The sequence below is a fragment of the Chiloscyllium punctatum genome, chromosome 2 (assembly GCF_047496795.1).
Source record: "Chiloscyllium punctatum isolate Juve2018m chromosome 2, sChiPun1.3, whole genome shotgun sequence".
Classification (NCBI taxonomy): Eukaryota; Metazoa; Chordata; class Chondrichthyes; order Orectolobiformes; family Hemiscylliidae; genus Chiloscyllium; species Chiloscyllium punctatum.
In genome coordinates this window covers 79,843,670-80,075,788 of record NC_092740.1, presented here as the reverse complement: position 1 = coordinate 80,075,788, position 232,119 = coordinate 79,843,670, and the positions used below count along the sequence as shown (strand labels likewise).

The following is a 232,119-nucleotide window of genomic DNA, read 5'->3' as shown; positions in this document are numbered from 1 at the left end:
TCAGGTTTTAAAAAGAGAGCTGTCCTATAGTCTGGTACAACTATGATGACTTTTACATACTGCAATTCAATTTTTTTCTTAAAATTCAGATTTACATTCCTAAACAGAGCTCCTCTATTGAATTTAACTTCCCTAATTTAATTTGCTTGCTCTATTCCACAAATCTTAATATTCTCAAATTTCCAGTACTCATTCAAAACCTCCCTGTGGTGCAACATTCATTATGAGTGAAAAAATGTTTTATAACTTTCTCCATTGTACAAGTAATCATCCGGAATCTATCCTTTGGTTACAGATTTCTGAACCAGTGAAAAGAACACCACCCAAGTCAAAACCTTTTATAATGTGAAAGTGAAAATATTTGAAAAGATGAATTGTCATTTTCTATACTTCAACAAAAAAAAGACTAGTTCCTTGTTTCTATACCCTCACTCTCCAGATTATCACACTTCTGAAACCTCATTGCACGCTTTCCAGGATATTATATTCAAAACTTCACCTGTCGCATTTACAAATGTGTACAAATTTAGTATAACTTCCTTGCTTAGGATAATCAATGCCCCTGTGGATAAAACTTGGGATTTCACTTGTTTCTTTTGGGGCCTGTTCTACTTGAATCCCTGCTTTTAAAGATCCATGTATCTATACCCTCTCATCTCCTTATTTTTCCATAATGTTTGAGTAGAAAGAGACAAAACAACATTGCATGAACTGATGAATAAGCAACTATTTCAAGTTAGCATACCTGGAAAATCTCAATATAGAACATAGAACATAGAACAATACAGCACAGAACAGGCCCTTCGGCCCACGATGTTGCGCCGAACTTCTATCCTAGATTAAGCACCCATCCATGTACCTATCCAAATGCCGCTTAAAGGTCGCCAATGATTCTGACTCTACCACTCCCACGGGCAGCGCATTCCATGCCCCCACCACTCTCTGGGTAAAGAACCCACCCCTGACATCTCCCCTATACCTTCCACCCTTCACCTTAAATTTATGTCCCCTTGGAACACTCTGTTGTACCCAGGGGAAAAGTTTCTGACTGTCTACTCTATCTATTCCTCTGACCATCTTTAAACCTCTATCAAGTCATCCCTCATCCTTCGCCGTTCCAACGAGAAAAGGCCGAGAACTCTCATCCTATCCTCGTACAACCTATTCTCCATTCCAGGCAACATCCTGGTAAATCTTCTCTGCACCCTCTCCAAAGCTTCCACATCTTTCCTAAAGTGAGGCGACCAGAACTGCACACAGTACTCCAAATGTTGCCTAACCAAAGTCCTGTACAGCTGCAACATCACTTCACGACTCTTGAATTCAATCCCTCTGCTAATGAACGATAATACACCATAGGCCTTCTTACAAACTCTATCCACCTGAGTGGCAACTTTCAAAGATCTATGTACATAGACCCCAAGATCCCTCTGTTCCTCCACCTGACTAAGAACCCTACCATTAACCCTGTATTCTACAGTCTTATTTGCTCTTCCAAAATGGACAACCTCACACTTGGCAGGGTTGAACTCCATCTTCCACTCCTCAGCCCAGCTCTGCATCATATCTAAGTCCCTTTGCAAACGACAAATGCCCTCCTCACTGTCCACAACTCCACCTATCTTCGTATCATCTGCAAATTTACTGACCCACCCTTCGACTCCCTCATCCAAGTCATTAATAAAAATTACAAACAGCAGAGGACCCAGAACTGATCCCTGCGGAACTCCACTTGTAACTGGGCTCCAGGCTGAATATTTACCATCTAGCACCACTCTCTGACTTCAACCGGTTAGCCAGTTTTCTATCCAATTGGCCAAATTTCCCTCTATTCCATGCCTCCTGACTTTCCGCATAAGCCTACCATGGGGAACCTTATCAAATGCCTTACTAAAATCCATGTACACTACATCCACTGCTCTACCCTCATCCACATGCTTGGTCACCTCCTCGAAGAATTCAATAAGACTTGTAAGGCAAGACCTACCCTTCACAAATCCGTGCTGGCTGTCCCTAATCAAGCAGTGTCTTTCCAGATACTCGTAAATCCTATCCCTCAGTACCCTTTCCATTACTTTGCCTACCACAGAAGTAAGACTAACTGGCCTGTAATTCCCGGGGTTATCGCTATTCCCTTTTTTGAACAGGGGCACAACATTCGCTACTCTCCAGTCCCCTGGTACCACCCCCGTTGACAGTGAAGATGAGAAGATCATTGCCAACGGTACTGCAATTTCCTCTCTTGCTTCCCACATAATCCTAGGATATATCCCGTCAGGCCCGGGGGACTTGTCTATCCTCAAGTTGTTCAAAATGTCCAACACATCTTCCTTCCTAACATGTATCTCTTCTAGCTTACCAGTCCATTTCACACTCTCCTCTTCAACAATACGGTCCCTCTCGTTCGTAAATACTGAAGAGAAGTACTTGTTCAAGACCTCTCCTATCTCTTCCGACTCAATACACAATCTCCCACTACTGTCCTTGATCGGACCTACCCTCGTTCTCGTCATTCTCAGGTTTCTCACATATGCATAAAATGCCTTGGGGTTATCCTTGATCCTATCCGCCAAGGATTTTTCTTGCCCTCTCTTAGCTCTCCTAATCCCTTTCTTCAGGTCCCTTCTGGCTATCCTGTATCCCTCCACTGCTCTGTCTGAACTCTGTTTCCTCAACCTTATGTAAGCCTCCTTCTTCCTCTTTACTAGATATTCAACCTCCCTCGTCAACCAAGGCTCCCTCACACGACCATTTCTTTCCTGCCTGATAGGTACATACATATCAAGGACACGTCGTATCTGCTCTTTGAAAAAGTTCCACATTTCCACCACATCCTTCCCTGACAGCCTATGCTCCCAACTTATGCTCCTCAAATCCTGTCTTACAGCATCGTAATTTCCCTTCCACCAATTGTAAAATCTACCTTGTTGTGCGCACCTATCTCTCTCCATAACCAAGGTGAAAGTCACAGAATTGTGGTCACCATCACCAAAATGTTCACCCACTAACAAGCCCATCACTTGTCCCGGTTCATTACCGAGTACCAAATCCAATATGGCCTCCCCTCTGGTTGGACAATCTACATACTGAGTTAGAAAAGCTTCCTGGACACACTGCACAAACACCGCCCCATCCAATCTAGTTGATCTAAAGAGCTTCCAATCAATATTTGGGAAGTTGAAGTCGCCCGTGACTATGACCCTGTGGCTTCTGCACCTTTCCAAAATCTGTTTCCCAATCTGTTTCTCCACATCTCTGCTGCTATTGGGGGGCCTATAGTAAACACCCAACAAGGTGACTGCACCTTTCCTATTTCGGACTTCAGCCCATACTACCTCCAAAGGCAGATCCCCCTCAAACTTCCTTTCTGCAGCCGTTATACCATGTCTGTATATGGAAATAAAATATGCAAGAGAGAAACTACAAATGCAAAAACAGGAAGACAGATATCTGAATAGCTATAAATTAAGAGAGGGAAATGTGCAAAGAGATCTGGGTGTCCTTTACATCAGTCACTGAAGGTAAGCAGGTATTATAGATAGAGTTAATGGTAGTTGTCTTTTCCTTAGGACTGGGGATTTCAAGTCTTAGGGGCACATTTTTAAGGTGAGAGGAGAGAGTTGTTTTACAAAGAGGGTGGAGGATTGCTGGTGGAATAAACTTCCTGAGGAGGTGGTGGGTGTGGTTGCAACTACAACATTTAAAAGACACTTGGATAGGTATGTGAACAGGAAAGATTTGGAGGTATTTGGGCCAGGAGCAGGCAGGTGGGACTACTTTAGTTTGGGATTATGTTCGGCATGGACTGGTTGGACTGAAGGGTCTGTTTCCGTGCTGTGTGGCTCTATGACAATATGACAATATACTGCAGGTGAAAAAGAAGGCAATTGGTCTGTTGGCCTTCATAGCAAGACGATTTGAGAACGGGGTAGGGATGTCTTGCTGCAATTATTCAGGGCCTTGGCAGAACTACATCTGGAATTTTGTGTGTAGATCTGGTGTCCTTATCTGGAAAAGGATTTTCTTCCTATAGAAGGATGCAGCAAAGGTTCACCAGACTGATTCCTGCAATGTCAGGACAGAAATATAATGAGAGTTTGAATTGGTTACGAATATATTGTTGCGGTTCAGAAGAATAAGCAGGGCAGAGAGAGAATTTCAGAGAAATCTATAAAATTCTAACAGGACTAAAGAGGGTAAATGCAGAGAGGATGTTCCCGATGTCAAGAAAATCCAGATCCTGGGACACAGCCTAAGGATACAGGTAAACCGTTTAGGACGGAGATGAGAAATTTCTTCACCCAGATTTCAAGAAGTAATTGTATGTAACACTTGCAGGAACAGGCTATTGAAATGGATGATCAGCCATGATCATAACGAATTGCAGAGCAAACTCAAAAGGCCAAACAGCCCACTCCTGCTCCTATTTTCAATGTTTCTATGCTGAAAAATGTGAAATTAAAACAGGTATGCTGGAAGTGTTCAGCTGGAAGTATCTGAATAGAGAAGGTAGATTAATATTTCGGTTGATATCTTTTTTACGATTTACATTAATAAGAAGGATAAAGAAATCATCCAGATTGCAAATTTTACATAATATATTTTTGTATTAATTAGATTAGATTCCCTACAGTGTGGAAACAGGCCCTTCAGCTCAACAAGTCCACACCGACCCTTCAAAGAGTAACCTACCCAGTCCTATTTCCCTCTAACACCACGGGCAATTTAGCATGGCCAATTCACCTGACCTGCACATCTTCGGACTGTGAGAGGAGAGCAGAGCACCTGGAGGAAACCCATGCAAATGTTTAAATGTGATAAATTGTAACAGTTCAGACTGCATCAATTTCATGAATACAATCATTGGTTCAAGCTCTCCATTTGCTAAAATAAATATGAATTGAAATAGGATATAATTTGTTATTCTTTGTTTTTCTTGGTACTTATCAGTGAAAATTAAGATAACACTGAAAAATATCAATATGTATTTTTCTAAGATGTATAATGTTGATTAATCAAGAACATATAAACTATAAATAGCTCTATCAAAAATGATTAAAATATTGTAGCTGTTGAGAACTTTAAGTTAATGAATGAATGAATGAGGGAAACATGGGTGGTTCTCGTTCCAACAGCTAATTCATCATAAAACAAGAAACAATTACCCAAATAAAAATTTGTTCAATGTATTCCCAGCGTAAAAACACAGACACAGATATCAACAATTATTATGGAAAACTTGGTTGTAGTACATTCAGCAAAATGGAAGCATTATAGTGTGCAACATTGTTTACTAAATTATTTAAGACAGCATAAATTATTTACAAACAATGTAACTCAATTATATTGTTCAACATTAAATTATTATATGTATGCTTTATGCAGCTCCACTTAAAATACTTATATGAGTAAGGGTTGTGAAGTATAATATTGATTTTAATTGCAATAAGCCATCTGGAAATGCAATTAAGTGTTTGTAGAATGTAGCTCATTCTAGCTATTTTAAGTTGAAGGAGTAACAACCTATTCTCTACAAATTAAACTTTTTGTGAAGAATAATAACAACAGAAGGAATGTTAACTATGAAGCCACAAAATGAGTAATATACTATATAGTGAAAGTGTGAAAAAATAATTTGCTGCTTTCTATATGTGAAAATGTAATCAAGATAAACAAATAAATCAAGAAGTTGCTATAGTATTTAGCAATTGTACTATATAATTAAATTATTGTATATTGTATAAATAAATGTAATCACAAGTAATTCTAGTGTTAGAAGTGAAACAGGAACAGTATACACTTTCTTTTTGCCATTTTATTCTAATTAACTGTTCTCTGCCTCTGGAACTACATCAAGCAAACATGTAAGAATTTAATACAGGTATATGGTAAAATGACTGAGTTTTAGTGACTTCTCTATTCTTCCCACCAAAGTGCATAAACTCACATTCCAGCTGCCAATTTTTGCCCAATTATTTAACCAAGGATCCCTACAGTGTGGAAACAGACCCTTCGGCCCTACAAGTCCACATTGACCCTCCAAATGGTATCCCACTCAAACCCATTCCCCATTACTCTACATTTACCCTTAACCTACACATCCCTGAATACTGTGGACAATTTAGCATGGCCAATTCACTGAACATGCACCTCCTTCGATTGTGGGAGGAAACAGGAGCACCCGGAGGAAACCTATGCAGACATGGGGAGAATGTGCAAACTCCACACAGACAGTCGCCCAAGGCTGAAATTAAACCCAGGTCCCTGGCATTGTAAGATTGCAGTGCTAACCACTGAGCCACCGTGCCACCCTGCTGATACTTCTGCATTCTTACCACTAGTCTTTCCTTTTTTGTCATTTGCAAACTTGGTTGTAGCACATTCACTTCACTCATCAAAGTCATTAATGTATATTATAAATAATTGTGACCCCAGCTCTGATCCCTGTGGTATCCAATAGTCACAAGTTACTATCTTTAAACTTCCCCAATATCCCAACGTTTTGTCCTCCATTACTGATTAATCCTGTATCAATGCTAATGTACTCCTCCCAACACCATGGGCTCTTCTCTTAGAAAGGAGTCATATGTTTGTTATCTTATTGAACAACTTTGAAAATCCAAATATATTACACCTACTTGTTCTCCTTTATCTATCATGTTGTTACAACTCAAAGAATTCTAATAAGTGTATCAAATGTGATATCCCCTTTCTAAAGCCTTGCAGATTCTGTTTGAACATACAAAGTATTTCCAAATGCTCTGTTATTACATTCTTTACAATAGACTCCCACGTTTTCCTTATGATAGTTGTTAAGTTAATTGGCCTGTAGTTACCTTTCTCTTGTTGTTTCTTTTTTTGTATAAGGGTGTTACATTGACAGTTTTCCATTCCTCCAGGACTATTACAAAATCTAAGCGTTCTTTGAAGATTACTACCAGTGCATACATTATCTCTGTCACTACTGCCTTTAATATTCTAGGAGGCATTCCATCAAGTCCAGGAGAGTTATCTGCCTTTAGTTTCATTAGTTTCCCTAGTACTTTTTCTCTGGTGATTGCATTTATTTCCCCTCACTTCTAAATTTGGCCATTGGTTATTTAGTAGTTTTGGAATTTTTTTCCTGCTTTCTGTCATGGAGACTAATGCAAAATATGTTTTCAGCTCCTCTACTAGTTCCTGCTACTGCGTTATTATTTCCTCAGTCTCGTTCTCTAACGGGTCTTTGCATACTTTGGCATCTTCCTTTTTATATCTTTGAAGGTGCTCCTTCTGTCTGTTTTGATCACTTGTAGTTTGCCCTCAAAATGTATTTTTCCCCTCTTTTACAATCCTCTGGATAACCACAAATATTTGCCACATTTTATATATTTTTTCCTTTCAGTTTGAATTTGATATTATCCTCAATGTCCTTGGTTAACCATGGTTGATTTATCCCCTTCTTCACTGGGACCTTTTTTTTTGTAAAATCCCCACAATGTGCAAACAGGCCATTCACCCTAAACAGTCCACACCAACCTTCCGAACAACTTCCCACCCAGATCCATCCCCTACTCTAACCCTGCAACCCTGTATTTCCCATGGCCAATGCACCAAACCTACACATCCCTGAACACTATGGGTAATTTAACATGGCCAATTACACCTAACTTTCATGCCTTTGGATTGTGGGAGGAAACCAGAGCACCCAAACAGAAACCCACACTTACATGGGGAGAACATGCAACTCCACACAGGTAGTCGCCTGAGCCTGGAATCAAACCCAGGTCCCTGGCACTGTGAGGTAGCAGTGCTAACCTCTGTGCCATTCCAAATATATCTCTGCTGTGAGTTGTGAATTATTTTCCAAAATGTCTATCATTGTTATTCAACCAGCTTTGCTGCCAAACCCCTTCTTCAGTCCACACCAGACAACTCTGTGCCTATTTATTTATAAATACCCATATTTAAGTATTGTCTCTGACCCAAACTTCACACTCTAATACTGAATGCTAAATTCTACCATGTTATAGTCACTGCTTCTAAGGATCTTTTACTCTGAGATTATCTATTAAAACTGCCTCATTAACATTACTGGGTCCAAGCCTGATCCCTGGTTAGATCCATGACATATTATTCTAATCATGATTTGGAGATGCCAGTGTTGGACTGGGGTGTACAAAGCTAAAAATCACACAACACCAGGTTATAGTCCAACAGATTTAATTGGAAGCACTAACGTTCGGAACGCTACTCCAAGGAGCAACGCTCTGAAAGCTAGTGCTTCCAAATAAACCTGTTGGACTATAACCTGGTGTTGTGTGATTTTTAACTAAGATTACAATTGATCTTGATCAATTAGGTCAATGGACTGAGGAGTGGCAGATGGGGTTTAACTTGGATAAATGTGAGGTGCTGTATTTTGGAAATACTCTACCAGATGCTTTCACACGTATTCTGACGTGTGGTGCCTAAAACTGTTCATTATACAGTTAATGGTAGGGCAATGGGTAGTGCTATCGAACAGAGAGACCTAGGGGTTCGGGTACATAATTCTTTGGAATTTGTGTCACAGATAAACAGAGTGGTTAAGAAGGTATTTAGCATGCTTGCCTTCATTGCTCAGACCTTTCAGTGTAGGAGTTGTGACATCATGTTGAGGTTGTGCGTGACGTTGTTGAGGCTTCTTCTGTTCTACTATGTGTCGTCCTGGTTGCCCTGTTATAGGAAGGATATTATTAACGATTTACCAGGACATTGCCAGGAATGAAGAGTTGAGATATAAAAATAGGCTGCAAAACCTGAGATGTGTTTCATTGGAATGAAGGAGGTTGAGGGGTGATGTAACTGAGGTTTACAAAATCATGAGGGGCATAATTCAGGTGAATAACAAGAGTCTTTTCCCTTGGGTGAGGGAGTTCAAAACTAGGGGGCGAATTTTTAAGGAGAAATATTTAAAAAGGACAGGAGGGGCAATACTCTCACACAGAGAGTAGTTTGTCTGTGGAATGAACTGCCAGAGAAAGTGATGGATGCAGATGCAGTTATGTTTAAAAGAAATTTTGATAAGTTCATAAAAAGGAAAGGTTTGATGGATATGGGCCAAGTACAGGCTAGTGGGACGGGTTTAATTTGGGACATAGTCAGCATGGACTGGATGAACTGAAGAGTCTGTTTCCTTGCTGTATGACTCTATGACTTTATATTATCTTAAATAAAGCAAGTTATCAACATTCAAAACACTTCAAAAGACAAAGCTCACGATTTTATTTCCAGTCAAAATTACAGATACATGATCGTAGGGTGATCACACAACAGTCACAATGACATTATGTTATTACAAAACTCTCAAATTATTTTGATGTATAAAGATGCAGTTCATCACATCATGTATGCATCAGTTCACTGAATGAACATGATGAAATTGTGCCAATTCTCCTGCTCTTTCCACATAACCCTAATACAGTATCTTCTTTCTATTTATATAATCATCTAGTCCTCCTGAATGCTCCAGTTGAACCTGCCTGTACTAGACTTGTAGGCAGTGCATTACAGACCCTAATGACATCTGTGAGAAGAAATCTTTTTTGTTACTTCACATTTCCTTCTTTTGTAAATTACCTTATTATCTGTACTACCATTCTTGATTCTTGTAGTTTTATAGAACATAGAACATAGAAAAATACAGCGCAGTACAGGTCCTTTGGCACTCGATGTTGCGCCGATCCAAGCCCACCTAACCTACACTAGCCCACTATCCTCCATATGCCTATCCAATGCCCGTTTAAATGCCCATAAAGAGGGAGAGTCCACCACTGCTACTGGCAGGGCATTCCATGAACTCACGACTCGCTGAGTAAAGAATCTACCCCTAACATCTGTCCGATACCTACCACCCCTTAATTTAAAGCTATGCCCCCTCGTAATAGCTGACTCCATACGTGGAAAAAGGTTCTCATGGTCAACCCTACCTAAACCCCTAATCATCTTGTACACCTCTATCAAGTCATCCCTAAACCTTCTTTTCTCCAATGAAAACAGCCCCAAGTGCCTCAGCCTTTCCTGATACGATCTACCCACCATACCAGGCAACATGCTGGTAAACCTCTTCTGCACCCGTTCCAGTGCCTCCATATCCTTCCTGTAGTATGGCGACCAAAACTGCACACAATACTCCAGATGCGGCTGCACCAGAGTCTTATACAACTGCAACATGACCTCAGGACTCCGGAACTCAATTCCTCTACCAATAAAAGCCAGTACGCCATATGCCTTCTTCACAGCACTATTTACCTGGGTGGCAACTTTCAGAGATCTGTGTACATGGACATCAAGATCCCTCTGCTCATCCACACTACCAAGTATCCGACCATTAGCCCAGTACCCCATCTTCTTGTTACTCTTACCAAAGTGAATCACTTCATACTTACCTACATTGAACTCCATTTGCCACCTTTCTGCCCAGCTCTGCAGCTTATCTATATCCCGCTGTAACCTGCCACATCCTTCCTCACTGTCAACAACTCCACCGACTTTCGTATCATCCGGATACGATTTTATGGAAGGGAACAGTTTCTCTCTATCTACAGTGTTCAGCCTCCTCATGATTTTGAAACTTTTATCAACTCTCCTGTCAGCTTTATTTTCACCAAGAGAAACAGTTCCAAACTTCTCCAATCTATCTTCATAACTGAAGTTTCTTATCTCTGAAACCATTCTCACAAGCCATGACTGCACTCTACCCGATGCATTCACATGTATCCTGATGTGTGGTGCCTAAAACTGTTCATTATAAGCCATCTGAGGTCAAACTAGTATTATAAAGTTCAGGATAACCTCCTTGGTCCTGTAAACTATGCTCCTGTTGATAAGCCCAGGGTAAACCTAGGCTTTATTAACTGCTGAGTCCACCTGTCCTGCCACCTTCAGTGACATACACATATACATTCAAGGTTCTCTGTTCCTGCACACTCTTTACTCAACACTGTATCTCAGTGTTCTTTCTCTATCAAAATGTATCACCTTATATGTCTCTGTATTGAACTTCGTCTGCCACCTATCTACCCAATTCATCAGCTTGTCAACGTCCCTTTGTAGCTTCCAGTTTATATCATTTAAAAATCTTGAAAATTGTCACTTGCACACCAAGATCTTGATCATTAACATTTGTCAGAAAAAGCAAAGGTTCCAAAACTGACCCTTGCAGAATGTCAGTACAAACTTCCTCCAGCCCCAAAAAATGTTTATTAACTACTATTCTGTTTCCTAGCCCTCAGTCAATTTTGTATCTACATTGCTACAGTCACTTTTGTTTCATGAGAAATATTCTTTCTCACAAATCTATTGTGTGAGCCTGTATAGAACACCTTTTGGAAGTCCATGTACCCCACGTCAATAGCCTTGCCTCACTAAACCTCTTCAACCTCTCTCCACAAAACCTCCAGCTAGTTAGTCAAACACAATTTTCCCTTAGGAAATAGGTGCTGACTTTTTTCTAGTTAACAGAGATTTTACCATGTTTCAAAACAATTTCTCCATCATTAATGTTAAACTGACTGGTTTGTAATTGGTGGACTTACCTTTATACACTTTTCTGAACAAGGGGGTTAATATTTGCAATTCTCCAGTCCTCTGGCATGTCCCTTGAATCTAGGAAAGATTGACAGACCACTGCTAGTCACTTTGCAGTTTCCAATTTCACTTCTTTCAATATTCTTGGATGTATATCATCCAGTCCTGTTATCTTATGAAGTTTAACTGTTGACAGCCTATCCACCACTATCTTTTAATTTTTAAACTTTTAGTGACTGTGTTTCCTCATCTTTCACCATGGCCTGACCAAAGTCTTCATTCACAGACTTAAATTACTGATTTAACACTTCAGCCATGACACCTGTGTACATCTCCCTTTTGGTCCCTAAATGGCCTTACTCCTTTTTTTTTGACCATCCTTTTACTGTTTATGTGTCAATACTTGTCTTTTGATTTGCCTTTACATTAACTACTCATTCTTTATTCATAATCCCTTATTTCATATTTCTTTTTCAACTCCCTTCTGAATATTCTCTATTCAGTTTAATTCTCAGCTGTATTTTCTACCTGACATCTCTCATAAATACTTTTTTAAATGAACAATTTTCAAAAAATCAAATACATAATATAGCTAAGTATAAAATACAAGAATGGCAGTCTCAAGTTTCAATGCTCTTTGACTAAAAAATAAAGCTTAAACTAAAACATAAGATATTGGAAGCATTTAATAGTTCTCTCTGTACCATGAGAGAGATGAGGAAGGTTAATGTTTCAGGTGTGACCCTTCATCAGATTTCAAAAGCTGAAGAGTGAACAACTTTTTAATAGGGTTAGAACAAAGCAAATAAGGCAGCATTAAAAATGAGGGAGAAAATACAAGCGGAACAACCTGCACTGCACTTTAAAGAGAAACAGATGGTTAGATGACTAAGATTGTATAACATAAGACATTGTATAAACAAAAGAAATCAATCGAGTCAGACCAATGTACAAGTACAACATTTAAAAGGCATCTGGATGGGTACATGAATAGGAAAGGTTTAGAGGGCAATGGCCAAGTGCTGGCAAATGGGGCTAGATTAATTTAGGATAGCTGGTCAGCATGGACGAGTTGGACCGAAGGGTCAGTTTCCATGCTGTACATCTGTATAACTTTATGTGAATAGTGCAGCAATGAGAGGTAAATTTGTTATGAAAATTGAAAGATGAGAAACAAGGCAGGCTCCAGTGATGCTAACAGCAGAAAAGTAGGTCAACATAAGGACAAAAATTCTCACCAGCACTTTGCTCCAATGGACAGCTTCTAATTCAAGTGCCAACCTGCCTTTCCCTGTCACCTAGCAGCCCATTACAACTCCTCAAACTGGAAACATCAATTTTCCTGCTACCTCGGATGCTGCCTGACCTGTTGTGCTTTTCCAGCACTACTCTAATCTAAATTCTGATCTCCAGCATCTGCAGTACTCACTTTTGCCCAACATTCACATGTCAATTTTAAACAATCAACATCTCTTGCAACTAAAAAGGTAGAGGCTGTCGTTAAAGTTGTAAGTTGTAAACTAAGTGGCCTAGTAACTATGTCTGTTGCACAGGGATAAAACAGGTTTCCAGTAAGGCCCAATATAACAGAAGATGATGCAGTTCATTCTGAAACTTCTTTGTGGTCAGGATTGTTGAATATACATCCAGGTTGTCTAACGTGGTGTTGACACATTTTACAAAATGGACGGCTTAATGCAGAATCCTTTGACAAATTGGTCTGTGAATGGCTGCAGTATCCACAAATTCTTCAGAGCCTTGAACCAGCAATCCTTAAAGAATTCTAATTCACATGAATTAACTTGATCAATTTTATTCATTCCTTTAGCAATATGTGAGTGCAACCAGCAAGACCAGCATTCCTTGTCCATTTCTAACTGATCTTAAAATGAGCTGTGTGCTCAGTAATATCATAGGACAGTTGGGGGTCAAGCATTTTATTGTGGTACTGAAGTCACATGGATACCCAATTTCCTTTTCTAAAAGGCATTACAGTTGTCCCACATTCTACCTTCGGTAATGTTACGCGTCAATAGACATGAAGCTGGAAAAGCACAGCAGGTCAGACAGCATCTGAGGAGCAGGAAAATCAATGCTTCAGGCTGAAATCCTTTGTTAGGACTGGGGATTGGAAGGGTAACCCAGAAGTAAAATATACTACTGCATCTTAATTCACGGTAATGTCCATTCACCCTTAACCCCTGTGCTGTCTAACCTACACAGGGTCTTTTTAAACAACATTCTACAATTCTTATCCTTGTTTACAATACCCTCCATGGCTTTGCCCCTCTGTACCTCTTCTAGCTAGCCCTGTAAACCTTCAAGATATCTTGTATTTCTCGAATTCTGACCTCTTGAGCATTCCCACGTGCTATGCCTCACCACGCTCCAATCTCTGGACTTCCCTTCCTGCACTTCTCCCTCTCTTACCACCTTAAGGCATGCCTTAAAATTCTATTTCTTTAATTAAGTTTGCCGACCAAAATGTCCATCAACACTAACCCCATTTCCCTGCACTTGGCCCATATCCACTTCTGCTGGCAGGTCATTCCATACCAACCTCTGTGTAAAAAAGTTGTCCAAAGGTTCTCTTTTATTCTTTCCACTCAAACCTTAAACTGATGCCCTCTAGTCCGCGATTCCCCAACCCTGGGAAAAAGACTGATTGTATTCACTCTATCCATGCCTCTCATGTTCTTATACATTTCTATAAGACTCATCCCTCAGTCTCCTACGCGCTAAAGAAAAAAGTCCCAGCTTGTCCAACCTCTCAGTTTTGGAGCCTGTAACACAACGCAGCCCTGTAAAGAATTCAAGGTCACAGATGTGTCCTCCATACAGTCCAATGTTACATTACTGATACCTCATTATGAAGTCCTCTGTGGTGAAAGACTCAAAGAAAACTAAAAGAAGCAGCAATTCCCTGTGCTGAAAGGAATGCAGAGGGCATACTTTGCTCCAATATACACCCAGGAAATTTCAAATTACTAATGTAATAAATGTACACTTTACATCTTCTTCCTTCACTCCACAACAGTTCATCTTCAGAAAGACCTACCAGTCCTACACTATAATTAAAGAATCTTGTCACGCAAAATGTTTACTTACACATCAATGCAATAATAATATTTTAACAGAACCTGTTGTTTGTGTATGTGTGTTTTTTATACATTTCCTAACTACCTGATGTGTGCATTCATTAATCCTCTGCTTCTTCTTGGCTCATTCTGACTGGCAAGAGTTGCAGTTGCAAAATAGTTGCTAGGGTCCAAAAGGAGCCATTGAAGCATTTTGAGATGAACCTGGTTACCTTCTCACAGCAGCCATGCTCTGAACCATATCCAGCACCTCTGATTTTCTGTATGGCCTTACATCGTTTCAGCCATATGTACAGTCATCTGAGAGTTTGGAGAAAGCCCACATTTGCTGCTGTCCTAAGGTACTATTCTGCATTCTGATTCATGTCATACCAGTAAAGACTGGATTTTGGAGTGGTGAAAACAACAAATATTGGAGATCACAGTGGGCCAGACAGTGATCCATGGAGAGAGAGCAAGCTAACGTATCAAATCGAGATGACTCTTCATTAGAACGGAAGTAAAGCATGGAAGGAGCAGCAGTTATGCTTTGGTTTGGGAGGGGAGTGGGGCTGGAGTTAGTGGGTATCGGGTGCCAGTGAAGACAAGACGGCAATAGTGATCAGAATGTGAAAATGGCGGATTAATGATGTGTCTTCTGCCAGATGTGAAAGGACAGTAAGTGGGATGGTGAAGGGGAGGACATGACAAGAAGCTAATAGAAAAAGAAGAAATGTTCACAATCTGAAAGTATCGAATTCAGTAATAAGCCCAGAAGATTGTAAAGTGCCTAGTCTGAAGATTAAATGATATTCCTCCAGTTTGTGCTGTGATTCACTGGAGCACTGCAGAACGCCGAGACAAGTGGGTATGTGAGCAGGAAGCTGTGTTAAAATGACCAGCTATGGGAAGGTCAGGGTCATGCTTGCACACAGACCAGAGGTGTTCTGCAAAGTGGACACGCAGTTTGGGTTTTGTTTCTCCAATTTAGAGTAGGCCACAATGGGTGCAGCGAATACAATACACAACACCTTCAAACTGTGAACATTTCTTCCCTTTCTTTTAGCTAGTTATCATGTCCTCTCCTTCCCCCATCCCACCTACTGTTCTCTCAATTCTGGCAGGAGACACACCATTGTTCTGCCATTTTCACATTCCAATCACTTAATCTGAACTATCAACATCTTCTCTTCATCAGCACCCTACACACACTACCCCCCAGCAACCCTCCACCATGCACCCCCCCACCCACCCTGGAAACTATAGCATAAATGCTGTCCCCTCCACACTTTACTTTAGCTCTGATGAAGATTCATCTAGACTCTCTCTCCATGGATTGCCCTCTGACCCGCTGTGATTTCCAGAATTTGTTGTATTCAGTGCAGATTCCAGCATCTGCAGTAATTTGTTCCAGGAATCTAGAATATTGTGTTGGTTGAGGTACAGAAGAAAAATGCAGTGATGAGATTGCTCAAGCCCTCTTGCATGGTTGTAACTCATTGCCAAACCCATTGAAGTCAAAAGAGACAGCCCTCTCCAATAGAATGTCAAAACACGTGGCAACATTATGACAGAAATCTTCTCTGTAAAAGTTTGTGCAGTTCCTACATGCTTCCTTGTGGATTGCAACTCTGTTAACTTGTTTTCAGCCTGATTCAGCCATGACCCTTCTAGCATTGTTCTTTAAAAATTAGGATTTATAAACTAGATCTTCAGACACTTGAGCCAAGAGATGACCCATCCTGAACTCTCAACAATCAAATCTCCTCAGATCATGCACCAACTTCTTCTGTTTACTTGTGCTTTGTGTTGCGCTGATTCTGATTCAATCCCCAATTCACCAAGATGCAGATGATTGAGCCAGTGTTTAGAATAGACACATAACATGATGGAATATGTTGTTTATGCTGACAGATTCAAATGCAGAGGAGCCTGTGTCCTCTTTCTAACACATTCTAAAGATGAAAGAAAAGCTGGACTAGTCCTGTAGAGCAAAGGTCACATACCACTTTCAACAGCAACAACTTCTATTTATATAGCACCTTTACTATAATAAAATATCCCAAGGTGCTGCACAGGACAAAAATTCAACATTCTTATTGAAACATAGAAGACCCTTAAGAGATTTAACAGGGTAGATGTGGAAAGTTTGGTCCACTTGTGAGTCTAGGACCAGAAGGAATAATCTGAGCAGAAGGGGTCACAAACATAAGACAGAGGTGAGAAGGACTTTCTTCTCTCAGAAGGTAGTGAAGCTGAGGAATTCCTTCCTGCAGATGGCTGTCAAAATGGGTCATTAAGTATATTCAAGGCTGAGATAGACAGATCTTGAATCAGTAAAGGTTCGAAGGAAAAGGCAGGCAAGTGGAGTTGAGGGTTATCAGATCAGCCACGAACACTTTCAGTGGCGGACCCTCCTCCAGCTTATCTCTCCACGCTTCAGGCTCACTGCCTTTATTCCTGATGAAGGGCTTTTGCCCGAAACGTCGACTTTGAAGCTCCTTGGATGCTGCCTGAACTGCTGTGCTCTTCCAGCACCACTAATCCAGAATCAATACGTTAAATGGCTAACTTCCATGCTGAGATGTTTTTGCAATTTTAGGATTTGTGTTATAGTCACTTCTAAGCAACCTGCTTAAAATGGAGAGCCAGCTTGAGGTGTTGTTAGAGTGAGTTTCATGCAAGGGGCTATGTGGCTGAATCCATTTGAGACTGAACCTGATTGCACACAACATTATTATTTTAACCAGAATGTGTGTGTGGTGAAGAAAATTAAGGATGTGCTAAGGGTCAGAACTGGACTACAGAGTTCTCTGAGGATTGATGGGCCAGAGGAGATTGCAGAAGCAGGAAAAAAATGAGTCTGTGGAAAGATTTGTAGGAACATAGGAGCAGCTCCATCATTCTCGACATAAAGACAGAAACTTGGGATGGAAAAGTATGCTATCAAGCATTATGAATGGGATTTTGGGTGTGTTAAGGTACAGACAACAGAGCTTTAGATGAGCTCAATTTCACAGAGGATGAACAGTGGTAAGCTGACCAGGAAAGCATTTGATTGATCATGTATGGAGTTGGTATAGGCATTGATTAAAGTTTTAGCAGCAGAAGGATCAAAGGTGGATAATTTTATGAATAACAAAATACAGGATGTTGGCATTAGAAAGTAAGCTCATGGTAAAGTAAGCCACTATCTCAGACAGTAGCCAAGAGGACGATAAGATTGGTGACTAAGTACGAGATTTTCAACAGAGGTCAGAAATAGTGTCATCAATTTTCCCCATTGTGGATTAGTGGTGTTGGAAGAGCACAGCAGTTCAGGCAGCATCTGAGGAGCAGTAAAATCGACGTTTTGGGCAAAAGCCCTTCATCAGGAATAAAGGCAGAGAGCCTGAAGGGTGGAGAGATAAGCTAGAGGAGGGTGGGGGAAAAGTATCATAGAGTATAATAGGTGAGTGGGGAAGGGGATAAAGGTGATACGTCAGGGAGGAGGGTAGAGTCGATAGGTGGAAAAGAAGATAGGCAGGTAGGACAAGTCATGGTGACAGTGCTGAGCTGGAAGTTTGGAACTAGGATGAGCTGGGGAAGGGGAAATGAGGAAACTGTTGAAGTCCACATTGATGCCCTGGGGTTGAAGTGTTCCGAGGCGGAAGATGAGGTGTTCTTCCTCCAGGCATCTGGTGGTGAGGGAGGGGCGGTGAAGGAGGCCTAGGACCTCCAAGTCCTTGGCAGAGTGGGAGGGGGAGTTGAAATCTGGTTTCCAGCATCTGCAGTCATTGTTTTTACCTATCAATCTTCCCCACTTTAATTACAAGACACTTTCTTATCCAGTATTTCTGAAAATGTGATAAATCTGATTCAGTGGAGGGATCGATAGAGTGGTATTGAGGAGTGGAACTGGATGTCATCAGTATGCATTAGAGTCTAATGTTGTTCATTCAGTGGTATTGACAATCAATATGTGAATGAGAAACTGGAACGGACTTTTGGTAAAGTTTTACAAGACAAGAGAGTTCCATGCCTTTGTTCAGTAACAGTTAATGTGGGAGACAGTAGAATGAAAAGAAAGATAAATGGAATGTCATCACAAACCCACAGCTGCCACATACCCTCCTACTCCATCATTCCTGACATCTTCTTGGACCTTCTGTCCATGCTTCCTCCTTATAGAGGGCGAGAGGGCAGATGTTTACCATCATCACCTCTTGCTGGTCTTTCCCACTTTAAAAAGAAAGCAGGAAGGGCCAAATTACTTTTAACTGACATGACATGCATCGATATGCTGTTCCTTCCATGCGGCCATAATGGGTGTGATGACATGTGTCTGCAACAGGAAGTTATAGATTATGACCTCATTGGATGATGCCTCTCTCATACTGTCTTTCTGTGGGCTGAAAACATGAAAGGATATGAGCGAAGGAACGCTTACAGATGAAGGGATAACAATGTTTAAGGTACCATATCACTTTTTGGGCATTGTGGGAAGTGTTGTTATTAGAAGTTAAACATATAAATATAGGGCTTGCAGCATTTATGTCTGTCATTTATAGGTTTATTAAGCATAAAACCATTTTAACAATAATTAAACACAACACACAAAATTAATAGCAGGACCTACAAGTTTTACTCAGGAATTTCAAGGCAGGGTACACTTCCTAGGTTGGAATTCTGAATGTGCCAGACCTTCAAATTCCAAAGTATTGATCCTACCTTTTCATAGTTGAGAGTGTGGTGCTGGAAAAGCACAGCAGGTCAGGCAGTATCCAAGGAGCAGGAAATCGATGTTTCGGGCAAAACCCTTCATCAGGAATCAGGACTTATGCCCGAAACATCGATTCTCCTGCTCCCCAGATGCTGCCTGACCTGCTGTGTTTTCCAGCACCACACTCTTAACTCTGATCTCCAACATCTGCAGTCCTCACTTTCTCCTATCTTTTCATAGCTTTGTATTTACAACTAGCATGTGGTAATTCACATGCGTCCTAGCATTATCAATTTACAGTTATACCAGATGGATCCTACCCCTTTACTAGATTCGCACTTCTCAAAATTATCAAGTCTATGGTTCTTTTCAGGAAGATATTTCTTCAAGGCCCTGTGAGCAGAGGGAGGCTCTCTGTCTACTCTGGAGTATAGCAGCAGAATTAAAATCACTATCTCTGCTTTTTGTTGTGTTGTACGCTCAAATCTAAGAGTAAAATAGGCTTGTTTTATTACTACATTCTAATTCTTCTAGCAAAACTCATTTAACAGGCAAAATCTAAAAAATAATAAAACTACAATATAAGGTTAACTCTTTCCTCATGGTATTTAATTGAAGTATTTAATTAAAATATTTGTTGTACACATCAGTTAGAGGCATGCCTTATGGCCTTGTAAAACAACAATACATGGTTACATTGAGGGACAGAGAAAGTATCTCATACACTCTGGCTATATCATCAAAAATGTTTTTTCTTTACATAAGATTTTGTCTTGATACATTGTAAGCATCGCTTCAAGATGTTCCAGGCCCCTAAACCCTTAAGCAACCAAGGCATTATTTTCAGCAGCACCTGACTTAAACTACAGAATAATTATTCAGTTTAATAATGAAGTAACAAAAGTATTAAATATAACTAACCAAAGTTATCTGGAAGGGGCAATTTTAGTAAAAGGAATGGTAGCCCAGTTGTATTAGTACTCGATTAGTAATCCAGAGGCTAAGGCCTTGGATACAAATCCAGTCAGGGCAGCTGATAGAATTTAATTTAAAGTCAAAGAATTAATAAATCTGCAACTAAAATCTAGTCACAGAAATAGTATCAAATTGTCATAATAATGCATTTGTTTCACTAACGTCCTTTTGAGAAACTATCTGTTGTCTTACCTGGTTCAGTCTACCTCAACTCCAAGCCATCTAACGCCAATTACATACCTTCTGAATTGACCTAACAAGCAATGCTATTTATCAAATTGTGACAGAAAAGAAAATTATATGAGACTGACTACCCAACATTGGCTTAACCACTGAAATCTATAATGGCGAACTCAGCCCCATCAACCCTATAAAATCTGCACAACTAGTAGCCGGGGATCTGTGACAAAATTGGAGTGCTGACCCACAGACTTGCCAAATAACCTGACACAGTCATATTGAATGAATCTTATCCTACAGATAATCTCCCTGGCTCCAACAGCAGCACCTCAGTATGACTGTTCCGAGGCATGACTTGTTCCATGGGCAGGACAGAACCATCAGAGGTGACAGCACGGCGATAAATATTCAGACATCGTCAAATTCATGGAGATCAGATTGTGAGCAAAGAAACATCCAGCTTATTATCACCTATCACTCTGTCTCAGCTGATGCATCTGTAGTTCTCCATGTTGAACACCATTCAGAAGAAGTACTGAAAGTAGCAATGGCATAGAATGTACACTGGGTGCGAAATTTAATTTGATTTTTACTGTTATATGTACTCAAGTACAAAAGTAGTGGAGTACAGTGAAACATGTATAATGTCACCACGCAAGGCACCATCTTTGGTACAAATATCTAAGTACAGAATCTTAAGAGCAATGTAGAAAGAGAGAACAAAGTTAAAAGATAAACATTGCAGAAACTATAGTAAAACATAAAACATACAAAATGAGGCTAAAAGTTACACATTGTACATCTTCCTGGTTTTTCAGAAAATAAAGAAATAAAGGTGCAAGTTCAAACATTACACACTTTCTTAAGTGCTTAGTCACAGTGGGATTGCACTGCTGAGACCACGCCAGGCTGAGAGACCACCAGGGCAGGCCAAGAGATTGCCACGCAGGGCCGAGAATCTGATACACTGGGCCAGAAGTCCACCTCGCTGGGCTGCTAGGCTGCCATGCTTGACTGAAAGGCTGCCATGTGGGTCTGTGCTGAGTCTGAGGCTGAGAGTCCGAGGCTGGGAGTCTGAGACCAGGAATCCACGGCCAACAGAAGAAAGAAAAGAGAAGAGAAAAAGCACAAAACAGAAGAAAAAAAGAGAGAAAAAAAATTTAATCAGGCAGTGCGAATGAATTCCATCTGAATCATCATACTTCACTGCCAAATGTGGTATTAAGAGTGGTTTGGTGGCACCACTTCTGACCAAGGTGGCCAAGTCTTTTAGGAAGAATCTGCCAAACAGGATCTGTAGTAAGTTATAAGGGAACCAACAAATGGATAAAATTTATTGATTTTTTTCCTTGTCAACTTGACTTTTCACAGTTGCATTTTTTAATAATAATATTGGTAGAAGTGACTACTGCACAGTCTATGCAAGGACACATTTAATCCATAATGGATGATACCATCTATGGTGTTGTGTGCGCTGTCCTATGTGGGATAGACATCAAATATATCAAGTAGTTGAAACTGGCTATTCACAACATGCTGTGGATCAACAGCAACAATGAAATTGTATTCCACTGCGATCTCTAACTTTATGAACTGACATATTCCCCATTCAACCATTACCAATAAAATTGGATAAATACTCAACAAAAAAATATATAGAACTGTCGAAGGGTCACTGGACCCAAAATGTTTACTCTTATTTCTCTCCACATTTGCTGCCAGACGTACTGAGATTTTCCAGCAATTTTTGTTTTTGTTCTGAATGAATGCTAGTTCAATGAGGAGAGGATGCCAGAAAAAGTACCAGGCATACCTAGAAACAAGGTGGCAATCTGGTGAAGCTACAACACAGAATCACAGTACATGCAAGCCAAAAAAGAAACAGCTGGCAATTGATAGCACATTAGTGAAAAGGCAAGGCTGAACCATTTATAGCCATCTTCAGTTAATAGTATCTAATGAATGATCCATCTTGGCCTCCTCTTGGTGTCCCCAGATGTCAGTTTTCAGTCAATCAAATTTACTTCACATGATATTAAGAGTCAGCTGAAGTCACTGGATACAGTATAGCCACTGGTTTTCCCAGATACTAAAAACTCATGCTCAAGAAGTATCCATTCCTCCAGACACTATGCTCCGATACAGCTAAAGTACTGCCATCACTCTGATAATGTTGCAGGAGTGCCCAGGTATGCCTTGTCCGTAAAAAAAATTGCACAGTCAGCCTACTTTAGATCATCAGCAAAACAATGGAAAGTATTGTTGACAGTGTAATCAAGCAACATTTACCTAGCAATAACCTGATCGCTGATGCTCAGTTTGAGCTCTGTCAAGGCCACTCAATTCCTGATCTCATTACAGCCTTGTTCCAAACATAGACAAACAGCTCAATTCAATGATCAGTTGTCAGTGACTCCCCCTGGTGTCAAGTCACGTTTAACAGAATATGTCATCATTTTCCCTAGCAAAATTACAATTAATACAAACTGGGAGAAAACTCTTCATTCCCAGAAGAAAGGAAGTTGGTGGTGTTTGTTGGAGGTCAATCATTTCAGCCCAAAGACAATTTTGAAGAAGTTCTGCCAAATGACTTCATAGATACAACTAGCTTTATCTATGCAACAAGCTACTTTATTTATAACCGTCCCTTCATAATAAGGTCAGAAATGGTGATATTCACTGCTATTCAGTACGACTGGTAACTTCTCTGACATTGATGCATCCATAGTCAGCAAGAACTGGAAAACATTGAAACTTCAGGGTCAAGAGTGCGATGTTGGAAAAGCACAGCAGGTCAGGCAGCATCCGAGGAGCAGGAGAATCAACGTTTTGGGCATAAGCCCTTCATTAGGAATGAGTTCCAATGAGACTTCAGTTGATCAGTGACATTCAACATGCAATGACCATCTTGAAAAGGCGAGAATCAAACCATCTACACTTACATTCAATGGGCAATGAACATAGAGTCATAGAGTCATAGAGATGTCCAGCATGGAAACAGACCCTTCAGTCCAACGCCATGCCAACCAGATGTCCCAACCCAATTTAGTCCCACCTGCCAGCACCCGGCCTATATCCCTCCAAACCCTACCTATTCATATACCCATCCAAATGCCTTTTAAATGTTGCAATTGTACCAGCCTCCACCACTTCCTCTGGCAGCTCATTCCATACACGTACCACCCTCTGCATGAAAAAGTTGCCCCTTTGTCTCTTTTACATCTTTCCCCTCTCATCCTAAACCTATGCCCTCTAGTTCTGGACTCCACAATCTCAGGGAAAAAACTTTGTCTATTTACCCTATCCATGCCCCTCATAATTTTGTAAACCTCTATAAGGTCACCCCTCAGCCTCCAATGCTCCAGGGAAAACAGCCCCAGTCTGTTCAGCCTCTCCCATAGCTCAAATCCTCCAACCCTGGCAACATCCTTGTAAATCTTTTCTGAACCCTTTCAAGTTTCACAACATCTTTCCAATAGGAAGGAGACCAGAATTGCACGCAATATTCCAATAGTGGTATAACCAATGTCCTGTACAGCTACAACATGTCGTCCCAACTCCTGTACTCAATACTCTGACCAATAAAAGAAAGCTTTCCAAATGCCTTCTTCACTATCCTATGAACCTGCACTCCAAGGTCTCTTTGTTCAGCAACACTCTCTAGGACCTTATCATTAAGTGTATAAGTCCTGCTAAGATTTGCTTTCCCAAAATGCAGCACCTCGCATTTATCTGAATTAAATTGACCCATCTGATCAAGATCCTATTGTAATCTGAGGTAACCTTCTTCGCTATCCACTACACTTCCAATTTTGGTGTCACCTATAAATGTCCACTACACCTCCTATATTCACATCCAAATCATTTATATAAAAATGACAAAAAGTAGTGGACCCAACGCCGATCCTTTTGGCACTCCACTGGTCACAGGCCTCCAGTCTGAAAAACAACTTTCCACCAATACCTTCTGTCTTCTACCTTTGAGCCAGTTCTGTATCCAAATGGCTAGTTCTCCCTTTATTTCGTGAGATCTAACCTTGCTAACCAATCTCCCATGGGGAACCTTGTCGAACGCCTTACTGAAGACCATATAGATCACATCTACCGCTCTGCCCTCATCAATCCTCTTTGTTACTTCCTCAAAAAACTCAATCAAGTTTGTGAGACATGATTTCCCACGCACAAAACCATGTTGACTACCCCTAATCAGTCCTTGCCTTTCCAAATACATGTACATCCTGTCCCTCAGGATTCCCTCCAACAACTTGCCCACCATAGACATCAGGCTCACTGGTCTATAGTTCCCTGACTTGTCCTGATCATTCTTCTTAAATAGTGGCACCACGTTAGCCGAGCTCCAGTCTTCCAGCACCTCACCTGTGAGTATCGATGATACAAATATCTCAGCAAGAGGCCCAGCAATTACTTCTCTAGCTTCCCACAGAGTTCTAAGGTACACATGATCAGGTCCTGGGGATTTATTCACCATTATGCATTTCAAGACATCCAGCACTTCTTCCTCTGTAATATGAACATTTTACAAGATGTCACCATCTATTTCGCTACTTTCTATATCTTCCATATCCTTTTCCACGGGTAAATACTGATGCAAAATACTTGTTTAGTATCTCCCCCATTTTCTGTGGCTCCATACAAAAGCCGCCTTGCTGATCTTTGAGGGGCCCTATTCTCTCCCTCGTTACCCTTTTGTCCTTAATGTATTTGTAAAAACCCTTTGGATTCTCCTTAACTCTATTTGCCAAAGCTATTTCATGTCCCCTTTTTGCCCTCCTCATTTCCCTCTTAAGTCTACTCCTACTGCCTTTAACATCTTCTAAAAATTCACTGGATCTATCCTGTCTATACCTGACATACACTTCCTTCTTTTTCTTATTCTTAACCAAACCCTCAATTTCTTTAGTCATCCAGCATCCCCTCCACCTACCAGCCTTTCCTTTCACCCTAACAGGAATATACTTTCTCTGGATTCACATTATCTCATTTCTGAAGGCTTCCCATTTTCCAGCCATCCCTTTACCTGCGAACATCTGCCCCAATCAGCTTTTGAAAGTTCTTGCCTAATACTGAAAAAATTGGCCTTTCTCCAATTTAGAATTTCAACTTTTAGATCTGGTCTATCCTTTTCCTGCCCTGCCTTATTTCCTAAGAGTAGGTTAAGTTTTGCACCTTCTCTAGTAGGTATATCCACATACTGAATCAGAAAATTTTCTTGTACACACTTAACAAATTTCTCTCCATCTAAACCCTTAACACTATGGAAAACCCAGTCAATGTTTGGAAAGTTAAAAATCCCCTCCTATAACCACCCTATTATTCTTACAGATAGCTGAGATCTTCTTACAGGTTTGTTTCTCAATTTCCCTCTGACTATTTAGGAGGTCTATAATACAATCCCAAAAAGGTGATCATCCCTTTCTTATTTCTTAGTTCCACCCAAATAACTTCCCTGGATGTATTCCAGGAATATCCTCCCTCAGCACAGTTGTAATTCTATCCCTTATCAAAAGCGCCACCCCACCCCCCCCCCCCCACCCCTCCTCACTTGCCTCCCTTTCTATCTTTCCTGTAGCATTTGTATCCTGGAACATTAAGCTGCCAATCCAGCCCATCCTTGAGCCATGTTTCTGTAATTGCTATTATAAAGAAAGAACCTAACCATCTCCCCTTGACAGTGAACGTGCAATGACCATCTTCAAAAAGAGAGAATCTCACCATCTCCCCTTGACATTCAATGCAAAATTCTCCCAATCAAGATATGGTGTATCATCATTGACTGGAAACTGAACTGGACCAGCCAAGTAAATACTAGGCACAGACAGAAGCTAGGAATCCTACAGCAAATAACACACCTCCTTAATTCCCCAGTGCCTGCCCACCATTTATTTAGTACAAGGCTGGAGTGTAAAGGAATTCTTCCCACTTACCTGGATGAGTGCTCCAACATCACTTAAGACGTTTGATGCCATCCACTACAAAATAGCCTGCTTGAGCAGCACCACAGCCATCAATAGCATTCACTGCCAACATCAGCAAAGCCTACATCTCTTGGCAGCATTATGTACCATCTGCATGATGCACTGCAGCAATGCAGCAAGTCCTCTTCAATAGCACCTTCCAAACCCCTCACCTCCAGCAGCTAGATGGGCAACGCTAACTGTAACCTCCCATCCATGCCATACACAATCCCGACTCGAGTCTTTATTGCTCTCGCTGTCACCAGATCGATATTCTGGAGCTCGTTTAATAACAACATCGTGGGTATACCAACACTGGATTTAGTGATTCCTGAAGGCATCTCAGCACCACTTTTTCAAGAGTAATTAGGACAAGCAATAAGTGCTTGCTTTACAGTTATGCTTTCATCCCATGAAAAGAACTCTAAAAAGACTATTGCTTGATAAATATTGGCTCAATGTTAAGCAGAAGTGAGAGGGCTAAACATAGTAATTATTGATCAATTAACCTTGTGCCAATAGCATGGAAACTGATAAACAGCATGATAGGAAATAAATTAATGAATACTCAGAAAAACATGAACTCATCTGTAACAGTGAACTTCAATTTACAAAGAGAAAACCATGCATAACTAAAATGCTTTCAGGAAAATTTAATATATAAAGTAAATATGAAAAGTAAATGTAGTAAATTTGGGCCTTAAAACATATTTGACAAAGTGCCAGGAAGGGACTTGCTCTGAATATTTAACACCACATTATTTGAGGTGAAGTGATAGCATGTAGAAACTTGGCTGGAGAGCTAGAAATAGTGGAAACAGATTAATGTTTTTTGGATTGGAGAAATGTGTCTGATGGCATGCCCAATAAATTGTATAAGATGCGCTTTTGTTCTTCAGATACTAAAATAATTTTGACAAGAGTAGTGGACTAATAACAAAATCAGTTTATGACACTGGAGTGTTAGGAGTATCAAACTGAAATAAGAATTCATCAGAAATCAGAACTCATGGACACATGTAGACAGGCTAAGAAGGGAATAAGTGGCAACTATAGTTCAATGCAAATAAATATGAAGTGTACATAAAGGGGAAAAGAAGAGAATATAAATACAACATTCATAACATTCTTATTGGATTGGAGGAATGGTAAGATCATGGTGTGGGCCACCTCCATTGGAAACATAAAGATTGGTACCGAGGGTTGACAGATATTGCTGAATCCTATCAAATGAAGAGCTTCATTGGCTGCATCCATTTCACTTTACAGGCTCCTTCAGAAAACCTGCTGCAATCCTGAAAGTGAAGGGTTTCCACTCCATTAACTTGAAACCAGTGTGCAATCTCCAACTACATATAAGGCATGTTTTTTGCTGTTTTTCTGAAAAACTTCACCTTGACAAACTTCATTCACTGGTGCAACAAATAAGAATGTGGCTGTTTGGTAACAATATCTTACAAACTTAGTTCATGGCTCCTCTCCATCAACAATGCTTGGTAGCTGAAATTGACTTTAAGCAGATAAGTGGGTCAAGTAAAAGCTTCACTGAACAGACTCTTGGAAATTTTAGCAAATGTTTCCAATGGATCAACAGGTCTGGTTGCTTTACATGGACTTCAAAAAGCATAATAATTTTACATAATTATACAAATAGTCAACAATAAAAGTCACCATATAATTATCTCCCTAGTAGCTATAGTGATTATTTATGTAGTTCAATACATGTTATGATAGGCTCTTTGCAGCATGGAAAATCAAAGGTTTACCATGGCTTAGCCACTGGTTTTTGAAATAATTGTGGCAGCAAACATTAGGGTCTTGGGCATAAGAGCAACTAAACAATTGTTGTGTTGGCTGGAATTCTATCACGTACAGGCATCAATAGAGGGATGACAAATATCCAGACAAGAGATGGCAACACATTTAGAAGATGAATAAGGATAAATTTGAATATAGTTATCTCCAGATCACTCCCAGTTTCCTGTGTTCATAAAAACAATTAGAAATACACAGCATATAAATACATGGCTAGAGAGATGATGCAGAATGGAGAACTTGAGATTCCATGGACATTGGGACTCATTCTGTGAAATATGAACAGGCTGAAATTGTTGCACTTCAACAGAACCTAGATCAACGCCATTGCAACATAATTTTTAGTGCGTTGGGAGAGATTGTAAATTAATTTGGAATATGTGGGAGGATCAGCTTTGCAAAGACTTTTGCTCACATCGCTGTTCCATGGACTCATCCAATGTATTTGGGAGAAAAAAAAAACTCCTCCTCATTTCAGGAAAATGGCAATTGTAAAAACCTTTAAAGAGAGAGATAAATCATACTGTGTGGAACTATTCAGGTGTTTCTCTCTTGTCCACAACAGGGAAAATCCTGCCACATATTCTCCTGAATCACCTGTTTTCTATGGCTGAGGAAATCCTCTCAGAGACATAGTGTGGCCTGAGACCTTTCAAACAAAATGACATGATATTTGTTGCAAGACAAATCCAAGAAAAATATCAAGACAGCATCAGAGCTTTTCATTGCATTCATTTGACTGAGGAAAGCATTTGGCTCAGTAAATCATAAAGCATTTGTGGATTGTTCTTCAAGATTGGATATCCAACTAACTTCATCACAATTCTGCAATTGCAGATAATATGAATACACCTGTCTTCAGTGGGATAAATGAAACACATGCCTTCAAAAATCCGAACAGTATCATGCAGGCATTGAGATTATCTCCAATAATAGTTACAATCTGCATGATCTGTGGCTGTTCAACTCAAAGATCAACTTCCCTCTTGTGTCAGTTATGAATAAAGTTCAGATCAACTGTATCAATACAAACTATGGCAGTACATGTTTGACAACAATGATCTCTGCAAATCAACAAAAGTCTTGGGGTAGTTGTATTACCATACATTGCACTTAGACCTGGAGTTTGTGTCGGTGACATGTAAACGTTCTTGAGAATTTCCATCAGCAAATCAAGGGATGGCTGATGATATTATTGATGCTGCCTCTTTGTCAGAATTTTCAGTGGAAAGAGCATAGAACTAGTGCTTCTCCAAGTCCCACAAGAACTTTGGGCCTCTTCCCTCCGGACTTCTAACCTCTTCCACAGCAATTCCACTGAGACACTCCTTTAATACTTGCCTTTGAATTGAAAAACATTTCCTCAAGTCCCATTTCTGGTCAACCTGTGACTCTTTCATAATTCTCACCATCTCCTAGAAATATAGAAAATAGGAGCAGGAGTAGGCCCTGCAGACCTTCAAGCTTGCTCCACCGTTCAATATGGTCTTGGCTGATTATCCAATACAGTACACTGTTCCCTCTTTTGACCGTACCCTTTGATTCCTTTAGCCCTAATAACAATATGTAACTCATTCTAGAAAACATTCAATGTTTTGGCCTCAACCACTTTCCGTGGCAGAGAATTCCATAGGATCACTAAACTCTGGGTGAAGAGATTTTTCATCATCTCAGCCCTAAATGGCCTACCCAGTAACATTAGACTGTGACCCCTTGTTTCTGGATTTCTCAGTCATTGGGAATATCCTTCCTGTATTTACCTTGCCGAATGTTATAGGTTCCATGAGATCTCACCTATTCTCAGTTGAGAATCGGTGTCCAATCATTTAATTGAGGCCTGGGAATTAAAATGAACAGGGGTCATTCTAGAGTCATCATTGCTACTTCCTACTCAGCATGCCCCAGTTTCTAAATTGAAGACTCAGAGCAAGTTGTGTGCACCTATGCTGTCTTATGAGAAGGAGACAAAAGCCAGAAATATAAGCCAGTCCTAAGGGCCAGAAAGGGACCTGATGTCCCAGTCTAATAACTTTCTTCTTAATCTGTGCAATTCTGGAAATTGGGGGCATGTTGAGGCTGAGACTGCAATGGACATTGCTGTGAAGAGACAGACAAACAAACAACTAAAGCACGAAAGTAGGTTATTCTCAGTTCTGACAAAAGTAGATTATTCAGTTCCGACGAAGGGCCACTGGACTTGAAATGTCAACTTTGTTTTTTTTTCACTACAAATGCTATCTGATTTGCTCTAGTACTTTCTGTTTTTGTTTCAAATTATTTCCGGTCCTGAAAACAAATTAAAACACTTAGTCTTTTCAGAAATTATGCACATATGACATGATTAAAGTAAAATGGATGCTTGGGGATTCTCTTACATTTACCAATACTTCTGGGTTAAAATAATGGCACTCCATGACTTACAGAAGCTAGGTACACCTGCTCCCACTGGATTGCAGCATTTCATGATGATGGTTCATCACCACTGTCTCAAGAACAATTAGGTTTCAGAAACAAATTATGGCCTTTCCAGCAGCACTCATGATCACAAATAATTTTTTTTTTAAAAAGGTGGTACAGGTTCATTGTATTTATTGTGTACATTGAAATCATAAAATAAAATTGTAAAATGATTGAGAACATCTAAACCTTTGAATTATTGTAAATGTAATTTTTCTGATGCTGTCGAACTAGGAATAAATTCAGACAATGTGGATGCTATCAAATGGGAGCAGTGCGGAGAATATCACAATGCTATAGAAAATGATGTCCCAGAGAGGTCAAGGACATAATCTACATTGTCAGTGTTAACCATAATAGAGGTGCTTTTATAATAATAAATGTATTCTGTAGATCAACTACAGGGAACAACATAGAGCAACAAATCTACAAGGAAATGATAAAAAGCTGCAAATTTAAATCCTAATACAGAGGAGGCTAATAATAGTGAGGGTAATGGACAGAGAAAGACTGACGTTTCTGGATCAGGAAGATTTTCTTGATATGCTTCAGACCTAAAGGGGAAGGTTTCATTGCTGGTCTTCCAAAGAAGAATCCTATTGGATACAAGCGTTACCTTTGTTTGTCCTTCCACAGATGCTGCCAGATGTGCTGAGTTTCTCCCACAGTTTCTGATTTAATTTAAGATCTCCAACATCCTTAGTGTTTTACCTTTGTTTTAGTATATAATCAGCTGCCACTTCACTTCTAGGAATGTCTGCCTTGAGGAATTCCTGCTCTTCTCTCTGACAGGATTCCTGTTTGTCTCTTTCATCTTGTTACTTTCATTGCTTCCAATTTCCTTCCCAGTGTTTCAAAAGATGATTACACCAACTTTTTTCATAGCCACATCTCTTTCACCAGTGACTGCACCTGGCTTCATTTCATCCAATGTGATTGCCAATAGAATTTTCATGCATCGCATTGCAAATCCACACAAGATTACAGGTACTTGCAAGATATATCCAACTCAAACTGTTGTTCTCACCACATCGTTAAGTCCACATTCAATGCAATGCACATGCAAACATTTAACCTTTCACTCTCCATTAGCACTGACTCATGCTATCTAAAAGTTATCCCAGTGTCCAGTTCCACTTCATTCTTTGTCTCACCTGACACTTTAACCCTTCTTCTAATCCCAATTTTTATTGTGTATTCACTATTCACTCTGATCTTCTGTTGTCTAATGATGAATGATATTTGTTCACCAACGGACTCAGTTTTATTCCCTTATGTCACCACCTCAATTAATCTTTGACACAAAACACTGTTAATCTCTTCTTCTGTCACCTTTTCCTCTCTTGGAGAGAAGCTAGATTCCAATCACTGATACAAAAGAATGTTACACAATATATTCCACCTAAACCCAGGAAGACAAATCAGTTGAAACTAGGGAAAAAATTGTTTTAGTGTATAATCCACTGCCACTTCACTTCCAGGAATGTCTGCCTTGAGGAATTCCTGCTCTTCTCTCTGACAGGATTCCTGTTTGTCTCTTTCATCTTGTTAATTTCATTGCTTCCAATTTCCTTCCCAGTGTTTCAAAAGATGATTACCATCTTTTTTCATAGCCACATCTCTTTCACCAGTGACTGCCCCTGGCTTCAATTCATCCAATGTGATTGCCAATAGAATTTTCATCCACCGCATTGCAACAGTGTCTACCTGCCCTCTAACCAGACTAACCAATTGGTACCAGAAGCAAGCAGAAGAACCAAAAATAGCATTGCACCCTCATATATCAGCAGACATTGTGATTCCCCAAACCTGTACGACTGCAGTCACCTAAGCCACCTTTCACTTCATCTGGAAATCTAAGATAGACTGAGTGCAGGGACACCATGTATAAAACTGTGAATAAGAACATACCCAATGTTGTCCTCAATCTGATGGCTGCCTTTGTGTGTGGCTGCATCAAGCTGTGCATAGACCCTCAGTAAGCAAACTACATACTGAGGTTCTACCTGTCCCTGGTGTTGTGAAGGAAGAGACTGACTTCGGCGCCACAGAATGCTCCAAATAGTTGGACCATTCCATATCATCTCTCCTTCATGGAGAAATTTGCAAAAAAAAACACCTTTCGCCACAAGTTCATGAGGAAGTGGTCAACATATAGCATCCTCGAGAACTTGCAGGAAAAGCTTAGAGTGATCTTGTCATGTGGTTTCCTGAGTAGCCTGTCAGTCATTTGGCAGAATGCCTCATCAGAACTTTCCAACAAGTACCAAGACATCAGTTGGCTGGTAGTGAGAAGGGCACCACCTGTGAGATCGTCCATGTCCACCTGGTCCATCTGTGCCACCGTAAGCTGCCCTCAAAGCAGCTACGGGTGTGCAGAGACTGTCACACATCTCCTTCTGGAAGGTGCCTTTGCAAAGGGGGCCTGGAGAAAGATACAGTGGTTTTTGTTGAGGTTCATCGCAAGCAGCCCCGTCATGCAGGAGTCTGTGTGCTATGATCTGTTCCCCAGGACGCATTGAGACAAACATCAACTGCACCTGGACAATCATCAACTCGATGAAAGATGCCCTTTGGTCTGCCTGAAACTTGCTGATCTTCCAGAACAAGGAGTTGACCTTGACCAAGTGTTGCAGACTGGCACATTCCAATGTCCAGGACTACGTGCTGAGGGATGCACTGAAGCTCGGGGCAGCTGCCACCAAGACGCAATGGGGGAAGAACACTGTCGAATGTCCTTCTACTTAAGTTAAATTGGGGTCTGTTCAGTTATCAGGCTCTCCTGCTGCCTCAAATTTGTGTAAATATAGTCTGGTCAAGTAAGAGATACATTTGGTTTGTTTGAATAGAGTCAAATTCCAATGTTTGTTTGTTTCCTTGATATGCTGCACTGTACAGAGCCAAACTGTGTTCATGACTCTGTGTAAAGGTTTTTATGAATAAAGTATATTATTGAAATAAAAAAAGGTTGCGATTTCACAACAGATAGATATCATCTTGTAACTGACTACAAGGTTCACACTTCCTGTCAGTCATTAACCCCCACCCATTCATTCACCCAAATTCACTCGATCACTCACACTTGCTCACTCACTCATCCTGCACTCATTCACTCACTCACACTATAAGAGGAACAAGAGCGGGGCCATCAGAACCTGGCGATTGAGCAGAGATGTGGCGGGGGAGGAGGTGGCAGAAAGTCAATATCACACAAAACGAAGGGAGAGGCTGAAGTAAGGTGTAGTAGCCATGAGAACTAATGGAAATGAACCCAGAACCAGGGTGAGGTATGTGGGGGGAGAGTGGGGCAGAAATGAAAAATGAAAAGAAAAAAATGAAGAAGAATGTGGACGGCACAGCGGTTTAGGGGGCGGCACAGTGGCTCAGTGGTTAGCACTGCAGCCTCACATACCAGGGACCCAGGTTCAGTCCCAGCCTCGGGTGACTGTCTGTGTAGAGTTTGCACATTCTCCCCGTGTCTGCGTGGGTTTCCTTCGGGTGCTCCGGTTTCCTCCCACAGTCCAAAGATGTGCAGGTCAGGTGGATTAGCTATGCTAAATTGCCCATCATGTTAGGTGCATTAGTTAGAGGGAGATGGGTCTGGGTTGCTCTTCACAGGGTCGGTGTGGACTTGTTAGGCCGAAGGGCCTGTTTCCACATAGTTGGAGATCTAATCTCACCTCATCTCAAAATATATTCAATTGAAAGATTTTTATTGCATCCTGAGTGTAATGAAGAAAGATGTAGAAATTGTCTGTGCATCCAGCCAATGCTTATTGCTAGTTCTATGGTTTAGAGAAGCTAGTTATAGCCAGTCTAAATGCAAGAGACTACAACTTGAATTCAGCGATTCATGGGCTTATTTAAAGAATTATTTTTAAAGTTTCTTGCAGATCCTGAGTGCTGTTGGTGAGGCAAAGATGCACAGGCTACAGATTCCTCTTTCCAATACTCAGCTCAATACTCAATTGTAGAAAGTGAGGACTGCAGATGTTGGGTATCAGAGTCAAGAAGTCTGATGCAGGAAAAGCACAGACGGTCAGGCAGCATCCAAGGAGCAGGAGAGTCGATGTTTCGGGTATACCCAACCCAAAGGGAAAAACCAATGCAACTTGAAAATGAACATATTGGTTCTACTGGATCTTGAAGTTTGTAAGAGAAATCTGACCAGTTTGTCACATTTACCAGTTTTATTGAATTTTCTTTCTGGAATTCCAGAAAACCCCTTGGCTGGCTTCATGATTGGTGCACATTCCTGAACTCACCCCAATTGCTTGAAATCAGATGTGTTGCATCTGCTTTTGTCTCGACCGGCCAGTGCTCAGAGAAACCCAAGTGTTGATTGGCTATGTGAATAGCACTCAGCCAAGACACTTAATGTGAACTGAAGTTTGCAACACCAGCTACATGGAGGAAGAGGAAGTGATTTCAGATCTGCAGGTAAATCTCTGTGAGGCATATAGTGTTGCTGCTGGAGAAAGCCATAGAAAAAAGGAATTTCAGTCTGTTCTGAATATGGTTCTGATCACTGGTCATTTATGGAGAAATAAACTGAAGATATTGAAAGTATGTTTGCTGACTGTGTTTGTGGAGTTTGCACATTCTCCCTGTGTCTATACTGGTTTCCTTTGGGTGCTCTGGTTTCTTCCCCCAGTCCAAAGGTGTACAGGTTAGGTAGATTGGCCATGCTACGTTGCCTCATGTGTCTAGGGATGTGCAGGCTAGGTTCATTAGCCATGTAGGGATATGGAATAGGATGGGGGATCGATCTGGATGGGATGTTCTCCAGAGGGTCAGTGTGGATTCAATGTGCTGAATGGGCACTTTCTGTACTGTAGGAAACCTATGATTCTATTCTATAAGTGAGGTTCTGGAATTTTTTGAATACCCTTTTGCTTTGCTTGCCAAAATTGGTTAAGCCTCAGTTGATTCTTTCTGGTTGCTGATTAGAATTAAGATTCTGCAACAATTCTGGAATTCAATCCACAGATGGACAGAGGACAGATTTGCTATTTGTGAAGTGCTTGGCTGTTGGGATCTGAGATGCTCTCTGTGGGGTTAGTCTGTGGCAACTAGGAGAAACTGAGGACTGCAGATGCTGGAGAGTCAGAGTTGATAAAGTGTGGCGCTGGAAAAAGTACAAGTAGGTCAGGCAGCATCCGAGGAGCAAGAGAGTTAATGTTGTGGGCAGAACCCTTCTTCAGGACTGGGGAGAGAGAAGGGGACTGAGAAATAAATAGGGGAGAGGGGGTGGGGCTAGGAAAGGTAAGTGGAATGGTGATAGGTAGATGAAGGTAGGAGGTGATGGTGATAGGTTGGTGGGAAGTATGGAGCAGATAGGTGGGAAGGAAGATGGACTGGTCAAGAGGGTAGATCTGAGTTGGAGAGTTGGATCTGGGATGGGATGGGGTAAAGGGGAGATTTGGAAACTGGTGAATGCCATGTGGTTGTAGGCTCCCAAGGCAGAAGATGAGGTGTTTCTCCTCCAATTTGCGGGTGGCCTTGTGCAGGCAGTAGTGGAGTCAGAAAGTGTGATACTGGAAAAGCACAGCTGGTGGAAGAGGCCCAGAATGGATACGTCTTCAGGGGAGTGGGAGGGAGCATTGAAGTGGATGGCCACATGGCGGTGGGGTTGGTTGGTGCGTACAGAACACAGATGTTGTCTGAACCACTCCACAAGTTTGCATTCAGTCTCTCCGATGTAAGGGAGAGTACACCAAGAGCACAGGATACAGTAAATGAGGTTGGAGGATGTACAAGTAAAGCTCTGCCAGATTTGGAATGATCCTTTGGGTCCTTGGACCGACATGAGGTGGGAGGTGTGGGCACTGGTTTTGCACCTCTTACAGTGGCAGGAAAAGGTGCCAGGTGTGGAGAGGGGTTTAGTGGGGAGAGTGAACCCAACAAGAGAATCCCGGCGGGAACAGTCCCGACAGAACGCAGGTAGGGGTGGGAAGGGCAATATATGTTTGGTGGTGGGGTCTGACTGCGGGTAGCAAAAGTGACGGAGGATGATGTGCTGTATTTGGAGATTGTTGGGTGGAATGTGAGGACCAGGGAGACTCTATCCTTGTTGGGGTTAAGGGGATGGGGTTTGAGGAGGTGCGGGAAATGGAGGAGATGCAGTTGAGTGAACTGTTGATCACAGGGGGCAGAAAATTGTGGTCCTTGAAGTATGAGGACATCTGGGATGTCCTGGAGTGGAATCGCTCATTCTGAGAGCAAGTACAGTGGAAGCAGAGGAATTGGGAGTATGGATCATGTTATGACAGGGGCAGGGTGGGAGGGGGGGTTGGCGGTGGGGGCAAGGTGTAGTTAAGGTAGCTGTGGGAGTCGGTGAGTTTTAAATAGATGTCAGTGTGGAGTCGGTTGCCAGAGACAGAGAGATCCAGGAAGGGGAGAGATGTGTCAGAGACAGACCAGGTGAATTTGAGGTCAGGGTGGAAGGGGTTGGTGTAGTGAATGAATTGTTCAAGCACCTTGAGGGAGCACGAAGCAGCACCGATACAGTCCTCGATGTAATGGAGGAAAAGGTGTGGGATGGTGCCAGTGTAGCTGTGTCAGGTCTGTGGCACACATGCCTGAAGTTCATGAACCATAGGGGGCATGGCAAAGTGGTTGGTTATTCCAGTTTAGTTATATGCTATGGAAGGCGTTCACTATAATCTGTACTCTACCTTACTTTTGTTTCTATGTCACTGCCTCTTATGTAAGTTATGTAATGCAATTATCATGATCAGTAACTCAGTGGCTAGTTATTTTCTCCCCCCATCAGCAGGCTTCATGCACAACTTCCACACAAAAGTGATAAGTGGGAAGGAGGCCATGAGGGAGCTGGAAAGAAAATAACTCATATATTTCTAATAAAATCCAAAATCTAAACAAGAAGCTACATGCCACAGAATTAAATAATATTTTGTATTAATCTGTGGGCTAAATGTTTATCATGACTTGTATTCACATTTGACAGTTATTTTAACCAATAAAGGTTTGAAACTTACTACATGTCTTCTTCATTTCCTTTAATTAACACATACATGAGGGAAATAATTCAGAGCACAGTTATTCCTTTTGTCATAAGTTAACCACATGCCATGCATGGACAACTGAAAATCATATTGGGGAAACAATTAAGTTAAAATCATTTGGTATCAGCCCAGTTCCCCAGTGCAATCTCCTCACAGACTCAATGAAAGCAACTGCCCAGATACTAACAACAACCACTTTCAATCAGTAATAGTGAATGAGAATGTTACCAGTTCCAAATGCTCCCATCAGCAGGTGTCTCCTGATGTCACCCAGGGCCAACCATTGCAATCTGGTCTTGATAACTGATTGACAAACTTTCAGTTAAACTGTTCTTTCCCCTTTTGGAAAATCTCTCTGAGAAAGTCTTTGAGCACACTTTGGACCCCAAGTGCGTGCAACTTATTAACGATATGTGCTCAACATTAAAACTAAAGGTGAAAAAGAGCCAATTGATGGACATGTGACTGAGTTAACACGGCTCACAGAATTTTGTGAATTCAGGCAATTGAAGGATGACCTCATCAATGTTAGAATTACCTTGCACATAAGGATCTTACTATGGTAGTGTGATTGTTAAAAGAGAATTTGATTCTCAAAGAAGTTACAGAGATCTTCAGAAACTCTGAACTTGTAAATCAAAAGCTAGACAGCATACATGAAAGTTCATACAAGTTTGTCCACAGAAACAGCCCAGAGCTATACACTTTTTTTTTAAGCAGCTCAGACTTGTCCACTATGTTGAAAAGTTGACGAGATCATTCAAGTGCAATTATGCAGAGAAAAGTACAAGTATCCACAGAAGAGCCAGTAGAAAGGTGAAGGCTGAAGGACAACTTGCAAATATTGTGAAGGTCGTTACATTAAACAAAAGAAAGGATGACCAATGTGGTTAGAAAATGTCTCACCTGAAACTGTTTAGCAAGGAAGAAGACAAACAAGTTTATAGACTATAGAGGCAATTAATAAAGAGATGGCAGATAACAACTCTGATAAATTGAGCATGAGTACTAAAGAGATAGAATCCCTATAGTGTCGAAGCTGGCCATTTGGCCCATTAAATAAACATGCCAACTCTCCAAAGAGCATCCCACTTAGATCCCCGACCTCATCCCTGTAACTCTGCATTTCCCATGGCTAATCCATCTAGCCTGCACATCCCTGGATACTATGGGCAATTTAGCACAGCCAATCCACCTAGCCTACACATCTTTGAACTGTGGGAGGAAACTGGAGTATCCAGAGGAAACCCACGCAGACACAGGGAGAAATTGCCTGAGGGTGGAAACAGTCCCTGGTGATGTGAGGCAGCAGTACTAACCACTGAGCCACCATGTTGCCTGTTATGCCATCCAGATATCAAATGAAATTTTGGACACAGTTAATGAAACTAAAGAAATGTTAAGGCAACAGCACAAATCAGCAGAATCAGCTGAGAAGATTTTAAAACTAAACCAGAGAGAGTTCCAACTAGTTGACAATCTGCAGGAAAACCATCACAAGACCCAAACACTTTAAAGATCATGAGTGTGTTCCATCTAAATAAAGGGAGAAATGTTGTTTGTGTAATATGTATCCCTGATGATGGGCTTATGCCCAAAACGTCTATTGTCCTGTTCCTCAGATGATGCCTGACCTGCTGTGCTTTTCCAGCACCATACCTTTTGACTCTTATTCTCTAGCATCTGCAGTCCTCACTTTCTCCTAATATGTAAATTTGGCAGTGCACAGCTACAAATTAGAATACATGCAAATTCTTTTGTTATGAAAAGAGGGATGTTTGGATTAAGATGCAATCATGTCTTTCCTGGTGTGCTGTAGTAATGTGCAGATGAACACCTCCCTGGCAGTTCAATGAAGATGAGGTACACACATGACTGTTAACCAGAGAGTACACAGCAATAATAACTTTAACATAAACAATGAAATTATCTTTCACAAAGCTACACTTCTCACTGCTACACTGAGTCACTAGTTTACATTCTGTCATTGGTCTTGCATTCGGGAATGGAGATTAAACCAACAATTTTGACTCGGAAGGATGAGACTCTGTTCTGATGAACGCAGTTTCTCCTAAGAAACAACTATGGAGACAGAAACACAAGTAATATTTTAGGTCTATGATCTTTGATCAGAATTGGAAGATTATGATTAATGATTTGCAAACGTTTAGTTGTCTTGCTTTGCAACTGAACTCAATGCAAAATATGCAGGGCAGGCTTCTAACAGGATTTGCTGCACAAGAAGGGAGCTCACCTCCATAATTGACAGGAACCAGAAGTGCCACACTGAAGACCCAAGTTATGAGTCAGGCAAGGCAATTGACAAGATAGGTACTGGATTGTAGAAGGCATTTCTGCTTTGTCACTGTAATTCAACATTAACTTGCTTCTGATTATAAAGAAGAGATCAGTGTCTGAGATTCATGTAAATTTGTGAGATTAGTTTATTATATCACTGATGGCTGACAAGTTAGCAGCATAAAGGACCAATATTTTGCATAGATTAATATTTGTGGATTAGGCATTTGTCTACATCTAAAAAAGATGCCCACCAATAGTGAAAGCCTGAAAAGGGATGGCTCATTGGAGAGTCACTGGAGGAGCAGCTAAAAGAGGACAGGGATTGGGGGCAAAGGAGTTGATGCTGAATAGATAGGGTCTCCTGCTGGCACCAATGGTGAAGAGGTCCTTCCTCTTTTTGCTGATGACTTCCAGGCTTTTGACTTCCATGTGACATCTCACTTGCTGCTGTTTGTAGCTGGATGAAAGGATTTCCAATCTGTCCTTATATTCATTCAGATTTATATCTCATGCTTTACAACAACCTAACATCAAGTCGGCTTCAGACTCCTGACTGCTGGGCCACCTTATTCAAATAAATAATTCAATTTCATTTTAGCATATATGGGGAATTTTGAATACATTTGGAAGAGCAATCATTTGAATTTGTGAAAGTCATACTTTCCAATTTAACCAAGAATTAATAAGAATTCTTCCATTATATTAATTTTGAAGTAATACTTAAATATTTTTAAAAATATTATACACCGATATACAGGATGAAAGTAGATATTAAATTATGTGCACACTATACGTTCCAGGTTTATGAGGCAATAAATAAGCTTCCATGCACTGAAAAGCAAGGCATGAGCTAAGTCATTTATGCATATGCTCAAGACATTTTCAATGCATAATTTCACCAATGTGCATAGCTATTATGTTCAATTTTTTTTTGTTTGATGGCCTGAGGTTTGCGAAAAAACTTAGAAGTTAACTTGACAAAAAGAACAATACAGTATTTACCTCAATCCCTTGATGATGTTGGTGGGAATCTAAGATCCTAAATGCATGGGTGATCATCCAGAGAGATGATGACTGTAAGAGTAACAAATTATTATATCATGCGGTTGTATGGTATTTCAACCAGAAAGTTCTTTCTTGAAAAACAGCATTTCCTTTATTTTGTCTTTAAAAGAAGGGCCTTTATTTGGCTCTATGATGACAATTACATACTTTGCCGCTTTCTTGTACTTCATGAGCTGCCCATGAACAATCAATACTCTTGTCTTGAAGCACTTTTAGCAGACAATGAGGTATCTTAAGTTTCCAGTTATTCTTTATTTTCAAGCTTAAAGTGCAGGAAAATGGTTTAGATAACACCATTGCTAAGGTAAAATCAGTGCTATTGCAACCTGCAGTGCTGTGGTTTTTCCATTCCTTGTTGTTAACCAATGTGAATATGGAATAAAGGTAGGATTTGATTCAACTGTGTTTCCCTGGTGGTTAACCAATTTGCTCTTGCTCACTATTCAGGCTGACGTCCACTAAGCAGGCTATTACTATTTTATACAGTAAACATTAGTTACTTCGTCAAGGAAGAATCATAGGAAAATATACATTATCATGTAATTTCTTGGGTTTGAAATTGCTCTTGACATTTTTTAATGCAAGAAAAAATGTTCATAATTTGTGAACTGTGTCCGTTTCTGTGGAAGTAGACGACGCTGAAATTTCACATTGCCTTTTATGATATGGCACAGATTCTTGAACACACAGGCACTGTATCTTTTAAGGCAGGTACCTGGCATCATGACTTGCCTGAATAAATGCACCCATCTCACCTTCTATTGTGTCTGTGGTTCACTAGAATGAGAATTAGAACATTGGAAGATGGAGGATTAATTAGAATAGGGAAAACTTTATTATGTGTTCTCTCAGCTCTGCAATCAGTCTTACACAGCATCCTTTAGCGCCTGGCACCAGGTCACCTGGCCCACTCTCTTAAAGGGGCAACACCACACAACCACATACCTAACACAGTCAGTTATGTGCATGTAATGTGCAGTGACATCAGTAAGCACAAAATTCAGACAATGTTTGTAAATTTGTGATATCATAGCCATATAAATACTTAGTATTACAAATAAACGTTAAGATATCTGGCTCAAACTCAGTTTTTCTGGTATACAGATATAAGTTTGCTCACTGAGCTGCAAGGTTCATTTTCATACGTTTCATCACCATACTAGGTAATATCATTAGTGAGCCTCTGATGAAGTGTTTTCTTATGTCCCACTTTCTATTTATGTGTTTAGGTTTCCTTGGGTTGGTAATGTAATTTCCTGTGTTGGTGATGTAATTTCATGTTCTTTTCTTCAGAGGGTGGTAGGTGTGGTCCAAATCAATGTATTGGAATGCCATGCTTCTAGGAATTCTCGTGAATATCTCTGTTGGCTTGTCCTAGGATGGATGTGTTGTCCCAGTCGAAGTGGTGTCCTTCCTCAGCTGTATGTAAGGATACTAGTGATAATGAGTCCTGTCTTTTTGTGGCTAGTTGCTGTTCATGTATCCTGGTGGCTAGTTTTCTGCCTGTTTGTCCAATGTAGTGTTTGTTACAGTTCTTGCAAGGTATTTTGTAAATGACATTCCTTTTGCTTGTTGTCTGTATCGGGTCTTTTAAGTTCATTAACTGTGGTTTTAGTATATTGGTGGGTTTGTGGGCTACCATGATGCCAAGTTGTCTGAGTAGTCTGACAGTCATTTCTGAGATGTCTTTGATGTAGGGGAGAGTGGTGAGGGTTTTTGGATGTCTTTTGTCTGCTCGTTTGGGTTTGTTGCTGAGAAATTGGCAGACTTTTGTGGTATATGTTATGGAGACTAGCATATAGAAAACTACACGCATATCAAAATGACAGTAAGTCAATGCTAATGAGTGGAAAAAGTGATATCAGTATGGCAGTTGTGAAAAGTCATTTTCCAAACAGTCATCAATCAATCTGACCGAATTCAAGGTGAATTTACAACCAAAACTAGTGAGCCACAACCAGAACTAAAGGCCACAAACCTGTACTGAACCACAGCAAGTACTCTATCTCTCCCTTTCTCTTTCATTTGAAAAGTAGTTTACAAGAGATCCAGGACAGTTCTGTTTAACAACAAACAGCAGTTAAAATTGCTGCAGGACAGGATCGATATAAGAAAACAATCCCAGAACAGAGTACGTTAAAAATGGCTTCAAAAACATTTTGATCATTAATTAAGCCTCAGCTGTGTTCAGACTTCAGTTAATTATGTTTTGCTGAATTGAAATGAAAATAAGTAAACGTTGGCATAGTGTAATCACTTTTTTTTGTTATGAATACCACCTACAGCCAAAAGCTTGCTATGGCAACTTTGAAAGATACTGCAAGAAAGAGATAAGCCAACTTTTAAAATTGTAAACATGTTTAACTTCAAAACCCACAACAAGAAAAGAAAGACAAGCACCATCCCTTTGCACAGCTTGCTTGAGATGTATTCAGGAAGCTAGTACAGCATTGTGCAATTTACATGGGATAAGCCAGCAACTCATAATGAGTCTGACATACCATCCATTGGTATTATCCATCTTGACTGTCAATATGGATCTATGGGATAGATGCCTGAAACTTTTAACCTCATTGAAACAGATGGATCTTCTGTCATTGATTTGCAGGTACATATTCTGTGATCCACACGGTAACAAATCTGACAGTTGCAACACCAAGGATTTCAGACATTAATATCGATTGCATACATTTGACCACAGCAGTCTAGATTCAGCAAACTAATCAGATGATCAGCTGTAACAGTTCAAAAATATCATCATCAGTGGTTGGCCTGTCGGCATCAAACAGTTCTTATGAGGCAACATTGGGTAGGTTGGGCTTGTTCTCATTGGAGTTTAGAAAAATGAGAGACCTTGTTGAAACACATAAGGTTCTTGCGGAGGGGGTGGGGAGGGGGTGGTGGTTGGTAGGGTAGGTTGAGAGGTTGTTTCCCCTTGTAAGAGACTTTAGTACCAGAGGACAATCTTAGATAAAGGGATTGCCCATTTAGACTGAGGTGAGGAGGCATTTCCTCTCCTAAAGGATAACAGATTTGTGGTATTCTTAATGCAGAGGGTTGTTGAGGCTCAAATTATTTTTCAAGATTTTTGGATAGCTATGTTAAATCAATGTACTACTCCTCAAGGTAACATTTGATCCTTATTGGCAACACTCATACTTGTAAGACTGATCCACACAGTTCTTCTCTCCCACACTCTCATCACCCAGCCACATGTGCACTGTTGGAAAAGAGAGAAAACACTACCAGCGTGATTGACAAACATGCAGACACTTATCTCAATTGGGACAAAGTGTACAAGTTTGAGATGTTTGCACAAACAGATGGGTTCATAGATAGAAACATCATTGTGTCCATCCTATGTTACATGACAAGATGATGGATGATCGCCAAGACCTGTGAAGAGATAGATGACACATCTGAACTGTAGGTTGTCAATCACCCATCAGAAAGGATGGTGACTTAGGTACAGATATAATGTCAGACAATAACCATCTGTCTATGACAAATGATAACATTCATCTGTATATGCAGATTGTACGGAGTGAAGCTATACCATCAAATCATGATAATTGCATAAGGACTGGATCTACTTGTATCCGATGTCCACTTAGGCATTATCTATGGCGACAGTATGTTAGAACATAGAACATAGAACATAGAACAATACAGCACAGAACAGGCCCTTCGGCCCACGATGTTGTGCCGAACTTCTATCCTAGATTAAGCACCCATCCATGTACCTATCCAAATGCCGCTTAAAGGTCGCCAATGATTCTGACTCTACCACTCCCACGGGCAGCGCATTCCATGCCCCCACCACTCTCTGGGTAAAGAACCCACCCCTGACATCTCCCCTATGTTGTTGCGACACAGGGTAAACTCTCCTGCTTAATTTAAAACCAGCAACACCGAAAAGATTGATCCCGTGCAGTAATCTGTAAAAGTTCAAGTGGCCATGAACTATTTAAAGTAAAAATTAACAATGTTATTTCTTAAAGTATAACAGAGAATAGTTAACTAATAACTATGTACAAGTCCTCACTCAAACCTATGTTTTACCTTCCCTTCTATAATACTAGTCCAATAAAACTCCCAGTTAAGCTGTCCTTGAGTCCTAGTCTCTCTGACTTGTGGAAACATCCTCCTCACATCAGTCTATCCAATCCTCTCAGTCTTCTGTAAGTTTTGATGAGATCTTCCTCATCCTTTCAAACTGCATCAGCTGCAGACACAGAATTCTTAATCACTCCTTGAATGACAAGCCCTTCATTTCCAGGATCATTCTTTTAATCTCCTCAGCACCCCATCCAAGGCCAGTACATTCTTTCTTTGATATGAGTCCCAAAATGCTCACAATATCCCAGATGCAGCAATCTCAGCAGTACACCCCTTCTCTTGAATTCTCATCCTATTGAAATCACTGCTAAAAATGCATTTACCTTCCTAACTGTTGGCTTGAAATTAATGCTTTTGTTGTGTAGTGAGGTTTACCTGAGCAATATTATTAAGTTTATTATTGAACTCTGCCAAATATGGTTCTGTGTGTCCAACTGTTCCATACATCAAGTACAGAAGATAAGGAGCTGAAAAATGTGTTGCTGGAAAAAGCGCAGCAGGTCAGGCAGCATCCAAGGAGCAGGAGAATCGACATTTCGGGCATAAGCCCTTCTTCAGGAATGAGGAAGGTGTGCCAAGCAGGCTAAGATAAAAGGTAGGGAGGAGGGACTTGGGGGAGGGGTGTTGGGAATGTGATAGGTTGAAGGAGGTTAAGGTAAGGGTGGTAGGCCAGAGAGGGGGTGGGGGTGGAGAGGTCAGGAAGGAGGCGGTGCTGAGTCCGAGGGTTGGGGCTGAGTTAAGGTGGGGCGAGGGGAAATGAGGAAGCTGGAGAAATCTGCATTCATCCCTTGTGGTTGGAGGGTTCCTAGGCGGAAGATGAGGCACTCTTCCTCCAGGCTTCGTGTTGCCATGGTCTGGCGATGGAGGAGGCCAAGGATCTGCATATCCTTGGCGGAGTGGGAGGGGGTGTTAAAGTGTTTGGCCACGGGGTGGTTGGGTTGGTTGGTGCGGGTGTCCCAGAGGTGTTCTCTGAAACGTTCCGAAAGTAGGCGGCCTGTCTCCCCAATGTAGAGGAGGCCACATTGGGTGCAGCGAATGCAGTAAATGATGTGTGTGGAGGTGCAGGTGAATTTGTGATGGATATGGAAGGATCCCTTGGGACCTTGGAGGGAAGTGAGGGGGGAGATGTGGGCGCAAGTTTTGCATTTCTTGCAGTTGCAGAGAAGGTGCCGGGCGTGGAGTTTGGGTTGGTGGGGGGGTGTGGACCTGATGAGGGAGTCATGGAGGGAGTGGTCTTTCCGGAACGCTGATAGGGGAGGAGAGGGCAATATATCCTTGGTGGTGGGGTCTGTTGGGAGGTAGTGGATGATACGTTGTATCTGGAGGTTAGTGGGCTGGTAGGTGAGGACCAGTGGGGTTCTGTCCTGGTGGCGATTGGAGGGGTGGGGTTCAAGGGCGGAGGAGCAGGAAGTGGAGGAGATGTGGTGGAGATCATCGTCAACCACGTCTGAGGGGAAACTGCAGTCTTTGAAGAAGGAAGCCATCTGGGTTGTTCGGTATTGGGACTGGTCCTCCTGGGAGCAGATGCGGCGGAGGTGAAGGAATTGGGAATATGGGATGGCGTTTTTACAGGGGGCAGGGTGGGAGGAGGTATAATCTAGGTAGCTCTGGGAGTCGGTCGGTTTATAGTAAAAACCCATGTTGAATCGGTCGCCCGAGATAGAAATGGAGAGGTCTAGGAAGGGGAGGGAGGAGTCTGAGACGGTCCAGGTAAATTTGAGGTCGGGGTGGAAGGTGTTAGTAAAGTGGATGAACTGTTCAATCTCCTCGTGGGAGCACGAGGTAGCGCCAATACAGTCATCGATGTAATGGAGGAAAAGGTGGGGCTGGTGCCAGTGTAGCTGCGGAAGATGGACTGTTCCACATATCCTACAAAGAGGCAGGCATAGCTGGGGCCCATGCGGTGCCCATGGCTACTCCTTTGGTTTGGGGGAAGTGGGAGGATTGGAAAGAGAAGTTGTTCAGAGTGAGGACCAGTTCAGTCAGTTGAAGGAGTGTGTCAGTGGAAGGGTACTGGTTGGTACGGTGGGAAAGGAAGAAGCGGAGGGCTTGAGTCCTTCGTGATGGAGGATGGAGGTGTACAGGGACTGGATGTCCATGGTGAAGGTAAGGCGTTGGGGGCCGGGGAAGCGAAAATCATGGAGGAGGTGGAGGGCGTGGGTGGTGTCTTGAACATAGGTGGGGAGTTCTTGGACTAAGAGGGACAGGACCGTGTCGAGATATGCAGAGATGAGTTCCGCGGGGCAGGAGCAGGCTTAGACAATGGGTCGGCCGGCGCAGTCGGGTTTGTGGATTTTGGACAGGAGGTAGAAACGGGCGGTGCGGGGTTGTGGGACTATGAGGTTGGAGGCGGTGGATGGGAGATCCCCTGAGGAGATGAGGTTATGGGTGGTCTGGGAGATGATGGTTTGGTGGTGGGAGGTGGAGTCATGGTCAAGGGGGCAGTTGGAGGAGGTGTCCGTGCACTGGCGTTTAGCCTCAGCAATGTAAAGATCAGTGCGCCAAACTACCACCGCGCCTCCCTTGTCTGCCAGTTTGATAGTGAGGTTGGGGTTGGAGTGGAGGGCTGCACGTTCTGAGGGTGAGAGGTTGGAGTGGGTGAGAGGGGTGGAGAGGTTGAGGCGTTTAATGTCGCGGCAGCAGTTGGCTATGAAGAGATCGAGGGCGGGTAAGCGGTCAGTATGGGGTGTCCAGGTGGATGGGGTGTGTTGGCGGCAGGAGAAGGGGTCATCAGAGGATGGGTGAGAATTCTGGTTGAAGAAGTAGGCGCGGAGGTGAAGGCGGCAGAAGAATTGCTTGATGTCTCGCCGCGTGTTGAACTCGTTAATCCAGGAGCGTAGGGGGATGAAGATGAGGCCTCTGCTGAGGACTGATCTTTCATCCTCAGAGAAGGGAAGGTCTGGAGGGATGGTGAAAATACAGCAGGGCTGGGAGCTAGGACCTGGTGTGGGGCTGGAGCTGGGAGTGGGGGCGGGGTTAGGTGTGGGGGCTGAGTTAGGCATGTGGGTGGAGTTAGGCGTGGGGGCGGGGTTGGGCATGGGGGCAGAGTTGGGCGTGGGGGGGTTGGGCATGGGGACAGAGTTGGGCGTGGGTGGTTAGGCATGGGGACGGAGTTGGGTGTGGGGGGTTGAGTGTGGGGGCGGAGTTGGCCTTGGGGGCGGGGTTGGGCATGGGGCGGAGATCAACGTGGGGTGGAGATCGGCGTGGGGCGGAGATTGGCGCGGGGGCAGAGATCAGCGTGGAGGTGGAGACGCATGTGGCGTGGTCGTTGTGCAGGTGAGTGACGTCACTGGGGGTGGAAGTAGATGCGGCGACGACAACTCCGGGGCCGGAAGTGGCTGCAGCGATGGCAGAAACGGTATTGTTCCCGGTGGCTGTGGACTCTGCGGAGTCCGCGATTCTGTCGGCAATGGTCTTCCTGGAATCGTGGAGGCGGTTGTCTGGGCGGCAATCGTGAAGGCTGCATGGTTGGTGGGGGCGGAAGTGGTCATGGTTCACGGCAGCTGTTGCTGCAACGGCCACGCAGGTAATGGCAGCTGAGCGGTTCTGGAGGCCGATGGAAGATACTGGAACAGTTGAGGAACCCAGAGTGTGGGGGTAAGTACATGAAAGTTTATGGTACTTACTGTCTTTAATTTCCAAATGGCTAGGAAGAACTGTTTGTTTAGATGATTCTTCTGTGGATGAAGAACAGTAGAGGTCCTTTATAGGTCTGTGAGAGTGTTGTCCTGAGCTGGGGTAGGGCTGACTGCAGGGAATGTAGATTGCAGAAGAATCCATACACTAAACAAACAGCTCTTCCTAGCCATATCGGAAATTAAAGACAATATACCAAAAACTTTCATGTACTTACCCCCACACTCCGGATTCCTCAACCGTTCCAGTATCGTCAATTGGCCTCCAGAACCGCTCGGGCGCCATTACCCACGCAACCGCTGCAGCAACCAATGCCGCGAACCATGACGTCACTTCCGCCCCCACTGATCATGCAGCCTCCATGACCGCTGCCCAGACAACCGCCTCCACAATCGCCAGGAAGATCATCGCCGATAGATTTGTGGCCTCCACGGGGTCCACAGCCACCGGGAACAACACCGTTTCTGCCATCGCTGCAGCCACTTCCACCCCCAGAGTTGCCGTCGCCGTATCTACTTCTGCCCCCAGTGACATCACTCACCTGCACAACGACATGCCGCATGCGTCTCCGCCTCCACGCCGATCACCGCCCCAAGGTTGATCTCCGCCCCCATGCCTAACGCCATCCCCACGCCGATCTCTGCACCCACACCGATACTGCCCCCACACCGATCTCTGCCCCCATGCCTAACCCCGCTCCCACACCTAAACCCGCCCCCACGCCAATCTCCACCCCCACACCGATCTCCGCCTATATGCCTAACTGTGCCCCCATGCCTAACCCCGCCCCATGCCGAACCCCAACCCATGCCAATCTCTGCCCCATGCCAACCCCGCCCCCACGCCCAACCCCGCCCCTACACCCAACAGCACCCAACGCCGATCTCCACCCCCACGCCTAACCCCACCCCCACACCCAACTCATCACTCATGCCCAACCGTGCCCCATACCCAACCCCGCCCCCACGCCCAACCCCGCCCCAACGCCCAAACCCGCCCCCACGCCTAACTCCACCCACATGCCTAACTCCGCCCCCACACCTAATCCCTCCTCCACTCCCAGCTCCAGCCCCACACCAGGTCCTAGCTCCCAGCCCTGCTGTATTTTCACCATCCCTCCAGACCTCCCCCTCTCTGAGGATGAAAGATCAGTCCTCAGCAGAGGCCTCACCTTCATCCCCCTAAGCTCCTGGATTAACGAGTTCAACACGCGGCGAGACATCGAACAATTCTTCCACTGCCTTCGCCTCCGCGCCTACTTCTTCAACCAAGATTCTCGCCTACACTCTGGCGACTCCTTCTCCCGCCTCCAACACACACCTAGATAACACCTCCTCCCACCCTGCCCCCTGTAAAAACGCCATCCCATATTTCCAATTCCTTCACCTCCACCGCATCTGCTCCCAGGAGGACCAATTCCAATACCGAACAACCCAGTTGGCCTCCTTCTTCAAAGTCCGCAATTTCCCCTCAGACGTGGTTGACGATGCTCTCCACTGCATCTCCTCCACTTCCCTCTCCTCCGCCCTTGAACCCCGTCCCTCCAATCACCACCAGGACGGAACCCCACTGGTCCTCACCTACCACCCCGCCAACCTCCAGATACATTGTATCACCCTTCGTCATTTCCGCCACCTCCAAATAGACCCCACCACCAAGGCTATATTTCCCTCTCCTCCCCTATCAGCGTTCCGAAAAGACCACTCCCTCCGCGACTCCCTCGTCAAGTCCACACCCCCCATCAACCCAACCTCCACTGCCGGCACCTTCTCTGCAACCGAAGGAAATACAAAACTTGCGCCCACACCTCCCCCTTACTTCCCTCCAAGGGATCCTTCCACATCCGCCACAAATTCACCTGCACCTCCACACACACCATTTACTGCATCCGCTGCACCTGATGTGGCCTCCTCTACATTGGGGAGACAGGCCGCCTACTTGCGGAATGTTTCAGAGAACACCTCTGGGACACCCGCACCAACCAAACTCACCGCCCCGTGGCTGAACACTTTAACACCCCCTCCCACTCCGCCAAGGACATGCAGATCCTTGGCCTCCTCCATCGCCAGACCATAGCAACACGACGCCTGGAGGAAGAGTGCCTCATCTTCCGCCTAGGAACCCTCCAACCACAAGGGATGAATGCAGATTTCTCCAGCTTCCTCATTTCCCCTCCCCCCACCTTAACTCAGTCCCAACCCTCGGACTCAGCACCGCCCTCTTGACCTGCAATCTTCTTCCAGATCTCTCCGCCCCCACCTCCTCTCCGGCCTATCACCCTCACCGTAACTTCCTTCCACCTGTCGCATTCCCAACGGCCTTCCCCCAAGGCCCTCCTCCCTAACTTTTATCTTAGCCTGCTGGACACACCTTCCTCATTCCTGAAGAAGGGCTCATGCCCGAAACGTCGATTCTCCTGCTCCTTGGATGCTGCCTGACCTGCTGCGCTTTTCCAGCAATACATTTTCAGCTCTGATCTCCAGCATCTGCAGTCCTCACTTTCTCCACAGAAGATAAGGATACTATTTAACTGCACCACCTAATAAATGAGCTAGTGAGAAAGAAAATGCCTCTTGGAAATCAAAAATAAGTCGCCAAGAAAATCTTAATAGGAGCCCAAGGAAAAGAATACGTTGCCCCTTGCTTGCTATTAGTGGAAATATAAGAATTTCAGAGAGACATAGGATGTAATTTTTTTTTCTCTCTCTTCCCCTGCACCCCTGAGTGTGAAGTGGCAGTTGGTTTGAAATAATAGTAGGTGATTTAGTGGAGGTACCATACCCATCACTGACCTGTTAGCACTGTGATCTTATCAGCAATGGTACTTTGTTAAATGCTTTGGTTAGATTCATACAACATCTTGCAAGCCTGAAAACTTAACCATCCAGTTAACAGAGGTGCAGCTAAACAGAAACACCACCTCTCAAGTTTCCTATCAGGCACACACACCATTCCGACTTTCAACCATATCAACGTTTTTGCACTGACTTGGTGTGAAAATCCTGGAACTCCCTCCCTAACATATTTGTGAGTGTACCCATAACAAATGCATTACAGCTCATCATGGCCGTCTCAAGGGCAGTTAGTTCTGGGCAATAAATTCTGGCTCACTGGCACCCATAATCAATGAAAGACTAATACAAAAACAAACAAACAATTTAATGATTGCAGTCAAGCGTTGGTTTTCACAAATCTGTGCAGGCAATCCCAGTTTAACTGAACCCTCTCCAAGCACCAATTGATTATTTTTTCCCTGATTATTTTTTCTACAGGTTTGCACCACTGTTGATGTTCAACTGTCTGAATATAGTTGCTCAGAATGTCCTCCTGCTCGTTTTGGAACAAGCATGCCACCTTTACCACTCTCCAACTCTTTAATATCTCCCCCACTTTTAGAAAAGATTGGAACATGGTGGCAAGTCCTTTTTATTATCTCCACCCCCATTTCTTTTAGCAACCTGGAGCAGCAAGCCATCTAGAGCAAGTGACATTTCCATTCTGAGCATAGCCAGCCTTTCCAATATTTCTTGCCAATCAATCTTTCACACTATTTGTTATTTCTACTGATATATTTGGTAACATTCCCTTCCATAGTAAATAGCAGCATAAACTAGAGTACTCATTTAATACTTTGGCCTCTGACTATAAGCAATGTGACAAACAGCAGTTAATCATTTTGTCAATGCAAAGAAGGCCTAACCACGGAAATTGGTTGTGTTTCTTGTTGTCATTGCTGGCAGAATAAAATCGATTTGGCACCTCCTTGCTTGGCTATAATTCAATGAAGAAAATAAACGTGGATTCTGATAAACTGGAATTAATTAGTGAATTTGCCTTGTGGATTGTGGATTGGTGGATCAACAAGAACAACAGCAGGAAGGTGTACAATACTTACTTGGATGGGAGTCAAAATATTCAGATTCTTGGGGGCTCATAGGGGAATAGTAGTGCCTGTATCTCTGGGCCAGAATGCCTGGGTTCAAGTCCCACCTGCTCCAGAGGAGCATCATAATACGTCTGAAGATATCTAAAATCAGATTCCTCCTGGTAGAATAAAACTTTGCAATTAATTTCTCCGACACCAAAAGACAAGTTGAACTTCTTCTCAGCAGCTGTTGGGAAACATAATGATGCACTTGAAGCTCATGAAAAACACAGTTGGCTGGAATTATATGGGCTTTCCCAATTAAATTCAACTAGATTGAGAAATTATTCCCAGAAAGGTGACTGTATATAAACAGGAGTGTACCAGCAATCTTCACTATTTCCTAGACTTCAGTATACGTATTTGCTGCTTCAACCTTATAGTGACATGATTATAAATGATGCTTGCAGTGATATGCACTGTAAGTTCTCCAAGTACAGTTGAAGCATTGAAGTAGAAGAGATTGGCTGTGTTCACATTAAAGACTAAACAGAAAGCATGATGGGAAAAGGAAGGTTACGGTGGTTGAGGAGGAGGACTGAAGAGGAAGTAACTGAGAGAGGAAAGTATTTGCTGTCAGGTCCAAGTTGGGCCATTATCTGTCCATGGGTGGAGAACTATCTGCTCATGGGTAGAAGGCTAGACCTTTCAATTGTTTCTGTCCTGTCCTTGGTCAGCAAGGGAGCATCATAGAGGTTTACAGCACAGAAGAAGGCCCTTCAGTTCCTCCCCCCCAGTCTCCACGGGTCATCAAGCACCTATGTACTCCAAGCCCATTTTCTAGTACCTGGTCTGTAGCCTTAGGCAATGGTGTTTCAAGTGTTTATCTGAATATTTCTTAAATTACGTGATGGCTACCGCCTTGATCATTCTTTCAGGCAGAGAGTTCCAGATACTGACCAGACGCTGGGTAAAAAAGAAAGTCCTTAAATCCCCTCGAAAACCTTTACTGTGACTCTTACTTTAAATCTATGCCCTCTGCAATTGACCACTCCATAAAGGGAAAGCATTTTTCCTATTATGCACTCATAATATTGTACACCTCAATCATGTCTTCTCCTAGCCTTCTCTGCTCTAAGCAAAACCTCCCCAGCCTATCTCGTATCTCTTCATAGCTGAATCGCTCCAGCCCAGGCAATGGTCTAGTGAAACATCTGCACCCTCTCTTGTGTAATCGCATTGTTTCTACAGTGCTGTAACCAGAATGATGTGCAGTACCCCACCTGTGATTGAACTAACATTCTATACAGTTCCATCATAACCTCCTTGCTCTTGTATTCAATGCCTCGACTAATAAGATCAAGTATCCATCGTCTACCTGTTCTGTTTTATGCTAGGATCTATGGACATGCACACAACGATTCTTCTGATTCTCTATGATTCCTAGCCTCCTACCATTCATGTGTACACTCTTGCCTTGTTAGTCCTCCCAAATGCATCACCTCACACTTATCAGGAATAAGATCCAAAAATGTGCAGGTTAGGTGAATTGGCTATGCTAAATTGCCCATAGTGTTAGCTGCAGGGTAAATGTAGGGGAATGGGTGTGGGTGGGTGCGCTTCGGCAGGTCGGTGTGGACTTGTTGGGCCGAAGGGCCTGTTTCCACGCTGTAAGTAATCTAATCTAATCTAATCTAATCCATTTGCTGCTGTTCATCCCATCTGACAAGCTGGTCTAGTTCATCCTGTAGTCTAAAGCTTTCCTCGTTGCTTTTAACCTCACCACCAATAAACATATCATCTATGAACTTACTGATCAAGCTGCCCTTGTTTGGATCTAGATCATTAATGAGCACCTCAAACAACAAGGGACTCTCATTGAACTCTGAGGAATGTCACTGGCTTCCAGTCAGAAAAACAATCTTCAACCATCATGCTCTAGTTCCTGTCACTAAGCTAGTTTTGGATCCAATTTGCCAAATTTCCCTGAATCACATGAGTTCTTACCTTTTTAACAAGTCTCTACAGTGACACTTTTCTCAAAAGCCTTACTGATGTCCATATAGGTTACATCAACTGTACTACTCTCATCTAAACACCTTGTCACAACCTCAGTAAACTCAATCAAACCTGTCAGACATAATCCCCTTCTGACAAAGTTAAAAATCACACAACACCAGGTTATAGTCCAATAGGTTCAATTGGAAGCACTAGCTTTCAGAGTGCCACTTCTTTATCTTCAACCAACTGATGAAGGAGCAGCACTCCGAAAGCTAGTGCTTCCAATTAAATCTATTGGACTATACCCTGGTGTTGTGTGATTTTTAACTTTGTACACCCCGGTCCAACACCGGCAGCTCCTAATCATCCCTCTGACAAAGTCATGCTGACTATCTTTGATGAATCTGCCTCTCCAAGTGGAGATTCATTCTGTCCCTCAAAATATTCCGCCATTTTCCCTACTCTGATATTAGATTCACTGGCCTTTAGTTGTCTGGTTAATTCTTCCCAGCCTTCTTGAATAATGGTTTCACATCAGGTGTCTTCCATTCCTCTGACACCTCTCCTGTGCTCAGTGAGGATTTCAAAATTGATTTCAGGGACTCTGCAATCTCCTCCCTTGCCTCCCACTGGCATATGTCTAATTCATGGTTTAAGGGCACTGAGTGGTCAGTTTTGGATCTTGGTCTTAAAGATGGCCACTATCACCCCCATGGAAGCAACAGAGTGTTCACATGCCAAAGCAATCACAGTAAACAGGACTTGGATGGCATCCCCTGTCTTTGACTCTAGGCTAGAGTGGGTCTCTGGCATCACTTCCTGATGTTACCCTACCTGTCTCTGCATGTATAGTGTCAATTATGGCAAGTACAGAGACACAACATCTGTATGAGGCTAAGCAGGGTGTGGTCTCTACCATTTGGCTGAGTGTAAGCAATCTTGGTGTTTCTTCCTCTGCTGACTGTAGATTTGTGTCAATGATGTACTCACCAGATTGTGATCCACAGTCTCGTTGTCTTTCCTCTTTAAACAAATTGCAGACAACTCCGACCAGAATATTATGAACAAATTTGCCCAGGTATCCCACAACACCAAAATGGTTAAATCAATATGAACACAAGCTGGTACCAAAGCAAAACAGTCACACTTCATTAGGAACAAAATTACAATAATCTTTAATACTAAACATATTGTCCCTATTTGGCCCCTTAAGGTTACAATACTTCCCGAGTCGCTTGTAAATTTATGCAATCACTGTCTCTGCAGTGCTGTCTCTGGGGTATGCCACTTTCTGTTTCTTCCTGTCTCCCTCTGGATGGTCAGTTGGTCTCTGCCTCTTGCCATCCTGGTCTCCTTGGACGGCCACAGATGATTCTAGAGAGTCCAAGAGTGGTTCCGAAAGAGAGGTTTGCAGGTGAATCCATGTTTTTATACCTTTTATACCTTTTACTTAATAGTGTGAAACAAGGGTCAATCATTTAGATGGCACACTACTGTTAGTTTCTTTGTGTAGTAGCACCCAGTGCCTTTGTGTCTGGACTCTCCTTTGGTGCATAAGTTGTTGGGAGTATGTCTGTCCACAGTAACATATTAGCCTTTTATGTTATGCTAATATCATTAACACCTGGCTGCTGTTTTTGTACGGTGTCTGGTGTGTGGATTTTATGATTTCAGAGCCTCACGTGGCCAATGTACCCAGCACCCTTTGCTGTTTGGCCAAGTTAGCAATCTATCTCTGTTTTAGCAGCCAGGAGGCTGCAACAGTCTACTGTGGGTAGTGGACCCACTGAGGTGACTCTCTGTTTTGGCAAAGGGCCCAAGTGAGTGCTGTCCCGATACATCCTCTGAGCTATCAGAGACATCACCCTTGGTGCTGGGTCAAGGGAAATATCTTTTCAGCACTTACCTTGTCAAGCCCCCTCAGGATCTTAAATGTTTCTCTCAGATCACCTCTCATTCTTCTAACCTTCAGTACATATACCCCAGCCTGTCCAACTTTCCTCAGAGAATAATTTCCCCATCCCAAGTATCAGTTGAAAACACTTCCCTGAACTGCTTCTAATGCCTTTGTTAATTTTAAAACCAAATGTTAATTGTTAATTTTAAAACCAAAATTGATAAATTGTTGTTAAGCAAAAGTATTAAGGAATATGGAGTTAGACCACATATCTGCCATGATCTCATTGAATAGCAGTTAGGGTTAGGATCAGACTTGAGGGGCTGAATGGTCCTGTTCCTATCTTAAATAAAGAATCATTGAATGCCTACAGTATGAAAGCAGGCTATTCAGCCCATCAAATCCAAAAGAGCATCTGACCCAGACCCAACCCCTATCCAATCCCTGTAATTTTACATTTATCATGAATAACGCACCTAGCCTGCACATCCCTGGACACTACGAAACAATTTACCATGACACATCCACTTAACCTGCACACCTTTAGGCTGTGGGAAGAAAGGGCAGCACCCAGAGGAAACCCACACAGACATGAGGAGAACTTGAAAACTCCACATCGACAGTCACACAGGTGGAATCACATCTAGGACCCTGGCCCTGTGAGGCAGCAGTGCTGACCCCTGATGCACAGTGCCACCCTTGAAAGGACCAAAGCTGTGTACAGTACCCCAGATGTGACTTCGTGAATGTTCTACACAACTGAAAGAAACAACTTCCCACTTTTATCTTTCCCTTGCAATAGATAACAACATTCCATTTGCCTTTCCAGCTTCTTGCTTTACCTGCATATCAATTTTAGTCTAGTTCCAATATCAGGATACCCAGATCCTTCTGTCCCTCAGAGTTCTGCAGTTTCTCTTCATTTTAAGAGTATGACACTTTTTTCAACCTTTCTGCCAAATGGACAAGCCCTTTCATTTTCTACATTATACTCCATTTGCCAAATTTTCACCCACTCATGTAACCTATCTATAACCCTTTATGACTCCTTATAACTTCGCAACTTGCTTTTCGACCTATTTTTACATGATTAGCAAATTTAGTAACTATACATTTGATTCCTTTAGCCAAATCATTAATACATATTGTAAATAGTTGAGGTCTTCATGGCTTTCCAATCACTAAATATTGTCAATCTGAAAATATCCCATTTATGCCTTCTCTGTGTTTCTTGTCAGTTAACCAAACCTTGATTCATGATGATATATTACCTCTAACTCCATGATCTTTTATTTTGCATCATAATCTCTGAGGTGACACTTTTCCAAATACCTTCTGGAAATCTCTATGTAGATAATTCACAAGTTTCCTTTTGTTCATATAAATTAGTCAAACGTGATTTCCCTTTGTTGAGTCTGCCTGATTAATTTGAGATTTTATATCTGCTCCATCATAACTCCTTAGTAATAGATTCCAGCATTTTCCATAGGACAGATGTTAAGCTATCCAGTCAAATGGGATTTTTCCAGTGTCAAAGGAACTTTTGAAAAGTAAAATCAATGCATTTATTTTTGCAGCAACCACATTTTTTAAGATCCCAAGATGAAATCCATCCTGTCAGCTTTTAATTCTAATAGTTTTATCAATACCTATTCCTGGTCATCGCAATAGATTTAAGATCCTCCCTTTCTTTCAACTGCTGATTCACAGTTATTTCTGTAAAGATATTGTTACGACACAGGGTAAACAAAAGATGCAGTAATCTGTGAAAATTCGAGAGGCCAAGAACTATTTAAAGGACAAGTTAACAACTTTATTTCAGAAAGTATAACAGTGAATAATTAAATAACAACTATTTACAACTCCTTGCTCTCACCTATCTTTTACTTTCTCTTCTATATTGCTAGTCTGCTAAAACTCCGATTAAGATTTACTGAAAAAATTCCAAATTTTAAAACCAGCCAGCTGTCAAATCTTCTCTTTGCAGATTTGCTCTCCAGGTCAGTGTCCATGCTTTTCTCTGTGCAAACTCCTTCTCTAGACAGGTACCTCTCAGTCAGTTCTGACTAACAGTATACATCTGTTGGTCTTTCAGCAGTTCTCCCCCAGCTGTTCAATTTTTCCCGGTCTTAAACACCCAAAGCATCGGATTGTATCATTGGCTTTTAAGATTGTCAATATACTAAATTCAAACTGGATTGGAGTTCAGTATTTTTTCAGGGTATAATTTAAACTGATTGGCCCAATTTAAATTTGTTTTTGTCTCCAAGCAATCAGCAACACTAGCTGCTGGACCAAAAGGTTATATTGCACCTTGTTGAGAGCACTTGGTGCTGTCAGGTAGTTCTGCTAGCTTTTAACTTTCTTAAGGGTACAGTACACCTACATCTTCATAACAATACTTACATCTCAACAGTGAAGACCAATGCAAAAACCTGTTTCACTCAGTTACTATTGCCTTATTTTCCATTATTAATTCCCTATACTCACTAGCTAGAAGACCAGTACTCACTTTTGTTTTATTCTAGTTACTCTACTTCTTTATAAGCACTTGCAGAAATTCTTTTTTTTCTATTTTTATACTTCTGGTCACAACAAATGGCTTTGTGCATGGGAAATCATGTCTCACAAACTTGATTGAGTTTGTTGAAGAAGTAACAAAGAGGATTGATGAGGGCAGAGCGGTAGACGAGATCTATATGGACTTCAGTAAGGCATTCAACAAGGTTCCCCATGGGAGACTGGTTAGCAAGGTTAAATCTCATGAAATACAGGGAGAACAAGCCATTTGGATACAGAACTGGCTCAAAGGTAGAAGACAGAGGGTGGTGGTGGAAGGTTGTTTTTCAGACAGGAGGCCTGTGACCAGTGGAGTGCCATAAGGATCGGTGCTGAGTCTACTACTTTTTGTCATTTATATAAATGATTTGGATGTGAGCATAAGAGGTATGGTTAGTAAGTTTGCAGATGACACCAAAATTGGAGGTGTAGTGGACAGCGAAGAAGGTTACCTCAGATTACAATGGGATCTTGATCAGATTGGCTAATGGGCTGAGAAGTGGCAGATGGAGTTGAATTTAGATAAATGCAAGGTGCTGCATTTTGGCAAAGTAAATCTTAGCAGGACTTATACACTTCATGGTAAAGTCCTAGGGAGTGTTGCTGAACAAAGACACCTTGGAGTGCAGGTTCATAATTCCTTGAAAGTAGAGTCGCAGGTTGATAGGATAGTGAAGAAGGTGTTTGGTATGCTTTCCTTTATTGGTCAGTATATTGAGTACAGGAGTTGGGAGGTCATGTTGCAGCTGTACAGGACATTGGTTAGGCCACTGTTGGAATATTGCGTGCAATTCTGGTCTCCTTCCTATCGGAAGGATGTTGTGAAACTTGAAAGGGTTCAGAAAAGATTTACAAGGATGTTACCAGGGTTGGAGGATTTGAGGGAGGTTGAATAGGCTAGGGCTGTTTTCCCTGGGGCGTCGGAGGCTGAGAGGTGACCTTATAGAACTTTATAAAATCATGAGGGGCATGGGTATGGTAAATAGACAAGGTCTTTTCCCTGAGGTGGGGAATCCAGAACTAGAGGGCATAGGTTTAGGGCAAAGGGTGAGAGGGGAAAGATAAAAGAGAGCTAAGGGGCACTGTTTTCACGCAGTAAGTAGTGTGTGTGTGGAATGGACTGCCAGAAGAAATGATGGAGGCTAATGCATTGGAGCATTTTGAAGGCATCTGGATGGATATGTGAATAGGGAGGTTTTGGAGGGATATGGGCCAGGTGCTGGCAGGTGGGACTAGATTAGGTTGGGATATCTGGTCGGCATGGATGAGTTGGATCGAAGTGTCTGTTTCTGTACATCTCTATGACTCTACGCTGTTTATTATGATCTTAAAATATTACTTGAGAAAATACCTATGCAAGTTTAGCTGGCATAAGATTTATATTTCTTTCAATTATGTATTTTATCTGAAAATTTGAACGTAATTATTTCAACCATAAAATATTTTTGGTTTACCTATAATTGGACCAGAATTCCAAAACAGATATGGGAACAAAGGACAACTTGTATCACTGATTCCATACCTTTTTGTCTCCCACTGTATCAGGCAAATTAGTTATCCCCAGTGGGTGACTATCAGTCTATCTTGATTGTATGTGACAGTGAGCTGAGAATGCAGTACTGTTCAGCTGCTTGCTTAATAACAGGAAAAACCAACTGTAACTTTGCACAATGTGAGAAAGCACTTGAATAAAAGAGTTGAATTCAAGGTTTGTGGTTTCTGCCTTAGATTGCTTTAAGCTTTAGTACCATGAAGATCATATCATTTATTTTTCCATATTTTTGATTGAACACTATAATTGGAAAATGACCTTATTAAATCTCAAGGATTATGGATGGAATGGCATTATTTTTAAAAATGAAGATACTGAAACTCACCAACTTGTGTTTGCAAAGTTGCATTGTTCAAATAGTGGGAGAAGCTGTTCGTAGATAGGTTGGCACTGGAGGGCTTGTGGGGGACTGAGTAGGGAGAATAGTGGCATACATGAGGTGAGCTTGGGCCAGCAGTAGGTTGCTGATTGGTCTGTGAGGTTTTGACAAGTTGTGGATAACAAAGGCCTTCAGCTGGAGAACAGCTATTTGCAACCAGGCATCTCAACAGCTTGTGGTTATCCATGATACTGACAGAAGCACTTGGACTTCTTGAAACAGCAGATGGTATGTCTTTCTCTCTAATTTAGGCCAATTTATTTTCCTTCATTAGTTAGTGTAAGCTGTAGCCTTTGACAAGTGCTAAGAAAGTTTGAAGTTAGTGTACTAATCCCCTTTGCCTCTCATAAAATGAAAAGAACCTGAAGAAGAAAAATTGAAGAACAGAAAATCCAGGTTAAGGGGTTACATTAGTAAGGTTGAAACCCTGTTGCCTTTCAATTCCAGAAGTTATACGACAAATTGGAAATTGAAAAAGTATTGGCCATAATCTTTCAGATTTCCATGGAGCAGGAGTGGTTCCACAGGACAGGAAAATTGCAAACATGACTCTCTTGTACAAAAATGGAAAGAGAAGCTCATAAATTCTGGACAAGTCAGTTTAATTTCAGTCATGGGGAAACTTCTAGAAACCATCATTAGAGATAAAAGTAATGGACAAATATGGGTTAACTACAGAGAACCTGTATGAGTTTCTTTCATGCTTAACTAACTTGCCCACATTCTTTGGAGCAGAAACACAAAATGATTGAAGGTAATACATGGTGCACATGGACCTAAAAGATGTTAGATACTGTGTCACAAAAACAAATTTGTGAGAAAAGTTATAACTCATGGAATAAAAGGACAAAAGCAATATAGACAGCAATGATAAGAAATGGAGGCTGGAGGAAAGTTTGTAGTGGAGCTCTCCAGGCATTGATATTGGGATCCTTGCATGTCCTGATTAATAATAATGATCTAGATCTTGAATTGCATGGGTTAATTTTGAGATTTGTGCATGATGAAAACGTTGAAGCATTGGAAAGTATGAGGAAAAAATAGAACTTCAAAGGGACATTGACAGGTTGGTGGAGTGGGTGGAGAGGTGGCAGATGAAGTTCAATCCAGAGAAATATCAGGTGATGCATTTTGATGTATATGTGAAGAACAAGAATATGGGGAGACAGTATAAAATAAATGCAACTACTATTAAAGGCAAGTAGAAGCAAACAGAATTGGGTCGCAAGTGTCATTAAAAGCTGATAGGAAAACTGAATATTGCAGTCATTAAATAATTGAGTATCCTTGATTGACTACCAATGGCGCAGAGTATAACAGCAGGGAGGAGATATTCAAAATGTTTAAGACATTAGCTAGACCTCTGCTGGAATGTTGTATCTGGTTCTGTGTTCCATACTTTAAGAAGGATGTGAATGTATTGGAGAGAGCACAGACATTGTTTACAAAAATGGTTCTAGGGGTGAGAAGCTTTTGTTATGAAGATAGATTGGCAAAATTGGGATTCTTACTCTGGCAAGGAAATGGCTAAGAAGAGATTTGATTGAAGTTTACAACATTGTGAGAAATCCAGACACAGTATATTTGGAGAAAGTTTCCTGTCTGTAAATAGATCAAGAATGAGAGGGTATAGATTTGAAGGGATTTGAAAAGAAGTAAACGTGAGATGAGACAAAACATTTTTACACAGCTAGTGGTTTGGTTCTGGAATGCAGCTTGGAGGTATGGTGTCTCTGACATCTTTTTAGAAAGCTGTAGAGCTCACGTTTTACCATAAATGAGCGTTCCAAGACTGGGAATCAGCTTCATGGCATGTCTGTGTACTGTTTTCAACACTTGAACATCTTCTTTGGAACCTGAAAAGCAGAATTAGGTGATAGAAAATGGATAGGCTGTTATACATTCTACCTGATTTTCTTTTTCATCAAAGTTATTGAAAAGAACTTGTACAAAGTGTACAACTGATAGCTGATGATTGTTTTTTTTTTCATTACGGTTCCAAGAGGAATTGCTACTCATGTCATTCAGTGAGTGATCTGACCAAGGCCCTGCACAGTTTATTTAAGACATTTTCTGAATACTTTCTCCTTTCTGGTGATAAAGTTCAATATTCTATTGATGTTGCTATGCATTAGTTGGACATTTAGGCCTTGATTTAAATTGCTCCTGTGCTCAATGAGAACGGGTGGTCTCATGTTTTTTTTAAAGTGGGGCAGAGTGCTACCTCCATGTCTAAGTTCATTTTAATCCAAGGTTTTCGCAATATGTTGGCAGAGCTTGTTGCAGGCAGGTGAAGATCTCATTAATAGGCAGAAGTTACGTCCTCTGACACAAAAGGATGCTGGCACAGCTTCAGACTGATCAAGAAGCCTTTGACCACTTGTACACAGATGGTGACTGATAAGAAAACAGATGGAAGGGCTAAGGAGAGTAGAATGCCCATTTGTATATCAGCTTCTATAAATGTAGCAACTCACAAAATAATAACACAGTATTGTATTTCTGGACATTCTAAATTTGAACATTCTGTAATGAATATTCTAGTGTTTCTTGTACTAGTGAATTGTGATGTCAATCAGTGCCCAGCATAATGACGATATCTTCTCTATTTTTCAGTATTTTTTGATTGTGGGATGAAATGGGAAAAGGACTTTATTTTTTAAAAAAATTAAGGATTGTGGAAGGGGTTGCTGCACCTTTTAAACACATGTTACCAATACTTTGTATGGTGGCTCAAAGGTTAGCATTGTTACCTCACAGTGCCAGAGTCCCAAGTTTGATTCCAACCTCGGTCACCTGTCTCTATGGAGTTCACACATTCTCCCTGTGTTTGCGCGTGTTCCCTCCAGGTGCTCTAGTTTCTTGCCACAGTCCAAAAAAGCGTAGGTAGGATGGATTGGACAGGGAAAATGTGGGATTAGAGCGGGGCAGTGGGTCTGGTTAAAATGCTCTTTGGAGGGTCAGTGTGGACTTGATGGGCTGAATGGCCTGCTTCCATACTGTAAGGATTCTATGAACAGTTATTGCAAGTGCTATTTATACTATTGCTTGTTCAAGCAGACGGGACAGATTACTGCAGATATATCGATATTACGAAATGTGTACCTTGGTTGATTTAGCCAGCAACAAGCAGCTGATTGTTCTGTGGTATGTGACCAGTTGGTGATGACAAAGGCTTACTACCTGCCAACAACAAGATGATTGACTCCCAGGTAGCTGAACAGCTTGTGGGTGTGAACATCAGAAGCCTTTAGATCTCTTTAAAAAAGGAGGTGGTGCCATTCTCTCTGCAGTAAAGAATGCCTGAAGAAAGACAAATTATTTTTCCTCATCAATTGATGTACGCTGTTACTTTTAACCAATAAGTTAGAGATTGCAATCAGTGAACTAGTACCTCACACTGCCTGTAAGTAAATGAAGGGTACTTGGAGAAGAGAGATCAAGAAGCCACAAGTTCTGTAGACAGTGAAGAAGGTTTTCTAAGATTACAATGGAATCTTGATCAAATGCGTCAATGGGCTGGTAAATGGCAGGTGGAGTTCAACCTGAATAAATGTGAGACATTGCGTTTTGGTACAACAAACAAGGTTAGGGGATATACAATTAATGGTAGTGCCTTGGGTAGTGTTGTAGAACAGAGAGACCTAGGACTGCAGGTACATAATTCTTTAAAGTTTGCGTCACATATAGATATAGTGGTTAAAAAGGTGTTTGGCATGCTTGCCTTCATTGCTCAGTCCTTTGAGTCTGGGAGTTGGGAAGTTATCTTGAAGTTGTACAGGACATTGTTGAGGCCTCTTCTGGAGTACTATGTCCAGTTCTGGTTACCCAGTTATAGGCAGGATATAATTAAGCTGGAGAGGATTCAGAAGAAATTTACCAGGATGTTGCCTCGATGGAAGGTTTGAGTTAAAAAGAAAGGTTGGATAGGCTGGGACTTTTTACACTGAAGCGTAGGAGGTTGAGAGGCAATTCGATAGAAATTTATAAAATAATGAAAAAGCGAGTTTTGAGTAGATTTGTAGCTCAGGTTGAGGTTCTGGATGTAGGTTTGCTCACTGAGCTGAGAGGTTCATTTCCAGACATTTCATCACCCCACTAGGTAACATCTTCAGTGGGCCTCAGGCAAAGCAGTATACATGATTCCTGCTTTCTATTTATATGTTTGAGTTTGTGGGGGGGTTGGTGATGTCATTTCCTGTGGTGATGTCATTTCCTGTGTTCCTGTTCTTTTTCTCAGGGGGTGGTAGATGGGGTCTATCTCGATGTGTTTGTTGATAGAGTTCCGGTTGGAATGCCATGCTTCTGGGAATTCTCACGTGTGTCTCTGTTTGGCTTGTCCTTAGATGGATGTGTTGTCCCAGTCGAAATGGTGTCCTTCCTTATCTGTATGTAAGGATAGTAGTGAGAGAGGGTCATGTCGTTTTGTGGCTAATTGGTGTTCAAGTATCCTGATGACTAGTTTTCTGCCTGTTTGTCTAATGTAATGTTTGTTACAGTTCTTGCACAGTATTTTGTAAATGACATTAGTTTTGATTGTTGTCTGGATAGGGTCTTTCAAGTTCATTAGCTGCTGTTTTAGTGTGTTGGTGGGTTTGTGGGCTACTATGATGCCAAGGGGTCTGAGTAGTCTGCCGGTCATTTCTGAGATGTCTTTGATGTAGGGGAGAGTGGCTAGGGTTTCTGGACGTGTTTTGTCTGCTTGTTTGGGTTTGTTGCTGAGAAATCGGCGGACTCTGTTCATTAGGTATTCATTCTTTTTGAATACACGATATAGGTGATTTTCCTCTGCTCTGCATAGTTCCTCTGTACTGCAGCCTGTGTTGGCTCATTGAAATAATGTTCTGATGCAGCTTCATTTTGTGGATGTTGAGATGATTGCTTCTGTAGTTCAATATTTGGTGCGTGTGTGTTGTTTTCTTGTAGATGCTGGTTTGAAAGACATCAAAGAAATCTCGGAAATGACCACCAGACCCCTTGGCATCATGGTAGCCCACAAACCCACCAACACACAAAAAGAGCAGTAAATGAACTTGAAAAACCCTATACAGACAACAAGCAAAACTAATGTCATTTACAAAATGCTGTGCAAGAACTGTAACAAGGACTACATTGGACAAACAGGCAGAAAACTTGCCACCCGGCTACATGAACACCAATTAGCCACAAAACTACATGACCCTCTCTCACTACTATCCTTACATACAGATAAGGAAGGACACCACTTTGACTGGGACAACACATCCGTCTAAGGACAAGCTAAACAGAGACACGCGTGAGAATTCCTAGAAGCATGGCATTTCAACCGGAACTCTATCAATAAACACGTTGAGTTAGACTCCAGCTACCATCCCTGAGAAAAAAAAAGGAAATTACATCACCACAGGAAATGACATCACCAACCCAAATAAACCCAAACATATAAATAGAAAGCAGGAATCATGTGCACTGCTTTGCCTGAGGACTGCTGAAGATGTTACCTAGTGGGGTGCAGAAACGTCTGGAAATGAACTTCCCAGCTCAGCAAGCAAACCTACCTCCAAAATAATGAAAAGTACAGATAGGATTAATGATAGTTGTCTTTTTCCCTAGGATGGGTGATGTCAAGACTAAGGGGCACATTTTTAAGGTGAGAGGTGAGAGATTTTAAAAAGGTGTGAGAGACAATTTTTTTTTACTAATCGGCTGGTTCATGTGTGGAATGAACCTCCTGAGGAATTGGTAGATTTAAATTACAACGTCTAAAAGCCATTAAGATAGGTGCATGAATAGGAACGTTTGGAAGGATATAGGCCAGGAGCAGGCAGGTGGGACTAGTTTAGTTTGGGATTATGTTCAGAAGGTTGGACAGAAGGTTCTGTTTCTGTGTTGTATGACTCTATTACCCTGGGGATAAGGACCATGGAATTGCCTTGCCATTTTTTTCCTTCACCCATACTATTAATAATTTTTGTGCCTGTCTGCTGCATGAGTGGGTAGGGATAGTTTTCAAAGTGAGTTCAATTTTTAACCAATAGAATTATATATCAAGATTTCAGAGTCTCTGTTTAACTAGAATCAGTTTATTTATCATAGATAGGAATTTTTAAGTACAGAAACCTGGCCCATAATTTTTGATAACTCTAGTCTAAAACAATAGGATAATTGGAGAATTTTTTGTACTTACATAAAATAGTTAACTTTCAAAAGGACTCTGAGAATAGCAGGGTTTGAGTTCCAATGTGCTAACTCAGTGACAGTTTGAGGCTTACCCGAGATCAATTTTGAAATAGTGGCAATCTGGATTTGGATGTGGTATTGGTAAATGAAACAGGTGAAGGAATTCTGGCTGATTCTGTATTGCATTTAAGACATGGCAATGAATTTCCACCAAGTGGCAGTCTTCACTCGTGACAGTCGTCAGGGAACTTTCAAATCACAGGTTGATTGAATTGGACAGTAAATTGAAGTTAGCATTGCCTGATGAAGCTAAGAGGTGAATCTGAACCAGAAGTCGAAGTCCAGTGAACTGATGTTTATATTTGCAAAGGCCCGAGCAAAAATTGAGAAAAATAATGTGGAGCCATTCTTCAAGTTATTTGAGAAAGGCAGCATTTGCTGACAGCTGCAACCTCCTGTGTGCTAATTCAAGAACACACTTGTGCAAAATTCTAAGCATAAATGTTATTTAATTTACATGTGGCATCATGCATAAATGCAATGCTGTGCATGTGCTGGGGAGCACACATGATTTTGAAATGCGGTACATCAGTGGTGAAAGAGGGCACCCGATACTAATAGGGTGGACTGGGAGATACTTCCTGGCATGAGGAGGGCTGAGGGTCCAGAGGCCGGGGATTAGGGGCATCAATGCTTTCTCAAAGCTTCCCATTGCACTTTCCATCTCTCAGCACCCTTACAGTCTATCTTTGGATATGCCCTTTACATCTATCATATGGGGCTCTGCCAGGCCTGCTGCCATTCAATTGATGCCCAACCTTGACATAAAATGATAATGAGTCTAAAAGTGTGGCGCTAGAAAAGCACAGCAGATCAGGCAGCATTCAAGGAGCAGGAGAGTCAATGTTTTGGGCATAAGCCTATGCCTGAAACCTCGACTCCCCCGCTCCTCAGATGCTACCTGACCTGTTGTGCTTTTCCAGCACCACATTTTCCAACTCTAACTCTCCAGAATCTGCAGGCCTCACCTTCTCATGAAATTATAATGATTTGGCTGGGTTAAAGACAGATGCGTTGAGTTTACTTGGATAATTTCTCCATTTGGTATTTTGTCCCATCTCTCAATGTGCCTTCAAGTTGGTATAGGGATGTACATTTAAATCCTGAGGGAGACGAAAGCAATCACACATCTTCCTACATTATTAAAGTCTGAACAGCAACATTCAGGAAGCTTCACACCATCCTGGATAATGCAGCCTGCTTAACTAACACCACATCCAGCAATATTCAGTCCTTCCATCACTGAAGCTGAATAGCAGTGTACTGATAGCAGAATTTAACTGAGGCACCTCAGACAGTAGCTTCCAAACCCATGACCACTTCCATCTAGAAGAACAAGAGCAGCAGATAATGAGAGCACTCACCACCCTGACTTCAAAATGTACTGCTGTTCCTTTCCTGCCAGTGAAAAATCCCTCCGTAAAGGCATTGTGGGTAAACCTACAGCACACAGACCGCAGTGATTCAAGAAGGTAGCTCACTACCATCTTCGCAAGGGCACCTAGGGAGGGCACTAAATATTGGACCAATCAGCAATGTCTAAATTCCATGAGTGAAAGAGTAAAAAAATGCACCTATTATATTGAACCTGTATAGTAACATACATTTAATGGACCTTTAGAAAAAGCTTTCAATAATAATTTAAGCTGTTTTACATATCATTATAAAAGTTTATATTTTATTTCATTTTATTAAATCAATTCAAATTTTCCTGCTGGATAAATTTTTTTTAAGCATGAAAGTTATTTTGCACTTATCCTGTATTTTAATGATTTTCTTGTCTGAAATAATGTGAAAAACATTTTACTTTCAAATGGAGAGGAACGAACAAATATAAGCTGAAGTAATAAGAAATGGCTCACTGGGCAGAGACTTCTGTATAATGATGAAGAAAGGACAAGGGAAAGATAACATTCTTGTGGATATCAGCTTCTTATCAACATTAATTGTTTTGTCCTCTGTTCTTCAACTGGTGACTTTCCATAAACAGATTACCTAATTCTGCCATTTCCTTTATCCATTGTTTTTAAATCTTACTCATGGCATTTACTGTCACTGAATGTCTCTTTGATTCCAGTAGCTGTTATTCCTCCTGTGCCTCAAAGTCCATTGATACTGATTCACTTCCAGTCCTTCACTATATTGTGTTATCAAAGCAGTACAATGTTTTCTACAAGCTGCATTTCCATAAGCTAATACCGACAGCATTTAGGATGAAGGAAAAGCTGTAGGGTCTTAACTAATTCTCACCCCTTTGGCCATGTCACACATTTTTTCTTATCTAATAAAATTTGCATTTCATGAAACATAAAATTTCATTTTTTATTTTGGATGCGTAGCTTCATAAGTAAGCAATGCGGTGGTGGTGTCTTACAGATGACTTTGGGAGTATACATTCCTATGGTAATATGCATTTTCATATTCATGTTGCTGGGCTCTCAATCTGTATACCTAATGGGGAATTTAATTTGCAAATATTAAGACTATTACAATTGTATAGAGTAGAATTAGTTACATTTAGGAGAAGTTCAATTTTCTTAAAGTCTACAAGTTCGTGTCAAATGGTTTGTCGTTCTTTTATGAATTATATTTTATTTTATATTTTATGAATAAAACATATATGTAGGAATAAAAGGTTCGAGTTAAGGTTAGTGATGGCAGAGAATCCAGCTTTATTTTCCTCACTTGGTTGACCAGGAATCTCAATCTTGACACGTGTTATTGGTGGAAGGATTTGCAGGTTAATAATAAAACCATTCAGTCAAAATATCATACAGAACAGAAGAAGTCCTTTGGCCCATTGAGTCTGAGCAAACCAATCTACATTAATCCCATTTTCCAGCACTTGGCTCATAGGTCTGAATGTTATGACGTTTCAAATATTCATTAAAGTACTTTTTCAAGATTTATAAAAAAACTCTACTGCCCTCCCAGGCAGTGCATTCAGATCCCACCACCCTCTGGCTGCAAAGAAATTTCTGCAACTTCCCTCTAAACCTCCTGCTTGTCACTTTAAAATTATTTTCACTCATTACTCAACAGAGGGAAATAGCTGTTTCCCATCCACCCTGTCCATCACCATTTTATACACCTCAATCAGGTCTCCTCTCAGCCTTCTCTGTTGTAAAGACAGCACCACAAGCCTATTCAGCCTGTCTTCATTAGCTAAAATGCTCCTTTATGAACATCTTGGTGAATCTTCTCTGCACACCTTCCAACACAATCACACTCCTCCTATCCTGAGGCGACCAGAACTGCACATAATACTCCATCTGCAGCTGAACTAACGTTTTGTACAGGTTCAATTTAACCCCCTTGCTCTTATACTTTAAGCCATGATTAGTAAAGAGTAAGTGTCTTGTATGCCTGTTAACTACCTTATTAACCTCAGGTCAGGCAGCATCTGAGGAGCAGGAAAATCGACTTTTCGGGCAAAAGCCCTTCATCAGGAATCATTCCTGAGGAAGGGCCTTTGCCCAAAATGTCAATTTTCCTGCTCCTTGAATGTTGCCTGACTTGCTGTGCTTTTCCAGTACCACTAATCTTGACTCTGATCTCTATCATCTGCAGTCCTCACTTGCGTATACCTTATTAACCTGTCCAGCTGCCTTAATGAATCAATGAACTCCCTTTTCATCTTCTTCCAAAGTACATCACCCCACAGTCTTCAGGGTTAAATTCCATCTGCCACTGATCTGCAAGAATGATCAACCTGTCCATATCCTTCTGTAACCTAAGACCTCATTACGAAGTACCCAGCTAACATTTGTGTCATTAGCAAACTTTCTTTTCATTGTGTTCCTTTCAATATTCTTATTAGCTGTGTATCCAAAGACTTCCAGTGTGTTAATGCTGGTTGCAATGTACAGAACATTGGAGCAGCTACACAGTTTAGAGGGAATGTTGTTCATTAATGCCCCCCCCAACCCCCCCACCCCACCCACCCCCAATATTTTCATCTATATCATGGGCAGCACAGTGGCTCAGTGGTGAGCACTGCTGCCTCACATTGCTCGGGGCCTGGGTTCAGTTCAAGCCTCAGGTGACTGTGTGGAGTTTGCACATTCTCCCTGTGTCTGCGTGGGTTTCCACCGAGTTCTCTGGTTTCCTCCCACAATCCAAAAATGTGCAAGTCAGGTGGATTGGCCATGCTAAATTGCCCATATTGTTAGGTGAATTAGTCAGTGGGAAATGGGTCTGGGTGGGTTACTCTTTGGAGGGTTGGTGTGGACTTGTTGGGCCAAATGACCTGTTTCCATACTGTAGGAAATCTAATCTAATGATTTATACATGTCATGAACAATAAGGGATCCAGCACTGATCCTTGTGGTAAGCCACCGTACAATGGCCTCCATTCACAAGGTCTTCTAACACCACTGTCTGTTTCCTACCATGAAGCCAGTTTTAGATCCATCTTGGAGAAAGTCAGGACTGCAGATGCTGGAGACCAGAGCTTAAAAATGTGTTGCTGGAAAAGCGCAGCAGGTCAGGCAGCATCAAAGGAATAGGAGAATCGACATTTTGGGCATAAGCCCTTCTTTAGGAATCTTCCTGAAAAGTCTCAAAAGATGCAAAGTCACTCGTTGAAAAGTAAGGTGCTGATCTCTGAGTTTTCACTCTGATTCATTGGAACTCTGCAGGAGGCTGAAGACAAAAAAAAAGGTGGAAACGGAACAAAAAAGTACATGGTAAAGCATTTGTGATGTGGGTGGGGATGTCCATAAAGTGATCTCTGTAAGAAATTGAGTCTTTAATCAAGTAAACATTTGAGACTAAATATAGAAATACAAATGAAATTTGATAGGCATAGCATATAATCACCTCACAAAGAAACTGTTTTATTTCTTTTTCTGAAAATATATAAGATGTCTCTGAAAACATCAAGATCGCTTGTTTCTAGTTTCCATGCTGCCATTGACAAGTTTGTAAGATGGTACCTTGTGTCCTTTATTTGTTCAAGGCAGGGACCAGGAGATGACCCTCAGCATGACATAAACTAAAAAGGTGACTTTAAGCTGGAGGACGAACAGCTGCCTCCTTCAGATAGAAAATGAACCAAGGAAGATGGAAGACGTTTCTTTAGCCATTAGGCAATTGAGCAGGATGCTGCCATTACAGCGACTGACATCAACTTTCTCTGTGCATCCATCTATTAATCTTCTGGGATCAGTGAACCACCTTCATGGTCATTGGCTATATATCTTTCCTGTCTATTTAATAAATATTATAAATAAACAGCCAATTCTTAATAACTTCAATTGAAGGCAGAATTTGTTTGGAAAGAAAAAATCAAAGTAATTAATTTTTACAAACTTAATTTCACCTAACTTAGCTTTTTCGAGGTTGGCCTGCAAGTGAAATCTGGAGTTTAGATTCAATCAATGCAGGATTTGAACAGGTGCAAGGTTTGTGAAGGTTTGTCGCTCAGGTTGAGATTTAGGGTGTAGGTTTGATATCCAGACGTTTCATTACCTGGCTAGGTAACATCATCAGTGGCGACCTCCAAGTGAAGCGAAGCTGTTGTCTCCTGCTTTCTATTTACATCTTTCTCCTGGATGGGGTTCCTGGGATTTGTGGTGATGTCATTTCCTGTTTGTTTCCCCTCAGGCTGAAGAGATTGGGGAGACACTGAATGAATACTTTTCGTCAGTATTCACTCAGGAACAGGTCATTGTTGCCAATGTGAATACTGAGTCACAATTAATTAGAATGGACGGCTTTGAGGTATGTAGGGAAGGGGTGTTGGAAATTCTGGAAAGGGTGAAAATAGATAAGTCCCCGGGGCCTGATGGCATTTATCCTAGGATTCTCTGGGAAGCAAGGGAGGAGATTGCAGAGCCATTGGCCTTGATTTTTATGTCCTCGTTGTCTACAGGAATAGTGCCAGAAGACTGGAGGATAGCAAATGTGGTTGTTCAAAAAGGGGAGTAGGGATAACCCTAGTAACTATAGGCCGATGAGCCTCACTTCTGTTGTGGGCAAAGTCTTAAAGAGAATTGTAAGGGATAGGATTTATGAACATCTGGATAGGAATAATGTGATCAAGGATAGTCAGCATGGTTTTGTGAAGGGCAGATCGTGCCTCACAAACCTTATTGAATTCTTTGAGAAGGTGACTAAGGAAGTGGATGAGGGTAAAGCGGTAGATGTGGTGTATATGGATTTTAGTAAGGCATTTGATAAGGTTCCCCATGGTAGGCTCCTGCAAAATGTACGGAGGTATGGCATTTAGGGTGAGTTAGATGTTTGGATTAGGAATTGGCTGGCTGGAAGAAGACAGAGGGTAGTAGTTGATGGTAAAGGTTCATATTGGAGTGCAGTTACTAGCGGTGTTCCGCAAGGATCTGTTTTGGGACCATTGCTGTTTGTCATTTTTATAAATGACCTGAAGGAGGGGCTAGAAGGTTGGGTGAGCAAGTTTGCAGATGATACGAAAGTCGGTGGAGTTGTTGACAGTGTGGAAGGATGTGTCAAGTTACAGCGGGATATAGATAAGCTGCAGGGCTGGGCAGAAAGGTGGCAAATGGAGTTCAATGTGGGTAAGTGTGAGGTGATTCACTTTGGTATGAGTAACAAAAAGATGGGGTACTGGGCTAATGGTCAGATACTTGGTAGTGTGGATGAGCAGAGGGATCTTGGTGTCCATGTACACAGATCTCTGAAAGTTGCCACCCAGGTAAATAGTGCAGTGAAGAAGGCATATGGCGTACTGGCTTTTATTGGTAGAGGAATTGAGTTCCGGAGTCCTGAGGTCATGTTGCAGTTGTATAAGACTCTGGTGCGGCTGCATCTGGAGTATTGTGTGCAGTTTTGGTCGCCATACTATAGGAAGGATGTGGAGGCACTGGAACAGGTGCAGAGCAGGTTTACCAGGATATTGCCTGGTATGGTAGGAAGATCGTATGAGGAAAGGCTGAGGCACTTGGGGCTGTTTTCATTGGACAAAAGAAGGTTTAGGGGTGACTTGATAGAGGTGTACAAGATGATTAGGGGTTTAGATAGGGTTGGCCATGAGAACCTTTTTCCACGTATGGAGTCAGCTATTACGAGGGGGCATAGCTTTAAATTAAGGGGTGGTAGGTATCGGACAGATGTTAGGGGTAGATTCTTTACTCAGCGAGCCGTGAGTTCATGGAATGCCCTGCCAGTAGCAGTGGTGGACTCTCCCTCTTTATGGGCATTTAAACGGCATTGGATAGGCATATGGAGGATAGTGGGCTAGTGTAGGTTAGGTGGGCTTGGATCGGCGCAACATCGAGGGCCGAAGGGCCTGTACTGCGCTGTATTTTTCTATGTTTCTATGTTTTACTTGGAGGTGGCTACTGATGATGTTACCTAGCCAGACAACAAAACATCTGGATATCAAACCTATAGCTCAGTGAGCAAACCTACACCAGATATTTGAACAGGTTTATTTTGTTGGATTTCATTCGTGGAGCAGTATAATTATGAACCAGTCGAAACTGGATCCTCATTAACTGACCCCTAATCCTTTGTGCAGTATATATAAGTGGCCAATTTAGTGTGACTTAGCATGTGAGTGTAAGTTACAATAGAGTGCTTGAATCAAGGGTATTAAGCAGTAAAGGGGTGTTTAGTTGGTTTTGCTAAGCAAAGCAGTTAATTAATGAGTAGGATTGATGAGTATTTCTGGACTTTTGAGTAAAAGTAAGGTCTTCAGTTCATCTTTTTTCTTACAAATTATTTGTTAGATATAAGATGTATAAACAATTATAATGAAGTGTTAAGAATGGGGATATCAGAGTGATTAATTAATAACTTTTAAAATGATAGAGATAGAAAGTTGGGTGATATGATGCAGCTCAGAATATGGAAGCTACTGGACACCAAAGTGATCCAGAGCTTAGGTATAAGTACTTATTTCAAGCTCAAGAGACTTTATATCTGAGTTGAGGAGCTGAAGCTTGTGTCATATCAAGGAGGAGCAAAATTACTTTGCTCCAGGACTGATCAGCTTTTGATTTATTATTTAGCTTGGAAATTATTTTCCCAGAGATATAAAATGTTGTGTTCTCTTTGGCCTATATCTGAAATTACACCTTCCTGGCAGTATTGTTTCTGATACTATAGCTTCCAAATATGATTTTTTTTTTGCTTGCTTAAAAACAAACTTGTATTTTGCAGGATTAACAGGTTTTGTCTGTTTTACATCAAAAATGGAGGATTCTTGTCTGTTTTTTGTGGCTTCACTGTCGGTGTCCTATTGTTTGCAACTTTACGAAATGATTCCCGCTTCTCTAAGGTATTCCTGAGGTACACCATTAAATAAATGATTCCCATGAAGGAAATCCCACTTTTCAGCAACCTGAACAAAGACTTTTAACTTTCTTTACACCAGGTCCAGTTAGGCTTTTAATATGCCCAATATTATTGCTTTAATTCCTGGTTTTTGCATAAGATGGATTGAATGCTATTCCTTCCACTTGCTCCACTGAGCCCGCTCTAGCACATATCAATTTTTCTACATTGGCAGCATGATAGGCTCCTGGTGAAATTCCTGTCTCGAGGACCTCACCACTGCCAATAAAGAAACTTCCATGTGCTGAATCAGGAACAATTTTGCAGCACCAGAAAATTCAATGAGATTTTTTTTAAAAATTCACTGATGGGCTTTGCTGGCTGGGGTTGAATTTATTGTCCATCATAATTGTCCTTGAGAAATGACTGAATTGCCTCTTGAATTGCAACAATCCATGTCCTGTAGCTAGAACCAAAATGCAGTTAGGAAATTCCAGGATTTTGACCCAGTGATGTTGAAGGAACGATGATATATTTCCATGTCAGGATGGTGAGTGCTTTGAAGGGGAACTTGCAGCTGGTGGCACTCCCATGTATCTGCTGCCCTTGTCATTCTAGCTGGTAGTGATTGCGGATTTGGAAAGTGTTGTCTAACGAACCTTGATTTCCACTGTGCTTCTTGTAGGTGATATGCACTGCTGCTACTAAATGTGTGAAGGGAGTGGTTGTTTGCAGATGTGGTGCCAAACAAGTTAGCTGCTTGGAGCTGCACCCATTCAGGCAACTGGGATGCATTCCACCACAATTCTGACTTGTCTTGTAGATTGTGGACAGAGTCAGGATGAGAGTTACTCACTGCAGTATTTCTAGCCTCTGGGCTGTACCTATTGTAGTCATTGTAGTTATATGGCTAGTCTAGTTCAGGCTTTGGTCAATGGTATCCCACAGCATAGTGATAGTGGGAGAGTGGATAATAATGCCTTTGATGTCAAGGGGCAATAGTTCAAATGTCTGTTATTGGAGATGGTCATTCCATGTCATTTGTGTTGTGTGAATATTACTTGTAAGCCCAAGCCTGGATGTTGTCCATGTCTTGCTGTATTTGGACGTGAATTGCTCCAGAATCTGAGGAATCGTGAATGGTGCTGAACATTGTGCAATCATCAGCGAACATCCCGACTCCTGACTTCATTAGGGAATGAAGGTCCTCTGTTGATGAAACCTCCAAAGATGTGTGCAGTCAAGACTTCCCATTAATGATTGAAAGCCTTTGATCCTCCTTGATATATAATGTCATTCACCAAAATCTACTTATACCTTTCATGTGGCAATTCTGGAAAGCACCAGAAACTGTGGGGTGTACAGGAAAATCTGTTCACACTTCTGATGGAAGTAGAGTACAGGTGGGGTGGAGGAAATCTTCATTTATAAAGCAAACATTATCACCTGAAATTGCGATAGATTTTGGAGAATTCCTACTAATATGTCAAGAAGTAAAATAATCAGTGAAAGGCAGCAAACCAAAACATTTCGGAACACTATTGGAAGGAATATGGAATACAAATGCAATATTGCTGCAGAGGATGTCAAGAGAAAATTGTGCCAGAGCAGTTGCTGTGTGCCTCCTAGTGGGTGATTATAGAAAAAAAATTAAGAGAAAATGGGGAATCAGGTTATCCACCGAAACTCTCAGCTGCACAATGAGAATTGAACACCCAAAGGAGCAAAAACTCAACACAGATTTTAAACATTAATTTGCATTATGGATAAACTGCTGGGCTAGCACTCCAACAAGCATTGAAAAATGATACTGTTTGAATATTAAGAGCTCAGTCTCACCACATAAATGAAAAAAATCCCTATGTTCAGAATCTGATACCTCACTGCTTCTCTTTATGATGTACTTAAGTTGAACCGCTAATAGTATTAGAAGGTATTTATGTACATTATTCCAGGAACTGGTACACAAGTTCCAAATATAAATTTTTCCAGTAAAAATAAAACAATTCAATTTTTTAATGCAAATGAACCCTCAGCCTTTCCTATGTTTATCACATTGTTAACAAAGCATTTAGCTTCTGTGAAATTGTACATGCAATATATGTTAAAGTATGAAATTAATTATAAAAGAACGCTGCTGAATGCAGTTAATCATTAATATGGCATTTGTTGAACTGATTAATGTATGAAGTTAATTCAAAGGACAATTATGGTGCAAAAAATAGCCTAATTTTTTTTAAGTTCTCTGTGGACATGCCATATTCAAGTTAAATATCTCATCATTAATTTGATACTGGAAATGTTATCTCGTAATTTGTTTCCTGCTTGAAGATTATCAGTAATCATTAAAATATTACTGGATCAGATTTCGTAGTCAGATGGCTTTTGCTGATGATCTCACAGGAAACTGCCAATAAACATTAAACACTCTCTCTATGATGCAAATTCCTATTTTACTGATTTTTTGTTTGAATCTGGTGCTAATTATAGAAGATATGAGTTTACAACCGCACTGAGGTCTTCTCACAGATTACAACGCAGGAGTAAAATGCACAACTACCTTTCCGTTTAGAATATATTTTACAGAGGGTGAAATAAATGAAATATACACATAGGAGATTAAATGTTACCTGAAATATTGGAAACATTATTTTAAAAATGTAGATTTTTAAAATCCTAATGTAGCGATTTAATATTTAACAAATATAAAGTTATCTTTTGGTGGACAGTAAGGCTGGTTAGCAGCCTCTCAGAACAGACCAAATACACCACATTGAATAATTATCACTTTGTGAAATGCTTTTATAATGAGATCAATATTATTATTAGCCAGTCCTCAGCAGCTCAATGAGTTCTAATTGAATGTATATGTGGGACGATTTCAATAGGGCAAAGTGATGGCTGAGTGGTAAACTTTTAATCCAGAGATCCAGGTAATTATCCTGGGACCTGGGTTCACAGTCCTGTCATGGTGGAATTTGAATCCAATCAAAAAAAGCTGGATTAGGAGTCTAATGATGACTGTGAAACTGATGTTGATTCCTGGGAAAACCCATCTAGTTCACGAATGCTTTTTGGGGAAAGGAACTGTCATCTTTACCCGGTCTGGCCTAAACATGACTCCAGATCCACAGCAATGTGGCTGATTCTTATCTCCCCTCTGGACAATTGGGGATGGGCATTAAGTGCTGGCCTTGTCAGAGGCATCCATATCCCATAAATGAATTAAAATCAAGGTAAAGGACTGAATTACTGGTACAGCTGGATATGTACTGGGTCCAGCAATTGTTGTCCATTTTTGAGGAATAGTGATGGTGAATTCTGGCCATTTTTTTTCTTTAATTTTTAAAAAAAATTCATTCACAGGATGAGGATATCACTGGCTTAGGCCAGCATTCATTGCCCATCTCTAATTGCCCATAGGGCAGTTAAGAATCAACCACGTTGCCATGCACCTGGAGTCACAAGTAGGCCAGACCAGCTAAGGATGGAAATTTCCTTCCTCAAGAACATTAGTGAACCAGATAGATTTTCTGACAATTTACAATGGATTCATGGTCATCATTAGATTATAAATTCCAGATATTTATTGAATTCAAATTCCACCCTCTGCTGTGGCGGGGTTCAAACCTGGGTCTCTAGAACCTTAACTCGGTCTCTAGATTAACAGTCTGGTGACAATACCAGTAGGTCATCACCTCCCCAAGTCATTTGACAGCCCTGTATTAAAATATTAATGAAGTTGCAGTATTTCTAAAATTCCCTGAAATTTGGACCAAGAAATCCTCTGTAAAGATTAAACATTGACCATATTCAGTAACATCTATCTGAGCAAGTTCACAATTGGCGTATCTTGTTGGGCTATGAATTGAACTTTCAATCCTACATCCTCTTTAAGAAAGCCTACAGTCACCTCTGACACATCTACCATCTCTGCCCTTAACATAGCTCCGCAAGGTTCCCCATGGGAGACTGGTTAGCAAGATTAGATCTCATGGAATAGAGGGAGAACTAGCTATTTGGATACAGACCTGGCTCAAAGGTAGAAGACAGAGGGTGGAGATTGGAGGCCTATGACCAGTGGAGTGCCACAAGGATCGGTGTTGGGTCCACTACTTTTTGTCATTTTTATATAAATAATTTGGATGTGAACATAGGAGGTGTAGTTAGTACATTTACAGGTGATACTAAAATTGGAGGTGTAGTGGACAGTGAAGAAAGTTACCTCAGCTTACAACGGGCTCTTGATCAGATGGATCAATGAGCTGAGGAGTAGCAGATGGAGTTTAATTCAGATAAATGCGAGGTGCTGCATTTTGGGAAAGCAAATCTTAGCAGGACTTCTATAATTAATGGTAAGGTCCTAGGGAGTGTTGCTGAACAAAGAGACCTTGGAGTGCAGGTTCATAGCTCCTTGAAAGTTGAGTTGCAGGTAGATAGGATAGTGAAGAAGGCGTTTGGTATGCTTTCCTTTATTGGTCAGAGTATTGAGTACAGGAGTTGGGAGGTCATGTTGTGGCTGTACAGGATGTTTAGAATATTGCATGTAATTCTGGTCTCCTTCCTACTGGAAGGATGTTGTGAAACTTGAAAGGGTTCAGAAAAGATATACAAGGATGTTGCCAGGGTTTGAGGATTTGAGCTATAGGGATAGGCTGAATAGGCTGGAGCTGTTTTCCCTGGAACGTTGGAGGCTGAGGGGTGGCTTCATGGATGTTTATAAAATCATGAGGGGCATGGAAAGGATAAATAGACAAAGTCTTTTCCTGGGGCGAGGGAGTCCAGAATGGGAGGGCATAGTTTAGGGTGAGAGGGGAAAGATTGAAAGGGACCTGGGGGGCAATGTTTTCACAGATGGAGGTGCGTGTATGGAATGAGCTGCCAGAGGAAGTGGTTGAGGCTGGTACAAGTGCAGCATTTAAAAGTCATCTGGATGGGTATATGAATAGGAAGGGTTTGGAGGGATATGGGCCAAGTGCTGGCAAATGGGATGAGATTTGGTTCGGACATCTGGTTGACATGGACAAGTTGGACTGAAAGATCTGTTTGACTGTAACTCTGACTCTGTGACCAAGGGTTAACTCTTGCTCAGAGTGAATTGGGGCATTTGTTTACCAGCACAAATGGTTTAAACACAAGATCATGGCAGATATCTCAGTATCGCTTTTCATTGAAATTACTATGAAAGTACCTATTTTAAGAGACAAACTCTATCATCACTATTTTTCACAACTTCCTCTCTCTGTTCTGGATGTTCTTCAAACATGCTATGATTCTGTGTGCATGGAACAAGCTGCCAGAGGAAGTGGTGAAGTTGGTACAATTACAACATTTAAAAGGCACCTGGATGGGTAGGTAAATAGGAATGGTTTAGAGGGATATGGGCCAAATGCTGGAAAATTGGACTATGTCAGATTGAGATGTCTGATCAGCATGGACAAGTTGGACCAATGGGTCTGTTTCCCTACTGTATGAATCAATGACTCCGTGACTGAATTATCTGGTTTTGGAGAAGATCGCAATCTCAATGACACCCTGGAAAATTTAATCAGAAGCAGAAGCATTATGGGGGTAAATGTTTTTGATGGATTTGGAATCAAACCTGAAGACCTCACTGAAACACATACATGATGGATACAGGTTTCACATGCTTTAACCTGCCTTATTGGCTTGATTTGGGGAGATTAAGGGGTGCTGTCCTGCCCCTTGCATGAACACTTTGACTTTATCAGATTTGAAAAACTTGAGGCGCTTGCCACTTGCAATCCATGTGAAAGTGTGTCAGAAGCTGAAAAATATTAGAAGCAGATAGTATCATTCAGTGAATTGGCTTTTTCTCTGTGGACATTGAATCTATAATTGTGTAACGCAAAGGTGGCAAGCTTATACTTTGAATTGACCTTGCTGTAAACAAAAAAGCTATCATTTCCCGATAAATACTTACTTCTAATGATCCAAGAACCATCAGCATAATTTCATCACTTCATAATTTTGACAAAGCTTTACTTGTGGTGGAATGAATGGTGCCAATTTAAGAATGAGATGATGAAAAATTCCTTCTTGCAGAGGGTTGTGAGTCTTTGGAACTCCTTGCTGCAGAGACTTGTGGGGAAGGAGTCCTTGTGCATATTTAATGCTGAGATGGATAGATTCTTGATCAGTCAGAGAATCAACAGTTACAGGGAAAAGGCAGGAAAGTGAAAGTGAGGAATATCAGATCATCCATGATCCTAATGAATGGCGGAGCAGGCTTAAGAAGCTGAACAGCCTACTTCTGTTCCTATTTTATTTGCGGGTCTTATGATCGAACCATCTCCAGCTATCTCTAGTGAAGCAAAGTTGATGGCAAACAGTTTTTGTTCTGAATGCCCTGTGCACCTAAACTCTGATGAAGAGCCTGTGCTCAAAATGTTGACTCTCCTGCTTCTCGGATGCTGCCTGACCGGCTGTGCTTTTCCAGCACCACACTTTTTGGCACTAAGTTCAGTGACTACCACATTCTAGAAGTTTGTTTTGTCAGTCTTGGTAGATGTCGAGGGAATATTTGACCTACTTGACTATGCCAATGCCCATAGAAGGCACAAAGCAGAACAGAATCAGTAATTATCAATGGTGTTCTCTTAATGTACACAACACAGTTTCATTCTTAAGGATGTAAAGATCATGGAGACTCTTTGAAAGGTACTGCACAATGAGAATGTAGGATTGCACAACAAAGTGTTTGATAAGAGAGAAGTGAAGATAGCATCAGTGTTCAAACCTCACACATTGTAGTTGAAATGTGTAAACATATGTAACAACAGATGCAACAGGAAAATTGATTGGCGCTATTGTGGGGAAAATCACCAGCCTCTGAGTCAGAGTCGGGATTCAGCGACTGAGTTTATTGTACAAGGAAATACTGGAGCTCTGGGGAGAGAAAGACACCAACACCACAGTGGGTCAGCTGTGACTCTTCTCTCAACCCGGAGCACATGTCAAGATACTTTTATACATTTTGTGATATAATAAGTCAGTGATGAGGTTATTGTCTCTAGAGCATAGATTGTTTATTGTAAACATTGCAGAATCGTTGATAGTTTTGAGGCTGTGCTGGAACTGACAATGATCACACTGAAATTAACAAAGGCTGTGCTGGAACTGACAATGACTGCATTTGTTAATTTCAGTGTGATCATTGTCAGTTTCAGTGCAGACATTGTCAGTTTCAATGTCTGCGTGGATGTCCATTACTGTAGTAATGGGCGCTAATTGCTCTTCCTGAGAAGGACGATTACTGCAGCCCTGGCTATTAGCACTTTGTATTGAGTCTGTATCAAACTGTTAGCATTTCTATCAAATGTTGGCTGGACCCAGATACTTCAGCCAGTATGCGCTACTCAAGTATATTCTCTCTCCCCCACCTGCCTTAAACTAATCAATTAGGTTGTGAATGCTTTGTGCTGGCATTCTGGTGGCTCCAGGCAGTATCTGTGTTTGCTCTGCTGTCTCTATCCATATTGTGGTCCGGCAGCCATCTTGTGTGTCAAGTGGCCAACTTATGGTTCAGCAGCCATCTTCTGTGTCTGTGTGCCTAGTGTCACCCTTTCCCATGCCATTTCCCACTTCACTCTCCCTTTTGTGGTCAAGGAGGTGACTTCGGTGATCTCCCATAGACCACTCAATTTACATGTAGAGGTAGGTCATCTCGAGGAGCTCCTCCTCTCAAGGGGTATTAAGGAGTGCCAATTTCCTTGGGGGCTCTTCCGTGATGACACTCGCTGCTGGTACAGTTCACGTCAGTAGTGCTTTACAGCAGAGCTTTAAAAACCTGAGATCCACAAAGAATACAGGTATGATTGCAATGAGGAGAACTATCCCATGTGCCAAATAGGGTCCCCAAGATTTACCTATCAACCAATTTAGCCAGCTGTCTGTAATTGTGTCTCCCTGTCGAAAATTATTTAGCTGGCCTTGGATATTCTTAATGGCTTCTGTAATGTTATAAGAGTCATCAATAACATGGGTGATACAATTATCACCAATAGTTATACAAACTGCCCCTTGCTGTGCTAATTGATAATCCACTGCGTAATGTGTTTACTGTGTATAGAATCTAAGTTCAGTCAACTGTGTATTAATTGCTTCCAGAGCTTTTGTGGTATTATTGCCTAAGATAGTCAGGCCACATACAAGGTAATTCCGTTTTTTAGCGCAGACGACCCCTGCTGCGCCCCCCCCAAAGATAGAGATCCCGAGAATCTGTATCCCAATGATGACCCCAAAGTAGTGGTGACCTGCCAGTCAGCACAGAACTCCTGGCTGATGGAACAGGTCACTGACCTTCTTCGAACATGTCCCCCACTGGGACACAGTGCAGTAAAGGGAGCAATTGTCCCTACCGCGAACAGGTTTGGGAGGTCTGGGGTCTCTGTCGTATAAGTCGCCTTAAATAGAAAAACAAATCACTTCGCTGCTCAGTAACATACATTGTCCTGTCCTTCCATCTGTCTGTTACGCCATGTTGCTCCTGATCCCCCAGGTGCCCCCCCCCCACTCCTCCACCAGCTGATAATGTTGAATAGGTAACATCCATGTGGTAGAGTTGACATGGGTGCTATTGCACTTACCACATGTGAACTGTCTGCTGCCCTCAGTCATGTTCAGGAATGTCTGCTCACTGCAGGTGCAGGTGAACTGGCCCTTGGTGACTGTACAGTGCTGATAAGTGCACTGTGTCCGGACGCATGAGTCATTTTTGGGAACCAGGGCATAAACGCATCCCCATCCCTGCCCTGTGAAACAGAGTTGGTAATTACTGGGTTTTTAAATAAGTTTTCCTTTCCCTAGGCTGGGGGATCCAGCCCCATGAGCCAGTGGTCCTGCCCAGCTGCACACATCTACCCTGGAGTCCCCGTTTGTATATCCCTATCTGCCTCTTACATGGCATTCCCGAGGTGTCTATCTTATACGGGTCGCGAGGGGACCACACCGGGGTGGCCACAAATAGGGATTCTACTGCTCACGCCAGTGGGTAGCAGACAGTTTGGTTCCCATGCAAGCTTAGGTGGGTTTTATAGAAGAGGTTATTTTGAATCGTGACATGCTCCCGACAGTCATGACACTTAAACACAGTAAAATACATACAGGTATATACATTTTTCAGTTAAATAAAGTTATCAGTCAAAGTCGTTGTTTTTGTCAGGCGGTGCAGTCGTGCTTCTGGGTGGTTTGTTCGGTTGTGTTGTCTGTACTCCTCCCAGGATGGCCATCTTGTCCGCCATTTCTGTCTGCACTTGGGGAATGGTCAATGACATTAGTTTGGTCACTGGAGATTTTAAATGGTTTTAGTTGGGTCCAGTGCTTCCATGTGCCTTTTCCTTGAATATCTCTGCAGGCACAGGTGTCCCCACTTATTACCAAGTCGTATGATCCATTCCATTTTGGGGCAAAGTCTGGTACATATTTTCTTGGCCCGTCCACAAAGAGGGTCTCCTTGGCTGTGTCTAGGGTGGTATCCTTTACTCTTCCCCCATCTTCATCTCCATCTATATCTCCATAATTGTGCGGTTCCCCTGTATCTAGAATTCCCTCAGCTATCTTTTCTCCCGTATCCCTAACTATTACCATGGACTGACTTGAGGGTAAAAGAACTGCCTCTCACTTTGCCCTTCTCATATTGGAGACGACCCTCAGTTTCCTTGTGTTTAGCATCTTTGCTAGGACGAGTTTAGTGTGGAGGATGACATTCCCTGTCATTACTATGGGCTCGCTAACCCTAACAGCCCAAGCGGCACAGTCTAAGGCTGCTATGTACCTGGGCAACCCGGTGACTACTGATCCTTCTGTTGTTGAGTTGTACCTTACGGGCCTTCTCCTGTTACCATGGCCTTGGGTGACCACTGTGGAGTAAAATCCTCCCTCATTGTTACAGTGGATGTGAAAATCCTTGTTGGGATCTGGCACCTCTAGCCCGAGAGCTGATATGAGTTGAGTTTTAAGCTGACTGTATGCCTCCTCCTGTTCTGGTTCCCAGGTTACAGATTCCAAGGTGGGCTTGCCTTCTTTAATTAATCTCTGGATTGGTTCAGCCAATTTTTCAAACTCTGGTATAAAGCTCCAACTGTAGTTAAATAGTTCCAGGACCTTTCTGGCGCCCCTGACAGTGGCAGGTCATGGCATCTGTTGGATTGCCTTCTTGCGGTCATTGGGCATTTCTTTGAGTCCCTGGGATATAAGGTGTCCCAGGTATAAGACTTGTGTTTTGCCAATTTGTAACTTTGTGGGGCTAACTTTTAACCCTGTGGTCGCCAATTCCTGTAATACTAGAAATAAAGCTTCCTGGTGTCCTGACTCGGACTCTGAGGCAATTAGGAGATCATCTACATCTTGAAGGGAAGTGCAACCCTCTGGTAAATCTACTCTGTTCAGAATGTCGCTCATCACCCTGTGAAAAATAGTGGGGCTGTTGTGGAACCCTTGTGGCTACTGCTCCTCGGATGCTGCCTGAACTGCTGTGCTCTTCCAGCACCACTAATCCAGAGTCCACGTGTATTGCCTGTCCCTTACTGTAAAAGCAAATTTTTTGGGGAATCACTGAGATAAACCAGAACCCGTTGACTACATCTATAACAGTAAAAATCTTGTGTTTGAGGGCCAAGTCGTTTAAAATGGTGGAGGGCTCTGCTACAATGTGGTGCAATTTGTGGCTGACCTTATTTAGTCCTATAGAATCAGTGGTGAGCCTGTAGCTCCCATCAGGCTTTATTACTGGCCACATCTGGGAATTAGTTGTACTCGTGGTTGCTTTCAGGATTCCCTGTTTCACTCGTCCTTTCACTATCTCTACAACTGGTGGCTTAGTGATCCAGGATACAAATGCTACAGGAAGGATAGGAGGCTAAGGGTGTGAGTGTGTGTATGTGGTAAGGGATTTGGGTGGAACTGAGAAATAAGAAAGGGATGATCACCTTATTTGGATTGTATTATAGACCCTCCCAATAGTCAGTGGGAAATTGAGAAACAAATTTGTGAGGAGGTGTCAGTTATTTGTAAGAAGAATAGGGTGGTTATAGTCAGGGATTTTAACTTTTCAAACACAGACTGTGACTGCCATGGTGTTCGGGGTTTAGATGGAGAGGAATTTGCTAAGTGTGTACAAGAACATTTTCTGATTCAGTATATGGATGTACCGACTAGAGAAGGTGCAAAACTTGACCTACTCTTGGGAAATAAGGCAGGGCAGGTGACTGAGGTGAGCACTTTGAGGCCAGCGACCATAATTCTATTCGTTTTAAAATTGTGATGGAAAAGCATAGACAGGATCTAACAGTTGAAGTTCTAAATTGGAGGAAGGCCAATTTTGACGGTATTAGGCAAGTACTTTCAAAAGTTGATTGGGGCAGATGTTTGCAGGTAAAGGGACAGCTGGAAAATGGGAAGCCTTCAAAATGAGATAATGAGAGTCCAGAGACAGTACTTTCCTGTCAGGGTGAAAGGGGAGGCTGGTAGGTGTAGGGAATGCTGGATGACTAAAGAAATTGAGGTTTTGGTTAAGAAAAAGAAGGAAGTATATGTTGGTTATAGACACTTAGCTTAAAAATGTGTTGCTGGAAAAACGCAGCAGGTCAGGTAGCATCAAAGGAACAGGAGAATCGACGTTTCGGGCATAAGCCCTTCTTCAGGAATAGGGTTATAGACAGCAGAGTTTGAGTGAATTCTTAGAAGAATATAAAGGCAGTAGGAGTATACTTAAGAGGGAAATCATGAAGATAAAAAGGGGACAACTCTTTGGCAAATAGAGTTAAGGAGAATCCAAAGGGATTCTCTCAATACATTAAGGACAAAAGGCTAACTAGGGAGAGAATAGTGTCCTCAAAGATCAGCAAGGCAGCTGATGTGTAGAACTGCAGGAGGTGGGGGAGATACTAAACAAGTATTTTGCATCAGTATTTACTGTGGAGAAGGATATGGAAGACACAGAATGTGGGGAAATGGATGGTGACATCTTGAAAAATGTCCATATCACAGAGGAGGAGATGGTAGATGTCTTAAACACATACAAGTGGATAAATCCTCAGGACATAATCATGTGTACACTAAAGCTCTGTGGGAAGCTGAGGAAGTGATTGCTGGGCCATTTGCTAAGGTATTTGTATCATTAATAGTCACAGGTGAAGTGCCAGAACACTGGAGGTCAGCTAATGTGGTGCCACTATTTCAGAAAGGTGGTAAGGAAAAGCCAGGGAACTATGGATCGGTGAGCCTGACATCAGTGGTGGGCAAGTTGTTGGAGGGAATCCTGAGGGACAGGACTTGTAATTATTTGGAAAGGCAAGGACTGATTAGGGATAGTCTGCATGGTTTGGTGCATGGGAAATCATGTCTCACAAACTTGACTGAGAATTTAGAGGAAGTGACAACCAGGAGTGATGAGGGCAGAGTGGTGGTCAAGATCTATATGGACTTGAGTAAGGCGTTTGATAAGGTTCCTCATGGGAGACTGGTTAGCAAGGTTAGATCTCACGGAATACAGGGAGAACTAGCCATTTGGATCCAGAACTGGCTCAAAAGTAGAAAACAGAGGGTGGTGGTGGTCTTTTCAGACTGGAGGCCTGTGACCTGTGGTGAGCCACAAGGATTGGTGCTGGGTCCACTGCTTTTTGTCATTTATATAAATTATTTGATTGTGAACATTGGAGGTTTAGTAGGTCGGTTTGCAGATGACACCAAAATTGGAGATGTAGTATATAGCAAAGAAAGTTACCTTGCAGTGCAACAGGATCTTGATCAGATGGGCCAATGGGCTGAGGAGTGGCAAATGGAGTTTAATTTCAATAAATGTAAGGTGCTGCATTGTGGAAAAGCAAATCAAAGCAGGACTTATACACTTAATGGTAAGGTCCTGGGGAATGTTGCTGAAGAAAGAGACCTTTGAGTGTAGGTCCATAATTCCTTGAAAAAGGACTCACAGGTAAATAGGATAGTGAAGAAGACATTTGGTAAACTTTCCTTTCTTGGTCAGAGTATTGAGTATTGGAGTTAGGAAGTCATGTCGTGGCTGTACAGGACGTTGGTTAGGCCTCTTTTGGAATATTGTGTGCAATTCTGGTCTCCCTCCTATTAGAAGGATGTTATGAAACTTGAAGGGGTTCAGAAAAGATTTACAAGGATGTTGCCAGGGTTGGAGGATTTGAGCTATTGGGAGAGGGTGAATAGGCTGAGGCTGTTTTCCCAGGAGCGTCGGAGGCTGAGGGGTGACCTTATGGCAGATTATAAAATCATGAGGGGCAATGATACGGTAAATAGACAAGGTGTTTTCCTGGGGGTGGGGGGAGGCCAAAACTAGAGGGTATAGGTTTTGGGTGACAGGGGAAAAATTTAAAAGGGACCTAAGGAGCAGCTTTTTCATGCAGAGGGTGGTGTGTGTATGGAATGAGCTGCCAGATGAAGCAGTGGAGATTGGTACAATTACAACATTTAAAAGGCATTTGGATGGGTTTATGAATCAGAAGGGTTTCGAGGGATGTGAGCCAAGTGCTGGAAAATGGGACTGGATTGGGTTAGAATGTCTGGTCGGCATGGATGAGTTGGACAAAAGGGTCTGTTTCCGTGCTGTACATTTCTATGACTGAAGATGCTAAATCATTAAATACATTCAAATCTAGGATAGATGGATTTTTAAAATTAGTAAGGGAATGAAGTGTTATGACGAAAAGGCAAGAAAGTGGGGAAAAACATTTTCATTCAGTGGGTGGTGGGAATTTGGAATGCACTGCCTGGGAAGGTCATGGAGTCTGGAAATTTTACAACCTTTAAAAAATATTTGCATGAGCACTTCAATTATCATAACATTCAGGAATATGGGACAAGTGCAGGAAATTGGGATGAGTGCACTTTTAGTGGTAGATATGTCAATGCAGACTCAATGGGCCAAAGGACCTTTCCTGCACTACATGAATCTATGGAGTTGAGGATTATCAAATCAGCCATGACCCCATTTAATGAAGGAACAAAATCAATGGGCTGAATGGCTACTTCTGCTCCTACATGTATTAGCTAATTCAGTGGGTAATGTGGAATTGGCAATTGCAGTGCTATAGAACAGTTTAGATTACACTGAAAGAATCAAGTCCTCACATTTTTATATGGTGAGGTCCAAAGCTGCTAATGTTCTGGTAAGAGAAAGTATGGAAGAATGTGAAATGCTGGATGAAGCATTGACTAATGAATTTGACAGGCATTGTAGGTCCGAAAGAAATGTAATAGTAGAATAGTGAGAGTTAATCAGTAATCTCGGTGTTTGGGCGAATCAATAGAAGCCTTTTTTTACTGGATTTATACATCCTAGCGGGATATGTGAATACAGAGCTTTGAAGGATGAATGAATTGTGATCTCATATTAGTCCAGTTAAGAGATGAGATATTGTCAGACTTTCTTCAATCCAAGGAGGGTCTAATGTTGGAACAGCAATCTAATTTTTGGAGGCAGAAATCAAGGCCTAAAATTGATCAGGTCTGTGAGAAAACATTGGGGATTTTTCTGAAGTCTTCAGTTGGTTAGGTCCCACAGCTGTCATTGTCATCCTCATGAAAGCCCACCAAAATGCCAAAATAGCAGGAATTAACATCATCAGCCATATTAGGTAGTTCAAAGTTTGTGCGAAGATTTGTAGCTCAGGTGCTCGTTGTTATGGTTGTGTTTGCTGAGCTGGGAATTTGTGTTGCAGATGTTTCGTCCCCTGTCTAGGTGACATCCTCAGTGCTTGGGAGCCTCCTGTGAAGCGCTTCTGTAATCTTTTCTCCAGCATTTATAGTGGTTTGAATCTGCCGCTTCCGGTTGTCAGTTCCAGCTGTCTGCTGCAGTGGCCAGTATATTGGGTCCAAGTCGACATGCTTATTGATTGAATCAGTGGATGAGTGCCATGCCTCTAGGAATTCCCTGGCTGTTCTCTGTTTGGCTTGTCCTATAATAGTAGTGTTGTCCCAGTCAAACTCATGTTGCGGGGATACCCCCTCAATTTCATCAACAGATGCCTAAAGGAAAGACAACGGAATGAAGACATGCCGCAATCCAAAGGACTAGCCACTTTACCATACATCAAGAACATTTCTGAACTGACAGCCAGACTACTGCGACCACTAGGACTCATAACAGCACACAAACCAACAGCCACTCTCAGACAACAACTCACCAGGACAAAGGACCTGATACCTAGCATGTGCAAAACCAATGTAGTGTACAAAATCCCATGCAAGGACTACACAAACCACTACATAGGACAAACAGGAAGACAGCTAACGATCCACATCCATGAACACCAACTAGCCACAAAACGACATGACCAGCTATCCTTAGTAGCCACACACGCAGATGACAAGCAACATGAATTCGACTGGGACAACATTACTATTATAGGACAAACCAAACAGAGAACAGCCAGGGAATTCCTAGAGGCATGGCATTCATCCACTGATTCAATCAATAAACACATCGACCTGGACCCAATATACCGGCCACTGCAGCGGACAGCTGGAACTGACAACCGGAAGCGGCAGATTCAAACCACTACAAATGGTGGAGGAAAGATCACAGAAGCGCTTCACAGGAGGCTCCCAAGCACTGAGGATGTCACCTAGACAGGGGACGAAACATCTGCAACACAAATTCCCAGCTCGGTGAACACAACCACAACATATTAGGTAGTATCAGATGTGGCTCCAAGTCGAATCACAAGTGCAATAAATGTCCAGTCGAGGGAGATGGGTGCTATCAGCATGGCCAATTGGATCATTTCAATAAATGTTGTAAGTTAGCTGCATCTTCATCTCCACATAAACAAAGAAAAGATACTACAAATGGAATATTTCATGAGAAATCAACATCATGCAACAGGAAAAACTACAAGAAGTTATGACATAATAAAAGATGAAGGCAATGTTCCTGGCGAATGGCAGAGAGAGTCTATGTACCTTGAAGTTGCAAGAGTTTGAAAAACACGAAGAAGCAATTGGACTGGAGCTCAGTCCAACACCGGCATCTTCAAATCAAGAAGCAGCTATTTCTACACTGCCAGAGAGCTTGACAAAGCTTGAAATCTGTGAGAATCAGACCAGCAAACATGATACTAAGGTTCAAGAGGCACAGATCTTCAGGTGCATGGACAAATCCCCATGAAGCTCAGTCAAAGAGGATAAATCTCAATGAAACGTTATAAATACTGAGGAATCAGAATCACTCATTTTTCAGCAGAAATGCATTAATTTGTCTCTTTCTCTTAGAAAGAATTAAATACTTCAGAAATAAGACAGGAGAGAAATGTATTAAGATTTTCAAAGTTATTTAAAAGTTTAGGTAAATTTGAAGCAGGAGCATCAAATTACTGTGCAGCAAATTGCTAAATTTGCCTGCTTGTACAGTCTCAGGAAAGTTTTCATCTTTTATCTGGGAACAGTAAAACTTCAGACAGCATGAAGGAATGAGGGGTCAAAGCTAGCACTACAATGGTTCTAAGAGCTCTTAACTGCTCCCTGCCCAAATGGAAAACTAAGATTGCATGTGAGTCTCACTCACTTTAACAAAGAGGTTAGGGAGGAAATCTATCCAACGTCATTTCTCAATATTAGTTTGGCAAAATTGGCTGCAAGCAAGTTTTTCAAAATACTGAATGCTGACAGTAAGTTCTAACACACATTCTCAGGTCATAAGTCAAAAACGCTGACTATATTTATTATAGCATTTGGGCAGTCTTGCTTCAGTGTATATCATCTGGAATCCCCTCTTGTGTCAGAAATGTTTCAAAAGACAATCTGTAGAAACTTGGAATTAAAACAGAAAACAATTTGTCACATAGATGACATCATAGCGCATGATAAAATGAAGAAGAAACTTAACCAGAGGTTCAGGGACATGTTAAATGCAGCACAGAATGCAGGCCTTACACTGAATGAGAAATGTTAATTCTCCACGATGGTTATTACATTCCTATGCCAGCTAAGAATAAAAGCACTCACAAAAGATCCAAGGAAGCCAAATACCAGACATTGAATCATGTGTATGATGAACAGCACCTTTTAGGCATGGTGAATCAAATGGCAGTCATGATTTGGAGATGCTGGTATTGGACTGGGGTATACAAACTTAAAAATCACACAACACCAGGTTATAGTCCAACAGGCTTATTTGGAAGCACCAGCTTTTAGAGCGCTGGTCCTTCATCAAGTGATGAAGGAGCCACGCTCCGAAAGCTAGTGCTTCCAAATAAACATGTTGGACTATAACCTGGTGTTGTGTGATTTTTAACTTTGAATCAAATGGAAATGTTTATCTCCAATAGTCAGTCTTACTCATTCCACAAGAAAGCTTTTGAAAAAAGACCAGTCAGGAACAGATATTGAAAGATTAAAGAGAGATTACTTTCGACTGAAGTTTTAGCAAATTACAATACAGTTTATTCACTACAATAGCACTGGATGCATCATCCACAGGACTAAAAGTAAATGTAAACTGATGGAACATGAAATCCAATCTATTTTACATCAAGAACAATAAGGGAAATCAATGAGAAGTACGCAATCATAGGGAAAGAAATGTTTGATGTTACATGGGGATATGAAATTTCAGATTGAGATAAATCACAGACCTTTCATAGCAGGATTGGGATTGAAAGGAATCTCAAAAATATCTCCACACATTTAAAGATTTAGACTTGGGTTAATAAAAGAGGTATTAGACATTAGACAAAAACTGCTATTTGAGAGTCTACTGTGTATAGACATGAATAAAGGAGTTTTACAGAATGTAAAGGAACTGAAGAGCATTACTTAGAGATAAGAAGCAAACAGCCTCAAGAATATTGTTTTTTTTCAGGCACCCACAACCTGAGATATTCCAGACCAGTACCTCAATACACAGGGAGCAGGATTGGTTGAAAGCACAATATAAAACAAACTCCAAGAACTTAATTTATTACAATTATCACTCAAAGATTAGACAGGAGAATCAGATTAGGGAGTCTGATTCTCCAATGTGGACCTTGTACTGTTTATATATCATGTTAATGCAACGATAATGGTTTTGTGAAAAGGTACCACCAGGAGACAAATAGATGCTTTGCAAAACTAACTGACAAATGAGGTCACATGCACTGGTGTACAAGGCTCTGGATTTCACATTTGACACACTTCAGATTTGTGTACAACTTAAATGCTGCCAAGAAAAATGTAAATAGAAGCAGAGAAAATAGGAGTAGTTCATTCAGACCTTTGAGCCTGCTCCACCATTCAATATGATTGTGGCTGACCATTCAACTCAGTATCTTGATTGCCAGTTCTCCCCATATCCTGTGTCATCTTTAGCCTGAATAGCATACCTAACCACTTCTTGAAAACATTCAATAGTTTGGCCTTAACCACTTGCTGTGGATTTTGAGAATTCCACAGGCTCACCACTCTCTGGGTGAACAAAACTCCCCTCATCTCAGTCCTAAATAGCCTACTCAGTATTCTTAGACTGTGATACCTAGTTCTGGATTTTCCCAGTCATCAGGTACATGCTTCTTGTGTTTACTATGTCTAGTCCTGTTAGAATGTTATAGGTTTCCGTGAGATCCCCCTCATTGTTCTAAAACCAGTGAATATCGTTCTAACTGATCCAATCTCTTCATTTGTCAGTCCTGCCATCCTAGGAATCAATCTTGCAAACCTTCATTGCATTATCTCCAGAGCATCCTTCCTCAGATAATGAGACCAAAATTGTACATAATACTCCAAGTATGGTCTCACTGTGGCCAAGTGGCCAACAGCTGAAACAACTAGGCCAAACATAAAATTGGTTAAATGGTTTCTGCAAGTAAGGCCTGATGGACTGCAATTATGCCAAGGTTAACAGTTAAAAAAGAAACCAGGATTGGCCCAGACTGCTGATATGTTCCTTTCAGAGGAAGTTGTTCTGTCCTGTTTCTCATGAAGTGGAGTGTTATGAACTGAGGCATCTGCTCCATGGAAAACAGAATTGGATTTTAAAACTTAGACAAAAGAAACATGAGTGGGTGGAGTTAGGATCACACAGGCCCACAATTTTAGTTTTGCTTTCGGTTTTTGAAATTAGGGATTTTAGGAGTTGAAACTGTTAGATACGGGTCTCTCTCTGCTGCAAAAAATGAGTTTGCATTTTCTCTCTGCTGTTCGATTCCTTCTTTCAGTTTTTCCTTTCTCCTGAACTAGAGGAGATAACGTGAAGTAAATCTGTTTTGCTGAATTTGCCTTTGCCGTGTGTGGGTTTATTAGATTAGATTACTTCCAGTGTGGAAACAGGCCCTTTGGCCCAACCAGTCCACACTGACCTACTGAAGCGCAACCCACCCAGACCCATTCCCCTATATTTGCCCCTTCACCTAACACTACGGGCAATTTAGCACGGCCAATTCACCTAACTGCACATTTTTGGACTTGTAGGAGGAAACCAGAGCATCCAGAGGAAACCCAAGCAGACACGGGGAGAATGTGCAAACTCCACACAGTCAGTCGCCTGAGGCAGGAATTGAACTAGGGTCTCTGGCACTGTGAGGCAGCAGTGCTAACCACTGTACCACCCACTGTTTATGGGCTGCTGCTGCACGGCAACAATTAATGAGTAATAGTTAAATAATGTATTATTTTTATTAAGTCTTTTAATGAATTAAAGTTATGTCAATTCTATTTTTTTCTTTGTATTTTTAGCTGTAATGCAGGAATAAAGTGTGTTTACCTAAAACCTAGCAATTTGACCAATAGAATCCCATCTGGAGCACAGTGCTGAACACTTGCTTGTAAAGAAGATAAAAGGTATGGTTTAGGCTAGGTCCCTGATACATTTGGAGGTGGTTTGGTCTTGTCCATATCTGCCTTGTATTATCAGGAGTACCAAAACTCAGTGAGAAGTACTCGGCCAAAAAAAAGGGAGAGATAGTATGTTTATGCATTCCCGGTTTTAGTGAGACCCTTTGACAGCATGGTGTAATCATACCTCAAAAAGGGATGAGTACAGCTCAGATGACCTGGCCTAACCTCACTGGGTACTGTAACTCTAGCCCTGTCAGCCTCACGTCTAGCTGAAGTCAGAGAACATTCCAGAGGGTTTCAGAAAAAGTGGATAAGGAAGGATATCTGGTGGCCATTCCCTCAGTGAAGCTTCGCCCAGCAAAGACGCTGTGTGAGAGCCACCTTGGTACAAAGAAGACCTGATGTGCCCTGTCAACAAAGCTCAGTGAATTGGATTCAGCAACCCAATCAAGTTCACCAGAGCGAATAGTATTTGTGCTTTTCAGGCTGGTTTGGAAAAGTTGATTTAATTGTGTAAGAGTTGGTTTTATAACTTGCGAGTGTTTCAGTAAAATTAAGTTTGAATCACACTCCTTTGCTTGTCTCATATAGTAAGAGCACTTGGATAAATGCATTTTATGAGTAGCTCCAATCCTCAGGTTTGCTGCTTTATAGGCCTCTTCCTTGGATATAATACTATCCCTCATTTTCCTTATTAGCCATGAGAAGACCACCTTTTCCAATTTATTTATGTGCCAGACATGAATAAACAATTTTTGCATTTTATCCAGATACACTAATTATTTGCTATTGCCCAGGTAAAAACAATGACTGCAGATGCTGGAAACCAGATTCTGGATTAGTGGTGCTGGAAGAGCACAGCAGTTTAGGCAGCATCCAAGTAGCTTCGAAATCGACGTTTTGGGCAAAAGCCCTTCCTGATTGCCCGTCCACCATCATCTTTTTATGTGACATTCCCCAATTTATCACACCCAAATCACACCTCATACCATCGTTGTTTCCTTTATTTTGGTTTGGGACCTTCACTCTGTCTTAATGAAGAATTCATTCAGAGTGAATCTTCCACATTAATCATTTTTCATTATAATACCCAGTCTAGGATGGTCGATTCTCTAGTTGGTTCTTCAATACACTGATCCAGAAAATATTTTGAAAATGCAACCCAAACCTTTTGAGCTAGCTTTAAGTGGCAAATAATTGTTGGGAAGATAAGTCTGCAAACTGAATCATCAAGTACAGCAGCTAAAAAATTGCAAGTTCAATTATATACAGCATTTCAATTTGCAATAAAATATAGGATACATTTTAATTAATTGTTTTTGAAAACAGCATTTTAATTCTAAAATATTCTTTTAAAGCAAAAAATTGCTGTATGAACTGAATAGAAATTGCAACAATTATCATTTATTGTGTCATTATTCATAGTTTTATAGTTACATTAGGTTCATGATGATGGAAATTAAACTCAGAGAATTATACAGGAGAGTCTATTTGGTAAATGACCTAATTTGTATTTGTATCTTAATTTTAATTAGTTTACGTCATTTGGACAATAATAGATGATAACTTGTCCTGTGTAGGGGAATTCAAGACAGGCACATCACCTGAAGGAAAATTGTAGATTTATTCCTTTCATCTACTTCCTTGCTGATACAGTAATCTACTTATTTCATTTCAATTTTAAACAGCACACAAAAAAAACTTAATGGGTTATGTGTTGGTAACAACTGTGATCGTGAGTGAAAGTGAAAGTTTTCTGTTGTCAGTCAATTTTTAACTGGAGATGTCTTGCTTCAACACAAAATGTAATTATATTCACTGATCTTCCAAAACTATCATCAACATATTTCATTTTTGCATAAAGTAGACAACGGATTGTTTACATTCCTGTAAAATGTGAACATGGAATGATTTTCTCGCCTTTTCGCATTTATAAATAAATATCATTTTGAGATGATATTGGACTGAAAATGCTGCAAATGCGCAATATTGTGCCGGGGACAGTTTGGATTGATTTGCACACATAGTTTGCATTACTGTTCACTCCTGCATTTCCTCACCTGATGGTCATATTTGTTTCTGTACCTGTCTTTATTCCAGGACACTGGGCATTGTTAAATTTGTTGCTTTGTGTCTCACAGTTAATATGCCAATATACCTTTAAGGGACATGCTGATGATGTCATCACAGTAGCATGGCATGTAATCTGATGACATAAATATCTCAGTCTCCACCCTTCTGCATTGTCTTATAGCATGACATGTTGAGTGAAGCATGCTATAACTTGTATCTAGCTTTAGCCCAGAAATGTAAGTGTTTGTAATTGTAATAGAATTAATATTATGCACTTTAATATCAGTGTTTTGAATCCTTCAGTACAACATTAAGCATATCTTATTTTTATGATGCAGAAGCTGACATAAATGTCAGTTCATTAGGTATGAATACCCTAATGAAGGCAAAAGTCCATCATTATACCTGTTGTGAGATCAGAACAGATCTGGGTTTAATGTAGTGGTTAATTATAAATAAACAACTCCCAGGTATCAGATACCATATTATATCACAACATGGTGGCAGTGCAATGCTAAGCAGTAGTACATACCGATAAGAAAATCCAAGGTTTGATTTGCAGTATGTTGGAAATACCATTACATATTGCACAGACCTGAACCTTAAAGCATTTGGAAACCTAGTAGTAGCATATTTATGTGAGTACATCTCTGCACATTAGAAAGCAGGAGGCAAACATATAATTTTTCTACTTAAAGCACAAGACATTTCAAATTATATGGCCTGTACTGCTCCTGCAATAAACCAAATGAAGTATTACTCTGTTTCCTGACACATCATGATACAGCAGTTAGTAGACTATATACAGACCTAAAAGTAAAATCAGTAGCCAAAAAGCTTCTTTCAATTTAAAAACTAAACTTGGAAGTCCAAACATACATTAGTTTAACCTCAGTGTCCTCCTGTTTGAAAGCATGAAATTTTAAACATTAATATTAGACTTACAGCTTAAGAAATCTTATTGTTATTGAAATAACTGTACAGAGGCTGGTATCTGGTCACAAGTCACTCTTTATTTCCACATGCACAGTACATGGTCTCTGACCAGCCAGCTCAGAGCCACTCCCCAGAATGAAGTGACTCTCTGACACTCCCGTTTTTTTTTCCCTCAAGAGCCAGCTGTCAGAGTGAAGAAGGTGACACTCCTGTTTATTTTTCTTTTTTTTACACAGTCAAGGCGGAGAGTGCTTGCACGTGCACACACTCACACTGATCCAGCTCTCGAAAGGAAACACCCAAGTGGCCAGTGACAAGCAGTGCCCTTCACAAAAGGGCAATGCTGTGTGATCAAACAGTGAAGGGGAGGGCAGGGATTAAATCAAAATAGAGTTGGAGGGGGAAGACACTCCTGTTTATATCTATCAGCCAGGGCTCCCTGATTGGCCCAGGTTAACAGCCCCAATCAGGGATCTCACACTCAACAACATCCACCTGGCCAACCTCATTCCGATCACTACAGTTATGAACAGGTTTGTTAGTTCCACTATTTTGTTTCCCCAGTTCAGCACCAAAGCTGGCGTGATGTTACCCCTCCATATTTGGTTATTACTTCCTCCAATGCCTGAAATATGCTAATTAAGGCCATTATTTATTAGTGATATCATGCCAAAAGGCAGAAAAATGCACTAAAGGGGTTACATGGCCCCTGGTCCATCCAATTTTATTTCATGACTATTAGTCATCGTTTGAATGTTACTGTTCCCCATGGTTACCATGTAAGCTATCAGTAAGCCAAAACCTATTCCAACAGCACACAGATTCAATCACTGAAAATGAACCTGGTCATTTTCATGTAGCTGTTGATAACACAGTCATGGGTCAGGCAGAGGTAAAGCATGACCACAGCCTGCTCTCACTGGTGATAGCAGAGCAATAACATAGATTGGCATTTAACAGCACAGAGTGTCAGGTCAATGATAACCACATTTCTTTTTCAGGTCCACTTACTTTGCTCATGGAGTCTGTCTAGATCCAAGCAAGTTTGAGGATATTGAACAAATGTCCATCCCACCGAATAAGGATGAACCATGATTTTTCAACTCCCTCTCAACATTTATTCCCAGTTGCATGGAAAAGGTGTCACTGGCGAGAGATTTGCTCAAGAAGGGCATCCCCTATGTGAGGCAAGATGATCACCAATGTAGTTACAATTCTCCTAAGCACGTTCCGTCAACAAATTCTTGCCTACTGCAATACCATGGCCCCAGGAAAGACACAATTCTGGAAATAGATGCATCATAAAAAAAACTTATTGCTTTGACCTGAAAGACCTGCCATCTATCCAACTATTCTATCATAGAGTGCAAGACATTGGTTTGGTATACAGCACAATTTGGTTTCACTTTTACTTCTTGGGAACAAATTCACCACTGAAATAAACCATAAGCCACTAGAAATGATCTTTCCTAAATCACCAATGAGTTGACTGACATTTGCAGCATTTACTTGTCAAGGATATGACTTTGAAGTCAGATGCTAGCTAGGTACCAGGATGGTTACATTTGGTGCACTGTGCAGACAGCCTAACCTGAAAAAGGACCTCAATATTCCTCTTGATCTACCTGCTGACCACAACTTTGAAGACAAGCTCAAGGTAAATCTATTACACTCTGGCTATTGCCAGTGTGAAGAGTTGTAATTGACAGTGAGCAACTACAAGAGTTGTAAATAATATTACTAAAGTGTGGCCTGATGATATTCAGGAAGCTCCTGTGAACATTCATTAATTTTGGCCACAGAGATGAATTTGATTTACTACAGTGAGTCAGTTTCAATGGCAAATAAGTCTTAATACCAAAAGCACTATGCCAAGACATCAAGATCATGTTACATGAAGGAAGTGAATACACAAGAAAACTAGCAAGTGCATCTGTGCACTGGCCAGGGATGAATCAGGATGTCTCACACTCAACTCAACAATTATCAACCCCACCAGCAGAGGGAGCTTTTGCATCCCGCTTGGACAAAAATAGCAACAAACATATTCACAACTTTGAGAGAGAAAACTTCTTCAAGGCAGGCATCCTTGCAAGAGGATTTGCAGTAGATGCTACCTGACCTACTGTGCTTTTCCAGCACCACTCTAATCTAGACTCTGGTTTCTAGCATCTGCAGTCCTTGTTTTTACCTATATTCACAGCTTTGTTACTTCACCAAATTTCCCATTGTTCGATGACTTATCAACACAGCAAGTGAAATTATCACTGAAACAATGACTTACATTTTCAGTTTATTTGGTGTACTGGAGTGAATATAATCTGACACTGTACTGCAATTCACTGGTAAACAATTCCAAGACGTGTGCTAAGTGGAGATTGATCCTTATCACATTTGCACTTCACTCTCCATGTTCAAAAATGCCTTGCATGATGTGTGGTACTATCAATTCCACGTTCATCATGCAACACATTGAATTCCCAGCACAACTTATGCTTGAATGACAAATGAAAATCCATCAATTGACTAACCATTTTGAGACAGAGGACATTCTTCTTCAAATAGAGAAGAATAAAAGCAATGCACAACCATTGACCAGATAGAGAATGACTACAATTATGCATTCAGCACAGTACGCGCCAGACACACAGCCACAATATCTATAAAGGTTTTGAAAATATGTAACCAGCCCAAATTTTTAGATGTCATTACTGATCATGGTGCTACATTATGAAAGAACAGAACGTCAGTTCAACTCAGTGTACAACATGGCAGTCATGTGTGCAGAGACTGAGGAAGAAAACTCTGATGATGATGACTGTGTATTGATGCTGCATAACAGCAACCAGCAGCAAGACAACCAAGTTGTCAGTAAAGAGCAACTGACAATAACGCATACTTCTTCAAGAAATACAGTCACCAGATCAGGAGGTTGTCCAAACTTCAAAATATTATACTGAAGTTTGGATTGCAAATCCTGTCACCTCTGCTTTCATCTTATTTGGTGTACTGGGGTGAATATAATCTGACAATGTATAATTATCAACCAGCCAACATGTGCCTCTGTACAACAATGTATATCTGTTTGAGAATTATTTTTTTTTTCCTTTCGAAAATCAGGTCTGCTCTTGGTTACTATGCAATGCTCTCAGTTAGTCTGAAATATACCTTTAAAGGACATGCTCATGATGTCACCAATGTATCATGACACGCAGTTTGATGTATAACTGTCTCAGTCTCCATCTTGGAATCCTCTTGCAGTAAAACACGTAGAGGGAAACATCCTACAATTTACAATTTCCCCTACACAATGTCGTCACCTTCCTCCTATTTAGCTTCAATGACAACCCCTTTTTCCTGCTTCAGTTGTACAGAGAAGAACATTCCAGGATCATGTGGTGCTCTGTTTCTAGTGTATGGCAAGGGTCCACGCTCCCACCCTCTTCGCGCCCCCCCCCCACCACAACTGCTCCAAGATGTTGGGAAAATGGGCTGCATTATATTTATGCTTGTCCTCAGTCAAGTGCTTGCATAATAGAGCCACTGGCCATGGTTACAGAGGGTATCCCTTGTCTCCCGATCACTATTCTTGTAAGGCATCTGGCCCCAGCTCCCTGGCTACAGCATGTACCTTGTCAAGGGGAAACAAAATGAAGCAGTGTGATCTATAACAAATTGCATCGCTAGCAGCCTTGATGCACTTCTGGACTGAGATGACCTTGAAGTAGCCATTTATATAAACATTTAGCGCAGCTGTCACCTTGATGGCCACTGGGATTGGATCACCATCTAAGCCTTCAGGCCACAGGCTCTGCTTTAGCAGTTGGTATAGTTTTAAAATAGTACCTATGATATCTACAGCCTGAAGTGGCAATGTGCCCAGCTCAAATGGATCAAATGGCATTCATGATGATATGGGCTTCAGGTAATCTTTGGTGCCCTACGAGGACTTCAGCTGTTTGGCAGCAACTGGATGTTGGTGTGGGTCCTGGACTTGCTGGCACATTTATTCCTCCTCAATTTCGCACTCAGGCATTGGCAATAGGATTAGCCTTGACAAAGCAAAATGCTGCAGATTATGGAAATCTAATAATCCTGCAGACTTGAAAAAGGAGCACCATGAAAAACCTGTGCATGGCCCTGTGACATACCAGACCTTATTCCAGTGTACACAACACAATTCCAACCACACAATTGCTGTAGGAAATCACAAGTTTAGTACTGAAACCTTGTCCCAATATCCAACCCATACAAAACCCAAGAAAGGCAGAATTTCATATATGAGCATGCTTAGAAGAGATTAACTGCATATCCTTGTGCAGCCTGTGAGACTTGGTTTGGATTGATACTTTTAAGGTCACCTGTGATCAGTTCTGTTTCACAAAGATATCAATGGTCAATTTGTAATGACAGGTGGCATGGTGGCTCAGTGGTTAGCACTGTTGCCTCAAAGCGCCAGAGACCTGGGTTTGATTCCAGCCTTGGGTGACTGTCTGTGTGGAATTTGCACATTCTCATCGTGTCTGTGGGTTTCTTCTGAAAGCTTCAGTTTCCTCCCATGATCCAAAAATGTGCAGATTAGGTGAATTAGCCATACTAAATTGCCCATAGCATTCAGGGATGTGGAGATTGTGAGATGAGATTCCTTACAGTATGGAAACAGGCCTTTCGGCCCAACAAGTCCACGCGGACCCTCTGAAGAATAACATACCAAGACCCATTTCCCTCTGACTAAGGCACTTAACACTATATGCAATTTAATAGTCCTGGTCTGCACATCTTTGGACTGTGGGAGGGAACAGGAGCACCCCGAGGAAACCCATGCAGACACAAGGAGAATATGCAAACTTCACACAGACAGTCTCCCGAGGCAGGAATTGAACCCGGATCCATGGCGCTGTGAGGCTGCAGTGCTAATCTCTGAGCCAACATATTGCCTGTTAGGTGCATTAGTCAGGGATAAATGGGGAGTAGTAGAGTAGGGGAATGGGTCTGGGTGGGTTACTCTTTAAGGGTTGGTGTGGACTTTTTGAGCCAAAGAGCCTGTTTCCACACTGTAGGGATTCTATGATTCTATAACCAATGACATAGTCAAGATTGCTTGTGACCAGATTTGTAACCGACACAGTTGGACGCTGCATGCATTTCACAAGTGGAATGCTATGATTAGAGATCATAGATTATGTGTTATGTATGTGGCTAATTGCCCCTGAAATTCATTGTTCACGAGGGAAACTCATGCTCAGATAGACAAAACCATGAACACTAGCCTGTCCAAATGGGTTGGTAGCCATTTTCCATAATGTATTTACAATTCGAATGAGAATGGAATGCAACATGAATTGTGTTTCATGGAGTGAATCACAGGTTCAACCCATTAATCTTGGGGTCCACCCAAACCTTTATATTCCTTTCTTGCTTGCACTTTTTGTTGACCCCATCATTTCTGAGTTTCTAGACATTCCCAGCCAACTCTTTCAATTACATTTTCATCTTCCAGTATGTTAGGACCCTATGTTAGGGGCTTGCAGTACAGTTGTAGTGACAGTGCCCTACATCCTAGTTGTGCCTGCCATTGAGCTGCAATGCCCCATGGGTAATGGTGACCTACCACTGTCACTGATCTTGTCCAACACACTACCATCTCCCACCCTAATATGTTGAGTTCCCTCCCCTCACAATCATAATAGCCTCCATATCCCAGCATGTTGTCTCCAACCTGCACAACAGTCTTCCCTAACTTTCCTACCTCATTGATGGACCCTGATAACCTCACTTGAATTTCAACAAGCAGATCTCCATGACCAATGGTGGTTTCACCCTGTGACTGACTTGGAAAAACAGGCATGATTGATACATGATCGGACCTCTTACTGACCTCTGTGTAGCTCCACAATTGGTTAACATTGAATCTCTGTACTGGTCATATTGGACCTGCAGGTTTGAGCATGGCCCACTCCCCGTACTGCAGTGATACAGAACTGAAGACCTTGATCATCCAAGTGGCCAACTGACTGTGCCCAAACCCCATGAACTGAGATCGAATTTGACTAGCTGTGGCAATACCATCTGACTAATGACAGTCCCACATGACTTGAGTGAAGACAACTCCCCTTAGACTTTGAAACAAAGCCATTTAGCTGGAGCACATTCAGTGTGTTTGCTGCATAGGTTAGTGCAGGTGTGACATTGATGTAACATATTACCACACAGCAATACATCCACTATCTTGACTGATGAATGCTGGCGAGCATGATTGGTTGCCTGGTTTGACATATGAGAGCAGTTGAGGACTCTGGGTCTGTATGCGATAGAGTTTAGGAAGATGGTTGGGGGGGCGGGGAATCTCATTAAAACTTACAGAACAATGGGAGGCCTGGATAGAATGGATGTAGAAGATGTCCAATATGACCAGTACAGAGATTCAATGTTAACCAATTGTGGAGCTACACAGAGGTCAGTAAGAGGTCCGATCATGTATCAATCACGCCTGTTTTTCCAAGTCAGTCACAGGGTGAAACCACCATTGGTCATGGAGATCTGCTTGTTGAAATTCAAGTGAGGTTATCAGGGTCCATCAATGAGGTAGGAAAGTTAGGGAAGACTGTTGTGCAGGTTGGAGACAACATGCTGGGATATGGATCAGAGAGACTAGGTCACAGCCTCAGAGTGAAGGGTGACCCTTTAAAACTGAGATGAGGAGGTATTTCTTCAGCCAGAGGGTGGTGAATCTGTAGAACTCATTGCTGCAAAAGGTTGTGGAGGCCAAGTCATTGAGTCGATTTAAGACAGAGATGGATAGGTTCTCGATTAATAAGGGGATCAAGGATTATGAGGGGAAGGCAGGAGAATGGGGTTGAGAAACAAATTAGCCATGATCGAATGGCAGAGCAGACTCAATCAGCCGAATGGCCCAATTCTGCTCAAATATTTTGTGGTCTTATGGTTTTCTGCCTGCATTAAATGCAAGGCAAAACAAAAGTACATTGAGCCTTTAAGTTCTGAATAAAGTGCCAAAATGCAAAAAATTCAAGGCAAGACAAGGCAGAATGGTGTTAGTATTCAAGTTGGTGCAAAGTGACTGAGTATGAAGAGAGCATGCAAAGAGCCCCGATATACACCTTACTTTGATACATGAGATGGGAGCCTATTCTTGCACATAAAGTGACCTGTCAGCAGCAGCATTCAATGAAAGGTGTTGGTGTACTCCAAAGTGCAGTATTAATGTGGGGTACAGTGTAGTGAGTGAGTCAGAGATGTGTCTTGATGACATGGTGAGACCGATGTATCTGATGCTGACCTCTAGGTACCAAACAGTGCAGGCCATCACTGCCCATAGTGTGCACCCTCAGATGTCAGCAATTGCTACCCAGGAGGGACACACACCAAGCTAGCGCCACCAGGTACCCTACCTTGACATCTGTATCAAGAATTGTTGTTGTTTCGTTACTCTTCACCAAATGGGAAAATATGAACTTGTATATAAATGAGAATAAATAACGAGAGAAATAAATGCTTGCGAAGAGGCCTCTTGCCACTCACAAACAAAATTCTCATCTCCCAGCTCAAACCTTGAGCATAAAACTAATCTTTTTTTCCTCAATATCAAGAATTTCATTTTTTCCAATTTCACCATACTTCCCAACTGACTCTTTTATTGCCCACTTTATTCAGGGGCTGAGAAAACTAAATGCATTGGTTCACCCTGTTAGTTATCACAGTGAGATTGTTTCATTCTCTCGGTCATTCATGGTACATAATTTCACTGTTAGTTTTCTTACTGAGATATTTAAATACATACAGATGAAATAGGAACCAAAGCAAGCCATTCAGTTCCTCAGGTCTACTCCTTGGTTCAATATCATGGCTCATTTATTTATGAGTTGAGATAGGTTATCTGCATGGTTTTCATAGTGAAATAGTTTCTTTATGTTGCTTATCATAGGTAAGACAGTTTCTCTGTAATGGATAACACAGAGAAATTGATAATGATATCCATCACAGTGATATAATTTCTCTGTGATGGATATCACAGTGAAATCCACTTGTTGGTTATCCAAGTGAGATAGTTAAACTTTGCTGGTTATTACAGTGAGATAGTTTCTAAATGATGGTTATCCCAACAAGATAATTTCACTTTGTCAGTTATCAAAATGAGATCATTTCACTTTGTTGGTTATCACAGTGAGATAGTTTAACTGTATTTAAACCAACTGAGATGGTTTAATCGTAGTGTCGAAACCAAGTGAGGTAGCTTCACTGTGTTAGTTTTCCTAATGAGACAATTTCATTGAAATGAAAATGAAATGTTGTGGATGTTCAAAATTTGAAACAAAGATAGAAAATACTGGAGAAACTCAGCAGGTCTGGCAGCATCTGTGGAGATGTTACTTCAGAAGAGGAAGAATCATATTGGATTGCAAATATTCATTCAATTTCTCTTCCATAGATACTGCCAGATTAGATAGTTTCACTCTGTTGGTTATTAAAGTGAGACAGTTTCACTCTGTTAGTTTTCATAGTAAGATTGTTTCACTATTACCTTTCAATAATACAATTTAACTTTGACCTGTCATTGTGACCTGTCAGTGACTTATTTTTGCTGTTACCTGTCAGTGATAGTGTAGCACTGTGACTTATCTGTGACACAGATTCACTATTACCTGTCAGTGTTACAGTTTCACTGTCATCTATCAGTGACTTAATTTAACTGAGACCTAACAGTGATACAGTCACACAGTGACACTCAGTGAGACATTCTCAGCATGATGTGTCAATTATGCAGTCTCATGGTGATCTCTCTGTGAAATAGTCTTCTTATGGCCTGTCAGAGATACAATCTCACCATGACCTTTCATGGATATAGTCTCATGGTGACTTGTAAATGGTAGAGTCTCACAGACACTTTTCAGTGATACAGGCTCACCAGGACCTGTCAGTTGGACTGCCTTATCTTGACCACTCATTGACACAGTCTTGCTGTGGCCTTTCAATGGTTCAGTTTTACCATTAGCTGTCGATCATACAGTGTCAGTATGACATATAGTGATACAGTCTCTTTATGGCCTGGCAGTGATACAATCCCACTGTGATCTTTCAGTGATACAATATCACTGTGATCTTGGAGTGATACAGTCTTACCCTGATCTGTCAGTGATATGATATAACCATAACCTCTCAACTATACAGTGTGTCCATGACATCTCAGTGATACTGTGATCTCTCGGTGATACAGTCTTACTGTGATCTTTCAGTGATACAGTCTCTCTGTGACCTCTTGGTGATACAATCTCACCATGACTTCTCGGTAGTACAGTCTTACTGTGATCTCTCACAGATACACTCTCACTGTGACCTCTCTGTGATACAGTCTCTCTACGACCTCACAGTGATATAGGCTCACCATGACCTCTTGGTGATACAATTTTACAGTGACCTATTGGTGATGCAGTCTCACTTTGACCTCTTGGTGATACAGTCAAACTATGACCCCTCAGTAATATAGTCTCACGTGACCTCTTGGTGATACAATCTTACAGTGATCTCTCTGTGATACAGTCTCACTGTGATTTCTCATTTAGAATAGATTAGATTACTTAGAGTATGGAAACAGGCCCTTCGGCCCAATAAGTCCACACCAACCCGCCGAAGCGTAACCCACGCAGACCCATTCCCCTACATTTACCCCTTCACCTAACACTATGGGCAATTTAGCATGGCCAATTCACCTAACCTGCACATTTTTGGACTGTGGGAGGAGACCGGAGCACCCGGAGGAAACCCACGCAGACATGGGGAGAACATGCAAACTCCACACAGACATTCGCCTGAGGTGGGAATTGAACCCAGGTCTTTGGCGCTGTGAGGCAGCAGTGCTAACCACTGTGCCACCGTGCCGCCGACACTGAGGTATAGTCTCACTGTGACTTCTCGGTGAAATAATCGCACCATGACCTCTCAGTGATATAGTCTTATTGTGATCTCGCAGTGATACAGTCTCAGCGTGACCTCTTGGTGATACAGTTTTATTGTGATTTCTCTGTGATATATTCTCACCATGACCTCTTAGTAATACAGTCTCACTGTGATCTCTCGGTCATACAGTCTTACTACGACCTCTTGGTGGTACAGTCTTACTGTGACCTATCGGTGATACGGTTTTGCTGTGATATCTCAGTGATACAGTCTCACCACAATCTCTCGGTGATTAGTCTCACCACGACCTCTCGGTGATACAATCTCACTCTGACCTCTTGGTGAGACAGTCTTACTGTAATCTCTCAGTGATATAGTCTCACTGTGACCTCTTAGTGGTACAGCCTCACTATAACCTCTCAAAGATACATTCTGACTTTGATCTGTCAGTAATACAGTCTCACTGTGACCTCTTGATAACACAATTTTGCTTTCATCTCTCAGTGATACAGTCTCAGGGTGACCCCTCGGTGATACAGTCTTACTGTGGTGTCTCGGTATACGGTCTCACCATGACATCGTGGTGATACAGTCTTACTGTGATCCTTCAGTGATACAGTCTCACCATGTCCTCTCCGTGATACAGTCTTACTGCGATCTCTCTGTGATACAGTTTCATCATGACCTATTGGTGATACAATCTCACTATGACCTCTTGATGATACACTCTAACTGTGATCTCTCAGTGATACTGTCTCACTGTGACCTATGGATAATACAGTCTTATTGTGATCTCTTGGTGATATAGTCTCACCATGACTTCTCTGTGATACAGTCTTATTGTGATCTCTCATTGATACAGTCTCACCATGACCTCTTGATGATTCAGTTTCACTGTGACCGCTTGATGACACAATCTTACTGTTATCACTCGGCGATACAGTCTCACCGTGACCTATTAATGGTACAGTCTTAATGTGATCTCTTAGTGATACAGTCTCACCATGACCTCTCAGTGGTAAAGTCTTATTGTGATCTCTCAGTGATACAGTCTTGCTATGACCTCTCAGTGATGCAGTTTCACCATGATCACTTGATGATACAGTCTCACTGCGACCTCTTGATGACACAGTTATACTGTGATCTCTCAGTGATACAGTCTCACTGTGACCTATTGGTGATACAGTCTTAATGTGATCTCTTGGTGATACAGTCTCACCACAAGTTCTCAGTGATATACAGTCTTATTGTGATCTCTTGGTGATACAGTCTTGCCATGTCCTCTTAGTGATGCAGTCTCACCATGATTATTTGATGATACAGTCTCATTGTGACGTCTTGATGACACAGTCTTACTGAGATAGCTGGGTGATACAGTTTCATCATTATCTCTTTATGATGTGGTCTCAATGTGACCTCTCCGTTATACAGTCTTACTGTGATCTTTCAGTCATCTGGTCTCACTGCAATCTCTTGGTGATCCATGTCACTGTGACCTCTCAGTGATGCAGTCTCACCACTCTGATTCTCCAGAATCTACAGCCCTCACTCACTCTGGGTGATCCAGTCTGACGGTGACCTCTGGGTGATCCAGCCTGACTGTGCTGTGGTCCGGCTGGGTGATCCAGCCTGACTGTGACCTCTGGGTGATCCAGCCTGACTGTGACCACTGTGTGATCCAGTCTGACGGTGACCTCTGGGTGATCCAGTCTGACTGTGCTGTGGTCCGGCTGGGTGATCCAGCCTGACTGTGACCTCTGGGTGATCCAGCCTGACTGTGTGATCCAGTCTGACTGTGACCTCTGGGTGATCCAGTCTGACAGTGACCTCTGAGTGATCCAGCCCGACTGTGACCTCTGGGTGATCCAGTCTGACTGTGACCACTGGGTGATCCAGTCTGACTGTGACCTCTGGGTGATCCAGTCTGACAGTGACCTCTGAGTGATCCAGCCTGACTGTGACCTCTGGGTGATCCAGTCTGACTGTGCTGTGGTCCGGCTGGGTGATCCAGCCTGACTGTGACCTCTGGGTGATCCAGCCTGACTGTGACCACTGTGTGATCCAGTCTGACTGTGACCTCTGGGTGATCCAGTCTGACAGTGACCTCTGAGTGATCCAGCCTGACTGTGACCTCTGGGTGATCCAGTCTGACTGTGCTGTGGTCCGGCTGAGTGATCCAGCCTGACTGTGACCACTGGGTGATCCAGTCTGACAGTGACCTCTGAGTGATCCAGCCTGACTGTGACCTCTGGGTGATCCAGTCTGACTGTGCTGTCGTCCGGCTGGGTGATCCAGCCTGACTGTGACCTCTGGGTGATCCAGCCTGACTGTGCTGTGGTCTGGCTGGGTGATCCAGCCTGACTGTGACCTCTGGGTGATCCAGTCTGACTGTGACCACTGTGTGATCCAGTCTGACAGTGACCTCTGGGTGATCCAGCCTGACTGTGACCACTGGGTGATCCAGCCTGACTGTGACCTCTGGGTGATCCAGTCTGACAGTGACCTCTGAGTGATCCAGCCTGACTGTGACCTCTGGGTGATCCAGTCTGACAGTGACCTCTGGGTGATCCAGTCTGACTGTGCTGTGGTCCAGCTGGGCGTTGTTGTTGTTATTTCTTGAGGATCCTGCGGGCGGCGCTCTCGGGCCCAGCAGCAGCTTCCGGTGCTCTCGCGGTGGCCGTTACGACCGGAAGTAGTTTTCTTTGAACCGGGAGGCGGTAAAAGATGCCGGAGGAGCGGGGAGAAGCCGTTGACGGAGCAGAGCAGGGTCCGGGGACACGGAGGAGACACTGCAGCCGCTCCTGAGGCACCGGTAACATGGGCGGCAGGGCCGAGCAGCAGCTGCTCATCGTGGTCTCCGTCCTGGAAGGTAAACCGGACCCGAGAGGGATAACCGTCACCCCCCCGCCCCCCGGGATCACCCTCACTCCCCCGGGATCACCCTCACTCCCCCGGGATCACCCTCCCCCCGGGATCACCCTCCCCCGGGGATCACCCTCACTCCCCCGGGATCACCCTCACTCCCCCGGGATCACCCTCCCCCCGGGATCACCCTCCCCCCGGGATCACCCTCACCCCCGGGATCACCCTCCCCCCGGGATCACCCTCACCCCGGGATCACCCTCACCCCGGGATCACCCTCACTCCCCCGGGATCACCCTCCCCCCGGGATCACCCTCCCCCCCGGGATCACCCTCACCCCCGGGATCACCCTCACCCCGGGATCACCCTCACCCCCGGGATCACCCTCCCCCCGGGATCACCCTCACCCCCGGGATCACCCTCACCCCCGGGATCACCCTCACTCCCCCGGGATCACCCTCCCCCCGGGATCACCCTCCCCCCGGGATCACCCTCCCCCCGGGATCACCCTCCCCCGGGGATCACCCTCACTCCCCCGGGATCACCCTCCCCCCGGGATCACCCTCACCCCCGGGATCACCCTCCCCCCCGGGATCACCCCCCCCCCCGGGATCACCCTCCCCCCGGGATCACCCTCCCCCCGGGATCACCCTCACCCCGGGATCACCCTCACTCCCCCGGGATCACCCTCCCCCCGGGATCACCCTCCCCCCGGGATCACCCTCACCCCCCGGGATCACCCTCACTCCCCCGGGATCACCCTCCCCCCGGGATCACCCTCCCCCCGGGATCACCCTCACTCCCCCGGGATCACCCTCCCCCCGGGATCACCCTCCCCCCGGGATCACCCTCACCCCCGGGATCACCCTCACTCCCCCGGGATCACCCTCCCCCCGGGATCACCCTCCCCCCGGGATCACCCTCCCCCCCGGGATCACCCTCACTCCCCCGGGATCACCCTCCCCCCGGGATCACCCTCACCCCGGGATCACCCTCACCCCCGGGATCACCCCTCCCCCCGGGATCACCCTCCCCCCGGGATCACCCTCCCCCCGGGATCACCCTCACCCCCGGGATCACCCTCCCCCCGGGATCACCCTCACTCCCCCGGGATCACCCTCCCCCCGGGATCACCCTCACCCCCGGGATCACCCTCCCCCCCGGGATCACCCCCCCCCCCGGGATCACCCTCCCCCCGGGATCACCCTCCCCCCGGGATCACCCTCACCCCGGGATCACCCTCACTCCCCCGGGATCACCCTCCCCCCGGGATCACCCTCCCCCCGGGATCACCCTCACCCCCGGGATCACCCTCACTCCCCCGGGATCACCCTCCCCCCGGGATCACCCTCCCCCCGGGATCACCCTCACTCCCCCGGGATCACCCTCCCCCCGGGATCACCCTCCCCCCGGGATCACCCTCACCCCCGGGATCACCCTCACTCCCCCGGGATCACCCTCCCCCCGGGATCACCCTCCCCCCGGGATCACCCTCCCCCCCGGGATCACCCTCACTCCCCCGGGATCACCCTCCCCCCGGGATCACCCTCACCCCGGGATCACCCTCACCCCCGGGATCACCCCTCCCCCCGGGATCACCCTCCCCCCGGGATCACCCTCCCCCCGGGATCACCCTCACCCCCGGGATCACCCTCCCCCCGGGATCACCCTCACCCCCGGGATCACCCTCCCCCCGGGATCACCCTCCCCCCGGGATCACCCTCCCCCGGGGATCACCCTCCCCCCCCCGGGATCACCCTCCCCCCGGGATCACCCTCACCCCGGGATCACCCTCACCCCCGGGATCACCCTCCCCCCCGGGATCACCCCCCCCCCCCGGGATCACCCTCACTCCCCCGGGATCACCCTCCCCCCGGGATCACCCTCCCCCCCCGGGATCACCCCCCCCCCCGGGATCACCCTCCCCCCGGGATCACCCTCACTCCCCCGGGATCACCCTCACCCCGGGATCACCCTCCCCCCGGGATCACCCTCACTCCCCCGGGATCACCCTCACCCCGGGATCACCCTCACCCCCGGGATCACCCTCCCCCCGGGATCACCCTCCCCCCGGGATCACCCTCACTCCCCCGGGATCACCCTCACCCCGGGATCACCCCCCCCCCCGGGATCACCCTCCCCCCGGGATCACCCTCACTCCCCCGGGATCACCCTCACCCCGGGATCACCCTCCCCCCGGGATCACCCTCACTCCCCCGGGATCACCCTCACCCCGGGATCACCCTCACCCCCGGGATCACCCTCCCCCCGGGATCACCCTCCCCCCGGGATCACCCTCACCCCCGGGATCACCCTCCCCCCCGGGATCACCCCCCCCCCCGGGATCACCCTCCCCCCGGGATCACCCTCCCCCCGGGATCACCCTCCCCCCGGGATCACCCTCACCCCCGGGATCACCCTCACTCCCCCGGGATCACCCTCCCCCCGGGATCACCCTTCCCCCGGGAACACCCTCACTCCCCCGGGATCACCCTCCCCCCGGGATCACCCTCCCCCCGGGATCACCCTCACCCCCGGGATCACCCTCACTCCCCCGGGATCACCCTCCCCCCGGGATCACCCTCCCCCCGGGATCACCCTCCCCCCCGGGATCACCCTCACTCCCCCGGGATCACCCTCCCCCCGGGATCACCCTCACCCCGGGATCACCCTCACCCCCGGGATCACCCCTCCCCCCGGGATCACCCTCCCCCCGGGATCACCCTCACCCCGGGATCACCCTCACCCCCGGGATCACCCTCCCCCCGGGATCACCCTCACCCCCGGGATCACCCTCCCCCCGGGATCACCCTCCCCCCGGGATCACCCTTCCCCCGGGAACACCCTCACTCCCCCGGGATCACCCTCCCCCCGGGATCACCCTCCCCCGGGGATCACCCTCCCCCCCCCGGGATCACCCTCCCCCCGGGATCACCCTCACCCCGGGATCACCCTCACCCCCGGGATCACCCTCCCCCCCGGGATCACCCCCCCCCCCGGGATCACCCTCACTCCCCCGGGATCACCCTCCCCCCGGGATCACCCTCCCCCCCCGGGATCACCCCCCCCCCCCGGGATCACCCTCCCCCCGGGATCACCCTCACTCCCCCGGGATCACCCTCACCCCGGGATCACCCTCCCCCCGGGATCACCCTCACTCCCCCGGGATCACCCTCACCCCGGGATCACCCTCACCCCCGGGATCACCCTCCCCCCGGGATCACCCTCCCCCCGGGATCACCCTCACTCCCCCGGGATCACCCTCACCCCGGGATCACCCCCCCCCCCCGGGATCACCCTCCCCCCGGGATCACCCTCACTCCCCCGGGATCACCCTCACCCCGGGATCACCCTCCCCCCGGGATCACCCTCACTCCCCCGGGATCACCCTCACCCCGGGATCACCCTCACCCCCGGGATCACCCTCCCCCCGGGATCACCCTCCCCCCGGGATCACCCTCACCCCCGGGATCACCCTCCCCCCCGGGATCACCCCCCCCCCCGGGATCACCCTCCCCCCGGGATCACCCTCCCCCCGGGATCACCCTCCCCCCGGGATCACCCTCACCCCCGGGATCACCCTCACTCCCCCGGGATCACCCTCCCCCCGGGATCACCCTCCCCCCGGGATCACCCTCACTCCCCCGGGATCACCCTCCCCCCGGGATCACCCTCCCCCCGGGATCACCCTCACCCCCGGGATCACCCTCACTCCCCCGGGATCACCCTCCCCCCGGGATCACCCTCCCCCCGGGATCACCCTCCCCCCCGGGATCACCCTCACTCCCCCGGGATCACCCTCCCCCCGGGATCACCCTCACCCCGGGATCACCCTCACCCCCGGGATCACCCCTCCCCCCGGGATCACCCTCCCCCCGGGATCACCCTCCCCCCGGGATCACCCTCACCCCGGGATCACCCTCACCCCCGGGATCACCCTCCCCCCGGGATCACCCTCACCCCCGGGATCACCCTCCCCCCGGGATCACCCTCCCCCCGGGATCACCCTCCCCCGGGGATCACCCTCACTCCCCCGGGATCACCCTCCCCCCGGGATCACCCTCACCCCGGGATCACCCTCACCCCCGGGATCACCCTCCCCCCCGGGATCATCCCCCCCCCCCCGGGATCACCCTCACTCCCCCGGGATCACCCTCCCCCCCGGGATCACCCCCCCCCCGGGATCACCCTCCCCCCGGGATCACCCTCACTCCCCCGGGATCACCCTCACTCCCCCGGGATCACCCTCCCCCCGGGATCACCCTCCCCCCGGGATCACCCTCACTCCCCCGGGATCACCCTCACCCCGGGATCACCCTCACCCCCGGGATCACCCTCCCCCCGGGATCACCCTCCCCCCGGGATCACCCTCACTCCCCCGGGATCACTGTCACCCCCGGGATCACCCTCACTCCCCCGGGATCACCCTCACCCCGGGATCACCCTCACTCCCCCGGGATCACTGTCACCCCCGGGATCACCCTCACTCCCCCGGGATCACCCTCACCCCGGGATCACCCTCACCCCGGGATCACCCTCACTCCCCCGGATCACCCTCCCCCCGGGATCACCCTCACTCCCCCGGGATCACTGTCACCCCCGGGATCACCCTCACCCCCGGGATCACCCTCACTCCCGGGATCACCCTCACTCCCGGGATCACCCTCACCCCCGGGATCACCCTCACTCCCGGGTTCACCCTCCCCCGGATCACCCTCACTCCCGGGATCACCCTCACTCCCCTGGGATCACCCTCACCCCCGGGATCCACTGTGACCCCGGGATCACCCTCACCCCCGGGATCCACTGTGACCCCGGGATCACCCTCACCCCCGGGATCCACTGTGACCCCGGGATCACCCTCACCCCCGGGATCACTGTAACCCTGGAATCATTGTCATCCCCGGGATCACCCTCATCCCGGATCACCCTCACCCCCGGGATCACCCTCACCCCCGGGATCCACTGTGACCCCGGGATCACCCTCACTCCCCCGGGATCACCCTCACTCCCCCGGGATCACCCTCACCCCCGGGATCACCCTCCCCTGGGGATCACCCTCACTCCCCCGGGATCACTGTCACCCCCGGGATCACTGTCACCCCCGGGATCACTGTCACCCCCGGGATCACCCTCCCCCCGGGATCACCCTCACTCCCGGGATCACCCTCACTCCCCCGGGATCACCCTCACCCCCCGGGATCACCCTCACCCCCGGGATCCACTGTGACCCCGGGATCACCCTCACCCCCGGGATCACTGTAACCCTGGAATCATTGTCATCCCCGGGATCACCCTCATCCCGGGATCACCCTCACCCCCGGGATCACCCTCACCCCGGGATCCACTGTGACCCCGGGATCACCCTCACTCCCCCGGGATCACCCTCACCCCCGGGATCACCCTCACCCCGGGATCCACTGTGACCCCGGGATCACCCTCACTCCCCCGGGATCACCCTCACCCCCGGGATCACCCTCCCCCGGGGATCACCCTCACTCCCCCGGGATCACTGTCACCCCCGGGATCACCCTCACCCCCGGGATCACCCTCCCCCCGGGATCACCCTCCCCCCGGGATCACCCTCACTCCCCCAGGATCACCCTCACTCCCCCGGGATCACCCTCACCCCCCGGGATCACCCTCACCCCCGGGATCCACTGTGACCCCGGGATCACCCTCACCCCCGGGATCACTGTAACCCCAGAATCATTGTCACCCCTGGGATCACCCTCATCTGCTGGATCACCCTCACTCCCAGAATCACCGTCAACTCCAGGATCACTGTGACCACCGGGATCACCGTCACCTCGACCCCCCCCTCCCCGGATCACAGTCACACCTGGGATCACCGTTGCTCCCGGGGTCACCCTCACCCCGAGATCTCCGGCACGCCCGGGATCACTGTAACCCCTGGATCACCAGCACCCCCGGGATCCACTGTAACCCCCCAGATCACCGTCGCCCCCAGGATCACTGTGACCTCGGAATCACCGTCATCCCCGGCATCACCCTAACCCCCCCTCTCCCCCCGGGATCACCGTCACCCCCGTATCACCTACACCTTGGGATCACTGTAATCCCAGGATCACTGTAACTCTGGGATCACTGTATCCCCGGGATCACTGTAACCCCGGGATTACTGTAACCCCCAGGATCACCGTCATCCCGGGATCAACGTCATCCCGGGATCACTGTCACCCTGGGATCGCTGTCACCTCCGGGATCACCCTCACCTCTGGGATCATCGTCACCCCCGGGATCATCGTCACCCTGGGATCACTGTCACCTCCGGGATCGCCGTCACCCACTGGATCACCATAAAACCCAGGCTCACCCTCACCCCGGGATCACTCACCCCCTGGGATCACTCACCCCCTGGGATCACTCTCACCCCTGGGGTCACCCTCACTCCCGGATCACCCTCACTCCAAGGATCACTGTCACCCCGGGATCACTGTAACCCTGGAATCATTGTCACCCCTGGGATCACCGTCACCCCCAGGATCACCCTCACCCCTGGGATCACCCTCACTCCAAGGATCACTGTCACCCCCGGGATCGCTGTAACCCTGGAATCATTGTCACCCACGGGATCACCGTCACCCTAGGATCACTCACCTCTGGGATCACTAACCCCAGGATCACCGTCACCCCCGGAATCACCATCATCACCCCGGGATCACCGTCACCCCGGGATAACCGGGACCGCTGTTATCCCGGGATCACCGTCACCCCGGGATCAGTGTTATCTCCGGGACCACCGTAACCTCTGGGATCGCCGTCATCCTGGGATCACCGTCACCCCTGGGTTCGGTGAATTGGCCATGCTAAATTGCCCGTAGTGTTAGGTGAAGGGGTAAATGTAGGAGTATGGGTCTGGGTGGTATACACTTTGCCGGGTCAGTATGGACTTGTTGGGCTGAAGGGTCTGTTTCCACACTGTGGGTAATCTAATCTAATCACCGTCACCCCCGGGATCACTGTCACCGCGGGATCACCCTCACCCCCGGGATCACCCTCACCCCTGGGATCAACCTCACATCCTGGGATCACCCTCACCCCTGGGATCACTGTCACCTTGGGATCCCCTTCATCCTGGGATTCCCCTCACGCCCGGGATCACTGTAACCCCGGAATCGCCCTCACCCCCCCCCGGGATCACCCTCATCGCGGGATCACCTTCACTCCCCCGGGATTACCCTCACTCCCAGGATCATCCCCAACCCTGGGATCACTGTACCCCTCCGAATCACCTTCACCCCTGGGATCACTGTAACCCCCAGGATCGCCGTCACCCCCCGGGAGCACTGTTACCCCCAGGAGCACTGTCACCCCCAGGAGCACTGTCACCCCCGGGATCACACTTACTCCCGGGATAACTGTCACCCCCGGGATCAGTGTCACCCCCGGGATCACCCTTGCCTCCCGGGATCACTGCAACCCCTGGGATCCACTGTAACCCCCCCAGATCACCGTCAGCCCCAGGATCACTGTCACCTCCGGGATCACTCTCACTTCTGGGATCACTGTCACATCAGGGATCAACGTAACCCCTGTGATCGCCGTCACCCTGGGATCACCGTCACCCCCAGGATTACCGTCATCCCGGGATCACTATCACCCCCGGGATCACTCTCATCCCTGGGATCACCCTCACTCCCGGATCACCCTCACTCCAGGGATCACTGTCACCCCCGGGATCACTGTAACCCTGGAATCATTGTCATCCCCGGGATCACCATCATCACCCCGGGATCATCGTTACCCCCGGGATCGCCCTCACTCCCCCGGAATCACCACCACCGCGGGATCACCCTCAGCCCGGGATCACCTTAACCCCGGATCACCGTCACCTTCGGGATCGCCATCACCCCGGGATCACCATCACCCCGGGATCACCATCACCCCGGGATCACTGTCACCCCTGGGATCACTGTCACCCCTGGGATCACCGTCGTCCCCGGATCACCAGCACCCCCGGGATCAGAGAAACCCCCAGGATCGCCATCACCCGGGATCACCCTCACCCCGGGATCAGTGCAACCCCCAGGATCACCGTCACCCCGGATCACCAGCACCCCCGGGATCAGAGAAACCCCCACGATCGCCATCACCCGGGATCACCCTCACCCCGGGATCAGTGTAACCCCCAGGATCACCGTCACCCCGGGATAACCGTAACCCCCGGGTCCGCCGTTATCCTGGGATCACCGTCACCCTGGGATCAGTGTTACCTCCGGGATCACCGCAACCCCCGGGATCGCCGTCATCCTGGGATCACCGTCACCTTATCGGGATCAGTGTTACCTCCGGGATCACCGTAACCCCCGGGATCGCCGTCATCCTGGGATCACCGTCACCTTATCGGTTAGGTGAATTGGCCATGCTAAATTGCCCGTAGTGTTAGATGAAGGGGTAAATGTAGGAGTATGGGTTTGGATGGTATACGCTTCGGCGGGTCAGTGTGGACTTGTTGGGCTGAAGGGCCTGTTTCCACACTGTAAGTAATCTAATCTAATCACTGTAACACTCCGGATCACCGTCACCCCCGGGATCACTGTCACCTTGGGATCCCCCTCACTCCCGGGATCACCTTCACTCCCCCGGGATCACCCTCATCCTGGTATCACCTTCACTCCCCCGGGATCACCCTCACTCCCGGGATCACTGTAACCCCAGAATCATTGTCACCCCTGGGATTACCCTCACCTGCTGGATCACCCTCACTCCCGGAATCATTGTAACCCCTGGGATCACCGTCAACTCCGGGATCGCCGTCACCCCCAGAATCACCCTCACCCCCAGAATTACCCTCAAACCGGAATCACCTACACCCCCAGAATCACCGTCAACTCCGGGATCACTGTGACGCCGGGATCACTGTCACCTCTCACCTCCCCATCCCCGGATCACCGTCACACCTGGGATCACCGTTGCGCCCGGGGTCACCCTCGCCCCCGAGATCTCCGGCACCCCTGGGATCACTGTAACCCCTGGATCACCATCACTCCCGGTATCCACTGTAACCCCCTGGATCACCGTCGCCCCCAAGATCACTGTGACCTTGGAATCACCGGCATCCCCGGCATCACCCTAACCTCCGCTGGGATCACCGTCACCCCCTGGCATCACCGTCACCCCCCGATCACCATCACCCTGGGATCACTGTCACCCCCGTATCACCTACACCTTGGGATCACTGTAATCCCAGGATCACTATAACTCTGGGATCACTGTCACCCCCAGGGTCACTGTATCCCGGGATCACTGTAACCCCCAGGATCACCGTCCTCCCGGGATCAATGTCATCCCGGGATCACCGTCACCCTGGGATCACTTTCACCTTCGGGATCACTGTCACCCACTGGATCACCATAAACCCCAGGCTCACCCTCACCCCGGGATCACTCTCACCCCCCAGGATCACTGTAACCACAGAATCATTGTCATCCCAGGATCACCGTAACCCCCGGGATCGCCGTCATTCTGGGATCACCGTCACCCCTGGGTTAGGTGAATTGGCCATGCTAAATTGCCCTAGTGTTAGGTGAAGGGGTAAATGTAGGAGTATGGGTTTGGGTGGTATACGCTTCGGTGGGTCAGTGTGGACTTGTTGGGCTGAAGGGCCTGTTTCCACACTGTGGGTAATCTAATCTAATTACTGTAACACTCCGGATCACTGTGACCCCGGAATCACCGTCACCCCCGGGATCACTGTCACCGCGGGATCACCGTCACCCCCAGGATCACTGTAACCCCTGGGATCACTGTAACCCCCGAGATCACTGTCGCCCCTGGATCACCATCACCCCCAGGATCACTGTGACCCCGGGATCACTGTAACCTCGGAATCACCGGGATCATCCTCGCCACGCCCCCACCCCCCGGTATCACCTCACCCCGGGATCACCGTCACCCCCCCCGTATCACCTACACCTTGGGATCACCGTCACCCCAGGGATCACCGTCACCCCGGGATCACCCTCACCTCCGGGATCACCGTCAGCCCCCGGGATCACCGTGACCCCGGGATCACCGTGACACCCGGGATCGCCATCATCCTATGATCACCGTCACCTCCCGGGATCACCATCGCCCCGGGATCACAGTCACCCTGGGGATCACCTTCACCTCCAGGATCACCGCAACCCCCGAGATCACCGTAACTCCCGGGATCACTGTAACTCTGGGATCATCGTCACCCCCAGGATCACCGTATCCCCGGGATCACTGTAACCCTGGGATCACTGTAACCCCCAGGATCACCATCATCCCAGGATCACTGTCACCCCCGGGATCACTGTCACCCCCGGGATCACTGTCACCCCCGGGATCACCGTCACCCCCGGGATCACTTTGACCCCGGGATCACCGTAACACCCGGGATCACCATCATCCCGGGGTCGCCATCATCCCGGGATCGCCGTCACCCCCGGGATCACCATCGCCCCAGGATCGCCGTCACCCTGGGGATCACCCTCACTCCCAGGATCACCGTAAGCCCCGGGATCACTGTAACGCCTGGGATCACTGTAACCCCTGGGATCACTGTCATCCCCGGGAACACCGTGACCCCCAAGATCACCGTACCCCCGGGATCACCGTATTCCCGCATCACTGTAACCCTGGGATTACTGTACCCCCGGTATTATTGTTTACCCGAGATCACTGTATTCCAGGAACACTCTATCCCCCGCGTCACTGTAACCGCAGGATCACTGTATAAGCGAGATCACTGTAACCCCAGGATTACAACACCAGGGTAACTTTATCCTTGGGATCACTGCATTTCTGGGATCACTGCAACCCCTGGATCACTGTAACCCTGGGATCACTATATCCCAGGGATCATTGTAACCACAGGCCGCTGTATGCATGGATCACTGTATAACTCGGATCACTGTAACCCGGGATCAGTCTATCACCGGGATAACTGTATCCTCCAGATCACTGTAACCCCATGATCACTGTAACCACTCGATCACTAAAACTCCAGGATCACTGTAACCTCAATCACTGCATCCCCAGGATCACTGTAACCCTGGGATCACTGTATTCCTGGAATAACTGTATCCTCACATCACTGACACCCCAGGATCACTGCATCCTCAGGATCACTGTAATCCCAGGATCCCTGCAACCCCGGGATCAGTGTAATCTCGGGATCACTGCATCCCCGGGATCGTTGTATCCCTGAAATACTATATACATGAGTATTAGATTACATAGAACATAGAACATAGAAGAATACAGCGCAGTACAGGCCCTTCAGCCCTCGATGTTGCGCCGATCAAAGCCCACCTAACCTACACTAACCCACTATCCTCCATATACCTATCCAATGCCCGCTTAAATACCCATAAAGAGGGAGAGTCCACTACTGCTACTGGCAGGGCATTCCATGAACTTACGACTCGCTGAGTGAAGAACCTACCCCTAACATCAGTCCTATATCTACCCCCCCTTAATTTAAAGCTATGCCCCCTTGTTGTGTCCCCTGGATCACTGTATTCCTGGGACCACGAATCACTGGGACCATCCCTGAAATCACGATATCCCCAGCATCACTGTACCCCTGGGACTACTGTAACCCCGCGAACACTGTCTTGCCAGGATTGCCATGGCCCTGCTTATACTGTATCCCTGGGATCACTGGAAACTGGACCACCTGATTCCCAGAATTCTCTTGTTTGACCAGCTGGTTCATTTCCAAGCCTCATTCCAGGCACCATTTTTGGGAGTAGAGGCTTTTCTTTCCTTCTCCACTGTGTTTCCTTTTTAGAAATTGCACTTTTTTCCTAAAACACATTGCAGCAAAGGTTGCAATCATGCCGTTGTGTTCTGAGAATGGGACTCTATACTTGCCGTGGGTTAAATGCTGCATACAACTGGCAGTGGTCCTCATATGTTATGACCACCAGTCTTGTAATGCACTGATTCCAATATTTCTGATGGAAATTATAGAGTTATACAGTTACACAATATGGAAACTGACCCTTTGGTCCAACTCAACTGCCATGGCCAGATGGCCTTAACTGATTTCGCCCCAATTACCGGCATTTGGCCCATAACTCTCCAAATATTTCCTATTCATATATCCATCCAGATGCCTTTTAACTGTTGTAATTGAATCATCCTCCACCATTTTGTCTGGCAGCTTGTTCTATACATGCACCACCCTCTGCATGAAAAAGTTGTGGCTCAATGGTTAGCACTGCTGCCTCACAGCACCAGGGTCCCAGGTTCGATTCCAGCCTCGGGTGACTGTCTGTGTAGAGTTTGCACATTAGATTAGATTAGATTACTTACAGTGTGGAAACAGGCCCTTCAGCCCAACAAGTCCACACTGCCCCGCCGAAGTGTAACCCACCCATACCCCTACATCTACATCTACCCCTTACCTAACACTATGGGCAATTTAGCATGGCCAATTCACCTGACCTGCATATCTTTGGAGTGTGGGAGGAAATCGGAGCACCCGGAGGAAACCCACGCAGACACGGGGAGAACATGCAAACTCCACACAGTCAGTCGCCTGAACCCGGGTCTCTGGCACTGTGAGGCAGCAGTGCTAACCGCTGTGCCACCGTGCCGCCCATTCTCCCTGTGTCCGCGTGGGTTTCCTCAAGGGTGCTCCTGTTTCCTCCCACAAAGGATGTGCAGTTTAGGTGAATTGGCCATACTAAATTGCCCCATAGTGTTAGGTGCTCAGTCAGAGGGAAATGGGTCTGGGTCGGTTACTCTTTGGCGAGTCGGTGTGGACTGGTTGGGCTGAAGGGCCTGTTTCCACACTGTAGGGAATCTTTAAAAAAAATATTTTCACCTCTCACTTTGAACCTGTACCCTTTAGTTTTGGACTCCCTAATCCTGGGGAAGGTTTTGTGCTTTTGTGTACATTTGATTTGAAAGTAAGCTTGGAACATTTAAACTCCAGATATTAACACCCGAGACATGAAATTGCTATGCATCTCAGTTCTTGAGTGTCACCTTAGTCTGTATCAATGCCAAATTTCCATGCGCCTTCTTAATTCCTTGCTGCACCAACTTGCTAATTTCTTTGTGTTTCATGCTCAAGACCACCCAGATCCCTCTGTGTTGCAATGTTTTGGAGTCCTTATCCATTTGAATAATAATCTGCCTGTTTATTCTTTTTACTAAAGTGCATTATTTCACTTTGAAGACTCATGTTTTTATTTTGATGTATTTTTGACTAGGGACTGAAATAGGAAAAGGACTGTTTTAAAATCCAAGGATAGTTGAAGGATTTTTTAAAAGCAATTAGCCTGACCCTCATTGTAAGTGCTATTTACTCAGCTGTTTGCTTGAAGTCTAGTTACAGACAAGTTGGATCCAAGGTATACATATTCATAAACCTTTGACAGATAGTAAGTAGCTGATTGGTCGGTGGTATCGATGACAAAGATCTTTCTGCCTGCCAACAACAATGTGACTGGCTCCCAGGTAATTGAATAGTTGCAGTTATTAATGTTTGATGGACACTCCATCTGATCTTCAAAAAGTAAGGAGCTATCCCTTTCTCTGCAATGAAGAAATCACCTCAAACCTGAAAAAAGCCTGCTTATTTTCCCTCACAAGTTGCTGTGGGGTTTTAAACCTTTATCAGAATGAACCAGCCTCCTACAAATGGATGTGCCTGGAGAAGGAAAATGAGGAAGGAGGAGCAAGTCCTGACATGCCAAAAGGATCATCTCAGCAAAACCTGTGGACAGGGAGCCTCCTGGAATTTCCCTCTGCCCATAACACTCATATATTTTCATGTCTGACTGTGTGTCCCAGAGTTTTCACCAGCACGGTTATATGTCAATGGTTCATAATTGTTTATCCTGTAATTAGAATCTCATTGTTTGTAATAAACATTAATTTTTGTTATGATTTGGAGATGCCGGTATTGGACTGCGGTGTGCAAAGTTAAAAATCACACGACACCAGGTTATAGTCCAACAGGTTTAATTGGAAGCAGTAGCTTTCTGAGCGCTGCTCCTTCATCAGGTGATTGTGGAGTATAAGATCATAAGACACAGAATTTATCGCAAAAGTTGAAAAAGACCTGGATTGTTTGTTAAGTCTGTCATCTTTTAGAATGAACATGTTGGTTTCAGTTCTTTCACGTGACTTAACAAACAATCCAGGTCTTTTTCAATATATAATTTCAGTTACATCACACTGTGAACTTTTCCGATAAATTCTGTCTTATCTTATATTCCACAACCACCTGATGAAGGAGCAGGGCTCCGAAAGCTACCACATAAACCTGTTGGACTATAACCTGGTGTTGTGTAATTTTTAATTTTTGTTAAGGGCAGAAGTCTTTCAATCTGGATCCAAAAGGAACATAAATTGGAGAATTCAATGTACTACTGCTCTGATGATTCTTCGAATGGTGAGGCTTGACTTCCAGTGCGCTATCACAGTGAGACATAACATAACAACACACTTGAATTTGACCTGTCAACTTTTCGCCCACTATCGATATCCCTTTAAAGACTCTTTCTCTCATCATTGATTGATTGATTTATTGTCACTTGTACCGAGGTACAGTGAAAAACTTAATATACGAGCAGTACAAGCAGATCATAGTAAGCAAGAATGTCTGATCAAAAAGACTTAGAGGCATACAGGTTACATTGCTCAGGGTGTGCACTAGGTGAGATCAACAATAGCAAGATCAGCATTATTTGAGGCTAGACAGTCCATTTATCAGTCTAATAACGGTCGGGAAGAAGGTGTTCCTGAACCTAGTGGTGTATGTGTTCATGCATTGTATCTTCTGTCTGAAGAGGTTGTCGGAGATCGTTACCAGGGTGTAGTGGGTCTTCAATGATGTTAGCAGCGTTTCTGTGGCAGCGAGCCGTGTAAATAGAGTCCATGGATGGAAGGTTGGCTTCCATGATAATCTGGGCTGTGCTCACAACCTTCAGTGGTTTCATAGGGGCCTGGGCAGAGCAGTTGCCATACCAGGTCATTCTGCTTCTGGCAGTGTGCTTTCAATGGTGCATCTGTGGAAGTTGGTGAGGGTCCTGAGCTGCCTGAGGAAGAGGTGTTGTTGTGCTTTCTAGGATCATTTCACCTACATGGGAAGTCCAGGACAGGTTGTTGGTTATTGTCAGTCGGAGGAACTTGATGCTCTGCACCCTCTTAACCTCAGTTCTGTTGATGTAATTGGGGGCATGTCTTTCTGAAGTCAGTGATCCATTCTTTAGCTTTGCTGATGTTGAGAGAGAGGTTGTTCTCATTGCACCATGTCACCAAGCTCTCTATCTTCTCTCTGTATTTTGACTCATCATTGTGAGATATCTGTCCCATTACGGTAGGGTTGTCAGCGAACTTGTAGATGGTGTTCGTTTGGAAATTGGCAACACAGTTGTGGGTGCACAGGGTGTACAATAGATGGCTGAGAACGCATCCTCGAGGGCACAAGTCTTGATTGTTATTGTGGAGGAGGTGCAGTTACCTATCTGCACTGATTGTGGTCTGTGGGTCAGAAAGCTGATGATCCAGTTGCGGGGGGTGGAGCTGAGACCACGGGTCATGGAGATTTGAGATCAGTTTGGAGGGGATTATGATACTGAAGGTAGAGCTGTAGTCGATGAGCAGGAGCCTGGCGTAGATGTCCTTGTTGTCCAAATGTTCTACGGATGAGTGCAGGGCTAGGGATGTGGCATCTGCTGTGGACCTGTTACGTCGGTAGGCAAATTGTAGGGGATCAGCGCTGGCTGGTAGACTGGAATTGATGTCGGCCATGACTAGCCTCTCAAAGCATTTCATGATGATTGAGGTCCGAGCCACTGGGCGGTAGTCATTAAGGCACGTTGCATGTGCTTTTGTAGGTACAGGGGTGATGGTGGTCTTCCTGAAGCAGGTGCGGACTTCAGCTTGTAGGAGGGAGAGTTTGAAGATTAGGTGAATATTTCCGCCAGTTGGACCAGACAGGATCTGAGTGCATGGCCAGGGACATCATCTGGCCCGTCTCTTTCCTTGGGCTGACTCCCAGGAAGACCAGTCTGATGTCTGCAGCGGCTACCGAGGGAACAGGTGTGCCTGGGGGTGTCGGGGCAGGCGGCATTGCACCGCTGACATTCTGCTCAATCCGAGCATAGCATGCAATGACTGCGTCAGGGAGGGATGTGTCTTTGTCCATTATCTTGCTCTGCTTTATCACAACATGCCGAAGATCATAGCTATCTGATTGTGACCTTGGCTCCACTTTTCCGTTTTACCCTGATATTGTTTGAGTCACTTATTATAAAGAATATTGTCTACAAAGAGAACCAATAAATCATGGAATTAGCTAACAGAAATGAAAATCTTAATAAGTTCCTTTAGGTCCTGTTTTATATCTAGACTTAGTAGAAAGTGAGGACTGCAGATGCTGGAGATCAGACTCGAGAGTATGATGCTGGAAAAGCACAGCAGGTTAGGCAGCATCTGAGGAGCAGGAGAATCAACGTTTTGGGCACAAGCCCTTTATCAGGAATCCCCTTCCTGATGAAGGGTTTATGCCTGAAATGTTGATTCTCTTGCTCCTCAGATGCTGCCTGACCTGCTGTGCTTTTCCAGCACCACACTCTCGACCCTATATCTCAAATTGCACTGAATTGTTGCAGGTAGTGAAAGTGTAACTCCCAAAGTAATAAGCATTCTTAAAATCTGTCAAGTACTTTAGCTTTTCTGTTCCTTGTTAGTTGTAATTAGCAGTAAACATTTGACCTGAATAGCCTATTTGGGCTGATAAATCACTCATAAAATTCATTCCACCAAGTGCTGGATAGTGGCATTCTCCAATAAGAGAAACTCTAACCAACTCCCTTTAATGCTCAGCTGTATTGTATTGTTGAATCTTCCAAACTATAAACATCCTGGGAATTATCATTGACCAGAAACTGAGTAGACCAGCTGTAAAAGATGTGTGTCTACACAGGCAGGTCAGAGACTGTGAAGTTTGTGGCAAACAACTTATCTGCTGACTCCTCAAAGCCTGATCATCATCTATAAGGTAGAAGACAAGAGTGCTACCGAATACTGAGTTCATGAGTACATTCCAACAACACTGGAGAAATTTGACAACATTCATGGAAAAACAACCGACTTGAATGGCACCCAACGTTAAGCATTCATCCACTCCCACCGCTGGCTCACAGTGCATCAATGTGCATTATCTACACAATGCACTGCAGCATGTCCCCAAACTACTACTTTAGCATCTTTCAAACCTGTGACCTCTACCAGCTTGAAGTTCAAAGGCGGCAAATCCATGGGAACACCACTATGTACAATTTCTCTTCCAAGTCACGTACCATCCTGACTTTGAACTTTTTCGCCATTCCCTTGTCTGTCACTATATGAAAATCCTGGAATTCTGTCTTCAATAGCATTGTAGGCAGACTACACGATAGACCACAGCACTTCATGAAGGAAGCTCACCACCTCCTCAAGGGCTTGCCGGAGATGCTCACATCCCATGAAGGACTGATAAAATCAATTTTACAATTGCAGTTAAACTTCCCCAATTTTGATGCAAGATACAAGTCCAAATAGAATAGCAACGTTCCCATATTTTGCAAAAGTAACTGATCCTCACTTGAGACTGAAGAGTGTGTTGATAGTTCATTTCAGTCAAGTCTAAACATTTAATCAGATACTTCACTGTGGTGCTCAGTGGATAATCATAAAAAGAGAACACTTGCTGTTGTCCGCACTCATTTTTGGTTGTGACATTTAGATCAATTACCTCCACTACCTGAGTTGAGATCAGCTAAACTAGAATAACCCAGAAAATTAATGTATGATATCACTGTTGGATAAGAGTCACATAGTGTAGTTGCCCATTTGTTTTTTCCCCTCCTTGGATGAAACTATATTTTTGCTTAAGCTGGTGAGTGCTGAAACAAAATCCTTGAGAATTGATCTGCACAGCTTACTTCTGTGATGGAATGTAAAAATAATAATACTGTTTGACGTGTTCCTGTGATACTGTTAGTTTAGTTGCAGTAACCTCAAGTCAGTTCCCAGGTTTTTTTCCCGACACTTCCAAATATTTCAAAAATCCTGATGAAATGGCTTTTAATGTTCATAGTTATAATTGTTTTGAATTTGATGTGAGCACATATGCTATATATAACATTTTTAGATGCTGTTGTAAGATATTTCAGGGATGTTAGAAACTAAAGTATTTCCTCTTGGAACAGAAGTTCAAGTGATTTACCAAACATGTTTCTTTACTGTGCTGTCACCTAGGATCTATTGAGGGATGAGTTTAGCAGTCTCGTCTCGTCCCACATAAGTGTGGGTGGGCAGCTTAAAGTTGTTTTGAAATGGCGAGCACTTAATCATTGCATTGCTTGATGCCAAAGATATTCAATCATAAGCAATCAAATTGCTCATTATACATTGAGCTGTCATTTTCAAAAGGTTATATATCTCTGAGTGAACTGTAAATCGAAATTCTTGGTCTTGTTGATGCATTAGGGCGACATTTCCCAAAACGTCATCGGCACAACATTGTGGTAGAAGCACGGTTTGATGGAGAGTTGCTGGCAACAGACCCAGTTGAACACAAAAGTCAGCCCGAGTTTGTTACAGAACTTGCTTGGGAACTTGACAGAAGGTCATTATATCAACACAGGTGAGGCATTAATAAAATGATTTTGCTAAAGAATAACTAACAGAGAAAAGCTCTTTAAGCAAAGCAGAAGTTAAGTTTCTCTATTGTTATGTCTGTTACTATCATTTGAAATGTACAAGATGAAAGATGGTAATTAAATACACAACTCTGACCACCGCTACTAACTGATTGGTGTGTTACTGAAAAAGGCATCTTAAAACTTTATACTTGACACCCATGAGGGTAATTCGTCAGATTACTGAATGAAGGGGAAAGCCAAAATCTTGTACTGTTCGAGAGGAATGTGTAAAGGATTATGCTGAAAACCAATTTAGGAGTGTCAGTCAGGCCCAGACTGTGACACACTTGCATGTACTAGAAGCTACATAAGGTAATACACAAGACCCTGTTTTTCACAGACAGAATACATTTGAATACACACTGTACCTGTTTCAACTCATCAAAATATCCATAGCCATTTGGTGGTTCATTTTTCAGGGCAAAGCTTTGATGAGTGCAAGACGAAAAGCGTTGACAAAATGTGAATTTTTCAGTAATATTCAAGTTCTGCAATATCAAGCTGCTGTTGTTGATTATTTACTGCTTTTATGTATTTCTGCTCCATTAAGTAATACAGATGGTTTTCTGTGTACTGATGAAAACGTACATGTGCTAAATGATACTGTTGATATTTTATTATGATTGTTATTATTAGCTTAAGCAACTTATTAAGCTTGCCTGTCATAAATACGTACATTTCCTTTCTAGGTTACAACGCACACCCATCAAACTATATTGTTATGCAGTGGATTCTCTGACATTAGCAAAGGAGTCTGTAGGTTATATCATTTTGGATTTGAGGTCTGTTCAAGAGACTAAACAGGTGTGTTGGCTTGTTGTTGTCTAGATATTCAAGATGCAAAAGTGAATGTTCCAAAGTGTGCTAAATTTTTAAAATTTTGTGGGTTTTGTTATCTGGTGTATTTGCTTGTTAATATTAGTGTTGTTTTTCTGCAAATAGGTCAAACAGGCAAAATGTGTGTGATGCAAGAATACAGTCCACATTTTTCACTTGTGAATGCAGATTTGAAATTCCAATCTAGGCTTTTTTTTGAAAAAGTAATGCCTAGCTGGAATTATTATGGTCATGCCTCAGTTTGAGCACTGACTGACAGTTTTACTTCAAACAATATTTGCCAATAGTTAGAAAGCAACATATTGAATGTTGAGAACAACCACAGTGAATGCTCGAGAAACTCAGCAGTTCTGGCAGCTTTTGTGGAGAGAGAAGCAGGATTTATATTTCAAGTCCAGTGTGACTCTTCTATTGGACTTAAATGTTAACTCTGTTTTTCCCTCCACAGGTGCTGCCAGATCCACTAGGTTTCTACAGCATCTTGTGTTTGTTTCAGTTTTCAAGCATCTGTAGTATTTTACTTTTATTATGTTGAACATTGTTTTGTTCAGTTATATCACATAATCAATCATCAAAAATGGATTCGTTTCAGAAATTTGGATTATTACAGAGGTTATGTGGAGAGCCTGGAACAGTGCTTTCCATGTATTTTCTTGCTATCACCCCACTTCAAGGCTTGAAAATTGAAGTGGCCACTCAGTGAATTGTGAGGATGGAGCAGAATACTCAGAGCAAGGAGAAGGAAGAATCAGTGCTGTCTTAAAGATCGTGACCGTAAAACTTTAGTTTACACTCCCAATCCCCACTTTGGGAAGCCCTGGCCTAGTGAAGCTTAACTTGTTAAATTGTAGGGGAGAGAAGAATAAAAGACTTCATAGAGGTATTTAAAACTGTATAGGGTGTTGATGAAGTGAATAGCAAAAATTGTTTCTGCACACAGGGTGTTTGGTAAACGTTGAGCACAGGTTTAAGTAATCAGCAGAAGAATATGAGGTGAATTTATCTCCCATTAGTATTATGGCCTGGAATGCACCTTCTATAGGACTGGTGGAAATAAACTAAATTGTAAAGGGGAATTGGATAAGTACTTGTTGGGGATGAATTGCAGAACTATATGTAAAGAACAGGAAAATGGGACTAATTGGATAACAATTTGAATGAATTTGCACTGTGAACTGGTTCTATAATAGGCAGACATGGAACAAAGGAAAAGTAATTCTGTTTTTCAAGAAAAGATTCAACTAATTACTACTCTCTTTCGAGATCTATAGAACTAACAAAAAGGGGGTAATATTAAACATCAAATGCTTGTAATTGGAGGTCAGCAAGCACTGATGTAAAATTTGTCTGCTATTTAACAGTATATGTCTTGTTGTCACTTCTAAAAATGTTGCCATAGGAATGTTTTCTTAATATTTTTATTCTGAATCACTTGAATACAAATAAGGTTTAATTCCTTACTTTTGGCACCAAATTTGTGAGATTATTTCATCTTAAATGTGGCTCTACCAATTTTAAAATATAATATTTCACTAATTAAATTCAGATTTCAGTTAGATTTTTGAAATGCAACAATTTTCCTAAATGTAGCTTTTGAAATTAATCATGAAGGTTGAAGATTAGAAATGATAGGTTAGAACACAAACTTCACATTTCTGTGTCACTCTCAAAAGAATTGTCGTTCAAAGTCTCTCCGACATCAATGTTGCAAGAACTTTACTTTTCAAAAAAAATCTTACCACTGAAGCTACCTTTTTCATTTTATGCATGCTCTTTTTAAAACGTTCACCATGGAATGGTTGCTCTTGTTAATGGCAGTGTGAGCTTTGTATTTCTGGAAAAGTATTTATTATTACCTGTATATTTGTTGTGTAATGGAATCTCTTTTGTTCCCTCACTTGCGATATGTAGGACAACAGCATCAGTAACCAAACTACCATTTTGAGTTTGACTTTTTTTTAAATGTAAGTTGGTTACTAAAGTTTTTCAGACAAGCTTAGTTTTGATTACATTGAAAAACATAAATGAATAAATTTGGACTTTTCTATTTCTAACATTGTTTTGGTACCAGTGGTCAGATTCCACATAAAGAAGTATTCAATAAAATGCAACATTTAATACTTTTGTTGCCATGTTAAACCAACAATGTTCCTACTATTGCAAATTGTGATTAATTTGAATTTTTTATTGAAGGCACCCAAATGGTATCCCTTGCTTAGCAGCAAATACACAAAAAGTAAACCTGAGATCAGGATTGGCGTTGTATTGGAGACTGATGTTAAACCACAGATAGAAGGTTTCAAAGCCAAAGAGGCACCTCCAAGAGATGGGAAAAGTAAGTATATTTCTTATTATGACATAATGTTACTTAATTGAATTTTGTTGTTCCTACTTCAATAAGTGAAAATCATACTCCGCCTGTAAAAGCAGTCAAACAATTCATAGAGTTCTAAAATTTTCAGCACTGGAACTTTAAATCTGATCCCTGAACATCATAATGAACAATATATGAATTAGTTCCATATTAGTAATCCTGATTGTGTGTTAAATCTATAGTTGAATATCTTTATCAGAGGGTGGCATTTGTATTCCACATATGTATTTTAAAATTGATATACAATATCAAATGCAACTGCTTGAGCACAGCTACCCATGGTATTTATTTTGGGAAAAGGTCCCTAGACAGAGTTCTGGTTTAAAGTTAGCATTTATTCTCATGCAATTCTTACTTTTGTCTTGTAGCTTTGTGGCTATGTTTTTCTATGGACATATTAAACTAGTTTGGCATGGACCAAGATTATTATCATGCCAATTTGTCCATCAGAACCTTGCTGAATCCAGGAGAAAGATTGCTTTCTCTCCCTTGTACTAAACTGCTACAGTGTTCTACATTTAGGCATGTGGTAGACATTTTAAAATTTCCTTATTGATACACCTAGGTCAACTTGGAGAATTCTTTCTTCCTGATAACTTTGGCAGTTATCTCTACTACTTATTTGGTAAAACTGAATTTGGTTTGCAGGCAACATACGTGTTGAGTGTCAAAAAGTGTGGTGCTGGAAAAGCATAGCTGGTCAGGCGCATCCAAGGAGCAGGAGAGTCCATGTTTTGCGCATAAGCTCTTCATCAGGAACATTCCTGATGAAGCACATATGTTCAAAACAGCGACTCTCCTGTTCCTCGGATGCTGCCTGACCAGCTATGCTTTTCTAGCACCACACGTTTTGACCCTAATCTCCAGCATCTGTAGTCCTCACGGAGAGGCTGGATAGGCTGAGACTTTTTTCACTGGAGCCTAAGAGGTTGAGAGGTGGTGACCTTACAGAGGTTTATAACATAAGGAGATGAATAGATAAGATGAATGGCAGGTGTCTTTTCCCTAGGGTGGGGGAATTCAAGACTAAGATGTATATTTTTAAGGGACAGGAGAAAGATTTTAAAAAAGACGTGAGGAGTGTTTTTTTTAACACAGAGTGATGTGTGAATTGAAGTAGGAAGTGGTGGATGTGAGTACAGTTACAATGTTTAAAAGACATTTAGATGAGTACATGAATAAGAAATGTCTGGAAGGATATAGGGTGAGTGCAGGCAGGTGAGATTAATTAAGTTTGGGATTATGGTTGTCATGAACTGGTTGGAGGGAAGGTTATGTTTCCATGCTCTATGACTCTATAATTGGCTCTTTTCTTGATTATCTTTTTGTTGTTTATGAAGTTGGATAACATCTTTGTGATTTAGAGTCATAGAGATGTACAGCATGGAAACAGCCCCTTTGGTCCAACCCGTCCATGCCAACCAAATATCCCAACCCAATCTAGTCCCACCTGCCAGCACCCAACCCATATCCCTCCAAACCCTTCCTCTTCATATACCCATCCAAATGCCTCTTAAATGTTGCAATTGTACCAGCCTCCACCACCTCCTCTGGCAGCTCATTCCATACGCGTACCATCCTCTGCGATAAAAGTTGCCCCTTAGGTCTTTTTTATATCTTTTCCCTCTCACCCTAAACCTATGCTCTCTAGTTCTGGACTCCCCAACCCCAGGGAAAAGATTTTGCCTATTTATCCTGTCCATGCCCCTCATAAATTTGTAAACCTCTATAAGGTCACCCCTCAGCCTCCGAAGCTCCAGGGAAAACAGCCCCAGCCTGTTCAGCCCCTCCCTATAGCTCAAATCTTCCAACTCTGGCAACATCCTTGTAAATCTTTTCTGAACCCTTTCAAGTTTCACAGCATCTTTCCGATAGGAAGGAGACCAGAATTGCATACAATATTCCAACAGTGGCCTAACCAATGTCCTGTACAGCTGCAACATGACCTCCCAACTCCTGTCCAGCACCGATCCTTGTGGCACTCCACTGGTCACAGGCCTCCAGTCTGAAAACAACCCTCCACCACCACCCTCTTCCTAGATTTTATGACGTGGAGGTGCCGATGTTAGACTGGGGTGGATAAGGTCAGAAGTCACACGACACCAGGTTATAGTCCAACAGGTTTATTTGAAATCACAAGCTTTTGAAGCACTGCTCCTTCGTTAGGTGACACACTTCACCTGACAAAGGGGCTACACTCCAAAAGCTTGTGATTTCAAATAAACCTGTTGAACTATAACCTGGTGTCGTGTGACTTCTGACCTAGATTTTATGAACACAGGAATAGGAGTAGGCCATTCAGTCCATTTAGCCTGCCCCATCATTCAGTATAATTGCAGCTGATTGGACATTTCAGTGCCTTTTGCTCATCCCATCCACATAACTTATATGCCATTGGCAGGCGCAAATCCATCATAGAGTCATACAGTACAGAATCAGACCCTTCGGTCCATGTTGACCAGGTTTCCCATTTGCCTGCATTTGGCTCATATCTCTCTTAACCTTTCCTATTCTCATACATGTCCAAATGTCTTTTAAATGTTGTTACTGTACCTGCATTTAACACTTACTCTCGCAGTTCATTCTACCTATGAACCACCCTCGGTGAAAATATTGCTCCTCAGGTCCCTTGTAAATCTTTCTCCACTCCTCTTACAATTATGCCCCCAAGTTTTGAATTCCCTTACCTGGGGAAAAGACCTTTTTGCTATTTATGACGTTGGATAACATCTTTTTGATTTCCTAGATTTTATGATGTTCATCTTTACTATGCCCCTCATGATTTTATAAACCTCCAAAAGGTCACCCCCTAAGCAGTGCAGAAAGTCCCAGCCTATACAGCCTCTTTTAACTCAAACCCTCCAATCCCAGTAACATCCTTGGAAATCCTTTCTGCACCCTTTCCAATTTAATAATATCCTTCCTATAGAAGGGCAACCAGAACTGTATGTACTATTCCAAAAGTGACCTCACCAAGTCACTGTACAGCCACAACGTAACATCCCAACTCCAATACTCAGTGCTGTGACCAGTGAAGGCAAGTTTAGGATTATGGTTGTCATGAACTGGTTTGAGCGAAGGTTATGTTTCCATGACTCTATAATTGGCCGTCTTCTTGATTATGCTGTATGACTTCTTCACCACCTTCAGTTTCTGCCTTAAACATCCTAAGAGATAGATCTTCCACAACCTTCTGTCCTACACAATACCAAAGGTTCACAGTATTCTGAGTAAAGTAATTTCTCCTCACCTTGGATCGAAGTGCATCCTCCTTTGTTTCTAAATTATGTCTCGGTTCTAGACTGGGTACTTAGTGTTTTGGAAGGATAGGCAGGAGGGAAAAAGAGGTCGGAAAACTTTGTTCATAAAGGAAGAGATCAGTGCTATGCAGCGAAATATTAACAGCACTGTAGATCACTATAGAATCAGTCTGGGCAGAAAGAAGAAATAGCAGAGGAGAAAAACCCCTAATGGGGATATTCTATAGATCCGCAAACAGGAATCTTGCAGTGAGCCCAGTATAAACCAGGAAATATTGGGACTTGTAAGAAAGCTACAGCAATAGTCATTGGTGATGTTAATGTGCATGTTGACTGGATTAACCACATTGACAACGGTAACCTCATTGAATGTGTGAGAGTTTGTTTCTTGGAGAAATATTTTATAGAAACACCCATGGCACAGACTACTTTAGATTTGATATTGTGTAATGAGGTGGGATTAATTAATGATTCCTTTATAAAGGATCCTCTAGGGAAGGGTGATGCGAGCATGCTGGAATTTCAAATTCAATCGGAGAGTGGGAAATGGAGTCCCACACTAGCATTCTGGAGTTAAACAAAGATAATTATACAGGAATAGATCTGGCCCTCAAGGACTGGGCAGGAAGACAAACAAGTAGGAAAGTTGATGATTGTAGGTTTTTTAAGGAGCTACTCAATTGTTCCAAACTAAAATATATTTCAGAATAGAAGAAAGATTGTAAAGGGGTGGGGGGGTGGGGGGGGCGGGGCGGTGAAAAATACCAAGGCTAAGCAAGGAGATTAATGAGAACGTAAAGACAAAGATGAGTGGCAGGCTGGAAATTTGGGAAACTTTTAAAGGTTGACAAAAGGTTATTAAAATAATCATAAAAGAGCAAAGGTAGATTATGAAGGCAAACTAGCACAAAATATAAAAATGGATTTCAAAAGCTTCTATAAGCACTTAAAGGGAAAATTGTAGCTAAAGTGTATGTTGGTTCCTTGGAGGATGAGACTGGAGAGTAAATAGTGGAGAGCACAGAATTGGCAGAGTTACTGAATCAATAGTTGGCTTCAGTTTTCACGGTGGAGGACACTAGTACCATCCCAATTATAACAAAGCAGAAATTATGGAAAAGGAGGAACTTGGAACAATCATCATCACTAGGGAAAGAGTAATGAGCAAACTATTAGAATTGAAAGCAGACAAGTTCCCAATGGCCTGTGTCTTAGGGTCTTAAAGGAACTAGCTGCAAAAATAATGGATCCATTGGTTAAAATATTTCAAAATTTCCTGGGTGGATCAAAATACCAGTGGATTGAAAAAATGCTTGTATCACACCTTTATTCTAAAAGGAAGACAGAAAGTAGAAAACTGCAGACCTGTTAGTTTAACACCTGTTGTTGGGAAATTATTAGAATCCATTGTGAAGGAAGTAATAATACAACATTTGGAAAGTCAAAGTACAATTAGTCAGAATCAGCATGGTTTTATTAAGAGTCAATCACAGTTGTTCGAGTTCTTTGAAGATGGAACAAGCAATATGGATAATGGGGATTATGTAAATGTAGTATACTGGACTTCCAGAAATCATTTGATAAGGTGCCATACAAAAGGTTAATACATAAAGTAAGATCACATGCATTAGGGTAATTAATTAGGTTGAATAGAGAATAAGTTAATCAGCAGCAAGCAGAGAGTTGGGATAAATAGATCTTTTTCTGGCTGACAACATGTAACTAGAGCTGAAAAATGTGTTGCTGGAAAAGTGCAGCAGGTCAGGCAGCGTCCAAGGAGCAGGAGAATCGACATTTCGGGCAGGAGCCCTTCTTCAAGAATGAGGAAGGTGTGCCAAGAAGGCTAAGATAAAAGGTAGGGAGGAGGGACTTGTGAGAGGGATGTTGGGAATGCGATAGGTGGAAGGAGGTTAAGGTGAGGGTGATAGGCTGGAGACGGGGTGGGGGCGGAGAGGTCAGGAAGAAGATTGCAGGTCAAGAAGGTGGTGCTGAGTCCGAGGTTGGGACTGAGATAAGGTGGGGGAGGGGAAATGAGGAAGCTGGAGAAATCTGCATTCATTCCCTTGTGGTTGGAGGGTTCCTAGGCAGAAGATGAGGCGTTCTTCCTCCAGGCATCGTGTTGCCATGGTCTAGCGATGGAGGAGGCCAAAGACCTGCATGTCCTTGGCAGAGTGGGAGGGGGAGTTAAAGTGTTCAGCCACGGGGCGGTTGGGTTGGTTAGTGCGGGTGTCCCAGAGGTGTTCTCTGAAACGTTCGGCAAGTAGGCGGCCTGTCTCCCCAATGTAGAGGAGGCCACATTGGGTGCAGCGGATGCAGTAAATGGTGTGTGTGGAGGTGCAGGTGAATTTGTGATGGATATGGAAGCATCCCTTGGGGCCTTGGAGGGAGGTGTGGGCACAAGTTTTGCATTTCTTGCGGTTGCAGGGGAAGGTACTGGGAATGGAGGTTGGGTTGGTGGGGGGGGTGTGGACCTGACGAGGGAGTCGCGGAGGGAGTGGTCTTTCCGGAACGCTGATAGGGGAGGAGAGGGAAATATATCCTTGGTGGTGGGGTCTGTTTGGAGGTGACGGAAATGATGAAGGATGATACGATGTATCTGGAGGTTGGTGGGGTGTTAGGTGAGGACCAGTGGGGTTCTGTCCTGGTGGCGATTGGTGGGGTGGGGTTCAAGGGCGGTGCAGCGGGAAGTGGAGGAGATGTGGTGGAGAGCATCGTCAACCACGTCTGAGGGGAAATTGCGGTCTTTGAAGAAGGAGGCTATCTGGGTTGTACGGTATTGGAATTGGTCCTCCTGGGAGCAGATGCAGTGGAGGCAAAGGAATTGGGAATATGAGATGGCGTTTTTGCAGGGGGCAGGTTGGGAGGAGGTATAATCTGGGTAGCTGTGGGAATCAGTCGGTTTATAGTAAATGTCTGTGTTGAGTCGGTCGCCTGAGATAGAAATGGAGAGGTCTAGGAAGGGGTGGGAGGAGTCTGAGACGGTCCAGGTAAATTTGAGGTCGGGGTGGAAGGTGTTAGTAAAGTGGATGAACTGTTCAACCTCCTCATGGGAGCACGAGGTAGCGCCGATACAGACATCGATGTAATGGAGGAAAAGGTGGGGGGTGGTGCCAGTGTAGCTGCAGAGAGATTGCTTTTACTGTGATGTGTGCTGATCAGAAAAGTGCACCTTCTGTTTTATATACAAGCCGATTCAGCTTATTTTTTTCCCTTGTCTTTCTTCTTATTTTGATAATCAATAAATATTTCAAACGTTGGTTACATTCATAGTTTGCTCAAAATTGGCACGCAGCTGTGTTTTAAGGAGCTCCTCTATGCACACCTGTATGATGTATGTGTTTGCAAAGGATATACCTTTCCTTTTTGAAGTAAGGCATTGAAGTAAGGATGCAGAGCTTTCACGTGTAATGAGTGGAGTGCCACAGGGCTCAGTCCTCAGGCTCCAAATGTTTACAATCTGTCTTAATGATTTGGATGTAGGGATAGAAAGTACGATAGCCAAATTTGCAGATGACAGTAAACTGGGTGAGAAAGTAAGTTTTTATGAAAAAATAAGAAATTTACAAATGGCTATGGATGGATTAGGCAAATAGGTCAGAATTAGACCAATGAAATTGAACATGGATATGTGTGAAGTTATCCATTTTGATTGGAGAAATAAAAAAGCAAATTGTTATTTAACTGGAGAGAAATTTGGAGAGGAATCTGGATATCCTCGTGCATGAATTGCAAAAAACCAGTAAACAGGTACAGCAGGTAATAAGGAAGGCAAATGGTATTTTGGCGTTTGTTGCTGAAGGAATAGAGTATAAATGAAGAGAAGTATTCCTGCAGCTATACAAGGTCTTAGTGAGGCTGCAGCTGGAGTATTGTGTACAATTTTAGTCCCCTTACTTGAGGAGGAATGTTGTTGCATTGGAAGCAGTTAAGAGGAAGTTCACTAGATTCCAAAGATAAGGGATTTGTCTTATGAAGAGAACTTGAGCAGTTTGGGTCTATACCTCTTGGAATTTAGAAGAATGAGAGGAGATCTAATTAAGGTACATCAGATGCTAAAGGGGATTGACAAAGTAGACACAGAAAAGATGCTTCATCATGTGGGGCAATCTAGAACAACAAGTCATAGCTTTAGGGTAAGTGGTAGCTGATTTAAACCAGAGATGAGGATAAATTACTTTTCTCAAAGAGTTGTGTATCTGTGGAGTTCAGTACCCCAGGTCAGATGAATTGAATAAATTTAAGAAGGTAGACACAATTTTAATGAACAATGCCTTGAAAAGTTATGGAGAGCATGCAGGAAAGTGGAATTGGGCCAAAATGAAATTAGCTATGATCATATTGAATAGACGAGCTCAAGTGGCTGAATTTCTTACTCCTGCTTCTAGCTGCTGTATCCTTATGTTTGCAGAGAGATTGCTTTTACTATAATGTGTGCTAATCAGAAAAGTGCACCTTCTGTTTTATATTCAAGCTGATTCAGCTCATTTTTTTTCCTTGTCTTTCTTCTAATTTTGATAATCAAGAAAGATTTCAAACGTTGGTTACATTCATAGTTTGCTCAAAATTGGCATGCAGCTGTGTTTTAAGGAGCTCCTTTGTGCACACCTGTATGATGTATGTGTTTGCAAAGGATATTCCTTTCCTTTTTGAAGTAAGGCATTGAAGTAAGGATGCAGAGCTTTCACTAAATTGCTCAAAATAAATTATTTTCTGCTTATCACAATTCAAAATGAATACCACTGTCTTAGCGGAGAAGTGAGATTCCTTTTTGTTGTATTTTACAAATCTGTTCTTTTGTGATCAGAAATAAAATCATGCTTTATTTTAACAGCAAAAAACTGTTGTCCTCAAAGGTCTGAACTGATTATTTATCCACAGCAATGATCTGTATCAGTGTTATTCAAAGTGAGGGTGGAGACCTCAGAATGGTGGTGAGCTTTTAGACAACAATGGTAGACTCCTGTGCCCCTTTTCCCTTAAGTCTTCTCCTTACTGTTGCCCACTCCACTGCTCGCCCAATTGCCCTGACAATTTTCTAGCCTCAAAATGGGGCCACATTCAGAAAAGCTAAAGATGTCTTCTGAGGAAGTCCCTGAATCGTCTGTTGAGTAGGGGAAGGTGCTGACTTTAAAAAAAAATCAAATTGGTGGTTGTTCAGGGAATTTTATTGTGTCTGTGTAGGACTTCAATCGAACTGTATGGGATAAATTGTTCAGCTGAAGTTTTAAAATTGTGTGGAGGAGATGTTGCACTGCTACCCCACAGCGTCAGGGAACGGGATTCAATTCCCACCTTGGGTGACTGTGTGGAGTTTGCACATTCTCCCCGTGTCTACATGGGTTTCCTCTGGGTGCTCCGGTTTCTTCCCACAATCCAAAGATTGGCCGTGCTAAATTGCCCATAGTTTTAGGTGCATTAGTCAGGGGTAAATGTAGGGGGATGGGTTGCTCTTCACAGGGTTGGTGTGGACTTGTTGGGTCAAATGTTATCGAGTTGATTAGTTATTTAGTATTTTGGAAGAATTTTATTGGAATTCTTATAGGAAGACTTGGATTAGAATCTATCACTTAAAATTCTAATTTTATATGCAATATTGGTTTTACAGCAAACAGAGTCGGGTGCTCTGTATCAACCAACTCAAAAGAAATATTTAGTCAGCAATTACTACATGTATGATGTGGTCTTCTAAAAATATAAAAGTTACTTGGAAGACCTCAAGGATATTGCACAAGGCTGATGGATTATACTTGTACCTGATATCTAATGACATTGATTAACTTAAAAATAACTGATAGCATCAACAGAAATGGAATTTTTACATATTATGGCATCAGTTGGATTTATCCCATGAATCCACATTTCAGGTTGACCTTTAACTTGTGATTGTTGTAACAGATTAGCTAGAGTTTTGAACATTTCACTTGGTTTCTTTTACTTTTTAAAAATACTATCTTACTGCTGAACATGCTTATTATTTCTATTTTAACACCCTTTTCATTTGCCAGCTACAAAAGCAGTCTTCTGCATTATTTAAATGTATCTAAAATAGACTAATCAGTGTCTATAATAAAAATGTAATATTTTGGTTGTGCGTATTTAAGATATTCTTTAGCCTTGGTTTTTTTGCACTCAGAACTCAATTGTTTATTTAAAATATTTTTGTGATTTGAATAATACAATAGTACATGTAGAAAGATCATTTGTAACATTGTAAGATCCATTTGCTAAAAGTAAGTATATCATGCTCTTTTTTTTTCTAAATCTAATTTGAACAAATCCAGTGCTTAAAGTCAGAACACTGTTGACAAAACTCAGTAATTAAAATTGCTTTTAAACTATTTGCACATTTTGTAGTGATAACAACTTCGCCTGATCCCATCCTGGATTTGAACCCCAAGAATCTGACTGCAATTCTGAATGAGGACGAAAGCTATTATCAGATTGGGCCAGCAGAATTCTGCACCGATTTCTTTATGCTTTCTGTGACCATTGCATTTGCAACACAGTTAGAGCAGGTTGGTGAAAGCACTAGTCTCAATTTAGGATTAGTAATGTTAATCGTGTAGCAATACTGGTGAAACGTGCTTCATTATGCCTGTCAGATAATTTAATTACTACTTCATGCTCAAGTCTTCAGAATAAGTTTAATTAAATTTTTCATCACTTGGACTTCAGCCTGTAATTCATTACTGCTATTCATATATTTTGAACCAAGACAAATTTGTTTTTTTATGACCAGATTGTCTAGCTAGAGTTGAGCCAGGTTCTTCGATAATGTAGAAATACTCCTGCAGCTTCTCCATTTGATGAATGTAATGTTCAACAAAATGCATGAATTATATATTGCCCTTAACTGCCAAACTAAAAGGAAGTCCTTCTGACTGCTCACAGTGGAACCATAATAGGTCTTAAAATGATATCTCCCACGGATGGATATGTTTCAGGGGACTGATTTATCTGATTTTTACAGTTGAGGTTTTGGTCCTGACGTTACAGCTGCAAAGGTTTGTTTGTAATTTGTATGTGGCCGTATCTGTGTGCTAGGAGAAAGTGAGGACTGCAAATGCTGGAGACCAGAGCTGAAAAGTGTGGTGCTGGAAAAGCGCAGCAGGCTAGGCAGCATCTGAAATGTCGATTCTCCTGCTCCTCGGATGCTGCCTGGCCTGCTGCGCTTTTCCAGCACCACACTTTTCTTATCTGTATGCTAACAAAGCTTACTTTGATGAAAATTAATCCAGAGTGTAACTTTGTACTATTCTCAGTTGATTCCAAGTACAATCAAGCTACCAGAGGGGAGACCTGAATTTTTCTTTTACTACACTTTGCTGGGAAATGATGTCACCAATGATCCTTTCATTGACCTGATGAACCCGAACTTTGCACCCGAACGAGCTTCAGTGAGAATTCGGAGTCAACTAGACGTTCTCCAGCTGTTCTTATCTTCCCAACCAAATCTTCAGGTAGTTTTAGTATTACATACTGCAATTCATTTCTTATAGTATTTGCTGATTAGAGCGGGAAGAGGGTAGGATAGAGATGGTGATGATGAAGATTATTTGCCGAAAATGAAGTAAAGAGCAAGTGACGTGTCAGTTAAAGTAGCATAAGCAAATAGTTATATCCACAGTGCTGATAGAGAGGTAGTTCCAAGATCTGAATTTAGCAATAGTTAAGAAACAACAGTATTGTTCCAGGTCGGATGGTGTGACTTGGAGAAACTTTGCAGGTGGTGCTGTTCCATGCATCTGTTGCTGTAGTCCTTTTAAATGATAGAGATCGCATAAAGATAAAGTGGAAGGAAGCTCTTGGTGAGTTGCAGCTGTGCATATATATAGATGGTGCACACTGATTCCAAGATGGCGATGGAATACGACACTTCAGCTGAAGCTAGTCGGCTCTGTCTGTTACTTTTTTCTTTCTTTCTCTTTTTTTCTCTCTTCTCTGCAATGTCCTGAACTGCTGGCCTCAGCATTGACACGGTGAGGCGACCTCTCGGCCTGGTGTGGTGTCCTCTCAACCTGTGATGGTGGTCTCTCGGTGGCTCGATGTAGTGATCTCTCGGAGGCCTGTGGCAGTCTTTTGGCAATGCGAAGGTGAGGACTGCAGATGCTGGAGATCAGAGTCAAGAATGTGGTGCTGGAAAAGCACAGCAGGTCACACTGCATCTGAGGAGCAGGAAAATCGATGTTTCTGGCAAAAGCCCTTCATCGGGAATGGTGATTCCCGATGAAGGGTTTTTGTCTGAAATGTCGATTTTCCTGCTCCTCAGATGCTGCCTGACATGCTGTGCTTTTCCAGCACCACACTCGAAGCAGCCCGGTCCAGCAGTCTCCCAGCCTGGCGGTCATTCAGCCTGACATGGTGATCTCCCATGGTGTGTTGGTCTTTTGATGACATGTGGTGTCTTTCAGTGGCCTGGCATGGTGGTTTGCTGGCCTAATGCGGCAATCTCCCAACACGGCGGGGTGATCTCCCAAACTGGCGTGGCAGTCTCTCTGTGGCCCATGACAGTCTTTCGGCCTGAGGTGGTCTTAGTGTAGATTTCTGGCCTTGAGGTGATTCAAGGCCTGGCACAGATTGGAGGCAATGTGCCAGCGTGAATTAGGTTGGTAGAACTGTTATTCTGAACTTTTTATTTCTCTATTTTTCTAATTTACTTTTATGATCTGTAATGCTAGCCTTTTTATTTCTTTATTTTTCTAATTTTTTTCTTCCTTAGAACTTGCTGTGAAAAATCTCTACCTAGGTACCTTGTTTGCGAAGGTGGCCCTATAAATGGTGATTTGTAAACTTTTCATTGTATTCATTTGAGTATGTAAAGCTAATGCAATTCACTGTTCAACTTATTTGCGTATTCTACGAATCGCTCCGTATGTAATACTCTCTGTGAGAGAGAGTGTGTGAGTGTAAAGTGCAATCAGAAGCAGGGACCCTGCTGTTCTTTCTTTTCTTATAAAAACTCAGAAGTGTGAAATGAAGTTGCATAATTTCTGTATTTATTTCAAATAAAGCTAGCAAACTTGACTTCAGCTGAATTTTAGTCAGATGCCTTCTTAACCTGCTTGGACATTAGCAACTTGAGGAATACCTATGTGAAATCATTGTTCAGGCATGTTTTTGATGGAAAACATCCTCCATCCCTTGATGGATGAAGGAGGTGAAATTGCACCCAACAGGGATGAGGAGTGACAGCTGATAGCCAAGGATTGTCATCGTGAGACAATCCAGAGTTGTCCTACACATCACCTCCTCTCTGCCAGGTACCTAAAGGTCAGGTCCAGGAGGTTTGAAGTACATCTCTTGATCCAGGCCCAATGGAAGAAGACTGCCAAAGTCATCGAGGTAAGGTAGCATAGCTGTCAATAGGCTTCTTCAGCTCAGCTACAGCTGCTGTGGTGCCACCCAGTTGTAATGGGAGGAAAAGAAAGGTTAAACAACATTGAATCCACATTGGTTGCATCTTCCATGCAGCACTACACGAAGCAAATATAGAGTTTAGAGATATATTCCTGTGGTCTGTACAAATCTGTTAAGACATTTGACCTGTTGCTTTCCTTGTTTACTAACATGAGAGCCAGTGACTACCGTAAACACTGACATGAGCATCATGTGTAGCTGCGTGAAGAGTGCTGAGCCTTTCAATCACTGCTGTCCTATAGGAGGAACATAACTTCTGAAAAGTGAGAACTTAAGCTAGATGGTGGTGTTTCAGCAGAAATTCAGCACAATGCATGTCAGCTTTGTCTCTGATATTTGCAAACTATGTTTGGCGTAGCTTGGCACAGCCTTCATGTAACTGATTCTTTGATTAGGAAACAAAACAAGAAGTTATTGGTGCACAAGGAGACATGTTTGATAGTCTGTGACAAACAGAGTATCAAAGTTTCAGTTATAAAATGAGCATTCCCTTGAGGGCTGGAATGGCTTTGCTTTGCAATCGACTATGACTTCAGAATGTCCACAAATATTCATGTGAAGCTATTTGGCTGATTGGGCTGAAAAGTAGCAAGCAACATTTGTGCCACATAAATACTGGGCAATGACCACCTCCAGTAAGAGACGATCAATCCGTCAACCCATGGCATACAATGGCATTACCATCACAGAGTCCCCCAACTATCTGCATCCTGGGAGTTACCATTGACCACAAACTGAACCGATCTAGCCATGTAAATACAATAGCAACAAGTGTAGGTCAAAGGCTAAGAATGCTGCAGTAAGTACCTTACCTCCTGGCTCCTGAAAGCCTGTCCATTGTCTACAAGGCACAAGTGAGGAGTATGATGGAATACTCCCCACTTACCTGGATGAGTGCAGCTCCAACAACAATCAAGCAGCTTGACACCATCCACACCAAAGCAGCCCAGTTGAATGGCACCATATCCACTCCCTCCACCACCAAAATGCAGTAACAACAGTGTGTACCTCTTATAGTCTGCACCAAAGATCCTTAGACAGTACCTTTCAAACCCACAACCACCACCATCTAGAAGGACAAAGGCAGCAGATATATGGGAAAATCAGCACCTGCAAGTTCCCCTCCAAGCGATTCACCATCCTGACCTGGAAATATATCTACGTGAAATTCCCTTCCTAATGGTATTGTGGGTCTACCTACAGCACATGGATTGAGCAGTTTAAGAAGGCAGCTCACCAATGTCTTCTCAAGGGCATCTATAGATAGGCAATAAAAGCTGGCCTAGCTAGCAATGCTCACATCCCACATCTATGAGTAAATTTTAAAAAATATTATCAGGCATAGCCATTGTCAGGTTATTATGGCCTGTCTGCCTTGTCTCACTATTGCCCTCGTTTCCTCAGCATCCTGATCATCAGCACTGCCTCCTTCAGGAACTTTATCAGATTGTTTTATTTTTTCCTTGCCTGAGGAGTTAAGTAGCTGCTCCAGAGCCCTTCTTTTATATTTCCACTTATATTAAGCTATGTCTTAGTCTGTCTGATGAGCACAGGTCATTTTGCTCTAACGCGCCTTTCGTTAATACGAATTTGCTATAATGCGATTGATGAATTGGGGACACTGTTTCTAAAACGCAAACTTTTAAAACATGCGTTGGCTGTAATGCGATTACATCACCCACACCTTAATTGCTGGTTGTAAAGTGCGATTTTTCTGTAATGCAGAGTTGCACATGAATGCAACTATCATGTTACAGAAGAACCACCTGTACTGGCATGCTCTTCGTGAGCAGTCCAGACATCGGAAATGGTATTCAGAAGACAGTTCCCTCCTCACTGATGGCACTAGTGAATGCGTGTGCTGCATTGAAGCACTGATGGATATCAAACTGATGTTTTTGCACTGGGATCATTAGTCACAGTCCAGCCCTAGAGATTGTGTTGGCGCTCACAGACATTCAGAGAATCTGGGAGTTCGGCATGTTGTGACAGCTCACTGAATAGTGGGTGCATGACCGCAGGAATTGTTGTCTATGGTCACAAATGCACTGACCATTGAGAGAGTTTCATCTCTTGCTTTTCGGGAACCTGGTTGGATGATGCCTGGGAGTTCCCAGTGCCACATGACTGCAGTCGATGGCTCCTGGAACCTGAGGGTACCCAACAATGGCAGCAAATCTGACGGTTCTGGCACCTTCCCTTCCTGGTTCTGTGGTAAACAGGACAAATTGTTTTCTGTGAACTCCTGATTGTGTTTGTGGGTTGATTTGGAGAAGCCACATGTCCCTAGATGAGCCTTGAAAGGAGCCAGTGGCTCGAAAGTTCAATAAAATAGAACAAAAAATTGAGGATACTAAATATCTAAAACAGAAACAGAAATTGCTGAAGAAATTCTGTTGCTCGTTCTTCCACAGGTGCAGCATCTTGAGTGTCTTGTTTCTGATTCTGTTGTCCTTGCTGTTCTCTTCTTTTCCTTATTCTTATCAAAGTTAAGCCAGCTGTTTGGTAAAGTAAATAAAAATGTGGCATGTATGTCCTGATCTGTGAAGAAAAATCAGTGATGAGATCAATGTTTTCCATTTTAGATTTTGACATAATTGGTCTGACCTTTGGATTCCTATCAGGCTGCTCATGTATTAGGTGAAAACATGTCATACAGCCACCTCAGTGTGCATCCCCTGACTCGTGACTGGTGTTTTCATTCTTTATTCTGCCACGTGCAAACTGTGTCGACTTACTCTTTCTTGATATTACAGAAGTGGTCAATTTGCCACATTATACCCCATTTGTTAGATCTTTGTCCATTCACTAACTTATCTAAATTGCTTCATAGCTTGCATATGTCCTCTTCACAATTAATTTTGCTGCCTATCTTTGTGTTGTCAGTAAATTGGTAGCCTGCACAGATGTTGATAGTGGAGGATTCAAAGCTGTCCTGCATGGTCTTGATTTTTGCCCCTGATGTGGTAGAGAAGGAGAAATTGGCACCTTGCTTTGCAGACTGGGACCACCCCAAGCCACTGACTGATCAAGTCCACATCTTTGGACTGGAATTGGAGGCTGCCCTTGATTTAAATTGCAGGGCCCACTGACCAAAGGCTATCTTTCTTGACTTGACTGAAGACTGCTGACAACCTTCCTGGCTTTGTGTCTGTGCTAAGTAGCACACCAATGCAGCAAAGCTGTGAGCTTAGGGACAAGGCATAGGTGTGGTGAGCTCAAAGGTGGCTAAATACTAAGAGAGCAAATGAACATTCTGCGATGCAGCTTCATCCATCCATGCACTGGATGCCTGCCCCTGAGAGCCATTTCTTACTGCAGCATTCCAGCTATTATTCCCTTTGCACTTTGAGGTGCAGCACGGAAGCACAGAAGCATATTTTCAGTGGATGAGAGACGTGCCAAGAGTTAGCACATGTCTGATTCCAATATCTGTGGCTATGGGCTATGTGTGACCAGTACCAATGGCGCATGTCCATTGTACTGATGACCAACATGAAGGATTTTTGCAGCCAACATTGAGTTGAATACACTTGGTATCCGCTCTGACTCCCATGTCTGGAATTCTCAATGTCTCATTTGCTTGCTGCAAAGCCTTCGTAGAAAGCTTCTTATTAAAGAGGTGAAATCAGCTGTTAAAAACGTTGTTAGCAAGCAATAGCTTTAGTATGCACCTCACTGCTGTCTAGCAAGAATTTTGAGTCTACATCCAGTACTTAGTTAAAATATGTAATGATTGTTCCTGAATGTTGAAGTAGTCCTTGCTGGACTTCTTGCCATATTTTTCACCACAGTCCATGCCATTTGAACCTCTATGCATTGCTGAGAAACAGTTTCCCTTAACTGGAGAGTCTTTAACTAGGGGGTGTTGCCTGAGGAGCAGAGATGAGGATAAATTTCTTCAAAGAGCAAGTTTGTCAGTCTCTTAGAATGCTCTGTATCCTGAGCTTTGAATGTCTGTTCAAGGCTGAGATTGAAAGATTCTTCAACACTAAGGGAATTAAGAGATTTGAGGATTGAATAGTAAAATATAATTGAGAGCCTGGAGGTATGCCATGTTCTTATGGCGATAGAAGAAGAACTGCAGAGATTCTGTACTCAAAACTTCTCAAAAGCCTTTTGTATTTTCTTTCTGAGTCATACCATAGTTGAAGGTAGAAATAGCCAAGGACCCTCTTCTCGTTAATTGCTGAATTGCCTATCACGATAAGGACTGCACATGGCAGCCTACAGTTTGTGGTGGAATACAGTACTATTTTTTCTGATTGCTGAGAGTGCCTAATGTGTACCCAATTTTAAGCTTCTCGATCTTTTCTATCCCATTTAACAAATTGGTAGTGCCATATAACATGTGACCTGTTCCTCCAAAACATGCCATCATTGACAGGAAAGAGGTCCAAGGAGTCTTTCTATCACTGTCTGTCATAGGCATTGTCTGGTAACCAATAGTGATGTTTCTGACTCAATCTTGATGATGGATACTGAAGTTCCCCCAAAAACAGTGCATAATACCATGCCCATAGTTTAGTGCATCTTACATGTGGTGTTGAGATGCAACTGAAACCTGGTCATCAGCAGAAGCAGCTTTTTCCATTTTTGGTCTAATGCTATTCATTAACATTGGGTTTAGAGACAATGTTGAGGATTCCTGGGACTCTACTTCCAGAGTGTTCTCCCCATAGGATAGAAGGTAAATAGAGATGATAATTGGAGAGAACTTAGAGCATTTGTTGTACAATACAATTCGGTGAGTCTGAAATTAAAGAAAATTGCCTGGACTGAATTTGCCTTTGTCAAAAAGTGCGGCGGTGGAAAAGCACAGCCAGTCAGGCAGCATCCGAGAAACAGGAGAGCAAACGTTTCAAGCAGAAGCTTTTCATCAGGAATTTGCCGATTTGTCTAAATCTCATGCCTCAGTCACAGCCACATGATTAGTCTAGTTTTATTATTTTCCATAGTAGCTTAGTACAACTGAGTGGCTTGTTGGATGGTTTCTGTGGGCAGTTAAGAATCAGCCATAGTGCTGTGCGTCTAGTATGACATAAGGATAAAGTTGGCAGATTTTTTTCCCCAAAGGGACATTAGTGAACAGGATAGGTAAAATTTGTAAATTTTAATATTTTAAAAATGACATCTGAAATATCTAAAGTCTAGTCATGCCTCTGGATGGTGGATTTAAGTGCAAAATGAATATTCTACTTTGTTTTCTCCTGTAAACTTCAGATTCATTTGTGCTGTGGCGACAGGTCATTGGGCAGTACAGAGGTCTCACTTGCAGGATTATTAAAAAGAGGCCAAGAAATAGATCAGCACCCTGCAGCAGTTGAAGGAGCTTTTACTTTGGTGCCACCTAACAAAGCAAAGCAAAAGGACCCTCCTCTGCCACTTGAGTTGTCTCCGACTGTGGGCGTGTCAGTAACTCTTAGAAAAGAAGGAATAAAATCTCAGGTAGTTACTATTTGCTTTATTTCATCTATGATGCAATTTTTTTTCCAATGTGCTTGAATCCAGTCACAATTTACTGTAAACCTGTCAGGAAAGTAATAATTCTTTCTTTCTGAATATTAACCATGTGGATAGAATCAGTACTATTATTGTAATTATGTTTAAAAACTGGTGGTAAGGGTGTATAAAATTGTCAAAAATACACCCATCTATTTTTAATAGATAAAATGTCTTGTAGTTCTTCCACATCATTTGATATTTTTGTTATACATTCCTATTTTTACATTTGTAGTGAAAATTACTGTTGAAAACTTGTCACAATGTAATTGCATTTCCTACTGATGGAGGTGCTGCTGCACTACATTTAACAGGAATGCATAACTACAGAATGTCAAACTCACAACTACAATTTCTGTTTCAAACATACACATGTTGTTTGAAGTGCTTAGAATTGTATTACAAGGTTAAAAATACATGATCACATTAAAATGGAGGCACCAGTACAGATATGCAAACCAGTTTCATTATCTTACATCTTCAAATCCTGCTTCTTCTGAAAACTATAGTGGTTTTGACCACATATTGTTGGAATCAATGAGTACCAGATAAAACTATTCTGAAATTATTTTCTAATCTGTTTCTTGTTATGATATTTAGCTTTGTTAGCCCTGTCCAAGATTTGTTTAATTGAAAGGTGTTGTCTGTAGTGTTGCTACATGACGATTCTACACTAATTAGAATTTGTTTGTTAGGTTAAAAATCTTTGCTTTTTAATTCTTTTGTGATAATTAACTAATCAGGTATTAAAATTCTGAAGGTGATGTAATTCTGTTTGTTATCTAATTAGTTAAATATCAGGTGATCAATGGAGATCTAAATACTGAACTTTGAATCTGTTTTCTGTCTTAAGAGGTTTTTATATATTCTGATTATAATTTGGATGTTGCGAATTTGCCTTTTCCACTATTGACCAAATAACATATTTTTCAAGCAATCTAGTCCAGGTAAAATGGAACCTGAACCTAAGTCTCCAGTGATGCAGCGAATAGTTTCTCCTCAAACTGTTAAACCTTCAGTTCCTGAACAAAAGCCCAAGACTGTAGATGTTGCAAGCATTTCTCCCGAACGTAGTGATTCCCCTCCCAGCAGAGACCAGGCCACAGAAAATGAGGCGAATAGCCTACAGGGAGAAGAAAATAAAGAGATTCAAAAAGGTGAGTACAACTTGGCAGTGCCAAGGCACATTATTTCTGTGACTGAATTAAAAATATCACAGGGCATAATTTGAAGTGACCTTAGGATATTTGCTGTGCTGTTTAGAGCTATAATCCTTAGCTTTGCAAAAGATATGCAGCACAGTAACAGGTCTTTCGGCTCACCCAGAGTGTACTTGTGTTTGTGCCCCACTTGAGTCTTTTCCCATCTAATCTCATCTAAATTTATCCTTGGAGTCCTTTATTCACTTCTCCCCTGTATGTTTGTCCACTATACAAAAAGAAATTCCAATAATAGAAGTAAATCAGGAGGTACAGGATGGAAGGAACTTAGTGAAATTACAATCATGAGGTAAGTGATGCTAAGCAAACAGATGGACCTGCCGACTGACAAGTCTTCAGGTCTGGACAGACTAAATCCAAGATTCTTAACAAAGGTTACTAATGTGTTTGTGAATGTATTGGTGTTAATTTTCCAAAATTCTCTACAATTCAGGAAAGATCCAATTAGTCTGAAAAGTAGCAAACAAACCTCTCCATTGAAGAAGGGAGAGAGGCAAAAAACATACCTCTAGGTCAGTCACCTTGATGACTGTCCTGGGAAAGGTGTTAGAATTGATTAATTAAGAGATTATAGCTGTATAGTTAGAAAAACATAGGGTAAGCTTGAAGGTTCAGCATGATTTTGTCAAAGGGAAATTATATTTAACCAATTTATTGGAGTTCGGTGAAGGAGCAGTACACCCTCTGGATAAAGGTGAACTGAGACATACTGTAGTTGGGTTTCCAGGAGGCTTTTGATAAGGTGCCACATGAAATATTATTGCAAAAAATAAAAGTGCATGAAGCAGTGTGTTCCATATTAGCATGGGTAGAAGATTGACTGGCTGGAAGAAAGAAGTCATCAAAAATGGATTGTTGTCTGACTGATAGTAAGTAACTGATGGAGATCTTTTGAGGCAGTGAGTTCCAAAGTCACACAAATCTCAAAGAGAAAATAAATTGACCTATTCTCTGAAACTGGGACCTCAGGTTTTCACAATTTACATCAATGATTTAGAAGCAAGAACTTGCCTGTGGCCATACTAGTCAGAAAACGTCCAAAGTCGTCTGATCTTAGAAACTAAGCAGACTCAGGACTGGTCAGTACTTGCCTGAGAGACTGCCTGGGAATACCAGGCACAGTAGGCTTTGACCATCTTGTGGCACAGTGGCACCATCCCTATCCCTGGACCGGGAGGCCTGGTTTCAAGTTCCATTTGCTCCAGAGGCATGTAATAAAATCTCTGAACAGGTTGAATAGAACAATAGCTTAAATAATTAAAAAAAGCAAGAACTCGGTAGTACATTCACAAAGGACACAAAGATAAGTAGGTAAGTATCTTGTGAAGACTTTATTAGAACGTTGCAAAGGCATATAGATAAGTAGATGAGAGGGCAAACTTCTGGCAGGTGCAATATAAAGTGGGAAAATGTGAAATTGTTCATTTTGATCAAATAAAAAAAAAGAATACTTAAATACTGCAGAATTATGAGGTCCGGAGGGATTTGGGCTTTCTTGAGTTTGTGTCAAAAGATTAGTATACGAGTATGGATTACAATCAAGAAGATCAATGGAATGCTCTCCCTTTATTATGAGAGAGCCGGAGCATAAAAGTTAAGGATGCTTTGCTTCAGTTTCACAGGGCATTGGTGAGATTACGTCTTAAATTCTATGTGCAGTTTTACTTGCCTTATTTAAGGAAAAATATGAATGCTTTAGAGGCAGTTCATAGGAGGTTTTCTAGATTGAAACTGGAATGCGCGGGCTGTCTTATGAGGATAGATTTGATAGAATGACTTGGTTCCGTGAAAGTTTAGACTTGATTGAAATGTATAAGATTCTAAAAGGTCTTGACAAATATGTGGAAAGAATGTCAAGGACCAAGGGGCACTTTTTTTAAAATTAGAGGTTGCCCTAAGAGAACAGAAATGGAGAATTTTTTTTTCCCCTTTTGAGGGTTGTGAGACTTTGGAACTCTTTGCCTCCAAGGCAATGGAGGCAGAGATCATTATTATTAAAGTTAAAAGTCACACAACAACAGGTTTATTTGCAAGTACTAGCTTTCAGAGAACTGCTCCTTCATCTGGTAACTAGTGGAGCAGGATCATAAGACATAAAATTTATAGCAAAAGATCACAGTGTCATGCAATTAAAACAATATATTGAACAAACCTAGATTGCTGTTGTCTTTCTTCTTTTAGAGTGGATTGCAGGTTTTGATTCATCAATATATAAATCCCAGAACTACTTTTAAGTCACCTTCTCAGATAACCTAAGATTTTATTAGTAAAGATAACCTAAGATTTTTATTAGTCTCAGCTCAGTGTATTAAAGCAGTGAGGTTAGACTCTGCCTATATCCCAATCTTGAGTCAGATTGATTCTATTTTCAAAGTAGGAATTTGTAAAATTTTATATGGATTAACTGCCTACAGGTTGTGTGCTTTTTGAGCAAAAATAGAATGTGTCTGCAAATACAATTCTGCAAATGTAAATTCATCCCATAGACTTATGCGTTTGTGTGTGTGCGCGCACATGCATGTAAGGGAGGGTGAGTGAGTGTGTGTGCGTGTGAGTGCATGTGAGAGAATGTGTGTTTGCGTGTGTGCATGAGTGTGACGGAGTATAAGCCTGTGAGAGGGTCTGCATGAGTATGTAAGTGTGTGTGTGAGCGTATAGTGTAGTGGGGTCATCTGTAGTGTGAAATGAACCCAAAGTCCCCTTGAGGCCATCCTCATGGATGCTAAACTTGGCTAGCAGCCTCTGCGCGGCCACTCTGCATTGTTGCATATCCCAAAGTCCACCTTGGAGACTGGTCACCCGAAGATCCGAGGCCAAATGTCCCTGACTGCTGAAGTGTTTCCCGACTGGGAGGGAGCATCCCTGTCTGGCGATTGTTGTGCAGTATCCATTCATCCATTGTCATAGAGTCTGCTTGGTCGCTCCAATCTACCATCCCTCTGGGCAACCTTGCCAGCCATATATGAGATAGACTGCATTGGCTGAGTCAAATAAGTACCTGTCGTGTAATGGTGGTAATGGGTGTTCCCTCCAAATCCGGGAACACTTCAGCAGTTGGGGCATTCAGCCTCAGATTTCAGGTGACCATCCTCCAAGGTGGACTTCGTGATATGCAACAATGCAGAGTGGCTGAGCACAGGCTGACAGCTGAGTTCAGTACCCGTGAGGATGGCCTCAACAGGGAACTTGGGTTCATGTCACATTACAGGTGACCCCACTATACTGTACACACTCTCACACACACATACACACACACACACACTTACATACATAGGCATATTCTCTCTCCGACACATACACCCCCCACACTCATACCCACACATACACACTCTCTCCCAAGCCTATACTCCGTCACATGCACGCTCGCACTATCGAGCAAGCACGAACACACACAATACATACTCTCATGGGCACTCACACTTACACACGCACGCTCACACGTACACTCTCTCTCTCTCTTTCACTCTCACATGTATATAAGTCTATGGGTGAATTTGCATTTGCAGAGTTGTATTTGCAGACACGTTCTATTTTTGCTCAAAAAGCACACAACCTGCAGGCAGTCAATCCATATAACATTTTACAAATTCATACTTTGGAAATAGAACCAGTCTGACTCAAAAGTGGGATACAGACAGAGTCTAACCTCACATCTTTAATGCATTTTCTCAGCTGAGATGTCACTTTTGTTCATATAAAACCTTAAGTTACCTCGAGAATGTGACTTAGAAGAAGTTCAGACATTTACAGATGAATGAACTGAAACCTGCATCCCATTCTAAAAGATAAAAGACTCAACAGCAATCTAGGCTTGTTCAATATATTGTTTTAATTGTATGACACTGTGATCTTTTGCTATAATTTCTGAGTCTTCTGATCCTGCTCCAATAGTTACCAGATGAAGGAGCAGCGCTCTGAAAGCTACTACTTCCAAATAAACCTGTTGGATTATAACCTGGTGCTTTGTGATTTTCAACTCTGTCTACCCCAGTCCAACACCAGCACCTCCACATCATGAATATTATTAAGATAGAGGTGGGTGGAATTTTGTTAAGCAGGTGAGATAAGGATTATTCAGAGTAAATGGGGATTTAGAAATTGAAATACAAATAGATCATGATTTTATTGAATAATGGAGCAGGTTTGAGGGGCCAAGTAGTCTATTTCTTCTAGTCTTTTATATGTTCTTAAATAACTCAATGCTATTCACTTCAGCCTGTCCCAGAGGCAGCCAGTTCCACACTGTTGCCAACCTTTGGGATAAGGAGGTTTATTTTGAATTCCACATCAGGGTTCTTGGTAACTGTCTGGTGTTGATAACCTCTGGTTGTACACAAAGACATTCTAGCTATATATGCTCTATTAAAATGTTTCATTATGCTAAAGATCTTTATTAGATCACCCCTCACTTTTTTTTTTCAAGAGAATGATGTCCACCTTATCAATTATTTGCAGATACATAATTGCACATTTTTGGCACTATAATTGTGAAGCTTCTCTTCACCCTCTCCAGTGCTTGGATATATCATTGACATAATCGTAGAATCCCTACAGTGTGGAAACAGGCTATTTGGCCCAATGGGTCCATACCAAACAGCATCCCACCTAGACTCATCCTGCTACATTTCCCATGGCTAACCCACCTAGCCTGCATATCCCTGAACACTATGGGCAATTTAGCACAGCTAATCTTTGGACTCTGGGATGAAATTGGAGCACCCATCAGAAACCCATGCAGACACAGAGACGGTGTGCAAACTCCATATCGACAATCGCTTGAGGGGGGGGGATTAAACTGGAGTCCTTGGCACTATGAGGCAGTAGTGCTAACCACTGAGCCACTGTGACCAAAACTATATGCCGTATTCTGCATGGACTAAGCAAGTATTCATGAATGTTTGTAATAATTTTCCTGTTTTCTAATTCTGTGCATCTAGCAATAAGGCCTGCTACTTGGTTTGCTATTTTTTATAGCCTTGTTATCCTTTGGCATACATTTTGTTGTTTATATTCTGAGATGTCTTTGTTGTATGCCACGAGACTTGGATCTCCTAAGTAATAAGTGAACTGCAGTGTTCCAACTAAAATGGAATACCTTGCTTTTATTTATGTTCAACTTCATTTGCCAATTACAAGTTAATCCATGTAATTTGTTGCAGTCTTCCTCATTGTTGACCAGTCTTCCTAGAGTTTAGTTTCATTTACAAATTCAGAATTTTTGATTTTAAAATCCAAACTATTTCTGTTAAACTATTGAAGTTGTTAACTTGGTATGTACCACTGTCCTAAATCACATTAATTATAGATATTTTTGAATAAGCCTGTTCAGAGACATTATTACACACTTCTGGAGCAGAAGTTGAACCTGGGCCTCCTGACTCAGAAGTAGGAACACTGCCACAGCTCCACAAAAGTCCTTTCAAATTCATTATACTGTAGTAGCTGGAAATTGCCAGAGCTATTTAGACAGTGGTTGAATTAAATTGATAATCATTACATTTTTTTTGTCTTTACTTGCTGTGATAACTGATTCTGGTGAATGTATAGACAAACAACAATTAGAACAGCAATCAGGAGCAGCATTGCATTCCAAGGCACATTCATCTCAAACTGTTAAACCTTCCCAAGGTGAGATTCAGTTTAATTATCTGATTACTTATACAATTTTTTTTTGAACTCTCTTACTAGCACAATGGATTTTGCAATAATAATGGCACAGATATTGTCAGTGATTGCAGTTGATACTTCTCACTGTTGTCTACACAAGTGGAGTTTAAGCTTTGAAATCCAGAAGTTGTTAGTCATTCTTTGCTTCCCCATGGAGAGTGCTGATGAAGTCCTTCCAGGATTCATTTTTTAAATGCTGTTAGCCTCTCTGTAAAAGCCCTTGACAAAATATTTTTCATTGTGTAGGTTTAAATGCGTTCTTAATAGTGTTTTAAGTTCATCACTATTCTTGAATGGCCTGAGAATCTAATTTTATATTTGTGGAATGTCCTCCAACATATGCATTTCTCAATATTTCTCTATTTGATGAACCTGCAGAATACTGAATCTGTTACACATTAAACGTTTCTGTGAAAAGTGTTGCGCAATGCACAAGACTGCTTCAATGAGAATTCTCAAATTTTCAAACATTCCGAACTGAGCTTATCTCAAATTGAGTAACATATGGACCCAGGGTGCTCATAATATGGTCCTTGCTCCAAAATGTGAATGTATGTATATTAAATTTCAAGTGGAACTGGGGCCAGAAAAAACTGTTACTTTCATGGGGGTAAAATAGAGAAAATAATTCGATACTTAGGATGAATTTTTAGTCTCAGATATTTATTGCAGCTGACAGCACGAGCTTTCTCAGAAGCAAAGTTAAATAACTGCTATTGATGACAGGGCATTTGGGAGACATTGGAATAGAGACAGACACCTTGATGAGAGGTAGAGATGTAGCAGCAGTATATTATATAGGCCAAAAGAAGCATTTCTTTAAAAGTGGTAAATTAAATCTTAAGCTGTTCATGTTTATTGATATGAGGTTATCTTTTTCTATTGTTTAATCTTTAGTAACAAAGTATAGTAATTGTTACCATGTTTAATCATGGATCTAATTCTGCTTTGTGATTGTAAATTTTTTTTTCAATTGTGACATTTTTAGAGTTAAATTTCTTTCCCGCTCCAAGGCTTAACTGCACTACCACATTGCTTGCCGTATTTTGATCTCTAAACCCACATTGCTTTTCTTGACCTTGTTGTAAATATATATCTGGAAAGTGAAACACATTATAGTCCTCTCAGGAGTTTCTTTTAAAGTCTGCTAATTGATTCCATCCCTTCTTTCGCCCTACCATTAGTCTGAAGCAAATTCTTCTAAGAAGACATGTCCATTTACAGCCTTGTTTACTTATTAAATATGTAAGGAAGTCTCAAATTACTCTCTGCTGGATTGTCTTTGTGCATTATTATGTGAGTTGTAGTTTCACAAAACCAGGAAGATATATCTCTCGTCATTCATTTTGTTTCTTCCAGTTTGATCAATTACAGACATAAAAATCCTGTGGACTTCTGAGTCCATTATTCTGAGGATGTTGTCCAAAGCTAATATATGTCAAGCAATTTATTTTGAGTTGTGAGAGCTTGCATTTTGAATGTTCTTTATCTAATTGTATTTGAATTATTAGTTATTAAATATCATGTTCTTGACTAAGGTTGTGCTTCCTGAAAAGGGACAGGTGTTGTCTCATTTAAATTTTTGATTTGTCTTTCGTTGAAAAGGAACACTGTTCCCCACTCAAAGTATTCTCAACTGTGATGAATTTAAACTTATTTGTGTGCTTGTTAACTTATGGGATATTTGGTTAAAGGATTTTAATGGATTATTTTGTAATATATATATCATCTTCTTTCATGTAACAAAAAGTCCCAGAGTGCTTCTCAGGTGTATTGTAAAGCAACGTTTGTTGCACAGCCCCCTAGGGAGTGTTAGGCCAAAAGCTTTATCTAACGTTTAACATGCGGTTTAAAGGAAGAAAGAAAAACAGAGAAGACAAAGAACAGTATAGCACAGGAACAGGCCTTTCAGCCCATCGAGATTGCATCTACACATGATGCCGTTTTCAAGTTCAAACTATTTGCCTTTGTGCAGTCCATATCCCTCTATTCCCTGCCTATTCATGTATCTGTCAAGATGCCTCTTAAATGTTGCTATTGTATTCGCCTCCACCACCCCCTCCTGACAGTGCAATCCAGGCACTTGCCAACTTCTGTGTAAAGAATTTGCCTCTCACATCTTCTTTAAACTTATCCCCTTTGACCTTATGCCTTGTAATTGAAATTTCTACCCGGGGAAAAAAGACTCTGACTACCCATTCTATCTATGCCTCTCATGATATTGTAAACTTCTACCAGATCGCTCCTCATCCTTTGACGTTCACATGAAAACAATCCAAATTTGTCAGATCTCTCCTTTCAGTTAATACCCTCCAAACCAGGCACCATTCTGGTAAACTGTTTCAGTACAAACCCTCCATGTCCTCCACATAATGTGGTGACCAGAACTGTTTGCAGTATTACAAATGTGGCCTAACCAAATTTCTATACGGCTGCAACATGACTTGCAGTTTTTACATTCTGTGTCCAGACTAATGAAGGCAAGCATTCTGTCTGCCTTTTTGATCACCTTATCCACATAAGGTGTAATACATCATTCTGTACAAGTCCCAACTGCACCAGAAGACATCCCAATGATCCACATACCTGAAGCCTTACCTCCCGCACCAGCCCTTTAGCCACATATTTAACTGTACTATCTGCATATTCCACTGGCACATGGCACAGGATGTAATCCTAAGATTATAACATGTCCTACATGTCCTGTTTCTCAGTTTCCTATCTGACTCCCTGAAATCCCTTTGCATCTCTCTTTCTGCCTATGTCGTTGGTACCAATATGGACCACAGCCTCTAGCTACTCACTGTCTCCCTTCAGAATAACCTGTGCCCGCTCAGGGACATCCTGCATCAGGAAGGTAACACACCATTCTGGAGTTTTACTTGTGGCCACAGAAATGCCTGTCTGTGCCCTGGACTGTAGACTCCCGTAACCTTCAACCCTCCCTGCTGTACAAAAGTGCCAGTTATAGTGCCACTGATCTGGCTGTTGCTGCTTTCCCCTGAGAGGCCGTTCCCCACCCAACAGCATCCAAAACAGTATACTGTTTGAGAGGGGAATGGCCACAACGGACTCTTGCACTGACTGTCCACACTTACTCATCTTCCTGGTGCTAAATTTGCTAAATGTGCTATCCACAACATGCTCAGCTTCGTGGATGCTCCATAGTGAGTCCACACCATGCGGCAAATCAGGAGCTGCAGATGAACACACTTCCTGCATTTGTAGTCATTATGGACACTAGAAGTGTTTCTGATTTCCTACATGTTGCAGGGAAAGGATTCCACTATTCAGGAAATAGGTAGCTAAAGACAAAGTCACTGATGGTGAAACAGTTGAAATCACAGATATCTGATCAGAATTAAAGAAATGCAGGTATCTTGGAGCGTTGTTAATCGAAAGGAAATTACAGAAGTAGCAAGAGATTAGGCATGGAGGAACTTGAAAACAAGGATAAGAAATTTAAAATTGAAACTCTTTTAACAGGGCTCAATTTAGGTCAGTAAGTACATGAGTAATGGGTAATTCGTGTAAGTCATAATTTTTGATGTCCAATTTATGGATGGTAGAATCTGTAATGCCAGTAAGAAGTAAGTTGAAATAATTAAGATAATAATGACATAAATTAGGATTTTCACAGCAGATTTACTTAGGCAGTGAGTTTCAAATGAGACAGAGGCTTAGTAAGTCTTGTGATAATATAGAAGTAAAAATCAATGTTTGCCGATATGGTTATTAGCTCATTGAAGGCTCAAATATGAAACCAAACTTGCAGTCTGGTTCAACCTCAGTTGCCAGGCATTGGTTGCTGGGAACAGAGTTGTAAGGATGCCAAAGACAATGGTCTCAATGTTTCCAAGACTTAATACATATTCTTTTCTACTCATTCACAAGTGGATATCGGAAGAATAGTCAGACACTGTGGCAACATTGCCAGAATCAAGACAGGTTGTATCTTCAGTGCACATGTGGCTTTTGAATGTTATAGCCAAGGGAAAGCATGTAAATATGAGAAACTGGGAATCAAGGATAGCCCCTTGTGGGAATACGAGAGCAGGATGAGAAGCCATTGCAAGTGATATTTTGGCTATCTTTAAGTGTTTGCAGTTCCACCCAGCTGGACAACAGTTGAGAGACATTGAAGGAAGATGATATGGTCAACCATGTTAAAGGCTGCAAACAGGTCAAGAAGGGCAGTGAGGGATAGTTTGCCTTTGTCATGATCACATAGAATGTCATTGCAGTTTTGGGAAAAGTTGTTTTGATATTTTGGCAGGCATGCTAAAATAAGGTTCCAAGAAAAAAATTGACACAGATTTGGAAGGTAACATCACAGTTAAGGAGCAAAGGAAGGTTGGAGATGGGGCTGTAGTTTCAAGAATGATAAAGGTTGAGTGTTGGTCCAGGAGGATTGATGATGGCAAACTTAAAGGGGAGAGGGATCATGCTTGAATAGAGTGAAGTATTAGCAGTATCAACTAATTTTAGGACCAGGATGGGAAGTCAGGTGCTCAGCAATTTAGTGCAAAGAGGGTCAACAAAACTGGAAGTGGATCTTGACGGTAAAATGGGCTTCGTGGTGGCATCTGCAAGAATGGAGAAATTAGATAAAATATGAGTTTGGGACAAGGAGAAGGAGTAACTTCAGAGGGAAGTTTGGTTCATTGGATTGATAGTTAGAGGGATGCATCATGAACAGCTAATTGATGATCTCAGTTTTATTAAAAGCCTCGATGCACTTTTTGGAGATGAGGATGGAGGATCTAAGGAAGAGGGGTTTAAGGAGATACTTCAAAATCTGACAGAATACCATAAGTTTTACCTCGATCATATTGTACCTGATGTGAATGTGATGTTTGATTATGATGTTTTGCTGGAAAACATTGCTCTACATGTTTTTAAATGTAAAAACTTTCACATTTTCTCAAAAAGCAATGGAACTGAAGTCTTCAAATATTTTTAAGGCAGAGGTAACTAAATTCTTGCTAAGCAAGAGCAAAAAGATTTAGTCAAGGTGACGAAGAATGTGAAATAATTCAGTTAACTATGATCTTTTTGAATGATGAGTAGGCTCATGGGATTGAGTGGTCGACTCCTGCTCCTAATTTGTATATTTGTGCATAGTAGATGCAGTTATTGATTGTTATAGTAATTGCATTTTTCTCTTATTTCCACTGCAGCACCAGTTGCGGCAATGGAACCACAATGTGGTCCTGCCTTAGTTTCCAAGTTATCTGATTCTTCTTCAGCACCAAAGATTTCCATTCCAGCATCAGCACATCATTTCTGTTTTGCCCTGGATATAAGAAGTATTAGACAGCTGGATGTCAGTTTTGCTGTGAATTGTATAGTACGGTAAAAGTCCTTCTGTTGATGTTTTGACTCATTAAATGTATCGTGTAAAGTATAAATACTCCAATTATGGCAATTACGTGATACTAATGATGAAACTATTACAGCACGGAATGAGACCATTTGACCTGTTATGTCTGCATGGGGTTTCCAAATAAATTGAGCGCATAAGTACCATTTCCCAGGCTTCTTACCTGCACATTCTTCCTCTTCGGATAATAATCAAATTCCCTTTTGAATGCCTTGATTGAGCCTGTAAGCACCACACTCGCTGGCAGTGCATTTCGCATCCCAAACACTTGCTAAATGGACATGTTTCTTCTTGTTTCTCCATTGCTTCCTTTGCTGATTGTTTTAAATCGGTGTTGCCTTGTTCTCAATTTTTCCATTGTGGACAAAATTTCCCTTAAATTTTACAGACCTCTCATTATTTGAATACCTCTATCAAACCTCTCATCAGTGTTATATTCAAAAAAATTAGTCTCAAGTGTTCTAATTTATGCACGCAACTGAACTCAGTGCGACTTTCCTGTGAATTTTTTCTGTATTCTCTCAAATGGTCTCACATCCTTCCTCAATTGAAGTAAACACAGTTCTCCAGTTGATGTTGAACTAGTATTTAGTACAGGTTTTGCATAACTTAGTCTTTTGTAATCTGAGCTCCTTATAATACCCAGGATCCTTTTTGCTTTCTTAATCATGCTTTCAATCTGTACCACCTGTTAAAATCAATGACTTCAAAGGTACATCTATTCTTGTATACACTTTGAGAATTGTACCCTTCATTCTATGTGGCGTGTCTCAATTCTTTCTACAAAAATCAATAATTCACACTTCATTACATAAAATGTAATCTCCCAGATGTCTGCTCATTTCGCTAACCTGTCTATATCCTACACAAGTTTAACACCACCCTCTATACATACCTGCAAGTTTTGTGTCAATCACAGATTTTAAAATTGTGCCCTATACACCAAAATGTAAGTCATTAATATAAATCAACAAGAGCAGTGGTCCTAACACAACCCTTCCTGCAGTGCAATGATAGTTTTTCACCACTACTTTTTGATTCTGTCACCCATCCAATTTCATATCTGAGCTGTCATTCATGCTCTTGAATTTTAATTTCACTCACATGTCTGTCTTGAGACACTTTATCAAGTGCCTTTTGGAAGTCCATGTACATCATCCACTTAGAGTTGTACAGCATGGAAACCTACTTTTCAGTCCAACTCGTCCATGCCGGCCAGATATCCCAAGTTAATTTAGTCCCATTTGCCAGCATTTGGCCCATATTCTTCTGAACCTTTTCTATTCATGTATCCATCCAGATGCCTTCTAGATGTTGTAATTGTACCAACCTCCCTCTCATTTACCCTCTCATTAAAAAAAAACTCAAGCAAGTTAGTTGACATAATTAGCCCTCAACTAGTCTCTGCTGGTTTTCCTTAGTTAACCACATTTAGAGAAGTAGTTTATTGATTCTTGTCCTGAATTATAATTTCTAAACCATTCCTCAATTCTGTCATCCTCTGGCATGATCCCCAAATCTAGAGAGAATTAAAAGGTATGATAGTGCCTCAACATTTTTCACCCTCATGCCCCTCAGTATCCTTTGTTACATCTCATCCATTGCTGGTGACTTATCAACTTAAAGTATAGTCAGCCTATCATTGCATCTTCTCTGTGAACATTTATAGAGTCATACAGCATAGAAATAAACCCTTCATTCCACCATGTCTATGCCAACCAAGAAACATCGAACTGCACAAATTCAATTTTCTTGCATTTGGTACATAGCCTACTATGCCCTGGAAATTTAAGTGCTCATCCAGTTGCTTCTTAAATGTTCCGAGAGAACCTATCTTCACCCCCCTCCAAAGAAGCACATTCCATATTTCTACCAACTTCTGGGTGAAAACATTTTTCTCTGATCTCCTCTGAACCTCTTACTCCTCACCTTAAATTTATATCCTCTGGTCTTAGTCACATCTGCCATGAGGACAGGATTCTCATGATCTACCCTGTCTATACTTCTCATAATTTTGTACACCTCAGTCAGAATCCCTACAGAAACAGACTATTTGGCCCATCAAGTCCACGCCCACCCTCTGAAAAGCATCCCCCCTCATCCCTGCAACCCAACATTTTCCATGGCTAACCCAACAAGCTTGCACACCCCTGGACATCATGGCCAATCCATTTAGCCTGCATATTCTTCGACTGTAAGAGGAAACCAGAGCAACTGAAGGAAACCCATGCATACACAGGGAGAATGTGCAAACTCCACACAGACAGAATCTGGAAACTAACCCAGGTCTCCGGTGCTGTGAAGCAGCAGTGCTAACAATGGAGCCACTGTGCCACCTGAGATCCCCCTGAGCCCCCTCTGCTCCATGGAGAACAAATCCAGCCTATCCATCCTTTCCCATAACCGACACTTTTTATCCTAGTGTCAACTCCCTCATCTTTCACTATAACTCAGACAGCATTTTCTATCTTGATGGGTCTTTGGCAAATTTCTGAAAAATCAATTTTTTCATAATTCAGTCTATTTCCCATTAATTTTGAGTATTTATCCTGAATTTTCACAGCTTTGAACTCAACTTATAGCTCTTTGTATAATATCTCACATTTTAGAAGGTATTTGGTAACAGATCATGAAGTTTACCACAGTCCAATTTTGATGTCATTGCTGGCTAGGATACTCCTTTCTGTTCATTGCTTCAACTTGTGCTTGATCAAAATTCACTTCCTACAGATGAAAGAAAATATGCTGAACAACTGTCATCACCAATCAGTTCCAATTAATAATCTTTAAAATCCAAGGAATCATTCTGTCTTTGCATGCTAATTTTAACATTTCATTTTGCGCACAAACCTATTGTTGACAATGATTATTGCTGGTTCACTTGCCACTTATGAATAGTGTTTCACTTTCTGAAGGGTTGAAAATGTCTTCTACTTTTTTCTGTTATAGATACAGGTCAGATTTTGAAATAAACTATTAACTTAATATTCACTGCAAAAGTAATTAGAAACTGAGACAATTTTATTAACCTTTTACATTATAGTAATCCAGATTTATATCTCAGCTTAATTTACTTTGTCATGACTGATTAGTAGGGTAACTACCCCATCATATTGTTGTGAAAGCAAACTTTTCATTAAAACTCATCCATCATTTTCTCACTTTTTGACAGCAAAGTTAAGATTTAAAATGCATTTAATTATGCAGTGCAAAAAGTAATTTTTTTGACAAAGGTTCTTGTCATTAGCATGGCAACGATTTGACTTATTACCTCCAAATAGTTAAGCTATCTATTTTGGCAATTAATCATCAGTCATGTGCTTAACTATCCATTTGTACATGTGACTGCTGTTGATTAGTTATAATGTGATCGCTCACTTCTTCTGTGCTCTTAGTCTGACATTAATCCAAGACATTATTCAAGAGAATATATACCCTTTGTGGTAATATAACATAATTGCAGAGGGCTTGTAGTGAACTGGAAGCATCCAAGCTTCTGAGCCAGAAGGTCTGTGTTCATTCCCATTCATGGATTTAATGGCCAAGGAAGTATTAACCTGCAGATATTTTCAACATTGCTTATAGAGTCATAGTGTCACAAAGAGCAGAAACAGACCCTTTGGTCCAACTCATTCATGCTGCCCAGGTTTTCCAAACTGGAAGTAAATAGCAGGTAGTAAGAATGGGAAGGGTTGCTTGTCAATCATGTGATAGAAAGAAAATTGGAGATCCTTCTATTTCTATTCATAGCTCTGGGACAACAACATACATTTACACATGCATATTGCCACTGCAACTCAAACTCATTAGGACTGGTGTTTATTAAGCGATTAGCTCTTATAGAGAGCTGGCAAGGATTTAATAGGCTGAATGGCTTTCTTCTATGCTACAACAATTCTGTTTCTGTGCATCAAGGGAAATTTCAAAGTGTGGAACCCAGTGATTAAGTAACCGTTTTTAATATATGTCAGTGGCTTAGGACTAGATTTTCACCTTTGACGTGAAATGCAGAAGGGTATCAAAAGCGTTACAGATGTAGGTGAAAAAGACCCAGGAAGCAATCAGTTCTTTAAAGAAGAAGACACTGTGAAGGAGAAGCAGAGCTGTGCCAGTTTGAGTGACTAGGAGGTTAAATATAATATTCAGTATTAGGGGAGATAAAATCAGTGACATTCATTAAAATGAAGGCTTGATGTTTGGTGGTGGGGTCATGCTCTCAAGCTAAGGTGAGATGAAGAGCATTGGTATCCAGCCTCCACTCAGAGAGCTTGATTTACTTGAGCTGAGTGACTTCCAGTCACCTGTAGCATAAGTTCAAGCCTTTCGAGACTTCACATTGCATTCAGCAATTTCAGATCCGAACCACTGTTGTCACTTGTCTGTGGACAAAATATTTTCTGTCTTTTATGCCTCCACCGGACTTCACTTGTCCCATTACCATCCCCTTTTGTTTTGCATAATGACCCACTTTACCATTTAATTTCTCCTGCCTTCCACACTGTGACAGCCCTCCATTTATCTGCCTCTGCACCTGCTTCGAAGCTGTTACATTTCTGGTGGTCATCAGTTTTAATTAACCTGAGATTTAACTCTATTTCCTTCACCGTACTTGTGATGCGATTGTTGAATTTTTCCAGCATTTTCTGTTTTTATAGTAAAAGTGTTTGAGCTCAGTTGAGGAACCTTTGGCTGCATGTCTGCTTATTTTGTCGTGAATGTACTATGATATCCTAACTGTGTTGGCGTTTTTTTTCCTTTTATTTGCTGACCAGGTACTCCTATCCATTTTTTGGAACTGCAGCCCCAATCATGACGAATCCCCCAGTGGAGGTGAAGCGAAACATGGAAGTGGTCTTTCCTCAATCATACTGTGCATTTGATTTTGCAGCACTACCTCATCAACTGCAAGATACTTTCTTCAGGTATCATTATCTAAACTTGTATTTTAATGTGTTTTATTTATTTCCCCTTGTAAAACTGCAAATTATTTTTTCAGTTTCTTGAGTTATGTTGTTCAATTAACCCGAATGACAGGATTTGATTTTAGTTTTGAAAATGTTAGTTTAATCAAACAATTTTGTTGGAATTCTGGAAAGATACAGAAATTGTTTTTTTGGTTCTCTGTGCCTCTACTTTTTTTCTCTCTTCAAGCTGTCCAACTATTCTGTCCATTCCCAATAACCATGCCATTTTCTCCTCTTAAAATGTTTATCCACTTAAGTTTTGATATTTATTATTGAATATTATGTCAGTATTTCAAACTGTATGTTTCAGATCATGAAAATTCCCTAATAAAGTTTGTTCAAACTTCTATTGGTTATTTTGTCAATTACCTTTAATCTGTCATCTGATCTTTAGTGCTTATGTCACTGGAAATGGTTTCTTCTTACTTAGCTCTCTGAAAACCCATCATGATTTTGATCACCTTAATTAAGTTTCCACTTAATTTTCTTCGCTCAAATGGAAACAATACAGTTTTCTTCAGTCTTTCCGCTTAACTTAAGTCCTATATCTTTAATACCATTCTAATAGATTTCTGCACCCTCACTAAGGTCTTTTCTCTGTAAATTGTGCTGCCCAAAATTGAACACTGCACTCCAGCTGGGCCTGGAGTTCCTTTCATTTGTTCATGAAGTACGGCAACCATCTTGTGCCTTAGTGGTAGTGTCCCTATCCCTGAACCAAGAGGCCTGGGTTCAAGTCCTACTTGCTCCATGTCTGAACATCTCTGAACAGGTTGATTAGAAATTTTTCTTTGTTGTGAAGTATGTGAGTCATTGGTTAGGCTAGCATTTATGATTGATTCCTAGTTGTCCAGCTGGCAGATAAGAGTGAACCATGTGGTTGTGGGTTTGGAATCATGTAAGCTAGACCAGGTAAGCAATGGAAGAATTCCTTCCCTAAAGAACATTCATGAGGTTTTCATGTTATATGAAGGTTTTGCATAAGTTCTTCATTTTTGTGCTCTGTACCTTGTATAAATTGGAAAATTGTGTGCCTTTTTAAGGATTCTACACTTTTACCTCCTATGACTTTTGAATGTACAATTCAAATCTCTGTCATAGGAAAAATGTTACTAGCTATTATTAAAGTTATTGTAGTAAGACAGTTAGAAAATGCAAGATAATTAGCAGAATTAACCTGCGTTTTTAAAAGAGAGATCATGTTTAATCAGTTTATTGGAGAACTTTGACAAAGTAACCTGTGCTGTGGATAAAGGGGGACTAGTGAATGTACTAACTTAGATTTCTAAGAAGAGATTTGACATGGTGCCACATAGAAACTGGAGTAAGCCATTTAATTCATCTGGTTTGATGTACCATTGAGTACAATGATGGTTGATCAGACACTTCAAAGCCTTTTATCCACACAATCCCCATAACCTTTTCTGTTATTGGTAATAAGAAATATATCAATTTCATATATCTTCCATAGCACTCTGGCATAAGCATTTCAAGATTAACAACACTCAATACAAATAAATTCTCCTAATTGCAGTCCTAAATTGCATTCCCTTATTTTTAAACATTTCCTCTGTTTAAACATTTTAAACATTTCATAGACTCTCCAACCATGGGCAACATCTCACCTCCATCTACTCTGTCTATCCCCTCTGTATTTTGTAGGTTTTAATTAAATCACCTTGCTATTCTTGAAAACTCAAGAGAACGTAGGCTCAGTTTTTCCCAAATCTCTCTTCATTGAACAGTCCTGCCATCCCAGAACAAGTTCGGTGAACCTTGTTGCATTCTCTCAATGGCAGTGATATCTTCCTGAAATGAAGAGACCAAAACTGAACACAGTCATATAGATGCCAAGTTTCTTTACAATTCCAGCAAGACGTCATGATTTATGTACTCAAATCCTTTTACACTAAATGCTAATATTCCATTAGCTTTCCTAATAGCTTGCTGCACCTGCATAGTAGCCTTCAGTGACTTATTGGCAATGACACCTAGGTCCTTTTCCAAGTTTTTACTATTTAAGAAATACTCTGCACATCAGTTCCTCCTACCCAAAGTGAATAACCTTACATTTTTGCACATTACATTCCAGCTTCCTTGCAAAACATGTTTCCACTTACTTAGCTTTGTGTCATCCTTAAATTTTGAAATGTTACGTTTGGTCTTCACCTCCAAATCATTGATATATATTGTCAACCGATGGGGTCCAAAGTACTGATGTTTATGATATCCCACTACTTATACCCTGCCACTGCAATAATGACCCATTTATTCCTACTCTGATTCCTGCCTGTTAGGTAATCCTTACTCCTTGCCAATGCATTATCTCGTTTCCAGTTTTTCTGCTTATGCTAACTAACCTCCTGTGAGGCTCCTTACCAAAAACTTTCTGGAAATCCACGTATATTATATCCATCAACATTTCTTTATCAACTTTATTGGTTACATCTTCAGAAAAATTCCAATAAGTTAATTTAACACAGATTCTTATTGACAAGTCCACGTTAACTATGCCCAACCTGGATCATTGTTACCAAGTATTCATTTATCACATCCTTTATATTCTATTACAGCATTTTGATGTAAGGTTAACAAATCTGTTGTTCCCTTTTTCTGTCTTTCTCTCTCTCTCTCTCTCTCTCTCTCTCTATTTTTTTCTCTCTCTCTCTCATAGTGAGATGACATTTGCTGGATTTTGATTTGCAGGAATCAGATAGCATTGAATTTAAATTGTAGAAGATAAAAGTTCATTATTTAAGAGTTAACAATTGGCATTGATAGAAGCTTAGCTGGCTACCAGAAAACAGAGGGTAAGCATAATGGGGTCATTTATTGGTTGGCAAGATGTAACAAGTGATGTGCCACAGGTATTAGAGTTGGTGCTTCAACATTTTAGAAATTACATAAATAACTTAGACAAAAGGATAGAAGACACGATTGCCAAATTTGATAAATTACACAGCTAGTCAAGAGAGTATAAGGAGTCTACAAAAAAATATAAATAGGTTAAGTGAGTGGCCAAAAATCCAACAAATGGAATGTAATGTTGGAAAATGTGAAATGGCCCACCTTGGGAGGAAGAGTATAAAAAGAAGCATAAATGATAAGAGATTGTAAAGCTCTGAAATGCGGAAGGACCTGGGTGTCTGAGACCATGATCCACAAAGGTTAGTGTGCAACTACAGCAAGTAATTGCTAAAAGAATTTTGCTGTTTATTGCGAGTGGTATTGAATGCATGTGAACATCTGCATTAGGAGGAGGAGTAAGGCATTAGGTCCTTCATGCCTGCTCCACCATTCAATAAGATCATAGCTGGTGGGTTTATGTTTTGAATTCAACTTCCCATTTACGGTTAATTACCCTAGATTTTTGTTAGGCAAAGAACTCATCCATCTCTACCTTAAAAATACTCAATGATCTCTTCTCCACTATTTTCTGAGGAAGTTCCAAAGTTGCACAACTCTGAGAGAAAAGATTTCTCCTGATCTCCGTTCTAAAAGGGCACCACTAACTTTAAAATAGCACCCCCAAGTTCTATACTCACCCAAAAGAAAAAAAAACAACCTTTCAGTGTCAACTTGTCAAGATTTTAGAATCTTGTATATTCCAACCAAGTCACTTTGAGTCTGCTAAACTCCAGTGAAAAAAGGTCCAGTCTGTCCAACCGTTCCTCATAAGGCAATCCAGTCATTCCAGATATCCAATCCATTGAACTTCCTCTGAACTACTTTCATTGCATGTTCATCCTTCCTTAAGTAAGAAAATCAAAACTGCAGACAGTATTTGGGATGTGGTATTAACAATATTCTGTATAGCATTTTCCAACTTTACTCTTCATCTCTTAGATTAATGTCACTCATTCAACCTATCTATATCCATCTGTAACCTCCTAATGCTCTCTTCACAATAAACATTCCTATCTATCTTTGTATCATCTGCAAATTTAGCTTCTACATTTTTACTTCCCTCATTGAAATCATTGACATAAATTGTATACAGTTGAGAACCGAGCACACAACTCTGAGAATCCCCATTCATCACATTGTGTCAATCAGAAAAATACCATTTATGCGCACAGTTTTCTACCAGTCAACCATACTTCTATCTCTGCCAATATGTTATCCTCTAATCACCTGCTTCTACTTTGTGCAATAATTTCTGTGGCGCTTTATCAAATGCTTCTGTCAATCCAAATGTAGTATGCCTAAAGGCTAATCTTTAACTTTAGTGCATGCTAGTCCTTCAAAGGATTCCAATAAATTGGTTAAACATGAATTCCCTTTGACAAAACCAGGCTGACTCTTCCCAATTGTCTCAAATTTTCCAAGCTCCCAGTTGTAACCTCCTTAATGATGGATTCTAACACCTTCCTCACCACAGATGTCAAGCTAATTGGCCTATAGTTTTTTTACTTTACTTCTTCCCTCCCATTTTGAAAAGAAGAGTTATATTTGCTACTTTCTGGTCAATGGAACCATTCCTCTTTTGTGTATTTTGGAAGATTATCATGAACACATCTAACATCTTAGTAGCCACCTCTTTTATGAGCTAAGCTGAAGTCTAACTTAGATCCCAGCACCACGTTGTACTACCTCATGAGTGACTTGCAGTACCACAGTTCCATGGTCAGTTAGCTTATCCTCCCTGCAGCTCGCATTCTTGTCTAAACATGCTGAATAAAACCTCTCTTGTAAGTTTTGGATAGTATAAAAGGCTAGGGCTCCTGCCTCTGGGTCTTTTTAATTGCGTTACTCTCAGTTGCATCCTCCTGTCCGAAATCACTGATCAAATCAGATGACCCTATTTAAAGGTATCTGTGTGCCTCCTAAAATGATGTGACGTGATAACTTTCCCCCTCCTTGTGTGTCACAGTATCTGCAGCTTGGCTTCCGTCATTGACCAAGCAGAGGTTCCTGCAGCTGCAGATGTGTTTTCCAGAACACACTAGCATCCAGAGGTTCCCACATTCTGCTTTTGTAGCATGTCAACAGACCTGCTGTCTTTATTGTGTGATCATTGATAATTTTCAGTTAAACTCATCAGTGTATACACCACTCCAAAGAACTGGCATTATCAACTTAATAGTATATTTGTTCAACTTGATCCCAACAATCATATTTGACTCCATGCAGTGGAGGTCATAATCTTTTCATCTACGCCATAGGGCAAGATATCATCAGTTATACTGAATGTCTGTTTGCTTTCTTTACATATCTTGATTACTTTCTGGCACATCTTGGTTCTTTTAAGAATAATGGCAGATTCCAGGATTTGTACCATCCAAAGGATGCACTGAATATGGTCAGTGAAGATTCATGTCAGGTTTCACATTCCAGCAGTCATTTCTGACATCAAAATTGCTGAAACATTATGCTTTAGTTATAAAGGATATCGGTGAGACCATAGCTGTATTATATATACAGGATTGGTCTTATTTAAGGAAATGTGTAAATGCATTGAACGCAGTTTAGAGAAGGTTTACTGGATTAATATTTGGGATGGATGGGTTGTCTTATGAGCTGAAAGACTTGTATTTTAGACTTGTATCTGTTGGAGATTGGAAGAGCAGAAGATGACTAAATTGAAGCATAAAGTATCCTGAGGGGTCTTGACAGGGTGCATGTGAGAACCTAAAATAGGAGTCACTATCATAAATATTATGTATCCATGTAAGAACGAAATAAGAAATGTTTTCGCAAAGAGGGTCATGAGTCTTTAGAGTACCTGGGTAGATTCTTGATCAGCAAGAGAATGAAAGGTTATTGTGGATGGGCAGGAATGATTTTATAAAGCAACCCTGATTTTATTGAATGGTGTACAGCCTTGAGGGCATGAGTGAAAAAGCGTGGTGCTGGAAAAACACAGCAAGTTAAGCAGCATCTGAGGAGCAGGATAGTCAATGTTTAGGGCATAAGCCCTTCATTAGGAACATGTCTGATGAAGGGCTTTGGCCGGAAACGTCAACTGTCTTCTCCTCGGATGCTGCCTGACATGCTGTGCCTTTCCAGCACCACACTTTTTCACTCTGACTCTCTAGCATCTGCAGTCTTCACTTTCGCTTTGAGGGGATGAGTGGCCGACTCCTCTATTTGATATGTCTTGTTCTTTAAAATTATACTATTTGATTTATAATGTCTTTCCTGCTTCTTCCTACAAAGATCCACTGCACCATATTTCCTACATTAGATTTCATCTGTGAAATTTCTATCCATTTCAGCAGCCTTAATCCACCTTGTCCTCCTTACTGTTTCCTGCGATCCAAATTTTGTGTTGTCTGCAAGCTTTGAAACTACTACCTGCATATGCTCATATCCAATATTTTCACAAAGAGACCAGAGACTCCTATATTGGCCTCTGGAAGATTTTGCTGTTCGTCAGATGTTAAATTAGTAAATTAATTTTAAAAACTTTCTTTCCCTGCAGGCATTAACTCCTTACTGGAATACTTGCATCTAATTAGTTCCTTTTTTTTATCCCATAGTTAGCTGATCATTATGTGCTTATCCTGAGAATTTCTGATCTGTTTAAGTTTTGAAGCCAAACTTGATATATTTGTGCTACACACTGTACATTTTTTCTGGTTCTCACTTTTTCTGTCTTGAGTAATTGAGTAACAGCCAAAAAAGAGAACCCTGGACAATTCTCATTAATTTTTGAGGCCATCGAAGTTAACACTACCCAATATTAACTAAATCAGCATAGATCAAGGACTAAATCCAACATCATCTTTACCTGCTTGATTTAGTTAGGAACTTGATGTGATTTTTTTTGTCTCAAAAACAAATTCATTTCAGATTCTAACTAGGTTATTTTTGAATTTGATTTCAAAGGAAGTGAGCAAATAAATAGATTTAAGTGTAACAATTGAATAATGCATGTTATATTTACTATAAATTCAGAATCATTTAATCTTTTAGGTTACCTTTGTTGGTTGAAGTATGGCACAAAGATAAAATGGCCAAAGACTTGCTGTTGGGAGTAGCAAGATTGAAATTGTCCAATGTTCTGACAGCAGAAAAATCTCGCTTTTTGGGGCCATCAGGAGATCAGTGTTGGCGTCAGACCTACAGTGAGAGGATACCAGTGATAGCAACACAGGGGCAAGTACAATTATTAAAATAATACTAAAAATGATTAATCTCAGTTCTAATGTCTCATTTTCAAATTCTATCTGCGTGTAATAGTGCACCTTACATTTTTAGTAATACATCCTATGCTAAACTCTCACAGGGAAGTAGAGTAAGACATTCATGTAAGTTTATTTTTAATCGCAAAGATTCACCAGTGTGACTTTGACTGTGATGTGGGATGTGTACTGTGGTTTTATGCCAAATCACTGGACTGCTTCTTTGTTCTCCTAAAAGACCATAAGCAGATGTGAGCCATTCAATAAGGTTGTGGCTGATCTGATCAACTCCACTTTCCTGTCTCTTCACCATAATCGTTGATTCCCTTACTGATTTAAAATTCTGAAAAATGTGTTGCTAGAAAAGCACAGCAGGTCAGGCAGCATCCAAGGAGCAGGGGAATCGACGTTTCAGGCCGAAACGTCGATTCCCCTGCTGCTTGGTTGCTGCCTGACCTGCTGCGCTTTTCTAGCAACACATTTTTCAGCTCTGATCTCTAGCATCTGCAGTCCTCACTTTTTCCCTCCTGATTTAAAATTCTGTCTATTTCACCTTTGAATATACTTAATGACCCAGTCACCACAGCCCTCTGCATTAAAAAATTCCACAGTTTCACAACCCTCTTAGAGAAGGACATCTCCTCATCTCTGTCTTCAATGGTGCGCTACAATGAGAAACGTTCTATCAGCATTTATCATTGTCACACAGCTAAAGAATCTTATGTTTCAGGAAAATCATCTCTCCTGAACTCCTGAAATCATTTCTTGCCATCATTCTTATTCCATTTTTTATAAACAGGACTACCCCAGCCTTTCTTTCCTGCCCAAAAAAACCCCTCTGAATATTTAGTTCTCTGCTTTGTAACTAAATCTCTGTAATGGCTCTCAGATACCATTTGTCTCTATTGGTACTGTTAATTCATTTATTTTGTTCTGAATACTATGTGTAAACTAGCAAAGATATATTATTTAATTTTGCTTTTTTTAAATCACTTTTCCTCCTTTGAACCTAATTGCTGCACTTTCAATGATTGTACATTCTCTGTCTCTTCCTATCCCACTTTGAGAACCATGACTTAAAAAACAGGTAGTTTTGGGATAACATGCATTTCGGCAGTGCAATTTGGCTACAATGTCACTGAAGAATGAGGGAACGATATTTTGGAGAACTCTTACCTCTGTTGGCAATAGCGCAATTTCAGTGGGGATTGATTCATGCGCTTTGTTCTGCACATGAGCCAATGTGGTTTATTGTTTGATTAAAACCTACACAAGGATGAGCCTTTGGGCTTCAAAATCAGTAGACCAGTGTTGCCCATTCTGCAAATTAAAATAGTTTGATGATTCCTTCATTTTCTAGCCTTCTGATTTCTGCCTCTACTTTTCCTCATAGGGCAAATGGCACTGGGTGGGTCTTGCAGAAGCATGGAATTGCTTCCGGGTCAACATGCAAAGTGGCCTTGCTTCCTCTGGTTGTCCCCACAAAACCTCCTGGAAGACTTCTGGGTATTTCATTAGGACTTCACTCAGGCAGCCATTTTCATATTGAAAAATGTTGAGCCAATATAGGTGAATCTTTCTCAATCAATTTCATCCCACCATGCTTGGGCCCAAGCCTTTTACTACAATCAGTGGTAACTGAACCAGCTGCTTCTCAAATAAGACTGGAACCAAAGTTGTACCCTTAATCTGTAAAGGTTCCCAGGTAACTTAAGGGTTGAAGTCCAGAGCAAATTTTATTAAAGACTGGTTTTGCCGTCACTGAAACGGCCATGCCGGTATCGATCTCCATTAGAACCCTGTTGACCGTTTCAATTGACATTAATTTTCATTCTGGTTTGGATGTTGTGAAACAATTTAATTGTTCCAATCAAGATATAAGTGGATTTTCCAGGGTGTGCAATCCCCTGAGTACCAGTTTATGAGTTATCTTACTGACGTTAGGTCTAATAGGACTCTGGCTGCCTCAAATTTGCATACCAGCAGAAACTGCAATGGCTTGCTGGCCCAGATCCTGAAGAAAAGTTTAACTGTTTGGCCGAGGTTTAGCTTTGTTTTGCTGTTGACTGAACTACAGTCCTTCCAATCACTATATATTTGAGTGAGACTGTGCAATTGCCTGCACTCAAATGATGTTCCCCAAACTCAGTTAGATTGGCGAAGGTGTCTATTTCCATCGAAATACCCTGCAAATCATATGTTCCACATGCTGCACTTTCCAATGATAAAGCCTCCTTCTGGAATGTGCCTATGCAGAGGAAGTCTGGAGAGGAATGCAGTGATGCTTGTCGAGGTTTGTCCTGAGCAGCGTCGTGACGCGGGACTCCATGCTCTACGGCCTGTTCCCCGGGACTCACACCGAGACGAACATTAACTGCACCTGGAGGATCATCAACTCGGTGAAGGATGCTCTCTGGGCGGTCCGAAGCCTGTTGATCTTCCAGCTGAAGGAGTTGACCCCGACTGAGTGTTGCAGACTGGCACATTCCAAGGTCCAAGACTACGTGTTGAGGGACGCGCTGAAGCTTGGGGCAGCTGCCGCCAAGCGCGGTGGGGAAAGACCACCGTGTAAGATCGGCCCGCCTAAAGAAGAACAGGGGGCCCATGCGGAAGTTTTTTGGGCTCTGCTGATGCCTCAGCCAAATATATGCATAAGATTGAAAAATGCACAGACCTGTATATGACAATGATAAATTCGAATCTGTGTTTGCCAATGTGGACATATGTATGGCATGACCAAATGTACAGACCATCAAATCATTTTATGAATAAAGTATATTTTTGAAATTAAAAAAAATTTCCAATGATAAAGCCAGTTGTAGCACCTATTTGATGTCCAGTTGGCCTTTACCTAGTAAGTGCTTTTGTGTGGTTATATCATTAATCCCACAAACCAACCAGTGTTTGAGCAACTCATTAAGCGATAAATCAAAGTCACATACCCCTGCTAATCATCTTAGTTAAAAATCCCGAAACTGATTCCCTGGTTTTCAAAATGCCAAGTAAAAATAATAGTGTCTTAGAATTAAGGGAGACTTGGGGTCATGATATTCACTAACTAAATCCATCAAACCTTGAAAGGTTTCAGTATCTGGTGCCTCAGAGAAAGTTAGGCTCCTATTAACAGACAAGACTGTGGAGTCACAGCCTTATGAGGATAATCACTCGGTCCGAAACCTGTTGATCTTCCAGCTGAAGGAGTTGACCCCGACCGAGTGTTGCAGACTGGCACATTCCAAGGTCCAAGACTACGTGTTGAGGGACGCGCTGAAGCTTGGGGCAGCTGCCGCCAAGGCGCGGTGGGGAAAGACCACTGTGTAAGATCGGCCTGCCGAAAGAAGAACAGGGGGCCCATACAGACGTTTTTTTGGGCTCTGCTGATGCCTCAGCCAAATATATGTATATATACAAGATTGAAAAAATGCACAGGATTGTAAAGGACAAGAATAAAGTCGAATCTGTGTTTGTAAATATGGACATATGTATGGCATGATCCAATGTACAGACCATCAAATCATTTATGAATAAAGTATATTTTTGAAATAAAAAAAAAATCACTCGTTGCTTTTCATCTGCCCCAATGTCATTTGCTTTGAAAAAATAACTAATTCTTTCTGCATACTGAGCCAAGTCCTTGATGGCAGGGTTGAACAAGTCAAGCTTCCCAAATAATGGCATGATGCAAGAAATGCTTACCCCTACTCAAACACGACTGTTGAGAGTGAGTTTCTTCAGGAATGTCCTTTACACTTGTTCCTACTGAAATAACTCCACTGAAGCCAGTGTCCCATCACCAAGTCACTCTTTATTTACACATGGAAAATCCTTGATTCTGGTGCTGTCTCATCAGAGTCAGCACCCAGAGTGATCAGAATCTCTGACACTCTTTTTATCTGTCAGCGAGGAATCCCTGAGTGGACCAGATTAACAGCCCCAATCAGAGAACTCCTATTCTCTGAGGCTCAGCTGGCTGACCGCATTATAATCACTTGAGCAATATTTTACTTGTATGTATTCTGATTCAGTTTTGTTTCTTCTACATGTCAGCAGTGTTTGAAACAAAGTTCTGTCTGAATAATGCTTCTTGATAAATTTAATGTTTGGTTAGTTCTCTGTTTGCTGAGGGTGGGATTGAAATAAATAAAATATTTTTGGAAGACAAGTTGGGCTGTGGCTTTGTACTCAAAGAAAAACTGCTTGCTATGAAGTACAAGTGATCCCTTTAGACTCGCACTTTCACTGTGTAGACCTGAGATGGTGGAAAATCTAAACCCGTGACTTGAGCATCTTGAACAATTTGATTCTGAAGTGTGGTTTGACCGTAGTGATAAACTATTAAAAAGTGTGTCTGTTAGCTAGATATAAACTTTGAGGATTGAACACCTATTTTGGAATTTCAGAATGAGCTTGAGATCCAATTTAATGGAACCAAGTATCCAGCAAAAGCTTGCTGGCTTCTTGTTAAGACAAGTTTACTGCAGTTAAAATGACTTGTGAGGAGTCAAGCTCTGATGACCACAGCACAGGGAAGCAGAGGTTCTCCTGCAAATCTTGGAAACAGTTTTGTAAACAAAAAAGAACTTGCAGGAGAACCTCTGCTTCCCTGTGCAATGGCAATTTTGACAGTAAAGTAGAAAAAATCTAGACAGCACGTGGAAGAAAGATTTATGTGGTGAGATTTATTGATAATGCAATGTGGCATTTGTGTTTTTAATATGTTTGTACTTGCTGAAAGGCACTCATGGGTACAGAATATTTGAGCAATGATATTTGTGTACCAATAATTCAGCAAATAGGCATTTATCCTTTAAGATCAAGATCGTTTTATGTTGGGAAAACACTTCTATTACGTATTCATTTTGTGTGAGAAATAAATAGAAAAATGCTTCTCCATGCCGACCATTGGAAGAGAGATGAAGGAGAAAGGGAACAATAATGAGATTGTAATTGAAAATTGAAAACTGCTGACAAAATAGTTTCATTGTGACAATGTTGTTAATAATACATTCCAATATTATCACTGGATTAAAAGTTTAATTACATCTAAAGCAATAGTTTATGCCATTCATTTATTCTTCAGAAAATTATATAGTGAACACGTTGGAAAATATCAGACTGGGCTAAAGTTAGATATTTTTAAAAAAAAATTTAAACACCATTTAGTCACCCTTTTTGTCATTAATTATCATCTTCCTGTATTCTCTGTCTAAGGTAGGACCTTGGCAATTATTTGCCATGTCACAGTAAACTGCTGTAATTGTTTTTGCTACAGGAAGGGCGAGGTGATTTGGCCCTGAATCTACCTCATCAAGTACAGGTCATTCTGCCATAATGTGCATTTCATTAACCTGAATTTGCTATAACGCAAATGACAAATTGTGGACACTGTTTCTAAAGTGCAAACTTTTAAAGCACGCATTGGTTATAATGCAATGCCAGCTCAATTATTTTAAATAGTACCACAATTACTCAATTTTCTTATAACATGGGATTGCATGCGAATGGAACTACTGCATTATAGCAGAACAGACTGTACAGGAATCGAACCCTGTGCTTTTAGTGTAATTTAATTCACACAATAGCTGTCCAACCAACCGAGCTAAAGACTCTCTCATTAATTATAAAGTTTTTGAATTTGATACAATGCTCTGAGAATTGATATTGTAAGGATAAGTTCTTATTTAAGATTATTCCACTATTTTATTAGGCCAAGCAACAAAATTGCTGAACTGTACTACTCCATGACGCTGGAGGATTATAATTTTGTAAAAACTCAACATGTTACTGTATCTGATTCATCTCAGGTGAGCCCATGGTATCCTTGCATAAATTAAAGCTTAGTTTATTTTTAACTTGATTTGAAAAACCGTTGTTTTAATGCAAGTTTTGATCTGCATTTACTTAAGTATTGTGTAATCAACACAGCATATGAATTTGTAAAAACGATCGACTGAAGACTTAACTAAACTATAACTTTATCATGGACCTGGATATTATATGGCCCCATTGGGTACATTTGTCCAATAACTGTGTTTTCAAAGCATCTTTTTTCATAAATTATGAACTGCTGTGAGTTCAGTTAGAAAACGGCTGATCTGATTGTAGTCCCAACTTTAATTTTCACACTTGTACCACACAAAACCTTGACTCTCCTATCTATCAACAGTTGAATAAATGCAGTGATCCAGCTTCATTCTTTTTTAGGGAGGAGAATTCTACAAACTAATGATTCTCAAAGAGTTCTTGTAATCTTTGTTTTAAAAGTGAGACTTCTTAATCTTAAACTGCGTCCCTTAGTTATAGTCTCCTCAACAAGATATCCACACTGTCGTGACCCCTCAGGATCTTGTATGTTTCAATAAGATCATCTGTCAAACTTCAGAGTTTAGATCCAAAGAATGCATTGCCTTCTTTATTCCAAACCTTTCATTCCAGGAATTAGTTGAGTGTGTCTTTTTCTTTACTTAAGTGCCTTTTTAGAAAGATTTGTCTAAGATTTCTGCAAAACAGAGATGTGACATTGCCTTACATCTCCAGTAAAATGCATAACTTGCATCAATACAATACAGGTTTTACTTCTTGTATGCATCTAATGCATCATTAAAAGAAATTTAAATTCAAATAGACTGAAGTCTAAAGGGGATGCATGAGCATCTGCGTGTGCAAAATTGATGAAGGTGGTAGAATAGGTTGAGAGAACTGTTAATAAAGCATACAACATGCTTGGTATTATCAATACAGGGATAGAAAACATTGGTTTATCTCAATTGAAATATGTGTCATTGTTGCAGCACATACACTGGAAGGATATGAAAGCATTAGAGAGGATTAAGAGTAACAGCATGAGGAAGGGTCTAGGCATCAGAAACAATTTTGTAGGTAGATTGAAAAAATTGGAAGTGTAGCTTTGGAGAAAAATTTGAGATGATATTTGAAACAGGAAGAAATTGTTAGCATTGGTGTAAGCATTAAGAATCAGAGGAAATAGATTGAAGGGAATTGAGAAAAGAAGTGGCAACATAAGGTTTTTTTTTCACACAGCTAGTGGGTAGGATCTGGAATACACTGACTGAAAGTCTGTTGGAGCCAAGATCAATAAAGGTATTTAAGAACGAATTGGATCATTACCTGAAAAGGAGGAATGTGCAGGGTTCTGAGGTGAAGGCAAGGCAGTAGCATTAGTTTAATTCCTCCTACAGGGAACCAGCACAGGCATGACAGTCCAAATGAACCTTTTCAGTGGTGTAACTATTCGAATTCTATAATGCTGAGTTAGTACAGGGGCTTTTGGATTTTTTGACTCTAATTTTGCTTGTAAAGAAATTTTTAAAACAAACTTTTGTAAAGTTAAAGTAATTTTTGCAGCTATGTATACGCGAGTAAAAGTCAACTCCGTTTGTGGCCAAATAAATCTGGAATTTTCCATTTATCTCCTATAAAAGTCAACCCTCATTCTTCACAGATAACAGATCAACATTTGTGAGTCAAGGTATATTCCTGTCCATAAATGTTACAATGAGGAATTTTTTTTGTGTTATTTTGTATTTTGATGTTTACACCAAAGTTAGACTATGGATTTCTAAATTCATTTTCAAACAAGTGCTATAATTAGTATAATTAGTGTGATGCAAAATTTATCACATTTTAATTGACATATTCAAAATTTAAGATGTACCATGTAATTGTAATTTAAATGTAGCATGAATTTCAGCCCCTGAAAAGTAGTATGCATGTAAAAGTTGGCCCCACAAATTTAATCTTAAAAAATAACCTGAAAAAGTCAACTTTTACAGGAGTATATACGATAGATCAATTTTAAAAAATCTTCTCACAACTTATTTAGAATGATGTATAATCTCCATTATATTTCAAGCAATAATGATCACATTCATAAAATCTATTCTTGACACAGTAATTTTCTGTAACCATTATGTAGTTATACTGCGTATTTAGAGTATGATAATGTTTTCAGTTATCATTTGAACCCTTAAAATGCAGAATATTGATTAGCTTTTAATCCCTACAACAAAAGCATGCTGTTGTGTTTCTTGGCTTGATTTCTTTTGTAGGTTTTTTCATATTAGATGGATTCAACTTGTCAAGGTTGGGACCTCTGAATGAAACGTTAAAGACTGCAAATGGTTCTGGAACCACAGGTTGCAGACCCTACTCTAATTCAGTGATTCAACACACTCAAAGAGCTGCCTGCCAACATCTTGTTCACTGGTATTTGTTTAGCGCACAAATGCAAATATATTTTTAAATACTAACAAACTGTTTCTACTGCAGAATTCAAATATTGGATACCAGCAACAGCCTGATCCTTCAGCTAAGCCTGATCAGGCATCAGAGCCAGGACGTGACCCTAGGCCTCGTGAGACAATGGAATATAAAGCTGCATTAGAGTTAGAAATGTGGAAAGAAGCACAAGAAGATTTGTTTCAGGACCAGGTAAATCCTTTTTGTTAGAGCAAAAAACCCAATTTAATGAGTAACTTGTTGCTAATGCTAAAGCGGAAAATTATGTTTGGGCCATTGAAATAATTGGGGCCAGCCTAATTGTATAACATTGAAAGCAACTCCCTACTACTTGAGCTTTTTGTATTTTCAGTTACAACCTAGATGTTATGTAACTTCAAAAGAATTAAACATTTCCCCATTTTTCTTTAATTTTCTTCATCTCTTCACAGGCTCCAACTCAAAACTCCCTGATTAATTATCTAAGTAAAACTTGTGTTCTATGTGGATAAATATTTTATTGTGGTTTTTAAGTGGCTAATGTATTATTTGTTTCTTACCAATAGTTGAAGCATAAAGAGTTGGCACACATGCAAGCCCTTGCTGAGGAGTGGAAGAAGAGAGACCGAGAAAGGGAAGCACTTGTGAAGAAAAAGGTGAGGTAGAGGAGATAACTTTGCATGATTCTAAAGTAACTGTATGCTTGTTCAAGAGTTTGAAGTTAGTTCCAGGGTGAAGTCAAGGGCTATGCATTTATAAATTAAATAGCCTCATGAACTTTTAGCCTCTCTAATAAAATAAACTATTCTAAAGTGTATATTAAAAATATAATATGCTGCATTTTAAACAGTGGTAAATGACTTCCTTGGAGTTTGGATTAAAGGAAAGCTTTAGATCTTATTTTTTCACTTGCTGAATAGTTCCAAACCTTAATATTGCTTTCCAAATCGCCCAGACACTCTTGACTGCAATGTTTCTGCCCAATGACTCTAACACTATTATGAAATAAGATGTCCAACAAAGCTTGTATGTCTCAATGATGCCACAACACCCCATGGAAAGGAGAAAAGAATTATTTGTGTCCTGTGCAAATGTCCACTATTAATTAAGCTTTCTAAGGTTCATGGGTAGAAATGTTCATTGTTGCTTGCACAATAGCCAGCACCATTCATAACTTCTCAGATAACAAAGCAGTCTGTGTCCAAATGCACCAAGAGCCGGGCAATATTTTGATTTGGACTGGTAATGGCAAGAGCCACACAGGTGCCAAGTAAGGACCTTACCATGGCAATAGTCTTGCTGAATCCGCTACAAACAACATCCTGCAGTTGTCATCCCATTTTCCCCCCTCAGTCAAAGCAAAACGCTCAGAGACACAGTATGGTTTTACCTCCTTCATCTTTATTCCTGGCCTTGGAGAGAGAGAGATCAATCACCGATGTGCACAGACACATGAGTTCTCGTTCTTCTTGGAATAGCAGTTTCTTGATGAATTATATAGTCATTTTACAGGGAGAAGCATTCAGATAAGGCATCATACATGTTGATTGGTGACTGTTACAATCAGCGAGTGTCAATAGTAAGATTAAGCCATCTGCTGTTACATAATGAATGTTCTTAATCTTAACTGGCTTCAGATAATGAATACTTTTCACCTTGTTAAACTGACCTTACATACTGAATGCTTCCAATATTGTTAATTGGCTCCACATAATGAATGCTTTTCCACCTTGTTAACCCATCACCATTGCCTTCAGCACCCCATTGTTAACTGCAAGTTATTATCTGATCTGAGTCATGCTCAGCTGAACCTCTTGTTTCATAAAACGCAAAACTTAATTTTTTCCTGACCTGCTTATACCCTGTACATATTCTCATTCCCTCCTTTTATCATTTCATGATAACCACCGAGATGGCACTACCATCTTTCATAAGACTCTGACAGCCATATTTAAGCAAATTATTGATGCACAGCATACTATGATGATAACAACAAAAAATTATTATTCCATTACAGTAATTAGAATTTGAAGAATCTCCATGTGGAAAACCCGTTCACCAGTAAAGTTCATAAATCCACAGTCCTTAGTGACCACTCCATCCCCTCCAAATCCAGTGGAAATGAGCCAATTCTCCAAAAGCCTCCTTCACTCCACAGAGAAATCTGAATTCTTGGATAAAGGCAGTTAAATGCTTCACAAAACTGATGAGACTTCCATCCTCCCAGAGATACTTCAGATGGAGGATACCAGCACATTTGAGCATGCAGTGCAGCAGCTGCTGCTGCAGGCTAGGTGAACGCAACATTCTTTGCTGTGTTTGCTGCTGTTCGCCTGTTAAATGTAACAAAGCCATGATGTTAGTTTGATCAGTGAACCTTCATATCCCTTGAATGATCAAAAGACAACGTAAAGCTCACGTGGTTTCATGTCTGTAGGAAGGCCACTGACAGAAAGTGTACCGACCTCCTCTTCACTGTTGTTAATTTCTTCACTTTTGTACTCGTGACTGGAGAGCTGATTGAACCCGTTGGATCAGGTTGTGGGGGTGGAGGGAGGTGGGGGTGGGGGTGGGGGTGGGGGAGGTGTGGTTGCAGTGGTCCAAAGGTGTGCTTTACCTGGAGAAACTCTAGAGACGATGTTAGCTGCTGAAAGTATCTCCGCATTTCCTCTTAATTTTTTTTTGCCAAGGTGGTTATCAGTATGAAGACAGTCACACATTTAACTACACTAAATTATATCTGCCTATTTCAACCTTCTTTGAATTCTTGAAGTCTGTTACTCAGTTCACTATTTATGACATTATCAAGTTTTATACAATCCATAAACTTCTAAATTGTACTACCTAAACAATTCAGTCCATTATAAACAACAATGATCCTAAAATCAAACCCTCTGGTACCTCATTTGGGTTATTCAAAAATGATGTTCCTTTAACAAATTGGTACTTGGCTAATCTAAAAGCTGTCAGGAAAAGTATTTCCAAAATCTGGAACAGCAAGAAAACAACAAAATGTTTCCTGTGTTTTAGCAATTGAAGAGGCAATTTCAATTCAGATTTAAGTCTCAAATGTTTGTGGGAAACAAATGCTGAATATTTTAAAATGTATTCTCCAAATGCAATTTCCCAAATAAAACAGTGAAAATTACAGTGACAACTTTGGTAGAGATCAACATTCTTTGAATTTGCAATATGAAGGGGGCTAATGAAGTCTTAACAATATTTAACAGAACTGAAACAGCTCAGTCTCAAATTCTAATATTCTCTAAAATCTTAACAAAACATCAAACTCAAAATGCACTCTTCTTTTTGTGAACACTGCATTGGAAACACAGCAGCAAAGATATTTTAAAACAATACTCTCACCTGGCTAAAGCATGACCACTGACCTGACTTTTTTTTTAACAGGCGTTATAGAAATTCAAATAAATCAGGGGCTCAAAGCACTCAATTAATTTGTTTTAAGGTTACAAATTTGATAATTTTTAAAAGCACATATTGTTGTACAATTTCAATGTTAAAACAAATCTACCCCATTACATAACCCACAAAACAAATTGAGATCCTGATTCAAATAAGGCAAAACAGTTACTTAAAGGGATTTTCTGAACCAGTATTTTAACAAACCAAACTTCTTAAACATCAAACACTTTGTCAGCATGGCATAATTTACATTGAAGTGTCCTTTTTCTTACCCAAGTATTAGTTTAATTTTAATTTTAATTTCAGCATTTCTTTTTTTTGCATCCTGTCATTGAAATTACACTTATAAAAACAGAAAGCCCTCGCAATGGACCACATGGCACCGCAGTCCAAGCTACTCTGTTACCCAAGAACAAAGACTCACAGAGCTTCAAATTTCACCACTTGGGGACTTTAACCCCTTTCTCACTTTACACCTCATAAGGGCTTGAATCCCACTTAAACACAGAAAACTCGAACCCCAATTAAACACAGAAAACACAAATTCTAATTAAACACAGAAAACTCAAATCCTAATTAAACACAAAACTCCAACCTCACTTAAATACAGAGTTCAAACCTCAGCACAGTGCGGAGGACTTGAACCTCAAATCAACCCACCCAGTGGACTTGTACCTCAATCACACCTCCCTAGGGGTCTTGAACCCCAGTACCGTGCAGAGGACTCAAACCTCAATCACACCCCCCTCCCCCCAATGCAGCACAGAGGACTCAAGCCTCTTTTTCAGTGCGCTTGCGAAACTATGTCTCTCAACTGAACTAATTACCATTGGAGGAATCCTTAGAATAGAGAGTGATTTAGCGAGGGGACCATCTCCAGCACACAGGAATATTGAGAGGGGCCAAGGTTTAAGATCAGACCTTGTGGGCCCGTCCGTCTTGAGACACCGATGTTCCGGGCAACCACTGACACTGTCCGATCATACCTATTTGTTTGGATCTTGCTGACTATGCCAATATTGTCATCCCGTTTCCCCCCCTTAGTCAATGCAAAACGCTCGGAGACGCGGTAAGGTTTTACCTCCTTCTTCTTTATTCCGGGCCCTAGAGGGAGAGAGAACAATCATCCATGTGTGCAGGGACATGTGATCTCAGTCTTCTCTGGAATAGCAGTTTCTTGATGAATTATATAGTCATTTTACAGGGAGGAGCATCCAGATAAGGCAACATACACATTGATTGCATGACTGTTACAATCAGAGAGTGTCAATAGTAAAGATTAAGCCATCTGCTATTACATAATGAATGTTCTTAACCTTAACTGGCTTCACATAATGAATACTTTTCACCTTGTTTAACTGACCTTACATACTGAATCTTACAATATTGTTAAATTGCTCTACATAATGAATGCTTTTCCACCTTGTTAACTGATTACCCTTGCTTCCAGCACCCCATTGTTAACGGCAAGTTTATATCTGATCTGGGTCATGCTCAGCTGAACCTCTTGTTTCACAAAACTCAACACTTAACTCTTTCCCTACCTGCTTATACCCGAAACACATTCCTACAGTTACCTTGGGCCAGAAACTGAACTGGATTAGCCATATAAATACTGTAGCTCCAAGAGCAGATCAGAGATTATGAATTCTATAGTGAGGAACTCAGCTCCTGACTTGTCAAATCCTGCTTACTCTCTAGGCATCACAAATCTGGAATGTAGGGTACTGTTCAATTGTGAAATCAGACACCATACAGGACAAAGCAACCTGTTGGGTTGGTGCCAATTCCAATACCTGCATATTCACTTACTGCTGACTCATCCACTAAATGCACTGCCACAGGTCACCAAGACTCCTTCCAGAACATTTTCCAAATGTGATTTCCACCATCTACAAGGCAAAGCTAGGAGGTACACTGGAGCACCATCCTACGCATTACCCCCATATCATTCACTATCCTAACTTGGAATTGTGTCACCGCTCCTTCACTGATGCTGGGTCAAAATCCTGGAAACTTCTCCTTAACATCATTGTTAATGTCCCGACTCCACATTAGGGATGGGCAGTAAATGCTGACCTAGCAAGCAATGTTTGCATCTTGTGAATGAATAGGAAAAAAAATCAGAAATGTCATTTTTTGTGGTAGTAATGGCAAACAAACCCTTTTTGTCATTCTCTACCTAATTGCAGCCTTTGGCATGGTAAGACTACACCATATTTCTTCAATGTCTTTTTCTGTTGTCTTGCTGAGTGGGCAAGCACTCGACTGGTCCTATTCCTATCTTTTCTTTATCGTGTGCAATGACTTCTGTTCATGTCATAACTCTTTTACCTCTGGAATCCCTCAAAATTTACTCTTGGTTCACTCCTGTTTCACACAAGCTCAGGTGACATCATCTGATAACACTACAGCTTCCACAGATTTAGTCACATCACCAATTTCATCTCTGCACCATTTCTTTTCTACCCTCCACCTTCTCTAAATCATCAGACTGCTTGTCTAATTTGAAAAACTGGATATGCTGAAATAGCCTCCAACAAAATAGTGGGAAGATTACTCAAGCCATGGTCTTTGGTCTCTGCTTGAAGATCTAGTTGTCTCTTGCCTTGACTATTCTAATGCTCTCCTGTTTAGCGTCCCATGGCATGTTTTAAACTACAGCTTGTACAGAACCCTGCAGCTAGTCTTAAACTCAGTATTGAATGTGATTTTGCATATGTTTTGCTGATGTTCATTGTTCCCAGTTAAGCAATCTGTCAACTTTAAAAATCATATCCTTGTTTTCAAATCCTCACAACACTTTGCCTTTCTCTCATTCTGTCACTTTCCTGCAGCCCTCGCATTGTGCTCCTTCAATTCAGGCTTCTAAACAATCACTAATTTTTATCACCATTCCACTGACAGCATTACCTTCATCTGCTAAGATTGTCGGATCTAGAATTCCCACCCCCAGCCTCTCCATGCTCCACTACTTTGTGTTCCTTGAAAGTTCTCCTTAAAACCTCCTCCTTGATCAGGCTTTTGTTCAGCTCCGCTAATCGGTCCCCATGTGGCAGAGTGTCAGTTTTTTTAAAAAACATTCTTGTGAAATGCTGTGGGATGTTTTACTATTTTAAAGGTGCTAGATAAGTAAATTTGCTTGGAATGATGAAATTAGTGAAAATTATTTATGCAGAAGGCAAGAGTTGGAAGTAGATTTGCTCAGGGATAGATGTTGGCTCCACTTCCATATTTGGGAGTAAATCAATAATTTGAAGTTGCATTAGGGGCACCTCTTCTTAGAATTTGTTGACAATAGAAAAGAGACTTGACATGCAGTTATAGGAACTGGGCAAATAGATTATAATTTGTAATTGTGAGGTTGTATATTTTGTGGAATAAATCAGAAATGGAAATCAGAAGACATGGAAAAGGTACTAAATAGTGCTCAGCAACAGTGACATAGGAGGTTGGACTCCTGATGAGGAATCACTGAAACGTCAACTTAGCAATATCAACAGTTTAAGTTGATATTGCTAAGTTTAATCCCACCTTCAGGCGTACCATGGACACTACTTTTCAGAATCTGTCTCCTTCCTGGATACATATATCTCCATCAAGGGTGGACACCTCAGTACCTCACTCTACCACAAGCCCATGGATAACCTCATGACGCTGCACTTCTTTAGCTTCCATCTTAAACATATTAAACACGCCATCACCTATGGACAAGCTCTGCACATACACACAGGACCTGTTCAGATGAGGAGAAACACAACAGACACCTGAAGATTTTGAAGGACGCCCTCATAGGAATGGGATACGATGCTTAATTCATCGATCACCAGTTTTGATGTGCCGCAGCAAAAAAAAACTTAATGATGTCCTCGGAAAACAGACACAGGATACAACTGATAGAGTACCCTCCATTGTCCAGTACTTCCCGAGCACAGAGAAATTACACCATCTTCTTCACAGCCTTCAACATGACATTAGTAATGATGAGCATCTCGCCAAGATCATCCTCTACGTCGCATCTTCAAACAACCGCCAAACCTTAAACAGACCATCATTCACACCTAACTACTCAGCTTTCAGTACAACATCGACCACAACACCACACAACCTTGCCATAGTGACCTCTGCAAGACAGGTCAATCATTGACACAGATGTGCCATCACACATGGAAACACCTCCCGCCACATACCTGGCAGATACTCATGCGACTCAGTCAAAGTTGTCTATCTCGTATGCCGCAGGCAAGGATGCCCCGAGGCATGCTATATTGGTGAGACCGTGCAGACGTTACAACAATGGATGCATGGACACCACACAACAAATGTCAGACAGGAATGTTCCCTCCCAGTCAAGGAACACTTCAATGGTTAAGGATATTCAGCCTCCGATCTTCAGTGGCCTTCCAAATATGTAACAATGCAGAATGTCCGAGCAGAAACTGATAACCAAGTTCTGTACCCATGAAGACAGCCTCACCTGTGATCTTGGTTTCATGTTGCATTACATGTGACCCCACCGCACTGTTCTATCTCTGTGAAAATCTTCCTTACTGACCTGTATTGACACCATCACCTTGATAGATTGTTATGATCGCTCTACCTTAATTAGCTTGTGCAGTTTTGGATTGCTTATTACTTTGGTTAGACCCTCAACATGTGACTCTTACATCTCGCATATTGTTCCAATCATTTGGTTTGTCTCCAGCATCACCTTATTTTAAATTTTTTGTAATTATCTCTCTGCCTCATTTAAATTCTGTGTCTGTGTGCTTCTCTCTCACTTCATCTGGTGAAGGGACAATGCTCCAAAAGCTTGTGATTTCAAATATACCTGTTGGACTATAACCTGGTGTCATATGAGTTCTGACAGAGGAGTTCAAATTCATTCATCCCTGAAAGTTTAAGTGAAAAAGTTTCAATGAGTAGTTAGGGCTATTATTGGTATTGAACTTGAGTGCTAATTTACACTTGTTGTCATTATCTCATAAAGATGTGAGGCAAATTTTGTGTTTCAGTCCATTGTTGCAGGATTGACAAAATGCAATTAAATAATCCTGTTTTGCTCTGCAATTCGTTATGTTTTTGAGAAATTTAATGCAGAGCAAACCCCTCTCTTATTTGTAACATTTGACTGAGAGAGAAGGCATTGTAATGTATGTCATAAAGATTAACACTTTGAATTCTGATGCAATTTAAGTGGTGACATACTTTGAACAATATATGTTAATTTAGCTCAGTACAGTGGTGACTATTGTTTGTCTGTGGCTAAATAGCTGGAACTGATTTAATACTCATGTTTGGTCAGCTGAAGTAAAGTTGCTTTTGATTTCATCTTCATTTCATTCTCTACGTGATCTGTAATAATACATATTTCAACTAGTAATCAAAGTTTGGGCTTGTAAAATTTAAATTAAAACTGCAAATGTTCAAAGCCTGAAATTAAAAACTAAAATTCTTCTCAAGTGCTTGGAAGGCTGCACAACATTATTAAAGTTATGCTAATGATATTTAGATTTTACTGGTGTTGACCAGAATATAAAATAATATAGATAATAGGCAGAGGTGTGGAGTTTATCATGTGCACAGAACTCAGCTTTAACTAGTAAATTGCAAATATATTGAGATTCTAGACATGTGCACTAACATTTGGGGTATTTTTTTAAAAAGTCCAGCTAACTTTTATAAAATGCTTAGAAGGTTCTTTGAACCTTTAAAAAATATCCTTAACGTGTGAAATTCCTATCTACCATTACAAAGGAATGGCATAAGCACTTAATCATTATAACTCAAAACATCTTGTAGGAAAAGTTGATAAACAAATCCTAGTGCTGAGCAAGTTTGAAGTAAAAGGAAATGTATTAAGTCCAATAAGTATATCCCCTTGTAACAGATCTCAACACTTTTTTCCCTTGCTTACCTTGGTTTGAATTATGATAAGATAAATTGCTTTAATAACTGAACATGGTAAATGAGGCTTTTATTCTTTTTTTTGAGAGACAGTCCGAAAGTGGGGAGCCACTTGTCCAGTTACGATTTGTAAGATTTTGTAAGTTACCAATACTGCACTGAAAAGAAAGTGCATAATTTGGGATTCTTTTGTTATTGATGTTAGGTGCTTGAATATGCTGCACTTGAGGAACGACTACAAAAAACATTGGCAGATTTGGAAAAAAGAGAGAGACAGCTTGCTCATGGTGAAGTGGAGGTGATTGTATTTAAAATTTCTTATAACATTAAAGGTGCAAAATACAATAACCTTGCTGTTTATTTGATACTGTTCATGAACATGTAACCTTTCTCTTTGGTTGCAGTGTAAAATTTCAAGTAAATTTAATGTTTTAAAAAGATTTAAAAGAAACATTTGTTCCTGATAATTGGGAATTGCTGTCAAGATTGTAATTGTTGTACATCCCTCATTTTCCTGTAGGTGGTAGTGGTGGGCTTTTTGAATCACTGCAGTTAAGGTGTTGAGGAGAGAATTCTAGGGTATGTATGCAATTGAGGAATAGCAGTCTATGTCCAAGTCAGGACAATCCATGGCATGAAGGGTTTTGAGATATATTCCCGTGACCATGGAATTTTGCTCTTCTCTGATATGGAGGTTACAGGGCTGCGATCTTTGAAGTGAACTTGAAGAATTGCACTGCATGCTGTAGATGGAATATACTACAGCCACAGTTTACTGTTAGTGAAATAAATGAATATTGAGTTTAATGATGGGACAGCAGCAACTGAACTGTGCTGTCCTAAATGGCACTGAACTTGATTTGAGTTAAATTTGGGCCATACAGAAAATTGACTATTCCATTGCAACTTTGACTTTAGTTGTTAACTACTGGAGTTGCTTTCAAAGATCAGGAGGTAAATAGTTTCTTTTCAGCAAATTGACTTTTTGCGATGGTTCATCCAGTTAAACTCCTGGTCAGTAGTGATGAAATACTAACGATGGAGACTTAATGGTAGTAGTGCTGTATTGCCAGATTTAAAAAATGCCTATCATTTTCTTAGTGTCCCAAAATGATTCACAGCGAACTAATTATTTTTAAAGTCTGGATTCACTTCTATTTCTGTCTAAATAACAATTTGCATATTCCAATCAGCAATGAAATAATGACTTAGAGATGTACAGCATGGACACAGATGCCTCAGTCCAACTTTCTATGCTGACCAGATATCTGAAATTAATCTAGTCCCATTTGCCAGCATTTGGCACAAACTCCCCTAAATCCTTCCCATTCAAATATCCATCCAGATGCCTTTTAAATATTGTAGTTGTACCAGCCTCCATCACTTCCTCTGCTGCCTCATTCTATGTGCGCACTACCCTCTGCATGGAAAAGTTGCCCCTTAAGTCCGTTTTAAATCTCTCACCACGCACCTTTTAAACTTATGCCCTCTAGTTTTGGACTCCCCTACCCTGTGGAAAAGACCTTGACTGTTCACCCTATCCATGCCCTTCATGATCTTATAAACTTCTATAGGGTCACCCCTCAGCCTCTGACACTCCAGGGGAAATAGCCCCAGCCTATTCAGCCTCTCTCGATACCTCCAACCCTTCAATCCTGGCAACATGCTTGCTATTTTTTCCCGAAGCCTTTCAAATTTCACAACATATTTACTATAGCAAGGAGACCAGAACTGAGCATGTTAATATTTTTAGTAAAGTTCATTGAAGCATAAATGTAGGCCATATGGGATACTGGGAATTCTCTTTTTCAAACATTGCTTTGAAATTTTTTAAAATCTTACTGAACAGGCAAGCAGACTTATAATTTAAACATTCTTTATGATTACAATTAAGTTGAACTGATCTATTCTATAATCCAAACATTATTAAGAAGATTTCTTTTCCTTTTCCCATTCTTGTACTAGAGTTATTTAGTAAATCAATAAGTATGGTTACCCGTTTTTGAGTCAATCTTATATACCGATAGTAAATTACTTTTGAGGAATTACTGACAGGCTTTGTACTCAAGTGAACTGTGTAAAATTTATCGTAATTTATTTTTCACCTATAATGTAAAACAAAATGTTGACTTGACCTTTCACAAGACTGGACATATGAATTCCTGCATTGTGATTTCAATATTATTTGTGAAAAATTACTTTCAAGTTGAAAAAATAAATGCAAAATTTCGAGTTTAGATTAGCAAAGAAAAAAACATTTTGCTTAATAAAATAATTCAGTTGCCTCATTTCATTGGTTAAAAATAAGTCCTCTTAGTTTTGGCTTCAATATTTTCTTTTTGGTAAGTTACAGTATAGTTTCTGTTTAAAAAGAATAATTTCCGATTGCTGTGTTGTCAGTATCTCATGTACAGTGTTTTAATACTCAACCCTGAAGTGGCAAGCAAAATTGGGATTCGATTCAATTTCTTTGACTTCAAAAATGTGCATTTTTGAAAGCTGAAAATTAACACTGCACGTATGGTTAGCTGCATGACATCTCTTGTTGATTTGTTGTCCTGAAATGGGGAGGGAGGCATGCCTCTTGTAGGCCTAAGGACTTCCAGTGCATGAGTAGTGTACAAAGCAAATCATTTGGAATATTTTAATTTATGCCCTGGTAAGGTATTCATTAAGAGCACCAAATTAATGCAGATCACCTTTGACAAGAACAAATTTTATTTATTCAACAGAATGATATATATCCATGCACTTCACAGGAGTGTAACAAAACAAAATATGATACTGAGTCTGAGCCACAAAAGTCATATTAAGTAACTTTGTTTTTGAAATGTCTTAAAAATGATGTGGAGGGAGGGAATTCCAGAGCTTGGGAATTAAATAACTCCAAGAGTGCTGCAATTATGATTGGCAATACACAAAAGACAATAATTAGAGGCGTACAAAACTCTTAAAATGAGTTGTGAGACTGGAAGAGATCATAGAGATGGGAAGTAACAGGCTGTGGAGTGATTTGAAAACAAGGATGACATTTCCAATATCAAGTTGTTGCTTGATCTTGTTGAGCACAGGGGTAATGGATGAATAAGGCATGTCACAAAGTAAGACAATGGCCGTGGTTTGGATGATCTGAAGTTTATGGGGAATAGACTGTGGGAAACTAGCCAAAATTGTGTTGATATAATCAAGTCTAGAAGTAATCAAAGACATGGATGAGGATTTCAACAACAGATCAGCTGAGTCAAATGTGAATTTGAGTGATGTTACAGAGATTAAAAGAGTCATTTTTATAGAGGACATGAATATGAGTCGGAAGCTCACCTCAGCATCATGTGAGACTCTAAATCTGTTAACAGACCTAATAATCTCAGGCTGTCAGACCTTCACCTTACTAAGAACCAGTCTATGACTGACCACTAAATCTGTGGCTAAGAGTTACTGATGACAAACCCGTCTAGGTGAAATGCCCTGAAATAACTAGTCCAGATTATTGTAATGCTTCAAAGTATGATACATACTCAAACATAACTTGCATTCCAATTTTCATAAGTTACATTGTTTCATTTATAGTATGCTTTTAAACTTCCACAGCAATGCATTCAAAATGAGCTTTCATTGATAAATATTGTGAGAAAACTAAACTAAAGGATGTTCCCACTTGAATTTGTTGAGTGGTCAGCTCTCTCAACCATGCAAGATGTGTATAAGATTAGAGTAGATCAAATGAACCAATAATTTATCAGTCAGTTGAAATTTGCATAATGTAATGCAAACAAGTTTCACAGGACAGCTGTTCAATATCTGGCACCCTTCTCCATTGCTGAGCCAAAATCCTGTTGTTTTTCACCTAAGAGCACTGTGGAAAATATCTTCACAAGGGATGCAATGGCTTCTTCACACCTTTTCAATAGCATTTGGACTGGACACTAAGCACTTCCAACATTAGCGACATCCTGTACAGGAATTAACAAAAGTAGTTACTGCATCATCAGTATTTTATTAATTATCTTGTTTGTCATTAAGTTTATCTGTAAGTTTTCGAACTATTATCCTGTATATAGCTCCAGAGGTTGAGAAGAGAGTTACAAGATGAGCATGATCGGAGTTTGCGAGAAATGCAAGACACCATGAGACGTTGTACAGAAGATTCTGTCCGTCAGGTAGAGCTGGAAAAGTTAAAACTTAACCAGTTGGAACAAGATAAGTCTCGTTTACAACAGCAGGTGAGGAAAAGGATTGCTAGTCAGAGGCAACATAAGATGCTTTTTCAAAACATTAGTAATTCTTTATATCAGTTTGTTCTTACTTTATTGTGCTCATCCATCTTGTCAATGAAGCATGCAATTTTAATTTCTTCATACTTCTAGGTATTTTAGCAATGGCATCACATTAAGTATTCTTTCTGGTGTATTTGCACTTAGAAATTGAATTTGTTATTACTTTTGTCTTCATTTATCAGAATCTCCATGAAAGTTGGCACCAGGTGATCTTGCATAACGGTCTCATTGTCAACAACATGTTGTCAGACACCTACAGCCTGCTCTTTCCCAAGCCTTTTCCACCTTCAGTGCCTAACAAGTGAAACATTATTAACTTAGTTTTGCAGAACGCATCCAGCATTTCTCCCCAGACTGTGGTCGTGTTTTCTGTGAACCCCTTTCTCTCCCACACAGCCCCTTCAAAAATACGCCTGATAGGAACATGTAAAATCCAGCCATGTAGATTTATAGGTGCACTCAAAAATATTTAGGCTACTTCTTTATGCCACTATTTTAGAAACAATTTGTACAATTGCACCCATTGCAGACATCAGTTTTTTTCACCTAAGGAAGTTCCATGTCATCTTTGCTCAGAGATAGCTCACTTGCCAGTTGGAAAATCATTGATGCAACTCCCATTTCACAATTTGAGCACACAATTTAGGCATCTAGCTCAGTACAGTGCTTTCAGCTTTTGCTTGATGTGCTGCTCAAATGACGATACCAGATCTCAATCACAGTTACAAGTACAAAGCACTTGTATACTGTCATAGAGTGAAAAGATATTCTCTTCACATTCGTCTAAGATCTTAAAATTCTACTTTGACCAAAAGGTAACAGATTAAAAGCAATTTGGTAATCTAGTGCACAGAAATTCTCAAGCGTCGAGGGCTATACATTAGTTGTCAGGATAGCTTTCTGCTACATTGTTATTGAAAATTGACAGTAATGCTATATGAAGCAATGAAATTCCAGACCAATTAACAATAATTAACTTTTGAATTAATTGTAATTCATTCACAGAAATGGAAACGTCTTATTGCCAATTGACCACATAAGAAAGCTCTCTTCCAGTGTTAATTACTATCACATGGGCTCAGGTGACCAACTTGTTGTCTTACGCAGTAGGAAAGTGGGATCTTAAATTTCTGCTGTCTAGGTTGAATGCACCTGTAATTAAATTAAATGTGAACTGCCCTAGCTATTGATCCATTTCCATTTTCTGTTTTGGCTGTCAGTTTATTTTGCAGCATTTTGCCACTTGTTAATAAAATGTTAAGCTATTTGTTAAGTAAGTTTCATAAAACAGCTACTGTTTTGAATTAAATCTATGCCTTTGTTTCATTTGAGTTTCATAGTTGATAAATTCAATTACATTGTGTACCCATAATTGTAGAATAAGTGTGTTCTACAACCAGGCCTTTCCCATCTTCAGTGCCGATTCAATGAAACACTATAAACTTAGTATATCTGAGTGTGGACCTATTTTAAGAGATTCCCCTTTCCAGTAAAGCTCCTGGTCGGGACTTTTTTTCATACATAACATTTGCACATGTTTGGGTACTATGCTAAATACTATACATTTTCAGATGATGTGTTGTTTATAATTGTATTCAGACCAATTTCCATGGTTGTTAAATTGCTGATATGTTTTAGCAACTTAGATTTGTGTCTAAGAAACTGCATTAATTAAAATTTCAGTTTTGACACTCATAAAAGCAGGTTATTTTTGCATGTCAGCATTTAATATTTTGTCAGTAACTAATGACCTCATATGTTTTATAATTTGAAGTTAGTCATCAGGAGGAAGAATAATTTTTCAATTTCTTACTGGAGTAACATCCTAAAGTCTGTGTTCTCAGTATACTAGTTGGTCTATTTATTAAGTTACACTTCGATTTTGTACAGTGTATATATTAAAAAGTTATTGCAATGTAGTGTAAACTGCCAAAGTGCTAACTGAATAGATGTATAAATAATGATCTGCTGTAGAAGAATTAGCTAGTTATGTGTTGCTGTTTAGTATCCTCACTGGCATTGTCAGCAGGATGTAAACAATGAAATTATTCATCCATTTTTAAACCGCACTTTGGTCAGTGTTCAGCTATCTTGCTGTTAGTCTGCATGTACTTCAGTTGTGTTAAAAACCCATTTATTTTGAATGTGAATTTTTAGAGCATCTGTTTAATGTCTAAAGGATAAGCTGACTTCCTTTAGTTTCTTGAAAGTTTTTTTCCTTTCATGAATTCTATCTAGCTCCATGAAGCAGAACAGAAATACAAACTACTTGAAAAAGAGTTCCATCAGTACAAGGAGCAGCAGAGCAGTAAACCTGAAATTCGACTTCAGTCAGAGATCAATCTTTTAACTCTTGAAAAGGTAAAATGCATTCAGATGTCTATTATATAATTTAGTTCCCATACTAACGTAGAGAAATCAGTAAAACAGCCTCACATATTTTGTTCCTTTTTAAAGGGAGTGATTACCTCCAAAAATGTTTCCTTTGAATGTTTTGTTGAGGTAAATTGCCCCAACAAAATGTTATTTTTGGTTAGACAAACTGGATGAAAAAATGACATGGAGATAAGCAAATAATTAGACATTTTTTGAATTATAAATCTTAATCAATTTATTTTATCTTCGTAGAGATTGACATAAAACATTCGTGATTGAAAAGAAAACCTTATCATGGGGCCAAATATAAAGATGCTGATTTTTCACTCTAAGTAAAAACTATACAATCTGTAGTAATCGTTTTCTCAAATAGCTATTTAACTTCCAATGGAAAATGAAACTGGGATCATGAAACCTTTTTCTTGCTTTGAAATTATTGCATAAAATTTCATGTGTAAGTCATTCACGAAAGTTAGATTTTTCAAAGTTGATAATGCAAATGAACAGATGTCTGTCTTTACTTCTAAGTAGCTGCAGTTTAACAGTAACCCAGCATGAAATGTATTAGATTTCTGCTGAAGCTTAAGCAATTTCCTGAATAGGTTTTTCTCTTGCATAATGTAATTTGCCAGTATCTCAGTGAGCCATAACTTAGGAATATAGCAGGAGCAGGAGTAGGTCATTTGGCCTTTCAAGCCTGCTTTGCCACTTATTCTGATAATGACTAATCGTCCAATTCAGTATGGTGTTTCTGGTTTCTCCCCATATCTTGTGATCTATTTAGCCCTAAGAATGGTTTCTAATTTCTTCTTGAAAATAATGCAGTTTTTTGGCATCAACCACTTACTGTGGCTGAGAATTTTGCTTCATTTGACCAGAAATACTCACTTCTCTTCAGGTTTATGGGCTTTGCTGTCCATTTATAATTATGATTGGCTCAATATTTTGGATCATTGCTCATGTAAAATTCTTCTAGAACACTGTTTGTTGTTTTGTTCCTCAATATGATTTGTCCTTACGATGGTGGAATACCAATAGAGGGCTGCACATGTTCTTCCATCTTTAAGTTGATGCAAAGTAGTCTCATATGTATTGATGAAAAAATTCCAGTATGGCGTGACATGTTTGAATCCAAGATTAAAATTCAGTGCAACCATAGCAGCCAATTTACTATTTCATTAGTTAAGACTTTTTGATCCCCTTGAAATGTCACATGGGGACCAGAATGGACTGCTTTAGAATGAGAATGGCATTTCAGTATACAATAAAAATTCTAGACTATGGGCAATAGTGAAGGAAATCTGAGCAAATCAAAAATACTTGTCTTCATGTTCTCCCCTAATTATGCACTGTATAGACTTATTGAAAAGATGTTCACTTTGCCAGTTATACAAGTATGATTAAGGAATGGCAGTTCCCTAGTTTAAGAAGCATATATGAAACTTCAATTTGTTAAATTTTACTATTGTTTTTGTTTTAGATAGTTTGTGAGACAAAGGTCTGAATTTTGTCTGTGTTTAATCGAGTGAGATTCATGGCATCTGGTCCGCCATGGCTGTCAGTGATTTCTGTCTCAATCTTCCTCTCTTTAATAATGGCTATTCTCATGAAACCATAAAACAAGAGAGGCAGAAGTGGGGATGTGGGGTGGGGGGGGGAAGGGGAAGGGGGAGGGGGAGGGGGGGGGGGGAAGGGGGAGGTGGAGGGGGAGGTGGGCAGTACATTGCCCATGCAACAAGCTGGCCAGAGAAGAACACAATCGGTCCAGTCAAGATGGAGAGACCCCAATGGGTGACAAACCCAGCAAGCATCATTGTGTTGGGCTGTTTTCCATTACCATCAACACTAACATCTTTTTAATTTGCACTAGTTTTGATCTCTTTTGCACAACTCTCTTTTCTTATGAGCTACTAGTAGCAATCAACAAACTTCTGCCTTGAAGAGGCCAGTAGCAGACACCATACTCTCCATCTCCACCTCTGAGGAGGAAGCCACTGAACCCTCAGAGGATGCACTAATAAGGCTTTTACCTATACCATCAGCTCAGAGACTTTGATCTCAGTGGGGTCTCTACCTAGATTACACTCAGTTCTGCAGACTGGTGGGTGCACCACAGTCGAGAGTGTGGTGCTGGAAAGCACAGCAGGTCAGGCAGCATCCGAGGAGCAGGAGAATTGACATTTTGGGCATAAGCCCTTCATCAGAAATGAGGCTTGTGGGTCCGGGCTGAGAGATAACTAGGAGGGGGATGGGGTTGGGGGGAGGTAGCTGGGAAAGTGATAGGTGGATGAAGGTGAGGGAGCAGGTGATAGGTCAGAATGGAGCAGTGATGGACAAGTCCAGAGGGCGGTGCCAGGTTGGAGGCTTGGGACTGGGATAATGTTGGGGGGGGGGGGGGGGGGAGGAAATGAGAAAGCTGTTGAAATCCATAATTATCCCGTGTGGTTGCAGGGTCCCAAGGTGCAATATGAGGCGTTCCTCCTTCAGGCATCAGGTGGTAATGGTTTGGCATTGGACGTGGCTCAGGACCTGCATGTCCTTGATGGAGTAGCGGGAGGAGTTGAAGTGTTCAGCCACGGGCTGGTGGGGTTGGTGGGTGCGGGTGACCTAGAGATTTTCTCTGAAACGATCCGCAAGCAGGTGTCCTGTCTTCCCAATGTAGAGGAGACCACACCGGATGCAGTAGATGACATTGGTAGAGGTACAGGTGTATTTCTGACGGATATGGAAGGATCCCTTGGGGCCTTGGATGGAGGTAAGGGAAGTGGTATGGGCATAGATTTTGCACTTCCTGCAGTGGCAGAGAAAGGTGCCAGGGTGGGGTGTGGGCTGGTGGGTGTGCGGACCTGACTCCCAGAACGTCTTCTTGCAGATCATTTCAGAGAACATCTCTGGGACACCCGCACCCACCAACCCATGGCTGACCACTTCAACTCCCCCTCTCACTCCGTCAAGGACTTGCAGGTGCTGGTCCTCCTCTACTGCCAAACCATTACCACCCAATGCCTGGAAGAGGAATGCCTCATATTCCGCCTTGGGGCTCTGCAACCACACGGGGTAGCTACAGATTTCCACAGCTTCCTCATTTCCTCTCCCCTCTCTCTCCGCTCCCAGCCTCCCTCAATCCCCTGCAATTTGCCTACTGATATAACAGGTCCACAACAGACATCATTTCCCTAGCCATACACTCGTCCCTGAAACATCTCAGCAATGATGACACCTATGTCAGACTCCTACTGATTGACTACAGCGCTATCTACAACACTATAATCACCTCCAGACTGATCTCAAAACTCTGAGACCTAGGCCTTGGCTCTGCCCTCTGCAACTGGATCCTCAGCTTCCTGACCCACAGACTGCAATCAGTGAAGATAGACACCTGCACCTCTTCCTCGATAACCCTCAACACTGGAGCCCCCCCAAGAATGTGTTCTCAGCCACTTACTGTACTCCATGTACACCCACGATTGTGTTACCAAATTCTGAATGAATGCCATCTGCAAGTTTGCTGGTGGTAGGATGGATATCAAACAACAATGAGTTGGAATGCAAAAAGGAGATAGAGGGCTTGGTGTCATGGTTCAATGGTAACAACCTCACAATGTTGGCAAAACAAAAGAACTGAACATTCTTTTCAGAAAGAAAGGAGGAGAATACACCCCTATCTACATCAATCGAGGTTGAGACCATCAAGTTCCTGGGAGTGATGATAACCGACAACCTGTCCTGGACCTCTCACGCAGATGGGATGGTCAAGAAGGCACAACAATACCTCTTCTTCCTTAGGCAGTTTATGAAATTCAACATGTCCATAAAGACCCTCACCAACTTTTACAGATGCACCACAGAAAGCATATCCGGGTGCATAGGGGCCTGGTATGGCAACTGCTCTGTCTAGGACCTTAAGAAACTACAGTGCAGGTCATCACAGAAGCCAGCCTGCCATCCATGGAGTCCGCTCACACTTCCCGCTGCCAAGGAAAGGCTGCCAACATCATCAAAGACTCCTCCCACTCTCATGATGCTCTCCTATAACCTCTTCCGTCAGGCAGAAGATACAGAAGCTTGAACATATGCACCAACAGGTTCAAGAACAGCTTCTTCCCTGCCATTATTAGACTGATGAATGGACTCTCCAATTTCAAATAATGTTGATCTTGTTAATATTGATCTTACTTTGCATGCTTCCTGTTCAGTTTAACCTGTATTCCTCACTTTGTCTAAGCACCCTATGATCTGTATGTCCTGGCTTACTATAATCTGCTTGTACTGCTTACAAAACAAAGCTTTTCACTGTACTTAGGTACATGTGACTACAATAAATCAAATCAAATCAAACACAACAGCATCTCTGAAGTTTACTCCATGTTTCCATTTTGGCAGATAATGGAAGATTTGGTACATGGAGTTCAACGTTGGGCAGTGCAACATGGGAGGCAGTATAAACTAAAGGATACTGTTCAAAAGAGTGTACAGGAGAGCTGGTTATAATTATGTATAAATCATTAAAGGTGGCTTGACAGGTAGAGAGAGAAATGATATAGTATTCTAAGCTTCATAAATAGAGACATAGAACTCAAAAGTAGAAGGTTATGATAAACTTTAAAGACAATGGTTAGACATCAGCTGGAGTACTGTGCATAGTTCTGAGAATCACACTGAAGGAAGGAAGTGAATGCATTAGATAGAGCACTGAAGATACTTACACAAATGGTTCCAGGGATGAGACACACCAATTAAGACAAAAAAATTGAAGAAGTTGGGACTGCTTGCCTTGGAAAGAAGAAGACTTGGAGAGAAGATGTGATAGAAGTTTTCAAAATCATGAGGGGTCGGGACAGAGTGGATAGGGCAAACCTATTCCCATTCATGAATTCAAGTACTCATATCGAATGTTATTAATTAGATCCTTCAAATATAAATCCAAGTATATTGTAGTTCAGAAGAAAAGTCATTAATTTTGTTTTTCTCACCAGATATGCTGAGTTTCTGTAGCATTTGGTTTTTATTTCGTCTCCAGCATCTGCAGAATTTGGCTTTTATATATTAAAGTTGCTTTAATGATGATAATATTTAATTCAGCTGTCTGAAGTGAACAAGAGATAAATTACTTATGAAGTGAATGCTGTGTAAAAGTGTTCTTAAAAAAATCATTTCAGCCCATTATGCCAAAATTCTACTTCTTCTAAAATATTTACATGTATTCAGATCTTGTTCCTGAAAATAGAAGTAGTAATTTTTTAAGTGATATCACAATGTAAGTTTTGTTTCAACCTTTGATGTTTTTATTAGGTGGAATTTGAGAGGAAATTGGAATCGGCCACAAAATCTAAGCTGCACTATAAGCAGCAGTGGGGGCGAGCATTGAAAGAGTTAGCACGGCTAAAACAGGTAAAGTACCTCCTGTTCCTTTCAAATGTGTCCTATGTAAGCCATGGTTTGAGTAATCACTTCTTAAATTCCATGTTTCAAAATGGAAAAACATCAATTTAATTGGGAAGATTGTCAGCAAAGTTGGTCTGATTGCTTTTATTGTCCTTTCTAACACCATATTATCTTGTTAATTTTTCTCACATGCTTGAGCCATTCTTATCATGCCAATGTCCTCTTGCAGGCTGAGTCTCTATCTGCCCTTTCTCTCTATCTACACCTTTGCTGTCTTGCATCCTCTCATCCCTGTACCTGCAAACATGAAACTTTCGGTCGCTCACCATAACTATTTAAACTATCAAACAAGATTAGTTAGAGACAAAATAAACTACAAATGCTGGAATCCAAAGTAGACAGATAGGAGACTGGAAGAACACAGCAAGCCAGGCAGCAACAGGAGGTGGAGAAGTCAACCTGAAAAGGGTTATACCCGAAACATTGACTTCTCCACCTCCTGATGCTGCCTGGCTTGATGTGTTCTTCCAGACTCCTGTTTGTCTACTATCAGACAAGATTACCATAATCTCTCTTCTGCTTCCCATTGATCTGCACTTAGCAATTACATTGTAAAGGGATTACTGTATAAAATTGAGAAATATAAACTTGAATTGCTACTGTAGGAGGTCATTAATTAAGGTAGCGTTGAGGATATTGCCTTCAACTCAAGTATTCTTAGTGTTAACAATGACAGTAAATATTCTACAAAGATTGAATGTTTACATCAATACATTTTAGAAATGTGACATTTTTATTTTAGTAAAAGCCACTGAGGTGGCAACAAAAGCTTTTTTTGACAAACATTGTTTTGTGCGATTGTCATGTGTTTCTTAAGCATATGTTTAGAAATTACAACTGGGATATTCAGGAATTAGTTTGTGAATACCACAGTATTTTGATGTTAACAGTTATGGAGATATTTGTGTATTTCAGTAATAGACTTTATGATATTTTCCTTTTTAAGTAAACTCTGTACTACTTGGATTTAATACCACTTAGCCAGTTTGAAGTTTTTTAGCCATCACAACTAAAGTGACAGTAAAGAACCCATCTGGTTCACTGACGTCCTTCAGGAAAGAAAACTGCACCTGGTCTGGTCTACAATGAGACTTCGGATTCACAACAATGTGGTTGACTCTTAACTGCCTGATGAGCAATTGCTACTAGCCTAGCCAGTGATGTTCATGTCCTGTGAATGCATTTTTAAAAGTTATATTTTGCTTGACTGTGCTAGGATTGGGCAATAAAAGATCATCTTAAATTATCTTTGTTTATAGCTGCATAGTGAGACCTGTGGGCTGTCTAGAAAATGATCATATTGGTTGGGCAGTGATTTAACTTCCCTTTTGGTCGCGTTGATACCATCTTTAAGTGTCTAGTCTCTTGCATGTGCACAAACCACTTAAGCAAAATACTGAAGGATCAGTAACAAATTAATAACTTCAAGAGAGGAAGCATGACAATGTAGTTTTTAGGGTCATATATTAGAACAGTGGGAAGTGGGAATCTTATTTCTTGCAGATATAGATCTAAAAATCTCACATCCTGAACACACTTGGTTCTCAAATAATTTTCATTTTCCTCACATCTATGTTTACATTTATCATTGTAAATCGCTGTGACGGCATTCTCCCTTCAGTTTTGATGTTTGGTTGCCATGATGTGGAGGTGCCAGTGTTGGACTAGGGTGGACAAAGTTAAAAATCATACAACACCAGGTTATAGTTCAAAAGTTTTGTTTGGAAGGATGGTAGACAATCCTTTATCCGAAATCCGAAAAGCTCCGAAATCTGAAGTTTTCTTCGTGAAGTTTTTTTCTCATAACAACGTTGTTTGGCATGCAAACCGTTAATCCAACTCCACACCCACTCGACCCACGTCACTGAAATGTGACATGGCGGCATGGCCCAGCTCTGGCAGATGTCAGTTCTGTCTCAGCACTCGTAGTACTCACAGGTGTGCCTGCTGTTTGGTAATTTTTTTTTATTTCACCATGTTACGGTCACTTATTCCAAAATCCAAAAACCAGCTTGACCCAAGGATTTTTGATAAAGGAAGCTTTCGGAGCACTGCTCCTTCATCGGGGATTAGATGGATTTGTAGCCCAAATTGCCAACATTGTCAGCATCTTGTTTGTAAGAAGAATATTTACCTCACGATTGTAACACTGCGGATGGTATGTTAGTATAAAGTAAAGTTGCCATAGTCCCATACGATTATAAAGCTGCTCTCTGTTTAGACAAATATGACTGGTGGTGATTTCAATCTGAGGGTCACCATTCCTCAGGAGATGTTGCAAAAGGGGAGATCTTCGCTGATGTGCGAACTGAACCCACATCACTCTGCATCATGTACAGCATATAGGCAGGAGTTTTCTGGATCAAGACAGCCCCCAAAACTTTTTTTTTGTGGCATATTTTTGCTTAAATATGAGGATTTCTTCAGCTGCAGGAACCACAATTGGCATGTGCTCTCAAGTTTTATGATTAAACTTAATTATTTCACAGAATAAATGTCAAAGCTTGATTAAAGTCTTACTGAATCCCGGTAGATCTAAAATCTCAGTTTATGTCTTAGCTCCAAAATCTTTGTGGAGTTCTGTCAAAGCTTTTCCATAACCTATTGCACGCAGAAGGAAATCTCAAAACTCCCTCATAAAATATTAATGATAACATCCAGCTGTAGTCTACTTTAGACAGAACATGATGTATCTTTTGAGGTTTTTATACAGACCATCAATGTGCAGCCATACTTGATCCAACTTTAAGTTTGCAATAACAATTTATGCAACAAGTTAACATTTATTCTGATTATATTGTCTGTGTTCATTTTGTGTGTTAATATTGTTTTTGCTGGAGTATTTAAAGAATATGTGCAAACAGTGATCTCTGAAAGCTAAAGATATTCTTTACTGGAAACTCTTGTCAGTTCTAAGAATTCCTGTTCCCGTTGCATTTCTTCTCAACCTTTCAGCATTTTTTTTCTCTAAATTGATTTATTTCTGAACAAATTGGTAAAAGATTTGTTGTAAATTTTTCTGAAAATGAAGCAGTTGTATGCAAAAAAAAAACAAGTCTTGAAGTCATCCAGGTTGTTCTATATGCTTGACAACTCTGGGTTATTTTCAGAAAACCACTCTTGTTGCATTCTTCACTATCTGCCAAAGGCTTGTGCTATAGCTTAGCAACCAGTGTGCAATGACCAGCGATTGACCATTGTTTAGTCTAATGGCTGTATGTTTACAACAACTCTTCAGATTTATGAGCAGTACTGCCAAGTAAAGATGCTTATTTACTTGGTAGAGAGACCTCTTAACAGTGACACTTGCAAAAGAGAATTCTGTTCTTTCTGTTTTAGTGATGTACTGTATTTTAAGTGATTAATTGATTTATTGTTGTTGCATGTACCAAGATACAGTGAAAAGTATTGTTTTGTGTGCTGTACTGGCAGATCAGTTACTTGGGAGTTTATGCATTCAATAACATCAAAACTAAGTGATGAAACATTTAAATTGTTAGTCTCTGACACTAAGATGTCTTCCTACATCAGTTACATATCATTTCCAATATATTTTGGAATGAATTTAATCTTAATTATTAAAAAAAATTCTTTGCTTATTGTCTCAAATAGCTTGGCTGGCCCCACTGTGAGACCACTTGAAAGGTTATGAAATATGGTGTACGTTTATGATGTTTTTTGGTTGTCAACATATGTAAATAAATTATGATGTGGTTAACAGTTTTTTGCTTAAGGATTGCCATTAAGGGTGGGCTAAAGATTTATAAGTGTTTTATTTGTGTTGGAATCAGAACAAACACAGTACTGAGATCACATTTTGCCTGTTTTGATAAGGTGCTGAACTCTAATGCTCCATTTCAAAGTAGTTCAGATAAATATTATACTGGGACTGTACTACAGCCTAGTTCATGAGATCCACATGATGAGACTATATTTTGATGATGCCATTCAAAAGGTGCCAAGCCAGAGCTCAGAATATTAAAACAAACAAACAAATTGAACACAATTATTTCACATTAATTAAATTTTATTTCTTCTGGTCACAGAACTGTGAACATGTATATAAACAAAAATATTGTTTTCAGAAAATATTAATAAACACATTAATACACAGACAGGGATATTATGACAGAGAATAAAAACAATAGAGTACTAGAACTGAGCATTTAATGCCAAACTTATCGACAATAGCAAGCATACACCAGATGGAGAATCACCTGAACTTGTAGAACCCTTTATGTTTATCACAAACCTGTCTTTCATACTACCGAAGTTACATAGCGCTAAGAAGGTAGACTTGTGTCTTCCTACTTTTTTTTATCATCCTCATAGAGAATTATTTCAATGGTTAATATTCATGTTCTGAAGAGATCAGGTAGTTTTCCAAAAAGGTTAAAGATCACACAACACCGTTCCAACAGGTTTACTTGGAAGCACTAGCTTTCGAAGCGCTGCTCCTTCATCAGGTGGTTTTTAAATTTGTACACCCCAGTCCAACACTGGCGTCTCCAAATCATGTTTTACAACAGGCATATCATTACTATCATGCTGTTTGATCAAATATTTGTAAGAACCATTTTCAATACAAAACCAAAATTTGAAACGAATACTGTGCAAACTTTCTCAATAGACAGATGTTAAATTATCCTTAAATGATTTAATATAGACCTGAGCCTTCGTCCCGATGAGCTGTAGTCAGGAGGGAAACATGTTACAGAGCAGCTTTATTATTTTAGAGGCAGGAGAATTTTCTTAGATTTAGTTTCTGTTCTAATTATGGAATAACTTTGAAACTTGATTCACTCTTGTTTGGAGTGCAAGTAGACTTCTACTTAAGAATCTGCTTCAGGATTACTGTACATGGCTGGATTATGCTATGAGTGTTGTTAGATTTCCTATGAGCTTTTACACTGAAAGTTTCAATTAGTTGACCAGTCAAAATTGCAGCATCCTGTCGAGGGCTTACAGGTTAATGTGTGAATAGACAAGCAACTCTGCATCTACTCAACAATCAATTTGAATCATTAATAAGTACAGAGTCGGAATCAGAAAATATCAGTTAAAATAATAAGTTTAAATGTCAAATTCGTTATAGGAGCTTCACATTCTTCAATATACTTGAGCAGTAAATCAATTAAAAATGCAAAGTTCTTGAATTATCAATGTAAAGTTAGTTGAATAAATTTAAATGTCATTCATAAGCTGTTCGTAATTGAGTCTGGAAAGTAATTCACTGATTGCAATTTTATTTTAATGTATTTTATTGTAGCGTGAGCAAGAAAACGCTATGGCACGACTTAAGAAACAGCAACAAGAACTGGAACATATGAGGTTGCGTTACCTGGCAGCCGAGGAGAAAGAAGTAGTTAAAACAGAACGACAAGAATTGGCAGAAATTAGGAATGAATTGAACAGGTACCAGAAAATGGAGAAATGCCACTTAACTACCTAATTTTAAGCTTAAGATAAAAATGTTAAACATTTGATATATATGCATGATATGAAAAGAGAACCATATTCATAAGCCTTAGCAATAAGCGCAATATTTGGGGTGAATTGGTTCGAAAAATAATCATTTGGCACTACAGAACTTGAGTATTATTTTAAGGAAACATGTTTTTTTCTTTGTTTTTTATCTTGCATTCATCAGGACATTTCACAAGAAATACTAATTTGAAGAGAAAACCAACATTTTTGTTTTATGAGAGGAAAGCACTGCTTGACAAGTAGACTCTGATAGTATCATGGAGTATCCACTAGTTAGTAATGATTGACAATTAACTCCCAGGCTTTGTTTAAATTTCAAATCAGTCAGATTGGTTCTGATTGGTCACTGAATTGCCCTGGGAAATGAAGCAGAGATTAGATATCACCTGTTTTATTGAGTTGAAACAGGTACAGTGTGCACGCATGTTCTTTTTGTAAAGAACAGGGTTTTGTGTATTTATACACATAGCTTCCAGTACACATAAGCAGCCCACTGTGAACTTGGTGATACTAAATGGTTGTCCGTGTAATACACCACACACTCAATTGTTTAGCAAATCCTGACCTATTGTTGGACTTGGTTGTGAGTTTTGCAAGCATGGGTTGTATGGGTATTGCCACTACCTTTCTTGTTGTGGACAGCCGAAGGGATATGCTGTTTAATGTTATCACTCATTCTTTGGCATATATGGCCATACATCACCAAACTTCAAATACTATGTCACTCGTTTGTGTGATTTGCAGGAGGTCTTTTTAGCTTGACACAAACAAATACCATGTTTGTGCTATTGGCCACATGAAATATCTAGGTTCACATGTGTAGGTTAATCAGAGAGATACTGGACACTGTTCAGAATCAAGATATATTGTAATGTACAGTGAGAGATTATCTGATTACGCTATCCTGCAGGCTTTGATACTCCCTATTTCAGCAGCAAGTTTAAACAATGAACAAATGGCTCAGAGCCCTATTAACAAGGCTGCTGATGAGGTTAATCTTGTCGCATGTGAAACTGCAGGAATACCAGCATGAATACTGACTAAGTAGGTTTGCAATAGCAGTGATGCAGAATGCCTAGGCTGATTTCTCAATTAGGATATTGAGGGAAGGGAACTCATATGACTGCTGCATTTCAAGCATGAGTTTGAAATAGAGATACTAAATTAACTCTTAAAACCAGTTTTTACTCTGGAGAAACAAATGGAGGTTAGAGAATTCAGGAAATGTTTTGAAAGCCAGTTCACATTACAGAAGAAGTAGTGCTGTAAGTCTTAGAAAACATTAAGGTGGACTAATCTCTGAAGGTGACCAAGTGTATCCAGGAAGTTAGAGAATAAATTGCGGAGCCCCTAGCAGAAATATTTGTATCATCTATAACCACAGATGAAGTGCTGGAGGGTGACTAATGTTCTGCCTGTATTTAAGAAATGCTTTAAGGAGAAGCCTGGCAACTATAGACCTGTGAGCTTGACATCGGTGGTGGGTAAGTTGTTGGAGGTGATTCTGAAAGATTTGATTTACATGCATTGAGAGGCAAGGACTGATTTAGGGATAATCAACATGGTTTTGCATGAGGAAAATTAGGTCACACAAACTTGATTCCGTTTTTTTGATTAACCAAAAAGATTGATGAGAATAGAGTGGTAGATGTTGTTTACATGAACTTTTAAAGTCTTTGACAAAGTTTGATATGGTAGACTAATTAATAAAGTTAAATCACATGGGATTCAGGGTAACCTTGCCAATTGGATACAAAGTTGGCTTGATGGTAGGAGACAGAGAGTGGTGGTGGAGGGTTGTTTTTCGGTCTGGTAGTACAAGAATCAGTACTGGATTCACTTTTGTTTGTCATTTATATAAATGATTTAGATGAGAATATAAGAGGCATGGTTAGTAAGTTTGCAGATGACACCAAGATCGGTGGTATAATGGACAGTGAAGAAGGTTATTGAAGATTACAAAGAGATCTGGATCAATTTGGTGACTGCTCTGAGGAGTAACATAGAGAGTTTAATTTCAATGAGTGTGTGGTATTGCATTTTGGTAAAACAAATAAGGGCAGGACTTATGCAATTTATGCTGGTGCCTTGGATAATGTTGGAGAACAACAAGACCTAGGGTTTCAGGTACATTTCTTTGAAATTTGCATCACGGGTAGACAGGATGGTTAAGAAGGTGTTTAGCACACTTGCCTTCATTGCTCAGACTTTGGAGTATAGGAGTTAGAATGTCATTATGAGGTTGTACAGGATGTTGATGAGGCCTGTACTGGATTAGTATGTGCAGTTCTGGTCACCCTGGTATAGGAAGGACATTATTAAATTGGAGAGGGTTCAGAAGAGATTTACCAGGATGTTGCTGGAAATGGAGGTTTGAGTTATAAAAATAAGCTGGGACTTTTTTCACTGGAGTGTAGGAGATTGAAGGGTGACCTTATAGAGGTTTATAAAACCTTGAGCAGAAATAGGGTGAACAGCAAGGGTCTTTTTCCCGAGGGTAGTGGGGGAGTTCAGAACTAGAGAAAATATTTTAAGGTGAGAGGAGAAAGTTTTAACAAGGACATGAGGGCCAACTTTTTTTCACATCGATGGTTTCTGTGTGGAATGAACTGCCAGAGGAAGTTGAGAATGCAAGTACAGTTACAATATTTAAAAGATATTTGGATAAGTATGTGAATAGGAAAGGTTTGGAGGGATATGGGCCAAGCACAGGCAGGTGGGACTAGTTTGGTTTGGAACATGTTTGACATCAATTAGTTGGACCAAAAAGTCTGTTTCCATGTTGTATCTCTCTATGATTACCTTGGAAGCATAAGGTATCTGGAAAGCTTGAGCAAAAGTTAAGTTGTTGGCTTTATGCATATTGTAAAACTGGAGCTGAAGCCCAAGATCAGCTATGATTGAATTGAATGGCGAAGCAGGTGAAATAATCTATTCTACCTCATGCAGTCGTAGAGTCATCCAACACAGAAACAGACCCTTTGCTCCAACCAGTCCATGCTGCGTGTTCTTGTATTAGTAACTTGTACTCGTACGATTTGAACAGACAAATTTGTTTTACATGCCAGTCTTTCCAGCATGTTCCAAAATTTAGGTTCACAGTGAGTGCTAAACTCAGATTTTCTGATTCTGTCGGACGTTGTGATGGCATCAAAGGCCTTTGATAGCATTCCTATTTGTGAATTTGTGACCTTGACTGTGTCATTGAAATGCTCCTATTATTTTCCATAATCTTACTTTTTCTCAGAATATTTTGATGAAGGAATGTTTTGCATTTTAAGTTAGTAGATAGCCTTGAGGCTTTGTGACATTGTTGAAAGAGGCCTAGCGCCACTTCTGCCTGTTCTTAACCTTGATTTGTTCTTTGCTAATGTACCCATAACATGACTGTGAAGCTGAAAGCTATGTATATATGACAAGTGATGGTAGCTCCCCTTCTCACCCACATCTAACATTCCTCACAGGGCTGCAGCAAAGATCAAAACTCAATGAAAGATAAACATTCATCTATAATTCACAACTAGAAGACATTGTGTGATGATATTTCACCTCCACTGAATCATTGCACCTATCATTCCATTTTTTGTTCTTTTTATTTCATGGTTTAAGGAATCTGAAATTTTTGCTTGTTTCACAGGAAGTACTATTAGGACATAATTTTTTTAAAAGACATGTATAATAGAAATTTTATATTTTTATCAGGTTAAAGCTACAAGAAGTTAAAGAAGCTTCAGATCAGCGTGCTCCTGCAGTTGGAAGGGAGGCTGGAGATCATGTTCAACGTCCAGATGAGGCTTTGGACAACTATCTTGCTCGGCTCATAGAGGAGAGGGACACTTTACTAAGGACAGGGGTATACACTCACGAGGATCGGATTATCAGTGAGCTTGACAAACAAATCCGTGAAGTTATGATAAAGAGAGGTGGTCAGAGATGAAAATAATATGTCACTGAATGTTTATGTGGCATATAACAAGACAACCACAAAATCATCTACCATTTCGCCAATCATACCTTTGATATTGTGTAAATTTTGTGTATATTTCATATTTTCATATTTGATAAGAGTTTACATAGACTTTTATAATAGGTTTTTGAAAAATTATCTTGAAACAAAATTTCTGTTCATTCTTTGTACAGTTACTTCTATTGATGTGTGATGTTTTTAATATGGGTCTATAAATAGCTATTTTTGAGAGTAAACCCCACTCAAATTCATTAAATACCAATTAAATTTTATGCATTTTTTTCTTTGATAGCATCACTAGGCTGATAAGCTGATGCCATACATGCAAGGAAATCAGCTATCAAGAAGAACAGATATGACAATAGCGCCTCATGGTAAAAACAATAGCTGAGCTAAAAAAAAATTATTGAAAGGGTCATAGAATGTGGAGATACCAGGAGGTTTCTGCTTTGTATACAGCAATAAATTCACTACCTGCGATTGAGGTATATGCAAAATTTTGGAACTGTGCAGAGGACATGTTTTAATACGATCTTCTGTTGAGTTGGGAAGGTGGGAATCTGAAATTATTTGAATGGTATTTTAAAATAATCAATATCAAACAAATAATCCATTTTTAAAAATCATGTTCATTGAGAACCTAGCTGCCTTAGCAAACAGATCTAAAAGTCTTTTATTCCACAAATACTCAATGGTTAATATACTCAACCAGTTTGGTTTTAATTTATTTTTTTATTATTGTGACTTGAAACATACCATTCTGTCAAAGTAATTACAGTGCAACTCTCATGAGAGTAAAAATCTGACTAAGTGTACTTGTGTCAAACGTGACTAAAATTTGCATTTTACAGTTAAGCTAAGTAGAAAATAATTTAATTGTAACTTCTTAGAATGAGTACTTACCATGCAAAAGATGCCAGATCAGTATCCAACACAGTTCTATAGGCTGGCGGGAGAGGTTTTACAGGATTTAATAGTCACAAGTATTGCTTTGTGCTCACTTTCAGAGGAGAATGCACCAGTATTACTTTAAATATTCTGAATTATTTCACTTCGAAGGTTTTAATTAATTGATTTTACTCATTTAGTCAGTTGATGTTATTTACATGATTTTGTAAAATGTTTTGTCATACTAATTTTAAAAATCTTAATTCACCAACTCTTGTTTAAGTAACACACAGATGTGGAAAAATTGCACTAAGTTTGGCTTTTTAAAATGTGTTGTCTGAAGTTTTAAATAAGTAGATGAGGAATATATATATCTCTTAATAAAATTTATTTTCCGATGTTGAAATTTATGTATTAACAAGCATTTATAGAGGTATTGACCTACTGCATTACTGTAAATTTTATTCCAAGTCCTTCAGTTTGAAGATTTTAAGGAATTTTTTTGGAAAATACCTGGAATGCAGGGAAGGTATACGTGGACAAACCAAGTACTAGTCAGTATCATAGTTGTTTTCTGTGCACAAATATATTCAGGTTATTACTTCAGCTCATCAAACCTGAACACACTTGCTATAACTGATAGTCAAACAATAATTTATTTCAAGCTGCTTTTTTCTCCCCATTTTGAACCATTTATTATTAAGAGATTGAGAAAGAAAGTAGAGATTAGGCCCTAGATACTACAGTAATTTTGAATGGTAAAGTGGGATTCAAGGGCCATGTAGTTTACTCCTATTTCTTATGTTCTCATGTTAGACGTAAAGGAACTTCATGTGTCTACATTGTATAAAATTTCCTGATTCTTGAGAATATATATTCTAATTAAGATTGCTTAAGTTGGTGAAGGGAGTATTACTGGCAGAAATTCTAGAAAGGTCCCAGTCAATTAGAAAACTGCAGCTGTAGCATCCATGTTCATGTAAAGGAGACAAAGCAGAAAACTATAAATTATACACGGCCCAGCAACTGTACTTTGGAAAATATGGAACCCTATTGGATTTGACATATATTGTAAAAGGTAATAAATTACAAAAAGAAAGGTCTTGCTGTACAGGGTGGTGGTTAACACACCCAGTGTACTATGTACAGTTTTGCTCTTAATTAAGGAAGGATATACTTGTGCTGGAAACAATTAAGCGAAGGTTCATTTGAGTGATTTTGAGTCTGCCTTATGAAGAAAAATTGGGTCTGTTAAACTGAAGAAAATTGACAAGAAATTTTGAAACATTTGGTTCTGAGGAGGCTTGACAAAGTCAGTACTGAGGATGTTCCGCTCTCTGGTTAGGGGGTGCTTAAAATAGAAGGTTTCAAAATCAGGATTCTTACCCATTTTAAGATGGCATTGATTTTTTTTTAAAGAATCCTGAATCTTCAAATTCTTGACCAAAGTTACTGAGGTGAATCGTTAAATATATTGGATAGATGTAACTATCAAAGGTAATGGGGAATGATGGGAAAATGACATTAAAGTCAGGATCATATCAACCATAATAATATTAAATGTTCAAGGAGCTGTATGTCCCACTTAGCCTTAGGGCAGTGTCAGGATTGTATCAGCCATGATAATATTAAATGGTCAAGGAGCTGTATGGTCCACTTAACCTTAAAGCAGTATTGGAGGTAAACGGCTGACAGCATTGCACAAGTTTAGGATTGTTCTGTTACTCCCAGTAAAATAAAAACAAAACCTGTTGTACAATATCATAACTAACATTTATTCCATTGGAATAGGAAAGTCTGTGCAGTGAAATCTGAATATGTAACTAATCAGTTTGGTTTGCAAGAAATCAACCTGCTATTTGAATGTCCTTGGCACAAGTGATGGATTTGAAACTTTTGTTAGCAGCAGAGGGTGCTGCTCCTGCAAAGAAAAAGCTCTGGCCCTATGTGGTAGTATTAGTTTTCTACTTACCATTCTCCATGAAATTTGATTCTATTTAACATTATGGATCAGAACTTGAACTGCAAATTTTTAATGCAACTTTTGTGATTTAATTGAATTGGTTTTTGATTTAATAAACAAATGACTTAAATCAAAGTGTTGTTTTGCAGAACATGTCATCTGTTTAACTACCAAAAACGTAATCGGGTTACATTATTTCCTGGTAAATTTGTAACAGTTGATTCACAATCTTTTAATCCTTCAAGCCATGTGGATACTAGTTGATAGTATTCCCACTGGGTGAATCTGTAGGCAACCTGAGGATGAATAAAATAATCCAGTTGAGTGTTGCAGAGTACTTGAAAACCACATCCTGGAATAAATTGCACGATAAATTGATCTCTGGCACCAAATTGACCACTAGCAACAAAAGATTTAGTTATGAAGCCTCAAGTAGTTGGGGACATGTGGACTCAAAATGAAGTTACTGAAAAAGAATTTTTATTGATATGGATGGAATTAAACAACTTACATAGCAGATCTCAAATGCTACACAAATATATGACCGGACACCAAAGCTTGGGCCACAAATGTAAGTGGGGAAAAGAGACATATTTGGGAGACATATCCAGAAGAATCACATAGTAATTATATACTTGAGGCTGAATTTTAAAGGGAGTTGAATGTTTACATTGTACTGCTGGCCACCTCAGTTTAAAAAAATGACTGACTTTAAACAAGGCCATCCCACAGCTGAGACACAATCCAGGCAGCTTTTTCAAGGTGAGGGTCAGGGATTCACCTCTCAGAAGGGACAAAGTCTCCTTTTCAAGATTTCTTGGTCACGTGGATTGAGCCGATGGTTCTAGCAATCCCATCCATGCCAGAAATGAATGTCGGGCACTGCAAGAACACCATGGGAAGAAGCAACCAGCCTCTGGTATTCCCCAGGGAAGATTGGAGCACACATATCAATTTTTACAAAAAAACAAACAGCTGGGTATTTCCTGCAATAGATCGGTCAATCCAAGTTGAATTGCTTTCATCAGTATTTTCCTTCTGATCCTGATGACTTTTATAAACTGTTCTTAATAGGGATTGAAACCTACAAATATTCAGCTTTAACCAAAAACCTCACAAGTCTACCATTATGTTAATTATATATGAGCAAGTAGATAGCAGGCAGTGAACAGCATCAGAGACTTGGAAACCTACAACTCAATTCCTGATTCCGCAAAGCCCATCCATCATCTACAAGGCACAGGTCGGGTGTTTGATGGAATATTCCTCATTTCCATTGGATGGGTCTCGCTCCAATAATACTCAAGAAGCTTGAGTCATCCAGAACAAAGCAGTCTGCTTGATTTGCACCACGTTCGCAAACATTCAATCCCTCCACCACCAATACTCAGTAGCAGTAGTGTGTACCATCTACAAGATGCAACTATATAAATTCACTTAGTCAGCACCTTCCAAACCCACAAAAACTTCTATCTAGAAGAACAAGATTAGCAGATACACGGGAAGACCTGCAACTTCCTCCAAACAACTCATCTTTCTGACTTGAAAAATATCACCATTCCTTCAGAGTTTTGACCCAGTGGAGATCCTAAGGCAGAACGTGAGGTGCTCCTCCCCCAGGCATTGGCTGCCTAAAGTCTGGCAGTACAGGAGGCCCGGGACTTGCTTGTCATTGGCGGAATGGGAGGAGTTAAAGTGTTCAGCCACAGGGTGGTTAGTTGTTTAGTGCGTGTGACCGAGAGATGTTCTGTGACATGTTCCGCAAGTTGGCACTGTTTCCCCAGTGTAGAGGAGACTCCATTGAGAGCAACAGACACAGTAGATGACGTGTGGAAATGCAGGTAAATCTCTGTCAGATGTGGAAGGAGCCTTTGAGGCTTTGGACGAAAGTGAGGAGGTGGGTGTGGGCGCAGGTTTTGCACTTCTTGTGGCAATGTAAAGTGCTGGGAGGGGAGAGTGGGTTAGTCGGGGTGTGGACCTAATAAGGGAGTCGTGAGGGAATGGTCTCTCCAAAACGCAGATGGGGCCAGGAGGACCCTCCAACCACACGGGATCAATATGGACTTCACCAGTTTCCTCATTTCCCCTCCCCTCACCTTAGCCCAGATCCAACCTTTCAACTCAGCACCATCCTCTTGAATTGTCCTACCTGTCCTTCCTTCCTACCTATCCGCTCCACCCTCCTCTCTAACCTATCACCTTCACCATAACTCCATTGACCTATCGCATTCCCAGCTACCTTCCCCTCCAGCCCCACCCCCTCCCATTTGTCTCTCAGCCTCCTTGGGTCACCCCCTCATTCCTGATGAAGAACTTATGCTGAAAAGGTCAGCTGAACTGCTCCTTGGATGCTGCCTGACCGGCTATGCTTTTCCAGCACCACACTCTTCGACTCTGATCTTCAGTATCTGTAGTCCTCACTTTATCCACACCAATCAATGTGCCAAAACTCCTCTCTCATGAAGTTTAATTGATGCTTCTTAAAAACTCTTTAAACGATCTCTTTGTTATTTGCTCCAGCACAGTCATAGAGTTCACTATTCTCATTAAGTTTTTAAATTATACAGATTCAAATATAAATAGTACTATATATTGATTTACATTCCAGTTTTTAAATGTCTGGATTTTATAAATTTTTATAATTTTAAATAATTCATAAAATAGTAATGAAACAGCAAATTGTGTTTTTCTTTACATCCATCTCCTCATTTACAGTTTGTTTGGACTCCATAAGCATTGCTGAGGGTTACATACTGTTAACTAAGTAATTCTGCATCCAACTATATGGAGAGATTAAGCGTTAGTGATAATCAAAAGAAATAACTCCTCTATATGGCATTTTGCTTCTCAAATGTCCCAAAGGTCTTCATAGCCAATTAATTTTAATCACTTTCATTGTAGGTTAAATTACACAGGGTTGGTGCTGGAAAATGTAATTCAGTAACTGGCAAGAGAGTGAGATAGTGGCTGCATTGAATTTTCTTCCTTTGACTTCTTAAATACTTTTCCACAATTGTGTTATTAAGGAATCCTTAAAGTAATGCAGTACTGAAATCTAATTCAATATTTTTTCCTCTTTGATTAACATGGTGAAGTAACATATGTACTAATGAGATGAACCTCGATGCAGATTTATTTGTGAAAAGACAGTAGTCTTTGAGCACGAAATTCTGTCTGGTCTATCCGTATCTGTGCTATTTAATACTTTACAGATGTCAACCACGTAAGTCAATGAAGTGCTAATGGTGAGATGATCTATGCAATTTTTTACGTTCTCTTTTCCATCCCTGCATGACAGTCTATTCTGAATGTCTACATGTTAAGATATAGCATTTAACTTTATCTTAAGTGTTTGCCTATTTTGCAAATTTATCTGGTCATTTATTTTTTCACGATATCTTGCAACTGTATAGAAGTGTCATTTATTTTCTGTCTAAAGCTCCTCAATGAGTCTCGTCAATCTGTTGTGATGCTAAGGTTATAGTCCAGTTTGCTTATATCCGTTGATGGCAGTAACTAGATTTAGCTGTAGATAGATTGAATTTTTAGTAAAGTTCTGAGGGTCTGCCTTGTGGACTTGGAAGCATGAGGGGTTTTAGTAAATTCCAATCCCAACACTTCTGTCTAGTTAATTGCTGGGAGGCAGAAGAAATGTCCATCAGGCAGTATTAGTTCTTAAATGCACGTGTTAGCATGAACAGGATAGTGGTACTCAAATTGATGCAGTGATGAATCTTAAAGTGGGAAATAGACACCTCAGAAAAACCCTGGAAAATTCCTGAGGCATTCAAATTCAGTGACATCTGTGCCACAGACACTGGGTGTCCTATCGTGGCACAAGGATTGATGGCCAATGCCCCAAGAGGCAGTGTTACCTCTTTTAATTTGCAGTAAGGTTGAATTTTGAACGATTCACCCTCGCTGATGGTAATCTCTTCTCTGCCTGAAAGGCTGCTGTGTATCTATCCATGTCGTCCTCCTCCTTTGTGCCCCTTTAGTAGTAATTCTGTTGGTCTCTGACTGTGGCTGCAGCCCTCTCCCTTTTTTCTCCTCCTCACTGGATGTATCAGATCTCTCTCTCTCTGCTCAGACGATGATGACTTTACCTTTACAAATTTCCGTGCAGTCTGAAAATAACAATTCATCATAACTCATATACTTTCTATCCCACAACAAATTCATATTCACACAACTGCTACTTGTTTTAATTCCACTAATAGTGCTTGCTTATCCATTATGTTGTCATCTTCTTTGGTAGTGCTGGAGGGATAATGAGGGGAGAGAGCAGATTCTGTGGTGTCTGAAACTTCCAATCCTGGTCCTGCAGACTCTGCCACAGATGGACAGGTTGTTTTGATGAGGTGAAGAGGGTGAGGCGCTCTGGATTCTGCACATGCTTTCCCCTGTTTGTGTTTGACCTTCACGTCTTTCCCTCATGATGCGAAAAGTGGTTGGCGCCTTTGCAGATGCTTTTTCTCCAGATTTTACGTTCTGGGGCAAGTGATTCCCACATTTTGGTGGGGATGTTGCAGTTGTTTAGGCAGGCTTTCAGCATTTCCTCTGTCTTAGTGATTGCTTACCATTGCGAAACCTGTAGTCGAGCACTTGTTTAAGGAGTTTATGTCTGCATGCAGACAATATAGCCTGTCCGTTTCAGCTGGTCCTGTGAGACCAGTGCTTAGACGCTGGGATATTGGCCTGGGAGTGGACACTTTCATTGATATGCCTGTCCTGTTATTTTATCAAAAACCTTTTGAAACTCCAGCTCTATAAACAGCAACATTTCACCACTCGATAATTTTCTCTCAAGTTAGGCAAATAAGCACACCTGATGGATTTTATTAAAGTTTTTTTGAACTAATTGGAAATGGTTGTTTTACTGTATAGCACCTTTAAGGTTCCATTTGAAATATCATAGGCAATTTTGGGAACTATACCTTCAAAGATAAGTCAAAAGAACCATGAGAACAGCTTTGGAATTAATATTGCAATCCTTAAGGATTAGTTGACCAAATAGAACTTGATCTTTCATTAACATGATTGCCAATGCTTAAGAAATTGAAAAGCATAATTAAAGTTCTGTAATTTATTTTTAAGAACGGTAGATAATTCAGTCCCACGAGTCTGTTCTGTTTTTCAATTAAATTGCTCTCTCTTTCCATGAAGCTACACTGACTTGGAGGCAACTGTCACATGACTTGGAAAATAGTTGTTTGCTTTGGTAAGTAATCAAGTGAAAAATATGCACAAATATTTTGTCGATGTTTTTATTCAGTTATTCACCAGTCTCAAGTGATTGAAGTATATTTTTAGAGAGTTTATTTATTGAGAGACTGGCTAGCTGAGTAGAATGATTTTTCTTGTTGCTGATTTGCTTAAGTTCTTAGATAAATGAATTGGGATACTGACCGTATCTGTGCAGTTCAGCCATTGTATTGAGTAAACAAAGCATGTCAATAATTCAATAAAACCTCAAGAACAAAATTCAAGTAACAAATGAAATCTGGAGAAAAGAGTACAGTAAATGTTTAGTGCAAAAAGTCTCAAGGAGGAAATTAAAATAGTTGAAATTATAAAACATAAATGATAAACAAAATAGCCTATGTGAAAATTACCAAAAGAATGAGCCCTAAAATGAAATTAAAACTAGATATTATAATTATCTATTTAAAAAAAGATGTGTGTGAAAAGCAATAAAATATAAGAAAAAATTAATCAGCTAATGATTTCAGGATATGTCAATTTAGTAATTTAATTTTGTTATGCTGAATATCGCTACTAAAACCAGAATTCCATAGGATATGGATTGATTGTCTGCTGTAGTTGGAAGTATGCTGGTAATGCATTGGCACTATTAACATTAAATTCTGCTATTCACTTTGCTACTCAAGTGCAGTTCCTGGCTCTTCCTGAACACATACAAAACCTATAATTGTTAATTTGCCTCATGACTAACCAGAGTCAACATCCAAGTTGGTCTAAACCAGAATTTAATTAGTTATACTTGGTGTTCAGAAACTGGACTTCTGCTAGTCTAAATCATCTAATTTCTAAATTAGACATTTTTCTAAAATGCGGTTAATAGCTGTTGAAGCCATGTTGACTCAGTGATGAAACCTTAAGAAATGGGCCTGTTTCAGGAAGGAGGTTTCCTTCCAATTGGCTTTAGATAGCCATGGAAATCAATACTATTTGTGGACACAATAATCCAGGACCTAATATAGCAGCTGAGCACAGTGTTAGAATCATAGAATGGTGACAGCACAGAAGGAAGCCATTTGAACACCGTGTCTTTAAGAGCAACTCAGCTCAAACCATTCCCTGATATTTCCTCGCTGCTCTGAAAAATTTCACCTCTTCAACTTATTATCCAGTTTTCTTTTGAAAACTACAAATGAATCTGCCTCCATCATACTCTTAAGCTGTATGTTCCAAATGGAAACCATTGACAGTATAAACAGCAGTTTTTCTTCATATTGTCTTTGGTTCCTCTGGTTCCAGATGTTTCCACCAATGGGAACAGTTTCTCCCTAACCACTCTATCCTTATGATTTTGAACAGTTAAGAAACGGAAACTTATATAGTGCTTGGGAAGTGCTGCACAGGTGGATGAAACACATTTCAGCTGAGAAGTTAAGGGAACTCTGGACTGATTTTCACCTTGGACTTAAGAAGGGGTGTCTGATGATTTCCCAGTCTCACGGTCGACCTCCTGACTAGGAGTGTAGCTTAGTTTCATCGCAAAGAGGAGGCAACAATCTGGAATTGGAGTCACCACTTCTGAGAGCAGGCCTGAGACAGGTGGATGCCAAGGGTCCAGGCTAAAGAGTCAGTCTCTGCGTGCTGGGACATCAGTCCAGTGTTGGAGTTGAGTGTGATAGGCCTCCACTATCTATCCCTCTCATCCACTATACCCCTCCATAACACCCCCACCCCCAGTATACTCACACCCATGAACACAAGAAATGAGCTATACTATTTGAAAATCATTTACACCTGAAAACAACAGCCCTAAACTGTTCCTGCTCTGTTTAGTCAGCAATATAGCACTCACACATTAACTTGAGTGCTGAAACCATCAGTAAAGTTCTTTATAGTGCAGCCTGTGGAGGAAAACTGGAACTCAGGCAGTAACTTTCAATTTTCTGGGTTTTATGCACATGTATATATCCTGAATGTTATTTGATTTACTCCCTTAGTGTTATTCTTATCACAAAATCCAGACATATGCACTTGATATCTAACTTAAAGTCCATCTGGAGTCAAAATTAAATCACTAATAAAATGATGGCTGCAAAAATATTTTCAATAATAGAGACATAACTTATTTGTGGTTTATTTTCTGTGAGAAATATTCACTATGAATGTTGAATTCTTTTTGCAAAACAAACGAATATAGTTTATACAGGGTATTTAGTCAAAGATTGTCATTTACAAATCTTAAACACTTTTGTGCATTTTAACATTCAAGGATTGGATTATCCTGTTAATTGGAAATTCTTGCTCCCTTTGTCTGAATGAATGCTTCCAAATTCCTCTATTATTCCAGCCAATCTGCTATTTCTCAGTTTCCATCACCTGTTTCACCTTGGCTACAAGAGTATTTTTCACTTTTGTTTTATATCACCTTTTGGCTTATCTCTGTCTCTGTAAAGAAATGTTCTTGTAGTTTCACTGCAAATATTATAGACATTTATAATTTTCAAGCAAATTTTCCTTCCTTTTTCTCACCTGTTTAATGTGTGTTGATTTCTCCGTAGAATCTGTTGGTACACTCATTCTTGTTATTGTGATTTATACAATAAGGCATGTACTTAGGCTGTAAAGTTTGAACACGACAGCATTGCAGCTAACCATACCCCAATACTGCCAGCCAGTAGTTTGACATAATTCTAATAATTGAAGTCATCTGGTTAAGAACTTTATGCCTTTTAAATACCCAGTTTTACGCTACCCATGTAAATTGAAATGAAATACACAAAACATTTTATTCATAACTAATAAATAAAACACTGACTATTTATGTCCACATAATGCCTACAGTTTTCAGGCATGGTTTATTATTTGGATGTTTAGTTTTCGTATCCATTCCAGATTATGTATCCTATATATCTGTGATATTTGCTATTTTAAATGAATACTGCATTTGGATATTAAGTCTAAACCGAGCTGAGGTATTAAAAACAAAACCACCACAGGGAATTGCAACCTTCCAGTTCTGATTTTTTCTTTCACCTAAGATTTAGGCAAATAGATAGGAAATTTCATTAATAAGTTTATTTATCATTTTTTATACAATTAAATAGTTTTATGGTACAACTGTAAATGGCATGAAGAATTGCTTTTGGATTTATATTAAATAGCTTTAATTTCCCTGAGTGGCCATATCTGAACTGTTTTCTTTCGAAATATTTTCACAGATGTTTGCTCACCAGATATGAAGGCTGTGAGTAGGAATGGCTCTGAACCTTGGCATTCAGGGTAAAAATAAAATGAAGGGACTGTTTATTATTCCGAAGGCTGTTTTACAAGTATGGAATTTATTGGGTTGGTGATATTTTATTGGCAAATATATTGCATGTGGCAATTCCTGTTTTTGTACTAGTTTAACCTTTTCTGAATTCTCACATTGAAAGACAATTTTATTTCTCAGTGGAGTTCAAGGAATGTTGAGGGGTGGTAAGGTTCAAATGTGAGCCCAATTTTGTCTCTGTACAAATGAGTGGGTTTGATTGCATTAAAATCACATCAAATGTCTTTCAAATCAAGATCTACTATTGCTTGTAATCATCCAATGACATGCTATTAATGTTATAATTGATGAAGAGTATAGCTGAGGAAGGCATTCCTGTTAACTAAAAAGAGTATAAAAGATAGGTAGATTGTACAGGTACTTGTAATCATTTTCAATGAACATCAGTTTTATGTAACCAATGATGTCTATTTTGCTGAGTTTCATTGTCGGGATCCCAAATAAATTCATGGCCAATGTAAATAGAGTGCTTTAAAAATCAATTTATCATTATAATAAAATGGTTTCAAGCCCTTGTAAACCATTGTACATCATAATTTGTAATAGAAAAGCAACCCTATTCACTTCTAATTATGGCTAAATGGTGCAGCAACTTCAGGCAAAGGACAGATACATGGTTAAATGTAAATATCCAATAATGTCCGAAATGTATAGCTCCACTAATAACTTTATAAAAAATGCACCTTTCCCCTAGTCTCTCACTTTTTCAGGAAATTGTTCTTTCTGCACAATAAATTTATATTAAACTTGCTACAGAAAGTCAATTCTTGTTGTTATAATTCTCTTGTTGTTATAATTCTTATAATTGTTGTGATAAATATTAATAACCAATGAACCTCTCTGGCACTGAAAATTAACTATTTCAAGCATGCAGCAGCTTTCCTTCAAGACTTGAATCTTTTAGCGAGATGCAAGAATATTTTTTAAGCATAAATGTTGATTTTTTCATTTTCAAAAATGTCGGTTTTTCTCTCAATCTTAATCAAATTTCTCTCTACTTTTCTTTCAGTATCTGTGAGTTATTGAAGTTGCCCCTTTAAATCAATCCCCTTGTCAATTTTCTTACATTGTTCCCCAAACCTTCAATCTCACTGGCTGAAGAGATAATTCCTTTGGTCAAACATTTTTAATCTGATGGATGGGCAAGTTTAATAAATGCCGGACACCCTGTTACAGCAAATTCAGGCTTTCAGATGCTTCTACTAAACTTGAACTGCTTTACAGTCCAAGCAATAGAAATTATTTGAATTCAATCACACATTTATTTCTAAAAACACTTTTCTAATAATACTTTTAGTCAACTGCAGTGATATTTATTTTCCTCTGTCCTTTTTTTTAAATGTTTGAGTAGTGCAACATAACTGATGTGAGGATATAAGCAAGACACCTCTGACTCCCCTCCCCCCCACAATCAGTTGTCATCAAAGGTGTGCCTGAGCCAGTCTTGTAAAAGTGTACAAGATATAATTATTTCTCACTTGTGTATCCTTCCAGTAAAATTCCTCAAATTCATTCCATTTCTTAAGATTAGCAACTCACGGTAGCCAAATGGTGTTGAAATATTAAGAACATGAAACCACAGGTAATGTGCAGTTTTTCAGTCTTGTTCCTTTCGATTGCCAAGAATTTAGACATGTCAAATAATACAAACTTTTCAGTTTGATGAGTAATCACTTCAGTCATGATACCATGTTCATTAGCTCCTTTTAAAAACAGTCAGAAAGAGTGTACATATAAACTGGGATGTTTCTAATCTGACTCTTGAGTAATGGCAGTGTCCCAAAACCTCTTCCATTTGGGTAGAACAATGCATGGAACATATATGACGGGGATTGAATACATTAGGTTCATTGTCAATGGTTTTCTTATTAGAATAACAAATTGATTTTAAACTCTGCAGAATTTAAACAGATTCTGCAAACATTTTTATATGACTGGATAGCACTGACCAAGATTGTTACAGGGATTATATCTACTTTTCAGATCATGCAACATTCCCCCACCCCCAAACCATCACCAACTATCACCCAGATGTTCCTTCTCCTCAGTAACACTGACTCGCTTCCTCCTCAACCCTGTTACAAGACCACACTCCTATCTGTTTCTGTGGGTGACTGGACTTAGACTAATTGGACTGCTTGTAGTCCCTGCAGTGACCACCACTCCTGCTGGACTGCTAGGTCTATAGAACTACCAACCAATCAGATCAGCTGGCAGAACTTCTTTTTGAATGAGGGGCAGAATCTCACCTCCAGTCAAATACTTAGATCATTAAAGTATATATTGTATATAGATGTGGCCCCAGTACTGATCCCTGTGGCATTTCATTGGTTATAGTTTGTGAGTCAGCAATAACTCATTTATCGCAACTTCATTTCCTGTTCGTTGTCCAATTCTCCATCTATGCTAATACATTACTTCCAACACACACTGTAGTGTAACCTTTTATGTGGCAGCTTATGGAGTGCTTTTTGGAAATCTTTATTTGAAAATTCTCAAAAAGGTTGCCACTGGAATTTTTAAATTAGAACATTCATTCTGAAGATAAAATAAATACAAAATCAATTATTATAAGCAGTAAAAGAGGACCAAATAAATTCTGTGATACTTGCCTACCTTTGATGCTAAGCTGACCAGTCTGTGGCTGCAAGAAGTCTCCTTGTATATTTTATTGAGTGGCATATTTGCCATTGCCAATCCTCATCACTCCCTCTTGATTTAGGGAAAACTAGGATAATGGTAAGCCCTTCCTCTACTTGTACACCACTTTCAATTCGCAATCTGAGATACAAGCCTTCCACACCAGGCAACTTATCTATTCTAAGGATAGCCATTTTTCCAGTACATCTCTACAATTTCTTCCTCTGCTGATATGTTGAGCTGAATTTTGTTAGTCCTCAATGATGTGGGCAGCTCAGGACTGTAAGAAAAATGAGATTGTGAACATTGATAAGAAAGGGGTCTGATTTTCCATCTATGGTGTGAACAGTGAGAGAAGAATCTCGCTGGTGAGCAATGAGGAGCCTATTTTCATGCATTTACATTTCATTAGTAGCTAATATCATCTCATTAATATGCAGCTTGCTATTCTCCCACACTTCCAGAGAAACTGGACATCAGTGGTTCTCCACATAAAAGTCAGAACAGGTACTGTGTGACTCAAATTTATCACCTACTCCTGTGGTCCTCCATCTTGGCCAGCAGATCGCAAAAAGCTCAGGATATGCTCCATAGACATAGAAGTTAGCAACAGAAATACACCAGCTTCTCACATCATGGCTTATTTCAGATTAACTTGGAATACAGTTCTGTACTTCAATGTTGCACCTTGAAGTGCACCAACACCTAATGATACAATGCTGCTGGCAGATCGTTTTATGCACAGGGATGTGTACTCATCTCCTGTATCAGAGCAGGGCACATCGGAGAGCTCTCAAGCATTTGGCCACTCAAGCCTGGTCCATTATTCAATAAGATCAAATTTGGTGCATTTGAGTTTTGAATTCCATATTCTCACTTACTCCCATTTATCTACCAGTAGAAGATATTTGGATTTCTTTTTAGGCTAACTGTCAGTCTATTCTCATTTCCTTCCTTCGCCAGTTTTGTTTTTCTTTTCTGAAAGCAGCAATCAATGTTGGATGACCACACGTTCTCCTGACTGTCCCCCACTGCTACCAGAACTTTTGGGTCCTGCTTCTTCAAAAATATGGACTGTATCTGACACTAGAATTCCTGTTTAGCGTGCAAGATTGTCAAGAGAAACCAAATCACATCCCCTTTAATGGCACTAGCTGCTGTGTTGTAAAAAGTCTTCATTCACTAATACTTTGAAAAGCTTCACAACATTTAAATAGCTTTACAGTTTTTTAGTGAATAAATGAGAGGGAGTTAAGTGGGTAAGCTAGTAAGGAAAGGGTGAGATTGGGCTAATGGGAAGTTGGGGGATTGAAGTAATATGGATTTAGAGGATGAGGGAGTTTTGGAGCTTCAGAGGTTCATGAGGGTGTCAGATTGAGTGCCAGTATGGTGTCTGGGGATCAGCAATTAGACGTGGTTTTAATCTGTTTGATATTACCTCGTTAACAATCCAGCTAAGTGACACAGATCTCTTCCTAAGTCTCTGACTATAAATAAGAGTCAGAGGCATTTGTGCAATGTTGAGACAAGCTGGGGAATTTTCATTGGAAGTTTAAATTCCCAAGGTTATTCCCATGAAATCGGTGCATCAGAATTCCAGAAGGGTTTGAAGTAACTGAAGATTGGAAGATCTGGTCTATTGTCTTTGGCCTGGTCTTCATTCGAAGAGTTTGTTTGTTATGTGTCTATGCCATCTTTTTTTTTGTTTTATTACCTTCTTTCTCCCTCTCCATCCAAGGAGTCCTGGTTTTGTTTCCCATTTCCTTTCACCTTTTTGATCTCCAGAAAGATATTCTTTCTCTTCCTAAAAGTGCTACATTTTAATGAACCATTCCATTTAATGGTAAATGTATAACATAGCAAGTGTTTTCATACAAGGTACCAATTTAAATACAAGTTGAAGGTCTAATTTGAACTCAGCTCTGAGTGGAAAGCTGGTGATGGTCTGTAGCAAACACATATAAAATTTTATACTAGTACCAAGAAAACAAATAAAGAAATGAAAGGGCTATTATTTCTTTTGCTTTTACTAACATTTACTAACTGTTCTGCAAAACAAATCTTAAATTCAATAAGAGAATCACCTCCTCTCTTGGGTGGGCACTAAAGATTTCATGTCACTATTTGAAGAACAGAGAGTCTTCTCCATGCCCTATTATTTAACCCTTAGCTAATATCATTAAAATAGACTAACTAGTTATTTATGTTATAGTTATTTGTGGGACCTTGCTGCACGCAATTTGTTTGTCATGTTTCCTAAGTTGCAAATGTTTTGGGTGTCCTGTCTTAGGGAGAAAAACCCTCTTACTTTTTTCTTTTATGGGATGGCATTGTTGGCAAAGCCAACATTTATTTTCCATCCCCAACTGGCATCAACCGATAGCTGGCTAGGCCATTTCAGAGGGTCATTAATTGCTAAGGACTTTACTGTGGGTCTGGAGTCACATGTATGCTAGATTGGGTAATGATGGCAGATTTCTTTCCCTAAAGACTATTAGTGAATCAGATGATTTCATGGCCATTATAGCTGAGACTAGGTTTATATTCCAGATTTTCTTTTTAATGAATGGAATGGAAGCTTCACCAGCTACCATGATTTGGATTTGACCTGAATGTCCATAGTGCTTTCACCTGGGCCTCTGGCTCACTAGTCCAGTGACATTAGCAGTACACCCTCACTGCATCAAAGCAAACCCTCCTTTCCTTTATGTTTTACTTGGAGCTAAGTTAGCTGTACTCAGGCTGTACTGACACAAAGTAAAATTTGGTGTGTCGTTTAAGGGGAGGGCAAAAACATCAATGTTTCTGACTGATATTTTCCATATTTCCAAATACACAAAGATACAAATTACTTTCCACATCCACCCATCAAGATCCCTCTTCTAAACATTGGTCGATAAAGCCTAGCCTTTTCCAAGATTTCCTCATAAGGTAGCCCACCTTTCCAAGCATTAGCACAGTAAACCTTGTCTGAACTGCTCCCAATGCAAATTAAAGTGTTTCTGTGGCTATCAGATGAGGATGGGATCAAGCTTCACTGAGAAGCTTCACATAAGCAAATGTCCAAATGATAGTCCTTATGAGGGTTATCTGTCGAGAGCAGATATTGAAGTGAGGTACTAAAGGGCTGCTGGTATCGAGGAAAATACAAAGCTCCCCCATCAGGAGGGAGGCGGATATAATTATTGTGCAAACACAGATGGTTAATTTGTTTAGTAACATAGAAGTGTGAATTGTAAGTCAAAACCATGATAAATCACTAACCTCTGAGCTGTGAAAACAAATGTAAATGAAGATGCATTTCATCATTGAAGCAAAATATA

At 41.5% G+C, this 232,119-nt stretch overlaps 1 protein-coding gene across 4 annotated transcripts; it reads left to right on the top strand.

The window, feature by feature from the left end:
- The first annotated feature begins 111,001 nt into the window (after positions 1 to 111,001).
- Positions 111,002 to 216,821, top strand: cep120 (centrosomal protein 120). Of its 4 annotated transcripts, XM_072584521.1 has the most exons (21): positions 111,002 to 111,204; positions 129,687 to 129,843; positions 130,591 to 130,705; positions 132,932 to 133,073; positions 142,727 to 142,887; positions 143,635 to 143,832; positions 151,013 to 151,237; positions 152,226 to 152,448; positions 158,059 to 158,139; positions 163,359 to 163,533; positions 168,334 to 168,483; positions 175,444 to 175,626; positions 181,360 to 181,456; positions 183,942 to 184,103; positions 184,457 to 184,546; positions 193,426 to 193,518; positions 197,282 to 197,443; positions 199,736 to 199,858; positions 205,166 to 205,264; positions 210,588 to 210,733; positions 214,508 to 216,821. In XM_072584521.1, exons 1-21 carry the CDS (start codon positions 111,153 to 111,155, stop codon positions 214,740 to 214,742), a joined length of 3,069 nt encoding a protein of 1,022 aa, XP_072440622.1. In that variant the 5' UTR covers positions 111,002 to 111,152; the 3' UTR covers positions 214,743 to 216,821. The 4 variants fall into 4 exon arrangements, with proteins under 4 accessions (XP_072440622.1, XP_072440630.1, XP_072440637.1 ...); XM_072584529.1 differs by lacking the exon at positions 158,059 to 158,139; XM_072584536.1 differs by lacking the exon at positions 175,444 to 175,626.
- Positions 216,822 to 232,119: the final 15,298 nt, after the last annotated feature.

What these genes read in the sequence shown, in the direction of transcription:
- cep120 (XM_072584521.1), top strand. Translation starts at nt 111,153, where the DNA reads ATGGGCGGCAGGGCCGAGCAGCAGCTGCTCATCGTGGTCTCCGTCCTG. An exon ending in CTGCAAGATACTTTCTTCAG is followed by an intron (nt 168,484 to 175,443) that starts GTATCATTATCT and finishes TTAATCTTTTAG; the next exon opens with GTTACCTTTGTTGGTTGAAG. An exon ending in CTGTATCTGATTCATCTCAG is followed by an intron (nt 181,457 to 183,941) that starts GTGAGCCCATGG and finishes TTTCTACTGCAG; the next exon opens with AATTCAAATATTGGATACCA.